The sequence below is a fragment of the Phyllostomus hastatus genome, unplaced genomic scaffold, assembly GCF_019186645.2.
Source record: "Phyllostomus hastatus isolate PE091 unplaced genomic scaffold, TTU_PhHast_1.1 phas_contig_1, whole genome shotgun sequence".
Classification (NCBI taxonomy): domain Eukaryota; kingdom Metazoa; phylum Chordata; class Mammalia; order Chiroptera; family Phyllostomidae; genus Phyllostomus; species Phyllostomus hastatus.
Window position 1 is genome coordinate 7152371 of NW_025333498.1, and position 288358 is coordinate 7440728.

General features: G+C 37.4%; 3 protein-coding genes across 4 annotated transcripts; 1 reads left to right on the top strand and 2 right to left on the bottom strand.

Moving 5' to 3' along the window:
• The first annotated feature begins 14682 nt into the window (after positions 1-14682).
• On the top strand, positions 14683-34882 carry ZSWIM2 (zinc finger SWIM-type containing 2). Its single transcript, XM_045827291.1, has 9 exons — positions 14683-15077; positions 16248-16324; positions 18421-18461; positions 26194-26404; positions 27450-27701; positions 30646-30730; positions 31119-31228; positions 32320-32473; positions 34038-34882. Exons 1-9 carry the CDS (start codon positions 14784-14786, stop codon positions 34584-34586), a joined length of 1773 nt encoding a protein of 590 aa, XP_045683247.1. The 5' UTR covers positions 14683-14783; the 3' UTR covers positions 34587-34882.
• Positions 34883-65125: 30243 nt separating this feature from the next.
• Positions 65126-130047, bottom strand: FAM171B (family with sequence similarity 171 member B). Its single transcript, XM_045830434.1, has 8 exons — positions 129706-130047; positions 91256-91489; positions 87050-87142; positions 83179-83337; positions 78447-78617; positions 72105-72221; positions 67642-67765; positions 65126-67411 (listed from the first exon to the last, which is right to left on the bottom strand). Exons 1-8 carry the CDS (start codon positions 129923-129925, stop codon positions 66070-66072), a joined length of 2460 nt encoding a protein of 819 aa, XP_045686390.1. The 5' UTR covers positions 129926-130047; the 3' UTR covers positions 65126-66069.
• Positions 130048-136888: 6841 nt separating this feature from the next.
• Positions 136889-221749, bottom strand: ITGAV (integrin subunit alpha V). Of its 2 annotated transcripts, none has more exons than XM_045841044.1 (30): positions 221402-221749; positions 211869-211996; positions 193257-193348; positions 192102-192216; positions 187094-187155; positions 185000-185045; positions 182179-182304; positions 181274-181318; positions 180193-180236; positions 180048-180104; positions 178077-178129; positions 177473-177675; positions 173385-173576; positions 170636-170681; positions 169031-169138; positions 167074-167132; positions 165450-165604; positions 158162-158299; positions 153476-153543; positions 152641-152788; positions 152018-152110; positions 149790-149869; positions 149344-149424; positions 148739-148844; positions 147962-148120; positions 147218-147331; positions 141770-141883; positions 141565-141672; positions 140823-140945; positions 136889-140568 (listed from the first exon to the last, which is right to left on the bottom strand). In XM_045841044.1, the coding sequence occupies exons 1-30, from the start codon at positions 221584-221586 to the stop codon at positions 140473-140475; spliced, it is 3144 nt and encodes a 1047-aa protein (XP_045697000.1). In that variant the 5' UTR covers positions 221587-221749; the 3' UTR covers positions 136889-140472. The 2 variants fall into 2 exon arrangements, with proteins under 2 accessions (XP_045697000.1, XP_045696933.1); XM_045840977.1 differs by having other exon boundaries at positions 211869-211999; positions 221402-221747.
• Between the last annotated feature and the right edge of the window lie 66609 nt (positions 221750-288358).

Sequence of the window (288358 nt, forward strand, 5' to 3'; positions counted from 1 at the left end):
TCAGTAAAGACTAGTTAATTAATGGGGAAACGTGTAAGCTAGGTGTACCAGAAAGTACCTGGAATAATCTAAATTACTTTAGCCAAAATCTACTCTATTTCCCATGGTGAGTAACATGTGAGTTAGACTTGGCCAGAAAATACTTATTTGGCTGCACTAGCTGTGCCCAGCATTCAGAATCAAAGATGGTTAATTAATACAAAAATGTGATGATCAACTACACATAATAGCAGTTATATTTATACAGAAATTTCTTCCGTGGAAAACCTTATTTTAATTGTTAGGTGTTAGCCTCTTTATACTTCTTGAATTATATCATTAATACTTAGTTCAAGAAAGTAAAATGCAAAACACCAAATATTTTCTTGCACTAGCTAAGGCCCAGAACTTAATGTTAAAACACACATTTTTGGTATGAATGGTGCTTCTCAATTAACAACCAAAGTCATACTAGATAAAATTCTAGCCATATTTCTAAATGAGTATTGGCCATTGGTTTGGCTGATCAAAAACAGTGTTGGCACAGTAAGACCTGAATAGAGCAATCACTCAAACAAGGCAACAGGCTTAAAAGTGTTATAAATTACTTCCCCTTATTATTCCTCTTGGTGTAGTGCACATGGTGGTTTTCACCAGCGTGTTAAGTACACACGATAGATAGTTTGAAAATAATCTGATAAATCCCATTGTTTCTATGATTTTAAAAATCCGGATGTTTAAAATCACAGACAAAATACTCAAATACTTGATATTTCTTCTTCATTTTATCTAAATGCTTTGATGTTTTAGGGGAAAAAAGCCAGAGTGAGAAATAATGGGACCAAAATGAGCCAAATAGAATTTTTATTTTGAGTAAATTTTGAGGAACAGTTGGTAGGCATTTGAATGAATATTTGTGCTTTTTGAGCAATAAAGAATTTCCAATATCAATTTGAAAATTTGAATAGTGATTTGCATCCATTCTCTTAAAGGGACTAGCTTTGAGAGGACATTTAGAGGTCAAGAGCACTACATTAGCTGAGCTCTGCATGTGCAGCAGCTCCCACCAAGTTTCCCAGGATTGCCTTCGGTAGGATATGTGTTTCCTAGTGGAAAATTCAAACATAATACCTTTATAAACACAGAAGTTCTGCTGAGTAACCAAACTTAACCTCTTAAACAAAGCAATTCTATTAAAATAACTTGTTTGGCACATCATTAGGGTCGTACTATTATTAGTTCAAGGCAAACAGATGTCTTCCTGGATGAAATCCAAACCAGGCATCTTTCTTTCTTTCTTTTTTTTTTTTGGCATGAGAGTGATCTACTAAATTATAATTTTTCCAGTTCAGTAACTTTTTAGCATTAGAAATAGAGGCAATTTGCAATTCTATTTGACTTGAATTTTTAATCTACTCTTTTATAGTGGATACAACAATTTCATTCTCTTAAAAAGAAAATAATAAATCACATGTTTTCTAAAACTGTAAATACATTGGCCAATGACATAAAGAGTTCAAAATCAAAATATTTATAATCCTTTTGAGAGCACCAATATCCATTCTTTTAAAAACAAAAATATGTTAATATTTCCAAAATGTGCATAGTAATGTCAAAAGTTAAAGCTGCCCTTAACAGCACCACCATTTGTGAAAGACTTTAAAATGCATTAAACACATAAAAGAAAAAATGCAACTTTTTCTTTTACCATAGCAGCAGAAATGCTCTTTTCCCCATTTTCCCATGTTAATAAAGACACATTTTAACAATGTTTATCATTGTGAAAGTAATTTTTAATATTTACTTTAATTCAGTTAGTACATCTAAAAGTTAAAAGAACCGTTGCAGTGGGCACAATTGTTCCATTACATAATCTCACCTGCTTCCTTTCAATAATTAAGTGCTCCCGAGTTTTAGCTCAACACGTTTGCACAGCTGGATATCATATTTCCCAGCCTCCTTTACCACCAGGAATGGTCATATGACTATGTTCTGGCCGGCGGGATATGAACAGCAGCGCTGTGTGTCAGTTCTGGACCATCTCCTTCAACAGAATTTGCTTCCTCTTTTTCCTTCTTCCTCTCTGTTCTCCTTCCCCTGACCTGTGGACTGCTTCCAAGGAGCTAGCTTGAACACTAGGAAACAAAAACAACAAAGCAGAAGGAACCTCAATTTCTGACTGACTTTAAAAAGAACAGCCACCTACATTCCCTGAGCTGCTTACATACCTACCTCTAGAATGTTTTTAGAGATTCTTGTCTGAGTCACTGTGTATTTGTTTTTCTTTTGTTTAGCCTATTCAATGTACGAATTTTTGTAATATGGTTAATTAGTACAAATATGTGAAAATGTTTTAGAGGTCATATTATTTTGTCTGCTGTCTATTTAGGGGAATTTCCAATCCACGTGGTTCCGATAGGGATGACTTTTCTACCAGGATACAAAATAAAACAGATCTGGTCACTCAGAGTATTGCATTGTGCTGACCATCATGAATTTTTCATGACTGCGTATACAGCCCATGCCAGGACCATGAAAACACTCCAACAGTTTTGTTAAAACTATCAGCAAAAGACCCATCTTCTACTTCAGAGCTCAAAGGTAATAATTACCAACCAAGCTTGAATTCTTGAAGCTCCCTTGGATATCAAGTGGGGAAATCTACCTAGAAGTACATGTAACACAAAAGAAAGCATGCCCAAGAGAGGAGGAAAGAGGAGGTCTTGATGATATTATTTAAGCTCCTGCATCCAGCTGTGCTAAAGCTACTTGTACCTGGGGACTCTGACTGTTGTGGGACAATAAATTCCCACTTTTGTTTAAAACCAGTTAAATCGGGATTTTTATAATTTGCAATTAAATAACTTAACTAAAATAACTGTTAATAACACTCATTTTAATTGACAGAAACATCATCAAGACTTTTCACCTAAAAATAGTTCTTAACTTCAAAGTCATCCTTATGTTCCCAAGAATGTCAGCTGGAGATTATCACTAGTCATATTTTACGTGATCATTCTGTCACAAGCTAAATCTGTGATATTTTCAACCCAGGACGCCAAGTCTGATAACCTTATTAGCCTATTATTTTTCTGCTATCATCCAAACTCACAGATACTCTTTACTCTCACACATATTGCCATAAACAAATAATTTAATTATATAGAATGTAATTTAATGGCATTGTCATTTGAATTATACTTTTTGTAATATGTTACACCTCTACCCCTTATTTTAGCTAATAAAAAATGTGAGATTTATTTAAAAGAGGACTTTAAATTCAATTATGTAAATATATAACTGGAACCTATTATTATTCCATTCTATATAATAGAGTGAACAAATAATATATACATTTAAATAGGCTTTATTAAATTTTGCAACTCTACTTTGTTCTACTGATTGAGGACTCAGGAGTCTTAGCTGCCTCTAATCGTCGTCAATTCATTCAAGGGAAAGTATTTGAGTACCCTGTGTCAGGAAGGAGTCTAAACCCTGAAAATGCTGCATTGAAAGAAATAGTCAAGCTCTTATTCCCCAAGAGGTGAGTTTTCTTAGATGTATTGATGTCTTCACACCACCTGATGGGAGGGATCTTTTCAGGAGTTACCTAATTACAGTTATTGTCTCAAATGCCTTTCTCAAAGTCACGAATGCTGAGGGAAAAAGTAGAGTCACAGTAGCTGGCCCCACTGAACTGCTAACATCACCTGAGCCCTCTGTCTGCATCTACAAAGAATGTTCAAACCCTGAGGCAGTAATCTCATTCTCTTGCTGTTTATCCAGATCATCAAAAAGTTCAGGGCTCTAAGTTACCTTTCCTTTCATACGCTGTTATTCCCGTAACACACTTCCTCACCCCTAACGACCAATGTTCTTCTCTTTCCCAACATGTTCCTTTGTACCAGATGGAATTCTTTTTCATTGTTTTGTTTTGTTTTTAAATTAGTTTATGTAACAATAAATATTATTTTCTGTTAGAAGACAGTATTATGCATGGATTTAATTCCTTCATTGTTGTTGCTTTTATAAATACTGAAAAAATTTTTCACATAACAATGTGGGATGGGACAGATGGGGAAAGAAGTTTGGGTATTTACAATGAAACTCAACTATTTGAACTTCTGTGCCAAAAATCACATATTGATCTATTATCAACAAGTATATTTAATCATCTATCAATTCCTATAATCACTTGGAAAGCAAAGAATTAGAAACATAAGAAATTTATAATACTTAAATGTCTTTGTGTCTCAAATGCCTTTGAAAGGATTTCTTTCTGAGCTATTAGAGACAAAATTCCTTTTGTTTGGTTCCCCAGTGATTTCCACATCCTGTGGTGATGAACATCCAGAAGACAATGATTTTGTTTTCTAAAGTGAGAAAAGTATGGTTGCAAAAAGAAAGTAGAAAAAGAAGACAAGCACAACATTTTAACCAAAGTTCTCAGGATGATGAACGTTAGAAAAGAATGAATATTGGAGCTGGGGATCTGGCCTTCAGCTCTTAAAATTGTTCCAAGCCCATGTACTTTGCAAAGTCTTTGTGGACTTCAAGAGGTGCATATATCTCAGTTTGAAGGATGCAGATCCACTGGCCCAGAAAATCCCACTGTTAGGCCAGCTGACTTTAACAAACATCAAGGGCCAGAATCTCTTGCTCCCTTTCTTTAAATATCCATATTCCATCAAAATATAGTCCACAGTCTATATTCACTCTTCACTTTGTCACCTTCTTAGTTCTCAGTTACACTGTAAACAGTAATTCATTCTCATAACCCTGCTAAACCAGCTCATTTGACAGTCACTGACAATTTCCTAATTTACAAATCCATGAACTTTTATTGCTCAAATGGCTAGGCTTCTTTCAGCATTGGACCCTGGAGACCACACCATTTTCCATGATATTCACTACCCTTTACATCTACCACTGTATTCCTTCCTTTCCAGCTTGCTTTTCAAGATCCTTTTTTAATGTCAGTCCTAAAGCGTTGTTCTGCAAAGTTTCTGCCATGGGCTTTTTTCTGTCCCCATTGAATGGCTCTGCTGAATGATGTAATCCACTTCTCTGACCCCTCCAACATTATGACAACTTCTGTATCTCCAGCTCAAACATGTCCACTTAATAAGTATGCTTTATAAGCAGCTCCCGGTAGACAGCTTCACTTTGCTGTCTGCTTACACTGCTTCAAAATTGCAAAATCTAAACTCATTTTTCCTGTACTACTTGTGATTCTTCCTAGACTATCAGGTGTTCAGGAATGCCATCACCAAGCCCTCTAATGTAGAAAATGCCAAGAGTTTCTCAATTTCTCAGCCTTCTGCTTCCAAAAGTGACCAAGTCTTATTTATTGATCAATTCTCTTACATATATATCTTCTTTGTTTATTCTTTTAACAAATATTTATTGCATACCTACTATGTTCCAAATACTGTTCTAATAATAATGAACAGAAAATAAAGCTAGACAGTTTCTGATATTTTCAGATGTGTGTATACTTACAGATATATACACATATATATGTATATATGTATATGTGTGTATATATGTATCTCCTCATCTTAGAATTATAACATATAAAATTTCTTCAATCTAAATTTTTAAAAGGTTGTTTTGCAAAACTAAAAGAATTTTTAGAGATCAATTTACCTAACATTCTCTATATTCTTTTCCTACAGTATAGAATAATTTATTGTCCCAAAATTTCTATAGTTTATATTATTTGATATTGGCTTTTTATTATGCAATTGATTGATATTGTGAGTAAATAAGATTGAAAGTTTTTTTACTATGAAAAATAGCATGAAGGAGCAGAATTTCCTGTGAATTCTGAAGAAATTTTTTAAAGAAATCACAAGATTATAACCATAAATTACCTAATTAATGAAAGATTTAGAATACTTCATTAAAATGAGACTAGAAAACCACTCACTATCTTCTTACCCACCCCCCATGGCAGAAAACATTAAAATTTTTAGCACATTTTTTAAGTGACCAAATGGCACACTTCAATGAATTTTTATGTATTGTTACATAAAAAAATGCTCATCATATCCTTTTTCCTTTACAATGTAGTAACAGTTGTATTAAGCAAACTGACTAAAATTCTGTGTTCTAAGGAAAACAGAACTCAGTACAAAATAACTCACAAATATTTAGCTCCTTCTGGCCTCCAAAGATATGACCTACAGCACGTTTTCACTGTTTATGTAAGGTGAAGCTGATGTTCCCATGAATCAGTGTCGACGCAAAGGCAAAGCCCATGATGCCGCACTGGTAGTCAGAGGGCAAAAAGTAAGTTGAAAGTATCTAACTTATAAATTACCCAACATTGTCGGTTATCAAGGAAGACTTGTCACTTAGCATGACACTAAGCTAGTTGATTATTGCTCATATCCTTTAAAGCATATTTACAAAGTAGATAATGGAAAAGGGAAATGTTAATGCTTTTAATCTTCTCTAATGGCCAAATTTCTTTCATACCTATTGAAAAAAAAATTCACTGACTGAAAAACCAAAATACAGATGCAGGAAACATCCTTATTACTGTCATTCCTGTATGTAACTGTTTTCTTTTTCTAGTCCCTTGCTGTAGATTAGCTTAACTAATTTAAGCAGCTGACATTAATTTGAGTAGGTAAAACAAAAATGAACCTTTGAGTAGACAATGACTGCTATAATACATGAGCTGATTACATTATTAAATCTAAACTTCCCATCATCATCTTTAGAAAGATAAACAAAAACATGTTTGTGAACAAGCAGTGATTTAACAATTGTTCACCCAATTATTCACAGTGCTATGCTGACACCTAGTGGAGTAAAAGAGGCTCCAGTGCTTCCAAGGAATTTACATTTTTAAGCTTTTCACATTTAAATTAACCAGTGGACTAAATAATACACACATGGGTGCGTGTGCAATACACGCACCATAAACATGTGTCAAAAGATAATAAGGCAGTGGGGCCTATTTAGTAAGAAATTACTTGAAAGCAGATGCTATTGGATCTCAATAATACCTCACCAAACTCTATAAAAATTAGATTATTTAATGTTTATTAAGGCAAAAAGTTGTCTCTGCTCCCTCTACACCCATTTTTCCTTTCTCAGAGGCTATTTTAAATTATTCTAGCCCTGGCTGGCATAACTCAGTGGACTGAGCACAGGCTGCGAACCAAAGTGTCGCAGGTTCGATTCCCAGTCAGGCCACATACCTGCATTGCAAGCCACAGCCCCCAGCAACCGCACATTGATGTTTCTCTCTCTCTCTCTCTTTCTCACTCCCTTCCCTCTCTAAAAATAAATAAATAAAATCTTTTAAAAAATTATTCTAGTTGATTATTTCATTTTTATGCCTACATCACCAAACAACATCCTGTTTTTCTATTTTCTTCCCACTGTAGAGTTTAAAGGTTTGACTTTTTCTCACCCCTATCCCAGCATACATATTCACTCTTCCCACCTGCTCATTCTCACAAAAGAGTTCCATCAAACTTTTAGATAGGTCACTATTCAATATGTTAAAATATCACAAATATGTAACTGTCAACAAGAGGAAAGCCATGTAGTAAACTATGATTATGTTTTGCATTTCTGTACAATATTTTTACTACTAGAACTAATAATTGTTACGGAAATGTGTTTTATTTGTTTGCCTCTAAGCCTGGGTTCCCTAGAAAACAGAGCCTAAGGTATTTTACTTGGGAGTGAAAGCCCAGGGATGCAGGAATAAAGGAAAGCAGAAATGGACAAGAAAACAGTATAAGCGAATGTGAGGGAGTAAATTATTAAACTGGTCTCCACCTGGCATCAAGCACAGCTGATTGCTCCATCTTGCAGGACCATCTTCGGAGTCTGTTTCAGGACAGTCTGGAGTTGGGGCAAGGAAATAATTTATCCACCAGTTCCCATCTCCATTTTTAGCTTCTGCATGGATGTTAAATTCCCAGCATTTTTGAGATCCAGTTGCACTGGTTTGCCCATAGTTTTACACAGTTTGCTACCAAAAGTCCCACTTCCCAGGCACCTGCCACAGACCCTGGAGAATCAGGACAGCTGGTCACCAGAAGGACACCTTACACCTGACAACAGCAGGTCAGCATGAGAAATGGAAGACCAAGACTGAGGTACCATCGGGTTGGACCCACATAAGGAAACAAGGACCTGAACACCACCAAGAGTTGTGACCAAGAGAACTGGAGGTGGCTAAGAGCTCTGACACAGTTTGTTTCTTGATTTCCTTCCTGGTGGTTAGCCAGAACCTGCTCTCTTCCTCCTGAGGCCCCAGCATTCCTTGTCACCTGGTTCCCTCCATCTTCAAGGCCAACAAGAGAATCATGCTTCATTTCTGACCTTTCTTTCTGTCACCGGCCAAAGAAAATTCTCTGCTTTTAAAGGATTTGTGTGATTAAATTAGGAGGACCCAAATCAGCTCCTTTTAATTAACTTAATCAACTGATAGTAACCTTAATTACATCTGCACAATCTATTTTGCCTTGTAACATGATATTCACAGAGGAGGGAATTATACTAAGACAAAGGTCAATTTTGCCTATCTCAGCTCTGTCTAGTTCTCATCAACGTCAGAGGTTCAAACTTTTTTAACTTTTTATTTCCATAGGCTCTTCAAATTAAAAAGGAACCAACATTATCTACTTAGTCTGGCATCTTAAACCAAGAGTTCTACTCATACTCACAGTGGGTTACAAATTTACATAACACATGTCGATGTGCAAAAATTTGAACTATGTTTGATCCAACCACCTTTGCTAGCCAACCTCCCTTGATCACCAAGAAAAAGAAAAAAACTTAGTAAATTCTAAGTTTGGTCTAATTTAATAATTAAAATATTTTTAGATAAATGGTATCTATGGCCAAAGAGAAATTGCACTGGAGAGAGTTAAACAGGCCAAAAAGACTTCATTCAAGATGACTGCAGCAGGGAAGAGATATTGGCTCAATGATACTGAAACAAAAGGTGTGAGTTTTGAAGCCTGCAGAGAGCTAGTGGGAAAGTGCTGGAGGGTAATGCGAGTTTTGTGTTTGCTAGTTGGTGATTATCGCAGTTAGACTCCACACACTTAGGGCCCACACTGCCACAAAGATGGGGAAACAAAACCAATAACTTTTTTGATGATTCCATTTCCAAGAGATGGCTCCCAAGTTCTTGCAAAAGACATTATTAGGTTGTAAAACAGGCAAAAGACTAGAAGAAGATTTATATCTCAATAAGACAGAGAAAGAATTTACAATTGAAAGTTTTCTAAAGTAATCCCCTAAGAAAAGGGAGGCCAGGAACATAAAGTCCAGAAGAAACCTGCCTAAAGTTTAGTCAAGTTTAAGAGGGTACAGAAGATGGTGTCAAGGTAATTGGGAGCTGAACCCACTTACTCCTGCGCACAACTGGGACACCTCGTCGATCTTCCAAGGAATGGAATAAACAGCCAACAGAATTCCAGGTGATATAAAGTTTGGAAGCCAAAGGTTGCAGAAGACAATTATATATTTCTAATCATATTATTGTTATTTCAAATCCCACAAAGCACCCTACCCTGGTCTTAATCCATTTCGCTATCTTCCTGAGCTTTATTGCTGTTGTGGTTAACTTTATACTCCCACATACTACACCAAGTTTCTATCCCTCACTTTCACTATATCTCACCATCTAACCTCACATAAGTGCTCTGCTTTCTAAGTCAGCTCATATTCTTTTTCCCTTTTAATAAGAATCTTACTTCTTTTTCAGTTTTTATAAAAAGTGGCTAGTTGGGTGAAATATCACAGTTATTGTTGTACTTCTCCAAACGACCTCCTGTCTGTTCTCTACCTGTTAGTATTTTAAATTCCATAGAACACTCTCCTGCTCCCTTATTCCATTTCACCTTCAACCTTCAGCTGATCATACATAAGACAAGGTGGAAATTGTGAGTACCAGTAAACCTACTGGAGAGGAGAAACCACCAATACAGGAGTCATCAAGAGGTAAAGCCCAAGTATGACAAGAGATCCCAAACAAATGGAAGAAAAGGCAAGCCTAGAGTATCCAGACAAGGAGATCAAAGAGACCACACCACTGAGTCTCAAAGAATTCCTACCACAGAAGTTCACCCTACAAAGACAGCTGTCAAAGCAGAGCATTGGGAATCACAGAAACAAAGTAAAAGAGTCACCTAAAATGGGGAGACAAAGAAAGAACCTGCAATTGAAAGGAATGGAAGACTCCCCAGGAAAAGAGCTAAATGAAATGGAGACAAGGAAACTATCTGACATGGAATTTAAAAGAATGGTGATAACGATGCTCAAGGAACTCACTGACAACTACAGGGAACTGGGTGGGAACTACAACAGTATGAAAAAGGAAATAGGAGCTATAAACAAGAACCAGGAAGAAATAAAGACTACAATACCTGAAATAAAAAATACACTTGAAGGAACTATAAACAGGCTGAATGAAGCAGAGGACTGAATTAGTGAACTGGAAGACAAGGTAGAAAGAAACACCCAGACAGAGCAGCTACACAAAATCAACTCAAAAAATATGAAGGTAGCTTAAGAGAACTTCAGGACAACATGAAATGCAACAACATTCCAGTAGTAGGAATACCAGGAGAAGAAAAAGAACAAGGAATAGAAACTCTGTTTGAAAAAAATAATGACAGAAAACTTCCCAAACCTGGAGAGGGGAAAAGCCATGCAAGTTCAGCAAGCACAGAGAGTACCAATCAAGATGAATCCAAAGAGGCCTACTCCAAGACGTATGATTATTAAAATGCCAAGTTTTGAAGACAAAGAGAAAATGTTAAAGGCAGCAAAGGAGAAACAGGAAGTAATATACAAGGGAACTCCTCTAAGGCTAGCAGCTAATTTCTCAACAGAAACACTACAAGCCAGAGGGAATGGCAAAAAAAAATATTCCAATGAAATGCAATGCAAAGTAATGAAAAGCAAAGGCCTGCAACCAAGACTATTCTACCCAGCAAGGCTCTCAATTAAAATGGAAGATGAAATAAGGAGCTTCCCAGACAAAAGAAGGCTAAAAGAGAACACCTCCACCAAACCAGCACTGCATCAGATGCTAAAAGGACTGCTTTATGAAGAGGAAGAAAAAGAGAGCAAAAGAGAGAGAGGAACACAGATACAAAGAGGGAAAATGAATAAGTAACTATCAATAATAATCTTAAATGTCACTGGATTAAATGCTCTAATCAAAAGACATTGGGTAGCTAAATGGGTAAGAAAACCTGACCTGCACATATGCTGCCTACAAGAGATCCACCTCAGAACAAAAGGACTTACACAGACTGAAAGTAAAGGGCAGGAACAAAAAGCTGATGTAGCAATATTTACATCAGGCAAAATAGACTTCAAAATAAAGGTCATAAAAAGAGACACAGAAGGTCTCTTCATAATACTCAAAGGAAGGATTTATCAAGAAGACATAAATATTATAAACATATATGTACCCAACATAAAAGCACCCAAATATACAAGGAAAATCTTGAGTTTATCAATGACTTGTTTCTAGCACTAACTAACCACTTTCCTCTTTTCTGGGGCAATCTGCTTCTGAATGTAACTTGGAGGGGAACACTGCAAATTTAAGGAAGAATTTAATTTCCTAATTTAATATTTGCAAAATATTACCCCTGTCACACATTCTTAAGAAATGAAGCAAACATATGGGATAGTCACCTGGCTTTTAAAATGTTTTTAAAGCCTTAACTGACAGATACAAAAACAAATGTCTTACAACTAGACTGAAGTTCTGTCTAGCAATCTGTGCTTTCTCTTTTTAATTTTCATGAAAGCATGAATACTGCTACTGTTATCATCACCTAAAATGGAATTTATAAACCTATATTCAGTCTACATGACTATTGTGTCTTAAACATGTAACCTTTCTGAAAATGGTGCTTGTCACTTACACATGGAGTATTGTTGGGAACCGCCCTGCCTGGTATCAGAAGCTGTAACCCCTACCAAGGTTAAGGCTGAGGGAATGACCTTGGACCATAAGCCAGCAAGGAGACAAAAGCTTATCTCCCTGGCAGGAGCTCTGCTTCTGCTCCTTTTACTTCATCCATAGCTGCCCCCCAATGCTTGGTCAGTTAGCCAATGACGGGTAAGATTCCCCAAGGGGGGAACAATCTAAGACAGGCATGATCACGTGGGAGGCCCCCAAGGAAGGACTTTTGGGGCTACAGCAAAAGGGGGTGATGGACCCTCGCCCCTCAGCTTTGACATAGCCTGCGCCCTCATTGTCTGCGGGAAAATCTCCTAATCTCTTGGCTGCCTTACTTCCCTTGCTTCACCTAAGCCTGAAACAATGACAGAGGGTGGTGCAGCCCTGTGCTAGAAAGGGTGGGTTCCCCGGGCGATCAGGCCTAAGAAAGAATATGTAAAATCTTGTGAAACCTGCTTTGTTTAGAATGCTCTCAACTAAGTGATAAGGGTCCAAGGAAGAAGTAAGTTTGTTCCTTAAAGTTTTTTACAGCTCTTTAGCTATCTGACCCTGACTCAAAATAGGCCCTCAGAGTTCCTTGTTATCTATTGTTTGATCCTTACTTCCTGGTAATAATTAATGACCTTTACCTGAATTCCTGTGTAAATGAACCCAATAAAAGCCATTGAGGAAAAGGCTCTTGGTCCTTCTCCTGTAAGAGATCGGCCACCTTTCCTCCCCAAGCAGATCATGTGTTGGTAGACTTATTCTCATCCGTGGCAGATGGGGGACTCTTCAGACAAAGCTCCCCCACAGAGTATCATTGTCTAATTATAATAAGTAAAACACAACAGTTTTACCAGTTATTTACTATTCTTTATTTTTTAAAGCTACCTTCAAGGTAATGTTAAATAACTATATATTATATATAATGTACATGGAGATATAGAATATATATGGAGATATATGAGTTTTTATGTGTGTGTATGTATATATACACACACAGCATACAAGGTCTGTCCAGAAGGTATCTGTCCAACCATATAGTATGAAAAATAGATTTTAGAAAAAAAAGATACAAGAAAAATTATAGATAAGACAATGATGCCTCAGTCCCCTTCAAAGTAGGTACCTTGGGACCTCACACAGCCTCCCAGGTGCCATCAGCTGCCTTGTCATATTTTCCTGAATCTCATTGACAGTCTGAAATCTCTTTCCTTTCAAAAGTGATTTTAGTTATAGGAAAAGCCAGAAATCCCAGGGCACCAAATCTGGGCTGTAGGGAGCCTGAGTCATGGGGGTGATTTGATGTTTCACAAAAAGATGTGATGCATAAGCAGGCATGTTGTCACAATGAAGCTTCCAATCATTAGTTACCCATAGCTGCAGCCTTCTGAATGATCAGAATAGTTTCCACAAAGGTATATTCAAGCTTAACACAAAATTCAATGCAGATTCATTGCTCTACTTGCTCAGTCATTTTGAATGCAATGGCCACACAGTGCACATGCTCACTCACTGTTGCCCCCACTGACTAGTACAGTGAAGTCATCATTGTCCACACATGCTCATTCCAGTCCACTCTCCTTGGCTGCCAGGTTACATCAATGTTGTGCAAACTCTTCTCATTATATTAATAATGGCTGGACTTTTTCTGGACAGACTGGATTCATGGAGAGAGAAAGAGAGAGGGAAGGAATGATGATTGAATAAAGTGCCTTCACTTTGAAACTTCTTCACCTTGTTATAAAGAAAGTGTAGATTGTCACTAGTTTATTTTGAATTTTTTAAATTGTATCTGTTAGTAAAGAAACTAAGTAAATTTAATTTATATTCTTTTGGTTTCAATATGATTTTTTCCCTAATGTATAATATTTTACTTTAACATCTAGAACTATTAAATTGATGGTCAAGTTAGGAGAATGGTAGTAGGTATGTTAGTTGTTATTAGAATAAGAAAGTAGAAATTAAATTTAGTGAATCAAAACCATAGACCTAGGGTTGGGTGGTGCTTATTTGGATAACTCTTGTGAAAAGTTCCATTTCCATCATCTTTCATTTCATGACCTGCTTTTTACATATTCTAGTTGTGGTTTCCTCCCCTGATAAAATGGGACAAATATCCTCCATCTTTATGTTACCAAGTGGCTATTTCCTGATTTCAATTGCATAGAGAGATTCTAGTAACATAGCCTCTTTGCTCCTACCTTATTACAGCTCCCTCCAGAACGTGGTAACAAAGCTCACAATTTGAAGTATTGGGACAAAGTCGCATACCTTGAAAATCTTAAGGGATTTGTAGGTTTAGAAGGCATACAGTCACTGGATTCTGAACCTCCCTTCCCAAAATCCATTCTTACCCAAACCTGCAGTTACAGATTACACACACACACACACACACACACACACACACACACTATGTGCACACATCCGGATTTAAGGATCTTGCTTCAGAGGTTAGAGTCCTGTCTTCCTCACCTTTGGTCTGCCTCAGCGACTGCTCAGATTATGCACAAAATGAGCATTCGGGAAATGTTTGTGGAATCTGTTGAACGTTAACTGTGGATCTGGGCTTTCTAATAAAGATAATGAATAAACAGGATAATCTTAGCATTCAGAGCCCAAACTGTAACCGGGTTGTGCAAGTGTCCTAATGCTATTCAAGAGCGCTGCCTGCGAGAAACCGGCAGAAGGAACGCAGAGATTTGACAGCTACACTTGCGGCAGCCAGCTTTCACACCAACCAGTTGATTGGTAGAAGTACTCCTCAGTCAGGAACGTCACTTCAGGAAGACGCGGAGGCGGGTGCAATCCGAGGAATCGCCACCGAACACACCTCCTTCACCAGCCAAAGCTTGGCGCAATGAACGCCGGGAAACCGTGGAGCACAACCTCCGTCACCAAGGCAACCGGCGGGCCAGCGGTTGTCAAGGAGAGCAGCGGGCGGCTCCGAGGGTCTCTCCCAGGCCGCCTGCGCCCGCACTCAGCCAGGATGATCCGCAGCGGCCCTACGGTCTCAAAAAAGAAAAAACACTTGAACCACCGCCTCAAGGGGCAACAGCGCTTGGCGCTGAGTAGCAGCATCTTCCTCCTAAGAGAGACTGGCCCCACCGGCTTCCTGCTGAGAGAGGAGGAGCCGGAGAACAAGGATTTTCGAGTAACTACCACCCCCAACTGCCTCCCGCCTCGCCCAGCCCACCGGCCTCCCGCCGCTGGGTCCCCCGCAGGTTCTTCCGCACGCAGCCGCCTGGCTGTGCTTGCTGCTACCCTCTGCCACCCCCCGCCCCGCGAGTGCTCCAGTCTCTAAAGATACGCGTATTACAGAGGGAACTAGTATTTGTTAGACAAGCGTCATTATTGGAGCTTAGGGCTCCCAATTGCATCCAGCTCTTGTAAAATGATGGCCCTTTGATCTTTGAGTTTGTAAAAGTGAGACGTTTTCTAAGAATGTACGGTTTGCTTTGCGTAGTTTCAGGGATTCATTGTTAGCAGTCACTAGCCCTGTAACTGAAACGAAATGAAGAGTCTACAATCTGCATACTGTATATATATTTGCTAAATATCGCAATTCGGTTTTTCTTTAGTCGCTCTGAAGCTATGAGACTCTTGAGTATTTAAATGGTGGTGCCTTGGAAAGATCTTAATGAATAAAAATTACTTTTAATTTTGCTAAAAGACCACAGATATTTTCAAATACTAGCACATCCTACTTTCTCGACTCAAAAATCAGCCACCGCACTGCCTCTCAGTAGTTGACTTGGAAATTTGTAACTCAGCGTTATGCATTTTAAGTACTGGGTACAGGTCACTAACTTGTGCTTATTTACCCATCCTTTTATCACTCTGTTGCTTACAACACAGCATTTAATACATGTTTTTAGCCAGTGTAGACTTGGTGAACAAAATTATTCTCCTTTAGCAAAATTAAATAAAGTAAACATCAAGTCAAGTGCACAAAAAATGAATCCAAAATCTAAAAAAAGGTCTTTAGCTTCACTGCAAGGTAAAATTTCCTCAGTAAAAAATAATTATAGATTTTTAAAGCTTTTAAAAGTAGATTTTTTCCACTTGCTTAAGTATATATCTTTTAAAAACAATCTTCACTAATAATGCAAGGTGTTAAACAAGGAAAAGAATATGTTAAGTGCAAAATCAGACTGGCGTAGAGAAATAAGATGTCCCTCTAGATGATATTAAATGTTTCAGACTTACCTAAACTAAATTACTTCTTGAAATCTCTTTTAATCTAATTAATCTATTAATTTAGTTTTACTCCAACTCTAAAAATTAACTGAAGTTTTTAAAAGTATGCATTTTTCTTTTAAAGGTTTTTCTAGGAAATCCTCATGTTTGTAACTGTTCCACATTTCAGAAAAAAGGGGAGCTTTGTAAGCATATATGCTGGTAAGTGACTTTGTAATGAAGAGCTTCCACAAAGTAACATATTAGTATATTATATATTTTACCTTCTTCATGGTTTGAGTACTGCAAGATTAAAGAAATTTGGTGCTGGGAAAATATAAAGGTAATGTGATCATCGCTTATCAGTATACTTTAGGGTATTTTAAGTAAGATTTAAGTTGAAAAACATACTGTCATGTCTACATGTTTTGAATGTTAATGTTTTTAATAAGAAAAATCAATTTTAGGTTCTTATTATGTACAAATGTGAAATCTAACTTATATGACAGGAAAAAACTCCCTGATTGACATCATTGATAAGTGTGTGGTTTGTTATATATATTTTTTAATTTATTGTTTTCATTTTCAGTAAATATTTAACTATGAGTCAATCTTTCAAGATAGAAGTAGGACTTCACTGAAGATTAGTTCTGTCAAATCTGAAATTTTTCCTCTAGTGTCAGAATCTGTTTGTAAGGGAATTCCAAAAATTAAAGAAAAAAAAACTATTTGCATTTAGTTTAACTCAATTCATTTTGTTTACCTACTATACTTACACCAACAATTCATTAATTATACTACTATAGAATGTGTATGACTGATATTTGAGAGAAAAAATCAAACAAGAAATTAAGAAAACAGTGTGTATCTCATATTTCCAGTGCTTTTTACAGGTTAAAAATCTGTAATATCTGTTATTTCTTATGCTTTTATTTACCAAATTATTTGTTTTATCAGTTTCTACTGAGTACCTACTAATGTAAGTTATTTACTCAAGTTAGCATAAAGATATAAAATATGGTCCTTTCAAAACTTGTAATTTGGTTTTATTATTATAATTACAATAAGTTTTTCCCATTTTTATTTGATACCAGCCACCTCAGGGCAAGGGCATTCTGTTCTGCTATTTATGTGATGTAAATCATTTGTTCCTGTATGTTAACTATGTATTAATTGGAAATGCAGTCCAAGTATTTAATATACTAAAATATATTTGATATGGTCAGTAAGAATTCAATATATTGGGTTGTCCAAAGGGTCCATTTAGTTTTTTCTGTAAAATAAAAGACACATTTTTCATTTTCACCAATAACTTGATTGATTTGGATATTTTGAGTAGGTTGACTATCTCCCACAGGGTGTAACGTTGATTGTTCTCAATCAATGTCTTAATTTGATCGTTACCAACTTCAGCTGGTCTTCCTGACAGTGGAGCATCGTCCAGCGAGAAATCTCCAGCACAAAACTACTCAAACCACTTTTGACACATTCCATCAGTCACAGCATCTTCTCCATACACTGCACAAATTTTTCTTTTTTGCATTTCAGTTGTGTATTTACCTTTCTTGAAATAATAAAGCATAATATGAGAAAAATGTTGCTTATTTTCTTCCGTCTTCAATATTTAAATGGCTACACAAATTCATCAGTTTTGATGTTTTATTTAAACGCATGCTAATATGATAGCTGTCACAACACAATCTAACAAAATTATTTCAACTGAAGTTAAAGACAACCAAGTGCTACCTTAGCCATCTTACAAAATCAAACTTTTTGGCCAACCCAACATATTTCCCACTTTAAAAAAATAGACATATTCTATTTTTTGCCATATTCTAGTTGGTGATATTTGAAAATATTTCTCTCATACATAATAATGGTATATATAGGAAAACAATCATTTGCTACTCTATCCAGAAAAGTATTCCATTTCTAGGAGTAGGAGACTTCTGGGAAAGTTCAAAGAGGTACTGTGAATACCTGAATTTCCTCACTAGCCTCTCTCTGTGAAGGACTTTATATCATGAAGGAGTACATGGGCTCTCCCTGGCAGAGTCTCTTTACTGTAAATGTCTTTTGTTTCCATTTATCATAATTTTTTTACATATGCTTATTTTAAAATGTAAATTTAACTACTGCTACAATAGAAAAATGGATGAGAGTTCTGAGTTTATCCCTACACATTCAGCAGTACAAATTCTATAATGTCATTCCTACTCTAAAATTAAAATGAAAAAAAAACCTTTTGAGGTTATATCAGAGATAAATGGGTTTTTTTGTTGTTGTTGTTATTTTGTTTTTCTACCTGTGAATTTTAGGGTCTTGTTGAAAAGATTCAAGCTTCCAAGGAATCATGAATGTAAGTTATATGTGCTTTGATTTATTTTACTAATTTGAAGTTAGTAAATTTAATAATTTGTATTTAGACATATTCTAAGTTTAGATAGTTATTTTTTCTAGACAGTCTGACAACTGTCTATAGCCCAGTTACAATTAAGGCAGCTGGAACATTTTTCTTCACATTTAATAAAAAAAATGTAACTTCATATGGCATTTTCAAATTCAAAGGCACTTAATTAAAAAAAGAGGTGAAACAATGGCCAATTATTCAGTAGAAAAAAATTCTCTCGGGTTCTAAGCAAAAATTCACAGTTTTCTGTATAAAGTTATTTTAACTATGAGAAAAAAAAATTTTAGATACCAGAAATAGACAGTTGTCATGACACATAATTTCATTCAAAAATGTTTACTGACTGAAGTTTTTATGCAAAAACATATATTTTTTAAGGAAAATAGTTTTTATGTTGGTACTTAAATTGAGTTTAAAATCAGGCATAGAGTTGTGTAACTAAATTCTAGAGCCCTCAAAAATAAAAAAGAAATATATTTTTAGTACAGGTTATTTAAATTTTTATACTTTATATTTAAGATATGTCATTATAAAAGTGTTCTCTATAGTCAGTTGAGTTATTTGACTTACACTATACCCATCTAAGAATTGTAACAGCATTTTAAATTTATTAATAAATGTTCATGATATACATAAAGCATTAAAGTGATAATCAGTTTTCATTTCTTTTCATTCAAATGGTATCAGTTCTATTTAGACAACTACATTTACCCCCAGCTATTATATAAGTACAATCACTGTAGCTATTTAAGTTATACTGGATAATAAATTAATAGTAGTGTTCCACAGGGATTTTTTTTTAATTTTTATTGAATTTATTGGGGTGCCTTTGGTTAATCAAATTATATAGGTTTCAGGTGTACAATTCCATAACACATCATCTGTATATTGTATGTTCACCATCCTAAGTCTCCTTGCATCACCATTTATCCCTCCTTTAACCTCTTCTACCTACTCCCAACCCCTTTCTCTCTGGGAATCACCATACTGTTGTCATCTGTACCTATGAGTTTTTTCTTTGCTTAATCCCTTCACTTTTTCACCCAACCACCCAACCCCTCTCTCTTCTCACAGCTGTCACTTTGTTCTCTGTATCTATGAGTCTGTTTATATTTTGTTTGTTACTTTTTATTTTGTTTATGAGATTCCACATGTAAGTGAAATTGTATGATACTTGTCTTTCTCTAACTGGCTAATTTCACCTAGCATAATACTCTCCATGTCCATTCTTGCAGTCACAAAAGGTAAGATTTCCTTCTTTTTTACAACTGAGTAGTACTACAGCTTTTTTTCCATTTATCTACTGATGGGCCCCTGGGCTGCTTCCAAATACTTGTTTTTGTAAATAATGCCATAATGAATGAACATAAGGGTGTATATATTCTTTCTGATTGGTGTTTTGGAATTCTTAGGATATTATATTCCCCCAAGTAGAATCGCTGTGGCAAAACTCAGTTCCATTTTTAATTTTTTGAGGTAACTCCATACTGCTTTCCACCGTGATTGCACCAGTCTGCATTCCCACCAATAGTGCACAAGGGTTCCTTTTTCTCCACAACCTCACCAACACTTTTTTGTTGATTTATTGATGATAGCCATTCTGACAGGTGTGAGGTGATCTCTCATTGTGATTTTAATTTTCATTTCTCTGATGATTAGTGACATTGAGCACCTTTTCAGGTATCTATAGGCCATCCATGTGTCCTCTTTGGAGAAGCATCTATTCAGGTCATTTGCCAACTTTTAAATTAAATTTTATTTTATTTTTGCTGTTGAGTTTTATAAGTTCTTTATTTTGGATATTAACCTCTTATCAGATGTATTGTGAATATGTTCTCCCATTCAATGGGATGCCTTTCCATTTTGTTGATGGTATCCTTTGCTGTGCAAAAACTTTTTAGTTTGTTTGATGTAGTCCTATTTATTTTTTTCTTTGATTCCCTTGCCTGGGGATATATATCAGGAAAAACTATTGCTACAAGAAATGCCCACAATTTTCCTGCCTATGTTTTCTTCTAGGATTCTTATGGTTTTGAGTCTAACATTTAAGTCCTTAACCCATTTTGAGTTTATTCTTTTGTGTGGCATAAGAAGGTGATCTAGTTTTATTTTTCTGCATTTATTTTTCTAATTTTCCCAACACCCTTCATTGAATAAACTATCTTTAGTTCATTGTATGTTTTTGCCTCCTCTGTCAAATATTAATTAACTATAAAGGTGTGGGTTTATTTCAGGGCTCTTTAGTCTGTTCCATTGGCCTGTCTTTATGCCACCGCCATGCTGTTTTGATTACTATGACCTTGTAGTATAGTTTGATATCAGGTAGTGTGATTCTTCCACCTTTGTTCTTCCTTCTCAAGATTGCTATGGTTATTCTGGGTATTTTATGGTTCCATATAAACTTTTGGAATATTTTTTCTAATTCTGTGAAATATGCTACTGGTATCTTAATAGGAATTAAATTGAATCCATAGATTGCTTTGGGTTGCATGACATTTTAATGATGTTAATTCTTCATCTCCATGAACGCAGAACGTGCATTTACTTATTTGTATCTTCTTCAATTTCTTTTGTACTCTTCTCCTACGCTACATATTCTCTTAGAAATGTCTCCTGTTTTGGGTTTTTTTTTTAATATCTCCAGCTATTGCCATTATAACCAGTGATATCAACACACCAGTATTTCTACCTTCCTTATGGGCAGCTCAATTTTGGATGTCCCAATTGCATTTTAAATACTAGATTTCTCTCAGATATGCTCTGCTTTTGTATTTTCTACCTCACATATTGGCTTTCTTTATTCTTTAGTCTGCAAAACTAGAAACCTTGGGATTCTTAATTTTTCTTCTATTTTCTCTCACACATATTTAGTTCCTCCATCATAAACAAATCCTATTTATGTTGACACCCTACCTATTGTACTTGTCAGTGCTGTTCTTATCTCTCCATCCTCAGTCTAACCATTGTTCGACTTTCATCAGCCCTTAATACTATTCTGTGTGGCTTCTTTGTTTCCAGCACTTTCCCTTTGTTGCTTCCTCCTTCACACTATGGACAAAAAGTTTTTTCTGGCTCTGACTGGTGTGGCTCAGTGGATTGGGCGCAGTCCCACAAATCAAAAGGTTAATGGTTTCTCTTCCTCCCTCCCTTCCCATCTCTCCAAAAGTAAATAAATAAAATCTTTTTAAAATAAATTTATTTCTGAAATGTCAATTACGCTCTTCTTCATCCTCTCTCCCAATCACTTCATACACAGTGATTAGATTGCATGATTTTATACAGATTTGTTTGATTCTCTGTTATTCCATTTTATCCTTTGAAAGTTAATGTCCTCTGCAAAGTGTTAGTTTCTGTGCATTATGTTCCATGTCATTTTCGTAAACCACCTATGCTGGGGCCATGTAGGAGAAATATAATGTGAGTCATGTATGTAATTTTCTAGTAACCATGTTTATCATTAATTTTTTTTAAAAGAAAAGGAAATCAATTTTTAAAATATATTTTATTTTAATGCAGTACATCAAAATACCATCATGATAACATGTAATCAGTCTAAACATTATGAGATATTTAATGCTTTTTTATGCTATTTTCAAAATGTAATGTGTACTCTATGCCTACAGCATGTCAATTCAGACTCTATATTTTCATTAGAAATACTTAAGATCTGCATTTAGACTTCATAAGATACTCAGTTAAAAATAGATTCACATAATACCCAAATTGTTACACATATAAATTTTCTAACAACTATAGATGATCAGTTATCCATTTATGTTTCTCAAAACAAAATTAAAAATTCAGCTTTTCAGCCACATTAGCCACATTTCAAGTACTCCATGGACACATATGGCTAGTGGCTACTACATTGGATAGTGCAGACCTATCCAATTATTCAACAAATATTTATTGGACTGCGTATTAGTCAGAAGTTCTGCTAGGTGGTTTTTATAAGTGATATCATGTAAACTATGAATATTCAGATTTTTCATCTGTAAAGGTAGCAATGTTAATATAAATCAATGTATTTATGTTGTATGATTTTTAGTATTTGTTGTAAGCAGAAACTGCCTTATTCTTTTTATAAATATAAACATCAGTGCACAATAGGGAATTTTTTGAATGCTTAAAATTAATTCCATATATCAAATTTTAAAACTTATATTTCCTACTAAAATAAAGGATATTTTATATCTCCTATATTAAAAAGAAGTTTCAATTAGGCAACTAGGAGAAAATTCTTTGTGCACAAGTATACATAGAAAGTAGAAGTCTTAATGACCTTGAAATTTATCATTTCAATGAAAGCTAGAACAAACATACATGAAAATTAAAGTAATTTAAAGAAAGCCATAAACAGTTATTCGTTAGAATATCTAAGTATCTACAAAAGTGTGGAGGAGATGGTTACTGGTAATGAAGGAGAGGAGTCTTTTAAAAATCATTCATAGATTCTTTTCTAAAACAAATCTGGAACAATTATTTGTACCCTAGTATTGCATATCAGAAACTTGAGACTAAGTTTTATTTTTGAAGATCTACAAAAATGAATACACAGGAATTTTATATCAGTTTGAACACTGAGTATTCTTTCCCATCAGCCAACAAATTATTTCCCAGCAAAACCTAGGTGTATCATCTAATAATTTCTTCTAAATGTCTAGCAAAAACCATCTGTTTCTTTTTAAATTAAATATTTATAGATAAAATAAAAACTGTATTAAAGGAAAGTTTTTACAATTCCCACCACAAGTATATAGTAAATTTTTTATTTTTTATTTTCCTTTTGACTTTGTATTTCTGTATACCTAATAGTCTATGGGAATTCTGTTTCCTGCTTTTCGTTTCTACTTGTTATTTTCTTTGTAAATGAAGCTTTTTATTCTTTCAATTATTTCTTTAGCCTAAAATCTCATTAATTGGATCTCAAAGCAAAAGTATTAGTTTTTATTGAGATATAACTGACATATAACATAATATTAATTTCTGGTGTATAATATAATGATTCAATGTTGTATATATGTAGCAAAATTATTACTACAATACATCTAGTTAATATCCATCACCACACATACTTATAAATCTTTTTCTTGTGATGAAGAATTTTAAGATATACTTTCTTAGCAACTTTCAAATACACAATACAATATTATTAGCTATATTCACCATGAATTTTGCATTTTATAACTGGACATTTGTATGTTTTGACCACCTTCATCAACTTCTCCCACCTCCCAGCCTCTGCTTTTGGCAACCACCAATCTGTTCTTTGTGTCTATAAGTTCAGGGTTTTGGGTTTGGGGTTTTTTAAGTATTAATACTTTTAAGTATGCTACACATATGTATTGCCAAGTTGGTCTTTAAAATTCTTTTGCTGATTTACAATTTTGGCAATATATCAATTTTCTGCTAGTTTTGTTTGTTTTCTGGACGTGTGTAACCATGTTAGTTACACATATAATGAAAGAGATAAACGACATATTTAAGTCTCCAAAAAAAATTAAAGACATAGAAATATTTTGAAATGGTAATGATATTTCTATAACACAGGAAAAATAATTTAGTCACACAAAAGTGAGAATAAAATACCAGATACAAGTACCAGATACAAAGTAATTTTTTCATACTTAGTAAATTAAATTAGAAAATGGTTTCCATTTTCCCATTCATCTAACATAGAAGATTAAGGTGCTTCGAAATAACTTCTAAAATACAAAAAGAAATAGCATAAGGAAATAAAATATAACATTTTACGTATTTATTATTCTTACTCATTAGGTTATATTTTGTATCTGCACCTCATTCTTATTTTAACTCACCATTTCTTGATATTAATGGAATTAAATGTCTTCTATTGTCTTCTTTTACTATTTGTACTTCATGTATGAGTTCTGTGAACTTTGGCTATTTATTTATTGGGAAAACTACAAACTTTTACTAGATATAAGAATTACCCTTCTTTGTAAATATTTTCCTAATGTTGTAATTCTTTTTTATATGGCTTTCTTAAATGCTGTTATACATATGGATTTTTTGAGTTCTTGAATCTGGTCATTTTTACATTTTACATGTATTGCTTCAATACTTTGAAAGTTTTCCTTCTTCCATAGTATTGATAAATAGTCTTTGGGAGGTTTTTTCTACTAGTTTCTTTTTTATTTTTATTGTTCATTATGGTATCCATATGTAGTTGTGTTAGTATAAGTGGAGGTTGGTATTTGGTTTGAGTTAGTTATTTTTTTCCATTTTGCTTCCCAGTTATCTCAATATCAGTTACTGGGTAGTGCTTTTTTCATCCTTGTTTCATAATGACTATTATTCAATGAGTTCTGTTACTTATTGTTTTGTAATAAATTGTGATGTCTCATAAACTAGCTGTCTTGCTCTTCTCTTTAAAAGGACATTCTTTCATAGTCCCATACATAAATTTTTTTCCAAATTAATTTGAAAAGAGTTTGTTTATCCCTTTTATTCCCCAGCTCATGCTATACCATGCAGAACAGTTTGTGACGAACTTCTCCCATGAACTTCTATGTTTCAGTATTTCTCCTGACTTACAGAATCTTTGTTCTCAAAAACACAATCTTTCACTCTTCATTTTCCTCCCCATTTTTAAGGAGCAGATGTTGCTGTGTCTCTGTGACAAATAGCCCTCATCCTCCAAAGTGATTGTTAATTAAAGTCTGATACCCTCCTACATCCCACCTGCTACACCTCCTCAGACAGGGAACAGAGATTTCTGTATTGAAATGTAACTGTTGTTTTCAGTGTTTTCAGTGTTTGAGCCTTACCAGGAAATGAAGCTTTTTCATTATCCTGCAAATAATTTAAATCTATATGTATTAAAGAATGTATAAAGTGAATATCATAACTCAAGGGGACCAATAACAGCTGGCACTTAAATTATGGCATGTTTAGGAAAGGGAAAGGAAAAGACACATGAGGATAGGTGAGAAAATAAAGGAATCTTGGATGCCCTGATCAAAACTGTATGCACTTAGAATACAATTTCTTATAAACACAGCAGGATGGAGAAAATTCAGAATTCAAAGAATTTACATATCAAGGGTACAGGCCAATATAGTTTCTAATAGATTGTCCTGAGGAATATTTAGTAAAACTGTGAAGGATACAGCAGCCAACATACTCTTTTAGGGGCATAAAAATGAGACAAGAGGACAGGCACAATTATTTGAGTCTTGCTCTCCTTTTATATATTAATCTAACAAATACTAATTACATTAATATTACTCAAGTACCCCTACTTCCCTTTATGTATCCATGCCCCATGTCTTTTGATATTTCTGAATGTTGATAAAATACTTGTTCATGGAAAAGTGAACAGATCAAAATGTAAGACATAATTATAACACCAATCCAAGGATGAACACTATCACACTATCATAAAATTAATAATCCAAAACCCTTATAATGCACTAGTTGCATTGACCATATTTAGTGAGAAAAAACGAGGCAACTTCCATTCTTTTTATAAAAGACTCTTTTCTGACCATTTAGCTCTGAAAGGACTACAAAAAAATAGTAAAGTTGAATGTAATAATTCAACCAAAACTGTCTTTCTGATATTTGAAAGAAAATGTTAACTTTCAGCATAAATTGTTCCAGTTTTGTATCTTTAATTTTGCTACTGAATTTTAATACTTATGGATTTTTTCACTAGATGCACTGAAGTTAGGTCTCATGGAAGGAGAAATCAATGACTTGCTTCAGGGAATACATCAAGTTAAAGTTCCCAAAAAAATAGAAAATGATGAAAACTCACATATTGAAGAAGATGGATACATTAAACAGAAGGAAATTGACTCAGATGATATCTGCTCTATTTGTCAAGAAATACTTTTAGAAAAAAGGCTTCCTGTCACTTTTTGCAGGTGATTTTTTAAAAATAAAACTTAGGAAAAAATTCTAATTTAATTTTTATAATTTATTCCCTTATGAGACATGTTGATAGAGAAACTGTATATATTTAAACAACTGTGTTTAATTGGTCTTCCTTTGCTTCCTAACATACAGGTTGTGAGAGGTCCTGCTCTTACTTTAAATATTTCTGGGGTACATTTTAAAGGGTGAAAATTAAAACATAATTCCATTTTATTCCTCTTCTCACTTGAAGTGTATTAAAGTGGAATAATTTTTTACATTTCTGTTTTAACATGTGAACACATGCCATGGTATAGAGTAGTTACAAAGAGTTTTTTAAAGTAAAGATTGTTTTACTTTAAATGATAAAAATTCTTTTCAGTTTTTCTGGACTCTATTTTTAAAATTAAATCATTTAAAACTTCACACAAATGTTTACTGAGAGTGTCATAGTCAACTAGTCAATGCACTTGGACTTGCAAACTTTGGGCAACTGTTTGCTATTGAACTTTTTCATTCTTCTTTTTATTCCTAATCATTTGCCTAAATTTTCATCCACATTATAGTGTTTCAAATGACTGTTTTTATTGTATATTTAAAATGTATTAATTATTTCCCCAAATATCATTTCTCTCAGTAGATATTTATTGGGTCCTGCCACATACTGTGTGATTTCTAGAAAAAAAAAGGTGATGCCCCTGCCTTTAGTGATGCTTTTTATTTAGAAAGCAATTAGGATTGTTATAATGTTCTTTTTTGTTAAGATTATTGCATTCTCACTTTACAAATGAAAAGTATTTTAGTGCTGAAATTTTTTTTACCACAATTTTATTAAAATGGGGGGATTTGTTTGGAATTCTTATGTACTAAACTAAATTAATGAAAATAGATTAGGTAGATAAGAGAAGATATGATATGTGTTTACATATGTAATCAAGCTATATCTAGAAAATCAGTCTATTTTATGGGAAGTAAAAATGATAGCAGAGAAAATTGTATTTATATAATATATATAACTTTGCATTTACAAATGGTAATATTATTTCATTTTAACAGGCTTGGCTGTGGCAATAATATGCATATAAAATGCATGAAGATCTTAGCTAATTATCAGGATACAATATCAAACACTTCTATGTTGAAATGTCCTCTGTGTAGGAAAGAGTTTGCACCACTAAAACTTATTTTGGAGGAATTCAGAAACTCTAGCAAACTTGTGGCTGCAGCTGAGAAAGAGCAACTGGACAAACAACTTGGAATTCCCTGTAATAACTGTAAACAATTTCCAATTGAGGGAAAGTGTTATAAGTAAGTGGCATCAGTACAATTATGAGCAAGTATTTTTTTTTAACTTTAGGAAACTTTGAGCATCAGAGTACCTACCAGTCATCTAGCCTGCCTTCTTCCTTTCCTCCTTTATATAGTGTGTTTTCTTCATTGCTGGGCATTTATTAGGATTTTCAGTCCAGTGATTTATGTCATCCCAGTACCTCAGATTATCAATTGTTTTATTTTCTTCCCTTATACATGCACATTGGCTTTGCACTCCTGTCCAGATTGAGAGTCTGAAATAGTATCCTGGCTTGGAAGTTCTGGACACAGGCTTTGTGAATTTGTCCTCGATGAATTTCCAAGCTCAGAGCATTGCTAGACAGACTGCTCACCCTCTGTAACTTCCTTCAAACTACTAATTAGATCATTGCCAAATCATTGCCTAGGTTTGAGCCAGAGGGATATTAACTAGATTGACTGAATATTTAATCAAGTTCCACTGTTCCAGGCACCTGTAGCAGCAGGTGCATTATTTTGTTTTCTTTTTTGTCTTATACCTCAACAAGACACTTATTAGAGAAACAATTTCCATTACTTTCATGAATAATCCCCAAACTTCCCCATAATTGCTCTGCTTGGGAAATTGTGCTTTCTTAATTAAAATTTTAACTTAACTGTGTGTTCAGAAGAAAATATTTTATTTCAAGCTTAAATATTCTGCTAAAATACATCAGTTTACTTTACGGTCTTCCTGGAATTACATGAGTCCAATAAACATATTTTTAAACCTGCTCATGAAACCATGAAACTGTTTGTATCCCCCTAACCTTTCTCCTTTGAACTCTTCCAGTCCTTTTTCTCTCCATGTGTCACATAGAAGAGAATTAACTAGAGCACCATTAGCAAAAGTCTTTATTGGAAAGCAGCTGGCCTGAGAAGGCTACAAAGGAATATTTCACTTGAGGAGGAAGGGCAGAGTGTTTACACAGGTTTAGCAGGAGGTGTTCAGCTAGTTTGAGGAATGTTGGTTAAAGGGGTTTTAGAAAAAGGAAAAACTCGTATCTGGCATTAGAAGCCATTGTTTGAGTAATTTAATTTTTTCAAGAAGAGTGGGTCAGAACAATAAGGAACTAAGGTCACAGGCAAAAAAATAAATATTCAGAGGAACAGCTGTGGGGGATAAGGACACACAAAAGCCACAGTGTAAACCTCTCCATCTTTCTAGTAATATGTTCCTCAAATGGTTAATGTGTGGTTTTGGTAGATGATTTGAAATCTTGCTTTTGAGTATTTTGTTGATGACTATGTGTATATTCCTCTGTCACTCCGAGCTGACTGCTCTTTCTGTTCTCATCATAGATGATTCTTCTTACGACCCCTCAATACAGGCTTTCCCCACTATTCCGCTCCCTGTCCGACGCTGTGTACACTCTCCTTCAAGAGTAACTTCTCTTGGGTTTAACGAACAATCATTCACCTCTGTATCAAACCTCTGTTACAAATTAAAGAATAAATTTCTACCATTTTTTACTTCATTAACTTCCATTTCCTCAAATACTAACATATCAGTCATTGGCCTAAAAAAACTATTTCCAGTAGTTTTTGGAATTTGAGTAGGAGACAAGATAAACTGGAAAGCTTTTCAGGTCCCTCTTAGAGTTTTACATTATAGCTACTTATCTTTTCAGAAGCTAATACCAAAAATATCATAAATATGTGAAAATATAGAAATGCTTAACTTTTGGTAGCCCAGCATAATTTGTGTTATTAAATTAATTGTACCATTGCTCTGATTGATTAATGTTAATTGCTAAGAATCTTCTCTGTATGTATAAACAGTAATAATGAATAAATTAGCACTTGCCACTTCTAAGATGACTGAAGGGCATAGTTTCCCAGATTTCTCATGGAAATCGTCTTCTAAAGCTTAGGTAAGTTGAATAAGAAAATAAGTTTATTTGCTCAGAATATTACTTTATTGGTGAATATTGCTACAAGTAGATTAGAATTCTCTGCTGTAGCAAAATTTTTATAAATGATACAAATCTGCAAGTGAACTTTTGTAGAAAGTGAAGTTTGTTTTAAATATGTCAATAATTTTTATTGAAAACTTTATGTCTGTGTGTGTGTGTGTGTGTGTGTGTGTGTATATATCTTTCCATTTTGTGAGGAGAGAGGATGTAATACAATTCCTGTTTTCAAGAAGGATCCTGCTAAGTATAACTCTAGCATTCATGAGCAATTGGAAAACAACTGGATAATTAAATGATAGAATACCTAAAAGGCTGTTGATTCCATGGAAATTTAGAGAAACAGATAAATGAAAACTGAAGTACCCCAGGAAGACATTATGGAAGAGATATGTGGTAGGCAAAATAATGCCCTCCCAAATATGTCTCCATCCTAATGCCCAGAACCTGTATGTTTGCTTACATGTTATAGGGCAATTAAGATTTTCAAATGGAATTATGGTTGCTAATCATCTGACTCTGAAATAGATTATCCTGGATTACCTGGGCCTAGTATAATCCCAAGGAGTCTTAGAAGTGGAAGAAGGAAATAAAGAAGAGAGTCAGAGAGAAATGTAACTATGAAAGGAAGGCACAGAGAGATGCTGTATTGCTTGCTTTGAAGATGAAGGAAGATAAGCTAAGAAGGTGGGCAGCCTCTAGAAGATGCAAAGGACAAGGAAAGAGATCTGTCTAGGGCATCCAAAACATGCAACCTTGCAAACCCCTTGATTTTAGCCCATTGAGACCCATGCCAGACTTCTATTTCACAAAACAAGAAAGTAATAAATAGGTACTGTTTAAGCTGTTTGATGTAACTTGTTCCAGTAGCAATAGGAAACTGATACAGGGTGAGGCATTTAGGATGGGTTTGTCATATCTGCAGAGTCCCCAGGAAATTTTGGCCAGAATTTTTCATCAAAAACCATCAAAATGATTGGGTTCTTTCTTGTATGTTTTGCATTTTTTAGGTGTACCAAATGTACAGAATATCATTTATGCCAGAAATGCTTTGATAGCTGCTGCCATCCTTCTCACTCATTTACATTTCGTGAGGTACAGTATGCATTTTGAATTTCATATAGTATTTGTCCTATTATAAAATGAATCTGAGAATAATGAGAACAGATAACACTCTGGAATAGAGTTAAGTGAATTTTAGTAAAAACCAAAGACCATAATTTTGGGGAAACTCTTTTTCATAAGGATGTACAAGGCAGCCAGTTCTTAAATTTGTAATTTATAAAATCCAACACAATAACAAACATGATAATATTATACATAAATCATAAGCCATTAAGCTTGAAGATTCCTTTTTAAAAGACTTCAACATTACCAATTGACTTATCACATCATGTTATTGATATGCAGCCTATTAATTTTAATCCACAAAATAAAAATTTTTATGATTTGGAAAGTAACATATACTTTTTACCTATCACAGAAGAGAAATCAAAGGTGGAAATCAGTAGAAAAAAGACCAAATCAAGTTGTAAATATAGATATTAAAAATGATGTGGAAGAAAAGATGCCACACTTTCAAGAAAAGCAAGGGTGAGATTCTAAGTGAAATTTATATTTCTTGTAGGACTTGGGATATTTATATAATTTCATTCATTTCCTTATTCAATCAATATGAATTGAGTACTTATTATATACTAGGTGACATTACTGTGTGCAAGTGAAGAGCAAGGTTCTAGAGTCAGGCTGCTTAAATTCAAGCCTAGTACAACCACAGGCTGGCTGTGTGACTTTTGGGCTAGTCACGTCACTTCCCTCTGCCATATTTTCTTCATCTTTGTAAGGGGGATAATTCTAAAACCAGCCTCCCAAGGATTTTGTGAATATGAGATGGATTAAAACACACAATAAATATTCAAATAATGTTGTCTGTAATTATTATTAATTCTACCAGAAATTGTACTGGGTATTAGGGAAATAGCAATTTCCTCAATAATGATCACCTTAATAAATGTAAAATTAAAACTGACAAGTGATGAAAAGAAAAAATAGATGGGGATTTGAGATTTGCTTTGAAATAACTGGCTTCTAGGGGAAGGAAGTCTCTTCTGCCTCATTCCCTCTCTCCTCTACCCCCTTGGAAGAAGAATACTAAGCAGATTGATTGTATTTCAGAACACAGATTGGACTATTTGCTAGTGGACAGGCTTCAGACCTGATCTACCAAGTTATCTTAGTGAGCTGGAATATTTAACGTGGCTTACTGTATACCTTCCTATCAGATGACAGAATAGATTGGGTTGTATTTTTCTAAAAAAATAAAATTTTTTTAAAAAGCTTACGTGTTGGCTCAGACTGTAGTAATTTGAGTATGTGGTTCTCATCAAAATTCTGTTGTTTCATTTACATTAAAAAGCACAAGTCAAAAAAAATCAGGTTAGTATTTTTATTTGAAATGACTAAATTTGTTCTTTAAGAAGTTGATGTTAAAGTTGGATCCATCGTGTTCAGGATCAATAACAATCGATTTTTTAAAACTTTATATGTGTGAAATTTATTATCTTCAGAAGAAAAGCATTGGGTTTATATGCATTGTTTATATGGAGGTTATTACCTGTACTATTGATTACTTCCTGATGTATAATCATATATGAACATTCATGTCTCTGCTTATTCTCTTTCAGCCAGGTTTACACACCAAAACATGTGGTAAAGTCACTGCCTCTCTTAGTGATCACAAAGAATAGTATGCTGCTTGCTCCAGGCTACCAGTGTCGACTTTGTCTGAAGGCATTTTGTCTTGGTCAATATGTAAGATTGCTCCCATGTACTCACAAGGTAGAAGTCACATTTTATTTTGACTTTTTCCCTGTAGAGCCAGTGTTTACAAACAAAGTGTCAAAGCCTTTCACTTTTTAGTTGTGTTACTTGCAGATGTTGGAACTGAATAGTACGTGCAGAGGAGCTGCAACAGAGACCACTGACAGGGCAGCTTTGCCCCCTAAGGATGGGTTCCTACTGATGAGGACGCATTTCTGTATACACTGTCTAGGAAAGATAAAATGCCCCTTTAAGTTAGTCTTTTATCCACTTTAGTTAACTGTAAAAAAGGAAAAGCTTATAGAAGACAAAATTTTAATGTATTTTTCTGATTCTTTGGATGAAACATGCTTAATTTAACATCATTTATTGTTTTTAAATGAACTCACTGGAATCAAAGTCTTTGTTGCTTGATCACTGTGCAGTCAGTAACCAGGTTTTCTCTGAAATAAACTTGTTTCTTTTTTAATTTTACTTTTCAATTACAGTTTACATTCAATATTATTTTTGTATTAGTTTCAAGTGTGCAGCATAGTGGTTAAATGGTGGTTAAATAATCATATACTTTACGAAGTGACTCCTCTCTCGATATTCCCTGTACCCACCTGGCACCATACATAGTTAATAAAATATTATTGACTGTATTCCCTATGCTGTACTTTACATCCCTGTAACTATTTTGTAACTACCAATATGGAAAGAAACACACTCATAGATGCAGAGAACAGACTGATGGTTGCCAGAAGGGAGGGGCATGCCTGGGGGACTGGGTGACAAAGGTGAAGGAAGCACAAATTGGTGACATGAAATTGTTTCAATAAATAATAGCTATAGAGTCACTCTTAGCTGAAATCTGATAGTCTTTCTTCCCAAGAATGTGGTTGATTTTATATCTTATCATCATCAGATCAATTTTCTTTTTTTTAATAATTTCTAAAATATTTTTTTAAATTTTAATCATTGTTCAAGTACAATTTTCTCCCTTTTACTCCCAATCCAGCCCACCCACCCAACCCTCCCCACTTCCCTCCCATTACCACCCTCCCCCTAGTTTTTGTCCATGTGTCCTTTAAATTTGTTCCTGTAATTTTTTAAATAATTTCTAAATGTTTTTTTAATTTTAATCATTATCAGATCAATTTTCAACTTGAGTTGGTTATGATTTTTTTATTATTTAATAATTTTTATTTATTAGAGACAGTGAAATTAATGGCTTGAATAAGTAGTTTTAAATGAAATTACAAAAATCATATCCATAGAAGGCTTTCCATTTTAATGTTGAAAATGGACATCCTAATATAGGTATATTATATTTTATGAAAATAAAATACTTATAATTCTGTAAGCTATGCCACATTCATAATGGTTTTACCATTTTCAAGAAACTTATAACCCATAACCAATAACATATTTAAGAGAACCTCTTCAAAATATTTACATAAAACTAGATAAATTATAATTACCTTCCATTTTTGCTAGTTTGATAGTAACACAATAATGTAACAGGAAAATTTACATAGATAATATACATTATAAACAATCTAGTTATACCCCTGATTAACTTACAACCTTTTCTTTTAAGTTTCATAGGAAATGTATTGATAGTTGGTTATTCTACAAATGCAATTCATGCCCTCTTGATGGACAAGTTATATATAATCCTTTAATCTGGAAAAATTCAGCAGCGAATGGATATGTACCTCACTCTGTTTCAAACACAGCCATCAGTCATCTGTCAAAACAAGAAGAATCAAGACTTTTTATTCCTGGTACTGGATTAATCTTAAAGCAAAATAGACTTGGAATTTTACCTAGCATCCATCAACGTAATTCTGCAACGTTGAATTCACCTCAAAGTTCCACAGATACCAATCAGAATATAACAATAGATGATCCACACTCTATAAAATTAGATGATTCAAATTTAAGAAAATTAATCTATGAATATAAAATTAGCCAACATTTCCCCAGGTATCTTCAAGATTTGCCCACTAGAAATGTTGGGAGAATATTATCTCAGACATTTTTTCCTTCTATTGCTCCCAAGCATGTATCCCAGTGGAAGAGAAGGCACATGTATCAAGGGAAGGTGCCACACTGGTCAAAGCCAGAAGATGACCAAAGGCGGTAAACATATCAACCACAATTTAAAGAAGATTCTTGGTACTAAAATGAAAGAGTAAAATAGGAGACCAAATACTTCCAGAAGATTTAAGTCTTATTGTCAATTAGGATACAACTAAGTCAGTCTGACCAAAAAGCTTGATAATTGTATGGGGTAAAAACAAAAATGCCATCTATCAAGGTCTTTATCTCATCCTTTAAATAAAAAAGTCCTGAGCTATATTTAACATTGGAAATTTAGTTACAAAAATATACTTTAGATTAACATCAGAGTTTTTTAATATTTGGATATTGAACATAAAATATTTTATTTGTAGAACATAAAACACTATGTACTTTTGACTAATGTATATAAAATTCTCTGTTGTCATTTTGTTTACCTGTCTACACTTAGGGGAAATTAGCCCACTCCTTATAAGACTTAAGGCATTAGGTGTCTTGATGAGTATGTTCAGTATGTTATTAACTATGAATAATTTTTAGAACTTTTATATCTGATTTTACACTGATTAAAATAATTATTATTGCTTAATTTAAGGAAATATATTTTCCTTGCATGGAATCATTGTTTTCAAACATTCTACCTGATAACATATAATGGGATTCTTTCCATGTACTTGTGTGATTTTTGCACTTTTTTATAGTAATAATCATATAGGTATAATATGGGAGGGAGGAATCAGGGGAGGGAGGTGGGGATGTCTAGGGTAAGGGGAAAAGGTGGGGGGAAAAGGCAGACAGCATACTTGAACAACCATAAAATCTAAAAAATGGGAAAAAATTAAAAATAAAAATAAATTTAAAAAAATTTTTTTAAATAATAATCACCATAGACCTATAAGTAAATCCAGATGGTAGTTTTCTATTTCCTTAGTTTTCTTATATATGAAATAAAAATAAAATATTCCTATAATACCATATGCACATTTATAATGGTTTTTAAGTACTAGAAAATTTCCTAATACAATCAATATTAAAGGACCTATGTTTTAAAAACAGCTCTATTTCCAAAATAATTAACCATTGTTTTAAAATGTTCACTTTATACAGGAGAGTTAACACATCCTTATGGCAAAAATATAAATGTGTATTTTTGCCTTACCCATGGAATGAGAACTCTTTATTATCCTCTTATTTCACTGAAATAGGAAGGATGCACTCATACCAATGGCTATATATCATGTATCTGAGGCATGTTGGTCTCCTCTAGCAAAAGCATCACATCTGACACAGCCACTGCAATTGGGATTACCACTTGCTTCACTGAGTTTGTGGTTGTAACAGTTTGCTGTCCTCTTCTCAAGATCCCTCTGGTTTTTGCAAGGGCCACAGTGGTGAATTAAATGAATATCTGATATGGACCAACAGCTGTGCAACCTATAGATTCTCAAGGGTGACACTAATTTCTACCGTGTTCCTTGGGATGGAGTATTATTTTAGATTTTTTCTTGGCTGAATTTGGGGAACAGTGTTAGGAGCTTCCATGTGGGCTCCATTGCCCTTATCCCAAAGGCCAAGACGTCAGTGTGAGACTTGTACTAATTATTTAATATGTTATTCTCCATTATAATCTCAGAGGCTGGGGAAATAATTGCTATGGATCTGAAGAAATAGTGGATCCATCAAAAGCCAGGTGTTTCTCAGGATTCCATTTATTACCTGGCTCCCATAGGCCCCAATTCTAGCATCTATACGAAGAGAGAAAACACAACTGCGTAGTCGGCAGGATGGCCCCAATTCTAATAGAGGGACCATAATAGTGCTTCAACTTTCTGGGTATCATTGTCAACTGACTGTGTCTAACAGTGTTTGAAATGTTTGGCTAGTCCCCTACCCCCAGTACACAGTATTAGGGTAGCCAATTTACTGAGTAACCAGTTTACTGAGGACTTTTCCAACTTACAAAAAAAAAAAATGTCCCATGCGTCAAGAAGTACCTTAGTTCTGGGAAAACTAGGATATTGGTCACTCTCATGGTTACCCAAGTGAATGAATTTTGAGGAAGGAGTGAGGAAATCATTACTGAGTACATTTGCTGTGCTATTACAATTTATTTCCTATTAGGGACTTGGCCTCCTCTCCAGTCAATAAATTGTGGTTCTGAAAACTACCTCAGGTCCAGAAACTTGCAACTGCATTGTGAATATTTTTTTAATTTTAAATTTTTTTTATTATTGCAATTTTTTATTGTTTTTCAAGAAGTTTTCTGCTTCCCCCCACCCCTCCCCACCACCCTAACATGCATTGTGACTTTTAATAGGACAATTTCCCTTGACCTCCTGGTCATCCATTTTTTTAAATAGTTTATTTATTTATTTTTAGACAGAGAGGAAGGGAGGGAGAAAGAGAGGGAGAGAGAAACATCAATGCGTGGTTGCTGCTTGCATGTTCCCCACTGGAAACCCAGCCTACAACCCAGGCACAGGCCCTGACTGGGAATTGAACCAGTGACCCTCTGGTTCACAGGCTGGTGCTCAGTCCACTGAGCCACACCAGCCAGGACCATTCTTGAATCTTATAATAGTGCAAGCTGAGTGGGATACCCTTATTGGGTTCTCATCTGTTATGCCTCTAGTGACACTGTTTAATTAACCATCTCCCTCTCTTGCTTCAGGTCACCTGGCTGCTGCTGCTCTAACCCTGCCACTTATTACTATAATTTCATTCACCTGGATTTTGGCAATTAAGGGCCACCACCTGCCCTTTATTTAGGACCAGTTATCCTTGTGTAAATCCCTGAGCCTAGTAAAAAAAATATCCTCTCCTACTGTCAGCCCTGGGTTCCAGAACAGAGTCACCACTGAGCGTTTAATGATTCTGGTGCCTCTCAGCAGAGCATTGTTCATGGCTTTGGTAAAGGGTGTGTTTTAAAGGCTTTCCCATTGGACATAATTTGGTGAGGCTCCTGGCCTTAAAAAGTGTATTCATTACAGTATGCTGGCTTCCATAGCTTTTTAAATCCCTTGGTCTACTGTCCACTATGAAATTCTGGTATTTCACCTCCACTAAGCATTGGCCATTGTTTTTACATATCTCTAAGAGTCATCTTAGTAGTGAGTGTGCACCTTCATTTGGATGGTTCTCACCACCCATGTTCTCAACCAGATGTTAAATCCAGTATCACTAGAATGCTTCCAAGTCAACAAATCCTTCCCTGCCCAATCATATTTTCTGGTCCCCTTCATTAAAGACTCTCAGAATTCAGACCCACAGGTTCTCTTCCAGGATCTGCCAATACAAAACAATTAGGTCTTGCAGCTTCTTTAGGGCATTAGGCCTCATGAGCAATAGCATATGCCTGGCTGAGTTATGCTGTGACTTAAGTTAATTGTAGACCTGGTTGCCATAGCACAGGGTAAAGGCAGATCCTGAAGGGGGCACATGATTTGCAGGGAGAGGACTCTGTAGTACTGTCTTGAGGCCACTCAAGACTGGACAGGTTCACACAGGATTCCAGCAGATGGAAGAAAATTCAAGGGAGCCATTGAGATATTTAACATGCCTTTATTCTGGGGTGGGGAAATCCATGCACGCCACCAGCCACGTGTGGCACTGTGGGGAAGTCCCAACTCCTGTATATACTGAGTGCACAAAAAACCAGCAGGGTGCCAATATTGATCTTCAGGTTATACAGCAAAGCTTCATTCTACGCATGTGAGCCCAAACTCAAGGTTATATGAACACTGCTAAGATATATTTTTCTGGACATGTAGGTAAGGGAGACTGATTGACTCCATCTTCCCTACAAGTACCTTCAAGCAAAGGGGATGGGTGAGCTAGCCCTTAAGGAAGGTCAGCTCACTTCTGCATTTTCAGAGAGTTCAGAAGAGTCCAGGTGTTAAAATATTCAGGGTCCATCATCCTGATACTCCAAGGTTATAGGTTCAATCTCCAGTCAGGGCTCATACAAGAGTCAACCAATGAATGCATAAATAAGTGGAACAATAAGTTGATGTTTTCCTCCCCCAACTCTAAAGATCAACAAATAATGTTCAGGGCCATACACCCAGATGTTCTCTTCCCAAATATTAGGATCCCAATTTTCCCCCCTGCAGGCCCTGATCTCATTATAGCTAACCTGTCTCGATTAGGCATTTAATCTTAACTTGAGCATTATTCCTCTTTTAGCTCCTAGTCCTCGGCTTTCTCTGTCTTCCTACTGCAGGACAGGATTTTTATAAACTAACATGAAGGACTATTGGCTTGCTTTCTTATTGTTCAATTGCCCACACCTTTTTATGACCTTTTTCTAGAGTAGCATGATCCCCTTTGTCCTTATCGCTTACCCAGTACTTCTCAAAGTTCTGATACTTTACACCAGCTAATGCATACCCCCTTTCTCCAGCGGTATACCATAATAACTCACCAATGAGGAGAGTTTAATAATTTGACATAAACCTATGCCTGAGGATGCCTGTGGTTCACTTACCAATGACAAGGTTCTCATTGCCACCTGGGTTGAACGTGATCTATCTTCCAAACCCCAATTTATCACTTACTTTCTCAGACCCCTTCCATTACCAACAGATACAGGTTATTTCTTCCAGAGGCAGATGCTTAAATAGAAGTTGGTGTGGAAGCTATTTATTAAGCATTAACACCTGTACAAAGGAGGCGCCTGATCCTGTCTCTATCGAAATTTTGATGTTTTATCGTCTTCCCTCACCCTGGTCCCTTCCCTGGGAAAGAAAACCAAAAATTGGCAGGAGGAGAAGTAGAACTGGGTGTAGGCCATCCCGGGGAGGGTGTGCCTTTGGCCTAGGCAGTGCTCCATGAGTGGGGCAGACTGAAGAAGCTGACAGCTGTAGACCCTCCAAGTATTGATCACATGCCCATCAGCAGCTGAAGTCACAAGTGCTTCCTTGGCCAATCCCAACAATGCATCTTCTGTTTAAGTATAGATGGGGAATGTTATTGAATTAAAAACATTGAAGGGGTTATTGGTAAGAGAAAGGAGGAAAAAGAGTCTAAAATAATTCTTTTTATGGTAAACATTACTTGGATAAATGAACCAATATCTGGGTTTGTTGTCTGGACATTTGGGAGACCACACTTCCCAGCCCCATCATAGTCAGGTAGAGCTCTGTCACTAGCTCAGGTGAATGAAAGGAGAGGAAAAGTGAAGGTTGGCACTTGCAGCTGGACCCAGTGAGAAGCTCCTGCACCTCCCAGTCTCTCTTTCCCAGCCAAGGACTTGGCAAGCCACATGGTACAGCAGAAAAAGTGCTGAGCCTCCAGCAGCTCTAGGTAAGAACGGAAATGTAAGTTGTGAGCTCAGAAGAGATTTGGGCTGAAAATATAAATTTAGGGGTCATAGGCATGTTGACAGAAGCTATGTGAATAGATAATATCAACAGAGGAGTGAATATAAAGTAAATGGGGGACACTGGACAGATCTGAAGAGTTAACATTTAAAACTCAGGAGAAGATTCTAGCAAAGGAGTGATACATGTTTTAATTTGAGATGTAACAATGTTTAACTATTCTACCCTCTCTGTAACTCTTTTGAAAACTGAACAAAATTATTTCATTAGAATATAAAGTACTTGGGTGAAAGGACTTTGTCATCTTGTTCATTGTTCATATGCTCATCACACAGTCCTTGACTTATGTGGATGCTGTGCAATATCTGTTGAACTTCTGAATAAAGAAAATGTGGCCATAGAAGAGGGGGAGTTGTTTTAATGTGGTATTAGAAAAATAAAGAGAGAAAATGTAGTCAACTTGCAGGAATTGGTCAAGTAAGATCAAGACTGAAGAATGAATGCATGCATGACCTTAGCCAGGAGAGTTTTAGTGGAGTGCTGGGGGCAAACTCCAGATCGGATTCAGTTGAGGGGAGAATGCAGGTAAAGATACGGGAACAGGGAGCATACATAACATTAGAAGGGAGATTATGGGTGAGAAGGGGGATAAAAGTAGTTGGAAGGGGGTGCTTGTTTCAGGGATTTTTTTTTTAAACTGAGACTTGAACATGTTTAAATGTCATTGAAAAGCTGGTGTGTGTGATAATTGGTAATAACAGAAGGATCTGGAGCACTGCAGATATGGGCAGGCTGGAATCTCTGCTGGCAGGAGGTGGTGAAGCTGCAGTCTGTGTCAGTGGAGAGTGAGTAGAGAATAGAGGTCTTTGGGAAAGGATGAAAGGAACTTACTTTCTTCAGAGAAATGGAAAGTGAACTGAGTAGTGAAACATGACGGAAGTTCAGATAGTTTTAAGGTTCATTTAAGTTTGTTGGTTCTGTATGTGTACAATGTTACTAATCTGACTTATTTGGGGGATTTTTGGCTGTAAAAAGCAATCTATGCACAACCATAGAGAAGTTGGAGAGTTGAATTCATTTATGGTTGGAATTTTGATAGGCAATTTCAATGGAAGGAAAATGAACAAGAAAGTTTGGGGCCTCAACAGGAAGACATGAAAGAGATATTCAGTCTAAACTAGATCAGAAGAGAACATAGGAGAAGGCTGATGCATGGCAAAGTAAATGCGTAAACAAATCAGAGGACAAAGATTGGCCTTACAAGGGTACTTAGGCAGGCAAGCTGCCAAACAGGAAGTTGGATCTGAGAAAGTCACAGCTGAAGAGGAGATTTCAGAGGTGGGTCAGCCTCATAGATGTTAACATCCTTCTTGATAACAGGAGTTAGGGAGGAAAGAAAGGTGGTAAACCTGTTGCCAGAAGTCCTCAGGAAGGGAGTGCCTATAAAGTTACAGAGGAGGAGGTATAAAGGGAGAGGCACAAAGAAATGGTAAACCCCTCGAACTGGCATTTTATAAGAATGTTGGCAGCTGTGACCTGAAAATGGGAACAAGGTGTAGGAAGAAAACTGATCCCAACCCTCAATCCTGCCACAAGGGCAGTATGAGAAAATAGATATGTCTTTCTGTTAGGGTGCTGGGAAGTGGAGTCCTTAAAAGGAGAAACACAGGTTAAGGCAAGAGGAGAGGCAGGCAATGAAATATTTTATGAAAACATCACAGGGGTAGGAGCTCATAGGAGTGGAATCAGAAGTCCAGAGAAAAAATGTAGAAGAGGGGGTTGGGCAGAAAAGCAAGTTGTTACAGGAGAAGAAAATGCAAAATAGAATAGAGATAAGAATGAGAGGGAACAGGATGGGACTTGAGAAGTGAGCAAGGATGGGAGTTAGAGGCCGAGTGTTAAGAGCTTTAGTTCCTGCTCAGGTGGAGAGACCCACAGATGAATGTGAGTTTCAGCACTTTATACTCCTTACTCTCAATCAGTGGCAAGTTTATGAGGCTCAGTGGTATTGCATAGAGTTCTGCATTCTCTTAATTTTCCTTGATAGTCCCTTCATCAGAATAACAGTTTAAGAGCTTAAAGAATTTTTGGAGATCTTGCTTTCTTCACCTTTAGTAGAAGAATGAAGTTTAAAGGGTTTTAATGTCTCACCCAAAATGAGGAGCCAAAATTAGAGGGGGAAAAAAGTCCACATTTTCTAGCTCCTGGTCTTGTTACAGAACAAACAAGGGGGGCCTGGGATAATATACTATTATTGAAAGAAGCCTCCGGGTCCGTTATGTCCGCTGCCAGAGGAAAGATGTCTCTCAATGCCAGAGATTTGTGAAAAGGAAAGGAAGTGTTTATTTAATGCTATACAGACTTAAAGTAGTGACCTGTCTTCATCAAAAATCCTAAAGTCCCTTAAAACACCTACCACCAGACACAGTCCTTCCTTCCTTCCCCCTTTGCCCAGTCCAGAGTACCGTATCTCCTAAAGTTGCGAGGGTCCCCACTCTGGCAAAGGCATGTGGTCCTCTCTCCCCAGGCCACGGGAGTCCCCAGTCTGCCAGAGCCGAGTGGTTCTCCCTCTCAGGGCTGTGGGAGTCTCCACTCTGTCAAGGCCACGTGGTTCTCTCCCTCAGGGCCGCAGGAGTCTTCACTCTGCTAAAGCTGTGTGGTTCTCTCTCTCCAATGGCTGCTGCATCTCGGTTTAAATCCCCACGCCAATCTTCCTCTGCAGCCCCATTTCCGACTCCTCCTACACTTGGGCACACTTGCCCTCAATCTGCTGTCTTCTCCAGCTTTTCTGGTCGCCATCATGAGTCTGGGCAGGTGTGGCCCCATGTCCTGGAGCCAATCTTCTCCAAGCTCCCACTCAGGCACTGTAGCTCAGGGGACCTGCCCCCAGTCACGTCTTGGTGGGGAAGTTACTTCTATTCCCCTGGCTCATAGCCTGGCCACAGCTATTTAACATATCTAAGCGACCAGCCAAAGGCTATAGATATGTTAAACGACCACACTAGAGGTTAGCTGCGAGGCTGTTGCCATGCAAAACAGCTCTCAAAGGCCCTGCTCCATTTGTCCCTTCCCCCAACACACACCTGGGGAGTGGGGGTGGGGGAGAGGACATCCTAAAATCTCCTGGACACCTTAAATTCTGGACCCCATTTCCAATGCCTATTTGGGGTCCCCCCTTTTGGCTGCACCCTGTAACAGTCTGGTGGCCTCTTTATTTTCCCCTCTTTCTCTCTCTGAATCTCTCTATATTGATGGGGTATTATTGGGTTGGCCAAAAAGTCCGTTATGTTTTTTTCTGTGAAATAAAAGACATTTTTCATTTTCACCAATAACTTTATTGATTTGGATATTTTGAGTATGTCAACTATTTCCTGCTATTGGCTTCTAGTGGGTAGAGGCCAGAAATGCTGCTAAGACATCTTTCAATGCATAAGACAAGCCCCACAGTAGAGAATTATTTCACCAAGAAACTTTGCAAACTACTTTTGACATGTTTGTTCAGTCACAGCTCCTTCTCCATACATTGCACAAATCCCTTTTTTTTTTTTTTTTTGGCATCAGTTGAGTTTTTGTCTTTCTTGAAATAATGAAGCCTAATATGCCAAAAATGTTGCATATCTTCTTCCATCTTCAATGTCAAAAAGGCCCCATAAAAATTCACTGATTTTGAAAAGTTTTAAATGCACACTGATATGACAGCTGTCACAGTACAGTCTAACAAAATTGTTTCAAATAAGGTTAAAGACAACTAAGCAATACAGTTAGATAGCAGCTAGGAATGAGTGGCCGGAGGGGAAATAAAGGCAGGGCCCTTTCCATTACAATCTAACAAAGAACTTAATACAGGAGGCTAGAATCACAAAGAAAACATATCTCACCAATTAACTCAGCAGTCCTGAGCTCAGTTTGATAAGGTTGCCAGGTGTCCCGAGTATTACAAACAAAATAGCGCAGGAGGAGGGGTGAGTCCTGGAGACTGTGCTGAGAAAAGGGGCTTCTATGACAATGTCACCAAGACAAAGAGTCTTTACTAAGTTAGAAAAGAAGCTTTGTAGCTGTGCATTACTCCCAGGATTAGAAGGAGGAAAAGGAAAGGTGCCTCTAGAAGTCAGCTAAGGTATATAACCCCTGAAACCCAATAGTCAGTGTACTTAGATTAGCTAAGTACCCACTTGTAGCCTCTGCTCAAGTATATAAAACAAACATTAACAGCTTTATTTCCTCTATATGTGGGGCATTTGGACTAGCTGAGTGCCTTTTTGCAGTTTTGTGCTTATGTGTGTTTCATAAAGAAACTTGCTATTTCATTTCCAGTATAAGCGTCTTGGGAGCCAGACTAGAACCAGATGGGGGAAGGGGACTTCCTGACTCAGGTCTCCTGTTGGTAACACTACTAGAGCTACATTATGGAAAAAACTAATGAACTTTCAGGTCAACCCAATACAGTTACCCATTTTAAACGAATCTTTTTTTATTATAGCTAAAGAATATTTTCTGGAGATTACGAAGGCAGAATATTGTTCTTAACAGTAGCATTATATAAATACATTAACTTATATTTACAGAGTAAGGATTATACTAAACAAATACCTTTGTGAGTATAGCATCATGATTAATTTGTACATATATAATGTGTGTTGCTTGTACATATGGTAATAAATATTTTATTCAAAGAAGCCATTATAATGAAATATTCAGAGGTACATGTTGGCAGGAACATTTCCAAAAGCAATTAGAAGGTTAAAAACTGACAGAACTGCTTTTTTCTAAGTGATGACTGCTGCAAAACAAGTCCTGCTTCAGTTTTATGTTCTTTGAGGAGGATGACCATTTTTTTTTAGTTAAAATGTCATTATTATTGGGAATGTGACTGATCTCTCTGGGGCGGAGTGAGCATTTTTCAAGCTTGACTAGGAAACATTGATTCATAGAAAAGGCAATTTGGCATATGGCAAAGGCTTAAATCACTGGAGAGACTCTCATGTTTGAAAGAGGACTTCAGTGAGTAAATAAGTTGTACTGTTTTATGGCCATCTGTTTCATAATTGAAATTCATTTCCAAGATGTATGCTTGTCCAAATATTTGAAAGCCTGAGAGTGAGTACTGGAAGATGTAACAGTAAAGATCAAATTGTGTTTAGACACCACTTTAATATAGTAGTTATATACTAGCTAGAATATCACCTTCGTAGTACAAAGGAGAACGTAGCAAAGAAAATTAAATACTGTAAGTAGTTGCTTTCATTTGAAAAATGTCAGTAATGGCATAAAGGTATGTTTTAGTGATATTCCAATATCTGAATAAGTATCTGAAGTATTATTAGTATCTGAATAAGACAATCAATGTATACTGACAAAAATTCCTCTTTTCCAAAATATACCACCATATGAGTTATAACCTTAGGAGAAACATGGGCAAGCCAGAAGTAATAAAATAAGGGGTTTTTTGTTTAACTCTCCATAAACCAACCAAAATATAATTTTTGTTTTTAAAAGTTTCACATACTCATGTTACTGATAATTTAAAATAAAAACAATTTGTTTCTTACTTGCTTTTCTCATTATTATGGATAATTTAAAATGCTAAAATTATAAATGTTTATTACAGAAGAAAAATAGAATAAGATAGTAATGGTCATGCTTTCAATGCAAATCTTCATAAATTAGTTATTTTGAAGAAAAGTAAAAATGATTAGAATACCTTGATCCTGAGTATTTCAATTTTTTTAAAGATTTTATTTATTTATTTTTAGAGAGGGAAGGGAGGGAGAAAGAGAGAGAGAGAGAGAAACATCAATGTGCAGTTGCTGGGGGTCGTGGCCTGCAACCCAGCTATGTGGCCTGACTGGGAATCGAACCTGCAACACTTCAATTTTTTAATATAAATTATATAGTTACTTCAAAATAAAGTAATGACGCCATTGTACATGGAGCATAGAGTTTAAAAATTAACATGGTGCTAGGACTGATTTGTATTCTTCTGTATATAAGAAAACTTCTTTTAAAAAATATAATTTTAAAAAAATCCCAGTTTTCCATTTTACTATAGACTAGCCCTATAAGGGTTGTACACACACAAAAAAAGAATATGATACTGATCATTCTCAAAAGTAATATTATTAGCTGCCAATGGATTATTTTGACAATAGACAGTTTTAAAATACAGGGTTGTCAAAAGTAGGTTTACAGTTATAGTAAAATAAATAATACATGAATAAACTCTGTTTCATGTTCTCACAACTATAAACCTACCTTTGTATACCCCTACATGTCATTTTTATTGTAAACTGTGGAAAATTCACTCAAATTTCCTGAGTAATATGTACTTTATATGATGTATAAAGTGTTTTGAAATTAAATTTGAAAAATATCATAAGCACATGTATTTTCTATCTTTCTAAATGACTTTATTATATGAAAGGATGATATAAAAATGACAATATGGTTTCCTAGAAGCCAGAGAGTCCTACACTTGAATAAAAAATTATTACATAATTTAAGGGAAAAGAATGTTGTCTTGAGACCCAAAGAATATTTTAAAATGTCTTTAATGTTCTGTATGAAAATTTAGCTATATAATTTCTAATAGTTCTCCACACAATGCACTAAAGATTAACTTTTTTTATTTTTTTAGCTTTATTGAGGTATAATTGACAAATAAAGTTGTAAAATATTTAATGTGTATTTACATTGTGATGATGGATATACAAATACATTGTGAAATATTCCATCTATCTAGTGACATATATTTTATATATTATATATTTTGGGGTTCTGCTTTCTTAGTAAATTTTAATTATATAATAGTGTTAACAACTGCAGTCACCATAACATGTTATTCTTTAGGAGCCTCCATACTGGTTTCTGTAGCGGCACCAATTTACAACCCCACCAGTAGTGCACAAGGGTTCCCTTTCCTCCATAGCTCGCTCACATGTTTTATGTCTTGGCTTTTTGATACTAGCTGTTATAATAGGTGTAAGGTGATCTCCCATTGTGGTTCTGACTTGCATTTCCCTAATGATGAGTGAGGATAAGCACCTTCTCAGGTACCTGTTGGCCATCTCTATGTCTTCTTTGGAAAATGCCCATTCTTTTTGTTGGATTGTTTGGGGGGTTTTCTACTGAGTTGTGTGAGTTCTCTGTATATTAGTATATTAACCCCTTACAGATTTATGATTTACAAATATTTCCCGCCACCCCTTGGTTGCCTTTTAATTTTGTTGATTGTTTCCTTTGTTGTTCAAAAGTTTTTAGTTTGATATAGTCTCTTTTTTGCTTCTGTTGCCTCTGCTTTTGGTGTCACATCCAAAAAGAATAATTGCCAACACTAACATCAAGGAGCTTACCACCTATGTTTTCTTCTAGAAGTTTTATACTTTCAGGTTGTACATTTAAGTCTTTAAAATATTTTCAGTTGATTTTGTGTATATAGTGTAAGATAGCAGTTCACTTTCATTGTTTTGCAGGTACTGTCTCATTTTCCCAACACCATTATTTAAAACACTATTCTTCCCTTATGGTATATTCTTGGCTCCTTTGTCATAAATTAATTTGCTTTAGTTTATTTCTGGGCTCTCTATTCTGTTCTATTTATATCTGTGTCTGCTTTTATGCCAATGCCATACTGTTTTGATAGCCACTCATATAGCTTTGTAATAGTTTGAGAAAGAAAGTGTGATGTTGCCAGCTTTATTTTCTTTTCTCAAGATTGCTTTGGCTTCAGGGTCTTTTGTGGTTTTATACAAATTTTAGTATTGTTGTATTTCTATGAAAACTGCCATTGGAATTTTTTATGATAAAAATAAGATAAAATTTTATTAAACATATATTAGTAGGTATTACAGAAATAGCAATTATTCACACTGAGCATTTTAAAAGATTGTATTTTTTAAAGTAATAATTGAAACTCTGAGTCAATTTAGAAAGTACATTAAAGAACACACACAATTACATTTATTTTTCTATTGTTACAGAGATTTGATGAAATTAGTCTTGAAATTAAGTACCAAAATATTCTGTTGATATATGGTCAAATGATGATGTGTTTTTGACCTGGCTGAAAATATTATAAAATATTTTTGAGGTTTAATATTTTCCATTTGTAAAATAAATCAGGTGCTGAGATATAGTCAATATTTATCGATCTAACATAAACAGTGCACTGCACTAGATATTAGAAAGTAAAACAAAAAGCCATTTGTCTGTTAATGCTTTCAAGTAATAATTTTTATACTGAATTCAGACTTCAAAACCTTTTCATAGTTTTTGCCAATGTGTATAACACTTGTAATTTTCATAATTGTTTTGCAGTTTAAAAAAAAAACAGAAAAATAACTTTTAATACTCAATAAAAGAGAATCAGCAAATAGCTTTTAAATTGTGCTTTCTAAAGTTGTCCCTTTGTTTAGTAAGATTTTATAAAATGAAAGGGGACTATAAAAGAAGAAGCAGACTGAAGGAATAGTACTCAGGTATACGAATGTTAAGAAAGAGCACAGTTTGTTTGTTTGTTTGTTTGTTTGTTTGTTTTACAAGGTAATGTCATATTTCCTTCTTCCTTTCCTATCCTATGTCAAAAGTCACTGTAGTCCCTTGAAATAGAGAATCTTGAAGGTGGATGGATGATGCCCAAACAATGTTCTCTGGGCAGGGGCTAGGGAAGCAGCCATGGAACTCTGCAGCATTTCCAGAGAGAGTGAGTTGATGTCCATTAATCCCCCAATTAGTAAAATTTCAAGGACTGTTTGGAGGAGGTGCTGGGAAAATGTTGAGGGTCTGGGAAATCATTCCCTTAAAACTATCAAGATCTAAGAATTCTGGAAAGTCTTTAAGACCTACTATGAAAACCTAAGCTAACTTGTTTATCATCTAATGTATATTTCCTGTTTCTATAGCTTTGTAATATGGTTTGAAATAAGTGTGATGCCTCCAACTTTGTTCTTCTTTCTCAAGAGTACTTTGGCTATTCATGGTCTTTTGTCGTTGCATGTAAGGCTTAGAATTGTTTGTTCTATTTCAGTGAAAAATGTCATTGGAATTTTGACAGGGATTGAATTGAATCTGTAGAAAGCTTTGTGTAGCACAGACATTTTAACAATATTCTTCCTGTCCCCGAGGACATTTATTTCATTTATTTGTGTCTTCAATTTCTTTCATCAATGTCTTATAGTTTTTAATATACAAGTCTTTTACCTCCTTGGTTAATTTTATTCATAGGTATTTTATTCTTTTTTCTTATGCCATTGTAAATGGAATTTTTCTCTTAATTTCTTTGAGAGATCATTATTAATTTATAGAAACACAATGGTTTTTTGTATATTGATTTTGTATCCTGTAATTTTACTGAATTTATAATTTATTTACTAGTTCTAATAATATTTTGGAGTCTCTAGGGTTTTTATAAATATCATGTCACCTGCAAATTATTATAGTTTTACTTCTTCCTTTCCAATTTGGATGTCTTTTACTTCTTTGTCTTACCTTATTGTCCTGGCCAGTACTTGCAATATCATTGAATAAAAGTAGTGAGAGTGGGCAGTCTTGTCTTGTTCCTGATATGAGAAGAAAAGCTTGCAGCTTTGCACAATTAAATGTGATGTTAGCTGTGGGTTTGTCATATATGGCCTTTATTATGTTGAGGTGGTTGCCCTTATATCCACTTTGTTGAGAATTTTTATCATAAATGCATGTTGTATCTTGTCAAATGCTTTTTGGCAACTATTGAGATGATATGATTTTTCTCCTTCATTTTGTTAATGTGGTGTATCATGCTAGATGATTTGCAAAAGTTGAACCATACTTGCATCCCTGTAAAAAACTCAACTTGTTCCTGATATATAATCCTTTTTAAGGTATTGTTGTGTTTGTTTTGCTAGTATTTTTTGGAGGATTTTTGCATCTATGTTCATCAGCAATATTGGCCTGTATCTTACTTTTATTTTGTTTTCCTTGCCTAGATTTGATGTCAGTGTAAAGGTGGCCTTATAAAATGGGTTAGAAAGTATCTCATCCTCTGTAGTATTTTGGAAGAGTTCAAAAGGATAGGTACTAAATCTTCTTTGAATATTTGGTAGGATTCACCAGAAGCTTCCTGGCCCTGGACTTTTACTTAGGGGGAGGTTCTTGATCACTGTTTCAGTTTCCTTGATAGTGATTATTAGTCTTTTTGGATTTTCTAATTTTTCATGACTCAGCTTAGAAAGTTGTGTGATTTTTGTCCATTTCTTCTAGGTTGTCCAATTTGATAGCTAAAAGTTTATTGATATTGTTTATTTTTTCAAAGGACCAGCTCTTCATTTTATTAATCTTTTCCATTGTCCTTTTATTCTCTGTTTTATTTATTTCTGCTATAATTTTTATTTTTCTCTTCCTTTACTGAGTATTGGCTTCATTTATTCTTATTTTTCCTACTTCCTTAAGGTACAATGTTAGATTGTTTATCTGAGATTTTTCTTGTTTCTTGAAGTACACCTGTATTGGTTTAACTCCTCTCTTAGTACTGCTTTTGCTTTATTCAAACATTTTTGTATGTCAAAATTTTATTTTCATTTGTGTGTATCTTTTGATTTCTTCACTTCATCCATTGCTTATCAGCATGTTGTTTAAGTTCTACTTATTTGTGATTTTTTTTCAGTTTACTTCTTCTAGTTGATTTCTACTTTCTTACGGTTGTGGTAAAAAATGATGCTTGACATGATTTCTATCTTGTTAAATTTATTAAGACTTATTTTTGTCTATCTTTGATCATGTTTCATGTGCCCTTAAAAGAATGTTTATTCTGTTACTGGAAAGTTCTGGAAATATCTATTAAGCTCAAGTGACTTAAAGTGACAACCTTAAAGTGACAACTTAATGTGTCACTTAAGGTTGATGCTTTCTTGTTGACTTTCTGTTTGAATGATCTATCCATTGGTATCAGTGGGGTTGTAAAAGCTCCTACTATTGTCTGTTTCTGTCTTTTTTAATCTCTAGTACTGTTAATAATTGCTATATATATTTTGGCACTCCATATGTTATATTTTCTTTTTTATAAATCTTTTTTAAATTGACTTTATTGGGGTAAGATTGATTAATAAAATTATATAGGTTTCAGGTGTACAACTCTATAATATTTCTCCTGTATATTGTATTGCATGTTCACCACCTAAACTCAGGTCTCCTTCCATTACCATTTACTCCTATATTACATTCTTCTACCTCCCCTCACCTTCCTTTCCCTCAGGTAATCACTATACTGTTCCCTGTCTTTATAGCTTGTTTGTTTTGATTAATCCCCCCATCTTTTTCACCCAGCCTCCCCTAATCCCCTCTCCATGACAGCTATCAGTCCGCTCTCTGTGTCCACCTGTTTCTATTTTGTCAGTTGCTTTTGTTCATTAGATTTCACATATAAGTGAAATCATATAGTGCTTGTCCTTCTCTGACTAGCTTATTTCATTTAGCATAATACTCTCCCAATCAATACAGTCCTAAAGGGTAAGATTTTCTTTCCTTTTTTTTTTTTTTTTTACAGTGGAGTAATATTCCATTGTGTAAATGTATGGCAGCTTTTTCCACTCATTTATGGATGGACACTGGGACTGCTTCCAAATCTTGGCTGTTGTAAACAATGCCACAATGAACATAGGGGTACATATATTCTTTTGAATTAGTGTTTCAAGTTTCTTCAGATATATTCCCAGAAGTGGAATCACTGGGTCATAAGGCAGCCCCATTTTTAATTTTTGAGGTAACTCCATACTGCTTTCTACAGTGGCTGACCGATCAGCATTTCTACCCACAGTGCCTGAGGGTTTCCTTTTCTCCACATTGTTACCAGCATTTGTTATTTGTTGATTTATTGATAAGAGCCATTCTGACATCTGTGAGGTGATACCTCAGTGTGGTTTCCATTTACATTTCTCTGATTATTAGTGATGCTGAGCATAATTTTATATGTCTATTGATTATCTGTATGTCCTCTTTGGAGAAGTGTCTACTCAGGGCCTTTGCTCATTTTTTAACTGCATTGTTTGATTTTGGTGTTGAGTTTTATAAGTTCTTTATAACTTTTGGATATTAACCCCTTGCCAGACATATCATTAGTGAATATATTCTCCCATTCAGTGAGTTGTCTTTTAATTTTGTGGATGGTTTTCTTTTCTGTGCAAGAACTTTTTAGTTTGATGTAGTCCCATGTGTTGATTTATTTTCTTTTATTTCTCTTGCTCAAGAAGATATATCAGGAAAAAATATTACTAAGAGAAATGTCTGAGATTTTACTGCCTATGTTTTCTTAAAAAATTTTTATAGTTTTGAGTCTAACATTTAAGTCTTTAATCCATTTTTTGAGTTTATTCTTGTGTGTGGTTTAAGAAAATAGTCTAACCCTGGCTGGTGTAGCTCAGTGGATTGAGCGAGGGCTGCGAACCAAAGCATCACAGGTTCGATTCCCAGTCAGGGCACATGCCTGGGTTGCAGGCCACAGCCCCCAGCAACTGCACATTGATGTTTCTCTCTCTCTCTCTTTCTCCATCCCTTCCCTCTCTAAAAAATAAATAAATAAAATAAAAAAAAGAAGATAGTCTAGTTACATGTTTTTGCAGATACCTGTCTGATTTTTCAACACTACTTATTGAATAGACGGTCATTACACCATGGTATGCTCTTGCTTCCTTTGTCTAATATGAATTGACCATACAGGTATCGGGGTTTTTGTGGGCTCTCTATTCTGTTCCATGGATCTGAATGCCTCTTTTTATGCAAGTACCATGCTGTTATGATTACTATGTCTTTGTAGCATAGTTTGATATCAGGTAGCATGAATCCTCCAACTTTGTTCTTCTTTCTTACTTTGCTGTTGTATTTGGGGTCTTTTGCAGTTACATATAAGTTTTTGCAATATTTGTTCTTCTGTGAAATACACCTTTGATATCTTGATAAGACTTGAATTGAATCTATAGATTGCTTTGGATAATATAAACATTTTAATGATGTTAATTATTTTTATCCATGAACACAGTATATGCTTCCACTTATTAGTATTTTCTTTTATTTCTTTTTTTAGTGTCTTAATCCTTGGTTAAATTTATTCCTCAGTATTTTATATTTTTTGATGCAATTGTATATTGCATTGTTTTCTTAGTTTCCCTTTCTGATAGTTCATTATTGGCATATAAAAATACAACTGATTTCTGGATATTTATATTTTTATCTTGCTACTTTACTGAATTTATCAGTTCTAGTAGCATTTTTGTGGAATATTTAGGGTTCTCTATATACAGTGTCATGTAATTGGCAAATAAAGACAGTTTTACATCCTCCTTTCCAATGTGGATGCCTTTTGTTTCTTGTCTAATTGACGTGGCTAGGACTTCCAGTTCTATGTTGAATAAGAGTGGTAAAAGCAGACATCCTTGTCTTGTTGCTGATCTTAAGGGAAATGCTTGTAAAGCCATCTGGTCCTGGACTTTTATTTGTTGGGAATTTTTTTATTACTGCTACAATTTCACTCATTGTAATCTATCTATTCAGATTCTCTGATTCTTCTTGATTCAGTTTTAGAAGATTATATGTTTCTAGCAATTTATCCAATTTGTCTAGATTGTCCCATGTAGTTCTTCATGATATTTTTCTTACAGTCCTTTGTATTTCTTTGATATCCATAGTCACTTCTTTTTTATTTCTGATTGTATTTATTTGGTCCTCTCTTTTTCTTGATGAATCTGGTTAAATGTTTGTCAATCTTGTTTATATTTCCAAAGAAACAGCTCTTGGTTTCATTGATCTTTTGCATTGTTTTTTTTTAGACTCTATTTTGTTTATTTATGATCTGATCTTTATTATCTCCTTTCTTCTTCTGTTCTTTTTTATGTCTTTTTGATTGAAAGTCCCATTTATTATTTTAAAATGTTCATTTTATTATAACAAATCTTTTTCTCTTGGTACCTTTTTTGACTTGAAGCATATTTTATCTAAATATGGCTATACCTATCTTTCACTGGATACCATTTGCTTGAAGTATCATCCTATACTCCTTCACTTAAGCCTATGTTTGTTTTTGGAGCTGAGATGGGTCTCAGGAAGGCAACAGTTGGTTGTGTCTTCTTTACTCATCCATCCTGCTACTCTGTGCCTTTTGATTGGTGAACTCAGTCCATTTATATTTAGAGGCATTATTGATATACAATAATTTAATACTGCCATTTTAACTTTTGTTTTCTGATTGCTGTGTATCACCATAGATTCTTTACCCCTGTCTATCTGTCTGTTATTTTAATTTGGTGGTTTTCTATTATATTTTTCTCCCTTTCTTTTTTTAAAAATATTTTGCTTCTCAGCTCTAAATTTCTGTTTGTGATTGTAACGTTAGATTTGTATAAAATGTCTCAGATAAATTACTTTTTTCTTTTGATAACATCAAATCTTCATTTGCCTATCCATGTTCCATGCTTTACATCTCTCCTTTTATGTTTTTGTTATCACAAGTTATTCCTTTTTATGTTGTTTGTTACCAAATTGAAGTAGCTTAGTTATTTTTAATGCTTTTTCTCTTGAAAAGCCTTTTGAAAGTTTTGTGTTCTTGTGTCCTTTTGTTTCAGACAGAATAGCTCCTTTTAACATTTTTAGTAATGCAAGTCTAATGGCGATAAATTCCCTCAGCTTTGTGTTTGTGAAAGCCTTTATTTCTCCTTCAGATATAAAGAATAACTTTGCTGGACATACTATTTTGGGCTAGTGGTTTCTGTCTTTCAATATTTTGCATATATCATTCCACCCTCTCCTGGACTGTGGCATTTCTCTTTATATAGCTGATAAAAACCTTACAAGTTACTATCTTTTAGTAGGTTACTGTCTTTTTTCTCTGGCTGCCTTGGGAATTTTCTTTATTATTAATTTTTGACATTTTTAATGTATCTTGGAGAAGGCCTTTTTGCATTAAGATAATTAAGTGTTCTATTGGCTTCTTGTACTTGAATGTCTAGTTCCTTCCCTAGGTTAGGTAAGTTTCACTGATTATTTCTTTAAGTAGGTTCTCTGTTCCCTTCTCCCTCTCTTCTCCTTAGGGGATACCATTGTACTTATATTGTTCTTTCTAATGGAGGCAAATAATTCTTGTAGAATTTTCATTTTCTAAAAGTCTTAGTTCCCTCTCCTCTTCCACCTAAATTATTTCTACATTTCTGTATTTGAGCTCACTAATTCTCTCTTCACATGGTCTTCTCCATTTCTAGTCCTTTCTAATGCAGTCTCTGTCTTATTTATTGAGTTCTTCAGCTCAAGAATTTCCATTTAGTTCTCTTTTATAGTTTCAATCTCTTTTGTAAAATGCTCCTTTTGTCATTAATTTTATTCCTGAGTTCATTGAGCTGCCTTTCTGTATTGTCCTGTAGCTCGTTGAGTTTCTTCCTGGTTGTTATTGTCAAGCCTCTATTATTTAGATCACATTCCTTCATGACTTTGAGTTTGGTTTTGGAGAATTGTCATTTTCTTTCAGTGTTACCATTGTTACCTTGGTTGTTCATGGTTCTTGATGGTTTGTACCACTGCTGGCACATTTGAAGTAATGAACACCTTTCTTTAATGTAATGTTTTAATTTTAACAATTCAGCAAGTTGATAATTAGCATTATTTCTTCCCAGAGATGGTGTTATTGCCCAAGATTTTGTTTTCACTTACTACTGCACTACTTGTTCCTCTGATGTCACGGTGGAGAGGTGTTAATGCATGGGAGCCACACCCTCAATCCTGCATCACTACTGCATTTACTGGGACCATGGGCTTAGCCATGGCAGCCAGAGAGCTGCATCTGCGGGCACTATCCCTGTTCATTGGTCCCATCCTGCCTCCCTACACATTCCAGTACACCTACCTTCAGATGTACCAGTGTATGGATGTCTCAGGCATCCTAGTGTGTTCACCAGGGAAACCTTTGTTGGGTTATAGATATCTGACTAGATGTAGATTTAGTGGGAGATACAAGGGATTTTCTCACTATGCCATGATGCTCCCAGATATGTACATTTTGAAGCCTTTACTTTGGGCTTTCAAGAAAGTGTTAATTTCAAGAAGTAAGTTAAAAACTACAAAAACAATTTAAATTTGATACAACTGTTCAGAAAAGCAATTAACTACTTATTATGCTATTGAATCTCTGTTCCAAGGGACAGGGAGGGTCCTCATCCTCATAAGCTTATCTACTAGGGAAGGGAGTTAAGAAGGCAACCTAGATCATTTCAGATAGTGAGAATAAATAGAAAAAATAAGATCAGGATAATATGATAGGAAGCACCAAGGGATCGGAGGTCAGAAGCCAACTTAGATGGGGTAAAAGAAGGTCTCAAGAATCCAGCAGCAACCTGAATAACAATGATCAGAACCAGGAAGGACCATTCCAAAGAGGTAAAGGCAAATGTAACATGCCAAGGCTGGGAACACCCTAAAAGTGTGAAAGAATTTTTTTAAGTGTGCCTAGGATATATTGTTCCAATGTGGGGAACAGTGGTAGGAACCTACTTACATTAGAGAGATATTAGATTTCCAGGTCTAGTTCATCATCAAAATCACCTGTAGCTTCTAATAAACACATTTTTGTGGGCCCACCTACTCAGAATATCTGGAAGCAGGACCCAAAACATTAAAAAAAAATTCCTTACGTGGCACAGCTACCAAGTTTGAAGAGGACTGACAAAACCCTAAAGGCTGGGGAGATGGAATAAAATGTGTTTACCTTAAAAATAAAAAGCCAGAGTGAGGCAACAAGCATTTATCTGAGATCAAAGAATAGCTATTTGGAAAATGCTGATTTAGGCAACAACCCAAATAATGTTCTGATCTTGGGGTAAAGGCAAGGGTGTTTTATGAGAAAGGGAAGGAAAATAATTACCTGAATAGAAGGAAAGAATTTCTATAGGTGCTAATAAACTAAGGAAGACATTTCTATGGGTACAATAAGTTATTCTTTAGTCATACACACCAGTGCTAATTCTAAAGAATGTCCTTAATTTTAGGCCTGTAGACAGAATGTCTGCTTTCCTGTTAGTTTTACAAACTGGCGTTTGGAAGACAATGCTGCTCTGGCCCAGTCCAGAGCTGATTTTGCCCAGTTCAAACATTCCAAGGATTCAAGGAGTAAGATGTTCAATAAGGTTCCTCTGGAATGGAACCTCATTGGTTCCAGTCAGGCTGCCCTGACTTCATTTTAAAATGGCTTCACTTGCCAACTCTTTGCAGATGATATGCATGAAAATATTATCTATAAACATAAGGTAACTCCATTACCTTGTTTAGAAAAGTGTTTTTCTGCTGCAGACTGCATAAAACATTCTCTAGGTGTAATCTAGACTACATTAAAATGGAATAACAATCTCTGAATTAAAAAGGCAAGAGAGAAAGAATTCAAATTACTGAGAGAAAGAAAGAATAAAGTGGACTGAAACTAAGGAAATTTGATTCCTGTCAGATTTTGGCTTCTCATTGTCTTTGTGGCCTGGGATGAGCCACTGACACTCTCTAACCTACATTTCTTTGTAAATAAAAGGATCTCTCCATTTTCTTCCAGTCCTTAAACTCTAGGCTTCTGTGCTAATGGGTTTATTTACTCCCACCTTACCTGAGAGCATCACTACACCATCTGCCCCAATGCATTCTCCTCGTGTGCACTGGCACAGGGCAGCAAACTGATCGTGCAAAGAGGTGTTTGTGTCCCCTTGCTGCAGACACTCTCAAACTTCACCAGTGACCCTGTTGTCCCCGGATCCAAGCTTCTGGGAGGTGCCAGTACCATTACAGGAGGTGAAGTGAGGGGGTAGCTCTCTTCATAAATATACCTCCTGCATAGGGATGGCACTTCTGTTTCCTGGTCCTCATCTTGCACAATGAAGTGGAGGGAGGTTGCGTGGAGGTTTGCACCAATCCTGCTGAAAGGGCAGCTCCTCCCAGCAAACACTCTTCAAAGAGATTGTTGGCCTAATAACTGAGAATTTTCTGGACTTAAAACACATGCTTTTGTGTTTTTTGTTTGTGTTTTTTGATGGACTTGAGTCTTCAGGCTAACAGGAAAGCTCCTACTTAAATCTCAGTCTGTCCTCTTACATGTTTTAGAATACATTCAAAATATCAGTGAAGAGATCAAGAAGAAAATCGGTTTTCTGGAAATTATTTTTTCTGAAGGGAAAGATAATTACTTTGAAATTGCATGACTTACACCTTAGATTAATAAAAATTTAGGGGAAAAGCTTTGGGGGTGATGTTTAAAAGAACCCAGGATTCATGAACTTCCTTGGATTCATGAATCACTGGATAACAGGCCTGTAAAAACCCTCATCTGCATGCCTGTTCAACAATTGTTGCTAAATCGTCTTAGGGAACAGAGCAGTCATTGACTTATATGAGACTAAACATAAAGTATGGGAGGCAAACTATGCATGAGAGCAGCGGAGCCATACTACCCCAGTCTTTTTAAATACCCTAAATAATTGTAGTGATTCTCATCCTTCCCCAATGGTCCTGATGGAAAAGCACAATAGTGGATGCAAGAACTCTGGCATCTGGAGGCTACACTTTGATCCATGACTCTCAGTGATACCCAGTGTTCCTGTGCAGTGGTGATAATCATCTTTTAAGTGGAAGTAATCCCAATGGTTAATGAGGTTAAGTCACAAAAGTACCCCTTGTAAATTAATTAAGCTCATCAACTGTAGTGTCATAGGATGATAACTAGTATTTGCCTACCCTGTACTTTCCCTCTATATCACCCTAGGTCTTACTCGGGCCATATAAGGGAGGGATTGTTATGACGATGGTCAGACCCGTATAATATGAGGAAAGTTTCCTAGGAATGTGAAGTGCCATGACCTGAACCCGGGTCACCTGACTTTTGTTCCCATTTGTCAAATATTTATTGAAAATCTATTTTATGAAACTGCATTATAGAAAATAATAATTAGTAATGAGGGAAGAAGTTAACATAAAATAATTATCACTTATTTTAAAATAAGTTTCTGTTTACAGAAATTGAATTTATACCCAACTTGGTGGAGAGAAATTCATGTTTATGAAACTTAAAAGGAGACATTAAAATTACTATCTTTTTATTCAACTTAAATACATACATATTATCCTATTTGTAAATTTTGATACTCAAATAGAATAGATAGCCCTGGCTGGTGTGGCTCAGTAGATTGAGTGCCAGCCTGTGCACCCAGTGGTCACCGGTTCAATTCCTAGTCAGCACACATGACTGGGTTGCAGGCCAGGTCCCCAGTTGGGGGCGTCTGAGAGGCAACACAAACTAATGTTTCTCTCCCTTTCTCCCTCCCTTCCTCTCTCTCTAAAAATAAATAAATCTTTTTTAAAAAAGAATATTTTACTTTTATCATTTGTTACACAATAATTTAATGACACTAATGGAAATCTTTTCTCACTCTACATATTCTTTCTGGGTCATCTTATCCACCTGTAGCCTCAACCAACCATCTAGAAATCCCAAAATTTCTATCAGATCTAACATCTGATGTTACCCTAATAGCCATCCCAAGACTGATTCCATTGCTGCCTTGCAGACCCTTATAATTGGGACTCTCCAAAGGAAAGAACAGATCTCCCCTCAATCCTTCCTCCAGTCCCCTAGTTACTCCAATAACCAGTAATAAACACTAAGTGAAAAATTAATGAGGCACACCCTCCCTCCTAGGGGCATGGCCACGCTTTTCTCCCCTCTCAGGTGTGCATCTTCTAAATTTCAAGGGTCCCCATGGACTTGCAACCAGGGGAGTGATCAGCAGCAGCAACTTGTCCTGAGCTAACCCCCTGAACCTGTCTCCAAGGCCCTTTACCCCTGACTTTCTGGAGAGCCAAAGGAACCCGCAGAGGCTCATTTCCCTCCTATGACGTTTCCAGGCAGCCAGAGCGGCCCTGCACAGGCTTTCTTCTGCCGCTTCTTCTAACCTAAGCCCCTTCTTGTTTAACTGCCCCAGCTTTAATAAACATACTCGCAAAATAAAAAAATAATTAATGAGAATACAAATATCTGTAGAACTACATGTTAATAAACATTTAGGTATTTAATGGACACAAATCTCTCAGAAGTTATCTAAATTAGAAAACAAAGTTTCAAAATAGTATTTACTACAGATACTGTATATTAGAGATAACTGTATTAAGCTGAATAAATTTAAAAATGCCTTCTATGTAAAACAAAAAAATCTTATTTTTCTAGGCTGAAATATGGGAATATATAAGACAAAAATTATTTTGAGATAGCTATTCCATATTTCTTAATGGCCACAATTATGCTTTTCAATGCAGTATTTACGAAAGGTTTTTAACTAAGTTGTTCAAGTATAATAAACCCAGAGACTCATGGGAATGTAATTACCTGGTTTGTTTTGAATCAAACTGTCTGCTGTTAGTCTAGTGTTTTAATAAGGTCTACAAGGATTGGAACCAGTCAACACATGAATTATGAAACTCCTAGTAAACCTGAAGGGAAAAAAAGACTAAATCATTTGGGACATTGGGGTATCCTACAGGACTGTGGAATATCATTTACAACCATGGGAAGCACAGGTTTGAAAACTAGGAAATGCAGGGTTCAAACAGGAAAGGTTTTGTCAACAAATGGAAAAAAACAACATAAGCTTTTCAACATGTGAGCTTTCCAACAGAAATAAGAAGATATTCATCTATTATAGCAAACAAAGTAAAGTATTACTGCAATATTTTGAAAAACAACATATGTGTGATCTTTAAGCTTAGCTGTTTTAGAAAGAAAATAGTTACCACAATGTTTTCCCTAAGAAATGTACTACATATATATTTTAAATAAATTTATTGGGGTGACATTTGTTAATAGGGTCATGTAGGTTTCAGGTATACATTTCTATGATATATGATCTGTATATTGCATTATGTGCCCACCACCCATAATCAAATCATCTTCTGTTTTCATATATTTGGCCCCCTTTACCCTCTACCATCCCCTACCCCTTTCCCTGTCAAAACTACAATGAGATACCACCTCACACCTGTTAGGATGGCTGTCAACAACAAGACAGGTAATAAGTGTTATGAGAAAAAGGAACCCTCACTCACTGCTGGTGGGAGAGTAAGCTAGTACAGCCACTATGGAGAACAGTATGGAGGTTCTTCAAAAAACTAAGAATAGTTACCATATGACCCAGCAACCCCTTTTCTGGCTATCTACCCCTCAAAATACTTGAAAACATCTATTTGCAGATATATGCACCCCTATGTTCATTACATATATATTTAATGAGAATGTTTTTCCATCAGTTATAGTTGAGTTTATTAGTGTTTTTGGTATTTAACATTACAAACTGTGAATGATTTCTAGTGGAATTGGTTTTTTTCTCTAGTGAAACTCTGAAAATATTTTTATAAAGAAAAAAATACTTAACTCAATGGACAGAGTCCACAGTCCAAAAATAAAGAGGCTTACAATAAGGGGAAAAGATAAGAATGAAGTCAAGGAAAGACTTATTTTAATGGAGCAACCAAATCCAAGCCTAAGACGATAGGGCAGATTTCTCAAAAGAAATTAACCCCATAGTCGATTTAGAAAGAATTTACAGATGGAATTAAGCTGCCTCACTGTATATCTATTTATAGTGTAACTATTTTTTAAAAGGCCAAAAGGTTATTATACGAAGCTTAGATAAAGCACTACTGTGGGCTAGTTTAACATTTTCCCAGCACGTAGTTCAAAGGAAGGGTCCCTGACTAGCTGTCATAATAATGAAAGCACTGAGAAGTGAATCACTTTCAATAAACTCATTAAAATACCTAAGTCCATCCAACTATCTCTGCTATAGTTCTTACATATTAGTCATCTCATATTTTCCTTCTGAGATGAGAATGTGATGACCAACTCATGAAAATCATGTTTGGCACCTAAGTTTCTAATTATGACTTATGAAATGTTTTTATTACAACCAGTTCCATGCATGACTCTCCCAGAGGCTGCACCATTTCTGTTAAGACTCCCGACTCTCCTAGATGGAGAACAGCCCCTGGAACAAAGGTGGCCAGAGCCTGGCTTGTTTGGCAGGGATCCCAATGGAAGCATCTACTTTAATGCCAGTGTTTGGAGTTGTGGAGGCAGGGCGGAGAAGGGTGTCATAATCTCCATTGTATTTGTAAGTGGATTCAGAGCACAAATCCCATTAGAACTGATCAAAATAATATGGCATTTCTAGTACCATATTAATTTATATAAGCTATGCCAAATGTCTTAAAACATGGTACCCAGGATAATGATTCTAGAGATATTTTAAAGCCCCAAATGCAAATTGTCTGAACTTAAGCAGAAGGGCTCTTGAAGGAGACCTAACATTGTAAGTGGAAATAGGCTTTGTTACCATTTACTCTTAGGTTTAAAGCCCAAAGAATATTTTTAAAGGTGGGAAGGAGATAATGTATCGTATGCTCGCATAGGTATTTTGGGAAATGCAATTTATTTTACATTCTGTCACACTATCTTAAGAAGTCTTCTCATTACAGGAAAATTGTTCAGTTTTAACAGTAAAAATGTGAACTTTGGAAAACATGACATGCAAAGAGAAATCAAGTTCAACTATATAAATAAAGGGTATTCAAGTAAATGTTTATTTTACTATAGGGAGTATAATAAATGAAAAAGTAATGATTGAATATTTATTAGATTAAATGACAATTTAGAAAGGAATAGTTTGTAGTTTATCAAAAGCAAATAATGCACCAGTACATTTTTAGATTTATTTTTATTATCTTTAATGAACTATGTTTAACATTTTACAAATCTTCGAATTGTTACAGTTTCCAGCAGTAAATATAGTAGTAATGGCAATAAATATACACTGAAATATGAGATTCCTCTGAGGAAAGAATACAAAAGATAGAAACACTTGGAAACAGAGAGCAAAATGTCAACTCTACATCTGAGATAAAAATTAACACAGTCAAATTCTTTACCAAGCCAGTACATGGGAAGTAACTCATTCCCTACAAATGACTATGTAAGTTTGAGCTTCACCTTTCTGGGAAGTTTTGAGGGATATTCTTTGACCCACAGATACCTAAAGCTCTACACTATGTGCCGATACCAGAGGGCTCAGATACAGAGGAAGTGGCCTGAAAACGACTACCAAAGCAAGGAAGTGCTTTTCTTCCTCGACACGTGTGACCTTCTTGGCGCGCTGTGTGTTTTAAAAGGGGTGATCCCTATACAACTGCCCAAATGTCATAAAAATTGATTTTATAAAGTCTCAGGATCTTAATATGTATTCAAAAATACATACAGCTGTGCTTTAGTAAATGAATCCATCAGTTAATTGAGGGATAATTTTGCTTTTAAGATATATGCAAAATATATACAAAGGATTCACAAATGTTAACAATTTATGACCAAAATTTTCTAGGTGTATATTTGCAAAAAACCTGGGTTGGTTTTCAATTTAAAAAATTAAGAAAGTTGTAAATATTGTAGTTTTATTATCACTTGGGTTAAGAAAAAGTAGATGGCTTCAGCTTTTTAACAGGAAATTTGTGAACTACTCACAAATGAGAAGTTACACATTTTTAATCATTAGAAAAGATATATTGCCTATACTTCCCAATTGAAAACAGAATGTGCAGTGCATAAAAAAATAAGGTTTTATTCTGAAACCAAAAAAATGTACTTCTAAAAAAGCCCTTGGGGATACATCTCCTTATTTCCTTTACACAAGAATGAATAAGTGACATACCTGAATGGTATACCCTTACAGAAACCTGTGTATTCCATTACTAAGCCAAGAGATGAAATATTTTTACTGAGGGGTGGGAGAAATATACATTTAAAATATTGAAGAAGTACAACATTTCACCATGTATCAACATAAACTGATTAAAAAAGGAATTAAATACACAAGGAAGGAGATAAATGCTACTTGCATGCAAAATTCATTATTCCAATGTGAAACACCAGGTCTATATATTTTTAACAGAAACTGCACATCTGCTTAATTTGGCTAACAAAAAAATGTACATTTAAGAAAGATGTTATCATATCCTTCTAATAAAGCAAGTCTGTATCAAAGGCACTTCAGCAGAGCACTAACTCCTTAACCTTTTCCAAGACATTTCATTTATGCTGCTTTTAATGCATCTTTCTGTACAAGACCAATTAAGAAGCTTCCTCTAATTTTGAGCCTTATCACGATGCCCCACAAAAATTAATGTAAACCTAGTTATTACTAAAACTTCTATCTCTTCTATGGATTGGGGTAAAACATAGCAAACTTTTTTTACCTTGGTCTTTAAGTGCTTCGAGTTAATACAGAAAGGTAGCAGTATCATCTGACACACTAGATGCTTCAGAAGTGGTTACAGGAAAAACATTGGCTGAAGTCTATTACCTGGAGAAAAAGACCATAGTCTTTCATTGTACACCACTTTATAACTTGACTAAAGCTAATGTGGCTAATTTTGGTTCTTTCAACTTACGTGCCTTGGGGTCTTTATGTTGCTCTCATGTTGATTAGTAGGGGATGAGAAATAAAGCAGTTTTATTCCATTTTCGCCCCAAGGGGAAGGGGAATCTGCTTCAGACATGTGCCTTCACGGGTTTTAAGAAAAATGGGGTGAATTGATTTTAATTAACAAAGAGATTTATTTTTAGGACATATGAATAATAATTCAGAGTTGAAGACACTTATAATTAAAAGCAGCTGTTGAATGTGTTCACACTGAATTATTTGCTATGATGAAAATAGGGATATATTACTTCCAAAACCGGGGGGAGGGAGGAATGTTGCAAAGGCTGTAAGTAATTTAAGAAAAAACTTTTACTTTTCCCATAAAATTGAAACTGTTTTTCTCAAACATCTTTTATGAGCGTTAACAGAAAAAAAATCTATATAGGTACCTAATATCCTAAAGGTATATTTGAGTCTCAGGGAAATGGCATTTCTTCCTTAGCTCAATATTTAAGAAAAGACTGAAATGTGTATTTCCTTTAGCTCCAGATATTATTAATTTTTTAATGTTCATAAGCAACTACCTGGTTTTAAATCAAGTTTAATAGCATTTCAATGTCAGAATTTTTTTAAAAATAGAAGACCTGTCTTAAAAATAATTTTAGTTTACATGTATCAGTGAATGTTAAACTAAAGACCAGAGTTTCTATTGTTTTATTTTCCAGATTACATGGTGTAAAGTTTTTTTGGTTAGGGTTTTTTTTTTTTTAGATTTTATTTATTTATTCTTAGAGAGAGAGGAAGAGAGGGAGAAGGAGAGGGAGAGAAACATCGATTACTTGCCTCTTGCACACCCTCAATCAAGGACCTGGCCTGCAACCCAGGCATGTGCCTGATGGGGAATCAAACCAGTGACCCTTTTAGTCTGCATGACAATGCCCAACCCACTAAGCCACACCAGTCACGGCCCACATCAGTGTAAAGTTTTCCTTGACAGCTAAGCTCACTTTACTTTTGAGGAAGGGAAAGAGAAAATTTTAAGTAAAAATTTAATATCAGAGTATTCATTTCTCAGATTTCCAAATCATAAATTATCACCTTACCATTTATTCTATGAAGTTATATCCAAAAACAACAAAATTTCTGGATTCTCCCTAACAACCAAGTAGCTTCTTACCCATCTTATATGAATATGGGATTTACTTTGGGGCTGGTACACTATGCATGCTGTTTATAGCAAGAAAAAAAGTTGTTTGGTGTTTAAACTCTAGAATTACATCAATCCAGAACATTTATCAAGTTATTTTCAAGAATAGGCAGTGGAGAACATATTAGTGCTATCACAAGAATATGATGCCTGAAAAATACAGTTTCATTTCTAAATGTTTCACAGGGTGGTACTCATCAAAGCAGAGGCTACGGTTTTAAATGGAAGAAACTTTAGGAGAGTGTGCATTACACAATGTTATTCTTAAGAGTCAGGGCTGAGTCGGCTGACTGAGCAACATTTTCAGACGACTAGCATCTTGAAGCTATTTGACATTTTGAACTCCTGGATACTTCAAATTCAGCACCCAAAAACAAATGAAAAGAGTACGTCAGAAAAAGCATTCCTTAGTATCTTTCTCTCTCATTACTGAATTACCATTTTACTATTTACTCTGCTTGAGACATGTCCAGGGACCATTGGATTGCTCAGTCTCACCTTCTGAAGAAGTTCATACTGCAATTTACAACAAGCAGCAAGAATGAACAGTGCAAGGGAGCAGAGACACAACCATCCTTGCTGTTAATTTATGGGGATCAGTGGGCGTTCCTCTCGCTTCTTCCAGATATTAGTTTTGCTATCTCTTTTGGCTAGTGGTGGTCGGCCCCTTTTTTTAGTGGGGGACGTATTGGCTTCAAAATCTTCACCAGTGCTTCTCCTTCCTGGGGACTCTTCCCTAGGGTGCTCCATGATAGCTCCACTCCCTCCATCTAGAATGTGCCTCAAAGCTGGGTCCTCGGGCGAGCAGACCGTGGTTCCGCTCTCACTACTGCTCAGGTCTAAATCTTCTAAGTAAAGAATCTTAGGCTGATGCATGCTTTTGATGAACGTTTTCTCCCTCTCGAGTTTTCTACTTGAGTGATGCTCATTCATGTCCACCCCGGAGTCCAGACTTGTGTCATTGCTCTGGGTTCTCTTGCCCTTTTTCAGGTCTATGAAGGAATGCCTCACTTGTGCGACTGGCTTTCCATCAAGAGACACGAACCAGGCTCTGGGGTGAGGGGAGGGCTTTCCTTTGGAAAGCTCCAGGAGGGTCTGTTCTGAAATTCCTTGGAGCTCTGATGAAAAGGGAGTCATTACAACAGCTTCGTTTAGTGTTCCAGGAACAGAAACCGATTCTAATAAGCTGTTTGAATACCGGCTCCAGTCTGAAGTTTGGGATGGCAAGCTCTGTTGGCCTTCAAGGGGGACATTCTCTTCCCTGGCATCTGGAGGCTGTGTATGAGAATGTGCTGGCATTTTGGGCAAGGTCTGTGTAAAGTTCTCTCTATTAACCGGTTCCATCAACGGGCCGTAAACTAACTGACCCTTTCTTGGCAAAGTGGCTGACTTGGCAGCATGTAACTGCTCTGGAGTGGAAAAAAGGTCAGATGTCTGAAGGATGGCAATAGGCTGGCTGTAGATATGCATCAGCTGTTCAGGAATGTGGGAACGTCCGTACACCTCTTCACTGCCTGTGAGATACCTCTTTTCTTCTTGAGCCTCACCTAGGGAAGGTAGATTGTTGCTAATATGTTTAGGCTGCTTGGAGCCTACGCTGGACTCCAAAGACTGTGTTGGGTTTCTTGAGTAATTATTTTGACTGGCCGACAGAAATGAAACATCTTCACCGTAGATTTTAAAATTATCCCGAGTTTTTACCATGGAAACTCTTTCTTCTGCTTCTGCCTTTGATGGTTCCCTTTTCTGTGGGCTGTAAGAGGAGTTTTTGGCATTGAATAACTGTGACTTGTCCTCAGCTTTCAGCGCAACTTTGACTGAGCTGATGTGATTGATGTGTGTTGTTGAAGTTGTCTGGTCTCTCTTGAGGACCTCAAGTTTAGTGATATTTCTTTCTCGTTTCTGTGGAGCACCACACTTATCCCTGGAGTAGAGGAAAAGGCAAACAATGTTTATGACAAACTCTAAAAGGTTCATTTAAATACTCATCCTACAATATGTACATTAGGCAATGCTGTTGGAATATAACCATTCTTATTTTAATCTACATATTTGAAAGAGTAACCCATTGATTTCTACCAAAAAAACTTTGTAATACACAGAGCATACTGGCATGATAGTTTTTTGGGTTTATATGCATTCATATTTTCTCACCTGCAATAACAAAGCAGCACAGCAAAAAATCCAATGACAATGACTATTGTTCCTCCTAATATAGCTGTGAGAAACACTGTGTGGTAGGCAGTGATGTCCTTTGGGTCTCCATTTATACCTGAACCTAAATGGTTCAATATAAACAAACAAACAAAAAAGAAAATATGCTTTAGATCAAATTTCCAACTGTGCCCCATCCCGGGTGAAGCAGATTGCATGTGTGTACACACTTGTACTGTTTGCTCCCCTCCAAAGGCAGGCTTCCTGTGGGTGGAGAACGCCTTCTCAACCCTTTGGGCTTAATCAGCTGACTTGCCCTGCCTGGTGATATTTGAGCACCTTAAATGAGTTTGCATGATATGGCCCATCCGTCCTAGAGGATTGTAGACGGTCCTCTTAATACATGAACACTGCATTCTGGGGAGTTGGCATTCCTTCAATCTAGGTTCCCAAATGAGAACAAATGTTGAACTGAACAAAGCCAAGGGCAACAGTCTTGAAACATAAGCAACAAATACGTGTCTGCCATTGTTAGCCATTGAGATTGCAAATTTCTTTATGATGGCAGCAATGGCTATTACAGACATTGGTGCCAAGATGCTGAATGCTGCTATAACAAATCCCTAAAATATGTGACCCTGGCTTCAGGCCCCGTGGTGAGCAGGGAGGAAATGGTTTTAGTAGGCAGTAAAAATGGTAACCCAAGTTCTGTAGCAGCAAAATATATGGTGGCATAAACTGGGAGAAAATATTTCCAATTAATTTGAGCTTTGTGCAAAGAGGTTTTGTGATAAAATATCAGTAGTGAGTCTGGACTGTTACTAGCTGCATTCAATTAAAAAGTTTTTTTAAAATAATTTCAAAATAGAATGTGCCAAAGTAAGCAGGGATGAAAGGACTAGAGAGAGTCCAAAAATTCTGAGACTTGAAGAATTAAGGGTTACAACTCCTTCAGCCTAGGCTATAGAATAAGAAGATGTTATGGTCCCAGTCAGCTGAGCCCAGCAGAGGCACAGCAGACCCACCAGACCCTTCTGAGAGAGCGAATAGAGACAGCGCTGCTGTGAGAAGCTTAGCTGCAGTAAAAGCTGACAAATACTTTAAAATGACAAGTGTAGGCTACTAAGATTCTGCATGAAAATCAATGCGACTGGGCAACTAATCTTGAGGTAATCTTTTCAGTATCACTAAGGCTTCATTTTGTTAGCTCTATATGTAACCACCCCACTGATCAGTATTACATAGGCTGTAATACGGTCTCAGGATGCAAAGGTGATAAGGATGGTAAAATAAGGGTTTTCTGGTCATCTCTGCCAAGAGGAAACCTCCAGAACGAGACTCTCACCTCTACCAAGGACACTGGAAGGGAGAGAGGGTCATCGTTAGATTTTGCAGCATCTAATTTAACAAAAGTAAAGTACCAGTAAAAGGTTTTGGAGAAGCAGCACTGTGGATATGTACACAGACTCAGGAGCCAGAGTGCCTGAAACGAAATCCTAGCCTCACCGTTTATGTCTGTGTGGTCTTCAGCAAGTTCCATTTCTTTGTATCTCAGTTCATTTCTGTCCTACCTAACCCACATGGGTTGTTTAGGATTAAATAATACCTACAGAACACTTAGAACAGTATTTAGCACATGAGTAAGAACACAATAAGTGTTGGCTATACTACACAGTTGTATAACTTCAAGGTTATGTATTAATAGGCACTTCAGATTGGTCACACTTTCATATATGGTTACGACTAATAAAGTATCATACCTAACAGACAACCAACTACAACAGTACATAATATGAAATTTCTTCAAACAAAAAGAAATAAGAATAACAATTTTATCTGTAAATTATTAGTGAGGATCCAGAGCTGCAAAGGAGTAAAGTTTTATTATAATTGCATAAAACTCAACTTCTGCTCCTAAGACTTTAAGAGTGTTTGCTTCCACAAGAAACCAATGCTAGCAATTTTCACTCCATGAGAGTCCAGTGAAACTCCTGTGTGGAAATAGGAAGCTGATACTATTGGGTTTGTCCCAAATCCTATATGTACAACAAGAGCAAAAAATTATGGATCTGCATGTGTGTGTATATGCCTAGAAGGGATTAGGAAGGCAGAAAATTACAATATATTTTTGAAATTCAAATACATTTGAAAATGAATATTTAAGAACAATAAGTACTTATTAAACTCTATAATTACCTACATACTTACCAAGAACAATCTATGAAAAACTAATTTCTTGCACTTAATATTTTCAAGGAATTCTAGAATTCTATTTAAGATTTATTTAAAAAAATAGATATCTATATTAACCAAGTTACTACTAGAGCAGCTCCAGCACAGTAACTAGCCCATCATGGGACCAGTTTTGATTTTACGGGAACACTCACATCCTAAAATGTTTTGGGATATTAGGGATCATTATATCCAACACCCACCATTTAGAAACAAGAAAACTAATATACTAGGATGGACGAGAACCTATTTCAAACTCACCCAATTAGTTTCTGGAAAAGCGAGAGCTACAATCAAATTACCCATATTTCTAGTATAGTGTTCCTTACATTGTGATATTCTTGCAGAGTAAAAGCATCACCAGAAAGTATTTATTCAAACTAAATGGGAATCCCGCACTTCTATTTTACTACTCCGATTCACACAAATCTTTTGCAACATATAAGCTGAAACAAAACTTTAACCTATTTTAGGAAATTATTCAGCTTTTATAATTTGTAAAGTCATCTACATAAATTGGTTGTTTTGGGAATATGTTTAGTGGAAGGTACACTTCTCAATAAAACTCAAGTGCTCCTTAGGCTATGTTTATTAGAAATGAAATAACTTGGATTTAGTTGAGTTGAAGTATCACATTACATATTAATTATGCTTTTTCATCAATATTTCATTATAGTTGCAAATCTAGAATGAGATAAGGCCAGACAGCTAGCAAGACTGTGATATTTCACATCATAAAGAATAAAAGTAGCCACCCTCTGGTTTCTGAATAAATAATCTCATAAGTACTAAGTTCAAAACAGAAACAGAGAGAACATCCCTTCTGATCACATATAGTTAATGCTTATATTTCTCGTATTGAAATACTAAATTTTGGCTTCATTAAAAAAGTCCTGTTAGTTGCACAGTTTAAAATTCAAAGGTTGAATTTTAAACAAAAAATGAAAATTAAAAACAACTTTTTACAAAATTTTTCAGGAAAACTGAGAGTCTTAAAATTAATGGACAGCTGTAGTAAGTTAGATGAGAGAATGCTGCAGAGAAATGTATGCAAACATCCTCCACATCCTGGATCGGCATGGGCACTTGGGACTATTCCTGACCAGCGCAAAACAGCCAGGTCGCAGCTGCCTCTCAGCTGGGAGCCAAGACACTCGACCAAAAGAATTAATTCTCTGACACATGATTGGAGATGACACAAGCATTCAACTTCCATACTCTACCAAAACTTCACTGAACCAGCACTGAACGTTTTGCTTTGTTGGCTTTTGTAGATTACAAACCCACAAGTTAAAGGACAATGAGGTAAGGGACAAGAGTAATAAGAAGGCTGGAAAGTTGACTTAGCAAAGTTGGCAGCAGGGAAGGCCAAGAAGCAACTCACTTTATCCCTGTGAGCACCCCAAAGGCCCACGGTGCAACCAGACTAGAACACAGCAGATGAGAGGATTTTTTAATAGAAAACTTCATGGATAAAATATGCAATGTTTGAGTATTTTGAGAGAGTTACACAACTTGGATAAATGTAGAATTTTCTTAAGGACAAATGTGAAATCTAGAAAAATGAACAGATCATCCCTAGTGGACAATTCTTGGGTTGTGTCCACCTCTGTTCATGCCAGGCCAGTCTTCATTTGGGCTACCACTTTTCTGGTCTTGGGAACAGTCAGGGACCCTATTATTCAGCAGCCCTTCCTCCATCAGGGGCGTGCTCACAATCCAAGTCTAGGGCAAGCAAATTCGGGATCTCGAGAATGGTCAGGAACACTGTGAGGAAGGGACTGCAAAGGGGTGGAGTCAGGTGTCAGGCAGCAGAAGGCTTGTTAAGGGCCCCCTGGGATTTCTGCCTGACATTTAGAATCTGCTACCACAGCCTTCCTAGCATCCTGTGAACTCCCCACATACTAACATTATTTTAATTATCCAAAATCTGTTCCTGCTCCTTGTATCCAAATGCTCTAACTGATCGGGGTAGAAATTTTTTTTTAAGTAAACTAAGAAAATACTTGATTTGAACCAACTTCATACTTTACTAGATACTGTATCTGTAAGAGACCTTAGAGTTCATGGAGCCTAATCCTGAAGCTGAGATCAAGAGACTGGAAGCTTTTTCCAGTGTCATACAGCAGGTAAGTGGCAGTGCTTATCATAGAGATGTGTTGCCCTCAATTCCAGTATGACTACTTGGGTTGTTGTTGTTTTAAATTACTTCTTGTTTCATTTTTACAAACCTCTAGTTCCTGGAAGAGGAGCTGCTATCCAGTAGCCCAAATGTGGTGCGTTGTATGTCCAGATTAAATGATTATTATATTCCTTGACCATTCCCCGGCCATGATTTATCCAAGTACCTAAAAAGAAAGATAAATATAACTGCTTGGTATTTTTATTTACATCTCTGTAGAACTGATAGGAGTTTGCTGATAGTCACATGTAGACTATTTTGAGGACGTTTTCAAGGATTATGAAAACTGTAGCAATATAGTGGGACAATGTTTACATCATATATTACATGGTAATTTAGCACATGTGATAATAAGATATGAAATAAAATAATTTGAATGATTTTATGGCTATAGGAAATAAATTCATTATAAATAAATTAAGATTGCAGGCATATTTAAGGAAATCATGACTCTCCAAATAATGTTTAAATTGTGCCTATTGAGATATATCTTAAGGATGTGAGTAGTGAAATCCAACTTCATCAATGGGTCATTATTTGTCACCTGTTCTGGGCTTCTGATGAAACAGTGACAGTGTATATAATGTATATAAATGTTGCATATGTGATAAATTAATTAAAAAGTTTTGTCACTGGATGGTCCAATAAAGATGAAGACCTTTGCCAGAAGGAACAATCAGAATTCAGGCCTCAAAGCAGATAGTCTTTGTTTTAAAATAACTCTCTCATTCAACATATTAGGTCCAAATAAAGTGTTTGTTCAAAAATCACACTGCTGGAAAGTGGGCTAAAAACCCAGGTCTTATAGCTCTCAATCCAATGATTTACAATAGTATACTACTGTGATATTGTGAGTTATAATAAGAAATACATATTTGTATATCTTAAGTCTACAAAGCTCTTAAAGCCCTTGGAGTTTCCGAAGTGATAAAACCCATAAAGGTGAAAAGAGTGTGTTGTTGTTTATAGCAAGCTGCTTTTAACAACACTTGAGTGTGTGATGAGGTAGTATTTGAAAAGTCTCTAAGGCTGGGGGGCTGGTTGTCAAGAAAACAACCAAGTGATTTGAGGGGTTGGACTTTTCAGCCTACCCCGCACACACCTCCAGAGATGGAACAGGGACTGGAGATGGAGTTCAATCACCAATGGTCTGTAATTTGACCAGAAATCCTACATATGAAGCCTCCATAAAAATTCCTGAGCGACAGGGTAAGGAGAGCAGGACTGGTGAACACATCAAGCTGCTGGAAGGGTGACGTACTCAGAGGAGGAGGCATGGAAGCTCTGCACCTCTTCTCCCATGCCTGGCCCTACGCATCTTTTCCATCTGGCTGTTCCTTAGTTATAACCTTTTACAATAAACTGTTAATCTAGGTAAGTACACTGGTTTCCTGTAAGCTGTTCCAGCAAAGTATTGAACTGAAGGAGAGAGTCATGGGAACATCCAATTTATCACCAGTCAGTCAGAAGCACAGGTCACAAACTGGGCTTTTGATTTGCATCTGAGGAGGAAGGGCGGTCCTGCGGGACTAAGCCCTTAACCTGTGGGATCTGATGCAAACTCCAGATGGATAGTGAACTGAGTTGTAACATACCCAGCTGGTTTCTGAGAACTGCCCAGTGCGGGAGAAACAGACACCCCCCACATTTGATGACCAGAAGTGAGTACTGAGCATAGAACAGACTGTTGAAAGTAAACAGAAAGGTTTTTCCTGTGGATGAAAAAGGGGCACTGTAACACATCATAGATTCCTAATTGGGCAGATGAGGTGGGTAGTCACATCCCCAGGCCAGTAACTTCTTCACAGAAAGGTTTTTCAGAAAACCCTGTCCATTGTTTCTGTTCCTCTAGTTCAACACACCTTTAAAATGCAAAAAAAAAAAAAAAAAAAAGTAATACGCCTCCGAAAGCATAACCATCCTCAGGAAAGAACATAATACAGTAATCCAATCCCTGCCTTGCTTTCTCCCACCTTCTCATTAGTCCAAATGCATAAAAGAAACTGCAAACTGTTCTCTGCAGCATCTAAGATCTCGCTTCCAGGCAACTGTAGTCCATTTTGACTCAGATGAACTCACAAAATTTTCTACGGGTTTGGACATTTCCCATGTTGTCATTTACTTGGCAAGTACAGCCCAATTCCCAAGAAGCCCACTAGCCAGGACCATCCTGCAGACCTGGGCCCAGTGTTAGGTATGAGCAGGAGCCCTTTATGCCCCACCAACATCCTACTTCAAGTCCAGTGAACTTGTGGGAGACTCTCTAAACATCCTCAGTCTCCTTGCTTTAAGTAGCAGGTCCATGGCTTTTATCTGAGCTGTTTTTAGAAAATCTTCAGGGTGGATAAGAGTTGAAATAACCCAAGGAAAGGAGAAGAAAAATGTGGTGTCTGAACAAAATCAAGGCTGGTTAAATGAGAGAATAAACTATTTCTGAAAGGGAAAGGACACTGACTCCTCCAATACAATAGCCATCCAATACAAAGTTGTTGCAGACCCCCAGATCCAGAGTGGTGGAGATGGGCGTGATGAGGCGTCCAGTGTGGTAACACAGCTGATCCCGGAGAAGCCTGCCAGAGCCCTGGGGAGAAGGGCAGGGTTCCCTGGAATGGGTTCACCCCGAGAGAGGGGCCCACCCAAGCCTTGGAAAATAGGACAGTTCTGGTGGTGTCATGTGAGCTTTCGCTGGCCCCTGCTCGGGTATTCTTAGATGACTAAGAATCTATGTGAGGCTACCTGAGGAAAAATTTCCTCTAGGGAGTGAAGCAGCCCTGTAGGGATCTTCATCACATTGGCCCATCTAGAGATGTGCATATGTGCATGTAAAGGCTGGCTTTCTCTAGAAGTTTGTACAGACTCTACAGATCTTAAAATGAACATGGGAAATTGTGCCTCCAAGGCTGACAAGCCCCACAACGGCCAGGCTCCCATTAACATTGATGCAGGAAGGTGGCTGAGATGAGGATCCTTAGATACTTCTGAGTTCATCTTCTGTGAGGACAATTGGAAAAATCAGGCTACAAAATTAGGCAGGGTGTATGGAAAACATTCCATGGATGTCTCAACACTACCACAAAAAGATTTAGACAAGTGGATCAACCTCTGATGCTATGAGATGTCAACCCAATTCTTTGAGTTATTACCACTGGCTGTCCTTATTTGAAGAGCGGGGAGGTCATTTGGAACTTGACTTCTCAAGGACAGATATAAATTGTAAGTGCCTCCCAAACAAAATTTGGATCCAACCATTCCTTTATAAAAATCTAGTGAGTTTTCTCATGCCTGGCAGGTCTCTGTCTGTGTTTGTGCATCCATACACTCATAGGTATGTTGTAAATGTGAAGTAACTTTCTACCTCGGGATAATGTCACTAAAGTTAATTCAAAGGCAAGAGCTTGTAAGGATTGGGTATTCCAGATTTCTCAGAAATATAGAAACTAACTCAAAATGATTTTTCAAGTTCATGTGATCTAAGATTAATCCTTAGTACATAAAAGCTAGTTTGAGTTTGTTGGTTTATGTAAAACTGACCTTTCTTTATTTTGCCTGGGTTTTACAAAAGTAAGTCCATGTTAACAATTGAATTTGCTGTCTGTGAAGTGTTTCTGGAGGTTATAAAATGTCTCCATAAATCTGCCAAGCTAAAGAATGCTAACTGCTTACTTCTTAGTTTTCATTAAATATTGGGGTTTTAAGGATTAAAATCTCAAAATATGTAGGAAAAACTCTGTATTGTTCCAGTAGGGCCCATGGAACATCTCCAAAGACTTGTCTTTTATGTTAAATTTTATGGGAAGCACTGTAGAATAAGTGATGAAAAAACTCCTAGGTCGCATTGTATGAGTAAGCAGTGCTGGTGAATTACGTGAGCAGTCAGGGCTATGGGAAACCAAGACAGCCCATAGAACTACCTTGGTTCTTTCCCAGTGCTCTGGCAAAACCTCATTTTTTTTTTCTGTTTTTGAAAGGTGGGGATTGGATTACAGGATAAAGATTATGTGCTTTTTTCTTTTTTAAAAAAATTCTTACCCTAGGAGATGTTCTTCTTGATTTTAGAGAGAGAAACATCGATGTGAAAAAGAAACATTAACAGGTTACTTTCTGTTTGTGCCCCAACTGGGGGTTGTGCCCTGACAGGGAATCAAACCTGCATGCAACCTTTCGGTGTATGGGGCGATGCTCCACCCAACTGAACCATCCTGCCAGAGCTCTGTGCTTTCTTAAGGGTTGTCACATATTAGAAGGAGGGGTCTGAAAGAGGGCATTTCAAAATTTCAAACATATGTTAACCTGGATGCACATAAACCATGGACAAGGCTTGCTTAACGCAAAAGTAAGCCTTTTACTAATGAAGTTATATGCCTTGGGGCATGACTGCCCACCACGACCTGCCCAGTTAGGAGTTTATGATGACATCACCCTCTAAGGTTACTTTCCACAGAATCTCTTTACCTCCCACACTATCTGCCTTTCTTGTTACTGTGAAATCCCATTTCAAATCTCCTTTGAGGAGCAACAGCTCCCTATTCTTTGTCCACACAATTAGTTTCGGGCTCCATTCCCTCCTCACGTCTGTCACCTAAGCCTAAGTAAATCCATGCATCTCACTGGCTGACCACAAGGGCCGCTTGATTCCCAGATGAGATATGAGAGAAAATAAAAAGAGAACCAACTGTATGGGAAAACATATTTGCCAATGATACCTCAGACAAGGGTTTAATCTCCAAAATATATAAAGAACTTACATGACTCCACTCTAAGAAGACAAGTAACCCAATTAAAAAATGGGCAAAGGACTTAAACAGACACTTCTCCAAGGAGGACATACAGAAAATCCAAAGACACATGAAATGATGTTCAATATCGCTAGCTATCAGAGAGATGCAGATTAAAACCACAATGAGATACCACTTCACACCAGTCCGAATGGCCATCATAAACAAAGCAACAAACAACAAGTGTTGGAGAGGTTGTGGAGAAAAGGGGACCCTAGTGCACTGCTGGTGGGACTGCAGACTGGTACAACCACTATGGAAAGCAGTATGGAACTTCCTCAGAAAACTAAAAATGGATCTGCCTTTTGACCCTGCAATTCCACTGCTGGGACTATATCCTAAGAACACTAAAACACCAATCCAAAAGAACCTTTGCAACCCAATGTTCATAGCAGCACAATTTACAATAGCTAGGTGCTGGAAGCAACCTAGATGCCCATCAGTAAATGAATGGATCAAAAAACTATGGTACATTTACACAATGGAATTCTATGCAGCAGAAAGAAAGAGGGAGCTCCTACCCTTTGCAACAGCATGGATGGAGCTGGAAAGTATTATGCTAAGCAAAACAAGCCAGGCAGTGAAAGACAAATACCACATGATATCACCTTTAACAGGAACCTAAACAACAAAACAAAGAAACAAGCAAAATATAACCAAAGACACTGTAATAGGGGACAGACTGACAGTGACCTGAGGGGACAGAAGAGGGAATTTCAGGGGGAAATGGGTAGGGTTTACAGGAACAAATTTAAAGGACACATGGACAAAAACTAGGGGAGGGGGTAATGGGAGGGAAAGTGGGGAGGGATGGGTGGGTGGGCTGGAATGGGAGTAAAAGGGAGAAAACTGTGCTTGAGCAATGATTAAAATAAAATTTAAAAAAAAGAAAAAAGAAATCAAGTCCTGGGAAACTTTGTAGACGGATCCCTTCCTTTTACGGAGTGGTTGGCAGTGTTAACTTAAAGACTCCCACCTTATTTACATTAAAATACAAAAACAAAACCAAAGGAATCAGGGGAGGAAGAAGTAATTCCAGCAGCCATTTTGGAGACTAAATTCAGGAACCAAAATTGGTAACTAAAATTTTTTTTGAAAGACAACCACTCTTCATATCTCTTAATAACAATTATTTTCTCAACTGTTTTAACCATGCTTTTAGATGTGAGTTCATATTGCCTATCAAAACAAACACACATAAGAGTAGAAATCATTTTAAAAATTTGTTTCTCCTCAAAATATTAGGGGATTTAAAAAAAAACAGGATAGTCAGTAAATAATGCTGTTTGTTAATACAATACACTGACACAATTTTCTGCAGAGTCGTATTACGGTAATCAAAGTGAGGCAAATTTTAGTGGTTGACAAAGCACTTAAAATTGTAACATTACTGATCTAATGTTCTACTAAAGATAAAACATTCAAATATAAGTGATATATTTCAATGTTTTCAATAATAAGGCATATTGAATTATTTTATTTTATATTAAAATATAGAAATTTCATTTGCCAATTATACCGTAATAAAGCTGAACAAATAAAAACACAGAAACACATTTCTAAGAGCAAACACTCAAGAGAAAAATATGCAGAATATTTGTATGTAGCTCACATACCTGTGTTCATATCAAATGTCCAGGCAGGTATGTGATCCCCTGCACTCATATCATTTGTATGTAGAAGGGGGAGAGAAACTTGAATAGACCCATCCACCTTCAATTCTTTTCCTCCAGAATATATCTTCACACATATTGCAGCAAGAGGAGTCAATTCAATACTTTCAAAACCTTAAAAAAAGTTTATTAAAATCTTATGTAAAACACAGGTTGTAGGTACATATTAATAACAAATTAATATTGGTCTATAATATCTAGTTCCTCTAGTTCACCCAGGGCTATCTATTTTAATATCAAATTGATGCTGAATCCTCATTAAGGATTTTTAAAATATAAAATGTATCATATACTAATATTGGATACATTTATGTAATATTGACACATCTGTCCCTAAACATATAAGCCCAGAGATCTAAGTCTCTCAGAGTCATCTGAGTTAAGGTCAATGTGAGGCAGGAGGTAGTCAGGAAGGAAGCTCCCGAGGCCCCGCAGGGCTGAGGTAGAAAACACCTATACATGACAAAGACCCCCTAAGACGGGTTGTTCCTGTTTTCTGGGATAACTCTGAATCATAGAATGCTCCTGCGCGCTACCCCTGATTCATTATAATATCATTATAATGAAATAACATTGTGGGACTCCCTTCTCCAGTAGCCAATCAAGAAAGTCATGGGAAACCACGCATGCGCAGTAGCTTTGAAATCCAACTCCTTGTACCTGCGCAGGAAAAGCCCGCCAAAGACTAGCAGGGGGCTTCTGCCCCTATAAGAATAGAATCCCCCAGCCCACGTGCCTTTCTTTCCTCTGCTCAGAGCTGGTTCACTCCCGTGTCCTGTGGTGTGTACTATCACTTAATAAACCTCCCCTCTTTCTTTATGCTATAAACTTTGTGTGTTCGGTTTAATTCTTTGTTCTCGATCACTAAGAACCTGGTTACCTGTGCACACCTGTGCACACCTGTGACAAATGGAGTCTAATTCATTGTTTTTTAAAACCTACAAAACCAGCAACCGAAAAAACCCCACATCTTACTAGTACAGCTGAATAAAGAGTCTACCATACCACATCATCAATACAAATATCAGTCTGAACATCTACCTCTCCTTTTCCTAAAGCCATCTGTTTCAAGAACTGGAACTAACAGACACCTATTCTCAAAATCACCTTCTGTAGAAAGCATTCTGATGCAAAACGTAATTTTTAACACATACGTTTGACAAACAAAATCACTATGCAATATTGTTAGCTGAAAAAGTTAATAGGCTTTGATATAGATCTGATTAATAATACTATTTCAAAAAAATTAATAGAAACTTAGACTTCAAAATTAATATTGCAATATTATTTAGACTTCAAAGAGGACAGGCTGACAGTGACCAGAGAGGAGAAGGGAGGAAATTTCAGGGGAGAATGGGAAGGGTTTACAGGAACAAGTATAAAGGACACATGGACAAAAACTGGGAGGGGGGGGGTGGAAATGGGAAGGAGGTGGGAAGGGATGAGTGGGTGGGCTGGGATGGCAGTAAAGGACAGAAAATTGTACTTGAACAATGATTAAAATAAAACTTAAAAAAGAGAAACGTACTTAATTTAAAAAAAAAAGAAAACGAGGGGAAAGGAGATTAATAGGAGAATTCATTATGCTGTTTTGCCTAAAGTTTTAAAAATTTGACTATACTACTTATAGGGTACCTTCTTCAATATCAGGAGCTACCTCTATATTTTTCTATTACTTAGAGCAAAAAAGCAAACAAAAATGCCTTTCTTTTATTTTTGAAATATTAGCAATGCCAAAGTTATAATATACCCAGAATATTTACAATGAATTAAATGTGGTTATAAATATTAAAATTATAAATTTTCTATAAATAATTTCAGATTTTCCAAGTAATTTACTAACGCTGAAATACTTGAATAAAGTATACTTATTATATATTATTTGACCCTTATGGCTAAACTTTTGACTCTATGGCTTAAAAGCTCAAGTCCTCGCTCATGCATTTAACATTTACCTCACCTACTGAGACCAGCACTCATCTAGGCCCCACAGATACAGTGAGCACATGATTTCCCAGGTTGCCTGCAATATTTTTTCCACAGTTTTCATTACTATTGAAAATCCTTTTTTCCCCTTTCTTTACTCATTGTCAGTTTTAGGCTTCATGCTTGATAGAAGATACTATCAGTGCATTAAGGAAAATCTGAAGAGACAGTGTAATTGGATGGTCAGGAAGGCCACTTCTAAGGAGAGGATGTTTGAGCTCTGGCCAAATGAGAAGGTGCCATCCATGCAAACACCTCAGGGCACAGCTTTCTAGGCAGAAGCAAAGCCCCCATATCAGAAAAGGGAGAAAGCCAGGGGCTAGAGGGCAGAGAGAGGTGGGCCATGGAAAGGAATTCTCATTATTGCACATCATCTGGTGTTCATCAGATATCAGACAAGGTGACTACTGGCTTACGGAAAATTTTCAGTTTAAATATAAGAAAATTAGTTCTTACAAACTGCATGAATCATAAATTATAAGATGAGCAAAGTAATGCCATAAAAATTTTGTAGACTAGTACACTGCTTAGTAATCCAATGTGAGCACAAAGTCTTAGGTAATTTGTAAGTAACTATAATCTCTTACATCAAACTATCATTTTTGTAAAGGCTGGCTGGCTTTCTGCAACGACTGCTGTTAATCCCACCCCCCAGCTCTATGCAGTCAGTGACCCAGACACCAAAGGCAGCTACAGCTGCTGAGAGAGATAGCCCACTACTTGGGATAAGGACAACTCAAAGAAAAAAGGAAGAATGGTGTAAGGCAGGGGAAGAGGCCGAAAGACAATAAAAGAAGGAAGCTTTTATTAAAACAAAACAAAACAAAAAAACCCTTTCATAAGCACAGAATTCTAGAACTGTGCAATCCACTACAGTAGCCACCCATGGCAGGTCACAATTTAAAGGTAAGTGACATGAGTAGTGCAGTTTGTCAGTACTGGTTATCTATCAGGATCTCAAAGCCACAAGTGCCTATTGGCTACCATACTGGACAGAACAGAAGAACAATCCTGTTTGACAGCACTGCTCTAGAATTTTGAAAATGTCAGCATTCTCAGGATAATTGAAACACTGAATGAATAATCTCAAAAGCAGGTGGTAGAATGTTGGATGGCACAGCACATGAAGATCCCTCCCACTGAATCTAATGAGTCTTATCCATAAAACCCTTCCAGTGCAACATGAGCTTCATTTATACCATTCTTGCCAATGCATTTGAGCATCCTATAATTTACATCTGGAAAATCTCAGCAGGTGTCTCCGATTGGCTTCTTCAAGAAATAGACCCTGAGCTGTGCCCCACTGAGGGAGTACAGGAGTGACACAGGAAAGAAGGAAAGAAAGGCCGGGAGCCAGCACAGGATGTGTTAGTGAGCAGGTTATCTCCATGGCAACTCCAGCTTAATCTCACTGGACAGAATCTGGCTCAGTACCAAATCAAGGGAAAATAATTGGTAGGTACAAAATAGACAGGGGGATATTAGGAACAGTATAGAAATGGAGAAGCCAAAGAATGTATATGTATGACCCATGGATATGAAGTAAGGGGGTGCATTACTAGAGGGCAGAGGGGCACCGGGCAGAGGGGAGCAAAGGGGGAAAAAATTGGGACAACTACAATAGCATAATCAATAAAATATACTTAAAGAATCAAGGCAAAGAAATTGGAGTATTTATATACTCTCATCTGTCATTTGTTGAGACCTGCCACACATTAGGGCCCAGTCTGCTCCCTGGACCAGGGAAAGCCCTCAGGCAGTCACAGGTGTGTGTACTAGGAGGCACAAGCTGGTTACAGAGGAGTCAGGGTCAGCTGGCAAGGGCACTGATAGCATCCGGTACAGCAGGTTCAGAAAGCCAACAAACCTCCAAACATAACCTTCAACATAACCAAAACATCCATATGCCCTTATTATACTCTCATTTCCAATAGCTTCCCAAATGAAATGAATCAAAATTTTGACATACCTGAAACCATCAAAAACAGATTGTCTGAGGTGATTCTAAACAGTGGAGTTTTGGTTATGTTGAAACAAGTGATAAAAATGGTGGAACCAGTGTAGATGTATTCATAGTATAGACGTTATTCATAGATGTATTGTTAAATGAAATGTAAAATTCCATCATTCCCTTAACTGGTAGATCATGAAAATCTTATGTAAATATATTAGTGCTGGTACATATGGAATAGATATATATAAGGAACAGTAAATATGTATGAAAACATATACAATTGTTTACTTCAATCTATAAATTTTTTATAGTTACTAATTATTGACACTTCTGATCAATTTGATAAGAATGAACAGAAGGTCAAATTATAAGATGTGTGTGAATTTCTTTAAATCAAATTCCTGTTTTTAAATGTATTTTTAATTGGCAAAGCTACACAATAATCTACTATTGTGTATTTACTCCTTTTAATAAACTCCTTTATTAAACTCCTTTAAATAAAAGTATCCAGTGAATTAAATTTTCATTAATTTAAAATAATGTATGTGCTGAAGACTATTGTATAATCTTTCATTCCTTATAAATATTTTAACAACTAGATTTATGTTGCAAAAGTGACATGGATCCTCCAAAGCTTAAGTGACCATCCAGTCTAAATAATTTTAACAGTATTTGATGAGAGATCTATGCACTAGTTCTTATGCACACTTATATTATATAAAAATGAGACAATACCTGATTTATTAAGAGTAATTCCAGATGTATACAGAAAATTGTCCACTTTCAAAAACTGTTGTAGAACTGTAAGATAGCCTGTAACATTGCTAATGTGATGGTTGTCTGGCAGTTGAATTAAGGCTTTTGAAAACTGAACACTTGGTTGAGATTTGGCATCTGAAAGAAAAAAAAAACCCTCATTACAAATAGATAAAACAAATTCACATTAAGCACCAGTATCACAGGCCAGGACATTTTACTCTGAAGAGAGCAGTTATAGTTATTTCTAAACATTACAACATCTCATATAACTACTATTTTAATTTGGAACTGAAAAAATTAGAATTTACCTTTTTTTAGATAACACAAGGAAACTTTATCCTTGATTCTACTGCCCAGAAGTTCTTCACCCTTTATGGGGTTTCATGCTAGGGAACCACATATGTGGGAGTTCCTTTCTATAATGGGAGTAGAGTGAATGGTGCATACCAGAATGGGATGAAACCAATCAAAAGCATCTCATATTCCCTTGGATACTTGGATTTGTTCAGGGATGGGTGCTGTGACAACCTCGATTAATGAGATGCAATGTGAGTTTTGCTTGTATTTCTAGAGGGAAAAAGGCTTACTTTTTCCTCTCTGGACTTTATATGATCAGGTATACATCCACAAGCTGCAAAAGGCATCTTCTGACCAAAAAATGAGAGAGCTGGTTTGAAGACTGAGACAATATTTAAAAAATGAAGAGTTGAGAAATGAAGAAAAGTAGTTCTCAATTATTTCAATGGAAGCCCAGATCAAGCCATGTCTAAAGCTGGTTTGCCCTCTATGCCTATCAATTATTTGAACAATTAATAAGTGCCACCTTTGGGATGAAGCTGATTTAGGATCAGGTTTTCAACAACTTGAAGCAGAAAGTGGCTTTGCTGAGATTCAGTCATTTACTTAAGTGGGTAGATTCTACTATCAGATAACTAAACACGCATTAAAAGTCTTCCAAATGCACCCTGCCTGGCATAGCTCAGTGGATTGAGCTCGGGCTTCGAACCAAAGTATTGCAGGTTCGATTCCAAGCCAGGGCACATCCCTGGGTTGCAGGCCATGGCCCCCAGCAACCGCACATTGATGTTCCTCTCTCTCCCTTTTTCTCCCTCCCTTCCCTCTCTAAAAATAAATAAATAAATCTTTAAAAAAAAGTCTTCCAAATGCCAGGCACTTTATAAATGTTATCTCACATTAATAACTTTGAATTGACTATCCTCCAATGTAATCTATGGAGTCAAAATTCTGGCAATATTGATATTTCTGCAATCAACATATTTAACAATTCAAAGGTCAATTCAAATCATTAAAACTCTAAAGTTTCACGCATGAGCTTTTCCTTTGGACTTTTTAAGGATCACTGATAAAAAGAGAAGGAATCAGTTAAAATTAGTAGGATAAAAAAGTATTAGTTTTTAAAGTGTCACATGACAATAAGTAATAAATGAAATAATGTAAGATAATTCTCAAAATCAATGTATAGTTTACTTCTATATGAAACTAGAGAAATATTAACACTTGGTAAACAAATAGCTAAGGGATATAACGACAAACAGTGCATTTATGAGATATTATTGTTGTTTGGTTAAGCTGTTCGAGGGCATAATCCAATGCCTTCTGATCACTAGGTATGATCTACAGCTTACTTGTACATTGTGTGACTTAAATTACGTCGAACATCCAAACTTAATGTAACTGAAAACATGTTCACTAACAGAAATGTCTAGTTGAATTTCTCTAAGGTTTTGTACTTTCCTGAAGTTCCCAACTTCTCCTTCTCATTTCATTGCAAATATACTGACACACTTTCACTATACAAACTGAACACCTTCCTGATAAAATCTTGGAAGGAAAAAACAAATGTTTTATGGAAGTGAGGATGTGTAACTTATAAGGAATGAGTTAACATCATCCAAAACATCCATCCTTTCCTGCTTGGCCTTACCAATATGTCAATTCTCAGGGAAATAAAGCAGTAAGAGGAGCTAACCTGAGAATTCAAGAGGGCTCAATGTTCTCATAGAGACATGCCAAGGCATGGGCGATATAATCCAGACGTATGAGAGCTCCCTACTGCTTGGTACAGCAGTAAAGGAGTGGCACACCGACATGCTCACAACTGATCACTGCATGTATTCCAGCAGAAATTGCAATTGGAATGAGGCTGAAGAGGCCAGTAAGGGGGAAGAATGTGTCAAAACAATACCAAAACAAAAAACTGAAAAGGGATTGTGGAGAACCTGATTCCACAAAGGCCCCCAGAGCATAAAATGTTTGGATTGACCAAAAAGTCCATATGGTTTTTTCCATAAAATAAAAGAAACATTTTTCATTTTCACCAATAACTTTATTGATTTGGATATTTTGACTATGTCAGCTATCTCCTGAATGTTATAACATTGTTTATTCTCAATTAATGTCTCCATTCGATCACTATCAACTCCAACTGGTCTACCCCATCAAGGAGCATTGTCCAGAGAGAAATCTCCAGCCCAAAACTTTGCAAACCACTTTTTACACATTCAATTAGTCACAACAACTCCATACACTGAACAAATCATTTTTTGCATTCAGTTGCATTTCTACCTTTCTTGAAATAAGCATAAGATGGCGAAATTGTTGCTTCTCTTTTTCACCTTCAATATTAAAATGGCTGCACAAAAATTCAATTTTGATTTTTTAAAAACACACTAATAATGATAGCTGTCACAATACAATCTAAAAACGGTTTTTGAATGGAGTTAAAGACAACTAAGCACTACTAGAGCCATCTTATTGTATAAACTGAGTGAACTTTTGGCCAACCCAATAGCTTCTCTCTGCATGTATGTAGTTCTTATGTTTCATCCTTCTAAACACAACTCCACATCCACCCATTCTTTCATGCACCAGCAAACCTGAGATCAAAATTTTGCCAAATGCCTTAGCATTTCAAGAATAAGAGATTCTACTACAACTCCTAGTTTAATTTCTTTCCCAAATAATAGTACTAGGGTTTTTTTTTAATGCTTTAGGAATAAATAAGGTCACTTCTGAAAATGAAGAGAACTTCCAAAACAATATTTTTACCAGGACTCTCTTGTAAATTCTATTTTGAGGATTTACTGCCTTTACCAATTGTTCCTATTAGGCTTTAATCCTAAACATTAATTCCCCAATACAAAATAAATTGTCATTTCTAGAGGTTTTACATAACATGCAGTAGGAGTTAAAAAAGGCTGGGTTTTCCCTTAAGGACTAGTTAGGGGAGGCGAGCAGGTAAGGATGAAACTATCATCTTCATGGTTGTCAAAGCAAAACTGGAGGACACAGCTTAAACCAGACCCCAAATAAGGCCTCCTGTATCCTTCCCCTTGGGATATGTAAGCGGGGAAAATCATGTATGCAGGGCAGATACTTAACTGCCTGGCCTCGGGTCCTTCCCACACAAGCAGCAAGGTTAATGCCAGAGGCAGGAATGAAGGTGATCTGCAAATTAGAAAGACCCAAAGGACTGAGCTCCTTTACCAATTCAACCAACCACCAAAGCCCAGTGAGAGATATGATTTGGAAAGAAGTTCACAAGCCCTTTCCAATATTTCTACAAGTCTAATGAATATCCTCATCTGGGGGTTAAAACAGTAAAGGAGAGAATGATCCCCACTACACACAAAAAAATCATACTACAGTTGAATAGTGAAACAAGACTTAGTTCAGATCAACTTATAATCAGTACTGACCATCCTTGATCAGCTTCAATTTTTCCTACATTATAATCAAGATTGACTCATTGGTGAAGAAGTACCATTTATGTAATAACCACTTTAAGCGCCTACTTACTAGCTGAGTAAAAAGTGTTAATACTTACCAGCTAATTTTCCAGTAATTAAAACAGTGTCTTCAAATAGCCATATATTCGCTTGGCTTTGCGGGAACAGTGAAAGTGTAATTGATGAATATACTGTGAAATATAGCACAATTAAAAGAGTTTATTAAACATGAGGGGTGGGACAAATATAATTCTGTTCCAACAGGCCCTTAAAAAAGTGGGAAAAAACAAACTGTGCGACAGAAAAAAAAAAGGAAGAATGGATGTAAAATATGATGGAGGAAAAAAAGGATCACAAACAAATGCTAAAAAAAGATTGGACACCTCTATTTTATTTTACTCATCTTTTCTATTTCATACAGTAGTTTGCCAAGGTGACTAATAACACTCTCTGACTATCCCCAGACTATGGTTAACTTGAACAACTTTCTGCTATTTTCTCTATATCATTGTTACTTACTTCCCTCTTATAATTTCTAAAAACATTTTTCTTGGCTCCATGATTCAAGGTTCTCTAAAATAGAGACTTACATCCACGCTTCTTTTTTAAGGTCCCATGTAAATGTGCACGCTCTTCTTCACACAATGTGGTTTGCTAAACAGGCTCTCAGTTGGCAAAGGATGAAACAGTTTAACACACAAAGTGATTCCTAGTAGTAGTACCTCAGATGGAGCTGAACCAGCCTGTAAGAGTAGGCACCTGAAATAACTTGTGAGATGAGAAAGTGCAGATTGCCAGGAAGCTAATAATTATTTCAAGATCAGCACCAAGAAGCTGGGACAAAAGACGGTCATCTTGTAAACAAGAACAAATCAAATAAACTTACCAATCCCACACTAGAAAAATAAGTTTTGAAGAGTTACACAAAGCACAAATTCTCATCCTCTCTCTCTTCTACACTAAAGTTAATAGATATAATATCACTAAATCATTTGAGAGGATAAAACACATTGAATAGGGAAGTTTTTTATATTTTAAAATATTTCTAAGAGCTATAATGAAAAAGACAAGATAAAATAGCAAAAAGTATAGAATGATGTATGATGGACATTAAATGAAATATACTTTTCTTCTACAATAGGAAAAGAGGACTAACTACCAAATAAAAGTGTAATTTCAGTTCAGAATACATTAACATTTAGACTGATTAATGGACTCATTACATTGGAAAGCAGGTAACAGGCAGGAGCTTGGACCTGGAGATGAATCTAATTAGGATACCATCCCCTACTTGGATGCTTTCTCAGTCATAGGTGGCTTAAACGGGGCAGCTCTGGCAGACTTTTCAGGCTATTAAACCTGAGGGGAATCTTTCTTAACCTCACGAAAACTTACTTTCAGATTTCTTTTCACTTAAAAACAATTTCTGATTATAAAAGGGGTATATAATCCCTGTGAAGTGGAGGAATACAGAAAAGGGTGAGAAGGAAATGACGGCCATCACACTACCACCACCACCATCACCACCACCACCACCGAGACAACCATCAGTCACAATTAGCATACCTCTTTCTGGATCTTCCTGTGATTTTTTTTTTAAATAGGATGATGATATTCTATGATATTGTATACGGAATATTTTTACTGTGTTTTTTTCACTGAAGATAATATAATAAGCATTTCTGTCCCTCAACAGAAATTTTCATAACATTTTCAAGGTCACATATTTCATTTCTTAAAGTAAAAGATTCACTTAACTACTACACTAGTACTGTAAATTCAAACTGTTTACATTCTATTATTACAAAACTCTTATTTAAATCACATCCTTGTGCATGAATATCTGTCAACTTTATTTGTCTATTTTTAGGGTATATTACTGACAATGGAATACTGGGTCAAAGATGACAAAGATTTTGAAGTCATTAACACACACATTTCAAATGTGTTATCCAGATAATTTTGCTGATTTGTACTTCCATTAACAGTGTTTGAGAATTCCGATTCTACCTCACCCAATCAGTACTGAGTATCTTTACTATGTAAAGTTTTCTAAGATGAAAAATCTAAGAAGTGTGCATTTCTTTTTTTTTTTTTGAGATTTTACTTATTTAGTATAGAGAGAGGGGAAGGGAGGGAGAAAGAGAGGGAGCGAAACATCAATGTGTGTGCCTCTTGAGTGCCCCCTATTGGGGACCTGGCTGACAACCCAGGCATATGCCCTGACTGGGAATTGAACCAGTGACCCTTTGGTTCGTAGGCTGGTGCTCGATGCACTGAGCCACACCAGTCAGGGCTAGAAATTTGTAGTTCCTTGGTGTACAAGTGTTAGACTATCAGGTTTCAAAAATACTTTGTCACATTTACTAATCATTGGAACTTCCTGTTTTAAAAATTAATAGGTCCTGATTTTGTCCATTAATCTTGTTTAGGCAGGATCTTGGTGTTTTGTTTTTTTACTGATTTGTATGAGTTTTTTGTATATTAAGAATAGTGCCCCTTACTGTTTTATATATTCTCCTACCTTCTTGTTTGCCTTTAATTCATATTTTTGATGCACAGTTGCTTTTTAAAAACACTTTTCTACTTTTTATGGTCAAATCTACTTTTATGAAATCTTTCATTGTTTTTAAGATTAACCAGATCATCCTAATAAAAATCAGATCATTTATTATCTTCTTATATTTAATATGATCCAGTTTTCCACAGGTGAACTCTAAGCAAAATACTTTGGAATATGGATCCAAACTAATTTACTCCAGAAAGTTCACTAAAATATCCCAATACTATTTATTGAATATTCAGCCTTTTCTCAATGATTTATAATGGTACCTTCTTACAGGTTACTTTCTTTTAATACATACAACTATTTGATTTGTACCGTAGTATAATGTTATATGGTTTTAATTTTGTAGCTATATATTTTATTTTAATTTTATAGCTATCTAATAGTTTAGTTATCTGGAATTACAGATTGCCTCTAGTAAATCTTCTTTTAAAGCAAGATTCCCAATGTGAGTAGGTAAAGTTGTGGTACATATACACTCAGTCATAATGAGTGATACCTTCCCATCTGTGACAGAAAACATGGATGGACCTAGAGGGCATTGTACTAAGTGAAATAAGACAGAGAAAGACATAAGACAGAGAAAGACAACTACCAAATGATTTCACTTACATGTGGAATCTAAAGAACCTAAAGAAACAAACTAAACAAAGGAAAAAAAAGGAGGCAGACTGATAGGTACAAAAAAAAAAAAAACCAGGTTGCCGGATGGAGGGGGAAGGCAGGGAGGAAAACGGGTTGGGGCTGGGTGAAAAAGGTGAAGGGATTAAAAAATACAAATTGGTAGTTACAAAATAGTCATGGGGATTTTAAGTGCAACATAGGGAATATAAGGAATAATATTGTAATAATTATTTATGGTGCCAGATGGGTACTAGAATTTATCAGGGAGATCATTTTATATATTATATGATTGACTAACCTCTATGCTGATCACCTGAAACTAATATAAAGTAATACTAAATGTCAACTGTAATTGAAAATCAAAATTAAAAAATAAAGAGTAATTATAGCAAGGGAAAAAGTAAAACAAGTTTCCCAGGAATTTTTACACATCTATTCTTCAAAATTTATTAATTTTTAAAAATTTGGACCGACTCACATTTAAAAATTACTTTGCCAAGTTTTTAAAAAATCCATTATTTTTCCTAACTAGTTATTACTTCTGGTATTTAACAAATTGCATTTATCGTACCAATGCTAATTTTGCAATCAGTAACTCTGCTGAAATTCCATTATTAATTTCTACTAGCAGCACAACTACAGCTTCATAGCCAGGCTCCCCAAATCCATTTTTAACCTGCTGTTGGCCTACTGATTATATACATTGTTAATTAAATTCAGTTTCCGAGTAACTTACACTCACTGTGCTCAAGAATCTACAACTATAACTGCCTTATTATCCAGCACACAAATCTAAACTGTTTGTCTCACCTTTCAAGAACATCCTTCCATCATCTGTCCCCACTTTACCTGGCTCACCCTACTTCTCAGTAATCCTTGGGGCACATGACCTGCACACAAGCTTTATACCACAGCTTTGCCCAGAATTGCTCCAAGCCTCTGTAGGAGCAAAAAGGGCCCTAATGTTTTTTTCAAACTGACACTCCTTTCTAACCTACTTGATATTGACTTCACATAGATATTCTCATTTTCAGTTGACCAGAATAAGAGATTTCCAAAGCAAAGAAGAAACAATCGTGTACTCAGTGAAGGCAAACACTGCTTAAGCGCTTACTTGGCATTCTTCCGGTCTTCCAGGGCAGAGGTGTCAGCACATAGCCATCTTTGTAAGCAATGATGGTTAAGCTGAGTCCTAGTTTATAGGGTACTCTTATCAGCACTGCTCCATTGCTTTTGGTTACTGTCGAATTGGTCTTAGTGTAGTTTACAAACACTTCTACAACTGCTTGACTCAGGTACTGGCGACTGATGATGTCATTCACCTGGACTTTCAGCATAAATACAGACACTGGAAGAGAAAAAGGCCAGAAATGCCAGCATGTTAGATCCCAGAATATATGTCACTATCATTTAAATACCTTTTAGACATCTGAGTAAAGGTACAAAACTGCCGATACTTTAGGAAATACAAAGGTAAGGACGGACCAATAGAAAGAGGTGTAAAAAATTCCAACAAGTTCATTATTTTTAATACAGCTGAATAAATGTGAATTTATTGTTAAGGCATGGAATTATTACTCCAATTTTTTTTCTGCCAATTAAAGGAAGAGCAGTGAATAATGGAAAGACATAGGTTCTCTCTTCAGGAAAATACATTTTTACTATGTCTTACTAATTCTAATCCTATCAAGTTATACAGATTTAACATTAAATCAAAATTCAGTCAAAGTTCTCAGGATAAAATGATATCTAACCAAACCCATTACTTCAGGGTCAGTTACTTCATTTTGTTCTGTTGCCTGGAAAGCAAGGTGTTTTAGAGGTCCAAACATGCAAAGCATCAGACAAGAATCTTTCTCTAAATAATCAAAAAGCATTATCCACTAAATATATGATAAAACACAGTAACATAATAGATTATGGAAAAAGAGAAATTAAAGCTTCTTTCTACTTAAACCTCCAGCCTTACTCTCAAGTACCAATCTCAACAATGTGTTCGTGGGTTTACCAGTGACAATGTCTAACTTTGATAAAGAATTTGTATCACCACGGAAATGCCTTTGCAAGCCTGCATCACAAGGCCTTTGACAAAGATGCCTTCTCTCCCACTAAAAATGAACCTTGAAGCTGCACCTCTGACATTCCCTAGGTGCGCGACCTTGTTAAGTGACCTCCCTAAGTCTATTTGCTCATCTGTAAAATTGTGAGCATAGTGACTACTTTACAAAGTGAATAAAATGAAATAATGCAAATAATGTGCTCAGCATAGTGTTCAGTTGTCAGTTAATATCATTATTAATAATAAAAATTATTACTTCACAATTGGAGGCCACTTCACAAGCACTAGAATACATCAGTAGAAATGCCTCATAAACATTGCTTATAGTGCTGCACATTTGCATACAAGACATTTTTACTCAAAATAATTTTTAGCAAGAACAACAATCAGGCTTAAAAAAAGATCCTAGTCACTATTGGTTGAGCCACAATAGTATCACTACCAAGTTGCTGTTATGCCTTATCTACTTTAACTTTGTTAAAATAAACTAGACTTTAAATTGCATTTTAAATACAAATACTGGAACCACCATAACAATTGGCCAGTGCTAGAAAGAAATGATCCTGAAAGTTAGACAAGGGCTCTGTTCCTTTCAAGAATCTAAAATGAGTTTCAACGTTATCCAAGTATAATTCTTTATATATTCAGACACAATCATGTTTTCAGTATATTTCTTCTTATATATGATAATAATTATTACCACATTAAGAACTAAAATATGTTGTGGGTTAAAGAGCCAGGCATTGTTATTTTTTTTTCAAGTGCATCATTCCATTTACTCTTCAAAATACCCTCATTAGGGAGACACTATTGTTTTCCTCATCTATTGGTAAGTGCGGGTCAGTGAGGTTTGTAAGTCAGCTATGGCCAACCCACAGGAGCTGGAGAAAACGGGCGAAGCTTGTGCTCCTAAACCATGGCACTGCCATTGCCTGATTACAGTCTTAAAAAAGGCAACTCTAGTCCCAGTTCAGACTGTGGGAAGAATTAATTAGGAAAAGGAAAAAAAGGGGAAGATTATATTCTAAACAGTCATACCTTAAAATGATATCCCATTAGTCTGTCTGAAAAGTGTTACTTTCTAAGACAATAATCCTGTATATATTCGAATGTTAATATGCAGAATAGATTACAAGGAAAAATATAAGTAACTGAAGTTTATACACACCTCTGCTTTCTCAGAATTTTAACGGTAGACAGTCTTGTGGGAGGTTAAATTATTTGTGAGTAGTCATTACTACCATTACTTTTAATATAAACATTCAAAAGCATCAGGTACTAAGAGGTCAACTAAGCTTTTCCCTTAATTTCAACTATTCTTCACATTATTTAACTATTTTTTCATCATATCAGCAGTTTGGCTCATTACCATGACTTCACTAAAATAAATAAAATCAGGTTTATAATCATTTAAAGTCAAAACATGAAAAGGGCTGGGAATAAATATATGTTTCTGGTGCCAAGGAACATTATCATCATGTATATTATCACCCACACACACAGGAAAACCTGAACATCCCTCTGTAAAATACGGAACATTGAGTCATTCTGCCAATGAAGAAATGAGAGCTCTGACAAGTGATGCAAATGACTCCAAGTCTCACAGGGATCAAAAGACTGTGTCAGCTTCCGAAGAACAACTCCAAAGCTCTCAGTGAACGACTCCAAAGCTCTCTTTACACTATGTTACATATAGTAAGTCTTGGGGGTCACACTACTAAAATTAATTCAAGGAATGTGTGATCGTAATTGTCATTGAAACTTCAATTCATATATGATAACAGCAATTAAAAAGGGAAGCAAATGTATTCCCATATACATACGGATGCCAAACCATGGTTTCAAACTCCAGTGGAAAATATACCTCTTGAGTAAAAAATTGGAAGTTGTAATATATATGACATGATGGCTCCCCGACCAAATGTACTGCAGTAGGTCCACTTACTACAGTAAGCAGCTTATGTGTAGAGGACAAGTAGCTGCTGCTCAATTCAAAATAGTTCCCCCAGCCACCTGCCCTTAATTCTCTAGACCAAATTTATTGAGCCACTGGTAGAAACCATTGACTAATGTGGGTCAGATAGATTTTGTCTGTCAGGACCTTGAAATGTGACTAAAGAAACAGAGAGGCAAATAGAAAATGGAAAACAACAACAACAAAAAAGAGGCTCAGAGGCAGATTTTTGGTGGAGCTGAACCATCTAAGACAGTCTGAGTTCCCACCCACTAGACTTTCAGTGTTCCCCTGGTCCCTCTGTTTTCAAAAGCTGGGCTGTGCAGCCCCACCTGCTGATCTATGAGCTCTACCATAAGCCCTCCCAAAAGTCCTTTTACCTCAGAGTAGACAGAGTCAGTCAGACTCTGTTGCCCTCTTCCAAAGCAAGAACATTAATGATAGTGTACAACTGTAAATCTAGGATATTTACTAGGCTACTCTCTTACAAAAGAGGACAAAGGAAGGAAGGATAATGTTATGTACAAAGAAACATGATCTATGCGATGAAGACAGCACATAACTAAAAGATAAGGGACTCAGGATTTCCTATTAAAATTTGATAATGAGTCTTACTTAAACTAAATATACCTACAATGGCTGCTTCAACAGCACGTTCAGAAATGACACTCATAAAGAATTTTTATTAATCCATTTGCTGTAAAGATTAATTTCAAAAATTCTCAGAGCCTTTGGATTTGTGGACAAATTCCAGTATGTAGTAAGATCTTAAGCTAAATTCATCTTTTAAAAAATTCTGCACATTCCATCTGTTTCATCCTTGCAAAAGAACCGTTGCCAAAATAAGACACATTGAAACCTCTTGATGTTCTGAAACTGCTTGATTTATAAAATGTCTTTTTAAAAGGTTTCTTAATCCACAATGTATTTTTCATATGCAATAATAATATTCATATAAATTTGATGAGAAAATGAACATCAAGGTCAGAAAAAAAGATTTGCAAAGGTCAAAACTTGGCTACCAAAATCAGTCTTCGTCTCTGTGGAGATCCCCTGTATCTGTACCTTAGAGCAGAGGTCCCCAATCCTCGGCCGCAGACCCGTGCTGGTCAGTGGCCTGTTAGGAGCCCGGCCATGAGGGAAGTTCACCTGAGCTCTGCCTCCTGCCTGCCCCTTCCTTGGAAAGACCAGTCCGTGGTGCCAAAAAGGTTGGGGACCGCTGCCTTAGAATACTTTATAGGGTTAGCACACAATGAAGGCCTGACCAGGAGCGTCTTTCTACCTCAAATTGGAAAAAACTATTGATATTTGAGTGATACCACATCGCAGAGCCACACCACATCGAGGACTAGAAATTTTACACAACAATACAACCATGAAAGTGTCCAGGTTCATCTTAATACAAGTGTGCAAGACATTTTCCCTGATTTATTGCAAGGAAACTGAGGCAACAATTGCACAGTTAAGAAAGAGCCCTGGCTGGTGTGGATCTGTGGATTGAGTGCTGCCTGTGAACCGAAAGGTCTCTGGTTCTGTTCCCAGTCACTGCACATGCCTGGGTTGTGGGGCAGGCCCATTAGAGGACATGAGAGAGGCAACTGATTGATGTTTTCCTTTCTTTCTCCCAAAAAAAGCCCATCAGAACCAACAACATAGTATGGTTTTGCCACAGGATCCAGATAGATAATTCAAAGTGCAGGAGAAGTTTAAAAATATTGCTAACTTTTTATTTGGATGATGGCATCTAGAGCTTGAAGTAGGGTGAGGTGATAAATTACAATCTCACTTCCTTTCAAAAGAATTTGACATCATCAAATTCCCTTCCCCTATCTCTAAAAATAAATAAATAAAATCTTTTAAGAAATGTATTTTTTAGAAAGTAAGATATCAGTCAACAGGGTTAACAGATGGATTCATCTGACTCTGAGTCATAAGTGTTTTGCCCACACATCCCTCATTGAGAACCTTAGGAATTTGGTTTTCATCATCATTTACTAGCTTACTTGTCTCCTCCCAGCCTCCCAGCCAGTGCTGAGAAGGAAGTGCTCCCTTGTGGACTCTCCCTGTCACTCACCCTCCCTCCTCAGTCTGGTTTGTGAGGCACCCCCACCCCACAAGCAGCTGCAAAAATAGCATTAAAACCAAACAAAACCAAAAACCTCAACTGAAAGCCTGGTCAAAACAATTAAAGGGGCTCAAACAACCCTTTTCCTCCAAATGAAGGAAAAGTTACAAAGAATTACCTGCCCATGACTTAAAATAGGATGATCTGGACTTCTGTGATGTCAAGAGTTTGACCAGGCAAACGAGGCTGGCAGCCAGAAGCAATACACATCCCTAACAATCCCCCTACTAGTTCTCTCCTCCAGCGAGAACACATTGGCATTTTGACTGGGCACATTCTGTGATTAAATATATGATTTTTCAACCAGAGCTGCTTTTGTCTCCATAATCTATTCACTCCTCTCCATTGTATTTTCAGCTTTCTATACACATATTATTTTCTCTGTCACTTAATTATAATCATTATGTCTTGCCCACATAATCTTCTTTTCACTATGTCACCATTGGTTTTAAAATGGTTCAATATCAAATGATTTCAACTGCACCCTTAGAAAACATATAATCTAAATGTTGAGAAATAAGTAACAATAAAATACACGTCCATGAGCAAGGTCCTGAAATTGCTGGGAAAGATTTAAATATCTAGCACATAATTACAAGTGCCATTAAGTAGTGAAAATCACTAAGATTCAAAAGGTAATAATACATATAGAGAAATGTCCTTGAAAAAGCCCATCAGAACCAACAACATAGTATGGTTTTGCCACAGGATCCAGATAGATAATTCAAAGTGCAGGAGAAGTTTAAAGATATTGCTAACTTTTTATTTGGATGATGGCATCTAGAGCTTGAAGTGGGGTGAAGTGATAAATTACAATCTCACTTCCTTTCAAAAGAATTTGACATCATCTTATTATACAGCTACCATTATGCAGGTTTCAACTGTGCCCATGGAGAAACCACTTATTTTCAGACTTCTCTACAAAACCTAGCCTTTTTTCATTGTGTTTCAAGCATCTATGATAATTTCATTTTATATACAGAGAATATTTTCCTCTCTAGAAATATGTGAACAATACAGTAGGTGTTTAAAGTTTTATAAACAAATAACAGGTCAAATTTTTAAAATCTAAACTATTTCAAAAATAAATGAATTCAAAAACCTATACTGAGGTTTATGTATTCTAACAAAATCTGGAAAAAATGAAGAGCACGAAAATACAGTGGAATGAAATAGTTGGTTGGGATCAATTTGAAATGTTCAGATATATTAAGTCACCCAATAAAATGTTTATTGACTGCCTACTGTTGGCCAGATCAGCATTAGCTAGATATTAGGGGACACAAACATTAATAAGACATAGTCTTAACTTGAGGAAGTTGTAAGGAAGCAACGTATGAAAAAAATATAATTATCTGCTACTACCATGAAAGATATTTTTTTGTTTTTAACATTTTTTATCGTTCAAGTACAATTTTCTGCCTTTCCCCCCACACTTCCCCACCCCCTATAAAAGAGGTTTTTAAAAAGCAATATTGAATCACAGACAAGAGAAGAATTTTCTATAGTACCTAGTATAGTCTTCCATGAAATTGTGTACAAATTAATACAGAATCAAAATGTTTAGCAATTCCTATAAGTATCAATCCGAAAGAAAGATGCCTGCACTCCCATGCTCAGTGCAGCTTTATTTGCAATAGCAAAATAGACATGGAAACATCGTAAATGTCCACCAGTGGATGAACAGATAAAGAAAATATGGTGTGTACACACAATGGATATTATTCAGCCCTGAAAAGAGGAAAATGCTGACATGTGCAACAACATGGATGTACTTGGAGAACATTATACTAAGTGGCATAAGCCAGACAGAAAGACAAGCAACGTATGATCTGACTTACATGCAGAACCTAAAATAGTCAAACCAATAGAAGCAGAGAGTAGAATGGTGATTGCCAGGGGCTGGGGGAGAGGAACAATGGGGAGCCGATGACCAAAGGATATGAGGCTTCAGTTATGCAAGATGTACAAGTGCTGGAGACCCACACAGCATAGTGCAGATTGCTAACAATACCGTATTATCCACTTTAACTTTCCTAAGAGCATAGATCTTACTTAATTGTTCTTACCACAAAATAAATAATAATACGGACAGGAAGAAACTTTGGGAGGTGATAGATATGCCTATGGCCTTGATGATAGTGATGCTTTCACACATGTGTACTTATCCCTAAGCTCTAGTTATAGACATATATGTACAACTTTTTACATGTCAATCACATGTCAATAAAGTGGTTTTAAAAAAATAAGTATCAGCCCTGGCTTGTGTGGCTCAGTGGATTCAGTGCTGGCCTGTAAATCAAAGGGCTGCACGTTTCATTGCCAGTCAGGGCACATGCCTGGGTTGCAGGCCAGGTCCCCACTAAGGGGCGTGTGAGAGGCAACCACACATTGACGTTTCTCTCCTTCTCTTTCTCCTTCCCTTCCCCTCTCTAAAAATAAATAAAGTCTTTAAAAATAATAAAAATTTAAAAAGTATAAAAATGTGGATCTAATAGACTTTAAAATCAGTTCACAACGTCATTACTTGAACAGGGAAATAACATTTTGAGTTCAGATCTCCAAAGGTCCTGCTCATTCATTCTCTCCTGTTTTTCATAACTGACTTGATGGTAAGAATCCCAAAGATGCCAAATTTCTGGCAATAACCCAAACCAGGCTTTCCTGGGGGCATTCAGAGGCCTAGTTCACTCTTCACCAACCATTTTCATATGATAGTCTATCACAGTAACCTTATTTGAGAGCTAACTATACAAATATCTTAAGATGTAAACAGAAAATGTCTAGCTCCAAATTTAAACGTCTATATATTTAACCCTTTAGTAGAGACATAACAATCACAATTTCACTAAGAGAATATTCAATTAATTCAAAATCTAAAATCCGGCCACCGCCTCTCTTTCTAGCCTTATCTAATCATATTCTTTTATCCAGGATTGGTAAATGATGTCCTGCTGACTAACTCTGACCCACTGCCTATGCCTGTAAATAAAGTTTTATTGGAACACTGCCACATCATTCATTTACATATTGCTGTAAGAGCAGAGCTGATAGCTGCTTCAGAGGCCATGTGACCTGCACAGACAAATTACTTACTACCTGACACATCACAGAAAAAAATCTGCTGACCTCTGCTCTATACGGGCACATAAATCGGTCACTGGTCATCATCAAAGACCAACCCACTTTCTGCTATAATATTTCTTCCTTTCCGTTATCCAACATATTTTTATTTCAATCTTTATCTGTCAAAATCCTAATTCATCATTCAAAGTCTAGCTCAAATGCACCCTCTTCAAATAAACCTGCCCTTACCCCAGCCAGATGGAGTCTTCTTTTCTGTACTGACTAGTCAAATAGCACATCATACATGCTAGTGTGTGTTCGCTTTTCTGTGTTTTGTCTCCTCTCTCCATAAGAGCAAGCTTCCTGGTAGCCCATATTGCTTCAAACTCAGCCTGTGTTTTGCAGAGTTTAGTAAGGGGTTTAGTATGCAGGCACCACATGAATGGAAAGCAGAGAGGAAGAAGGGAAGGAAGAGAGATGGGTAGGAGAAGAAGAGAGAAGACACGAAGGGAGAGAAGTAGAGAAAGGAAAACAGAGAAGTGGCTGAGCACCTGGAGGGATAACTGTAGGATATCCACTTGAGGCTACAGCCAGTTTTCTAGTCCCAGTATTCAGTGAGATTTTGAGCTTAATCCCACAATTGCCAGTGAGAAACAAATGATCATATCCATCGTAACAACAAATAAATACTAAGATTCCTTTTACTTTTGGAAATTAATACTTTTCCTTCTTTTCCATAAGAATATTTAACTTGGAGGTTTTAACTAGAGAATACATAATTAGCAAAATTTTCAAAGTAAATACAATGCAGGTGTATTACAGCAAAGATTAAATTTAAAAAATATACTTTTATGATTACCGAACAATGCCAATAAAGCCATTTTACAATTCTTTCTCCCAGGGTACCAGCACAATCTCCTATTGAATAGGAAGGAAGGCTGAAGGTTTAGAAAAGAGTGAGGACAACAAAGGAGCTTATAAAGAAAAAGGACCACATTATTCTACATTCTGCAAAGCAGAGTGGAAGGGCTTCAACAGTGTGATCTTTACAGCATTTCAAACATGGACACATAGCCTCTGTCTTTTAAAGGAACAAAAAGTGCTGAACTAAAAGTGCTGAAAAAAACATAGGAGAGTAGAAAAGCCTCCTTTTCACTGGTCAAGCACCAGATTGAATCCAAAATTCTTACTGGCTTTTGAGTTTATAAGAAAAAAAATATATGCCTGCTTGAAACAAAAACTAACTTATTTGCAGTACATCAAATCTAAGAAGACTACGACATAATAAGGACATGATCTCAAGGGATGGAAAATGTAACAGTGCAAATAAAATACATATTTTCCCCAGGAGGACTAACAAGCTTAAATGAGTGTGAGTCCCCAAAACTAATGAGATGAATAACGTAAAAAAGAGTCCTTACAACTTAAGAATGAATCCATTGCAGTCAACTCAACAGGGTACAAACGAGAGAGCCGAGCCATTAGTATTTGGGATGTTTCTTCTCGCCTCCCCAAAGGGCCCTTTTCCTCAATGGACAAAAATCAAACTCAAGTTCCTAAAATATAATGTCCAAGCTCACTTGACAGGCATTTATCGTTCTCATTTTTATCTTTTTTTTCCAGTTTTTCATCGTGCCTTGGAATCCCTTACAATTATTCATTCACTCACTCACAAATTTATTCAACATACACTTATTACTCTCTAAATATATAGGCACAAAATATGGAGCAACAGAAGAATCTACAGCCTAATGAGGGAAAGTTAAGGGGTACTTTTTAACTGAAGTGTTTGAAAATGCATTGGTCCTGGATGCCAAAGAAGCACTGGGCACCTAATTCAGACTAAAGTGGATGAGAGGGCTACTCTGTGGAGGAAAATCCAGAACTGAGTTTTGAAGGAGGGGGTTTGGGGAGGGCTGAATGGGATAGCCCCCTAAAACCTGGAATTCAATCACTGATATTCATTCCTATGACTCAGCTCTGACATCACCTCCACACTGACCTTCTTGGGGTCACCACACCCAGTTCCAGGCATGGGGGTATACCGCAGGATAAGAGGAACTGGGTTTCCTCTTCCTTTGTATGATGCATCATAGCTCAACCCTGCGTTATCAGGGTTATATTTGACATCATAGATGAGAAACAAAAGACTGAAAGAAGTGAGATTTTATTTTCTGAGGGAACTCAGCAACATTTTTAGAAGACTGAGGAAAGAACAGGGAGGTTAAGAAGAGTATGTGAAGACTGTCAAAAACAGAAACCAGCGAGCTAACAAAACGTGAGAAACATATCTCCCCCGAGGAGGAAAGATGTGAGGATGGCATTTCGTCCAGGAAACATGTACTAATGGCCATCACCATCGGCCCTCAAGAATGTCCTTGTCTGATGTTGTGTCCACCGCATCTGAGCTCACTCTCCCCTCTCCCCTCTCTCCTTCTGCCCCACATTGCCCCTGGGTACTGCCTTGAGCATGCCAGGCACATCCCCACCTCTGGGTCTTCACACAGGCTGTTCCTTCTCCCTAAAAATATCTTCCCCCAGATGTCCAAGTAGTTTACTCCCTCACTTCCTTACAGTCTTTGTAAAAATTACACTTCTAACTCCTACCCTCTTAAGCCCTCTTATCTGAAGTTTCAGGGGTCACAAGACCACTCTTAAGTTCAATGATTCATCAGAAAGTCTCATGCCACTGACGACTAAAATTTATCACAACAAAGAATGAAGAGTGAAAGTAGCAGGAAAAATAAACACCTCAGTTAAACCCAGACAGGTCAGGCATGAGGTTCCAAGTTCTTCCTCTGCTGGAAAAGCCCAGGACACAAGTTCTCTCTTAGGTACAGGGACACATGCAAAGTGTCTCTTTGTGAAAAGGGTGGGAAGGAGCAGCCAACAGAGTCTAAGGTCCAAGGTTGGCATGGGGGCACTGGTCATGCAGACCCATTCCTGATAGGTAACCAGCCGTGGCAACCGAAGAACAGATATACCAGGATGTAGAGCATGAACTTGCTAAGCAATCTTGACAGGCTGGAATGGCATGCCTCATTGCTCGAGCATATAAAACACCATCATTCATGAGTAACATAAAGAACATTCCTAGGGCCATGTCTCCAGGGACTGGCCAAGGGGCAACTGTGGTTCCAGGCACCCCTGGAGACTGGCAAGAACTGGGCAACCAAATGGGCTGTTAGCACTCCCTTCACAACCTAATCTATTTTTTTCCATATGACATTTTTTACACACTATATAATTTACTCATTGTATTCATTTTCTGTTTACTGAAATGGTAGCTATATGAGGTCATACTTTGTCACTTATTAATGTATCCTCAAAATGTCAATTTCTATGAGTATTTTTGAATGATTGAATTAATAAATGAATTCCTTATTCTGCTACCATTAAGTGAGACCAGTGGCTCAGAATCACTTAACAACTGTCAGGGAGGATGCAAATATATAAAATGGAGTAGCTAAGCCCCAAAGTAGAGGGTGATACAATGGGAAGATACGTAAGCAACCATTTCTGTACAGAGAACATTTCTGAGTTATGCACTTTAAGCAAAGTAAATTCTTCGTTTCTTTACCACTTTCAGTTACGTATTTAAGAGATATTCATTCTTGTGATGTTGAGAAAGAACTTCAAAAAAGAGCATTAGGGCAATCCCTGTTGCTTTTCCTTGGAAACACAATTACATGTATGAAAATTAAGTCCTATTGGTCATTACCCAACTTTAAATAATTAATTAGAAAAATATTCTGCAGTATATCACCAAGGAATCAAATTAAAGTTCGCAATAAGAATAGAAACAAGTAATGTAAGTGATAGCAAAGACTGCTGTAAAGGAAAAAGCCCCATTTGGGAAAATAGTAAAGAAAAGTTTAAATATAAAGTTGTTATAAAATTTATTTTGCATAAAATTTGGTATCTTGATTGCTATTTTAAAGGAGTAATCCCTTAGGAATCTTTGAGTAGTACATGTTTTCCCCCTCGGTGTTTCAAACATATTGATGATGGTACAATACATGGGAGTGACAAGACCACCTTTGGAGAACTACCACTGAAGGGTCCCTCAAGTGAATTTAACTCTGGAAAACATGTTAGGTGTTAGCTCAAGCACAATACCCCCTTGGGGATGAATTAAGTGTGTATTACTTGAACTGGACTCCACGTACTTGAGCCTCCTTTGCACCTTAATGGCTTGATGTCCCTAAGCAGCCCGAACTTAGCATAATTGATGGATGCGTCTAGAGAACTATGGCATCCAGGCCAAAAGCAGAAACAAGCTATTATTCTTTATATAATTAATATCTTGAAAAGGATTGAGCATACCAAACTGAAATGCCCCCCAGAATATTTTCCACCAAGTTTCTAGAAAGGATGTAATAGCCCCAAAAAGCAAATAACTGTAAAGTGTGATCACCAGTTTGAGCTACACAACTCTAAACCAAGGAACCTGGGTAAGAGAGAATTCCTTGTGAGAGTCCATGTTAACCCACTTCTCCAGAATGGGCTTTCAGGTAGGGTCAACTCTACCAACTGAGATGACCAATAGCAGCCTCCACCTTCTACCAAGAGACATGCCCATGGTAGTGTTCATTCTCATTCCAAATTCCAAGATCTTAGAAGCTGAGCAATGTCTAGCAAATATATACCATTAAGTAACTAGCAAATATGTATTTTTTAAATGATTACTAAGTTGCTGGAAGTTGTTGTTTGGCCACAAACAAAAAAGTACTGATATACTGAAAAGGCTGTAAACCAAGATGCCTGGGAACTTCTGTGTTTAGGCAGCCATTTTATGCTACACTTTTATTACGCACCTATTATACACAAAATCTGTATTAGTCACTATGAGAAACACTAAGAAATTAGTTGCCTTCAAATACATACATAAAAGAGTCAAATGGAAAGAGTGATAAAAACAAGAAAAGTGCATAAAATTGTTTGAAGGATCAGAAAACTATATGATTAAATTATACTGGTTAACAATGTTAAGCAAGAAATGAGTCATATGTAGACTCTTAGTGTACATCTTCCTAAAAAGTGCCTGATTTCTTTATTGTCTACTCTTTACTCTTTAGCAAGAATATTTCAGGAAACAATTTTTCTTTGGAAAAAAAAACACATTTAGTATGGTAAACACCATTGTCTATTTCTCAATGCATGACTAATTGCATGAATGAACAAATAAGTATTAAATGAAACATTTATAAAACCTCAACCTCAAGATTACCAAGTTACATAATGTGTTACCACTGTTACTTTTTCCAATATACTCAACTCTCTTGGCCTAGGGCACAGGTTCTCAAGCCTGTATACATGTTAAAATCACCAAGGGAACTTTTGCTATATTTCCAGGTCTCACTCCAGCCCAATTAATTCCAAATTCATTGCAGATGAGGTCCAGGGAAACACATTACCAAAAGGTCCTACATAATTTTTAGTGCATAGCCAAAGTTGAGAAACACTGACTTATAAAATAAGTATATCCTAAGGGAGTGGGAATATGACCTGAAGTCATCCTTTTGAGTTCAATTGTTCTGTTCCTTTTTTTTCTTTAAGGCTCACACTTCTTTTTTTTTAAAGATTTTATTTATTCATTTATTTTTAGAGAGGGGAAGGGAGGGAGAAAGAGAGAGAAACATCAATGTGTGGTTGCCTCTCACGTGGCCCCCACTGGGGATGTGGCCTGTAACCCAGGCATGTGCCCTGACTGGGAATCGAACCTGCAATGCTTTGGTTCGCAGCCCACACTCAATCCACTGAGCTACGCCAGCCAGGGCTGTTTCTTTTAATATAAAAAAATTAAAGTACATATCTTTGCTTAAAATGGGCATGCACGTTTATCTAAGTCTTGCCCTGTTCCCTCTGTCACTCACTCTTAGAGGCACAAGCACCCAGAGAATCAGAGATGCAGGATACTGACAGGAAAGAAAGCTGACTTTGGCAATTAATAATAAAAAAATAATAATATATTATTATTATTACTATTATTATTATTATTAGCTTTTTAAATCAGTGATAGCTGTCATTTTCTAGTCATTTATTTCTGTCTCCCTCTCACATGTAAAGTACCTGGTTACCTCAGGGTTTGGTTTCACTGAGTATTTTTCATTAGTTCTTTTAATATTCTATATATAACATTTAGAAAAACAAAAAAATTGAGGAAGATATTTCCTAGTTTCTCAAAGTAACTTGGATTTCACCCAGTACTTTTTAAAAAGTTGATTTATAAAATTAATATCACAGTATGTTTGTGTAAAACTGTGTACATGTTTACACAAACATGAAGTAAGGTGTGAAGGAAACTGGGTACAATGCACACAGTGAGCATGCGTTATAGGCAGGCAGGAAAACAGAAGACAAGCCAAGAAAGAATTATATAAGCTTTGTCTTTCGGTCAAGATTATATTGTGAACATGTGTCCATGGTATGAAATATTTTTCAAAATTATAAAATTGCATTATTAAAAATATTCTGTGGGTTGTTATTTTACTATTCTATTGGTGCATGTTTAGTCATTTCTAATTTTTCACATTTGCAAACAATGCTTTAATTAAAAATCCAAGTACATATTGAGTGGGCAAAAGTAGGTTTACAGTTGTTTATATGGAAAAGACAGTAATTAATAGGTAATCATACAAGAATAAATTCTGTGTCCCATGTACTCACAATTGTAAACCTACTTTTGCCGCTGCCCCCCCCCCCCCGTGTATCTTCATCTGAATTTTCAGTTACTATTTCCTTGAGAAGAGAAATAATAGGTCAAAGGCATAAACTGCTTAAAGTTTCTTGATATGCATTACACTAAAATGCTTTCCAGAATGTGATACCAATTTATACTGTAAACAAGAGAGTATCTATAATTGATGTTACTGTAGTCCATATATCAACATGGCTACTCCCGTCTCCCCGGGGAGTTCATATGAAAAACAATATACAGTAACATTTTGAAAGCATTCTATTTCCCTTTAATTTTACCTTTTGTTCCCACAATTTTAATTTTTTTTTCCTTCATGGCCTTTGGATAGTTTGAGAGAGGCTCTTAGGAAGAACACTAAATCCAAAAACCACAGCCTGACAAAAAAAAAAAAAGCCCAATACATACTAGTTAATTGTTTTGGGATTGCATGGGTGAATTCATGGACTTTATTCACGGAATAAAGTGAAAGGGACTTAATAAAACCTCCATTTTCCCTTTTAGAGAAGGCTTTCTCTCTTTGTTCTTTCTACATGCAAAGAATGTTTAAATCAATGCAGAGAAAAACAGACCTTATTTAGAACCTGCCAGACATGCTTCAGCATATCTTTTCGAAAGGGATTGAAACCCACTGTCAGCATTTCATTTAAGCAGATAAGACCCACCCTGCTGGGAGAGTGGTTACATTTAAACAGAGTGGGTCCCAGCATTTTCTCCTACGTGTCTCTGACACCTTACTATAAAGTGCAGCATTTTCCCTGTAGTTAGACATATGAAAAGAATACTGACCAGTAAGTAGGGGCTAGAAGATCAAGCACCTAAAGCATTAGCACTGAATGAACCCACCAGAGCATGAAGGGACACAGCCTAATGTTAGCAGCTAGCCAACATATTGTCAGGCCTGGACATTTTAAGCAAAATGAATCATTCATGAATTTATTTTTTTAGTTAAAAAACCCCATAAAATTGAAAAATCTCGAAGGACAAAAGCAGATAGGACAATACATATGCAATATACCTTTTATATGAAAGAAAGGTTCAGAGGTAATGTCGCAGTTACTTAAAAAAATCCTGGTATCAATTAAATTCACCTCAACATTTATTAAATACTGACCAGGCACTATGTAAAGTGCCAGGTACAGTGGGAGCATATATGATAAATTCTGTGTATTCAACACCTTCTTTGTGTCAGAAATTATGCCATGCTAAACATTTATGTTACACTATTATATTAAATGTTATCCAATTTCAGGTCTGAAGTAGTTGAAAACCTAGTGGGAAAAGCATATAGAAATGATATGAACAAGCTATTATGGGTATACAGAAAATGGAAACATGAATTCTAAGCTAAGGAATGTGGGATATTTCCATGTATGAATTACACTGAAGCAGCAAAAACATGTGAATTTTAAAATACAGAGTAGAGGCAAGGACACCTCAGGACAGCATGAGAAAGGACACTGATGTTAAAAAAAAGGCAATAAATTCCATATTAAGGCAATGATAGGCAGTTGTAACAAGAAAGGAAAAAACTGAGAACAATGGAAAAGAGTGAATTTCATTCTATCCTCTATGTAATGAAAGGATGAGCAGTGTGTGACAAGACCTTTTTAAGAGAAGTTAAAAAGACATCTCTGGGAGCAGTTTGTAAAATGGACTTGAATAGTGAGAAACTGCAGGTATCTACAGAAATAGTTTAGGATCAAGTAAAGAAAGTCAAAATTAGAGCAGAGGCAGTGTCAAAAAAAAGATGAGAAGCAAAAACATTTAGGATCTGGCAAATGACATGATAGGGGCATTGAGGGAAATTTAAAATGTGAGATTGTTGAGCTTCAATGACTAGAACAGAAATAATATTCTTTTATTTAACAATTATTTAATGATTACCTACTCATTGTGGATTAAGGTGATTGGCACTGGCAGTCAGCCAAACACAAAAAGGCTGCGAGAGTCACTACTCTGTGGACTGAAAAAAGCAGGCCGCAGACACAGCAACAGATCCCTTCAACTGACAGTCAAGGCTGCTTCAGTACGGCAGGTGTGAATCGTTTATAAGAACCCTGCTTACTTCAGTAAAACTCAACCACCTCAATAAAATACTTCGGCCTGAAACTCAAACTATATATAATGGAATAGAATAATTAGCATTAACTAAAAAGTCATAGAGTGAATTTGATTAAGTGATCCATATTTGTAAATTACCCCTTAGGAAAAATTGATTTGTTTTTATTATTTCTGTTAGGCAAAGATATTAATCATACAGTGTAACCTTTATCTGACCTGGAACAACCTGGAAGAAAAGGAAGTCTAGGCCAAATAGGAAATTATAAGTGTTAAATATTAACTATGCAATAACAGTGTTCTAAGTATCTTCTGTACATTAACTCAAGTCTCACGAACCCATTTTAAGCACTGCTCTTCCCAGTTAAAAATGAGGAGAGAGGATTCAAGAAGGAACTTAATCAAGGTCTCACTGCCAGAAAGTAGTGAAGACAGCGTGATGCTGATCAGTTTCTCAGACAGAAAAACTGATGGCATCCTCTGTGATATCAGCCACTACAGAGGATTTCAGAACACTAGATTGACTTGTACGTAATTCTTTTCCTGTATCAAGGAATGCTAAAAGCTGTATAGAGGCAAATTTATTACAGGACCAAATACATTACTTTTCCCCACCCAAATGTGAATACAAGTGTCTCTGAAAAAGCTATAAAATGATCCAATTTCTGAAGTACTTAACCCTGAAAAATCACACATGAAAGAATAAAATAAGTTCTCACACTCCTCAGACAGACAGTTCTGTAACTATGAGAATACGCAGCCACAGAAACAGGCTTTAAATACACTTAATCAATATATAACAGTGCTATATAGCCTTGGAACCACAAAACTCATATCACACTTATTCAATCAACCATTGACAACCTGCCTCAGTAAACGCACTCCTATAAGGTAGCCAATCAGTGACAAACACTCCCGAGCATCAGCCAATGGGAACTGACTCACTCCAATAATGGTGCCTCTGGGTGCTAACCAAATAGCAAGCCTCATCAAAGAAGCCAGCTTCTTCAGCTGGTGTCATCCCCCTACCACCTCTGAAAGTACCCCAATGCCAGAACTCAATGCTTTCCCAAAACCCTGTGTAAGGTTAGTCTGCGGCTCTGCGAAGGGGAACTGTGCCTCCCCAGCACAGCTCTCTCTATCAAGGAAGCAATGAATTCAGCATGTTAGCTTTTGTTTCAGAGAGCAAAATGGTGTTCTCATCCTTTGACAAAAAGCATGCTGGTTCAGGCCCTAGCATATGCTAAACACTTTATTTTTTACATTAATAATTTTGATAACATTCTTCCAAGACTAGTAATGCATCCTTCACACCAACAGTAGGTATGACATGACTAGGAATACCATTTTATTTGTGGATCATTTTTATTTTGAATGCTTTGAAAGCAACATTACATCATAAACAAAATAATTTAAAAGAACCAAAATACACATTTAAATAAAAACTATGATGTACAAAATACAAGTAACTAAATACTGAATAAAAAATAGAGGTGTGGTTTAAAGTTTCTAACATTTCTTGAGAACTAAAGAATAAATATATACAGACTTTGAAGAATTTTTTAAAAGATTTAAATGATTTTACCTCTGAGGATACACAGTATAGCATAGGGCATATAATCAATGATATTATAATAACTATGTGTTGTGTCAGGGGGCACTAGACTTATCAGGGGAATTGCTTCATGAGTTATACAAATGTCTAACCACTATGCATACACCTGAACCTAATATAATATTGAATGTAAAAATTTGAAATAAAATATTTCATTTCATACCTCTAACTCACACCTTACACAAAAATAAATTCCATATAAATTAAACACAAATGAACTGAAACAACACTTTAGAATTAAGTGCAGAGGTTTTATTTTTTTAATTATATCCAATTAGGAGAGGAACTTTTAAACCAGAACATAAATGTAATGATTCATAATTTTTGCTACATTAAAATATAAAAAATTTTTATACAAAAGACCTGAAAAAACAATGTTAAAGGACAAGCCAGTCACTGGAAAAGGAATCTACAAAACATATACACTACAAAGATTACTACTTAGAAAATATAAGAACTAAAAAATCAATAAGGAAAATAAAGACTTCCCCAGAGAAAAACAGACAATGCATAAAAAACGACAACTCACAGAAAAGGAACGTGGAAGAGGAAATACGGGAAATAATGTTGGACACTGGGGAAGGAAAAATACTTTTTCATCCTACCCTTAGATAGTTTTTCTGGCTGGACTAGTAATCAAAATGACAAAAGGCAGATTAACAAGAGAAAATCATATTTTAATACGTGAACACAGGAATTCACATAAGTATGAAAATTCCAAAGACAGAGGTAGAATGAGGTATATATGTCATTCTGGAAGGGGAAGTAGGAGTCTGGGACTTCAAAGGGAAGTATGGCAATTTACAAGACGTTTGCTGGGCCATCCTGAAACAATGGAACACAGGGAAGACTTTTATCAAATAAATGGGCTTTGCTAGGTTCCTCCCTATCACACACTAGGTCATATTAAACCATATTTGTCTCTGATGATAGTTCCCTTCTTAGAGCAGGTCATCTATCTAATATCATTTAGGCAGTTAGAGGAAGAAGGTCCAGGGTTTCTCCTGGGTCTTTCATTTCTTAAAAGTAATCAGCTTAAAATAATCCATACCCCAAAAGGTATATGAAGACTGTCCAGAAAAAATCAAGCCATTGTTACTGTAATGAGAACAGTTTGAGCGATGTTGATGTTACTTGGCAACCAAGGAAAGTAGACTGGAATGCACATGTGTGAACAATGACAACTTCACTGTACTAGTCAGTGTGGGGTGGAAGACACCATTGAGTGAGTATGTGTACTGTGTGACTGTCACATTCAAAATGACTAAGACAGTACAGCAACAAATCTGTATCAGATTTTGTGTTAAGCTTGAACATTCACTGTGGAAACTATTCAGATGATTCAGAAGACCACAGCTATGGGCAACATGGTGCCTGGCAGCTTCATCATCACAGCATGCCAGCTCATGCATCATGTCTCATGCAAAGTTTTTTGGTAAAACATCAAATCACCCAGGTGATTAAGCCCCTCTACAGCCCAGATTTGGTACTCTGCAACTTCTGGATTTTCCCAAAACTAAAATCACCTTTGAAAGGGAAGAGATTTCAGATTGTCAGTGAGAATCAGGAAAATATGATAGGGCAGCTGATGGTGACTGAGAGAACTGTGTGAGATCCCAAAGTGCCGACTTTGAAGGGGACTGAGTTGCCATTGTCCTATGTCCAATGTTTCCTGTATCTTGTATCTCCTTCAATACTTGTCTCTTATTTTTCATAGTACATGGCTGGATACCTTCTGGGCAAACTCTGGTCCCCCTCAACACTTATCTATAACCAGAGAAATGCAAATTCTACAGCCACTTTTGATAGCAATTTGTACAGACCTAGAAACACTGAAAATGTAGACACCATATAGCTCAGCAATACCATTTCTCTGTATGAGAAATTCTTATACACGTTGAAAAGGAGACACGCCTACTGGATTGATTGCTGCACGCTGCGTAAAAACAAAACACTGGATAAGCCCTAACTGTCCATCAGTTTCACTTATTTATACAACGGAATGTTACGCAATCACAAAATTGAATTAATGAGATGTGAATGTATCGGCACAGGCGGTCTCCCCAAGCATAACACTGAAAAAAAACAAATTCCAAATGGTATTATAACAAGTACATACACTTATTACAGGTTTGTTTTTTTTTAGCAGACACCAAATTCAAGTTGATTGACACCAATTTCAAGACAGTAATTCTGGGTAATGAGGGAAAGGGAAGAGAGGAGAGTTTGATTCTATCTTTAATCTTTCCTTCTTAAAAAGAGAGACAGAAATCTGAGCAAACAGAGAAAAAAGCTAATATTTGATTAATTTCAGTGATGAGTATTTGGTGTCTATTATACAGGCTACATTTCTATATGTGTAGAATCTTCCATAATTAGGATGAAAATTTTTTAAATGAAAACATAATAAAAATGGTAAATTTTATTCCTATAGTAAATATATGAGTAATATAAAAATACAAACCAAAATCTTAATTTCTGTTTCCTGCCTTAAACTCTACCACCTAGCCTTCCACTTAGAGATACTCGGAAAAAAGAAAGTCTCCTTATTCCTTCCCAGCCACTCCCTTTTTTGTAGATTATAAACCTGTACTGATTAACAAGCAGGTAATTAAGCCATAATTCAGTCCCTAAATAAATGAAAGTTTGTCTCTCCTTACCTCGTGTTACAGCACACTATGCTGTAATGGGCACACTATGCTATCTTGTCTTATATTTATATATGTTTATACTTTCTCTGCCTATAATCATTAGGTATCTTGGGAGCAAAAAACTTACTCTTCAAAGTTCCTTCAAAAAGTCAGAGACTCTGTATATTAAACGTTCATCTGTACTTGCTATACTGAATTTAAGTGTATACATGCCCATCTCTATTTGACCATTTAAATAATTTTCCACTTTAGAATTTCAGTATACCATACTTAATTTTAATAACTCTATAGAGTAAGAAATTACCACCTCTAAAGTAAGTTTTTCTAATTCCTTCTCTTATGACAAAGCCTGAGAGGAAAGCATAAACTGCGTTAGGTTAAGAACTCATGACAGAGGTCAAATCTTAATTCAGCCATCAATTTAGACACAGCTGCCTTATTAGCCTTTGCCACATATGTCAATGAATTCCACCCAACCAATCAAGAAGCAAACATCTGGCCATCGATCCAACCACTCAGAAAGCAGTTACTGTGATCCCAATACGAATCCAGGTCGAGGAGGCCTTCCCAACGTTTGCCAGGCTCTAAAAGTATAAAGCAAAAAAAGATCTATTTGACATGGCTAAAGCCTTTGTTTTCAGTTACATTCAAAGTGGACTAAAAATAATTCCTAAACAACTTGCTCTGATTTATTTTTGTCTTAGCAACTTTTGAAACCTTCATCTGTTTGTTTGTTTTTACTTTAATTTGGACAGAACCTATATTGTGATGAGAAATTTTTAGTAAACAGCTCATGAATTCAATTTGACTGTTATAATTCATGACTCTCTCTTGCTTCCTACATAGAGAAATAAAAATGATAATTTCTGAACATTTTTCTCTTAATGTGTAGTTTATAATTCTATTCCATTCTTTCATCTCATCTTAAAACTCCTTAAAGTATTGTTTTGCTTGTAAATACTGTCAACATTAGAAAATTTTAAACTGGTTAGACGCGCACCAGCCACACCAATCTGAAAATTCAAGCAGCCTGGAATTTTACAGAACATAATCTTCTAAATCTAATCAATATGTTAATCAATCAGCTGCCTCCATTATGCTGTGGATGTCCTTCTCTGCTGCAGAGTAGTAACTGCAATACTAGAAAGAAATAATGTACTACTCCTCTGAGGTATGTTGTAAAAAATAAATAAGATTTCATCTGCTTTGAAACTTGAAACGAGTGTTTCAAGACACACCATTCTAATGCACACAAAATTCTGGGCAGCACAAGGCCGAGCCTGGCAAAGAGGAGAAGGAAGGCTGCAAAACATCCTTGTTTTTCCCTAAAGAAATGCTTTTTTCAATATAAAGTTTTCCAAAAGGAGCAGAGCCAGTATTCGTTGGCTTACGTGTATGCTGAGAATATTTGAGCTCATATTAAGATTTTCTAGACAAAAAAATTAATAAAAACTACTGTTTCAATTCAGCCTTTCTTAGAGCCAATCTTTCTTCTCAGCAAAACAAAAGGGATCAATATAATAGTGAAAACCTGGAGCTCACAATACGCCATGCCGATTTTTGGCTTTCAAATAGAGTTCGTTTGCTTGCTTGCTTTAGATAATGTTCCAAAGACAATGTTGCTTCTAGGATGTTTTAAAAGAAAAACAGTAATTTTATTCCAGAAGATGCTTTAATATATCATATTACATAAACTTTTATGTACTTTTAGAATCAATTTACAGGAAATACAATGAAACAATGAAAACAAATCCAGTCTCATTTACTAGAAAGCTGTAAAACTAGAATGTTACCTTTTCTGTCACCTTTAATAACCTAATATCAGAATAAAAATGAAGACTATTCATACTTCTAAAATATTTAATATACTAAATATTGTCTCTAATGGTAACAATAATTTATAAGTATTTGTTAAGTTACTTTCACATACATCAACTCTAATACTTAGCAATTTTGCAAGGTAAGTCCCAATTTTCTGTCTCAGAGGAAGTTTAATGAGCATGCCCAAGAACACACTTAAGAGACCAGATTTTGAAGTCCAGTTGCCCAAAGCCCATGCTCTAGCCACCAAACCACTCAGCCCTATAATGACCCTTCCCTGGTGAAGACATCGACCACAAAAGAGCCCGTGTTGAGGGCACAGAAACCGAAACCAGGGTTCTGCCCTGACCAACCATACCTGGGCCCTCCTCCCTTTACGACTTGTCCCACGGCCCCCTCGGCCCACCCCCTCCAGGCAGCAACATTGGCCTTGGTACATGTCTCTAATGTACCCAGGCCTTCCCTCTGCAACATCACTGTCATGAACTATTTAGCCAGTCACCAAGCTTTTCAAGTGTCAAGAAAATAGTTTGACTGCCCTCATTTATGATGCTTTTTGTGGCAAAGAGAACTTTTATTTGATAATTATTGAGGATCAACTAATTAAATGCACTTGTTTGCAATGTAGTTTTAGAAATTTGTTTTTAAAAGTCAGAGGCCCTGGGGCAGTATTTTGAGGAGAAAAAAAAATTCCTGTGTGGAATCCTAAACTACTAAATCAGTACTGTAAAGTGACAGGAAAGATGGAGGTGAGAAAAGGAGGGGAACAGGTGTGAGAGGCATGAGATTATCATCCTGGACCAAAAGGCGACAAAACTAAGTGCAAATGAGGGGCAAAAAATAAAGGTAGGTGTGGAAAGAAACAAAAAGCATAAAAGGAAGGAAAATGACCCTAAAAAGTGCTCCAGGTTTAAAAGTGCTCCAGAATTATACATTGGTATATTACTATCAATATCATGACTGACAGTTCTCAATCTTAAAGCATCATATAGCATTATTCAACTCATCATCTTCCAATTCATTTTAATACATCATTTGTCCCAAACTCATAAATCTAAGAACATTTTTTAATTAGCATGAATTTTGAAGTACCTATTATGTGTCCAGCACTGTGATAAACATGTACATGATTAAGTACATAAATAACACAAGATACTTAGTTCCTTAGATATTTCTCTTAACATATACAATCATAACATGTTATGAAGCAACATGGTTTTATTGAGCACTTACTGAGTGTTAGGCATTCTGCAATGTGAAATGGGTGAATGAATACATTTTGGCTCTGAAGGAATTCAGACACTCATGAGAGACAAAATAAACACACCAGAAACAATTACAGACTGACTTAAACAAACATATTATCAAGGACTGAATCATCAAATAGAGATTATAAGATCTAGTAGGAGAAAAATAACTGGGGACCAGAACAGCTTCGTGGAGAAAGTAGAGCTGAGCTGGTTTCTGGTGGAGTTAGGAATAGACAGATGTAGGGCAGTCCCAGTCAGGAGAGAAAAGTCTGAACATTTAAAATTTGCTTGGAATTAGGACTCAGTTTAGAAAATAATGTATTAAGCAAGTTAAGACTTTTGGATTGAACAGAAATCCAAACAGAATTTCTGAGGCAAAAGTAGAAATTTATCAGCTCGTGAAACACAACCATCCAACTGGACCTTGGGAATGGCTTGGGCCAGGAGCTCCATCCCCATGCCCTGGCCTCACCCTTTCTGCCCAGAGACTGCAGGCTTTTCCCACATGGTGGGGAGAGAGGCTGATGACAGCACTCATGTTTCATCTTACCGTTTCCATGATCACATACAGGTAGATGAGGATGGCATAAACAAAGGACAGGGAAAAGAGGCACCAGATAACTAAATATATACGCATCCACCATAAAAGTTACATGTAAAGAGATGACCAATGGGCAATGACCCAGGATTGGTAGGAAGTGGCAAAAAAAATAAATGGAAAGCCTATCAGAACCTCTTATTACATAGAGCAATGTAGCTAAAATGCTACCTTTATACAAAAGTCAGTCACCACAACCTGGCGGACATGTTAATTTGCACAAACATTAATAAAACATTTGCACAAACATAACAAGCCAATAAAAGTAAAACCTTAAGAATTTGCCACATAAATCTATAAAATTCATTCATTCATGATTTGAAGTTCTATACCTTTTCCTCATTTTTATATAGCTCATTAAAAAGTTGTAAATAATTGTTTTACCATTTCAAAGACATTACTTGCTCACTGAAAGTTACTCAGACTTCCAGAGACGCATGCGGAAGCTTGCAGGGATGAAAAGTCAAGATGAATACAACGACATGTCAACTGGTTCTGCAGTGCAGTTTGTGTGCACAGAAAGACAATGATAGAGATAAAGCAAATATAACAAAATTTTAATACTACTGCATCTTGGTATAAGATATATGAATATTCCTTATACTACTTTAATTTTTGGTATATCTCGAAGTACTCATTATAAAAGGTTGGAGACTGACAGAAGACTTCGAATTTCAACAACAATATGAAAGCTTAAGAAAAGAAAGGAAAATGCAATAAGGGTATGGTTTGAGTTATAGGGAGGAAAAAATGGGGAGCCCTGATAGATCAGTCTAACAGTCCAAACAGATGGAGTGGGGGACAGGATAAAGAAACTGTGAAAATAAAACAGAAGGAATGAACACTAAAAGACTGATGGATATTTTAAAAAGCTGAGTGAGTGACAGGTGAGTGTGGGAAAGGGAGAAGACAGAATCAATGATGACTGCAGGCTCTCCAGGTCAGACAATTAGAGAAAACACAGAAACAGATGAAGTCCAAAGTGGGAGCAGATCTATTGGGTTAAGACAATGCCTTTCATTAAATAGATTTACATATTGCCTCTCCCATGTAAATACAGTTTGCGTTGTGCATGGTGGCATTTGTGGTTTAATATCCTCCTTAGTCTTTGGAAGCCTAAAAGATAACATACCACCCAACTACCCTGAGAGGTGAGCGCACTGGGGCCAGAGCCCGAGGGAGAACAGCCAGTCAGCCCATATGTTCCCCCTGTTAAGCCACCTGTTCCAGTGTCTCAGTTCCTCTAGCCTGGAAGATTTACAGAACTTCAGACATTTAAAAAAGTACAAAAACTACATGGCAGGGTGCTTTAAAGGGAAAGAGCAAATTTTGACTGTATCTGCGAAAGTACATCAATGTATATAGCTCAAAGTGAAGGGGACACCTTTTGTCGTGCTTTTGTCATTTTTGGCTAAATACCCTCTTGCTCTGAATACATCTCTAGGTTAACCTTAATGGAGAAAAACTTCATAACTACCTAACATTTCTATCTATTCACTTTCATAAACATTCTGATTTAACAGAAAACCAGGCAACTGCTATGTGCCATTACATTTTTTGGAACTCTCAGTTCAGAGGGTACAACCAACAATCGTTAACAAAATATATTTTTAAATCACTCACTCCCATGTGGTAGGGTGTGGAAGTGAAATCTGGGGTCCCTGAAGGGGAAAGAAGAGAAGACAAGTGGTTTCTGGGGAAATGGCCAGCAGGCTGGCACAGATGGCGGGGGAGAGAGGCTGCAGGAGACAGTGAGACACAACTGGCCTGTGTCGTCTTCATGCTGAGGACTGAGAAGAAAACAGCACAGTTTGGTCACTGTGGTGGTGTCACACAGTTTTAACGACACAGGAAAGAATTTTTGTGCATATCGATGTAAAGACAAAAGGTTCCAATTGTTAGTTTATGGTAGATCTAAATTGATAGAAATCGGGGCTTGTGTTGGAATACTGAATTCAATTGCTTTATTTAAGAAAGGAGGACCTTCAAGAAATGTATGTGGAAGAAGCTACATATTTTTTTCTTTTCTAACATTATAGAATGATTAACCATAAAAGGAAGAAATATGAGGAATTCTAGAGAATACTTAAGCCACAGGTGAAGAGAATATATTGTTTTCACAGAAAGAAATGGAAAAATAGAGATTTAGGTCAAAAATAAGAAAAATTATATCCTTCTGCTTTTCCACATTCATCACTTTCAGGATGCTTTCTTCCACAAAAAAGGCCAAATTACTTTCCTCCAAAGCCACGTTTCCGCAGTGTCCCGCGCAGCCCTCTAATACAGAGCACTCATCACTCTGTTACCATCTGTGGTCTCTTTATCTATGTCCACGCTGGGAGTTCTCTGCAATCCATGATGAAGAAGTGCCTGGCAAATAGTACCCAATGAGTTTTGTTTAAAAAAAGAAAAAAATGGATGAAATCAGTCACTACAGGATTTTTGTATGTTATCTTCAGCTCCATACATAGACCAACACATGTGTTGAATTTGAACGAATAATAGTTTCTCTTTCCTGCCTACAACAGGCACCATTCTTGGTCCAAAACCTATACTCTTGGGCCCCTTTACTCCAAAAGTCCTACAGCCTTTTCCCTACATAATACCCTTTTCAAATACACGCTCTCTAGAGAAGCCAGTTCAAGTTTGGAATGAAAGAAGATATTTAATTGCACAAATATTTAACTATATAGAGCCATTCATTTTCTCGTTCAATAGCTATTTATATAGGAATTCAGCCCCAAGCAAAACATTATTGTGCCTGGCCTCATCTGGCTTCCCATCTAGAAAAGACAAATATGGAAATATGGAACAAGTACCTATCTACAGATCAATTACAGACCTCAAGCAAGTAAAGGGTGGTTATGAGAGTATATAGTAGAAAAATCTAGCACAGACTGGAAAGTCAAAGACCACTTGTATAAAAGAGGTGGCATTTAAGCTAATATCTGAAGTTTGAATGCATTAACCATGTGAATGGGGTGTGTGTGCGCACGTGTGTATTTTGGATCATGGAAGTATTATAAGCAGAGAAATATGTGTAAAGGCCCTAAGGTATAAAGCTTATCACATTCAAGGTAGGAGAAATTGTGCACAGTGATAAAGGAGGAGAGCAGTTGGAGCTGAAACACGGGTGGCAAATCATGCAGTCTTACAGGTCATCTTAAGACCTTCAGCTCTGGCTGGTGTGGCTCAGTGGACTGAGTGCCAGCCTTCAAACCAAAGGGTCCCAGGTTTGAGTCCCAGTCAGGGCACATGCCTGGGTTATGGGTCAGGTCCCCAGGAGTGGGTACATGAGAAGCAACCACACATTGATGTTTTTCTCCCTTTCTTTCTCCCTCCCTTCCCCTCACTCTAAAAATAAATAAATAAAATCTTAAAAAAAAAAAGACCTTTACTTTGTTCTCAATGTCATGGGAAGCCTGATCAGATTTGTACTTAAAAATAAAACAATCACTCTAGGGAGAGGTGGATAATCCCCATAGTTGCTCTGGGGAATTCGGATTTTAGAGTTAATGTTGATAACCTGAGCTCAAGCATATGAGTGATGTGAGCTGCAGCAGGGGCACTGAAGATGGAGAAAAATACCAGGTGAGTAATACTTATGAGGTAGACTGGCTGCAGTCTGACGGCTGAACAGATGGAGAGGAAGGCAGAGGAAGTGGCAAGGACAACTCTCAACTCTGCTTTCTTGGCCAGTGGGGCACTTTATTGGTTTTTAAAAACAATAAGGAAGATTTTTTTATGCTGGAAGGGAGGTGGGAAATCAAGACTCAAGTCTTAGACATTTTAAACTGAAATACCTGTGATAAAGTCATCATAAAGATGTCAAGAATACTGGTAGATATATTCAGGAGCAACCTCTGAGGAGTCTTAACATATAGACAGTATTTAAAGAAACCAGAGTGGGTGAGATCACCTCATGAGAGGGGAGTTCAAAGAGTCAGAGAATGTTAAAGGAAATGGAAAAATAAATTGTCTTTTATTTTACTTTTAAGTTTTACAATATAAAGATATTTTAATAACCTATATATTATAGTAATAGTCTATATATTATACTACCAAACACTTCATGGTTGTAATATTAAGTTTTAAATACCATTATTGTAAAGCATGTTATTCAAGATGTATAGGCTTGTTACTGCATCATTGATAAGGAGTATTAACAGAAAAGAAAAGGCAGTGAATTTAGTCACCATATTTTCATCTGCCTTTGTCATACCTGTATCTCTACATTGCTGGATCCGTGATGGGCCCCACATTCTGTCACTGCACAGAGTCCCAGTCTGTGAGCCAGTCCTTATATACAGGACTCATACATAGGATAATGGTCACACTAAGACTTGGATTTGTCAAGGATGCCTAAATATTTTCTACCTCCAGGTCTGTGCCCCATGCTGGTCTCTGAAGCTACAGCTTTCCAAGTCTCAACACATGCTATTATTTATCTTTGGAACATCAGAGTGTATTGAAATACAAATTTCTCCACTGGGATTTTCAAATGAAAGAAAAAAATGCTGCAAGATAAAGCTAGTTCTCAAAACAAAGAAATCTTTCACTCTGTTATTTGCTCTTCCAGTGTAATCAGTTATTAATGAAACCAGGGGAGGTATAGATCAAAAGGGTGAGGAAAATATGGGTTCGCTGAGTTCAGAGGTGATATTAATTCCGAAAGCCTGGAACAGCACTGGTGATGAAAATAACAAGTTCAAAGGCAGATTTAAGTTGCTGTAGTCTGAAATTACTATTTTGACCCCAAAACTGTTTAAAGGCCAAAGATTAAGACTTGTTTCAGCAGGTATGGGATGGCTTAGGTTTTTATACATGCCTTCTTTGGAAATTAATAACAACCAGGGCAGGCCCTTATCTGCTAAGATCGACTGAGGTTTCTGATCAGACCTAGGGGGATTAGCTGACTCACAAAGTCATGAGAGCCCCGTTAAGGTTATTAACTTAATCTCAGTAACCCTACCCTTCAGTGGAACAAGGAGCCAAGATGCAGAGTTTCTGGATCGACTGCCAAAAATTTCTGAACAGAGGGTTTTCTCAGGTATTAGGTATCCCTCCAGTGTGTTATATAATGAAAACTGGATACAAACCAACTCAAAGTCATGTGATTTATCAAAAGATATTGATTGTGCACTGAGGGCCACTCTACAAACAGAATGAAAAAGCCAAAGGATGAAAGAATTGGCCAAGGTGCCCACTATGCAATCAGTTCTTTTAAGAGTGCTTTCTGGCAGGATGGTTACATTACTGCCACACTTACTCATTTTACCCATCACACATGCACCATAACAGAAACACTTCACATGTTAAAACACAAAAACATCATTTGAGTTTGAATACTTTTGGTGTTATTGAGTTCACTTACAAAAGCCTAATTAACCAAAGCAGATTTTATTAACTGTTTGGGCTGGCTGGGGGGGGGGGGGGACAGGTGGCAGGGGGGTGGTCAAGAATTCCTTTGAAACTGCTACAGATGCTCTGAACACTAGATAATTGCAGGTTGTATAACTAATTTCAGGTGCTCATGAACCCCCTACACCCTCCCACTGGCTTCCTAGAATCTCTGCTGTATCCGGGCTAAGGGAGGACGAGTCCCTTACTCATACAGGAGGGGAAACAGATTTCCCACTTGTGAGTACTTTCCTCCCCCGTGAACGTCCTTGACCCCCTCTGACACTTGCCACAGCAAGTCATCCTAACTCTCCTTTTCTAAGAGCCTCCCAAGTCTTCACCTCCTACATTTACTAGTAAGCTTCAGTGATTCACAAGAATATTTCCCTATTAGAAATACTATGATACAGAAGCAAAGTTTAAAAATACCTTCTTTTAACTCTTCTGACAGGTAAACTTGAGTCAGTAAGTATGAAAAGCTTCAATTACAGAAAAGCTCATTCATCATAGTTAAATTTGCTATGAAGAAAATCATCAGTGTCCTTAACTAACAGTTCTATCAGACTTTGAAACTGCCTGGTGGTACCACACTGCTTTTATGGTGCGCGTGTGTCATACGCTCTTCAGACAGTGCCGGAGCAAAGCACTTAGGAAAAGGTCATCTCTACCTCATTCTAGTTCCAAGAAGAGTCCGTGGTTCCAAAACAGCTTATTCTATTCTATGTTGTGAAAACTTTTGTTTTTTAATTGTGACATATTTTAATTTATGGCATTGCTCATCATAAATAGCATTAGATGAGATTAGTTGTTTAATACATTATTATAAACTATTTTTATTACATATGATTATGAATGAGAGTTAAACTCAGATTAATAGAAAAGAAACACTGAAATCCTGGGGAAGTATTAAATAATAGCTTTTCTGTGAAAAGTCCAGCTAATAGCACAACTATATTATAAACTAGACTTTGGGAAGTACTTATTTTATGAAAATAAGTTATTTCCCTTTATATGCAAATATCTGGAATACATCAATTATTTAAATATAAGTATATTTTTTTAACTTCAGGTATACAAACTGAATTATCATAATCCATGTTTCATGAGACATTCTTATTGATCCATGCATGGTTCATTTTACTTAATAAAACAGGTAAACAAATTCTACTATACTGATTATTCCTGGTGACATTTTTCCCTTATACAAAAGTGCAACCTCCCTCTGTTTGATTTTTACACTAAATGGACTGGCAGCTTAATTTCTACTTTATCCAAAAACACAGGGGAACAAGCAAGAGTGGAATCAGTATCAAAATACAGTCACAGAACCCATGACTTTGAAGCTGCTGCTTAACTCCTGTTTACAGTTAACCCAACAAGACAAATGCAAGTCATCCACTCGACCGTCCTGTTTCTGTGTGTCACATTCCTTGTACAAAAGAAAGCCAAGGAATAAGTCAGTAGGAATAAAACTACGGGCACTGGTCTTATTTTATTTCAAGAAGGCCAAAGGACATGGACTTCCATAACATCCCTGGAGCACTTAGCCCAGAGATAAGCCAGGGGCTCACAGCATAAGCCCTGGGTTGAGGCTGGACATTTCTCCCAGCTTGTCCCAGTCACCTAAAGCCCAACTAGCATTTACATCCGCAAATGCAAACTGCTATTGGCTTAGTTATCTAACGGCTCTAAATTTCAACAAAACTAACAAGTGCATTAAAACTATATAGTTTATAAAAATATTTCTATACTAAGCAAACACAAAAATAAAGGACAATAACTGATAATACTGGCAAATGTTTAATTTTTAGTTATTCCCTAAATTGTTATGATATAGAAACATACTTGAGGAAAAACACATCAAATAGCGACTTAGATCTCCCTTACATATAAATGAAATTAATTTTAAGTCTTAATTTCTACACAAGACATAGAACCTCCTGGAAGGTTTAACAAGCATCATCAACTTGAGGTTTCAGACTTGTAATACATCACTGAAGCATTTTACAGTCTCAGTTCACTAGGTCATCGAGGTGGATTTGACATGTTAGTAGCGATTACCATTTCCTTGACACCGTGAACCCTGCACGAAACGGCACTCGGAATCACTCCCTCATTTCAGGCCCAGTCCACTGGCCTTGATGCTCACAGGCACCACCACCCTGTATTTAAGAACACTGCCTAGTCCTGATGGCACACAGTCATAAAAGGAAAAGAACTTATGCACAGAATCTGATATGTTTTGTACATAAAGACTGTGCTCACACAAAAGGCCAACTAAAGACACATCCCCAAACAGAATCTTCAAAGCAAACAGAAGCTATTTTCTTAAGCTTATGTTGTATTTCATTACGACACATAGCTTTTTCATAGTTTTAGAATTTTCCAAGTAAATACACCGAAGCACACTTTTTACCAATAACAGATAGAAAATATTATATCCATTTCCTAGCTAAAGCAATTTGGACAAAAGGAGATTTTAAAACACATTACACTAAGCCAAGTGAATGAATGACCACAATATTGCAGCTAACCTAGTCAGGCAGAACATTGAAAGACAATCAAGTTCAATATTTGTACACTTTGGGGGAAGAGTTTTGTTTCAGAAAAACATTTGGTAGTTTCTGTTCAGTCACATTAAGAACATGGAGAAACTACCACTAAAACAAACTGGACTGAAATTCAACACAATGGCATGTGTTTTTCAACATGTAATCGACACAAAGAAATAGCTCCCTTCGGTTATTAAAATCCTGGAAAGAAATCAAAATTACCCCATCTGGGAATATGGCCTTTAAAGCATGTGTACTTTAGATAAAACAATCGATTTCTAATTCCACTTTTCCTGATTTTCAAATTCCTTGACCAAAACGAAACAAAACAAAAACAAACAAATGCTCTCATGGATGGGAGAACTCAATCAGGTTTGTTTAAATCAAGTTATTTGAATTCAATTAAAAATATGCAGTGATAATCTACATCAAATTTCATTATTTTTAAATTCAATTTCACTAAGTGAGGTAGGTTTCACCTATATAGTATAGGAAAAATAATTTTTTAACCTCAAATGTGTACCAGTTGGCCCAGCAATTCCACTTCAAAAAGCAACTCCAATTGCACTCAGGAACACATGGCCACATGAAGATCTGTACAAGAACAGAGCAGCTCCATTTACAATACCTAAACCTGGAAGCAACCCAAATATCCATCAACAGAAGTGATACACTAAACAGCAGTAATTCATATAATGAACTATTACTCAGCAGTAGAAAGGACTAAACTACTACACACACAACAACCTATGGAAATTAGACTGAGCTACAGAAGGTAGACAAAAAATAGTACATGCTATATGATTTCATTTCATAAAGTAGAAAATTCAAATTAATCTATTATGAAAATATCAGATAGTTGTCTCTAGGTAAGAGGCAAGAATTGCCTGGGAAGAGGACATGAGGGAACTTTCTAAGAGGATGTAAAAGTTCTGTGTCTTGATAGGGGTGATGCTTACATGTTTATATCCATTTGTCAAAACAGTACAGTGAAGGTGTGCACATTTCAATGTATTTTTTCCTCAAAGAAAAAAACCTGCAGAGTGGAAACGAGTGGAGGAGTGGATAAAAAAAATTACAGCAGAATTTAATCTGTGTTAAAGCTGAGTGATGGGTATGGCTTTTAAAATACTATTTTATTTCCTTTCTATATATTTGACATTTTCTAAAATGAAAAGTTTAAAAATATATATCGGTGAAATGCACAATCAACAATTTTTATACCATAAAAAATATACCTCTCTAAAACTTTCTCTGTCTGCAGAGGGCATTTACTGAAATCCACGGAGACCTCTTTGTGCCTGTGCTTCACAAGGAGAATTTGAAATGTAGCTCATTATTTCTCCTGTGCCCTTTGCTCCCCACCCCCACATGCCTCCCATCTAATGGGCCATCAGAGTGAATATGATCTGCTTGTCTCAGCTACCACCAGCTCCCAAATTAATTCTTCCCTGGACCCTCAAATATTTATTTCTAACAAATACTGTTACCAATAGAGAATTTAGAGCTACTGCATATGCTTGAGAAAACACATGATTTCATAAATTTCAACCTTATCTTTATTCTCACTACTCTCTAAAAATGGTGTGTTATAAGTTAATGAGAAAATAAGAATTTACTGCTTTTAGATCCAGGTTTTAAATCTCATAATCAAAAATAAAATAAGATCTCATATTCAATTTTTTAACTTCATGTTCTTATTTCTCAGCAGTCAGAGAGACATAAGTTCTCAGTATAATAAAATCCAGAGACGACTAACCATGGTCAACGGTTGTTTTCTCTACTATAGACTGATATGCTCAGCATATAACAGTAACTGCAGGTCTTATTAGTTTTCCAGATTTTGCCTGAGGAAAGTCCTTTAGTTTTTCACATAACATGTCCAAAGAATCAGAAACACCATGCAGAGGCAAAGAATAAACTCCAGCACAATCACAGCTATTTAAAGATATGTTAACACCCTCCTGGGTCATAAGAGGATTAGAAGTACACATGGGTACAGAAGCTTCTTGAGAGAACCTAGTAATAGGACTCAGGTATTGGTATCAACCAGTTCTTGACAGTCGGCATAAGATAAACACTCAAATTAGCCAATATTAAAAATCCAAAATGTATATATTTTATAACCTCTACTTACAAATATTTCTACCTAACATTTTTTATTTTGTATATATCCCCTGCTAAGTTCCAGTGAAGAATTTCACAAGATGTTACCTCAAAGATTCAGTGAAAATTATTTTTGTTTGTATGTTCATTCATTCATTCATTCATTCATTCAACAAACCTCTGCTTGCCTATGCATACCAGTACTCTTCTAGGTATTAGAAACACATACTAGCCCTGGCTGGTGTAGCTCAGTGGACTGAGCGTGGGCCTGCGAAGCAAAGGGTCGATTCCCAGTCAGGGCACATGCCTGAGTTGTGGGCCAGGTCCCCAGTGTGGGGCACACAGGAGGCAACCACACATTGATGTTTCATGTCCTCTTTCTCCTTCCCTTCCCCTCTCTAAAAATAAATAAATAAAATCTTCAAAAAGAAAAAAAGAAACACATAATAACAGAATATAATAATAACTGAATATAACAGTGAACAAAACTATGCTTACATTCTAGTAAGGGGAGACAGGCTTCCAAGAAGGGCCGAGGACTGAGGACCCTGAGTGCCATGGGGGAGAATCATTATGAAAGGGCACACAGATGACTAACTTCACATAGCTGGTCAGGAAAGCCTTCCTTGTTATAGTGACACCTGAGCAAACCTGAAGGCTGTAAAGTTCCAGGATTCAAGGCAGAGAAAATGGCCAGTGCAAAGGCCCCATGCCAGAGACCACTTGCAAAGGCAGAAAAGTGGAGCCAGTGTGGCTACCACACACTGAGGGAGGGAGGGAGGGAGGGAGGGAGGGAGGGAGGGAGAAGCTGTGGGGGATGGGAAGGGAAGGGGTAGGCAGGGGATATGGGCATCTAGTGTGAGAAAGATGAAAGCCACTATAGGACTGTGAGCAGAAATGATCCAAATGTTTTAAAAAGATCATTCTGTGTGAGAAGAATAGACAGTAGAGGAACAAAGGCTAACGCAGGAAGACCAGTTCAATTTAGAGATCACAGTGCCCTCAGAGGAATATTTTCACTTCGTTTGTAGGTCTTGTTTCATTATACCATTTGGTACTCCAGTAATTAAAATAGCAATCAGCTGAGTGTTCTCTTGTTTGCCACTGGCTTGGGAGCTAGAGTTTTTGAGAGAAAGCAAAAGTCATTATACATTACTTTTCAGGCTCTAGGTTGATCTTTTGGATTGTGGTTCCTTTATCCAATGTAATCTAATAGGTAAATAGAACAAAAACTGCTAGTTTCCCAAACATTCACCATTTCCAAAATATTCCCTCATAAATAAATATTTTAATGTGCACACTATTTATAAAAGATTTCATATTATTAGTTATTCAAAACCCTCATCACACATATCTATACTGTAGTAGTCAAAACCACTTAACATTCCTGAAACATAAATCAAAATAAAAATATAATGCAAACCATAAAATCCATCAACATTCTTTGGCTTCTCTCCTGGTTAATTAATGAAATCCCTGTCATAATGAAGACAGGCTCTCAGTCACTCTCCTACCAGTAATCTCCTGAAGTTTGGCAAATACTAAAGCAGCTTTGCCCCAACCATGCTGTTAGCACTTTCAGTTCTAAAATCCTGGGTAGATGGGCACAGCCACTGTGGAAAGCAGTATGGAGTTTCCTCAGAAAAATAAAAATGAAACTGTCATATGACCCTGCAATTCCACTTCTGGGAATATATCCAAAGAAAACTGAAACACTAATTTGAAAGAATATATGAATCCATATGTTCATTACAGAGTTACCTACAATAGCCAAGACTTGGAAACAGTCCAAGTGCCCATCAGTAGATGAGTGGATAAAAAAAGCTGTGGTACATGTACACCATGGAATGCTACTTGGCCATAAAGAGGAAGGAAATCTTACCCTTTGCAACAGCATGGATGGACCTGGAGGTTATTGGACTAAGTCAAATAGACCAGTCAGAGAAAGACAAGTACCATATGATTTCATTTATTTGTGGAATCTAATGAGCAAAATAAATTAACAAGCAAATAGAAATAGGCCCACAGGTACAGAAAACAGACTGACAACTGTCAGAGGAAGGGGGTTTGGGGGTGCTGGGTGAAAAGGAAGGAATAATGCAAAAAAAAATCCTGATAGACACAAACCACAATTTGGTGACTACCTGAGGGAAAGTGGGTGTGGGAGGGATGAGGCTAAAGGGGGGATAAATGGTGATGGAAGGAGGCTTGACTTAGGCTGCTCAACACACAATATACTGAAGATGTATATTATAGAACTGCACACCTGAAAACTATATAGTTTTATTAACCAATGTCACCCCAATAATTAGGTTAAAAAATAAATTTTAAAAAAACCACGTAGGTAGGAAAACCACCACACACTACATATTTTTAGGGACTTGGAAACACACTTGAATGGTAATTTAAGAAGGTGTCAGAAACACATGCTTTCCTGCACACTTTGGTGATTTCATTCTTCGCTCAGAGCATGATAATAAATTAAATCATCCTGGCTGTATCATGAATCACAGCTGGCATGCCTGAATATTGCTCTTTGATGATGACCAAGCAGTGTAAAATATGATGCTGATTCCACTCTTTAAAATCTCATTTTCAGCATCCTGTATGCTACTAGTCAGAATTTTAAAATAAAAACAAATGTTACAGTTCACTTTGGTTTTGCAAAAACCTCAGTTAATTTACTAAGAAAATGATGGCTTTTTTGCTCCCCAAATACCAGGCAGTGAGGGAAGGAACTGGGGTGGGGGTGGAGAGAGGCTTTTTAAATGGATAATCCAGCTATTTGCTTAGCGTGGGGATTTAATGTGGTAGAATGAAGCAGGAACTGAGGGACCTTTACAACCACCTATACTATAGCCTATTTCCTCACCCTCACTGAGCAGTGTCAAGAATTTGCCTCATTAAGTTCCACTAACAAGTAAGGAGATTCCCCTCTCTGGGGGCAGGCTTTGCTGTACTAACATTACTACAGACTTCATCTTATCTGCCCCCCTCTCCCATTACAAACTTCCATTTCATTTTGGCTTTTTACATCTTACACTGAAGGCATTCTTGCAAACTGCCTTAAACCCTTTCCGGGATAAGAAGAGAGAGAAATAAATCAAGATCTATTCTCCACGTCTAAATTTAAATATAGCAGACAGGCGGAGCGAGATGGTGAAAAGGGATATGTGGGTGTTTATTACAAAATTTTTCAGTCTCTAGGAGAAAAAAAGGGTAAGAACAGAATATTAAAGGGGTTTGAGAGCCGTGAGTGATTGTGTGTGCGTGTGTGTGTGCGTGTGTGTGGTGTGTGCGTACAGTCAGGGCAGAGGGAGGAATTAAGAAGAGAGGGAGAAAAAGAGATCAATGGACGCAGTCGCTCACCCCCACCCCTGTTCGCCCCCTCCCCACCCCACTGCAGAGCTCTTTGCTTCCCAGAAAGCTCTTCAGCCACTAGGCAGATTCTCGAAACCGAGGCAGAGCCCTAGTCCTGGGCAGGGAGATTGGGATGGGTAGGGAGAGGCAATGGGAAGCTATCCGGTCCGGAGGGGGCGAGGTAGCCGGAGACGCCAGAGGAGCTCTCCCGCCGAGATGGAAAGGCAGGGCCGGGCTGCCGGGACCCACCTGGAACAGAGACGGTGGAGGATGCCCCAGGCACCTCTGGCCTCTCCTCCTCCGTCTCCTCCCGCTGCCGTTGCTGCTGCTGCTGCTGCTGTTGGATGAGGCTGAGATCCGAGCGGCTGAGCTCAGCCCTGGCAGCGGCGTGGACCAGCCGCGCCTTCAGCAGCACAGCTGCCAGGCCAAGGAGCAGGGTGCACGGGACGCGCCGGCTGAGCCTCGCCATGGCCGAGAGCCAGAGGGCCGCGGCGGCATATTGCGGGGCTCCCGGCGGCGACAGGCGCCAGGGTTGCGGGCTGCGGCAGCGCCCGCCCGCTCGCTCCCCCTCGCGTTGTCTGCCTCGCACACCCGCACCCGCAGGAGAAGGCTAGGAGGCGGAGGGGAAGCAGGGGAAGGAGGAGGGGGAGTTAGCATCCTCGCGCACGTGATCCGTGGGGCGGAGCGGGCGAGTCCAGAACCTTGGGCCCCTTTCCGCTGTCACCTGCGGCCCCTCTGCTCTGGGGAGGGGACGCTCTCCGTGCGGTGCTGGGGCGCTGTGCGGGGGGCAGGGAGGGTGGGAAGGGGCCTCCGAGGGTAAAAGAGAAAGGAGAACTTTTCTGGAGGCTGTTAGGCCATCATGTCCTCCAGCCCTTACTGAGCCCGAGAAATTTTGCAGAAAATGGAATAAAATTACCCCCACCTCATGCCAAAGAAGAGGAATATGTTGTACATTGATTTCCCTCCTACAAGTCTTAACGCCGCAACAGCGGATAGAAAAGCCAGGGTCTTTTAACCGTAGGCTTTACTGCCTCTCAGCCACTACTGATTAGAAAGTAAACTAGCTCTCCAAATTTTTACTCAAGTTCCAATTTTTGCTCAAATGGGACTTTTTCTATATAAAATATTCTTAATTACATTTTGTCTAATTGTAGCTGACACTTTTCATTTGTTCGAAAAGTATTTTACTAAATGAGTACTAGGTGCTTACCACGTGCCAGCATTTGGTCAGGTGTTTGGAATAAGCAAGGTACAACCCTTGTATTCTAGGAGCTTACTACCAGTTAGGGCAGTGGAACATGAAAGCAAACTGCAACCCAGTGCGGTGGTTGCCGCTGGAGAAATACTACAATGTGCAGAGATAGCAACGAATTGGAAGAAATTGGCTATGTGGTATACGGAATTGAAATACTGTGGGATGTAGGGTTTAAAAAAGAATGCGCTCCACACAAAGACGGGAGTAAGCAGGTCTACTAAGAAGGGCTGTGTGTGCATGTGTGTGGTCTGCATGCATGCAAAGCCCAGAGGGGCTTAGGAAACAGCGAGCAATGATTGTGACAGAGTGGCTGTTTTCTATTGAAAAAGGAGAGTGGAGGTCAGGTCATTAAAAAAAATAATAGCAAACACTTTTGTAGCAATTACTGCATGCCAGGCCCCATTCAAGCACTTTATATATGTTAACTCTTGTAATAATCTTGGGTGCTATGTAAGGAAATTGAAATTTACACTGCAAGTGATTATGAGGTAGTGAAAGAAATTAATCAGGGAAGGGAATTGCTACTAGTATGCATTTTAGAAGGATCACTTTCCTATCAGTACAGAGGATAGATTATAGAAGAATACTTTGGAAAAGGTCAGTTTAGAGGTGTTTGTAAAAACCCATGAGGAGATGCCAAAGGCTTGTGAGACTGGGAAGGAGAAGAAAGAAGAGGGAAGTTCAGTATTTAGGGCTAGAATCAACAGAGATCTTTGATTGTTTGGGCTGGGAAGAGAGGAAAAAGATGGATATGTCTGGTATGACACCCAAATTGCCAGATTGAGATCCTGAGTGGCTGTTTATGACATTATCAAGATTAAGTGGTAATACAGACTGCAGAATAAGTGATAAACCACACCTTGTTCATTTGTAATCTCTGCATTTAGAGCACCCATGTGACCGTATTGCATAATGGCATTGTGATCTGATTGTGACATCACAGCATCATTTACATAGTTGATTCAGTTGATTTGACTGAAGGGACAGGCCTTTCTATCCTCACCATTCTTGTGTTCCTCATGATGTTTCCACCTTGCTGGAAAAGAACCAGCTTCCCAATAGTAGGAAATTATTCTTTATCAAGGATATGGAAACAGTGCTTATATAACCATAAAGTAAAATAATAATAATAATAGTAGTAATAATAATAATCGGCTTTTTAGGTACATTAGTTCATTGTATCCTCAGAGCAATCACAGAAATTGCTTCATTATCTTAATTAGCAAATAGAGACCCTGAAGATCAGCGAGGCTACTGATTCACCCAAGGATACACTACTTATGTGTAATTTTACCCTTCTACCCAATTTGAAAGTTTCACAATAGCTTGTATTGCTTTTTAAAAGTGATTTTTATACCCAGTAAACTATGCGGGCAGAGTTATTTGGAAAACATGAAGAGTGAGGCCCTCACACTGAGCCCGGCCCAGGCCCCGTCAGGGCTGTGCCTCACCTGTTCGAGCAGGAGTGTGGGGGTGGGGGGGGTGGGGGAGGCTGAATGCAGAAAGCCTTCATTAGTCCCATCAAACTGCTTTTGTTTCATTTTCTTCCAATTTACCCCTATTGCTGGCGAGAAGAAAGGAAAAAAATGGAAATGGTTCCAGAAACCTGACTGGCAGATCAAGAGGAGAGGAATGCCGCCAGGATTTCTGTCATCCTGCTGCACGGTGGCCAAGTCGTCGCTAATGTGGCCTTCTGGAGGCAAGCCACTGATTCTATGGCCCCCAGAAGAGGGTGGACAGAAAATCCTTCAATATCATGGACTGTTGAAAGAGAATTTTGTCAGTTGAGATGGATTTTAGGTGGTTTTTAAATGCTCCATTGCTCATATAGCTTATGCCTAATTTCTGTGCAACAGACAAAAGCCATATTATCTGATGAAATCAGGCCCAGTAACAGGTGAATCAAAAAAGTTGGTAAGAGACATAAAAGTCAATATATCTTAAATATTTTCCAACACCCTTAGCTTTGATTATATGCCCCCTTTAAGAGCTTGCATGACATCTCCTAGTTCCCCTTAGTACTCCATTTAAAATGGGTATTTACTTGCCTATATCCTCACTAGTGTAGGTTCCCCAAGGGCCAGAGCCATCACGTTCACAGCTGTGTCCCCAGCTCCTCCTACATCTAACACTGTTTAATGGGTTGGTGAAATCAGTAAGTCAACTTTAAGAGGAAGAACTGCTGGTTCCGGAGGAGGCCCCTGTAGGAGGGCCCTGGAATCAGTGTTCTGGTGTCCACCATTCACACCACTCACAGCCAAGTGACTTATCTAAGATTCTAGAACTCAGTTTTTTAAAAGATTTTACTTATTTTTAGTGAGGAAGGGAGAAAGAATGAGCCCCCTACTGGGGACCTGCCTGCCCCAGGCATATGCCCTGACGGGGAATCAAACCAGCAACCCTTCAGTTCACGGGCCAGTGCTCAATCCACTGAGCCATACCAGCCGGGGCTCCAGGCCTGTTTTTTCAACTGGATAGTGGGAGAAACTGAAGCACCGAAAGGAGGTAACAAAATGAAATAATGTGTAATACTTAAGAGTTCCTTGCTATGGAAACTGTTTGGTAAATGTCAGCTGGACTTTCTTTTGGTAATGTTATACATGATTATTGTTTTACTTACATATATTTTATAATGTATATAAAATTTCATGTCAGGTGGAATCTATTCTCATTCTTCTTAGTAATTATGCTCTATAAAGTCACTGTGCACACTAAATTAGCGAATGCTGAGCTGTTCCTCCCAGGAAGAATAGTTAGGTTCCTCTGGTCACATTTTCACCAACCCTTCAATACATAACCTTGCTGTATATGTGTTTCTGTTTAAAGACACCTTATTTATTATATGTTCTTGGTTCACTAACACTGAGCTCACAGCCAACAGCACTGCAACAGCTCATGCCTGAAAGCTTATCCAGCACATGTTTTTTCTAGAAGGCACACGACTGCCTTCCTTAGGAACACTAGACAGCACTTCAGCACTACAAAATTTGGGGTAATTTTAACAACAAAATCACCAATGGAAAGTACAAAACTGGAAAAGAACTGTCATTAAATAGACCATAAGAAGGACACTTGCATCTACAGTGACAGCTGAAAGGAAGAGCTTCACCTTGTTTGAACTCAGCTGGGGATGTGCATGTCGGCAGCGCAAATTTTTCACTGCTCTGCACATTTCGGGAATAACTGTGAAAGTACTGATTTGGGGGTTTCAAATATATTTTAGCAAATAGGCAAATTCAGAAATATGGAATCAGGAGTAATGAGGATCAACTTCATGTATGTGTGTATATACGTGTGTGTGATGATATATGGTAAGAAAAATTGGATACAATCTTTTGGTATAGGTAGGAAAGATTGGATAAAATAATATAGGGAAGCCAAATAATTCTGGGGAAAAATATAAATGTTATCAAAAAGTAAGAAAGAATCCACCCTTGCAGTTTCAGCACCAGACCCACCCCAGTGCCAGGCTGGCTCCACACTCCCCCCACCCCCAAAGGCCCCAGGCTAGCACCTTTGGGCCCAGTTGTCAGGGCAACCCCCGTGGTCCCAAACTTCGGGCCTGCCCCTGAGCAGAAACCACCCCTCTGGCTTTAGGCTCCTGGCCCTCCCCAGCACCAGACCAGCACCCACAGATCCAGACTCCAGGGAACCCAGGGTCAAGGACTGCTTCCATGGACTCAGGGTCCAGGCCATCCCCCACCATCAACACTGGCAAATCAATCAATGGGATATACCACATTAACAAAATAAATGATAAAAATCATATGAACAGCTCAAGAAATGTTGAAAAAACATTTGACAAAATTCAACATCCTTTAATGATTAAAAAAAAACACCTCTCAACAAGTTAGGTATGAAAGAGATGTATCTCAACAGAATAAAGGCCAAATATGGCAAATGCACAACATCGTACTCAATGGTGAAAGCTGAAAGCATTTCTTCTAAGATCAGAAACAAGACAACGATGCCCACTCCCACCACCTCCCTTAAATATAGTACTGGAGTCCCAGTCAAAGCAATTAGGAAAGAGAGAGAGGAGGAGGAGGAAGGGGGCAAGGAGGTGGCGAGAGAAAGACGGAGAGGGAAGAACAGGATGGGGAAGGGTGTCGAAATCCAAAAGAAAGAAGTATTACAAAATTGTTTGTATTGTAGATGACATGATCTTACATATAAAAAATCTTAAATGATTCCACCAAAACTGTTAGCACTAATCAACAGATAGAGTAGAATTGCAGGACACAAAACGAACATACAAAATTAGTTGTTTTTACACACTATCAATGAACTATGTGAAAGAGAAATTAAGAAAATCCCATTTACAATAACATTAAAAAAAAACCTTAGGGGAACGATCTGTACACTGACAATAAAACACTGATGAAAGTAATTAAAGACACAGATAGATGGAAAACTATCCCTTGCTCACAAATTGAAAGACAAATATTGTTAAAATGCCCACACTCCCCAAAGCCATCTACAGATTCAATGCAATCCCTGTCAAAATTCCAATGGCATTTTTCACAGAAATAGAAAAATGCATAAAAAAAGCAATCCTGAAAGTCAGATGAAACCACAAAAAAAAAGTGAGTAGCCAAAGCAACCTTGAGCAAAAAGAACAAAGCTGGGAATAGTACACTACCTGATATCAAAACATAATACAAAGTTCTAGTAGTCAAAACAGCACGGTAATGATATAAAAATGAGTATACAGACTAGTGGAACAGAGAGCCCAGTAATACATCCACACATTTATGGTCAGTTGATCTTTAGTAGCCACTGGAGATCAGAGATCCACAAGTTTCATGTGAATAGTGTAAAAGCAGAAATACTGCCAGTTTGGTATATAAACAGAGTACAAAAGAAAAAGCATATTGGACCCATAAAATTTTACCAATACTCAGCTGCAAATGTGCTCTGTCAGGGGGAAAAAGATGCCTCAGTGTGGACCCATGAACCGCAGAGAATTATTCACAGAACTGTTTGACACCGAATGGAGTTTGCCCAGCTAGATTTTAACACTGCTTGGGATCAGTGGCCTCTTCTTTTTTCCTTCTTTAAATCGGAACGTCTATAATTGTTATCATATGCCTTTCCCAGCATGTTATGTTGGGAGCAGGTAACTTGTTTCTTTAGTTTCACAGCTCCACATATGGGGAGGACCTGCACCACCCAGGACAGGCCATAACCCAAGCCTTACTCATACCGAATGTAGATGATGAGACTGGGGGCATTCCAGTCAAGGAGGTAAGCCCCTTCTAACTTGGAGTTTCCAGCAGTGTGGCCATGGCGTGCATAGACAATGTTTTCTCTTATCATCCTGTTTGGAGCTCACTGAGCTGCCAAAATTGTAGGTTGCTATTTTTTATCAAATTTGGAAGCTTTTTGGCTTTCAATATTTTGACCCATTTCCTCTCTACTCCCTAAGACTCCTTTTGTACCTAGTTAAATTGTCCTCTGGGTCATTAAGACTCTTTTTAACAATTTATTGAAACCTCATTTTTATTACCAAGTGTATCATACATAACAGAGTGTATAGAACATATAGATTTAAAGAATCACTAAAAAAAATCTACGTGCCCACAAGCTTGAGAATTTTTATTGTATTCTGCCGTTACCATTTATCCCCCTTATACCCTCTTCCACCTCCACCCCCTCTAACCCATGACCCCTGCAATCACCACCCTATTGTCTGTGTCCATGAGACCTTTTCTTTTTTGCTCAGTCCCTCCATCTCCACCGCAACCCCCAACCCAGAGCTGTCAGCCTGCCACTTTACCCTTTATTAACAGCATGGACGCACCTGGAGAGCATTATGCTAAGTGAAATAAGCCAGTCAGTGAAAGACAAATACCTTATGATCTCACTCATATGTAGAATCTAACGAACGAACTTAACTAACAAGCAAGATAGAGACAGACTCATAGATTATTTTTTAATTCCTTCCTTCCTTCCCTCCCTCTCCTCTGTTCTTCAGTTTGGATGAATCCTATTGATCTGCTAAACACAGTTCTTTGGTGTGACGTTTTTTCAAATAACTAACACTTTTAAGAATTCAGACATTTAGAGAGGTGTTCATCTCACTGAGGTCATCCTTTTGGTGCATCACTGTTTGCTCATGTGAATTAAAAACAAAACAAAACAGTATCATAAGCAAGTACAGTCTCTACACAAAAGTGGCACCATATGCTTAAGTTTATTGTACAGTCACAAGTTACACTTTGGGTACTAAGAGAACATCGTACCAGTTTTCACAAATTCAAATTAAGTTAGCAAATGACATGTTTTAGAACACATTCATTTTATGTCTCACCCAATGTGGGTGATCAGAAGAGAAGCTAAATCAAGAAAGTCTATGTTACTTAGGTAGCGAGCTAAATTGATATACACAGTTTCTAAGTTACTTCAAGAGATTTCAAAGTGTTTCAAAACTAATAGGGAACAGTTCATGTTCAGCCTGAAATAAAATGTAGAATGTACCTTTTAGGAGTAAATAACTTCATTTGTATATCCATAGTACAATAGAATCACTTCTTCCTGCTAACAAAATATTAATAAATCTCAATTTAGATTAGGCTTACTAAATGAATAATGGCTTGGAAATTATCTGGGTTTGGTAACATTGTTATATTGCACTTGAGAACAATGACAACAAAAATGAAAGATTTGGTACCTCTCCAATGAAATTCATTATATTTCAGAAACTACAATGAAATACAATCATTTATGCATGCTGCTTGTCCCCAGGTTTGTCATTCCAACCAGCCTGCTGACCAGTTCAAGGGACAACTCTCCAAAACACTGAGTACAAAGTCATTTCATTCACTGTTTTTGATCCTATATTCAGTTTTCAAATTTCACATTTTTTCTTATATACTAAACAACAACATAAACAAGCTATCCAAGAGCGCAAACAAGGTGGCACTGAGCCGGGCCATGGCCACACACAGGTGTTCCAAGACAGACTCGGTCTCTATCATGTTTGGCACTACACTCTGCAACACAGGGATATCCACCAACTTACACATTCTGCCTGCTGGTCGCATACACTCTACTTCTGCAGCATAAATCTCTCTCCGGGTCATGACTCACTATTGAAAGTCTTCCACAGCCCTCTTAAAGAAGCCAGGGCAGTCTCTTTTCCTAATACCTAAATTTTCTCTTTATATAAATATAAGAGTTAATGAGAATTTACTATCACTAAGTAGTTTCACAACACAGGTATAGTTGTGGCACTAACATTTGGATTGTTTTACACTTCAGAATTAAGAACTCATCAGAATTATAATAATAATTACTCAATCAGAATTATAATAATAATTAATTACAAAAGAAGCATAAAGGAAAGAAAATGTAAGAATGTCTCTCACACAAAGGTTTGAACATTTCATGAACATGAAATGTTTCATAATATCAATTCTCAAATAAATGCCTATATAAGAAATCAACAGTATCAATATTACCAATGTCAAATGCATTAAATATTCTCTACCTCACTTCTGTATTTTTAAACTGAATTACATTTTAAGTATTTTATACTCAAAACAGATATTAATTTGCAATAAATCACACACTAGTATCTAAAATATTTGAAAGTTAAAAGTTTTTATAGGGTTATTTGTTTTGACATTTCAACCAAATATATTCACATGCTACTTTAGGGTTAAAAGAATCCAAACATTTTCCTCAAAGAGTAGGCTTTTAAAAGTATATTTCTACCATGTGATTTTTTTAGAGATATAAATTTTTCATTAAAAACCTATTATTGCCTAAGGCTACAATTCATAAAGGCAATTTAAAACATCCTGTTAAATTCCAATGAAAACATCCTATCTCCTACATAAGACTTTACCTTGAAATAAAGTCCATAACGGAATAGATTGTGCAATAGCAAACTTTTTTGTGAGAGAGTAAATTTCTGTCCAACAAGAATTTTCAGGAATGACTGCCAGTCCATGGGAAAACAGGTAAGGTGGAAGTCATCACGAAATGACTTAGCAATTGTCTGGTGGGAGGCTTTAGGATACTTTTTTCTTAACAACATTTTATATTTAATGGTTATTGCATGTGACTATGATCTCTTAAGCTACTGAAAAAAATCTATATTATAAAATCTTTTAATTTTGAAATTCACTAAAGCTAAATACAGGGTCTTGTCAAGGTTCTAACTTGTATAACTCACCTAATGTGCCTCTATTTTACTACAGCCACTTGTGCAGGGAATTATAACACAAGACGTGGCAAGATAAATTTCAACTATTTAAGGGAAATATTTATCATTGCCTAATGAAGACAGCAGTTAAAAAACTATTAAACTCTCAATTTCTAATGTATACCATGATGTAATTGCACAAAAATAGCTGTAATTAATAATCCCTAGGCTTTGAAGGACTGTGAATAAGTCACATATTCCTCTAAAAACTCATCACCCTACAAACATATAAAAATACAATTTGCCACCTGTGCAGCTTTTATTAAAAAAGTTCTAGAAAAGTAATTTATGGTAATAAACCTAAGAAAGTTTTAAAAGTTTCCAATAAATTGAATTGCTTATAAAAGTACCTTTTAAAAGTTATTTTGATAGCTGAGACTGGTTTTACACATTACACTTTGCTCAGAATGAGGTAATATGCATGTATGTGATATTATGCTATTGCTACCTTAAGAATTTCAATTCCAAGGATTTCTCATGGGGTGTAGGGGTTGGATGCAGATTCCTGAATTTATAAGGATTCCTCATTGATCTTGACCTGTTCTCAGTAACAGTTTTGGAACTATATATTTTTTAAAAAAACATATATAGGAAGAAAATAAATTAACCTCCACTAAAAACTCTTGCTCTAATCTAAAAACATAGTATTAATAAGCAACTCTATCAAAGAACTACACATGTAGTTTTTTAAAATACAAATGCTTATGTTTTTGTATTGTAAATGGCTGGACTAATACAATGGAACAAATGTACTTTGGAAACGGATTTTCAACTCCATATGGCTTTAAGCATCATGATGTTTAGCTGAAATTAAGCTATTACACAAAAGAGGCATTTCTGATTTAAGAACTAATTTTTAGTATAGGTTCACTTAAAGGATTTGGAATAAGCTTAAACTTAAATAATTAAAATGTAATAAAGGGGTTATGGATTAAATAAATAAAAATTTAATATCATGTACCCAAACATCATATTAAAACAAAATAACTATACCTATCTATTACAGGAAAAAGTTTTGGTGGAGTCAGTTTTTTTTTAAGTTTGCCATATAGGTAATATTAAAATGCAAGTTCATGGAGGTATAAAGTCTTTAGTAACTTGAAAACTCAACTGTAGTGTGTTGTGTAGTAACATTAAGTACCTGTACAAAAGATGTGGGTGCTAAGGTCCAAGCATGAATTGCTTTAGAACAATAACAATAAAACAACAACAAACAAAATCCAACATACAAACCAGAAACAGGAATTATAGGAGGTACTATTTTACACAAAGTGGTAATTCAGGCACTACCTGTCTTATATACATTAAAGAACTATCACTTCAAATTTTATTATGTAAATACCTAAAAACACAAGTCAGTGGATGTGTATTAAATGTAAGTCTGAACTAATTTATAAAGAAGTTGACAGATGCTCTCCGTTTGTGGTCAATACCAAAGGGCACCGTCAGCAGTAAAGTCTTATAATTTCAGTCCTCACGAAGGAAACTGACATCTATGACGTTGGTAATTCTCATGGGCCAGGATGTCACATAACTTAAAAAATCACAGTTAAGTTTCTGAGTTTCCTTCACCATTCTCATGAGGTTGAAGCTGTTCCCTTTCTTGTTCTTCTTGAGGTGGTCGAACACGTTTAAAAAAGCCCATCTGTCAGTTAAAGAAAAACTAATATTATTGCCTTATCAGTGAAGAATATTAAAGATACTCTATGTGATTATATTATCACCAAGAAAATGTCTTCCTTCAGATAATATGTAATGCTCACCATGCATCATCATCATCATCATCAAAGACCCCTTTTCTCCTTCCCTTCCTTCTTTTCAATTCTTCTTTCTTGCCCTCCCTTTCCCCTTTTGTCCTGCTTCCTCCTCCCTCCCTCTCCTCCTAAGTCCATTACTTACCCTGTGCATCACAAACACCAAAACAGCCAGTAACAACAATCCTGCTAGAACTGCTAAGATTATTACCCACACAGGCACGGGCATGGGTGCTGGCTGAATGCCCCAGGTGACATTAGTGGTAACCTGTTGTGGGAAAAGAAGGTTTTGCATTTTAAAAATAGTTCACTGACTTACTCAACAACTATCTGAATGCCTACTACTTTTTATTTTAGTGACATTTACATTATTTTCTTTTCCTGCATTTATTATTACATATCTGGCATTGATAGCAGATGCATACACACAAAACTCCCAACAACAGGTGAACTTCCGGTCACCTGTAAAGTATTTTCATATAGTTTAATCCAGTTTATGGATTAAACTATATGAAAGTTTATTGGACCAAGATATGTTGGTCCAATTTTTAATCCTCAAGTTAAAGATCTTTAAAATGCCTCCATTTCTTGCAGTTAACTTCCAACTTTCTAACTTACTGAGAACTTTCCAAAAATTGCCCTCTATAAAATTCAGTAAATATGAAGAATCTCTTACATAGGACAGGATGGTAAAATAAAAGCTCAACCTTTAATAATTCTGGGATGAGGGAGTAAAATAATATTAAATTACATTATAATACTGTCAAATGACTCAATTACTTTAAGTTATTAAAATAGTTAAATTGCCATTATTTAAAATAAATTAAAAGTTATCTATGACATTCAACTGAGCACATTTATTCCATTTCCCCAAATCAATGACTTACTAATGTGGAGTTGAAGATATCCTCAATGGGAAGGTTCTTATAAGGAAACTCAATGACATTAAATGAAGCAGATGACTTCAGAGAGTATGAATGATTCTGGTTTTCCTTCTGTATGGAAGTAACAGTGAAATGATTTCCTAAATGTAAGACTTTGTTTCTTTGAAAAAAAGGATAAGTTCGCTAAGTACTGCATCTGACCACTTACATTCATAAAGGTCTCGGTCCACAGCAGAGACTTCACATAAAGGATTGCGCTCTTCCCTCTGTCCAGTCGCCCAACCTGGCAGGTGATCTTCAAGCATTCGGCAATCCCACAACCCTGCCCAAACACGATATTTACTGACAAGAAAAGGTCATTCTGTCATCTCTTCAACATTTGAAAATTGGACATTTTACTCATTTCATGTGAAGGCCAAAGCAATGACCCAGATTCTTTTGCCTTGTAGGAATAATATTTAAAATGAAGAGGCTTATATTAAAGTCAGTGAATGATTTTTGTTAAAAATAAGTTGGTTTTAATGTAATTTGTTATAGAAGGGTAAGATCGATAATATTAAATGATGTATTTTTATGGCTAGAGCTCAACATTCTTCTGAGAATCTATGGTTAGATTCTCAACATTTTGGGCAAACTCAGAACATGGTGACTTTAGTAAGACATAAAAATTAGACCATGATATCCCTGTTAAAAAGAAAAACAGTGAATCTTTAACAGTTATTTCATGTAAAAATCAAGTGGCATGCTGATGGTCTTTGCTACATTCAGTCTTTTTAGCAGTAACTTGAAGGCCGGCAGCCAAGGTTAACTAATATTCACATCTATGTGCTGGCTAAACCGCATTAGACGTGTCACATGCATGCAGCTCCCAACAATGGCATCTAGTAAGTGGCACCTCCAGTTTGTGACCAGGAATACAGAGGCAAGCTTTCTTGAGCTGATAAAGGGCACCTATGAAAAGTCTACAGCTAACATTACACTTAATAGTGAAAGAATGGATACTTTCCCCTTAAGACGAGGAACAAGACAAAGATGCCCACTGACACTTTTATTCAGCATTGTTCAAAAGGCTCTACCAGTGCTATGAGGCAAGAAAAAAATTAAGTAAAAGGCATCCAGATTGGAAAGGGAAAAAAAAAAAAATGAAGCTATCTCTATCCATAGGTGACAGGATCTTATTTATGTAAAACACTATAGAATCCACAATCAAACTATTAGAGCTAATAAACAAATACAGAAAATGTACAGAATACAAGATTAATATACACATGAATTTCTATAGCACTACAAAATCTGAAAATGAAATTAAACAATTTAATTAAACTGAAATTAAGAAATCTATTTAAAATAGCATAAAAATAATAAAATATGTAAAGTAATTTAACCAAGGAAGCACAAGACCTGTACACTGAACATCACAAAATATTTTTGAAAGAAATTAAAGGAGACATAAATTAACATGAAGATATCGTGTGTTCAAGATCTAAAAGAGCTAAGATGACAATATTCCTAAATTGGCAGATCTAATAAAATCTTTGTCAAAAATCCAACTACCTTTTTTGTAGAAATGGACAAGCTGATCCAAAAATTCAAATGAATGTATATATGAATGTAAATTTATAAGGGACTCCGAATAACCAAAGCAACCTTGACAAAGAAGAAAATGTGGAGGACACACACTCCGCAATTTCAAAACTTACTGAAGAGCTACAATATTCAAACCATTTGGCACTGGCATAAGGATACATGTGTAGATCAGTAAAACAGAGCTGAGAGCCCAGAAATAAATCCATACGTTTATGGCCAATTCATTTTCAACAGGCTGCCAAGACCATTTAAGGGAGAGAGAGATGTCAACATAGGAGCTAAAAGTATAAGACTTAGAAAACGTAGGTGTAAATCTTCAGGACCTTGGGTTCAGCAATGGTTTCTTAAATATGATAGCAAACGTACCAGCAACAAAGAAAGAAATAAGCTTGAGAAAAGAAATATGGACTTCTTCAAATTAAAAAAATCTGCATCAAAGGATAAAAAATTTGCATCAAGAAAGTGAAAAGACAACCCCATAGAATGAGAGAAAATATGTGCAATCATAGCTCTGAGGGAGGAGTACCCAGATTCTATAAAGTGTTACAACTCAACAGTAAAAGGCAAACAAGTCCATTTTAAAATGAACCAAAGATTTAAATAGACATCTCTCAAAAGAAGATATACAAATGGAAAGATGCTGAATATCATTAGTCCCTAGGGAATACAAATAAAACAATGAGATACTAGTTCACACTAATGAGCTTGACTGTAAAATAATATGTTTTTAAATGCCAACAGCAAGTGATAGTAAGGATGGGGAGATACTGGAACTGCTATACATTGCCAGTTGGGAATGAAATGCTTTATGACCCAGAGACTCTACTTCTGGGACTGTACCTGAAGAAACCTGATACACTAATTCAAAAAATTATATGCACCCCTGTGTTTACTGCCATGTTATTTACAATTGTCATGACTTGGAAGTACTCAAGTTCCCATCAGTAGAAGAGTGGATAAAATAACTATGGTACATTTACACAATGGAACACTATGCAGCAGAAAGAAAGGAGGAGCTCCTACGCTTATGCTTAAACATTATGCTCTGTGAAATAAGCCAGTCAGAGAAAGACAGATAACATGATTTCACTTACATGTGGAATCTAATGAACAAACTGATCTAACAAGCAAAATAGAGACAGACTCACAGAGATCAAGGCTGACAGCTCTGGGTAAGGATGGGATTTGGAGGGTTTGAGAAAAAAGAAAAACAACTCACTGACACCGACAACAGTGTGATTATTGTGGGGGGCAAGGGGGTGGGTGGAGATGGTACAGGGTATGGGGGCATCAATGGTGATGGAAAAAATACAATAAAAAATGAACTATTAAAAACGACTAAAGTAATAATACATTCTACAACACAGTGAACCTCAAAAACATCACGCTAAACCAAAGAAGCCAAACACAAAGGGACACGTGCTACATGATTTTATTTACACAGAATGTCCAGAATAGACCTATCCTTAGAGACAGAGAGCAGATTAGTAGTTGCCATGGGCTGGAGGGAGGGGAAAATGGGTAGTTTAACAGGTACAACATTTCTTTTTGAAGTGATGAAATGTTCCAGAATTCGATAATGATGGTGGTTGCATAATGTGAATACACCAAAAATCACTAAATTGTGCACTTTTGAAAAATGGTGACTTTTATGTTATGTAAGTTTTATCTCAATTTTTTTCAAAGGTGTAATTCTGTAGGAGGATAATGAGTACAGGGTCCAAAGGGAGGTGGGGGTAGAAAGTAATTTCTATTTCCCATGGGTTGGTCAGGAATGGCCTGCTGTGCTCTGTCAGTTACAGACAGCAGAAGGAGATGGACAAGTGAGCCACGGGGGTATCTGGGCGAAGAGCAGTCCAAGCAAATAGGAGAAAAAATTTTGAATCCTGGTGGTAGAAACATGCTTGGGGGCTGTCTGTCCAAGGAAAGACAAGATATCAAAATGGGAGGAGCAGAGTAAGAAGAGGAAAGACAGGCCTAGGGCACAAGAGTCTCTATCATCTAGGGCTTAAAGGCTTTGCAGGTTCTGATGTTCTGAGATAGGCCCTGATGTGACCTATAGCTTCTGTGGATTGCTGTGGCTTCTGTGTGGCAAATAAACTGCAGTGGGGAAGAGGGCAAAATATGGACTCCAACTAGAGGTTGGGCAATAGTCTGAGTGAGAGGATGGTGACCTGTTAGGTTGTGGCTGTGGCAGAACTGGTAAAAGGGGCCAGATTCTGGATATTTTTAAAGTATATATTGACAGAATTTGCTGATATACAGGATGTGAGGTTTAAGAGAAAGACAGGAGTCAAGCATGATGCCCAGGTTTTAGACAGAGAATGAACTTGGTATCACTAAAATGTGGAACACTACAGAAAGAGCAGAGTTGGAAAAAGTCAAGGTTATGTTCTTAGAATTAAGTTTAAGATTCCTATTAAGAGGAATTCCAGTAGGAGGTTGAAAAATGGAGTCTGGTGTTCAATACAGAGGATCAGGCTGAAAATATAAATCAAAGTCATGCACACAGAGGCGGTATTTACAGCAAGAGTGCGTGAGATCATCGAGTGCAGCAATGTGTGACAGAACCTTCAACAATGACAAGATCATCAGCACAGAGATACCTGCATTTCCAAAATAGTGGCCACTGGCCACATGTGGCTACTGAACCCCTGAAATGTGGCTGGCATCTATAACGCTGGACAGCACAGATCTAATGAATAAATGTAGGTAGTGCAGATAAGCAATGTAAGCCCGGGAATACTCTAAAGGCCTGGAAATGGAGATTAGGAAGTAACCAGTTGTGGTAGGCAGAGAACCAGAAGAGAGTGGTGTTCTAGAAATGAATGAGGAGTGCTTCCTAAAGGAAGAGGTGATTTATTGTGCAAAATTGCCAAGCAGGTGATCATCAGCAAAGAACTAAGAAGGACCATGGAATTTGCTAATGTGAAAGTAACTGGTGACTGCTAATGAAGATAAACACTCTACCAGATTCTCTGCTAGCAGAGGGTTTGCAGAACTATTAAGTTTCAAAAACTTAACTGGTAAGCTACCTTATAACACTATTATCATTATATAGGCTAACTCAATAGAAGTTAATCATATACATATGTGCACATATACACCAGCAACAAATGATTGAAATAGACAAAATCCTAAGAATCCCAAAACACCAGTCAGAAAGCATATATGCACCTATATGTTCATTGCAGCATTATTTACAATAGCCGAGATCTGGAAATAGCCCAAGTGTCCGTGAGTAGATGAGTGGATAGAAAAGCTGTGGTACATTTACACAATGGAATAGTACGTGGCTATTAAAAAACAGGAACTCTTACCCTTTGCAACAGCATGGGTGGACCTGGAGAGCATCATGCTAAGTGAAAGAAACCAGTCAGAGAAAGACAAATACCATATAGTCTCATTTAATGTGGAAACTAATGAACAAAATAAAGTGAACAAAATGGAACCAGAGGCATGGATACATGGAAGAGACAGCAGACCTCAAAGGGGTGTGAGGTGGAAAGGACCGGATGTGGGAAGTCAGGAGATCAGCCAAAGAACAGAGATGCAGGGCACACACACACAGACAACAGTGGGATGGCAGCCAGAGGGACGGGGAGGCAGGGCCCGGTGCCAGTGAGCAAAGGAGGGGGAGGAACTGGGGGACATCTATAACAGCGTCAACAATAAGAAAAAAAATAATAAAATGAAAAAAGTTAATCATAATGCGAATTATTCTTATAATGTATTTTTGTTGAGGTCTCCAGGATTTTCCTGCAGTACTGCACTGAAGTCTCAAAGATTAAGGTGAGACCAGGAGAGAGGCCAGTTGAAGGACTGCAGTCAGAACAAAAAGTTGGACCATAAAATATGTTTGTTACTGATTTACCAAGATAGATAATTTGAAGAAAATCTGGCATTAATTTGACTAGGAACAAGAAAAGTTAAGAGAACTGAATGGTATAAAAATATACGTAGTCCTTTCAAGCACAGCTGTTGTTATTTTTGAAATGTACTTTGGCATCAGTTCTATCATCACATATTTTTAAATGTTTAAAGCGCTTGTTGTCGAAATGACACTTACCAAAGCGTGAACACCTCCTTCACCCTGGGTGAGATCCCGCTTAGTGACGAGATGGTTCCGGCCACCTTGCCCAGCAAGGGTGTCATTCTTCTCCGTTGTTTGTGAACTTGAAACCTAGGATTACATTAATAAACTAGTGGTAAATAATAACAGCAAACATTTTACATTGACATTTTCCCATAAACTGTTATAAGTAATTAAAACACAGTGACTGAAAATCTGACATAAACAGAAAACCCACTACTTAATATATATGGTGAAAAGCAGACAAAATAAATACGAGCCCTGAATATGGAAAAAAAAAAGTTACCTATGCCTACCCATGATTTTTCTCCCCTTGCCCAGTCTAGGGGAGACACTGATAAAACATACTGAAAGAACCTGAAATTTCATAGGATACATCTGTGAGAAACGTCAATCATGAGTATGTATTTTTTGTTTTGTTTACTTAACTTTCTGTAGTCCAATCTGTGTAAGGTATGTGCTAGGATGGAGATGACTATATATCCTGAAGTACACAGAATTCCACTGAACACCACAGAAATATATGGTTCACCATGACTTCATAGAATCAATCCTTACTCATTACAGAAATAAACCATTTAATCCTCAGTGTACCAGTCACAAACTAAAATATTTTGCAGAATGGGTTTATGGATTAAAATACTTGTTTTGTTTCATGCATTTCTTTTGTCAATTTAGGGGGAAAAATATCATAATGAAGAGCTGCCATTATGCCATTACCTTAATTCTCAAAGGGTTGATCTCCACATCTGAAGTGCAGTTCATCGGCCCATCAATATCGTACTGGAGGATGTACAACAAGGTGCTATTGTTGTATTTGTAAGGCCACTCAAGATTTAGCATTGCCTTGCTGAATGAACTTGGACCGTTGTTTCTCAGCTAATGAGAAAAAGCAAATGTGAATCCTTTGGGCAAAAATCGATGTTATAATCCTTCCCCTGGATCAACTTCAGGGATCATTAGCAACAGTATTTGAAACAGCAGAGTTTCCATAGTCACTGTAACACGACAGCATGACTGTTACCAGGCAAAAGAGATCAAACTCAGTATGTGCCTCAAGCACAGGGCAGTCTGTGTTAAGGTGAAAGTATAAATGAAAGAAGAAGATATGAAAAGTTATTGGTGAAAGACGGCATAGAAAGTTTTCTTCCCACGGAAACAAAACTCTGATGATCTGCTATAAGTGTTTTCAGTTTTTAGTCAGAACGGCTAAATGTCCATGTGAAGATGAGCAATGACCTATTGCTTTTATTCAAGTAGAACTAGTTGATTTTAAACAACAATTTGTATGAACTGTTTTCTTTAACCTCTTGAAGTTACTTGTCTAATAAAAAGGAACTTGCATATAATAGGGGAAAAATTCAAAGATCTCTCTGGTACATAAACTGTGCACAGTTTACGTAAAAATTAAATAGACTTGTCTTTTAAAAGCAGCCTATCTGCTCCTCTCCTTATTGGCTTCCCACCAGGTAGCCGTTAAACCCAAGAACCGCAAACCTCATAGATGTGCTGAATAACGGGCCCAACGTCTTCTTCAGTCTCGGGGTTCTCCTTATGCTCCCAATTTGGTATCGGAAGAAAGATGTGATCAGGACTTGAGACTCTAAACAATGACCAAAGAAAACCTACCATGAATATCAAAACGGTAGGTACATACAGTCAGTTCATTTCCTAGAGTACCCCGTATCCAAATGAATAAAAGCTGAACTAATTTAAAAAACCACCACATAGTTAAAAGAAAAAACCTACACATGTGTATGCACAAACACCATTTATTGATAATCTATTGTAATAGGTGATTGTCACTATTGATTGATGTCAATTTACATAAAAGTGCAATACACTTATTTTTCACCTACTGTTGCCATGTATGGTTTATTTCCAAAGGATAACCAAATAAATGCTTGGGGCTTAGAACATACACTTAGAACATTCTTTCTACAGAATCTACTGCTCTACTAAAACCAGCACATTAAACATGGAGTGCCCACTATCCAAAAGTAGCTAGGAGGCCCAGGAGTTACTTTTAAAAAGTAACTACTTTTTAAAGTAGTTTATTTAAATCATGAGAAGGAGATAATCCCCTGGATAATCATACTGACCCTCTTATCTCAACAGCAGCTAAAACAGCAAGGTCAACTCTATAAGATACAATTGGGCTTACTTTGTCAAAAAGATTGGAGCTGAAAAAGAAAAAAAATATATATTTAGGAATGAATTGAACACAATCATCAAAATTAATACAGAGGCAAATGTAGTGATGCTAAAAAAACAAAAGCAACAAAGAAATAAAAAAAATAAAATAAATATTTCCATTAGCAATATTTCCATTTAATTCCAAGAAGATGGTCAAGTTTTACTTAACTTTAAATTTTGTTTCATAAACTCAAAGCTGACAAAATTATTCTTATGACATAAACAATGATTTAAAAATGGTATATCAAGTACTGAAATCTTAGTCAATTCTATTCCATTTTAAAATATATTGCATGACCTACTTAGGGCAAATATTTTAAGTTATTATAAATGAAAAAAGCTGTGTTTATACCTCTGGATTTGTAAATCGAACTTCACAGAGGTGTCCATCTCCGACTGCTGGTGCACACTGAAGCGGAGGCCCGCTAAGAGCTGAAGGAAGAAGAAAAGACGGTCATGTTGGTTAAAACAGTGTCTAATTCGTGACATTTCTAATCCAATGTCCAAATAAAAAAAGAATGTCCTAAACAGGGTTCTTCTGAGCTTACAATAAACTTAAAATATTCTAACAAAGATAATTGAATGGGATCTTTCTATCAAATCTCTCTTAAGATACCCATAATGGAGTCTATTTGACAGCAGATATTAATTATATCTCTATATAATATTCATTATCTTTCCAAAAAATGCAAAAGTAAGTGCTTGTAGATTCAGTAAACAACTGCACACAATGACTTGGTTACAGGAAGCCGACAACTGAACTTGTGTTACCGGAGCGGGGAGGAAGACACGGCTGGTGCATAAGAGTGGGAGAACATGACTAAAAAAGGCATACATAGGACCAAAACCAGGATTTCTCCCCACCGCTCACAACCCCATCAACACCAAGCATCCTAACTTCTGCAGGTGGAAATATTTTAGAGAGAACAACTGAGTTACAAGATAAGGGAAAGCAGGCTTTTGGGATCATATAAATAACACATGAAAAGGAGGACTTCGAACTGCCTCCCGCTTTACAAAGCCTGGAGCTGGCCACTTGAAATAAACTGGAATCATCCATAATGAATGCGCTATGAGTGGAGAAGCTGGAGAGAATGAGAATATGAAAAATAAAAAGTATGTTCAACTCGTTAATGAAATATTGTGTTAAGTATATGTGGAAAAATGCAATTCTAGGTACTCTGCTCAAGTCCCATGACCTAAGAGCTAATACATCTAGAAGTAATGACTTTTAATGGAAAATATGCTTACAGAAATATGGAGTATTTTATTTGGATTTGAAATGTATTTGATATGTAACACTGTGTAACTTTAAGGTGTAGAGCATGATTTGATACATTTACAAACTGTAATATGATGGCTTTTGCAGTGATAGCACCTCTAATCATGGCACACAATTATCACTTCTTTTTTGTGTTGGCATAACTAAGATCTAGTCTCTCTGCGAGTTTGATGATGGTAATACAGTATTATTATCTATATTCACAGTACCATGATGAGATCTCTAGGACTTGCTACTAGTTGCAAGTTTGGATCCTTTCACTACATTTACTAAGAGGAATGGTGTTTAAGAGTAAATATGGAATATTTAGCCCCATATTATCACAGATCTTCAAATTACCAATATCTAGGTTGACTGAAAAAAGTAACAAAATATACTGCCATTTTTCCTTGATACTGAGAATTCTGTGATGAATACAGAGTAGGGCAAAAGTAGGTTTATAGTTGTGAGTATGCAAAACACTGAGTTTAACCTTGTATTATTATTTATTATTGTATTTTCCATACAAATAAGTGTAAACCTACTTTTGCCCCACCCTGTATTTTGTTGACTGTTTGGAGGATTGGGGAAGGGACCCGTGGAGTGCTTCTCTCAAGCTCCTGGGCTAACTTCCTCCGGCTCTGAAGGGAAGCCTGATTGACCACGAGCTGCATGCATCTTGATCCTGTCCAGGACAACCATGAAGGTTTCAAATTAATGAGAAAGTCTATTTCACCTAAGAATGACAGTCTTGGCATTTGTCCAAGTAGCTTTGAATATTCATTAAGGCATTCGTTTAAAATAGCAAAGTTACCACTTTAGTCCTTAAACCACGTTTTCATCCATTTACCAAAATGAGGGGAGTGTGCAGACCAGTTTATTGAATACAGTGTAATAGCACAACCCATTATTTTAGCGTTTTAGTCTAAACTACACAAAACACTCCTAATCACTGCATTCTAAATTAAAACCAATTTAAAGTTACTATTTTAAAGTGTTTATTTAAAAAATTAGATGAACAAACCCACAGAAAAATGTGCTACTTTCTTTCCATTTAATTAAAATATCTTACTTCGCCCCCGCTGGTGTGGCTCAGTGGATTGAGCATAAGCCTGCAAACCAAAAGGTTGCTGGTTTGATTCCCAGTCGGGGCACACACCTGGGTTGCAGACCAGGTCCCCAGTGGGGATGTGTGAGAGGTAACTGGTCAATATTTCTCTCACATCAATGTTTCTCTCCCTCTCTTTCTCCCTCCCTAAAAATGGATAAATAAAATCTTAATAAAAATGAATAAAATAAAATAAAATAAAATGTCTTACTTGAGTTCCAGCCTTCATTGGGTTTCCAAGATCACATACCACCTGGCGGGTGTGGTTTTCTGTCTTAAATGCACAGGAAAGTCTTGCTAAGGCCTTTAACAGACAAAAATAGATTAAAAGGAAAATTAATTAATTACCAAAAAATAAAAAAAGCAGAAGCCATAAGACTAAAAGGTTCCTAGACAATGTCATGCAGTTGGATATTTAAGTTTCTTGATTTACAAAGCAAATACATCTATTTGAGTAAATGGCGGGGTGAGGTAAGGTGGAAGCCAGAATTCTGTACAATTGCCACATATAAATGCAAAAGTATTTCTGAAAGATCCCTTGAGGATTCAGATACATAACCATATTACCTCTGACAAATAATTTGATGGACAGGCTTAGACACTTTATCTGTCTGACCTTGTTTCGGGCACTTAGCTAGCAATTTTAAAAACGTCATTATCAATGCATTATCCAAAGTATTAGGCTTGAAAGGACTTATGTAAGAGAGGCACTCTACTGTCTAGCAATTCAGCCTTAGATAGAATGGCTAAGCTTGCTCTAAATAGGGGAGGAGTCTATTAATATTAATGAGACCTATGAGTGTGTTTCGATTTTTAAAGAGGCAGCTTGCTTACTTCACTGTTGCGGACAACCCCGATGAAATCAGCCTGAGGTGGGATGGAGACAATGAGCTCAGCTTCATAGGCACCTTCTCCTTGGTTCTGAGCCTTAACAATCAATGTCAGAGGGTTGTCGTCCCCAACATAGATCTTCTTTTGATCTCTACAAGTGAATGCAAATCCAGTCAATGAGAAAAGGACTGCAGGGAGATAGCATGATTGTTCAAAGAAACGATATAAATACACAGACAACGCTGACATCAACAGTGTCTCCAGATATTTCAAGACTACTTCACAGCTCAACAGAAAACTGGGAATAGCACACTGGGTGCAAATGCAATGCTTCTCTAAGTGACAGAAAATGTGGATGCCGCTAGTACATCACTATCATTCATATCTATTACTAAAGCAATTTTATATTTCTTGGTATATAATTATTCTTTGACTTCTTCCAAAAAATTTAATCTGACTTCAGATTAAATCTTCTGAATTAATTATTTGTCATGATTCCCACAAAATTCATTATTATTTATACACTATATAAATGGTAATCAGATTCCTTTAGTTAGGAGTATATCAATAATGAAATGTATCTTTAAGAAGATATGTTACTTTGTTAACACTACTCAGTGAAGAATGGGAATAGGTCTGTCAACCTATGCAATTAATGAAAACATAGTATATATTTTTTAAAGCTCCAATATTGATAGTTTTACTATTATAAAAAATCATGTATTATACTCTAACATAACTAATTCTCCTTAAGATATACTATTACTTTGAGTACAAAAACAAGCTCTCCCATTTAAATTTCTTATTATACTGCTTATTATTTTGGAGCAAAACTTACCTGTCTACAGAAACTTCCAGTTTGGGTTTACAGATGTTGTCTTCACCACAATCAAGGAGAATATGAGCCTAGGAAAGAAAAGCAATTTATTTTTCCTACATGAAAAAAACACCAATACATGTCACACATGCTACATGTATCAAAATAGATGCAAGGCATGTGAATGAATATACACATGCACACAAGCATATATTTGTATAAATTCATCAACTTATTTGCATACCTAAGGGGAAAAGGAATCCTGCCCACTTAAACAGGTCAGTAAATAGTCATGGATGATAAGGAAGAAAACAATTCCTAGGACAGAACAGAATTAGCTGGAACCTTTCAGTTCTATCTCAAAGTAAGCTATTATGACTTTGGAATGAAGTGTCATGTAGAAGAGAAAGTAACAGTCAAGAAATGAGGGTTTGGATGCTGCTAGCTAAGTTGTGTGATCCCAGGGAACACAAACTCCCTTAAGAGCTTCTCATCACAGACTACGCCTCTGCCAACATTGTGGAAATGTGGCTACAGAGTTTAACAGAAAAAGGAGTTGTGGATATTACAGCAATTCAGACACGTAAACGAAAGGGAACAGAAACCGGGCAAAATGAATCCAGCATATGCATGGCCACACAGAAAGAGATGAAGGAAAAAGATCTAGACTCCCTCAAGTTAGCCTGTCCAGAAGAGGTACAGTAAGCAAAAACCAGAATTTCTCCTCTCAATCTGGTCATGAGAGTGTGCCAGCTGAGCAATGGGGAAAACCCAAAAGAGAGGAATAGTGGGAGGAAGCAGAAGAGGTTAAGGGGGATTTGAAAGAATATAAAAATTAAGAGAAAAAAATGAAGTCATTTTTGGTTTGTCTACTGTTAACATCCACAGGGCTTCAGGTCCAAACGCAGACAAAAAGAGAGAAAAAGATTTAAAAAGGAAAAATAATGAAAGGCTTCCTTGAAAGAGAAAAAAAAAAATGACTATATGCTTCCAAGTTACTAACAAGGAATATACAGCTACCCGGAATAAAATTATATGAGAGACAGTAAATGTTAACTTAATTGGGGATGTAACCCAGTAATACAAGGTCTGTCCAGAAGGTATCCAGCCCATGTAACATGCAAAAGAAAGACATTTATTGAAGAAGATACAAGATACAAGAAACACTGTACATAGGAGAGTGATGCCTCAGCGCCCTTCAAAGTAGGCACCTCGGGACTTCACACAGTTCTCCCAATCACCATCTGCTGCCCCGTCGTATTTTCTATAATCTCATCAATGGTCTAAAATCTCTTCCCTCTCAAAAGTGATTTTAGTTTTGGGAAAAGCTAGAAGTCACAGGACACCAAATCTGCGTTGTAAGGGGGCTGAGTCACCTCGGTGATTTGATGTTTCACCAAAAACTCTGTAAAAGATGTGATGCATAAACTGCCAATCACCAGATGACCATAGCTGTGGCCTTCTGAATCATCCGAATCGTTTCCACGGAGGAATGTTCAGGCTTAACACAAAATCTGATGGAGATGCACTGCTCAACTCGTTCAGTCATTTTGAATGTGATGGCCAGAGAGCACACATGCTCACTCAATGGCGTCTACCACCCCCACTGACTAGAACAGTACAGTTGTGACTGTTCACTCATGCACACTCCAGTACATTCTCCTGGGCTGCCAGGGTACATTGATGTAGCGCAAACCATTTTAGTTATATTAACAATGGCTGGACTTTTTCCATACAGACCTCATATATGTAAGCTAATTCAAGAACCTAAATGTAAGCAGTTTCTGTGCACTCCAAGAAGAGGGGTAAGGGGCAGAACCATTAGAAGAACTTTGTGGTGATTCCATAAGTCATACCAAATACAATTACTGCTAAATTTAGTTCAAAAATAAAGTGTGGATTTTGCAGATTATAAATGAACTATTAAGAACCTCAGAATTATGAGCATCTGAAGTTTGGAATAAGAAATACATATAAAATATTAATAAATTCTGGTACAAGAATATTTGGCTATCACTCTACACTGAAGAAAAAGGACTTGGCTGACATTGGTGCAGCTAAAGTATTAAAATATGCTATCAAGGAAGATAGTTTCAGAAATGGAAAAGCATAGGGCAATGTCTTCCATTTACAGAGAATTACATCTCTAGTCATATACTTAACAGAGAGTAAGACCTTAATACATTATTTGAATAAATACATGAAGGGCCCTGGCTGATGTGGCTCAATGGGTTGGGTGCCAGCCTACAAAACGAAGGGATGCTGGGTCGAGTCCCAGTCAGGGCACATGCCTGGGTTGTGGGCCAGGTCCCCAGTTGGGGGCATGCAAGAGGCAACCACACACTGATGTTTCTCTCCCTCTCTTTCTCCCTCCTTCCCCTCTCTGGAAATAAATAAATAAAATCTTTTAAAAAATACATGAAGAATGAGAGAAAAAAGCTAATCTCTCTGCAGAAAGCACTAAACCTCTAACTCCAAAATATTAGGATGCAGAAAATGAAACTCCAGAGCTACCCTGTCCAGTACAGTAGCCACTAGTGAGTCACACGTGGCTTTTGAGCACTTGAAATGTGCCCAGTGTGACTAAGAAATTAATTTTTAAACTTTATTTAATTTGCATTGATTTAAATTTAAATTAAAAACTGACACTTGATTCTGTTGCTAAAAATCTTTTAGTATCTTTAGAACAACTTGGGTATGTGAACCTACTTTTTCAACTGCAAATTATATGAATTCAAAATACAGAAAAAATGTTTGTGCTGAAGATTTAGCATCTGAATTTAGGTGTGCTATAAGCATGTAATACATTCTGGACTTTGAAGATAGTAAAAAAGCTGTATAAAGAATGTTAAATATTTCACTGATAATTGTTAATTTGATTACATATTCAAATGATAATATTTTGGATAGTGTCATGGAGTGTTTTGTATTCCCTCAAACTTCATATGTTGAAGTCCAGGATGTGACTTACATTTGGAGATATGGTCTTTAACAAGGTAATTAAGTTAAATCACATCATTGGGGTGGGGCCTAATATGACTGGAGCTTTATGAGGAGACTGGGACACAGACAACCACACGGGGAAACCACCGTGTAAGACACGGGGACAAGGTGGCCATCTGCAAGCCATGGAGAGAGGCTTGGAAGGAACCAACCCTGCCAACGCTTTGATCTTGGACTTCACGCTTCCAGAACTGTAAGAAAATTAATTTCTCTTGTTTAACCCACCCATTCTGTAGTCATTTTTTAGGACCGTCCTAGCAAACTAATACAGATACATCATTAATGTTAATTTTGCCAGTTTTCTACCTTATAAAAAATGTTGCTGCCCAGTCAATCTAAAATTACAAATGTGCTCATGTTATCCTTCTATTGGTCAGCAGGACTCTATAGAGAGCACAGTAAACAAGTTTGTAATGTGACCGGAGAAATAAAGGACCCGTTTTAAAAAGAAGTAAATATTAAGAATGGTGGATGGGTAATTAACATAGAAATGAGAGTAAATAATAAAGATCCAAATGCAGAAGAAAAATGCTTAAAGATGAATAAAGTTACTGTTAAAATAAATGAAGGACACAAAGAAAAAAACATTCAAATAATAAAGAATCAGAGCAAGAGGAGGAAAAAAAAAGAAGCCAAATATTATTAAAGTTAGTATTTCTCTCAGAGGATTTCAAAAGTTAGCTTATGTACTCGATTGCCAGGCTTCAAAACTGTATTGGTATTAGAGACTGTTGATCTCAGTAGGCTGATCAATGTAATGTTAACACTGATAAATGATTTTCAAAAATTCTAAAACTCTAAGTAGAAAATAATTTGACCCCAAATCAAAACACATAATGTAAAAGTATGAGACAATTAACTTTTAAAAATGTATAAAACTGAATGCTAGACTCTAAAGGGCTCAGATATTCATTAAATTATTAATATTGTTGATCCACTAAAAATAAAAAATATAAAGAATATAATCTCACACATGACTATGTTTAAAAGTTTTATATAAATGAGTAATAGAAAATGGCACATATATTGATTATTTGCAAAATAAAATATAAAATATATCGTTAAAATATACAAATCACAAAAGACTTTAAAATGTGTTTTAATTTGCCTTATACATCTACCAAACATCGTTTTCCCAAATTACACACAAAGAAGAGTGTTAGACAAAGAAATAACAATCAAAATTTGGCGTAAAACATTGTATAAGAGAAAAATGTCAATCTAAAAATGTGAATGTGTAATAAGAGAAAGAAATAGGAAATACAATCGCAATATTTGAATACATATTTTTACATAAAATTTTCTAAAATATTATAATACAGTTTTTACGAAATTTTATATATTTGGTTTTATTAAAATAACTTATGTACTATACATATATATTTTTTATTAAAATGTAAATTGAAAATAAGACAGATATAAAACTTGTTTAGCAAAATAAAAAAATACTAAAATACAATATAAATAAACTGGCATTTTGTTGTTTTCCTAGAATTATTTGACTGTTTTATGTGACCCCATCTTTCCACATCACTAACATCGAAGTGGCTTTAAATATCCCTAACCTGAAAGTCCAGATTTCTTCCCCACCAACTTCTTTGACTGAAATCCCAACATTATAAAAGCAATCCCTTGTGATATTTTAAAATATGAATTGCAACACCACAACAAAAATTAAAGTGTGAAAGTAGTGATGAATTGTACCTGCCGGCTGACGTTGGCAGGAGTGAACTGGTTAAGGACGGGCTGCAAGCCTGTTGTGTCAGCAGCTGTTCTGTAATCCAACCGATACTCCATAAAAATAGTGATTGGAGTGAGTTTGTCTCTAAATTCAGACTCATCCTAGAAATGAAAAAGCTTCAAATTAATGACATCAACCTATGATATCAAACTCTCTGGAGAAACAGCTGTATTATATTCATCCTGATCCAACACTACCAAAACTCTCTGTAAAACTACGTACATAAGAACAGAGTATCCAGAAAGATTATCATTATTCATTGAGAACATTTAATCAATTATTTGTTTTACAATGTAATATTTGATTCACACAAAAATATAGGGGGCATATAAATAAAATGAGCACTCAAATGCACGCTCCGTATTGTAACTGGAACATTCCTGGTATCGTTTAAGTTACCCATGTAGTCCTTTGTTTTCACCACTTGCCTTCCTTCTCTGACGTACCACTAACCTGAATTTTAGGTTCGCCACTCCCTTGCATGCTTTCAGCAGTTTTATTTCAGTGTTTATGCCTCTAAACAATGTGTTCATTAATTTGCTTTTCCTGTTTACTTTAAAATGAGATCATATATACTCTTGTGTGATTTGCTCCCTTCTGTTCAATACTCAAGATTCATCCATGCTGTTGCATATAGCTGATGTTAAGTTTTACCATTGAGTTATACTTTATCACATAATAAATCCAAAATTTATTTGCCCATCCTCCTTCAAAGGTGTTTTGGATGGTCTGGTGCTCTTTGTTTTTGCTATTACAAAAAAAAATGTGATGTTTTTTCTTCTACGTAGCAACAAGTAGTTTGTCAGTCTATGCCACATTATTTTCCAAAGTCTTCAAAACAATAGCAGAAAACTGTACTTGAACAACAAATAAAAAAATAAATAAAAAAATAAAACCAATTTACACTGCCATCAGCAATGTGTTAAGAATTCTCATTAATTCACATCTTCACCAATTGACAGGCATTGGCAGATTTTGTGCAAATATAAGCTGGTGTTTCTTCATAATTATAACTTGAGGTACTTGTCCTGCTTAAATCACGAAGAGTTATTTAATCAAAAGCTTTTTCTATACGTAAGATGATCATGGTTTTTCTTATGAGTTAAGTTACACTTCTCTATTTTTAAAGTAAACCCAACCTAGGATAAATCAAAGTTAGTTTTGTCTTTTTAATAAACTGTTAGAATTTAATCAGCTCAGTCATTTTGCATCTATGTTTTTGTATAAGACTGGCATGAAATTTTGTTTCCTCTTTTATCTGTAGTTTTCAATGGCTAATTTTGTAGAATTTTTCCTTTAATTTTTTTCTTAATCTTTCAATTCGGATCAATAGCATTTAAGTCTATGTATTTGCCTTCACATTCTGGTGAACTGACATGACTAACATCCCACACCTTTTTTTTCTTTTTTTAAATATATATTGAGTTTATTGGGGTGATATTGGTTAATGAATTTATATAGCTTTCAGGTGTATAATTTGATAATATACCTGAATTCTCCACCCCAAGTCAAGTCTCCTTCTGTCACCATTTATCCTCCCTTTATCCTCTTCTACCTCCGCCCACTACCTTTCTGTCTGGTAATCACCATACTGTTGTCTGTGTCTATCAGGTTTTTTCTTAATCTCTTCTTTCTCAACAAGCACTTCACTCCCTCCTCTCTGATAGCTGTCAGTCTGTTCTCTGTATCTATGAGTCTGTTTCAGTAGTTTGTTATTTTATTCATTAGATTCCAAATTATGAGTGAAATCATATGGTACTTGTCTTTCTTTGACTGGCTTACTTCACTTGGTATAATACTCTCCAGGTGCATCCATGCTGTTCCAAAAGGTGAGATTTCTTTCTTTTTTATGGCCATGTGGTATTCTAAGCTGTAAATTTACCACAGCTCTTTCATCCACCCATCTATGGATGGGTACTTGGGCTATTCCAAATCTTAGCAATTATAAATAGTGGTGTAATAAACATAGGGGTGCATATATTCTTTTGATATTGGTGTTTCCCAACACCAATTAGTGTTTCAGGTTCCTTTGAATATATTCCCAGAAGTAGGATCACTGGGTCGTAAGGCAAGTCCATTTTTAATTTTTTGAGGTATCTCCATACTGCTTTTCACAGTAGCTGCACCAATTTATATTCCCATCAATAGTGCATGAGGGTTCCCCTTTCTCCACATCCTTGCCAGAACTTGTTGTTGATTTACTAATGATAACCATTCTAACAGCTGTGAGGTGATACCTCATTGTGGTTTTAATTTGCATCTTTCGGATGATCAGTGATGTTGAGCATCGTTTCATGTATCTATTGGCCATCATATGTCCTATTTGAAGAAGTGTGTATTCATGTCCTTTGCTCATTTTTTAATTGGATTGTTTGTTTTTCAGGTGTTGAGTTGTGTAAATTCTTTTTAAATTTTGGATATTAACCACTTACCAAATGTATCATTGGCAAATATGTTCTCCTATTCATTGGGCTGTCTTTTCATTTTGTTCGTTTCCTTTGCTGTGCAAAACCTTCTTAGTTTGATGTAGTGCCATGTTTATTTTTTCCCCTTGCTTGAGGAAATATGTCAAATATATATATATGTATTATGTATATACACACACACACATAAATATATACATGCATACAATGTCCTTAATTGTACTGCTATAGGCAGTACAATTACTGCCTATAGCAGTACAATTACTATACAATTACTAATGTAATTACTATGTAATTACTATACTATGCAATTACTATACAATTGCTAATACTATACAATTACTATGTAATTACTATACAATTACTAATTACAATTACAATTGTAATAGGCAGTACAATTACTGTACTGCCTATAGCAGTACAATTAAAAAACCAAAAAAATCTAGGATTTTTATGGTTTCAAGTCTAACATTTAAGCCTTTAATCCATTTTGAGTTTATTCTTGTGTATAGTGTAAGAAGGTGATCTAGTTTCATTTTTCTGTATGTATCTGTCCAATTTTCCCAACACCAATTATTGAATAGACTATCTTTATTCCATTACATGTTTGTAGCTTTTTTTTTCAAATATTAATAGACTATAAAGGAATAAGTTCATTTCTGGGCTCTTTATTCTGTCCATTGATCTATGTTTGTTTTCATAATAGTAACATGCTGTTTTGATTCCTACAGCTGAGTTTTGTATCATGTAGTATGATTCCTCCAACTTTATTCTTCTTTCTCATCATTGCTGTTGCTCTTCAGGGTCTTTTGTCATTCCATGTAAGTTTTTGGATTATTTTTTCTAGTTCCATGAAATATTCCATTTTATCTTGATAGAAATTGCACTGAATCTATAGATTACTTTTGGTAGCATGGATTAACATTTTAATGATGTTAATTTGTCCTATCTATGAACATGATATACACTTCTCCTTATTTGTATCTTCTTCAATTACTTACTTCAGTGTCGTAAGTTTCTGAGTACAGGTCTTTTACATCTTCAGTTAAATTTATTAAATTTATTACTAGTTTTTTTTTTGGTGCAATTGTAAATGAGATTGTTTTCTTAGTTTTCATTTCTGATAGTTTATTATTGGTATATAAAAATGCAACTAATTTCTGGATATGTATCCTCCTGCTATAAATTCATTTATCAGTTCTAGAAGTATGTGATGGAATCTTCAGGGTTCTCTAAATACAGTATCCTGCCTCCCTCAAATAATGAGAGTTATGATTCTTCCTTTCCAATTCAGACGCCTTTAGCCTCTTCTTGTCTGATCACTTTGGCTATATATCCCAGTATTGTGCTGAATAAAAGTGGTAAAAGCAGACATCCAGTCTTGTCCTTGATCTTAAAGAAAACACTAGAAACTTTTATGGTTTCTATGTCCTCTTCTGGGCTGTCATAGTTCTCACCGAATTCCTTGAACTCTGTATCTGATAAATTGCTTGCCCCCATTTTTACTTAGCTCTTTTTTCTGGAGATTTCTCCTGTTCTTTAATTTGGGGAATGTTTCTTTGTCTCCCCACTTTGGCTGCCTCTTTGTGTTTGTTTCTATTTATTAGGTAGATCTGCTACGACTCCCAATCTTGGTAGGATCGCTTCACGTAGTAGGTGCCCTGTGGGATCCTATGGCAGAGACTCCTTGATCACCTGTGCTGGGTGCTCCAGGGATGTCCCTTGTAGGAGTTATGTGGGCCTTCCTGTTTTAATTGACACTTGATTGCTACTGCCTCATTCGTGCCTGGGAAAAACCCTCATGCTAGCTCTGAGGATCAACCCTGACCACATGTACAAACTGCTGTGTGGGTGCTGACCACACGAAGCAGACTTTGCGTCAGCAGGGTCTGGTCCCTACCTTTGGATATGCTGCTTGTGAAGCTGACTGGATACTGCTCTGATGTTGTGTAGCCACTATTGGTGTGTTGGTCCTGGGGTCTCCTGGGATGGACTCTGGTGCTGACCAATGTCAGACATTGCCTGTGACTGGCCCTGGGCAACCTGTTAGAAGCTACACATAAGTCTGGTTTGTGGTTGCCTTTGCTGCACCTGGGTGTATGCACAAAGGACCAAGCTGCTTATCAAGCCTGGGTTTAACAACACTGGGTCCAGGAGCAGGTCATCAAAAGTCCCAAGGCATCCTGAGATCCACCTCTGCCTGCCTCCATCTGCTGGCTGCCTATTAGGCTCAGTCACTGAAAGAGACCCTGGCAGCACTCGATTTGCATGAGGTAAGTTCTCAGTGAGTCAATAGGTAGAGGCAAGTGGTGTTCACCAAACTGATACAGGTTCGAACTTGGTAACATTGCTGAGTCTGACACCACTCAGCAAATGTCCTAGGATCTACCAAGTCTAACTGCCACCTGCTTGGTGTTTGCACACCTTTGTTGTGAGGGGGTACCGCAGAAAGTCCTCAAAGTGAGTTCAGCAGAGTTTACCAGACCCAAACAGACCACGATTTGCCTGTATGAAGGGAAGGCTCTGCACTAGTTGGATGTGTGAGGGTAAAATGCCCCCTATCCTAGAGCCACACAACTCAGTCTGCCCAAGATTCTTCCAGGAGACCCATCTCGGCAGAGTAAGACCACTGGGAGTTGAGAGGATGGGGCTAATTGATCTCCCATTGGGGGAGGTGCTGATCAGGCTTAGGAGAAGGCAGGGGGAGTGGCCCCCACCCCAGAGCCACACAATTCAGTTTGTACCAGCTTCTGCTTAGAATTCAATGAGCTGGAGCCACTGGGAACTGGAAGGGTGGGGCCACCGGGAGTCAGGAGAGTGGGGCTAGCAGATCTCCTGTGAGGGGAAGGCAGCAGTCTGTTTCATGGGAAAGGCGGGGAAAATGGCCCCCACCCCAAAGCCTCATCTCAGTCACTGAAACCCCGAGTCTGCCTAGACCTCTACACCCCTGTCCAGGCGGCTGACTCCTCAGCAGGGCGCAAGCTCTTCAGGGCAGGGCTACAGGAGTCCAGAGCATGGGGCTATTGCATTCCCCCAGGCTGATGCCCTAAAGAAGGTATTGCTCCACGGAAGACAGATGATCTGTTGAGTGGGACAGTGACTCAGCTCAGGGATCCTGACCACTGTCCCTTCACCTCTCTCTGCAGAATCACAAACCCCAGTCTCTACTCACACAACTCTATTCCATTCCACCCTCCCTCTGCCAGAGCCCAGGGCCAGTGGCTGAAACCTGTTTTTGTGTGTTCGTCCTTTAACAGGGTGCATGAGGATTTTCACAGTCAGATGTAATGTGGGCTCCTTTCCCAGCTCTGGTGCTGTGGACTGGGAAGTTGGGCTTGGGGATGAGACTCCACACTTCTCAGGGGGACCCCGTAAACTGAGATATCCCTCTAGAATCTCAGCTGCCTGTGAAAGCAGGACAACTCTTTTCACTCCTCCACCCTTCCTACCAATGTTAATGTGGTTTCTTCTGTAAATCCTTGGTTTTAAGATTTCTCGACTTGGGGTGGTGAACAAACACAACACAATATACAGGTGATGTATTACAGAAGTGTACATCCTTATATATAATTTTATTAACCAATGTCATCTCCAATAAACTCAATAAAAAAGAAAAAAGGGCTCTCTTTAGCTAATCTTCAGTTGGTTGTTCAGGTTGCTTGCTATATACTTTAGTTGTAATCCCAGTGTAGTCGTGGGAAGACATGAGTGTAATATCCACCTACTCTGTGACTATTTTGGATCCCCAAACATTTTGATATCCAGTATTTTCATTATGGTTCACTTCTAAGTAAATTTCCATTATGATCTCTTCTTTGATCCATGTTATTTACAATCACAGTTCCTACTTCCCAATGTATCTTTTTGTTATTGATTTCTAAAAATTGCACTGTGATCAAATAGCATATTTTCTATACCAACTTTTTGAAATTTGTTTAAACCTCTTTATGACCTATAAATGATCAATTTTTATAGTCTCTAATTGCTAGTTTCCCAGTTCCATGTAGGTCTGTTAAAGATGCATTCTTCTAAATCTTTCCTAATATTTTGGTCTTTTTTTTTTAGAACTTTCATGATTTATTGCTTTAAACATTTTACACAAATTTATATTCTATAACCGATAATTCTAACATCTCAAGCCTCTGAAGTCTAATATCTGTTTGTTCGTTTTTCTAATAGCTTATATTTAGCTTTTAAAAAAAATAAATTTAACTTAACCTGCAGAAATTATTGGTGCCATACCAGAGTGTTACAGAGAGGCACTGCATTTCATTTTGCCGAAGTCAGGTTGCACCTTCACTCTTGAAACACTTTAGCCTCGTGCAAGTGTGCAGACCTGAAGCAGGAGGCCTGGCCCCCTGGCTGGCAGAAGGCCCCAGGCAAGTCTGAACCCCTGCGCTGCTGTCCGCAGTTACTGCTCACCCTCTGCCCTGGCTCTACCCACACCAGTAACCCTGGGGGACACATTTGCTTACAACTCACAAGTAAGCTTTAGCCAATGAAGTTTTCAAATTGGTTGGTCATTTGGGGGACCCTAGAAATTTCTTGTACCGTCTTGAGAGTCCTGCAGTTTTTAAGAAATACATTTGTCATAATTTATTCAGTAGCATTATCGTGGGAAGACTATTTGAACTCTCTAGTCTACCAGGAATAGAAGTCCATCACTCAGGTTCGACATTTTAAAAAGCCACACTTCCTCAAGACTATTTTGATGTGCTTTCCTATTGATTTAATAACCAAAAATGTATAGAATGTGAAAATCATTTAGATACAAAGCAAAAACAGTAAGTAAAAAAACAATACAATGGAGTAGAGAACTAGCTCTTACCCGCAGATATGCTATCAGTTCCTCACACTGCATCTGGCCGCCCCGGGAAATGGTCATGTTCTTGGAGTGACCCGGGGACCTGTTATGGAGAAACAGTGCTCGTCGAATTGCTCCTTTTTGCTTGAGTTTATCCAAAAGAAGTTCCACCTGGAAATCTATACAAACCAAAGGATTTATAACCAACATAATCTGTATGAACACCTATCTGTCCTAGATATCATAAGTTTTCAGATAAACAGAGCTTTCTATTCCTGTATGTAATTGGCTTCTAATTCATTAAGCATATCTATACATCGTAGTGAGAACACAACATATTAATTCTGAATAAATGTTTAATAATTAATCCAACTGTCTCCAAAGTAATGTCATATTAATTCAGACAACAGATAATGATGGTAGTAAAACAACTACCAGATAAGAGGAGAAATTTCTCTTCTGTATTAAATTATTAAACTGAGAGGAGGAAGTTCAGAGCATGAAATGTATGTAAATTGAGACGTTAGCCATTAATGCAAGTAGCACGACTCTTGATGATTGTGACTAAGAAATATTTACTATTATGCATGCATACCAATACATTAAACACAATGAATGAACAGCTACCATATCAAAGTGTGACATAACATGTCCCTGATGAAGCAAGGGGCCAAATACAGTTGTTTGGGTCTAGAATCACCTTAAAGTGAATGTGCTGCCAATAGTCTGAAGTGCAGTTGCTAGGCTCACTGCTTCTAAGATCCAGGTCTTTAAGCAGTTTCTTCCAAATAGGTAAGAGTGCAGATCTTTAAATTCACAAATCTTTCAAGTTTCTCTAAATGTTGAACTTCATGTCAAATTTGGGTGAAAACCCAGGATTATTTTGCTTCCAGTTCTGTTCCACACACCCACACTGCCTTCCTTGTTGTTTCTCAAATACAGAAAGCATGCTCTTACCTCTGGCCTCTTGAAATTGCCATTTCCTCTACGTAAAATACTCCTCTAGACGTCCCCTAGCTCCTCCCTTTCCTTGCCACACTACGTGAACTTTCATGCAGCAACACACATACAAGAGGTTCAGTCCTCTTCCCCTGCTACATTATTACACCTTAGCACTTGGCACTAACATACTGACAGTCTTGACAACAATTACTTAACTCCCCACCTTGTTCTCAGGACCACATAAACCATACTTTGGAAATGAAGAGTCTGAGCTTGCTATCGGGACTAAACTTAGTGCTGAAACTCTGTCTCCTCCTTCTCACTATTTCTAAACCATCTCTCTTCCAGAGATTGCTGGGGACTTCTTCAAGACATAAAATATCAAGTTCTCAGTAGATCGTCTACTTATAAACAATAATACTCATTCCCCTCAAGCTCATTTTTCTCACAACTTTGTAAACATATTTACAATTCAGTGGGCTGTTTTGTTCACAATGCCAATAAATAAACGTATTATTTCTGAACTGGGTTAAGAGTTTCCAAGAAAGTAATTATGCTACAATATTAAATGGCTTTAAAAGTAAACATTCAAATAAAAAACAATATTAACAACTATTTGAGTAACTACTCAAATATCCTAAAACATTTTTAAGTGTTATGTATGCAGCATCTCCAAAATCACACAATTTTTCCACAGAACACTTACTAAGTTTGGTGGGAAGTGCTCCTTTGCCATCTGCCTTTAAGCAGAACCTGACGTTAAAACTGTAGAAAATAAAAAATATATATATACAAATCCTGTAATTCAGTTTAGACATTTTAAATACCACAAAAATCTCCCATTTCTCATACAGTTTATTCTGTGAAAGTTTATATCTTTCTCCATGTCTTAATACTATATTTACAACATGAAACTATACAGAATAATCTAATTCATCTTTCAATAACTTAAGCACACTTCCCTTCATAGGAAAGAACTTAAGCACACTTCCTTTGATGAGGGGAAAAACAAAAGAATTTCCAAACTTCCTCTTATAGAAGCTGTTGATCTCAATGAGGGAAATGACAGTCCAGATTTAAAATAATGTACCATTTAATAAAAAGCCCCACCAAAGCCCTGGCTGGCGTAGCTCAGTGGATTGAGCGCAGGCTGCGAACCAAAGTGTTGCGGGTTCGATTCCCAGCCAGGGTACATGCCTGGGTTGCAGGCCGTGACCCCCAGCAACCTCACATTGCTGTCTCTCTCTCTCTCTGTCTCTATCTCCCTCCCTTCCTTCTCTAAAAATAAATAAATAAAATAAAAAAAAAGAAAATTTACTTAAAAAAAAAAAAGCCCCACCAAAGGTTCCTTTAACCAGCAAATTCCTGTAGGACAGCGTTCTTCCCAATTTACTAACAAGTGCTAGAATCAGTTTAATGGGTTGTGTCCAGCATAATAAAGAAAACTAATTACATAAATAAAATTCACTTCAGGTATCAAGGCTGAGATTTCACGAAACGTTTCTTTCAATTATATACATGTATATACTGGATTATAATGCAAAATGTATTTTGTACTATGCATCATCATAAAAAATATACAAAAGCTACTGCTTTAGTATATTGAAAGCCTTCAAATTATTAGCATAATTATAAGCATATTATTAGCACCTTCACAGGGACTTGCTAGGGTGAGTGAAGGTAAGAAAGGCAGAAAATCTTAAAAGTCAAAAATCTTGAAAGCAACTTTAATACCAATGAGTAGAAGTGAAAAGTAATATTACAGAATCTTAATGCAATTAAATGAAATAAAATTTTGAAGACTGATTTTAATAACTATAATACTAATTCAAAACCAATATCAGGAAAAATATTTTTTTCAGTAGCTCTTTTGAAACAAAATTTCTTCAGCTTCCAGTCATTCTACTTTCATCTGTAGTTCTCTATTTTTCTGTGTGCCAGGAACTTGAATACTGTTTCCCAAAGTGGGTTATTCATGGTGATTAATAGTATATGAGTCAAGATTTCTCATTTCTAAGGTTATATTTATTTTGACATGTAAGAGAAAGATACTTGTGTCTCTATTTTATTTTAAAATGTTTTAAAGCAAAACATAGGTCAATTTAAAGAAAAACATCTTAAGAAAATTATAAATACAGGTAGAATGAAAATATAGCAAAATCATACAATATAACAGAGTAGCATAAAAATAATGGAGACCTGAAAAACACTGGACTATACAAGAATTCGCACATTAAATTTACAAAAAAAAAACCAAAAAACTTTTCCTTTAGAAACTAGTAAGGGAATAAGTAGATGACTGGTATATTAGAGCCAAATAATATTTTTCATACAGCTACTCACAGATATTGAATGTGAAAAGATCATACCTTTTAAAATGTAAAATATTCATGGGCTTTTTAGAATTAAATATAAAATATAAATAAGTTCTGAGATCTTATTAGCTTTTCCTTCTTTCTGAATATATACAATGAGTATGTATCATTTCTAGAAATTTTACACTAGTTTTTAGCATATTTCTAAAGCTTTCTTCATATCTGCTTTGGAATGGTATTTCTGTAATTTAATCTATGACATAAAAACAGAGTACACCCATACTTCATTTTTAACTGTTTTTGTAATAACTGAATGAATAATAACTATCATTAAACTAATACTCTTACCAGGAAACTTTCAGATCTGTCCCAGGCAGTGGGCAGGTTTTATTGTCTTGATTTAAAATGCTAGGGTACACTTCAAGGCCAGCATTTACAGTGATAACTGGTCTGGCTCTGTTAGAGAGAGTATGTGTATGAAAGAGAGAGAGGGAGGAAAAGAAAGAGAGGGAGAAAAGGAGAAGGGGAAGGAGAAGGAAGAGGAAGGGAAGGAAGGGTAGAAGGAGGAAAGGAAAAGAAAGAGAGGAAATAAGGAAAGGAAAATTAAAAAGTTATTTTTAAAAAGTTACATTGATCTAGACATTTCAGGTTCACATTCACTGCACACGTAGTGCAATGTTTACTGAAGCATTGTTCAAAAAAGCAAAAAAAAAAAAAAAAAGAAAAGAATCAGAAACAACTTAAAATGACCAACTGTCCCAGTTTGCCCAGGACTGCCCTGATTTTAGCACTGAAAGTCCTATGACCTGTTAAATTCCTCAGTTCCAAGCAAACTGGGACACTTAGTCAAATTATCTGAACTCTGTCCATCAAAGCAGAATGGTTAAATGTGTCATGGGATATGTATCCAATACAATGCAATACAGCAGGGAAAGTAAGTGCCGTAAATCCACCAATCCACCTGTGTCGTTATGGACAATCTCGAAGATAGATACAAGATATAATCGTGGTGTGACAGGGAAAAAAACCCACAATGTACAAAGGACTCACACACACACAATTTTTTAATGCACAGAACATTTCTACTAGGATATACTAATAAACTAGTAACTAGTGTGAGAAGAGATTTTTGTTGTGTGCCCTTTTTACATTATTTGAATATTTACTATGTGTGTGTATTACTTTGTTAATGGCCATTTAAAAACTGAATTAAAAACTGAAACAATAAATTAAAATAATTTCCCAAAGTTCAATTGTACAAATTTAAAAATACACTAGGCTCAGGACAGTATGCCTGTCCAATCACAGTAAACCCTGGAATCTGTACGAAAACACGCCATCCTGAGAGCCACAAGCTAGCTGACCCATCACCAGCTCCGCTATACAGTTTCAATGTCGGTCTTCCTTCTAGGTGTGAACATGGCCCATAGCGGAGTAAACATTGAATCTACTTGGGATGCCAGATGATATTCTTGAGCATAAGTAATTGATGAACTAAAAAGAATTAATTGGGTGTCTGTATAAAGCAGGGAAATATGGTTATGTGGATTTACACACTGCTTTAAAAAATATTTATTTTGGAAGTCATTACATACTGCCTTTGCAGTCACAGAACGTGGTGGCACAAACACCAAGTTAATTTCTTATCTCTCAGAGGAAAACGTGAACTCCTGTAATTTTTTCAGAGAAATTTAATATGTAGAAGAATATCTCTAGACACAATTTCAAAAACAAAGAGGGCAATTCTAAATGCTTTTTAAATAAAAAATTACAACTTTCTCTACTTGAGGTCTCCTTGTGCAAATACTATTTGCCTGCAGTAAATCTTAAATCGAAAGAGCAAACAAATTTTACCACTACTTCCAGAAAATTAAACTTAAATTCAAATACTGGTACTTAACTATAAAACTTCCAAATAATTCACAATAGTACAGGATATGGAAACATGCTCACCTGTATAACACAGCTCTATCCACACCAAAAGCTCCTACAATTAAGTCTTAAAAGAGAGTAGAGAAAAATGTTAATAATGATGATTTTTTTTAAATTCACATACCAAGCCCTGGCTGGCATAGCTCAGTGGATTGAGCACAGGCTTCAAACCAAAGCATCACAGGTTTGATTCCCAGTCAGGGCACATGCCTGGGTTTCAGGCCACGGCCCCCAGCAACCACACATTGATGTTTCTCTTCTCTCTCTCTTTCTCTCTCCCTTCCCTCTCTAAAAATAAATAAATAAGATCTTTAAAAAAATTCACATACCATCCTATAAAACTTTTAATAAATACAATTTCTAGACATAGTCTGAAAACTATCTTCATTAGGTTGTTTAAAATAACCTCTAAAAGGCTAAAAATTCGAAATAAGCTATCATCAATGGCAAACACTCACATAAAACTAGTATTTCATTTAGGTAGGCAAAAATCTTTTTCATGAATACTAAGTAAAAATCTGCAACAATGGGAAGTATAACCCCTAAACACATGTACACCAAAGGAAAAGTCCAGATCGATAGATACTTATGCATTTTACAATTTCATTGTAAAGCTTTTTTAAATTTTTTCTTTACTTTATTTAAAAAACAAAACAAAACCAAAAAGCATATTCCATATATTTAGAATGATAGGAGATAGCACTCAAATCAACAAAAACAGAATGCATTAGTTTTTATATGTAACAGGTAAAAATGATTCACAATTAGAAATAAAGGAATCAGAGGTCTCTCTCATAGTATAGCCATGCTCAATTTGATGAACCCTATCTAGGCAGAAAAGTACATGAAAAAACCATAAAGACAGGCAGACTGTATTACATCAAAATTAAGAACTTATGTATGCCCCCAAAGCAAATGTGACAACCTAAGAAATACACAGGGGTGCGCAAAAGCAAGTTTACAGTTGTGAGAATATGAAACAGAGTTTATTCTTGTATTATTTTTTACTAATTATTGTATTATTTTCCACACAAACAACTGTAAACTTACTTTTGCCCACCCATGCATATGAGTTAAGGAGTTAATATCCTCAATATTTAAGGTACTGCCACAAGTTTAAAAAAGTGAACTAATGAAAGTAAAATATCCCAATAGAAACAGAGGAAAAAAAGATGTAAAAAAAGAAATTCACAAAAGTAAATATATGCAAATAAACCAAAATGTTTACCCCCTCACTAATGATTAAAAACTATAAAATGAGATAATGTTTTCCACATATCACATAAAGTTACTTTAAAAGGAACAAAAGCCGTAGCTGGTGTGGCTCAGTGGATTGAGTGCTGGGCTGTGAACTGAAAAGTTGCCGGTTCGATTCCCAATCAGGGCACATGCCTGGGTAGAGAGCCAGGTCTCCAGTTGGGGGCACATGAGAGGCAACCAATCACTATATCTCTCACACATTGATGTTTCTCTCCCTCTCTTTCTCCTTCCCTCCCCCTCTCTCTAAAAGTAAATAAATAAAATCTTAAAAAATAATAAAACAAAAATCAAAGAAACAAAAGATGACACCTAATATGGGCACAAATGTGCAAAAATGACCACTCATTTACTGCTGTGCTTTAAAAAGTTGCAAAAACTTTTGGAGTGAGTGGGAATGTGATTTGACCATGTGTATCAACTTAAAAAGAAAAACCAGTGCTTAGCTTTTATATAGCAATTCTAAAACTTTGTTCTAAGGAAATAATCAGATACATGCAGCAAACTTATATACAAGAATATAAATGTCCCACAATAAGGTTAAATAATATATGATACAGCCATGTGAGAAAATGGAAAATATAAAGTTCAAGCCTTGGAAGAAAAATAACTTAAGGAAACATTTCTGATACATTACATGAATTAAATATGCTAATAGTACATTAAGTATAATTTTGTTTTGTTAAAAAATGTACATGAATGCACTGAAAAGAAATTATAAAATGTTTCACAATATTTTCAAAAAGTTCTATAATTATACTGCACTTATTCAAAAAATTCTTGAATTAACACTGACGTAAGAATCAACTTACTGTCTTATTTCTACAAGCACTTCTACATACTTGCATATTGAGCTAATATTAACTGCTTCGACAACAAGGGTAGTCTAAATTTTCTGTACTACATTTCATGTAAAGAATAGACCCATTATGATCCTAAGTCCATTATAATATTCCAAAGTATATATGAGCCAGGGAAAAAAAATCTCACTTTCTGTACTGGCTCAAACCAGTGGGGAAGGTGGGGCAAATTACCTTTCTGTCTCTTTTCTCATCCAGAAAATGGTATAATAATGAGCTGAGCTAGCTTATACTCTTCACACGCCTTATTGAGACAATTAAATAATATATTTTTAAGTCACAGTGATTATTCAAGTCCATAAAAATGTTAGATTACTGAAAATAAAAAAGGGATAACATTCAACAATTTAGAACGAGCATTTATCTTTGTTTATAACTTCTAGAATATTTTTCTCTGACATTCCATCACAAACCTCAAAACAATAAAAGAAACTCAGAGAATGCGTTTTTTAATAGGAAACTCCCAGGAAATTGAGCTGCACTTAGTTCATATCCCTTTCAATAATAAGAACAGTTCCTTAAACAACAGTAGGGCTTAAACTGTACTTGAAATATTGAATTGAAATAATTTATAACATAAACCCAGAGCACAGTAACTATTTGCTATTAGGACCAAAAAATCTATGAAGTTCTATGTATTTCTAGGAAAGTACCTGGATATCCATTTTTGTCTATATCTGTGGCTCCCTTCATTGAATAGCCGAAGCTCGGTGGCATGCTCTGGGCAGCCCACTTCCCTTCCAGGATTTGAGATGGCACTGCATTCAAGCCCGTTGATCTTCCATTGAAAATATAAACAATTCCTTTTTTATCTTCACCCCCATAGGGAGCAGCAATCGCAATATCTGCAGAGAAAAAGGAAAAAGGGGTGGGGGAGGAGATGGTGAGAAGAGGAGGAGGAGAAGGAGAAGAAAGGAAGGAGACAAGGAGGATGGAAAGAAGGAAGTCTTAGTACTTATCATTATTTATGTGAAGATCTTAATATTTATAGGACCCATTTATCAGATAAATATTGACTCAAAGTTCAGTAAAGTATTCTTTATACAAAAGCAACAATATAATTCAAGGAAATTCAAGTAGAACTATATGGAAATTACATGAATTGGAGCCAGATATTCTGGGCTTGACTTTGGACAAATCAGTTAACCTTTCTGGACCGCAAATACCTCATCCTTTCATGCAGGGGAGGGTGATATGTCAAAACATTCCTCTAAAGTTCATTCTAGCTTTCAACATTCTAGTTAATTTAGTTGGGCATGGTGTGGGGTTGTTTTTTTTTAAACAGAAGCCAATCTGACTCCGAAACTTGAAAGTTAAGAATTCACCATCTTGCTCAACTTACATTGAAATAAACAAATAAAAAGTTTGAAATTCTTTTAAAAAGAAAAAAATAGTCACTATGACCTTTCCTAACTCTAAAATATTTTACCAATATGTCCATCTCCCTCTGCCCCTGCCTCCAGACCATCCTTGGTGTGGATCCCGAAAGCAGAGCAAGTGGCTTTCCACTTCTACTCTTTTTTTTAACTGAAGTTTTTTTTTTAAGATTTTATTTATTTATTTTTAGAGAGGGAAGGGAGGGAGAAAGAGAGAGAGAGAAATATCAATGTGTGGTTGCTGGGGGCTGTGGCCTGCAACCCAGGCATGTGCCCTGACTGGGAATCGAACCTGTGATGCTTTGGTTCGAAGCCCGTGCTCAACCCACTGAGCTGTGCCAGCCAGGGTCTTCCACTTCTACTCTTGCTCCTATAATCCATTCTCCTCAAGCTGCCAAACTTCAATAGTATGTAGCCTTCCTTCTTAAAGTCCTTCAATTATTTCCCAAAGCTTTAAATGCTACCTGGTTTTTCAAGTCAATCCTGCCTCCCCACAACTCCCACCCAATTCTAACCCTCACTCACTCTTCCTACCAAGCCTGGCCTTTTTCTCAAACACGCCAAGCCAGTTCCCATCTCTGGGTTTATAATTGCAGTTCCCTTCTGCCTTACCAGCTCTTGCTCCAAAGCCTTCCAAGCTTTGCTCCTTCTATTTATCCAAATCATAGACTAAATGCCATCTTGCCAGGAATGTCCTCCCTGGCCACACTAAGAAGCACTACATTCCCACCTCTCAACCACACTATTGTATTACCTTGCCCTTTTATTGTTTTAAACCCTCAACCTTTTCACTACCTGAATTTCTCACTGGGTGTTTACTCGATGGCTCTTCCACCAAAAAGTTTCCTGAGAGCAAGACGTGTCCATCTTGCCTGTGACAGTCCTTACACACTAGCCCTTCCAAACTGCCTCAGCTTACTTAACACCCCCAAACGTTTCCGGCCTCCTCGATGCAGCATCCTGAGACAACAAAGATGACCTGATCATTCATCTTTTGTATGAGACCCTTAGGCCCCGGAATATCCCCAACACTGTGGTGATTACATTCTAGTATTTACTCATTTACATAAAAGTTGCCATATTGATGCTAAATTCCCCAAGGACATGGATGGGCTCTAATTCATCCTCTCATCTCTGGCACCTAGAACAGTTGCTGGCCTGCAGTGAGCACCAACGAAGAATTTTTTATCCTTAAAAAAGTTGTATTATATTATGTAAGTAATATTTACATTATCCTTGTTCAAGTTTCAAAAGATGAGCCTAACTCTAAAATTGACATAAACCTTAAGAAAGTAGTCATAAGAATGTAATTTTCCAAAGGAAGATGGCTCTAGTGTTAAAATATCATTACAATAAAAATGATCTCTAACTTTTCTAAGACTCTCGCTATTTTACACATTCTAGTCATCTCTCTTGGCTGGCATCTGTCTAGACTGGCGAGTCCTGCTTTTTCATGCAACCAGTTTCTCTCTTTGATCATTTGAACTGCTCTTTTCTGTTTTTTTTTTTCTTTTTTCTTTCTTTCATTCTGCCTTTCTGGAGGGGTATTGAGAGAAACTGCTCAACACTGTGGAACCTAACTTTCTTGTTTTGTTTTCAGAATCCCTCTTGATGATACCTGGGGTTTCCCCAGGGCGGGGGGGGGGGGAAGGGAGGAATACAGGAGTACAAAGGGTTAATGTCATCAGGTTGGAACAAAGATCCAGGTTATAAGTGGTAGTTCACTTTATATGTATAAACTATAGCTATATACAAAATATAAATATATGTATCGACATAAACACAGCTCAGATAATCTTCCACTAAAGACATTATCATTCACAATCTCCTATTTGGGACAGTAAGACCCCAGAAGAAACCCTGGGAGAACAAGATCATCCTCTATGGCAAGATTTTCAACTGGCGTGCCGCATGAATCTCTCCAACATGCACGACCTGACTACTAAGTCAGGGCACTGGCCTCTTTTCCTTTGTCAAGTGAAAAAGAAAGGACTGAACAGCCAACACAACAATGCCCATCCTGTGTGAATGAGTAAGAATTGTACCTATTTTTGGTCAGGTCAGCACAAAATATATATTTTTGGTGTGTCGCAGAATTTCAGTAGTTTATATGTGCCACGGAGATAACAAAGGCTGAAAATTGATGCTCTATGGTATCTAGCTCTAGAAAAAAAAAAAACCTCTCTTTAAAAGTTGTTAAACTTCTATATTTTTTTGCTATTTTTAACTGTTATGCTCACAGATGATACATTTTAATGAAAAAATAGAAAGCAGGATAAAGTTTTAGCCAGATCCTTACATTAAGTAAAGTCTCTTTAAAGAGGCTGGGATATACACTCAAGACGAGGTGATGGCAAACGGGGCCAGGCTCTCCCAGAACACCTGGAGACGGAGGCCCGGCGACAGCAAAGAACCCACTTTACTCGAAACATAACCTCACAGCCAGCCCTGTGTTTTCTAGGTAGTTCTTGTTATCAAAAAGTAGACTGGGTGTGTTCTATAGTATTCTTTCAAGTTCTACTTTGACCTTTATATGACCAAACTAATGTTTTCCTTTTCCACTACTTCTTGGGAGATAATCCTCTGTATTTTTTGAAGTTTTCTTCTTAATCTATAACTTTTTTTAAATTTTAGTGGGCATACCCCTGATATTGTTGATGACACAAACTAACAGTTCACCTCTCTATTCTGTGAATTTTGGAAATGTTTTTAATAGTACTCTTTAAAATAATCTTGGTAATGTGTAATCTGTATTTCATTCTATAGCAAAGCCAACGTAGGTTTTTAAAAATATCTATAGCTATTAATGGAATTATTAAACGGCACTATTATAAAACCATGAGCTATCTATTCCTTTTACTTGCCCTCACGAAGGGAGATATAACTTCCCTCAAAACATTATGGACAAAACTGTACTTGAACAACAATAAATAAAAAAAAACATTATGGACAGCCACAACAAAGTTATAGCTTGAAGTATGCATTACAGGCAGCAGTAGCCAGACAGGACAATGTGCCTGGGCATTTACTTTACACTTGTACCCAAATGGACAGCAGAGGGCACTGTCCCCAAGCAGGAGACATAATCACCAGCTCAGCAGGGCTCCAAGCTGATGCAAGTTCCTTTCAGATCAACTATTCGAACACTCGATTTTGAGGTTGCTTGAATGATAACTCAAGAGAATCAACTTTTTAAATTTCTGCTCTTATTTTTAATGAAGAAGAACAACTTGACATTTAACCTAGTGTGTCACTAACTGTCACTCAAATTCTCTCCAAGAAGGAGGGCTGCACATGGGAGTACAGAACTTTTCCAAATGGACACAGAAAATCGGGGACTCACAGCTGCTGGACTTTGATCTTACCATTGAAGCCATCCTGGTCCAGGTCTCCCAAAGGTGCTATGGCACTGCCAAACCTTGCAAAGACTTCAAACCCATTCAGCTTGGTTGTCTGGAAGTCTCCCGAAGCTCTTTGCAGAGACACTGAGACCTGTCCCACCTCTTGGAGTTTGCCGTCCGAACCACGATCCATGAATAGAGGTGCGCCAATGAACACATCTGCATAACTAACAGAACAGAATCGTTTCCATGAAAGCAAGATCAAATTCCATCTGACTGTTACTAATCACTTCCTTATTAAAATCCCACTTCCTCTCTCCACACCTCCCATAGCCACACTGAAAGCATAAAAAGATCATTTCAAATTGGAACATTCCTTCAACTCTTTCAAAACTATGCGTAATTCATCAAATTACTTCATTCCTTTATTATTATCAAAGCTATTGAAAGAAATTATGGAAAACATAGAGGTTTTCTAGATTTCATGGTAAGATTGCTTCAAATTGGTTCCCTGAATTGAAAAATTAGCAGGAAAGGGACAGAGAAACAGAAGAAGAAATGTTTAGTTTTAGCAAAGTGTTCATAAACACAAGAGGAAAACTTTCTGGAAACATTTTTTAAAACTTACTCATCCCCATTAATGTCAGTGGCAGCGACAGAAAATCCAAAATATGCAGCCATCTGGATAAGAAGAAAAAGAAGTGACTATGTTTCTTCCAACTAGTTTAACAATTGATATTTGTAGTATATTTATCAAGTGAAAAGGATTTTCTTCCCTCTGCATATAGTATTTCAGTCTAAATTTCTTCTCTTTTGTTTATTATACCAACACAGTGACAATCAGGTAATAAGGCTTCTTTTCCTAGATTTATGAGCAAAATATATCCCATGCATGTTATTTCAGTGACCTAAACACACACCATTTAAGTCCAAGTAAGTCAATGCTCCTTCCCAGGCCTAATCTATTCTGTCCCTTCTCCACGATCCAGAAAACACCAGAAGCAGACATGCTATCAGAAAGACATTCAGTCATGGACAAATGTTTTACCTGAATCCGAGAGGCTATAAATGGATGTCTATGCAGTAGAGGTAATAGATAATAATGACCCATAGGTCATAATCAGCTCTCCCTACATGAAGCTATTTCAACTTTAAAGAAATTACTGTTTGGAAAGGCAGGGAATAGAACTCAGATCTTTGTCTCACATTTGAACTGATCACATGCCAGTGGTTTTGCTTTTGAATCACACACAGTACAAATGTGCGTGGGTTTATCATGGGTTTATTATGCAGAAGGGGCAGGAATGTCCTCTCTCTACCACAACAGACCGCTGGTCATCACAGACAGAGCAGCCTGGCTGGAAATACACAGGAAAAAGGAAAGTTCTAAAGAGAACCCACCATGCAAAGCAAAACTAGGGAGATGACGAATTAAAGATGAACTAATCCAAAACAGTCAAGTTAGCAAAACTTCCAAAATTTGATTAGCAGAGATACCAGGAAGGAATGATTGAGGGGATTCCTACATTATCTATTTTGGGTTGATACAGTGTAATTGAGAAAACGAAAGACACATTCTGCATTCCAGTACAAGGTAAGAGCATGAATAACAAAGTGCATTGTATTTGGGGTACCATGTTGATGTGATGACTGAAATTTAACAGAATACTATGCTTGAGCCTTATTCTCTCAGGGTGTGTGGCCTGAAAACATAAAGAAAGGATGCCATTTCCCGAGACAAGTTTTGTCCTGGGCACTATGATTGATATGCTTTCATTTGGTTCTCACCGCAGCCTCATGAGGAAGTTACCAGTATCCTTGTTTTTACACATGAGACATGGGATTTACAGTGGTAAACCCCTTGCCCAGGGCAATAATACTGAGTATGGAGAGTCCAGGTCTGTCCTAATGGTCCTAAAGCAAAGCCCAAGTTTTCCCCCACAAACAGCCAAGGAGGATCAGGGACTGCCTGCAGGAGACGCTTCTTAAGCTAAAGAAGTCACAACAGCACAAAGAGATACCCACACCTGCCTGTCATAACACAACCCTGCGCTTCCTCCCTGGCTGCCCCACAAACGGGAAGAGGTTGTGGGAGACCTCGGGTCTAGTTCCTCCTCCCGTCAATGCTCTGGCAAAGCCCCACCATCTCAGCCGGATAAGAAGTGGGCCTGAACCCCCCCATCTGGAAACTAGAAGTGTTTTTCCTCTGGCACTAATTAACTTCTCTTTTATCATTATTAACGTATTTAATAAAATTGCATCTAATACAATGAAAAATCTTAGATCATTCCTTAAAGGAGAAGTGAATGTCATCAGCAAAAAGAAAGGAAGTTTTTGGCTTTGTGTGTAAGCGATTTGATTTTGTATTTCCTTTAAAAAAAAAAACCATAATATGCAATTATAAAAGTAATTTCTTAAACAAATCACTTTGGTTAAAACAAGTATGAAATATTTCAAGTCTATTTTATATCCATAATATTGAACGAATATTTATTATACATTGAATATTAAACCATTAGGATATTGGCAAGAAAAATTCTAAGACATTAGGAAATGCTGGTATTAAGATGTTAACTGAAAAAATCATTTTAAAGCATACCTGCTCACCAGTAAAATTGTGTAAGGATGACATGTTTTTCCCATCATAAATATAAACCTATGCAGGAAAAACAAAAGTATATGAAATATAGGAAAATATAAGATAACCCAGAGATTTTTTTAAAAACACTTTTTAACTTTCCTACCATTCCTAAAGTCCTCGCTGCTCTTGGAACGCCTGAAACAAAGTCTGAAAAGAAAAAAAAATTAGTTACTTACTTGAAAAAAAATTTTAATCCCTACCTGAGGACATTTTACCATAGCTTTTTAGAAAGAGAAGAAGGAGAGCAAAAAACATCAATGGGAGAGAGAAACATCAATGGTTGACCTATGTGTAAGTGACCGGACAGGGGATGAGACTGTAACCAGGCATGTGCCCTGACCAGGAATCGACCCTGCAAGCTTCCAGTTGCAGATGACGCTCCAACCAACTGAGCCACACCATCCAGGGCACTCCATTTCTTCTTTAATTACTCATCTCTAAGACCAATATTGGAAATTGGAGGAGAAAGGGGGTAGGTCAGAAAGATTTAAGATTTATTTCAAAAGATAATAAGTAAAAGATTTTTAAAATTAGTATCCAATAATAAATAACCACAGGGCATTTTAACCACAAAATTAAATATCTACAAAATAGAAGTGCCCTCAAGGCATTTCTAATCTGTTTAAAAAGAACAATAAGATCAAGTGATCTAAGAAGGAAAAGCTATATTGACAGTAATGGAAACCAACACAGAGCAAATGAAATAGGGTAGAGGTGGCAGTTACACAGAAACGTGATCAAAATCAGGTCAAGTCTATGATTGCAGGATTGAGCTCTGAAGGATGATGGACAGAGAAAGGGTGAGGTAACAACCATATTGACAGAGCCCCAAGAGGTTATAAACTGTGCAGAAAGAAAAAAGAAACCAAGTCTCTCCAAGAGGACTGAGTCTCCAGAAAGATGTGGGGAAGGCACTAAAGATATGACTGAAAGTGCTGGGAAAAGAGCAGATGGGGAAGAGACTGAGGCCCCCAGCACTGGCTCACTTGTAGCCACTACTGAAGAAGAAGTTTAATGCAGACCCAGCTCCTGCCAATGTAGAGATGACTTCCTCATTTCTCCCGTTACATTCCATAACTATGGTTTCACAACACTTTAACTCCTGAAACTTTCAATGCCACTAGTTTCAAAAGCTTAGGCTAAATTTTTAGAAAAGGATGAAATATAGTTGAAGCACATCATACCGTCTATGCCATCACCATTGAAATCGCCAACAGCCACGGAGTAACCTAAACCGGAAAGCAAAGGCGAAAGAAATAGCATCAGGGCCAGACCAGGTAGCTGACTCCACTGTCTTTCAGGATACCTGCAAGAAATCCCTCTAATTTTGTCCTCTAGGGGCACTACATTCATATGAGTATGATAAATGTGTCTTAAAATAACTGAGCTAATCTGATAGAAAAATAATACGTTTATCAATTCTACAAAGGAGTTATTTAAAAACGGTATATTTGTGATTCATCATAAAGTAGTAACAAAAGATTTTCTCAATCAGCAAAGTACTACTTCTGTCAAGTGTACTTGGTTTAATGAATAAGGGAAATTTAAAAAGAGAGCAAGAGTTAATAAATTCTAAAGAACAAAACCACAGTTTAATATAGTCAACAATAAAAGTCCAGGACTGTCTGGGTTTGAATTTCAAAATAGCAGATTGTAGTGAGTAAAACAACCAACCAACAAAAGCTGTAAGTGAATGACTTCAGGCAAGTTATTTTGCCTCTCTGCCTGAGTATCTTTATATAAAATGAAAATAATAACTGTATACTCTCATACACTTCTTCTGAGGATTAAATAAGTTAACACTGAAAAGTACTGAGTACAATACCCAGAATACAGCAAGCATATCTTAAAGGTTACCTATTACATCTATTACTATCATCATAGTATAAATAATCATGCTTTTCAATTTCAGTTACTGAAATATGATATAACCTAAGAACTCATTAACAATTTGAAATTATATGTTCCTTATATTTAAGAAAAAAACCCTTTATCTACTTTACATAAAAAAATTTTCTACTTAAAGCAGCAAATACAGGATAAATCCACCCCCACTCCAGAAAATGAACCCTATTTGGGTGTTACCTACCCAAATAACTGTCATCAAAAACAGCTTGTGCAGTCCGAGTTGCTAGCTGGTTATTATAGGTGATGCTATAAACTTTGGGGTCATATTTGGATACAATTTCTGCCACTTGATCTGATATGAGCTGACCTGGAAAAAAATATATATATATATAAAATAACTTTCTTATGGGAACTCTGATGCAGATGATGGATGGCACTTGCATGAAAGAAAATAGCATTAAATATTAGCATTTCTAATTATTAGCCTTAAATAACTCTTCTTCATAATAGTAAATCAGAAATTTGATGTTATTTTTAATTATTTCTATTCAGCTTAGTACCTAAAATTGGTCTCTGCTAATAAGCACAAATTTCTAAATATAGAATGTCTTAATTCACTAAAGAAATCAATGTTAAATAAATGGAATAATAAAATCAAGGGCTGTTTCTAAACCAAATTCATGGAAACCTGAAAAACCAACTGCAGTAATTAAATATTTTTACCTTAATAATAAAAACTTATTAGTTCAATTGATTTTTTTCTATGCCAAATTATCTGGACACCTTTATAAAGGAAGCAGCCTGAATGGGGTGAGTTCCTTTCTCTTCACAATCTGAAGTAATTAGGGGGACAAGAAATCTAGCCAACTATACAAAAATCAGACCGAACTCTGCCCCAAGAAAGGTTGACTGGTTTATTAAATGCCATCTCCATAACATGAGAAAAATAATCTCTTCATTTCTGCTGTTTTAGAACGAAATTCAATAATATTAGCAACTTCAGTCCTGCTCCAGTTTGTCCAGTCACATGTGTGGCATCTACAGGGCAGAAACACTTTCTGTCTGGCTCACTACTTGACCCTCTGTGCCTCAACGGCACCCAACACACAGGAAGGAATTCATTAAATACTTTTTTGAAGCAAAGAACACAGGAAAATCCATCCTCTGGAATAAAACATCATCGTCATTTTCTCTGTTCTTACAGAGACAACTCTGAAATCTCTGGGAAAACTCACTCTAACATAATTATTCAGGGTGAAGCCTGCTGATTTTAGTCTGATTAAAACAACATTTTCTCTGCCCAGTCACTGAATCTTTTAGCTACATACTATATACCCTTTATAATGACACTCCAATGAACATAATATTAATGGTATCTATATCTGTCCAAATTTATAGTAACTAGGAATGCATAGATTGTGCAATACTCAAGGTATTAAAAGAACAAGTAATTTAAATATGTTCACAGCTGTGTCTCTTGAAAAGACAGAGTTAACAAGCAGCCCTGACTGAGAATCACAAAATCTATCTTTGGTTCCCACACATGCTGAGGGGACAGTTCCCTCCAATGAATGCCATGCCTGGCCATGAAGAAGAAAGAACAAGTCTACGTTGTATACCTACTATCATAATTATTCACATTTATTTTCTCATATGCGATTTGAGCTATTTTTGTTTTTGTTGTAAAAGTCATGCATAATTTTCCTAAATCATTCCAATTTCCAATAGATGTATAATTTACAGAAATTCAAATGTTGTAGTTTTAGTTAATGTCTCTCATACTGATCCTGGTCTTTGCCTGATTTTTTTTTTTTCATTCTCTCCTTTGCCATCCCTTCCAACTTCTCAGTGATTCTCATTTCTCATTCCTTCTCATTATCTTATCATCCTATTTTCCTTCAGGAAATTTCTTACTTTAGCTTCCCTTTCTATAAAGCAAAAGTATGGGTTTTCTTACAAAGCAGCAAGTAAGAAAAACCTAGTGTAAAGTACGGAAGTAAAATCCAGTATCAGAAAGTACTTTCAAATCAATATTCAGAGCTTTTCCTGTTCTTCCACATACTGATAATGCTGGATTCTCAGAATACCAAGAAACCAGAGTTCCAACCTTGTAAACAGCACTTGTTAGCAAAAAATAAGCATGTGAATCTATTAAATAAACATGTGTATCCAAGCAGATTCAGTTACTTATTTTCAAACTCTCAGCAAAAAATGGTCTGTTACACTTTACTCAAATGGTAACTTTATTAAGACTTCCCAGAATGACTGAAGAATGTAGTGTTTCACCGTCACATCAATCAGCAATGCCAGTATAATTATATTCTTTTGAAACTTAGTAAGATTCTCATTTTTAAAACTCCTCAAACACAAAGAAATCATTCCTGACAACAATGATTAATGAGAAAGTAACCATTTAAATATTCCAATGAGCATACTCAAAATACTCTAAGAACCATGAGTTTTCATAATGCTACGATTCACCTATTACAGGTAAGTTCCACACACTCCCTAATGCTTATTACATTGTGGCTCCAGAGCACTGAGGCGGAGCTGTCTGCCCCACAAACAATGCAATGGATTATTTTAGATCACTCCATAATTTACTTTGAAAGTAGTCAGGTTATTTTCTACTAGGAGTATATGTAATATGTTATATATTATGTAATATATTTTATATAAAAATACTATATATAAGTATTATAATAGTACAGTGGTGTTACATCTAAATTGTATTTTTCTATTTCTTTAAAATAATTTGAAAAATCTCATAGGCACATTATAAGACAGATGAGTCTTTTTTTAAAGATTTAATTTATTTATTTTTAGAGAGAAGGGAAGGGAAGGAGAAAGAAAGGGAGAGAAATATCAATGTGTGGTTGCCTCTTGCATGGCCCCCACTGGGGACCTGGCCCTCAACCCAGGCATGTGCCTTGAATGGGAATAGAACTGGCAACCTCCTGTTCAAAGGTAGGCGTTCAATCCACTGAGCTATACCAGCCAGGGCAAGACAGGTAAGTCTTAAACAGAGTCATCATTGGGTAATTTAAACAACATTAACCTACCTTGCCAATAAAAGCTACCAGGGCCACCAAGAAGTACTCTGTCAGCCTAGAATAAATCAAACAACAAGAAGATACATATTTAAAAGCAGGTAGCTTTAAAAACTGAAAGCAATGTAATAGACAACAAAAGCCACATATATACATACATATATGACTATAACATATATATATATGTTAAAGCAAACATAATCATAAATCTCAAACTCATCTAACTCTGTTTCAGTTATGTTCATTGTACCTTTCATAAAATACAATAAAATAAAATAAAAATGGAAAGTTATGATATATTCTTTTAATATGGATCTCGGCTGTTTTACAAATTTGGTACTGAGTACTTACTGCAAAGAATTATGGAGCTAACAATAAGGGGAAGAATCCCTCCTTAACACTGCAGATTACATTTGTGACTACATACGCAAACTTCATTCCCAACAATCACTACAAACTTTTCATCTATAGGGAAATTTTTAGTGTCCTGCAGCTCAAAACAGGAGTGAAGTTAAAAGGTGAATTTTTCAGAGTATGTTATATACACAAGTTGCACTTGACTAACATTTCTTATATCTCTAACAAACTATGTACCTAATTCCAAGTATGTAGTGTTTAAGCATAATATTTTAGATTATGCTGGAGGTCAGAAAAATTACCTCCCTGTTCATATGTTCATATAGCCCTTTCGGGCTATGGAATAGAGACTTCTAAGTTGTCTGCTTTAAAAGGACTCCTTTTTTTCAGAAATGCGTTGAAGAAAGTAAATAGTTAATTTAGCAATGACTATTCACCATATGAGAATATTTCTTGGGTTATAGTTGTACAGGCATAGGTATAGAATACATCAACACTTTTTAAAAAAAATACAATACCTATCTGAAAATACAGGGTCCAGCAGAAGTAACGCCACTGAGTGTGGTTGGTAGGGTACATGTCTCGCTTGAGGTGGACAGCAATTTGAATGTTTCACCTAAAATGTCATATGGTGTGCTTGAGTGTGATACTGTTATGTTACAGAATTACATGCTTATGATTTTGTAACAAAAGATTTTTATGTTCTAAAAAAGGGGCATTATTTGTGCTGGACCCTGTATATCATGCAAGTTTAAACCTAGTATTTAACATTATCTCTTTTTTGCTTCCTTAAATTTTGCATTATGAATTTCACATTGACTAAATTAAAATCAATTACTTAGTAAGGAGAGCTAACTAGAACTATCAAGACCTATTTTAAAGACTTTTAATAAAATATAATTTTTAAAAAATGCTTTATTGGTTTTTCTGAATCATATGATTATAGTTGCTATTATTTAAATAAATTTAAGGCATTCCTTACTTGCATATTCTAAGAAAGGCATATTAAGCTTTCCAAAGAAGCTATTTTTAATCAACCTAGTTTTGAGAATTCTCTAAAAAGTAATTAATATTCTCAATTAGATACTCTCAATTTGACATTCTCAAAGTGTTCACACATCCCACCAAAAAAAGAAATCCACACACACAAAATTACATAAAGGAAAGAAAATTTTCCTTTGAAAATGTCAATGCAATTTTTATTTTAGAAAACTAGATAAAAACTATCAACTCGGGAAAGCATATTAGCTTCGTTAAAAATACACAGAATCCTGAATATAAGGTCCATTATATTAAATTGCTTCCGTTTTACTGGTGCCTGTGGGCACACGATAGATGGCAAATATGCGTGCCTCTAAGCTCTTACGTGACTATATACTAATTTTGTAACAAAGCTCCCATTGATAACTTTTGTAAAAAGTCAACTTTAACTAAAAACAAAAAACTTTAATATTCTAGAAATTAATCTAACTGGCCATTTTGATATCAAGTCATAACCATTTTCTACCACCCACTAAAGAGATCTGCTACTGGCCTCCATTCCCATTTTGATGTCAATTTCAACAAAGCAATATCTAGGGAAAAGAATTATGTAATGCAAAGAATGTCGAAATGCATGGGTCATTTTCACTAGCTGTTTTCATAAAACAAGTAATAGTTATAGAGAAGCTGAAGTATTGACCAATTTTTAACCATGATTTAGACAATAAGGTAGATTGGAATCTCATTTAGTCTTAAAAGAGAACTTACTTTAGTAAAATCAATGCTGAATCCTCCTTGACAAAATCCCTGTCCATCAGCATCAATATTTTCTAAAATAAAAAAATTGGAAATATACACAAACCCAAAAAACAAACAAACAACACAAAACAAGAAAAAAATCTGATATCACTGCAATCATAAGATAGTGTACTAGTTTCTGGGAGTGTTCATTCACCCAGGCACTTAATGAGTTATCACATTCTAAAAAAGTAAGTATGCATGTTATCAGCTTCATTTTCTCAGATGTGGCAACAGAGAGAGATTCAAGTCACCAGGGAACAGAAAGAACACCCGAGAGTGAATTTCAAACTTCTTATTTTTGACCACAAACCACAGTAAGATTATATTTTATATCACAGCCCTGAATAACAGCATATACATATATAAGTAAAATAATTTCACAAAATAATATACTGTAATATTTTGTGTATTTCATTCCATTTTTAAAAAATTACTGATTATGACCCATTATTTTGATTTTATAAAACAATGATGAGTTGTGATCTGTGAGTTAAAAACTCCAATTTAAAATTCCTATTTCTTACTATTATTATACTACAGTTTTAGGTCTTTACACTAGTAAAGAGATACATACATCCCTAGTATATACGTTTCCTAGGTACATTTTTATAGTCAATAACAATAACAAAAACATAAGTATTTAAGAAACATAGTTCAGAGCTTCAAGAGATAGCTAGAACCTAAAAATGTCCTGAGAAAAGCAAACATGAACCAATGCTTGTGACACATTTAGTACCAGGGTCTCATAAAAGTGAACGTCTCTGAACATGAGACTTCCAAGTATTTCCAAATGATAACAGACTCACTCATCCTACTCTTTTGTAGTTCCCCTTTTTTGTAGTTCTCACAGAAAGAGATAATTTCTGGACAGCTGGTCAATTAATTAAAATAAAATTTAACCACGAGTAATAATGTACCTAGAATAGAGGTAAGGATGAACCTGAAGATTCTCCCTTGTTTTAATTTTATAACAAGGAAGAATGAAAAACCCTACTCTTTAGTTATCAAGAATTTTTTCTTTATTTTTCAATTACAGTTTATATAAGTATTATATTAGTTTCAGGCGTACAACAATTAGACAATCACCTTATGACGTGACCATTCTGATAATATCCAGGAATTCTTGTAGCCAATGTTACAATATAGAAATAATTATGCTATAGTCTCACTGTTTTGCCACCCAAATACAGGAACCAAAAAACTCTATTTTAAGTCACTAGGACAACTTGCAAGAATTTCTGTCAAATACTCCCATCAAAAATTTTGAACCCATTTTATAAACTTGGGAACTGCCCCAAGATTACACAATTAATACCTAAATTTAGCGTTGTTTTGTTTTTTTTTAAAGAAAATACCCTCAGGAGTGTAATGCTACCCCAGTGTAAATTTTTCTAACCAAGAGGGACTGGGAAAATGCAGGGCTGGGGTTTCCAGTGTCTCGTGAACTCATGCTAAGGAATTCTGCTCTGACCTCAAGCCAGCCATTGATTTCCTTTATTCAAGTTGCATCTGGAGAACTATTTCAGGCTATTTACAAAGACATCCTTTTTTTATTATCACACTGTACAGTTACATGCTTTATATGGTTTCCCAGAACATCTAACACTACTCTCCTTTACAATTTTCTTAACAGGTACACATTAAACTGAGTGTTTATGACAATGTTAAGAATTTTATGTTGACTATAGCCTACTTCACTGAAGGCTTTTCTTTTTATTTCTATGGACCATTAATATTCCTCCTGCTTGTTAAACCTGATGCTAATAATAATAGTATTGATTACATAGTGATATTATGATTGAATGACATAATATTACTATTGATTATGACAGTGAGAGCAACTAATGGTTATCAAGCCCTTCCTGTGAGTCAGGTACTTACTATTTGTTCTACAGCATTTTCCTAGGCATTATCTTTTTAAATCTTTACAGCAATCCTATGAGAGATATTATTATTATTCACAATTTTCAGAGAAAAAAACTAAGCCTTAAGGAAGTGAAGTACTTGACCATGGTCAAACTAGTAGCAAATAGAAAGCACGGAACTGAGCCCAGGTATGTCTACGCAGGAAGAATGCAATACCTCAAATCAATAATGTGTTTGTGATTCCCGGAAGGACAATCAAAGAAAAGGAAAAGCCAATTAGAAATCAAAATGAAGAAAAATCTGTGCACACGTCAGAAAGGAACAAAAGACTCAGTCTGAGCAAGTAATTGAAAGAGTGTTCAAGTTAGAACAGAAAGACATTTGCCCAGTGTGTAATGCCAAGAATGGTCATACAGTCACAAAAAGAAAAAAGCAAATGTAATCAGTAATAGAGTAAGTGTTTTACAGACAGTGAAGTTACATGCCCAGGGGGTCCACATGGGTTATGTTAAAAACAAAAGCAAACCTACAACAACCCCCCCCCCCCACACACACACAAATGACCACCACCAAAACAAGCAAAGGTATCAAGATCTTAGCAGTGCAGCTCTACAAAGCTGGAGTTCCGCATGTAAAATCAATCACTGGGTTGTATGATGTGTTGAAGGATGAAGAAAACACAAGATACTAAATCCACACCTCTGAAGTCTTTTGTGCAAAACAACATTTTCCCAACAATGAAACAAAGGCCCACAGAGGTTAAGTGAATCACCCACAGCTACAGGCAGGCTCTCGGCAGATTACGAGACTATAACCCAAGTTCTCAGATTCCCACTTGTGAGCATTTTTACCCAGGTAGGTTGCCCCTATAACCGGGTCTTGTAGGTAGCAGCTCAAGGTCCAGAAGTTGAGTGGGAAATCACGCACAACGATCCAGGGATCCAGACAGCCACGTGCATCGGGAAGAGAGGCATTTACTTCGCTGTTTTGAGGTGGTTATTTGTACTTTTTCTAAGATTTGAGGTTTTTACTATTTAGATCAGGGATCAGCAAATCTTTTCTTTAAAGGGCCAGACAGTAATTACTTTAGGCTTAGGGGCTGCATAGCCTCTGTGGCGATACTCAACTCCCCCTCTGCAGACAACACGTAAACAAATGGGTACGCTGTGCTCCAGTAAAACTTCCTCTGAAACCAGGGGCTCACGAGCCACAGTTTGCTGCCCTGACTTGGATGTTAAATACATTAGAAAATAAGGTTTTAGAAGATTTTATAATTTTTGTGCCTAAATCAAATAAAAATGAGTGCATTTCATAACAGATGGATCACTCAAATGCTGCCTCATTCCTTCAACTACATGATGAGAAAAGAACTATTTATTACTGAAGAGACGAAATAACAAAACTACTAGATTAACGTGGCAGTATATCCACAAGGAAAATCATCAGAATGCTTGTTATCAGAAGGGTTCATGCACTCTTATACATCAGGAATTATCTAACCCTGTATTCATGAAAGCAAGATGCATGCTTTGTAGAAAAACTGTGCTTAATACAGAGGCAACTAAACTGGAAAACACATTCTATTGTTAGTAATACAGGGGAAAAATTCCTTTGGGATAAAACAGACCTGGTTCAAATCCTCATGAGACCACTTGATACCACAAGACGCAGGGAAAAAAAAATCCTTCAACTGTCTGAATCTATTTCCACATCTGCCACAGAGGCATAAGGGTGACTGTGTGTGCGCGCCATGTAAACAAGTTACAGACCTGGCACACAAGAGCTAGCTCACTGTTCATAGCTATGATATTATCTTCTCACAATAGGAGCATTTTTGCTATAGAGGAATTTAAAACACAAATTTCGTCCTCACATTTCCCATGCACCACAAAGACGACAGTGCTAAGACCAAAACACCAACACGAGGGTGATCCAGACAGCATCGGGCACCGAGGATAAAACTGCCAACCCCTCTGTCCTGCGCAGGAAGTGCTTTCTAGCCTATCCTAATTAACAATGCCGTTCTGGCAGGGATCATTCTTTTGATGCCTACCTCTTGGTTACATACGAGTAGGGTCATGGTGGTAGGCTAGAAATGACTGTTTCATGAAATCATGTGCCATTCCTTGGAGGTTCAACTGCTTAGAATTTTGATAACTGAGTAGTTTCATAGGTCATTTAACATGGAAAAAATAATCTAGCAGTAAAAGTCTTACATGTTGTACTTACGGGTGACCAATGGCACAGAAAAAATAACGGCCTAAAAAGTGCTCTAGGTATAAACACCATGCTGCATTCCAATAAGCTACTCTTGTGTACCTAGTATAAGGAGAACCTGGAGCAACGGCCAATTGAACCAAGGTGACAAGGCAAGAGGACGTGTGGCTCTCTGAGGGAAAAGGATGTACGCAGAGTGTGCAAAAGCATAATCAAAACTAAAAGTGCTCAAAACCATCTTTAATCCCAATATCAATTTCACTTGAAATTTCAAACAATACTCAAGAAAATTGTGACATCTTTTATTTTAGATTATCAAAAGAGGGGTGAGCTTGATAATGGATCGATAAAGAAATTCTAATAAAAGCAAGGAAATTCAGACTCAGAATCCTGAACTCAATGGAAGGTAAATACCTTCCAATATAAATTCTGACATTTTAAGACAAAATTTTTATTTTTAACATCATTAACATAAAACTCTATTATAAAGTTCTGAAACTTCAGTATCCATCAAAATCACCTCGTAGAATGAGTTTAAAATGCAGGCACCCAGACCTGGCCTAGATCAACTGACTCAGAATCTCTAACATCTCTGTTAGAAAAGCTCAATGGAGCATGTTTTGACTAAAAGTGACAAAAAATGCAGGTTTCCAAAAACACATAGCAATTATTACTAACCGAGAAAGATGAAAATTAGTTCGTAGTGAGACAAGCTTACTGACTTCACGTGTAATTACTTTCCACTAAAAAGACTGTTTTCATTTCGCTGTCATCAAACATCACAGTATGTCAATAAATATTAATACCCACCCGTACACCCACACACACTCACATTTTTAACAGACTAGGTTTCCCAACCCTCTTAAAGGCTGGAACAGCCTCCTATACATACTCGATCTGCATGGAGCATACTCAACAGTCTTTGTTCCATCCTGAAGAAAGCATGTTCCAACAGGCTCTCTCTCCTGCTTCATTTCAGTCCTCCAGTGGTACAGTGGGGCGCAGGCCTGAAACCAAAGGAGGCGGTCCGGGAATAAAAATCCTCTGGAAACACCAGTGTTTCAGACAATCCCGACGACCTCAGAGAAATAATCCTCAGGTTGGAGGATTATGACATACAGGTTGTACGGGGTGGGGCAAAAGTAGGTTTAGGGTTGTTCGTACGGAAAATACTATAAAATTAATAAATAATAATATAAGAACAAACTCTGTGTTCTGCCTACTCACGACTGTAAACCTACGTTTGCCCCCCACCCCATCCTCTGTATTTACAGCCATGGCAAAACAAAAACCAGGTAAAAGGTCTAGTTAGAGAATGTGGGGCCCAGAGCAGAGCCCAGGGACACCCTGACATTAGAAACTGAGCAGAAGAGGAGCCACTAAAGGAGATTGCAAAGGGGTAACCAGCAAGATGGGAGAAAGGCAGGAGAGTACAGTACCCCAGAAGCCAAGGGAGGAAAATTACTTCAAAAAGAATGGGTCAACTGACCTTGCTGAACAGTGCTGAGGAGGCAATAAAAATAAGGACCAGGGGACTTCAGTGGCCTCAAAGTCAAGGGTGACCTTGCCTGTGCCTATGTGAGCCTGATGGGAGAGGCTGGGAAGAAAATGTGCAGTGAAGATGCAGACATGGTTACTACTGAAACACTTTCTAAAAGTTTCTGAAAAGAGGAGCAAGGGTTTGGGACCATGACACAGGGGAAGATGAGGCAAAGAGAAAGTTGCATTTTTGAAGAAGCAGGCCACTAAAGGGTTTGATTAATCAAAGGCACACCATTCCTTAACCTGACTGAAGAGAAACAAACTGATGGGAACTGTCAAGTGAGGTGCAAAAAATGAAAATGTAGGAGTGAAAGCGGAAAGTAGCAGAAACCCAGCCTGTGAAGAAGAGAAAGACAGCGTGGCCTTGGAGCAAAGCTACTTTATCTCACTGTACCCTGTGCCCCTGAGCACGCTGAGGTTTCCTAGCAGCTTTTAAAAATAAAACTTCTTTGTTTTCACATAAATCAACTAAACTCACCTATGAGTAAGTATCCAAAGGGCTTACCAAAATTTTATCCTGCTTTGATCTCACAGATGCTCCAAACCACTGGTGGGACTTAAATTCCAACGGATCGTCCTTGGCAAAATCTCTATTGCCTAAAAAAAAAATTTTGTGAGGGATGAGAAACAAAATATATAATCGATGTATAACAGAGTCTATTTTCATTCAGCCAGGCTTAAGAATAGCGTGGCTTTGATGAGTCAAATAACGCATTGGCTATTTATCTCATATACTTTTCAACTAATCAGAGAAATAAAATACAAGATGACACAGAAATGTCTTAGGGTTTTTATTAACTTTATCAGTTATCATAATGGAGAGGTGAAAAAGTAATAGCAATTGAAGTTTTTCCAGTTGCTAAACTGTAACATAATTAACTATTAACAAATACTTATGATTACCTACTGTACTCCCAGAAGTTCTTTCTGTGGCACAAAGGTGTTTACAAAAACAAAAGGCTATGAAACACCTGTGTAGGACACCAGCAGTAAAATACAAAGTCAAAGACCAAGATGGTGCTAATGACACTGTAATATGAGAATTAGAATCCAGGAGATGTGATGTGGCTGGCAGGAAAAAGAATTAGGTCTGGAATTAGAAATGCAAACATTTCTTTTTCAGTCTACGTTATTGAGAAAATTATTCCCAAAGTACCAGGGAGGGAGGGAGGGAGGGAGGGAGGGAGGGAAGGAAGGAAGGAAGGAAGGAAGGAAGGAAGGAAGGAAGGAAGGAAGGAATCCTTTCCACAGTAAAGCTCTTCATCTGGTCAAGGAAAAAAATTCAGAAATACCTGCATCCAGTGTTTTGGTAAGAAGAGACTAATAATTTTTAAACTCTGACTAGCTCCACTTAAAATCTCTTTATAATAATCATTCTTTATAAGTGTATTGGACAAATATAGCAGACACATGTCAATTCAAGAATGCAGGCCAATATGTAAATATCATCAAAAGGTTTGGTTAAATCTGTTCCCTGAAGCTCACCCATCTAGGGTAGTACTGTGGTTATTCAATTCCATTTTGAAGACTTAATACTAACTAAAGAGTTATAAATATAAAAGATTAATGAAAATTTCAATAATGCCAGTTGTCTTATATTCAAGATGAAGGGTGAAACCTTGTTTATCGTAATACTTTTACCTTTTTCATTGTTTCAAAAGTTTTTTTTATGTGTCAATTTCCAAAGGCGACTCTCTATCTGTAATCCAAACACCATTGTTCTTTGTCAGTGGTCACAAAGGCACCATTTTATAAGTAGAAGAAAGGAAGAGGAGAAATGGAACAGCTAACATAATATATGCCCTTCACCATGAAAATCAAGGTTTCCCAACAATGGTTGGCTTGCCTCTGAAGTCTATGTTCACCACACTGTTCCCGCACAAAACAGTACACATCAGTGACCTACAGATCAGAGAATAGTCCGTGAAATCCCTTATTTTCCATCCTTCCATAGTTAGGTTAAAGCCACCTAACTAGTTCTTGCCAATAAGCTATGAACACAAGTTGCAGTTCAAGTTCAAATCTGCTCCCAGTTTAAGACAAATTAAGAGTGGATATGAGTTGACTAATTCTCATGAAAATGCAAATAAAAGCCACAAAAAGATATCATCTCATTCCATTTAGGACAGCTATTATCAAAAAGAAAAAAGGTAAATGTTTGTAAAGATGTTGAGAAAAGGACACCCTTGTGTACTATCAGTGGGAATGTAATTGGTACAGCCATTATGGAAAGATATATAGATTACTCAAGATAAATCATATGATCCAGCAATCTAAACACAGAACTAACGTAAGATCCAGCAATCCCACATCTGGATATATATCTGAAGAAAATAAAATCACTCTCTTGAAGGGATACCTGCACTTCCAACATTCACAATAGCCAAGACATGGAAGCAACCCAAATGTCTACTGATGGATGAATAAAAGAAAATATGAGGATACACAATGGAAGTGGAGTAGGTGGAAGGTACACTCACTTCCTCCCAGGACCCAAATGGAATCAGAACTAAAATATATAACACCAACAACAATAACCAACTGAAAATTAGCTGAACAAAACCCTTACATCCAAGGACTTACAGAAGGAGCCATGTCAAAACTGGTAGGGAGGGCGGAGACTCGAAAAGGGGTGGCCCGCTCTCCCATGGGCAGTGGCTGAGATGCCAGAGGGATATCTCAGCTGCAAAGGTTCCCCCTGAAGAGTGTGGGGTCACAAGCCCACATTGGGATCCCTAGCCCAGGAGCATCAGAACCAGGAAGAGGCACCCACTTAACATCTGGCTGTGAAAATCAGTGGGGATTCTGTCTACCAGGGAGGGAAGAAAGTTTGCTAGAGACACAGTGCACACTTAAACAACAACACACAAAAACTCATTTACACCTAGTCATCCTGGGATCCCACAAAGGAAAGGCAGAGCAGACTAGAATCACGTGAGGAGAGACTGGGGTTTGTACCTCTGGGGAGAGAGCTAAAGGGACAGCCACCAGGATCCCTGTGCTGAGTCCCTCTCCCATACCACAGACACCATCCTTCTTGGGTGGAGCTAAGATTCAAAAGCAGCATATCCAAAGGGAGACCTCAGCATGCACCAGAATCTGCTGAGACAAGTTCCACTTAGTGTGGCCGGCACCTGCCTGCACGGCAGCTTGTACAATATGGCCGGGGTCAATCCTCACAGTCAGCCAGCTTGAGGGACAATCCCAGGCACAAACCAGCCAATAGCAATCAAGACTCATTACAACAGAGGCCTCTCATAACCCACCACACAAGAGACCTTCCTGGAGTACCCAGCACAGGAGATCAAGGAGACTGTGTCACTGGGTCCCACAGGAGACCTACTACATGAGGCAACCCTATCAAGACTCAGAAACAGCATATTTAATGCTGTGGGGAGCATTCTAATGCTATCTAATACATAGATACAAACCCACAAGTGGGGAGTCAAAGAAACATGCCTCAAGTGAAAGAACAGAAGAAATCTCCAGAAAAAAAGGTAAATGAATCAGAGGCAATTTTGTATTTACCAAATACAGAATTCCAAAAAATGGTTATCAGCGTGCTCAAGGAACTAAGTGAGAACTTCAAAAGCATGAAAAACAACAAAGAAACATGAAAAAGAACCAGTCAGAAATGAAGAATAAAACATCTGAAATTAAAAATAAGCTAGAAGGAATAAACAGGAGGTAGGATGAAGCAAAGGCAAGAATCAGCAATTTGGAAAGCAAGGTAGCAGAAAACACCCAATCAGAAAAACAAAACAAAAAAAGAATTTTTTAAAATGAAAACAGTCTAAGGAGCCTCTGGAACAGCATGAAGTGTAACAACATCTGCATCACAGGGGCACCAGAAAGAGAATAGAGAGAGCAAGGGATCAAGAACCTAGTTGAAGAAATAATGGCCGAAAACATTTCTAACCTGGTGAGAGAAAAAGACACACAAGTCCAAGAAGTGCGGAGAGTTCCACACAAGATGGACCAACATCACCCTAATAAATTAAATAAAAAATTTTTAAAACAATATGTGGTATATAAACACACGGGAATATTATTCAGCCATTAGAAAGGAAATCCTGCCAGCTGAGACAACATGAATGGATCTGCAGGACATGATGATAAGTGAAATAAGCCAGACACAGCACTGTCAAGTAGCATATGCTTCTCATTTGCTACCATGTTCTATGTTCTATTTCAAAAAGGACTGAAAACGTCCCATGCCATAATAATTGTGGCTATCTGCCTTCGTGGACATCAGGTTTAACTTAAGCTAGAAAATGTGACAAAAAATAAGTACAATTTTTACATATCTTTTTGCTGTTAATTTTATCATGAAGTATTGTAGAGCCCCAAAATCTATAGTTCGTTCCACATGGCAAGCAGTTTGCCAACAGTATTTAATGAAAATAAAGGAGTACCAATCAAAGGTGAAAAAACATCAGACAATATGGCTCTTTCTGATAATAAAAAAAGTACATTTGAAAAACCTGGAGTTTTATTAAAACTTATGTATGTCCTGAAACAACAAGGATGTCTTAAATCATCATGCAATTAAATGTGTTTTCAATTACATTACCAAACAAAACAAGTCAAATGTATTTGGATATAATGCACTGGCATACACTGGAATCCAAAACTTAAGTCAAAAGTCTTTTTTAAAACATATATATCACCCATTGCTTTGAATGCCTTCAGCTTCAACAAGGTCATAACCTCAAATCACTGTATTTTCAAGAAGGTTGCTCAGAAGGAAGTTCCTTTTTTTACCACTCAGAGTTTTTCCCCCAGAGATTAAATCTTACTGTACTTGATTCAACATCAGGCAGAAGTTTTACTTAGGGGAAGTGTGAATAGAGGTGGGTGGGGGAAAAAGAAAAGGAAAGCCTGCTCTCCAAACAAAGTGACAACTTCATTCATGACCTGGCTGAAACTGGCAGCTAATCAGGGTCACATGAGTGAAGTAAATATTTTGAGTCACAGCCCTGAAGTCACCATTTCTAGTAACGCCGGAACTCCACAAGCTGCTTGGACCATGTCACCAAGCTCAAAAGGGAAACTGGATACAGACAACTGCAGAAATTCCAGAGCAGGAGGAAATGCTGCCTCAGGCAACAGTCAAGAAAGAACAAAAATTTCTGTCCATAATTCTGTAAAACACCTTGGAATATTTGCTCTGGTCTTCCAAATAAATTAAAGCGTATTTCAAGCAATGGGAAGAATGAGAAGAAATGTCCCATAGTCTATAAATTAACATCATCATACTCTATACTTTCACTTTCAAAAATACAGAGAATGTTGATAGAGAAGTTTGAAGTTAATTAGCAAGTAAATCACTAGATCCTTGAAGATTTAATGTCTATTTCTGTTGTCTTTTAATTTTGTAAATTGCACTTTATCAGATCCCCTTGATTGTACCCTACAGGACAGAAGTCTATGGAGCAGAGCGAATTTTCATGGATTTAGACTCAGTCAGCTCTTCTCATTTCCTTGGAGTGTTTCAAAACACAATGAAATATTCAGCTTGCTGGAGAATTACGGGAATGTTTATTTTTAGGACAGAGTTACCTTATCACCCTAAAGCTAAATTTTTGTTTCTTCTTTTCCTGCCTAAAGAATATCCTTTGAAGCAAGATTATGTCATCTTTTTTGAAAAGGCCAAAGTCAAGAAGAATGCCAAAGCATTGGAAAATACTTGTAAGTTACCTGTGCTTTTAGTCATTCAGTTCCCATTCATTACTATATGACTCTACGAAAAATGAAATAACTTAGGTCCTCAGAGGGCTTCTTTACTGTCCCCCAAAGTGACTATTAAAGCAGTGAAATGTACAGCATGGAGACCAGAGTTACTAACACTATATAGCTAGAGAGTAAATTTTAATATTTTGCATCACAAGAAATTAATTCTAACTATGTACGGTGATGGATATTCACTATACTTACTACAGTGATCATTTTGCAATATATACAAATATCAAATCATTGTTATACACCTGAAACTAATATGTTACATATCAATTATATGTAAATAAAAACACAATGACACCACCCCGCATTCATCCCTTAATAAAACAGACAATTTGCAGAGATCCTTAAGCAGCTTCTTTGCATCAAACATTACTTTTGCTCAGTCACTTTTTTTTTTTTGGCCTGAAAAAGAAACCTCCCAATATTGCTTATTTCTTTACCTGAAAATTAACAAGTCAGAGAAGGAAACATCTTTGATCATTCATTTAAATAAATAAATCATGGGTACCTCCTATGTGTACATGCAAGGAATACAGCAGTAGGTGAGACAGATAAGGGCCCTGCTATCAAGGCAGAGAAATGATAAGTAATTATATAAAGTTATTTCAGAGAGTCAAAAATGCTATAAAAGAAATTGGAGAGAAAACAATGAAAAGGTAGGGAGACAGCTGCTGGTATCATGTATTTGTACCCTAGTGATAATGCGAGATTATGTACTTCATTGGTTCAAAGCTGCACGTATTCAGATATTAACATCTTTGAAATGAATGTACATTACAGTTGGAGGTGACATAATTTGCACATTTTAGTAGTATATAAATAGTACAACTTAACATCAATGGCACCCCTACATTTACAGTCAACTAATTTTTGACAAAGAGCCAAGAAAATAGTCTTTTGGACTTCTGGCCAAGATGGTGGTGTGAGGAGACACACTTCACCTCCCTGCACAGCTACAAGAAGGGTCATGGCTAACCTCAAAACAGGAAACACCCAGAACTTCTAGAAAATCAACTGCATGGAAGTACCGATGACCAAGGATTTAAAGAAGCCACATTAATCCAGACGGGCAGGAGGGTAGGAGGGGTGGAGAGGACATGGTGTGGTGGCGACAAGATGGCAGCCGCTGGCAGAATAGGCGGTCCCACGTTCACGTGTGGTGGATAAATATCGGGAGGGATACCACGGGAGCAGGCCCAGCCCCGGGAATAAGAAAACAGGAATAAACCTTCATGATCTTAGGTAGTTTTTTTCTTGAACAACTCAAGAAAAAAAAATAAATATAGATGAAGAACAAGAATAGATATTTCTCCAAAGGAGATACACGGACATCTAATAAGTACATGAAGACATGCTCAACATCGTCGTCCACAATGCAGTAATACCACTTCATACTCACTAGGATGACCATATTCATAATTTTTTAAAAAGACATAAAATAGCAAGTGTTCAGAAGGATGTAGAGAAACTGAAACAATCATATATTGCTAGTAGGACTGTAGGATTGTACAGTCATTTTTTACAATAATTTGGCAGTTTCTTATACAGTTAAACACAGGGTCACCACATGACCCAGCAATCCCACTCCTCGGGATCTCTCTAGGAGAAATGAAAACAAGGCCTTGCAAAAACCTGCACATGAATGTGCACAGCAGCACTCTTCATAGTCACCAATAAGTGAAAACAACCCAAATGTGCACTTACTGGTGCGAAAACAAACAAGGGTTCACGGAACACTATTGAGCAATAAAAAAGGAACAGAGCACTGACAACCTGAATGGCCTGTCAGATACAAAAGAGTGCATATTGTGTTCTATTCATATGAATATCCAAAAAAGAGAGCTACATAGACACAGGAGAGTATATTTGTGATTGTTTAGGGTTTGGGATGCAAATGGGGAGTGGCTGACAATGACCATGAGGTTTCGTTTTAGTGTACGGAAAGGCTCTGGAATTAGATATACAGTAAATTATATCTCCATGAAGCTTGAGCTTGTGAAAAAACAAGTGACAAACCTATCAGGTGGACAGGGAACTACAACGTTGAACAGAAATGTGTATGTATAATAAAGACTTGTTCAAAATTAACAGAACATAACAGGAGGATAACAGACTAAGAATAGATAATACAAAACAAAATAAACGAAAAAGGGCTAATGAAAAAGACTTAGCCTAGTCCTGGCTGGCGTAGCTCAGTGGATTGAGCGCAGGCTGCGAACCAAAGTGTCACAGGTTTGATTCCCAGCCAGGGTACATGCCTAGGTTGCAGGCCATAACCCCCAGCAACTGCACATTGATGTTTCTCTCTCTCTCTCTCTCCCTCCTTTCCCTCTCTAAAAATAAATAAATAAAATCTTAAAAAAAAAAGAAAAAGACTTAGCCTTACTAGAAATCAGAAGTGCACCTTAAAACCAGATAAACATGTCCCCTTGCAGACTAAGAAGGACGCTTTCTCATTTGATTTGGAAATAGGCTGTATCATTTTCCTACATGGCAAACACATATCAAAAGTATGTTAAAAACATATCCCTTCGACTTCTGAATTTCACTTTTAGAAATGGATTTTAAATAACTAAAATTCGAACAAAGACATAAGAAGCTTGTTCAAAGCATTTTTAAGTAATTAAAAATCCCAGCAAAATACCCAACACAATAGGAGATGGAATGAGTACATTATAATTTTATGTATTTCTACACACAGAGACACACACGTATATGCACAAGCCAAAGGCACATACACAAACATGTCACACACACGAACGAAGATATCCTATAGCCACTGGTTTCCAGGGTGGTGGGACTGGGAGTTTTCTATTTCCCCTTTGTCTCTCAGTGTTTTCTCATTTTTTAAATTAATAATTCTGCATTATTTGTACCACATTTTAAAAGGTGGGGGGAAAAGTAGTGTGGTATGTTTCCATTAATTTTCACATGCAAATTAGTTAGGAGCCTCCATCTCCCCTCTTAATTAACTTTATGTTTATATTTCATCTCCCACACATAGAGGAGTTGTAGTTCCTAAAATTCAAGAACATTGAAATTGAAAAAGCTCCACCTAGCAATTTTTATAAGCATTATCCTTCCTGTTTCTCAATTTCATATCTTAGAGTCAAACTATTAAAAGTGTATATTGCAAAAAACAATTCATTAAAAAAATCAAAATTCTATATTACTGAAAAAATGTAAGTAAATAATTTCTTTTGACTTAATTAAAAAAATAGTAGCCCTGGCTGGCATAGCTCAGTGGATTGAGCACAGGCTGCAAACCAAAGTGTTGCAGGTTCAATTCCCATTCAGGCCACATACCTGGGTTGCAGGCCATGGCCCCCAGCAACCGCACATTCATGTTTTTCTCTCTCTCTTTCTCCCTCCCTTCCTTCTCTAAAAATAAATAAATAAAATCTTTAAAAAAAAAGTTCCTTAATTAAGAAAGTCTAACAATCAGTGGTTAGATATTTGTATTAATGAAAGGATGATGTGATTTGTAAACTTCAAAGTGTCTTTAAAATGTACCTAGAAGTATAACTGTTGATTGAAAATGACAATAAAGGTCCCTAACTCCAAAATATTTGCAGTCACAGATTACTGAAAAACGAATCATTTGTGAATATAAATGTAGATTCTAAAATTATAATCTATGAAAATGAGAAAGTGTTACTAATTTACCTATAGCTGCCCCAGAAACACCCTTTATATGAAATTAGATATAATTTTTTCCCAAAAGCAAACAAGAAGAGTCAGAAAAGTAGAGCCAGAAGAAATCATGATGAAGTTCATTTCACTGGGATTGGTATTTATTTATTTATTGAGCTATCACTAACTACCAGAGGGGACAGAATCAAAGCTGGCGGCTCCTTCCGTGAGGAAGTCCGGTGGTGCTGCTGGAGCCAGCAGAGAATACAGGCCCTTTGAAATCAGCCACGGCCTGATCAATGCTGGTTTGTTTCCTCCTGGTGATGAGAAGGAAATGATCCTGAAAGCATCTAACATTTTAAAACAAAAACTCTTTGCTGAAGATTTTTCTTAAGCCAAGTCCATGTTAAGTCTTTAAAAAACGGGTATGGGTCAGTCACACTGGCCAGGGAAGAGACTTTAAAGGATATGAATTCAGTTTTGGGAAAACATTTAAAGTGTTAAAACTGTCACCTGACAATAAAGAATTTGGATTAATTGATTTCTAGGTTGCCTACCAGCTCTCCAATTGCATCATTCTGTAACAGAGGATGACAGATGATATCTGGAGAAACAGTTATTAAAAAGAAAATTCCTTAGTTCTATAAAAACTTATATTAACAAAAGAAGGGAGACTATGTTTCTGTATTTTTAAGCGTCTGATTTGCAGGATTGTTGCAAGTGTAGAAACATCTCCACACAGCTCTGAAAGACAGACAATTCACCAAGAGGACCAAGTCATACTTCACAAGCTGTTTCAGAGTCTGCCTAATTGTTTTAATGGCGATGAGTTGGGAATTATGTGGCACAGAGGCTCGAGAGTAGCTAACTGTTTTCTATTTTCTATTAAATACAAGTGTTGTAATATCCAGAAAATACTCCAAAAGCATTTTGCTCCACCAGAGAGCTGGCCCGGCCAGGGTTTGCCCACAAGCTAGAGCCAAGCCCTTCTGGGAACTAGTGGTGAAGTATTCCAGCAAGCCGGTTTGGGTGGGTGGGGGAGTAACCTGACTTCTGACCTTCTCTAGGACAGACTTTACTGGTGAAAGGTGACACCCATTCACAAGATTTGGAAAACAGAAGCATCTCCTCTTTTTAGGGGACATACTTAACCATCACACCGGCAGGCCCGGGCTTTTGCCAGGCCAGTTGTTGCCTGTTCTGCCCGCTCTGGGCAGATCACCAGTCTATTTTTTTTTTTTCCAGAAAGACTCAGTATTGAGAAAACAGGGCACAATCAGTGTGTTGGTGACATCCGCTCCTAGAAAAAGAAAGCATGTTGCAAGGACAAAATTTTTCCCATACCTTCATGGATAGTACCTCATTTCACCCACATGAGACCCTTGAGCAGTGGGTATTATGCATATGCGGCAAATGGGAAAAATTAAGGCTGGCAAACTTCGTCACTTGCCCAAGGTCACATCTAGTGAGTGTCAGAGTGTGTGAATCTGAACCTACACCTTCTAAATCTAATTTGCGCTCCTCATAATCACAAAGCCAAAGCAAAAAGAATGAGGGCAGGGACAAGGCCTGCTTACATAAGCATGGTTTTTACCCTAAGGGAACTTGCAGTATAACCAATACCAAACAGCAAAACACAGAAAAGGGCACCGTGGCAACAGAACAATGCCCCCCACATGACCCACCTCTGCCCAAAGATGTCCAAATCCTAATCCCTAGAACCTTACATGTGACTTTACATGGCAAAAGAGACTTTGCAGATGTAATTAAACTAAGGACCTTGAAATGAAAAGTATTCTAGATTATCTTATCAGGCCCAATGCAATCACACAGGGAGGCAGTGGAGTCAGTGTCAGATGATGTAGCCTGAGAAAGACAGGGGTCGCAGCCACTGCTGTGCGTTAAGACAGAGGAAAGGGCCACAAGCCAAGGAATGAGAGTGGCTTCTAGAAACTGGAAAAGGCATGAAACCAGATCCAGAGCATCCAGAAGGAAGGCAGCACAGGAGACACCTTGATTTTAGCCCATTGAGACCCATTTTGGACACCTGACCTTCCGTGCTAAAGGTCATCAATGTGCGTTGTTTTTAAGCCAAGTTTATATTCACTTAGTACAACAGCTGTAAAGAAGTAATTCAGGCATGAAGACAAAATTGAAATAACAGACCACCACATGCCTGCTACATGAATATTCTCAACATTACTTTGCGTTCCAACATAATATCGTTTGGAGTATATTTATGTCCTAAAATACATAGATCATTCATCCTAAAACTAAATCACATGTGAACCTCTGCTTAAGGTGTACTATTCCACACTCACATTCAGACAAACTAAGTGTGTTTTCTATATATCAATCATCTTGGTGTAAAACAAACAAATGTTATCCCAAAATGACCCCTTCATTTTCCTAATTCCACAATTCTTCAAAGTCATCTGATTCTGTCAATTTAGAGAACTACTGGTTTTCAGCCATTATGCAAACCTTGGTTAAAACTACAAATTGGGTGAAGTGATGATATGAAAGGCTTTAAAAATCCAAGAGGGCAACTATTGTATCATTGCAAATTATAATATTTCAATCACTACACAAACATGTAAAGTAAAACAGTAGGCGTTCCTTTCACACCCTAGGTGTGGTTCTGTACACATATTATGTCAAGAAAATTAGCAGAAAAAAAATTAAAAAGACATGCTCAAATGAGAGTTAAGAGAGCATGTTTTGCAGTTAACTCTCACAAATCCAAGAGATAAATTCAGACTGAGGTTTCCTTTTGTTCCTGTAGGCTCACTAATGCATAAATACAATTTAAAAAATCAAAGCAACAAGTAAATTTGCCATGTTGGATTAAACTTTCTAATAAATTAAACTTTTCATCACAGACATTTTCCCTTAATTGTTTAAAAGGCATGTCTACAATATTTTAAAGATACCCATATGATAATATTATAACATATAATTATACCAAAATCAATGACTAGGAAAATTAGTAGACTATATATACTGTAATGTTCATGTCAAATCTACTTAGCATGGCCAGAAACCAAAGACCCAAGATCTATCCACTGAGCTCTAGATCCTTTTATTGTATTTTTTAAGATTTTATTTATTTATTTAGAGAGGGGGGAAGGGAAGGAGAAAGAGAGGGAAAGAAACATCAATGTGTGATTGCCCCTCATGTGTCCCCAACTGGGGATGTGGCCCGCAACCCAGGCATGTGCCCTGACTAGGAATCAAACCAGCAACCCTTTGGTTCACAGGCTGGAGCTCAATCCACTGACCTATACCAGGCAGGGCTAGATCCTTTTATTTTTAATACAGTGCTCTATGTGTGTTAGGCTTTACAGTAAATTTATTTGGTTAGCCTGTTAGTTTAGAGTATCTTTCTAAAATTAATTTAGAACTTTCCTTAGCTTACTTCCGGCTTCACTTCTTTTTTTCTGTCTTATGTATTAATTATTAGAACTATTGGGATAACACTGGTTATTAAAATTATATAGGTGTCAGGAATACAATTCTATTAATATAGCATTGGTATATTGTATTGTGTGTTCACCACCCCAAGTCCAGCTACATTTCCTATAATGCCCGCACTACCCTTGCCATACACTTAGAGAACTTATATGGGAAATTCTCATTTAACGTTGTTGGTAAGTTCTAGGACTAAGCTAAACAACACATAACAAAATCAATTTTACCGTAGGCTAACTGATATGAACAAGAGTTAAGTTTCTATACGGGACACAAGGAATTACTTGCTTTTCATTCATAAACATCTTTTACTAATCTATGTAAAAATTGTTTCCTCTACCTAGACCCCTATTCCACATCTGGCGAATTCATCTCATTTTTCATTGGCTAGTCAAATGTCACCAAGTGATCTCGGAAGCTTTCCTGAATGTCTCCAGACAGTTAGATAATGTCCAGTTATGCCTCCTTCATTTTGGTATAAATCTATTTGTCTCTAGTGCCCAGAATAAAGTAAAATAAAATTAGATTGGTTTTCCAAACATATTTTTGAAACCTTCCCTTCTCTCCCATTACCCAAAATCATTCCCTGGGGTAGAAAGAAAAGCACACTATAAGTATTCACCTTTCCTCTTTAAAGAGCTAAGAAATCAAGTGTTATGCTACCTTAAAATCAAAATCCAGACTTTCTTCCTTAGCTTCTACTACACATCTTAATGCATGTAACAAACCACAGTAAAAATGGCCTTCTAATAAATTATATATACTGCCTAATATCCAGGTGCATCTTTGGTAAAGTAAACTTAGTCTATGGATTACTACTCAGTAATAGGTATACATTGTATTCATAAAGGATTCTTTCTATTACCTCGTTTTGCAAATGAAGAGAAAAAAAGTACCCTATTATTCCTTTTTTTTTTATTCTGAAGGATCCTAGGCTTCCCTGTACAAGCTCATAATCTGTCATTTCTTAGTTGTGTGAGATAAGAGGCTAGACTTTCAAAGGTGTAAGACTTAGACCCAGCCAGTCAGATACTACGATAAAAGCTTTGAATCTCTAGCAAGTGATGCAGAGAGGCGGGGATGAGAATTATTCTCATGATGTTGTTCCCCACTTAGCAGTACCAAGTCCAGAAGCAGTAAACCCCTCTCTCTGTTAGTACCTCTTCACTCCTGCCCATTTTTCAGGCAACTGGCGAGTTATTGATACACTTCCAGTAAATTCCTGTTTGGCTAAATTTAGTCAGTCTATATATTTATTACTTTCCATGAAGAACCCAACACCTGCATAGAATAATATAGACATGTGCAATCCATATGTTACATGATAGTGAGCAGAAATAAATTTGTTCCCTGCCTTGCAGAGCTTACAATCTAGTTAGGAAAACAAACATATCATAAACAGAAGGAAAAGAAAAATAAGAGAAAGAAAACCAACATGAACTGCAGCTTAATGAAGAAAAAGAGCTGTGCTTAGTGCACTAGGAGTGCTTGTAGAGCAGAAGTTGATCTACAAGCAGGAGGAGCAGAAAGGACTCTTCATGATATTTAACAACCACCATTTAAAAGAACCTTACTAAAAGATGTTTATTATGGTTCTGGAGCTAGCCGACTTCCTTAGGGGAAAAAAAAAAACCTGTTTGTTTTTTTTTTTCTAAAGAGAAACAGCCCAAGAAACAAATGAGCTAAAAGTACTTCATACGGTTACAAACTTCAAATGTTGACCCCACCACCATCAGGGGGCTTCTCATGGCTCAACTACACTTTCAGACTCACCAACTACCAAAGGCCACACATGTAGCACCAGTCTATTCAGAGGATGCAGGACAGAGCCACACATACCTCCTGGATACGAGTCCTTACATGAACTTCCCTGAGCGACGGGGCACACAGCTGTCCAGAGCTCTTCTCTTTGCCTCACCAGATGACAGCTCAGATATGAAGACACGAGATCACACGGGGACAGAAGCGACCCTGGTTCAAAGTCTCATATGCCCCCCTGGAATGACATCACTTAGGATGATTCTATAGCTTAGCTTTAGAGTTCCTGCGAAGAACATGCCAGTGATCCGAGCAACTGTACTCAAAGAACCCCAAAGCCACAGCATTCCCATCATATACATATGGCCTATTTATAGTTTTTCCCAGTCTAAATGCAATTTACCAACCAGAAGCCATTTTTGGCATAAGCAATACTACCTAAATAGTTGCTTAGCCACTCATGACCCTATAAAATAGAACGAGAAACTTAACAGAAGATCAGCTTGGCATGTGGAATTGGAAAGGCTTTTAATAACCATTTCCCAACAGCTGACTTGATAACATACAATTGTAACATCCCTAAATGGATTATTCAGTTAGGTTGCATTGTGCTGGAGTAACAAGCTTCCCCAATCCCCAGGAGTCAAAAACAACAAAGATTACTTTGTACACATACATTGCGGGTCAGTGAGAGTCTATGCTTCATGTCTTCCTCACTTTGGGACCCAGGCCAAAAAAGGATCTATCATTAAACTATCACTAATCAGAATAACACTCCAACTCTTATACCCTTCGGCTCATGTTTTATCTGCTAGAAAAAGCCACATGGGCATACCTAAGTTCGAGGGTTTTCCCAGAAGTTTTAGAAACATGATATGGATGAATAGCTATAATATTACCACATCATATGAATCAGAGCTAATTTAAATAGTTATTTTATAAATTTTCATTCTCAAATTAAAAAAAGAATGGAACCCCTTAAATCATCAATGTCTCTTCTGAACTCAGAAACACAATAAAGCAGACAAACCAATCAATGTTAACTTTTCTTTATCATCCCAAGAATGTAACATAGAATATAAAAAAGGTAGGTAACTTTCCAAATTAACACTGGAGAAATGACAGAGCCTGGATTTGAAGCCAAGTCTGTCTGACTCCAAGGCCCATTTCCTTTCCACAGCATCATGGTGTGGAGCAAACACGGAGTGAGTGAAGAACAAAGAGTCAGAGGGCAAACTCCACAAGAGTAAACCAGAAGCTTCCCCTCCCTGCAGAGAGAAAGAAAGAAAGAAAAGAAAGATGGGACTGAAAGACACAAAAGTCCTCTCCGCTACTATAAGCAGATGGGTAGAATCCGAGCTGGACTGTTATGATGTGCATATTTTAAAAGGATCACTCTGGTGCCATAGAGAACAAACAATCACAGTATCCAGGGCAGAATGGTGAGGAAAGAACCGGAAAGAACAGTGAGGTGTGTGGGCTCCCTGCCAACTGCCTCTCAGGTCTCCTGTCCACCATTCTCCAGCTTGCTGTTTGCATAGGATGCTGACCAGTGTGAAATGTACTGCTGCCCAGGGGCTCCCAACTGGATTCAGCCAGAGGGGAACAGGTACAAAAGATCAAAAGGAGGAAGGAAGGTGAGGTCAGGGTTTTATCCACCAACGCCCCCCCCCCCCACACTGCTCCCTTCTGGCCCCTTTGGGCTAGCTACTGCTCTCTAACAAAGCCCCACAGCTCCTGTCAAGTGGCTCTCTCCACCTAATGTTCTGTCTAGGCAGCTGCTCCTTTCCGGAGCTCTGGAGCTCCCTTCAGGCCCAGAGGCCAAATTTTAGCTAGTGCCGGGGTAATCCTGATCCGTAGGACCCTGCACAATCCTTGGTCAATGGTCCTTTCACTAAAAGCTCCTCAAACGATTCCAGTTTCAGGGGCGCCACCTCTTTTCTGGCAGCACCCTTACTAATTCAGGAGTCTAGGGCAACAGTCCAGGTAAGAGACAATGGTGGCTTGGAGCAGGATGCTAGTAGCAAAATGACGAGTAGCAGTTGATTTCTTACTTGCTGACAAATTTCATGTCAAGCATGAACCCAGATTTTGACCTAAGCAACCAAAAGGATGGAGTGTTGTCAACTGAGATTCATTTTTTAAATTCACAAATCAACAGAAAATATGTGCAAATATATTAAGAGTAGCTCATGGGAAAGGAAACATTATGGCTTACAAATGCAAAAGTGCTTAGTCTTACTGTTAATTAAGGGAATGCAAATTAATATGACATAAAACAATAAAATGTCACATTATATATATTATATACATATACAAGACATAATCATATTATAACACTATAAAATTGACAAAGATAAAATATGCTGCCCTGGCTGGTGTGACTCAGTGGATTGAGCACCAGCCTTTGAACAAAAAGGTCACTGGTTCGATTCCCAGTCAGGGCACAAGCCTGGGTTGTGAACCAGGTTCCCCAGTAGGAACACGTGAGAGGTGACCAATCAATGTATCTCTCCACACAGATGCTTCTCTCCCTCCCTCCCTTCCTCCCCTTCTTCTCTCTCTAGAAAGTAAATAAATAAAATCTCTTTTTAAAAATGCTGATTAATTGGCATTGGCACCGGCCTCACAAAACACAGATGTGTAACCTTTGTTAAGAATAATTTGTAGTTATCTACCAAAACTTTAATATACATATGCGGGGTATTTTGATCTAAAAATGCCCTGCTATGACTTTATCCTACACACACACTCACACCACTACTGCATATGAGCTTTTCACTGTAACGACAGACTGGAAACAATCCAAGTGTCTATCAGTAAGAAATATGAGCAAAATAAACTGGGCTACATATACCACACAATATTATCAGTAATTTGCAAACAATGAAGTAAATCAATATATTTCAATATGGAAAGATCTATGGTATAGATATGGGGTAAAAGTGGGGGGAGTCAGGAGTCTAACAGTATATTCAGTATATTCCTATTTGTGAGTTGCCCTTTTGCATGAATAAGAAAATTCTAGAAGGATCAAAAAAACTGTTTAGAGTGATTGCCTTTGAGCAGGCTAGCGTGAGACAGTCCTATTTTTCACTGTATACCCTTTTGAACTGCTTGAAATTTTTTATGCCAAGTTCATGCATATTTTTTTCAATAAAAAATAGTATATAAAGCCAAATTTCAAAAGAGCAGAATAAATTATCTTGCACTGCACAAAAACCTATGGTGTTGACATCAGAAACATATCTGAACAGTTCAAACTATCAAAACTGAACTACAGTTTCTTCTTCTTAGTAGTCATATTTTGTTAGAAGCTACAAATGCCCTGACCTAGGATATGCACAAGGTCTACGCACAGGTCTTTCTCTATTTGTGGTAAACCTGAGCCTATTTACATACTTCTGGGGTTTTCCAAATGTCAGCCATGCATGGAAAAAAACACAGGGTTTAATGTAGATGGTCTCAAGTGGAAAAAAACAAACATGTGACCTGATTCCTATAAGAGCTGGTTTAATTAATGAGTGTTAGTGATCACGATGCCAAATGGAACAGTCCACATCATAATTCCTGTTTTGCTGACACTATAATTCCCAGAATGAATATATTTTAGAACTAGCAGGAAGTAGTAACAATATGGAAAAAAGAATTAATTTTCCGTAGGCTTATCTTCAAATATTCTATCAAAGCCAACAAACCAGAATCACTAAAAAAAAAAATGTAGAGCTACTGCACCTGGGGAATGCCACACTATTTCTTTGAGGCTTCTCTAAGCTTTCACAAATATACATAAATGTACCAGTCCTATATAAAGGAATACAGGATTATGTAATTTTATTTCACCAATCTAAATGTAAACTTAAAGTTATTTCTTATTTCTCATCTTCCTTGGGCTATTTTTCTCCTTACTATCACAATCATGCCTAACACTAAAATTTGTCCCCATAGATATAATTCTAATGTTAGCAGAACCATGACACATTATTTTCCCAATAAATTTTGGATAAGAATATTTTTTAAGCCAACTACATCTACTACAATGCAAAAGATTCCTCAACTGGTTTTGGTAGCACAACCCAGCCTTCGACATATTCATGGTTAGAGAGCTGATCTTCTACAGTTGTCAGTGAGTCATGCTTTAATTCTGCCCACAGAAGACGGACAAAAAAACCTTGCTGTGTCTATGACCTCCCTCTTCTCAGAAGAGGTGCAAAAACAATTCAACAGATTTTCCCCAGATTTCTGCGGACTGATGTGATCGGCTTAAAGTTGAAGACATTCAAAGCAGTGGAAATGCAATGTATTTTTAATGCTTTTACATGCCACAAAATCAGGGAAAAGTCATATAATAAATCATTTGTTTTTATGTAACTTTCTCTAGGGATCTGAAGAGCTATACATCATTTTATTAAATTTTTACATTTAAACTGAAGCAAGTGCTTCCAAAAATTAAATGACATTAAAAAAAGTCAAATGACAAATTAAGAAAAGAGGCCATTGCATCAACATCTACCTGTTGCATCAAATTCAATTGGCTGGCACCTGCGGTGTGAAGACCAATCACACTTGAGGACTTGCCCTCCTTCCACAATCCCTGGCTGGGTAGTGTTTGCTTTGGGTGCGCCCACCAGAAGAAACATCCTGCTAAAATACAAAAGGGGAGATGAGATTTTAAAAATGGCACAAAGCATAAACAATATCCTATGGCTTAGGAAGAGCAACAGTTCTCTTGATATTATCCACAAAAATACAGGCTGGGACAAAAGTAGGTTTACATTCGTCTGTATGATAATACAATCATTAATAAATAGTGATACAAGAATAAACTGTTTTTCATGTATTCACAACTCTAAACATACTTTCACCTTACAATGTATTTTTTAAACTCTTCACTGAGGGCATAATATTCATTATTCATCTGGAGGTCTCTAATTTACATACATTATTCAATATAGTTTATTCATCCTAAGAACATATTATAAGGCAACTTCATTTTAGGGTTCCATACCATTTAAAAATGTATACAGGTCAAATTTAAATAGTTACAGCTTATTATATGTCAATTATATTGCATTAAAGCTGTTACAAATGTATACTGGCTAGGGTCATGGAAGCTTTGTTTTGTGTGTGTGTGTGTGTGTGTATGTGTGTGTGTGTGTGTTTGCTATACACTTTCTATATCCTGAATGTCAACAGGAAAAAATGATTCTAAATAAACAATTCTGAACTATGGTAGTTCTAAATATTATCATTTTTCGATGTGTAAAACCTGTTTTATAACTACTGTACTTCAATTTTCCAAAAAACAGTGACTAACAAATTTCTCCTCAAAACATTAATCTAATTAATCCCTAGCCAAAAAATTGGATCATTATTCAAATTCCTTATCAGGGTAAAGTTATAGGAAAACAAAGTAATTGGGAGTCAATTTTTAAGTAAAAGTGATCTTGTCTTTAGTTCTTTACTACTGCAGAGAAGGAAAGGAGCTTGACAATAATTTGACAAGTCCAGTGACCAAAAGAAAACCTCACAGGGTGATCTGATCATAAATTCCTAACTGGGCAGGTCACAGCGGGTAGCCACACCCCAGTCATATAACTTCTTTAGTAAAAGGTTTATGCGTCCCTTAAGCAAGGGCTGTCCAGTGTTTTTGTGCATCTAGCATAACACACCTTTGAAATGCCTTTTCAGACCCCTCAAAATGGAAATCAGCCTCAAGAGAACAGTCTTGTTAACTACCCCATAATCCAATCTCTGCCCTGCTTTCTCCCACCTTCCTGTAACCTTCCTTATTTCCCTGCTTAATTCAAAATGCATAAAAAGGGCTGCAAACTGCCATTCAAGTAGCAGTTTACTCAGTCTGCTGAGATCTTGCTTCCACGTGGATCCTGTTTGGCTCAAGTAAATATAAAAATTCTCCACAGGTTTGGATGTTCTTACTTGAGCAATCTTAAATATGGAATGCATCCATTTTAACTTTTATTTTTCAATTTCATTTCTTGTGTGTGGTATCTGCCAAGTCATGTGCAGGGTGTTCGGGAGCTGGCTGCGTGAACTGCTGCATTACGAATATCCTGCTATCTGACGCTAATGTGCAAACTCCATATTCGAAATAGACAAAACTCTCAACAAAACCACACCCTCTTTAATAAAGCTTTATGCAGTCATACTTGGCATCAGTAAAACACCAATGCTCCACTCTCTCTTCACAGCTAAATGACTCTGGGTAAGATATCAATTTAGTTCTCATTCAGCAAAAACTTCCAAAAGAAAAAAATTAGACTATGAATAAGAGAGCCCTCACCCCCCACCCAGCTGCCATTAATAAGAAGGCAGCTTAATGTCTTCACACCCTTCTTTTCTACAGCAGAGCTGGGTAATAGCTTAATTTTGTGTATGTATGAAATTTTTCATTTCAACAGGTAAAAAATGTACCACAAAACTGACCCTCTTCACGTAAATTGAATTATTTTTGAGTGCATCATGGGGAAAAAGGACATTTCAGACAAGTGTACTTTCAGGGGCTACAATGTAAAAAGGAGGAGGGACATTTCTGCAACAGTCCTAAATAAACGTGATACGAGCACAGCTTCGCATATTTCAGTGTTGTGGGTAACTGGCCAGGTTCCAGGAGATCAGGACAGCAGAGCTGGTTCTCAGAATATGCCTAAAAACCTACATGCAGCCCTGGCCAATGTGGCTCAGCTGGAGCATCGTCCTGGTGCAGACTCGGTTCTGTTCCTGTCAGGGTGAAAGCCCAGGTTGCTGTTCAGTTCCGGTAACGGTGCGCCTATGCCGTAGGAGAGACAACCAATGATGTCTCTCTCTCTCTCATTCATGTTTCTCTCCTTCTCTCTCCCCCTCCTTTTCCTTCTCTCTAAAGTAAATAAGCATGTCCTCAGGTAAGGTTAAAAAAAAAAAAAACCCTACAAGCAAAATTCATTTCTGGACTGTCATCACATACCATGTTACACAATCTTCTAGGATTTTTTATCAAAGTTATTCTTCCCACCTGGGAAGTTACTACTTCCCAAGGAAGTAATAAATTATTCCTTGACTGTAGAGGAATCTAATTCATCTTTGTACCTGACACATAATAAGCACTCAAGAAAAATACTTTAAGTTGACAGCTGAGTAGCAAGTAAATTTGATAGCTGTAGGTATTACACTTCAAATGGCCAGGTATAAATTAGCCATTTCTACTACCCCTAACCTCTCCAGCATGTGAAGAAACCATCTTCTAATAGACATCGATTATTGAAATTATCTGTAAAATGACTTTATTTTGGATTTCACATACTTTCTCTACTTGTCTCATTAAGACAGAGAGGGCTGGCTGAGTTCTGAATGAAAACTGCGGCAGGAGTTCCTCGCCTGGCAGCCTGAGTTCCCTGAATGAGACCAAGAACAAGGCTGCTGCTTTTCATCAGACCATCTGCACATCAGAGGCCTGAAATGATGGTGCTTGGAGGTACTAATACGGGTGTTCATCCAGTTTTCCCAAGCATACCCCGTGTGCAGTCTTGCACATTGCGGAAACACCTAAAGAAATGGAAGAACAACGTAAAAGGAATGTGCGAGTGCTGTCAGTTCCTAAATGCAGGGTTAATGGGAGGAAAGAAGCTGAGGAATAAAGTTCTTCATCTAAAATGTCAACGTGTGAAGTTACTTTTCAGAGTATTACAAAGTTTTTAAAACAGAAAAATGAAAAGATGGAGAAAGTAGAATTACCTTAGGCAAATGTTAAAATCTTAAGCGGGAGCTGTGCAGAGAAACATTAAATATTTGTATAGAATAAAGGCTATGGGGTAGTAAAAGGTGCTATCTGAAAAACTGAAGAAACATAAAAACAACACATTACAGAACACTAACGCCTATTAATGTGTTGGGAGGGTGCATTTTATGTCATGTGTTGTTTTAACACAATAACAAACAAAAAGGGCCTCTTAATAAAACACTTCACAGAAAATCAAACAATTGTTACTTGAAGTTCATCCAAGAATATCTAATGAATGTCTACAATAATTTAATTAGGGAAACAGAAGTGACAGACCAGAAAAAAATGTTTGCAATACGAGCAGTATTGTCTAAGGGACACCGTTTGGGAATAAAGGTTACAATTACTGTATAAATCAACTGAGGAAGTCATTTTAAATATCTGAGTCTCAGTCTCAGATACCTCAGTTCGATGGAGATAACAATGCCAACTATAATTACCTAAAAAAATAAATTTCAGAATGTGGATAGATTAAAAGCACACTTAGAAAATCTGAAAACACCATAAACACAAGAGATAATGGCATCAGAACTAAAAACAATTAATAAAATACTCCCTAATGGCACAGGAAATATAATAGTTAAAATCTATTTTTACCGTATTTTTCCATTGCCATTTATTCCCTCAGACCCTCTTCCACCCTGCCCAAATCACTACCCTGTTGTCTGTGTCCTTGAGTTCTCTATTTTTTTCTTTTTTGCTCTATCACTGCATCTTCCACTTCCCCACAAAGCTGTCAGCCTGCTCTCCACAAGTCTGTCTATATTTTAAAATCTATTTTCAAAAGAGCTTTTCTTTCCTTGGTTTTCTCAAAGGGCCATTAATTAACACAAATGCAAAATCTCAAGGAGAAAAGAAGAAGGGTAGGAAATAGTTGTCTTGCAACATTTCCTGACCATGAGAGAAGGCTTGGGGAAGATACCCAGGGTTAGTGGAGGCCGACAGAGATTTCACTAATTAGCATCAGCAATCTGAAGCTCAGCAATTTAGTTTCCTGTGCCGGCAACCTTCTCCTGACAGACTACCTTTCCCTCCAAAAAGCTTGCCCCAACAACAGTAGCAAGACCCCCATCTTCACCATTCTTTTTAAAAGACTTGAGACATTTCCATGAAATGAGTTCAAAATTTACATGTACATACACAAGCATGCCAAGAAATTCTAAAAGATAAAGGGCAAAGTGTGTGCTTGGGGTGTGGGTAGGTGCGTAGGAGCAGATGGAGGGAGGGAGGGAGGGAGGAAGGGAGTGGAGAGGAGAGGGAGATGGGAAAGAGGGAGAAAGGGGAAAGAGAGGAAAGGAACCAAGCCAGAGGATCAGAAAAACTAACCAGGAGGATGCCCTTAGGGTGGACTTCCTACCTAAAATATTACTTTAAGGGCAGCTGCTTCAGGGAATGTGACCTTGACTACCAAAGAGAGGCAACTAGCCAAACAATGACAAGCACATTTTTTAAACCCTCCAAATGAACTCAGTTATTTGGCTGCTTTCAGCACCGACTCCTCTCTCCAAGATAAAGCATGTTTAATATATTTGGCTGACTCTGGGTTGACCAATGAGCTTTCACCAAAAGGGACTTCTGAAAAGTTATCTTATATTTTATAAAAAGAAATGTGTATAAAATTTTAGAACTGAATGTTACTTCAGAGCTATTTGCTTTTCATTTTAAAAAATGCTATGGAGTCCATCTATTTATGTAAAACAGATGCAGTAACTATAAATTGTATACATTTTCCCTTCTCTTTTATAATGTCCTATAAACCTCGAGCCTTGACTTGGAATAATCAACATAGGGATTAATTTCTAAATAACGCTCTATTCTATGCATGTGTATTGTTTATGGCAAGAAAAAAAGAATATAGCCAGCACCACACTAAAGTTCATGAAAATGAGCTGGTGTCATTTTGTAGAGTTTTGAAGATGGTTACAATGGTGAGGGGAGAAATAGAACATGAGCTTTTATTTATGTATTTATTATTCTTTAATCCTCACCCCAGGAGGATATGTTTTATTGATTTTAGAGAGATAGGAAGGGAAGAAGGGAAAGGGGGAGGGGGGAGGGGAGAGGGGAGAGGGAGAGGGAGAGGGAGAGAGAGAGAGAGAGAGAGAGAGAGAGAGAGAGAGAGAGAGACATCAGTCCGTTGCTTCTCAAATGTGCCCAGCTGGGGATTGAACCCGCAACCTAAGCATGGTAACCTAACCAGGATCGAACCCTCAACCTTTTGGTGAATGAGAACACTACTCTCATTAACTGAGCCACCCGGCCAGGGTGGGACATGAACTTTTTACTTTCTTCATCTTTCCATTTTTCTGTTCTAAAAACTTTGTAATATTCTGAAAAGTAATTTCACATGTTGACATTTTAGACAAAGAACTTTAAAAGTACATGCAGACTGGGACAAATTGAAAGGGGTCTTCACCCACATTAAGTAGTTTGGGCTGTCTCTCTGGCCATGGAAGAAGCACTGCTGAGGGAATTTTAGCAGCCAAATACCCAGATCAAAAAGATGCTTCAGAAAGATAAAACTGTCACAAACATGTAAGATGTGTTGCAGGTGTAAGAGCCAAATGGTGAGCAAAGAGATGAAAACCTGAATGCCACAGGCCACATCTGTGATGGCTGGGCTAAAATAAGGAGGTGGTAGCAGAAGTGGAAAGCAAGAAACATTAACAGGCAAGAATTTCTAAGACCTTCTCCCTGATGACTAATCACGGATTAATATTAGGAGAGTGCAGTTATGGAAACAAAGAAAAATGGAAAATGAGAGGGAGGAATATGAAATTATTTCCAGGGCAACAGAGAAAATGATGGCACCATTAATAGAAACAGAGGTGTAACTGACATCTCTTGGTGAAAAAGAGTTTTAGTCAGATTGAGGTAGAACTGGCCAGTCAAGCAGAAATGATCCACAGGCTGTTGGAATATGACCTTTGTGCCCTACTTTTGGACCTAAGATGCCCCCAGGGCAGCAGTTTTATTTCGAATGCTCTTCAGGTATTACAAACAGGAAGTTAGGATTGAGAACCACTAACTATCCTGCAGGACCTTCTGGGACCAAGGCACACTCACCCACACTTTGCCCTTGGGGTCAGAGAAACTCAAAGTAACTGTAAATGGGCTCCAGTAGTGTTTCATAGGGGAAAGGGCAAGAATTCTAATCCAGTGTTTCTTATTATAGCATTATTTAAAAGTAAATATATAGGTACAATGAAGACTAATATAACATGGTTGGAGAATAAATAAGAAAACTATTCAACTTTCTTCCTCAAATTTTAAAATATGAATATAAAAGTTAAATGGAATTAGAATTTCACACAATCTCTTTTTTAATCACACCTTGCCTCCTACCCCACACACTAACCCAAACAACTAAAGCCTGTAAATGTTTCTGGCCTCAGCTTCCCCATCTGTAAGAATGAGTTTGTCTGCTTCCCCTGGTGGTTTGTGCATAAAGTGAAGTAAGATATCCTAAGTAAAAGTGCTTTGTGTATTACAAAATAGGTCAACCAATGTAATATATCATTATTATCATTAAACCTAGGATGCAATTTTTAATTTCTCCAAATATTCTCGACAAGAAAAACATGACTTTACTTCATGGCCCATAAATGATCTTTAAACTAAATAAGTGTGGCAATATGGCCACCATAAATTAAGGCATACAGGAAAAGACAATAAGAAATGCTTATTTTTATTTACATAATTTTTAAATCACTATTTTTGTGACTTTTTGCTTCATACTTAAAACTTCTGGAGTATTTTCTTGAGGAGTCATCTTAATATTTTTATTAGTGCCTTGTTTTTCCTTTTCTTTAATAAACATTGATTCATTAGTTTTCACAATATGGAAATAATTCAATAATGATTTTCTATGACAAGAAAAATTAGAAGACATAAAACAATTCTATAGCTTGCCATTGGCATTTAGACACCTACAGAAACTGGAACAGCAAAAAGAGACTTTATTACCATCGCTTCCTCATTAATCCAGGAATTCCTCCTTCAGAAGAAAGGAATCTTAAACACTTTTTTATTATGTGGATTATTTTTCCTTTAGAAGTTTATGATCACCCCAATTAACTACAACAATGCAGCTGGCAGTATTATAAATGGCATCCCATGTACTTTGGATTCCACTGCTTGCTACATTTTAAAGTGCCTTTTTAAAAAATTAAGCACAATTTTGCATTATTCTTTGCTAAAGCTGACAAGCTTAGTAACAGAAACCTTTGTTTATATATACTGTTTTTTAAAAAACCTCAAAGTTGATTTCTATTTTTTAGATTAGGCTATACCTAGAGCTTACCAGTCTAGCAGTAACAAAGTCACTGATGACGATTTCAAGTTATTACATGAAACCAAACCAAGTTTAATTCTACCTTACTTTTGAAGGCCCATGTGGGAGGTGCTGTAAACCTGTGAGGTCATAGTATATTCGACAACTACAATGACTAATCAAAGATTAGTCACCATCCTACTAACCAAAAACAGTAAATATCTCAGGCTAACAGTTCAATATTACTGCATTTCCCATAGTAAAAACACTTAAAGTTTATCCTCTCGTCCTGTATCTTTACACTACTAACCTCAGGGGTTGCCACCAATCAAGAGCAACATTTGCAAAACACTCCATCAATTATGAAGTTTATTAAGTGCTAACTCTTGCTAAGTACTAACTCTTGACACAAGACAATACATTCTCAAAATTACTAGAATTTCTGTACAAATTAAATCTAAAAGAGCAACACTGGGAGCAACTAAAATCCTCTGCGGCATAAAGACATAAACTTAAAAATATCTGGAAACAAAAAAAAAATAACAGATAAAGCTGACAAATGATTACATCAAAGAGAAGGTAGTAAAAAAAAAGAGAGAAAGTCGCCTAAAGTTAATGATTACTTCGATTATTTTAGAAAATCTGTGCTCAGGTCTCTCAGAAAGCACCGAAGCTGAAAACGACAGAGTTCACTACATAAAGCAACGTCCGCTTCCACTGCCTGCTTCCAACCTATCCACGGCGGCAGTGGTGGTCACCAAAATGAGTGATATTCTGCTACTCCCAGAAAGACTATGAGAATGAATCCCGGATGCATGGTCTAACAGTCATGGAAAAATATTTAGATCACCTTCAATTTAGACATGTGTAAACTGGAAAAATGCTCCTATCTAGCTACTAACCATCAAAATGATCGTCCCTCTCCCCCCCAAAAACAGCACTTTAAAACAATGAGAAACCTAAGTATGTTGTACAGTTTCTAAGAACTTAGAAATTCATCCTCTCCAAAACAAGATTTAAACATCAGAAGACATCCCATGAACGCTTATTAAATCGGTATTTCTAATGCTAATATGGAGGTGGGCTAGGGAGAACGATGCCAGCGTTCCGTCAAGTCAGAGACAACTTCTAGTCCAATAATGGCAGTAAGTCTGTTACAAATCCTGTTTTTGCAACGTTAGTAATTTGAAAACATAACTGAATTCTTAAATACTGCAGTATTCAAATGACCTGTAGTGAAAACTCAGCAAACATCCTTCTTTCCGAACAATGACCTAAATAATGAATCACTATAAAAAGAACAGATGACACATTCAATTCACTACTCGCCCTCAAATGTGCAAAGGTCTGACATCCCAGAGATAGGGGACAATGAATTTACTATGACAGTATGGTCACTTTAGTCACCAGAATGTCTGGAAGAGGAGTAAATGAGGGGAAACGAATCAGCCAGAAAGGCGGAAAGAGGCGGGGGAGGGCTTGTTTAGGGAAAACCAAAAGAACCCGTGTTAAATCTATGAAGCAAAAAACGGCTACCGGGAAGGATGAGAAGTACCTGAGAAACAGAACTTCGTGGATGAAACTGACTACATCTCGAACACTGGGAGAGGCGGCGCAGAGTCCCGCCAGACCAGCCTTTGTTGATCCTCCACTTTCCCTGAGTTTTAAGCACAGGTCTGCTTCAAAGATCTCCCTCTCGGGAGAAGAGAGGAGGGAACTAGGTGGTTGGTGGGTGCCAGGGGTTGGAGGAGTTTCATCTGCCCAAATGTTTCATCCACCCAGAACCTAAACCAGCTTGTGGGGGTCGGGGCAGGGGCAGGGGCAGGGGCAGGGGCGAGGGGCGAGGGCGGGGGACGGGCAGCGATGCGGACAGACAGAAGCCGGCACCTCTGCTGGAAGCGTCTCTCCCGGAGATCTCTCTCCCTCTGGGGGAATGCAGGGTGAGTGTGCGCAGTGGGGGAGGGGGTCGACTCCCCTTCCTAGAGGGGCTACTTACGAAGACGCGCTGGGCACGAAGAAATCGACAGCGAAACCAAAGTAACTTCCTTCTGGGCCAGAGTACTCGGCAGGGCTGTCCACATCTAGGTTGAAGGCGCTGCAAACAGACAGCAGGAATCCAGGGAGAAGAAGCAGAAGGCGGCAGGGGCGAAGGCGAAGCCACCGCCGCGGTGGAGAAGCCATCGCTGAAGTGCGCGCAGGGCGCCGAGTCCAGAGCCGCGGCCACCCCAGCCGGAGCGCACTGAGCCCGCGGCCCGCCGCCAGCGCGCGCGCGCGGAGACCTGCGGGCCTCTAGCTTCCCAGCAGTCCCAGACAGCGCCCTGGCGGCGGGAGGGCTGTGCTTCGCTGCGGCCGCGGGGGAAGTGGGGCGCAGGGCGCGGGGCGGGGGCAGCAGCGCGGGACTGCGGGAGTGAGCGCCGCACCCCCCTGCTGCCAGAGTGCAGCGACTGCGCGGGGGAGGAGGCAGAGGAGGAGGAGGAGCCGGGTTGGTAGGCTGAGCCGCCTTGCGGGAGGAAGTGCCGCTGGAGGAGAGTCTTCCTCCCCTGGGGCGAGACCGATTGCACTTCCTAGCGAGCTGTCGCCTACTGTCCCTGGAACAGGGCGTCTGTACGGAGGCCCCAGACCCTCAGAGTCCGGGTCGCCGTCGGCAGCGCTCCTGGTGGTCCAAACCCGCCTGCGTCCCGAGTAGCACCAAGGACACCCCTCTTCCCCGGGTCCTGCCAGGAATTCCCGTGCGACTTTTATTTTAAAATGAGGAAAGCTTTATCGGCTTCTCCTGTTTCTGCTACTTAAAAGCCTTAGCAGGCTCTCACAAACGAAACTCCGTAATTAGTGGTCGTTTTCCTCCCCATTCAATCCCACACACAAACACTGAACTTAATTATAAACTTGCAGAATGCTAGCACAGCCTCTTTCCCGAGGAGCTGTGTTAAAGCCTAACTTCAGCGGTCCAGGAAAGGACTGACAAGGCAAAGAACTGGAAAAAAAAAATTTAAATCAAGCCAGACTAGTTAAAACGTTATTCCTACTTTATTAGCTGAAGTCGTATGATTTGTTATGCTCATCGATTTAGGGAATTTGGGTAGAAACACAATTTTAGAGTAGGAAGAAAGAATATGAACGCACCCCTTTCTTATGAAATAAGGCCCCTTGGGCTTGCTTGCCCTTGGTATGTTGCACCATGCCCAGAGACTGAGAGACTTCCTTGAGGTCAGGAACCTTGACCTTTTTCTTTGTATTCCCAAATCTTAGCACCTTGCCAGGCAGAGAGTAAGCCATCAATAAAATGTTGAATGAAAGAAAGAAGGAATGAATGAATGAATGAATGATGAAATAATGAGTAAACTTGTCCAGAGAAGTGACTTTCCCATATTGTGTATCACTAACTAAAGAACCTGGTGAATAAGAGACTTCAGGTCAGGATAGCAGAGTAGGTAAACCTGGTACTGGCATCACCCCACACCACATAAAAATTACAACTAAACTGCAGCTCTACCATCTTTGAGAACCACATGAAATCTAGCTGGAGGGAAGTCCTACAACTAATATATAGAAGAAGCCACATGGACGGTGGTAGGAGGGAGGAAAATGCAAGGGGCTGGTCCCACACCCATGCATGTGAGTTAAATATTAGAAGGGATATCTCAGCTGTAGAGGTCCCCACTGAGGAGGGAGGGGTCTCAGAGTAAGGGGTCTCAACCCCATGCTGGGCTCCCAAGCCCAGGGTTGCAGTGCTGGGAAGAGAAGTCCCCATAACTTCTGGCTGTTTAAACCAGCAGAGAAGGTGGGTGAGTAAGACAGGGTACTACTGGAGTCTCAGGCCTTCCTCTTCAAGGGTCTGTGCACAGGCTTACACAGACTCATTCACTCTGAGCCCCAGCACTGGGACAGAAGCTCAGAAGGTACCAGGAACATATGGGGAGGAACTGAATTGTGTAGCTTTAGGACGAGGGCTGAATGGGCCACTTTCTTAAGACAGAAGTCCTGGTAGAACCCATTGTTCCTTTGCTCAGCCCTCCCAGTCCAGGCACAGGCAGGGACCATATCTGAGTCTCCATCAACCTGACCTACAGTGTTCCTCCTGCCCTAATGACTCCCTGAATCCCTACCCCACTCAATCTGAGGGCCTACCCAAGCTGTTCCAATAGCTTTTCCTTGCAGATAGTATGTCTTGACTCATGCAGTGGACTTTCCTAAATTCTCTCAAAGATTCACAAACGCCAAACAAGCAACATCTAGCCCCAGTGTGTCACATACCTCTTGCTAAATGACCCTAGGCCCAGTACTAATGGCAGGCAGTTGAACTCCATGCACAGCTTGCCTTCCCTGGGCACCTCCAGGCCCAGCACAAGTAGCAGCCATCTGCAGATTGCTTTGTAGCTCATGCCAGGTGACCTGGCCAGTGGCAGTGGCTGACTTTGGCCTGTACCTCCCAGGAGGCCCTAGAGTCAGAATACCAAGTGGCCAGCTTCAGACTATGCCAGGGCACCACCTAACCACTTCTATGAACAGCACACTCAAGGGGCAGATTCAGCAAGTACCAGAGCTCCACTGAAACAAATTCTGCTCTGTGGGGTTGGCCACTGCACAGCAGTTCCTCCACTGTAGTCATGCCTGGTCCTCGTAGCTAATCAGCCTGCAGGTCAAGCCCTCCCATTGATGTGCCAACAGCAATCAAAGCTCAGCTACAACAGAAGGGTGCACACAGCCTCTATGTAGGGAGCACCTAAAGCACCTGCTCAGGTGACTGGGGAGGCTGTGCCACTGAACCTTACAGGACACCTACTACATAAGATCACCCTACCAAGACTGGGAGACATAGCAGATCTACCTAATACATGGAAAAAACACAGAGAAGCAGCCAAAATGGGGAGACAAATAAACATGTCCCAAATGAAAGAAAAGAGAAATCTCCTGGAAAAAAAAAACCTAAATGAAATGGAGGCAAGCAAGCTACCAGATGCAGAGTTCAAAACAATGCTTATAAGAAGGCCCAAAAAAGCTTAATGAAAACTTCAGTAGCATAAAAAAAAAAAGACTTGAAAACCATACAAAGAACCAGTCAAAAATGAAGAATACCTTACAGGGAATCAAGCCAGATTAGATGAAGAACGTGATCAAATCAGCAATTTGGAAGACAAGGTAGCAGAAAACACCCAATCAGCACAGCAAAAAGAAAAAAAAAATTTTAAAAATTAGGGTAGTATAAGGGGCCTCTGGGACAACATCTAGCAAAACAACATCTGCATCATAAGTGTACCAGAAGGAGAACAGAGAGAGCAAGAAAGTGAGAACCTATTTGAAGAAATAATTACTGCAAACTTCCTAACCTGGTGAAGAAAATAGACATGCAAGTCCAGGAAGTGCAGAGTCCCAAAAAGGCTGAACCCAAAGAGGCCCACAGCAAGACAAATCATAATTAAAATGCCAAAGGTTAAAGACAAAGAGAGAATCTTAACAACAGTGAAAGAAAAGCAGTTAGTTACCTACAAAGGAGCTCCCATAAGATTGTCAGCTGATTTCTCAAAAGAAACTTTGCAAAGCATAAGGAATTGGCATGAAATATTCAAATTGATAAAAAGCAAGGACCTATAACCAATATTACTCTACCAGCCAAGCTATCATTTAGAATCAAGGACAGATAAGGAACTTCCCGGACAAGAAAAACCTAAAGGAGTTCATCACTACCAAACTTCTATTACAAGAAGTGTTAAATGGTTTTCCTTGACCAGAACATGAAAAAAATTAAAAATATGAATAATAATAATTGCCTTGGCTGGTGTGGCTCAGTGGATTGAGTGCCAGAGTGAGAAGCAAAGTGTTGGCGGGTCAATTCCCAGTCAGGGCACATGCCTGGGTTTCAGGCCAGGTCCCCATTAGAGGGCACATGAGAAGTTTCTCTCCCTTTCTTTCTCCCTCCTTTCCCCTCTCTCTAAAAATAAATAAATAAAATATTTTAAAAATATGAATAATAAAATCACAATAAATACATATCTATCAACAATTAATTTAAATGCTAATAGATTAAATACTCCATTAAAAAGACATAGGATGGCCCAATGGATAAAAAAACAAGATCCTTATATAGGCTGTTCACAAGAGGCTCAATTCAGATCGAAGGACACACACAGACTGAAAGTAAAGAGATGGAAAAAGATATTTCATGAAAATGGAAACAGACAAAAAAGCTAGGGTAGCAATACTTATATCAGACAAAATAGACTTTAAAACAAAGGGCATAACAAGAGATGAAAAAGGACTCAGCAATTCCACTTCTGAGTATTTATTCAAAGAAACCCAAAACACTAAATCAAAAAGACATATGCATCCATATATTCACTGTAGTATTATTTAAATAGCCAAGATATGAAAGTGACTTAAGTGCCCATCAGTAATGAATAAATAAAGAATTGGTGCATATATACAATAGAATATGACTCAGTCATCAAAAAGAATGAAATCTTGCCATTTGCAATAACATAGATGGACCTAGAAGGTATTGTGCTGAATGAAATAAATAAGACAACCCTGGCTGGTGTGGATCAGTGGGTTGAGCACCAGGCTGAGATCTGAAAGGTCACTAGTTCAATTTCTGGTCAGGGCACATGCCTGGGCTGCTGCCAGGTAGGGGGCTTTTCTCCCTTTCTTTCTCCCTCCCTTACCCTCTCTCTAAAAAGTAAATAAAATATTTTAAAGAAAGTAATAAATCAGACAAAGACAAATACCATATGATTTCACTTATATGTGGAATCTAAAAAACAAATGGACAAGCAGAATAGAAACAGACTTATAGACACAGAAAACATTTTGACTGTTGCCAGATGGGAGAGGGTTGAAGAGTGAGTGAAAAGGGTGAAGAGAGCAAGACGTACAAATTGGTAGTTGCTAAAGAGTGATGGGATGTAGAGTACAGCATAGAGAGTATAGGCAGTAATATTGCAATAAGTACGTATGGTGTCAGATGGGGTGGTCACTTCGTAAGTCATATAAATATCTAATCCCTGGGCTGTACACCTGAAACTGATATAATACTGCACATCAACTGTAACTGAAAAATCTAAAAAATTATTTAAATAAAGAAGTTAGTGAACAGACTGAAAGTATAAATACATTGTGTGGACCTTAAAAATTTGCAAGCACTAGAAGAATAAATTCAGATTGTTTTCCAAAGTAACTATTAAAACTTAATCACAATGCATATTAACCTAGAAAGCTCTTTATTGATCCTGTGAAGCGAGATTATATATAAATGAAAGGGACATGGACAACAGTATGGTGATTGCTAGGGGGAGGAGGTAAAAGAAGACTAAATGGTAATGGGGAAAAAACACAATAAAGATTAAATTAAAAAGTGAAAGGTCTGATTTGAATATACAGTACTTAATTGCATTATAAATTTTGATTTTTAAATTTGACTAAGAGATATGCAACAAAACTTTGGGCTTGTTTTACAAGCCATGGTCCAGAACTTGCCTAAAGGAAATTATCATGAGAGATGGGTCATCCTCCACAAATACTTACACAGAAATACAAAGGTACCTCTCCACCCCATCCCCACTCCAATCTGTCCAGAGAGCAAAGGCAGAAGAGGTGTACACTCTAGCTATACCCAGTAAACCCTCCCACACCGCCCAACTCCTGATCCAGGACAGAAGTCCAACAGACCAGAGCAAGGGAGGGAAGAAGTGAGAAGGCCAGATAAAGGAAGAAAGAAAAGCAATGGCAACACCCATGTGCCCACCAAAAGTTAAGTGCACCAGAACCACATTTCTATTAGGAGACAGTGACTCAGACTAACCCAGTGCCTCAAGGCACCCAGGTTTAAATACATGCACCTTTGTAGCAGAGTCGTCATGTTTGAGCAGTCATTTATCTACTGAGCACCTTGCATATTGAGACAGTTTATTATAGTACATATGTATTTACAGTACATATCAATTCAGCAAGTGCTTATTCAGAATCCACAATGTGCCGGGTACTACATGCAAGAGAAGGGAGAAAGTGTATTTTGTTCTGTGGAAGAAAAGCTATGTCCTCCCTTTCCCATCTCCATGGCTGGACTCTTTAAACTATGTTGTAATGATTTCCCCCCTCAAAAGAACTGCATATGTATTTACATTAAGTATCATCACTTTCTAACAGAGAAAATAAAATATCAGATAGTAAAAAGAATTCGACTTCGTATGTCACCCTCTATGCTTCTGTCCTTTAGTTAAAATACCTTCCATTGGTTTCTCTAAATTGAAATAACTGAGTTCGATTCCTAGCTTCATCAAGTAAAAGTTACTTGTGTGACCCTGGGCGATCACTCCAACCATTCTGTACCTCACTTTTCTGATCTATAAAATAGGAATGACGATAGCACCTACCTCATGGAATTGAACAATACTTGTTGCCATGAATACTTCTACTGCTATTAGTTTAGTACCGTAGTAATAGCAAATTTGTATGGCTATTATTGAACTCTCTTAATTCTCCTAGCATCTACCTAGCAGTTCCTTTAATAACCATAATCAAATCAGGGTTCCACTTGGAACCCTGCACAAAAAAAGGAGCTCAGTCCAGTTACCCCAAAATAATTTAAGAATGATTTCAAATTTTTATCTCTCAAAGAACATCAAGGGGGATTCAGTTCATAATCCATAGAAACCTTTCTGAAATCCCCTTCTTCCACTTTTCGTTTCTGAGCTTCAATTCCACCAAACCCAGCTCTACAGTGTTTGCTGCTGTGGCTTTTTGTCCGACTCTCCTGCCTCTCCTCTCCCCGCTATGTATTAGGGAGGTCGACTTGGCCTCTCTGGCTTCCCCCCCAGTGCTGCCTTTTCATATCTGATCTGTATCACAAACAATTCCTAACACCTGTGCTCTATGGGTGAAAAAAGTATAGAAGGCAAGAAACTTGTCTTCTTTCTGAGCTTTGCTATCTAATCAATCTAGTGCTTCATTTTTAGGGTTGTCCAGGTCTCTTCCTTTGATTCGCTGCATTTCTCCATCTACACATCACCTGCATGATCTCATTCACTATCATGCTCTCAGTTATCACCTCTTACCACAAACCACCTCACAAAGTAGTTTTAGCATTATTACTTGCAGCTTCCTCAGAATCTTTGTTCATAGGGTTCTAACTTCCTAGGAAATGTTGCCCTTCTCCTTAACCACTTCCCTCATTCTCATCCTTCTGCCACAAACAAATCTACATAACGTTCTCCACCTGGCTATTTCCTACTCTTCTTTTTGGGATGTGTGTCAGGCATCACCATGTCCTCCAGGAAACCTTCGGTCCGGAACCATGCCTTAGTGTCTTTGTATCTTCTGTGTTCAATGCTGAGCTCAATGGTGGAGTTAATTTCATTGTCTGAGTCTTCATAATAATTAACATTTTATTATTAAGTTTACTGATTATGTGCTGGGTACTGTGCAAATAATTTTATGTGTATATTAAGTCATTTATTAGTCATAAAACCCTACCAGATAGGTTCTATCAGCATTCAAATTTACGGGTGAAAATACTGATTGTCTTTGAGATTGAGCAATTTTTCCAAGGTCACAAAGGCAGTGTGGTAGAGGCAGACTTTGAATGCATGATGGTCTGACTTCAAGCTCACACTCGTTGGCACTACCTGGCCTGGTCTGGTGCCCTTCAAGCTGCTGCCCAGGTGCTGGAGTTCAGAGGGAGTGAGTCTGTGTGAGAATATGTATAGGCCCTTTAGCAAGAACTGCCTGTGAATCCGGCAGTTTCCATCTCCCACAATCTCAGTCCTGGCTGGTTTTTACAGAGAGAAGTTACGGAAACTTCTCTTCCTGGCACTGGAACCCTTGACTGAGGGGCTTGGTGTGAGACCGGGACCCCTTGCTCCTTAGATATCCCTCTGATTTTTACCTGCCACACGGTGTGGGAACAGCTCATTCCAGGGCTCTGCCTCTCTGGCCAGTCTCCACGTCGTTTCTCCTTTCACTCTGTAGTTGTAAAACTTCCATCCCACTCGATTTCTGACCGTCTGAATGATGGTTGTTCTATGGCTTAGTTGTCATTTTGATGTGGTTGTGCGAGGAGGCAATCTATGTTTACCTATACCACCATCTTGATTGTGATATTAATTATTGATATTTTCAAGCATCATAGTATTTTTCCCCAGTGAAATAACGAGCTCCTTGAAAATAGGAGCTATGTTTTGTTAAGGTATATATTCTTTGATAACATTGAACACAGTGCTGAATTTATATTTTAAAAGTCACAAAGAACTGTTGATGACTTGTCAATAAATTCCACGAGAGAAGCAAACAGGTTGATCTCCTTGATCCTCAGCTTTTTTGAGGTATAACTGACAAATAAAATTGTAAAGAACATGTTGATCTTGTCCATCAGCAAATGTGCAGTGCCCAACACAGTTCTTATTGAATAACAGGAAACCAAGAAATATTTGTTTAAGGGCAAACGAATGAATGTGTGAATAAAAAAAGCGATTGTCACCTTTATAAATTGAACACATGAAGGTAACAACTCAATAAGTATTCCTGTACAAATGAATGAGTGAATATGTACTTTTCAAGAAGTAAAAAGGCTCAGGAACATCATTCACTTCATAACTGGCAAAGAAACAGGATTACTACTAATTTCATTAGAAATAGCGTTTCTAACAGAGCGTAGCTGTTTTTCATTCCCTGTTGCAATTTGGGACTACTGTTCGGGGTTTATGAAGGAGACAAAAATGAATCATGAGTAGCAAGAACGTTCTGTGCATTCCTGAATTCTCATTGTGAAAAAGCACTGTGCTCTCCAAAAGGCTTTCCTTCCCTCAAGGACATGCCTGGTGGTTTACAGAACTTCCCGTCCAATGATTAACATGTAAAATGTAAAAGGAAAATTATGTATTTCATTTAAGTTAATTAAAGATTACAGCATTTTCTTCCACTGTAACTACTAAAAGGATTTAATTTGTTTTAAAAGCTTCAAATGTTGGTGTGTGCTCTGACGTGTGTTAAGAAATAAATCACATTTCTCTGAAAGGAGCTTATAGCACAAGAAAATATCTGTGTTTGGAAGAGGTCAACGTTGTCTATGTTACTCTTCTATCACTGAAAAGTCAAATGAGAGGCTTAGATATAGAAAGCAAAATATATGTGGTATATTCAGAATTAGCAAACATTTAAAAATATGAAATCCATCAAGAAAACAGAGAACTTTTAAAAATCACTATGCTTTGTTTATGTCATAAGCCATAAGAGCAGTTATATGGTATAACCTAGAATGTTTCTGGTACTTGACAGATGATTGCTAATGCTCTCCTCCTGCTAATTATTGGGTGTAAACATAGCCTCGCTGTAACTGTAAACTGTAAACTAAAGTTTCTAACTTTTTTCTTTGGGTTTATGATAAATGGAAACCCTTATAACTGAAAGATCATTAAAAATTACCATCTACAAAGTTACACATATGTTTATTTTTCCCTTGGAAAAAATGGCAAGAAAATGTATCATTAATGACAAAACACACTAACAATATAATAATACATATGTACATATATTTCCTGAAATGTTTTCCTTAGATACATCTTTAATCATACTTTTAGTACTATGTCATTTAAATGAGTATTGAAATTCTTTAGTAATAAAAAAATCTCTGTGGCTCAAAAAGACATACTTAGATATACATCTATAAAACACGATTTTGCTGGAGCAATTTTAATTTCAAGAACATAAGAAGGTGATCTTATAATAGCATTATATAATAGTGACTATTATTAGTTAAGTTACAAAACTTAGTACACATTACATTAGTAAGCATGATTCATGCCCTATTTTATAATGAGTTACAAAAATCTAATTTTTAACACAAAGAAAACATGAATTTATCCAAATGTCTTTTGCAGTATATTTCTCTCCACTTATGGGAATACTCCATGTAATTGGTCTTATTAAAGAATATTAATCAAGCCCTGGCTGGTGTGACTCAGTGGATTGAGCCTGCGAACCAAAGGGTCATTGATTCGATTCCCAGTAAGGGCACGTGGCTGGGTTGCAGACCAGATTCCCAGTAGCAGGTGCATGAGAAGCAACCACACATTGGTGTTTCTCTCCCTCTTTTTCTCTCTTCCTTCTCTTCTATCTAAAAATAAAATAAAGTCTTAAAAAATAATGTTATTCATTCATCAAATATTTATTACATCCCCTCTACATGCTCAATACCAATAGAAATTGACATAACCCCTGTCAAAAAACTACAGTTTAATTAGACAAATAAGTAAGTAATATTAGCTAACATTTTTAAGCAACATGTTTTACTATGTGCCGAGTACTCTATTAAAATGCTTTATATGAATCATGCATCTTCATAACAATGCAATTACTATTGCATGTGGGTAATTTTAGCCCATTTTACAGATGAGAACAATTAAGTGTGGTGATATTAAAATATGCTCCCTTCAAGAGGTGGAGCCTAATTCCCCACCCTCTGAGTGTGTGAGCTGGATCTCATGAATTGCTTTCTTTTTTAAAGATTTTATTTATTTATTTTAGAGAGGGAAGGGAGGGAGAAAGAGAGTGAGAGAGAAACTTCAATGTGCAGTTGCTGGGGGCCATGGCCTGCAACCCAGGCATGTGCCCTGACTGGGAAATGAACCTGCGATGCTTTGGTTCGAAGCCCGCACTGAATCCACTGAGCTACGCCAGCCAGGGGAATTGCTTTTAATGAATAGAATAAAGAGAAAGTATCTGTACAACTTTATTGATAGGTCATAAAAGGCATTGTGGCTTCCTTTTGCTCTCTCTTGATAGGAAGCCAGCTGCAGTGTGATGAGAATATATAAGCTCCCCTATGGAGAGGCCCACGTGGTGAGGGCGCGAGGCCTCCTTCCAACCCCATGGGAGTGCTCTTCACAGTGGATCCTCTGCCCACTCAGACCTTCATCTGATCTCAGAGACACTGAGCCAGAAACTATCCATCTAAGCTTCTCTTCAATTACTGACCCACAGAAACTATGAGATTATCACTTTGAGCCTATACATTTAGGGGATAATTTGTTATTCAGCAATAAATAACTAATACAATAAGTTTTTCTCTAAAAACTTTTGGAATTTGCTGAGGTCACATGGCTAGGATGTTGTTAGTGATGTTCCAGCTAGCCTATTATATCTAAAGTGGCCATATAATTTATTGTCCAACTTGGTCACTTTAGAAAGTAATAAGGATATTGATAATAATTATATGGGCAATGCATTGGAATTTTCTAGGGCTAACTGAGACATAGGATCACTCTAATTATATAGCCCATGCTCTTTACTAGCATGCAATTCTGCTTCCAATATGAATAAGTATAGATAATGTGACCAGTCCAAAAAAGCAAGGATAGCACAGGGTAGAGATAATCCTCCTGCTCTGACAGGCTGCTTGCTACCTACCCATCATTCATCATCTTCTTCCTGTTCCATAATAAAAGCCCTATATTGTGTGGCAGCAATAATATGTTTAGATGGGGGGCCGGGAACCCAAAAGCAAAAGAATTTGTACTTCCTAGTTCCCTTATAAATGACCAAAAGATGACAGTAGGAGTTATCAGGTGGAGCTACTAGGAAAGCTCTGAGAAGCGGGCTAGCTTAATGCTCAGGTCCCCTTTTCCTCTGCAGTCTCTTTACAGCTGATGCCTGGGACACAAATGAGATGGTCGGAGCTGGAAGCCTCGCTCGGTAATAGAGGTCATGACCTAAGGATGACAAGGCTGAAAATCTGGGTTTCTGATAACCATGGACCCATTATTCCTGTCTTGGACTGTAAACCTGAAGACTATATTACATGACAGAAAAACATGACTTCATCTTTGTTTAAGCTAGGGTTTTCGGTTATACCTTAACTCAACTAATCTCTGCTAGTACAACCACCTTAATTCCTCAAACATTAGGTTTAAATTTTGAGTACCAAACATTTGTATTCTTACCCTACTTTGATAGAAATTGTTCTGGCTGTATTGTCACTCTTCCTAGTTTTTAAGTAGCTAAAACAGAAGCATTGTCTGGCAATTTTCTTGATGATACAATGTTATTATTATTTACAGAAAGAAGGTCAGTTGACTTTTTAATGCCTATTAGGGTTTTACATGTCCTATGAAAGCTCATTCAGTTGTTGTTATTAATAAAGCAAGTATGAATTAAGTTCTTATGAGCAATACTCCTTTAGATGGGTTGGTGCCTTCACCACTTTTGTCCCTTCTAAATGATTCACTTAGGGGTTTTTTAAAACTCTCCAGTCTTACTTCCTCTAAATACTTGGAGACTAATTAAAGATTTCCACCTTTCAGTCATTATGGAAATATGACAGGGAATTTTCATGAAATGTTAAGTATTTTGACTTAATAGGAAATGATTACATTCACTGAGAGGTAACATGCAGAGCTCGTGACCACATAATTGTACCAGGTTTAGCTAATTGAAACATAAAAGAATTAAATAAAAGTTTTGGTGTATATTCAGCATTTTTGTGAAGCCTAAAGATATCTCTACAGTTAGTTGTGTTCTTTTTTTTTAGTTTTGAACAAATAATTACTATTACTATGGAGATGGTTACATTAATTAATGCTCTTCTTTAGGCATAAGTGAGAATCTTTAAAAAACCGAGTTAACTTTTGAATTCTAACTATTTCAGATAATGATTCTACTTTAGTTTACAATATCTATATACTTAACAAAAAATTTAAACCATTACTATAATAAAATGCTCCCTATAGAGAATAAATCTTTCCGTATATCTAAACAGTCTAGGATAAATATATGGAAGAAAATTTTTTTAAGATTTTATTTGTTTATTTTTATAGGGGAAGGGAGGGAGATAGACCGAGAGAGAGAGGAACATCAATGTGAGGTTGCTGGGGGTTATGGCTTGCAACCCAGGCATGTACCCTGGCTGGGAATCGAACCTGGGACACTTTGGTTCCCAGTCTGTACTCAATCCACTGAGCTACGCCAGCCAGAGCTTTATAGGGAAAAAAATTTTAAGGACGCCTAACAGTTATGTCCGGCCCCAAACCAATAGGGAATGACACTCCTTGCAAGTAACTCAGGCTAAGGTTGGGGTGCAATAGATCAGTGTTGTCTAACAGACCTTTCCACCACAATGGAAACATCCTGTCCCTGTGCTGCCTGAAATGCTGGCATTAGGTACGTGTGATGACCGAGCACTCAAAATGTGGCCAGTATGACTGAGAAATTAAAGTTTAAGTTTTATTTAATTTTAATAGTCCCGTGTAGCTAGTGCCTCCCAAATTGGACAGTATATTTATAAATGGTATTTACAGAACTGAAAGGATTGTATTTCATGAATTCTAAAGTCTCTTGCAACTTTGTATTGCCATAGATGCAAAAATGAGTGGTTAACTTTATTTCCTCTCCATTATCTGCTCCACTGTGCACCAAATATTCCCTGTTTTTAATATCTAGAATTCATTGATTCATTAGTTTAGTCATCATAGAACTACAATGTGCCAAGTGCTGTGGGGGAAAAAAACCAGAATCTGCTCTCGCATTACCATTTCTGTCCTTCTTGATTTTTCCTCTTACTGCCTTCAATAGCCCTTCCTTTCTGGGACATCTCTCTTATCTTTGATGTGATGGCTAGGTATTAGGCTGTGGAGATACTACCTAAATGCTGAGACTTCCAGATTCACTAGAGATCTCGCTGCTTAGAAGGAGCAAAGCCACTGGAATTGGGGTCATACAGGAGTGCTAAGGGTTCTGAATCAGATTCAAGTTGATCTTAAAGTAAATAATGTGATTTTAGTTGCACATGTAAGATATGTATCTGGTGGACATTAATTCCCACTATTGCCTTTCTCATGCTTTCCAGGATTCTCCAAGGGGCTTCAGCTGACATGGACTTTTCTACCTCACTTATACCTCACTTCTACATCTGGTCTATTCACCCAACCCTGCACAGTATCACTTTTCACACTGATTCCTCAAAGCAACCCAAGTGCAAGGTAGGTGCATGTAGCAGAATTCTGGAGAAAGGCTGAGGGTGATGGCAGGGGGGCTATGGTGCAGTGGAATATTAACCCTGCTCTTCAAAGCCCTGAGCATCCCTACTGTGGGAACTTCTCCTGCTTGTGTCTCCTTTTCAGACTCTTGACCTCCCCTCTGTTGTTTCTGCCCACCTTCACCAGACCCTCTTTTCACTTCTTCTCTTTACCAGGGTCCCCAACTTCTGCCTTCTGGGCAAACACTGTGTCTACATTTTCTCTCATTTTTTTGTTCTGAGCAATTCAGGCTTCTCTTTGTTTTGTTCTGTTTTCTCTGAGCATCTTTAGGACTTATATTGCCAGACTCAAATTTTCAAATAAAAATCTAAGTTAAAAAAAATCTTTTTAACCTAAAAAAGATTCATGCTCAAGATTTTAAAATAAAACTCCCTCTTTTTGTATAACTATATGTGCCATATAATTATATTTCACTATAAGAAAAATGAGTTTCAGAGAAGGCTTGGCCATGGTCGTAAAACTAATAAAAAGTATTAAGTATTATGGGAACTAGAAGGCAGGCTCTTGAAAAGAATTTATCTTTCCATTATGTTATAGCCATAGATGATATGGGTTAAATATGATTTTATAAACATGTCTGAGGATCTGACAACCACTTAGAATATTGTCCCCAATGGAAAATATTTCATAAGCACTAGAAAAATGGCATGACAAATATTTGGAAAACAAATCACTTAAACAGGAAAACTGTTTGAGTTTAAAAAGCAGTTGAAAAATATAAACATACAATATATAATATATGCTTGTTGTGGATTGATATTAACATGTCTTGTCCTCAAGGAGTTTTTCCCATAGAAATCTTAGTACCTACATCAGGGGGAAATATCCCCACATGTGGCCCAAAATTTTAGTTTTAGTCTTAATCAATTATCTCTATTATAAAACATTAAAACATCCACCCATTCTTTCTCATTGTTATGTAAATCTGGTTTTGTTGGTTTTAAACTGTGAAAATTGTTTGATCATTGGTATAATATTTTCACGGTCAAAATGCAGTGTTGGCTTAAAACTTTTTCTGTGTACTATAAATTATAAATTATCTTTAGATATTGTGAAAACTGTTAATGTAACAAGCCATTTCCTCAGTTAACCCTAGTTTTGTGGCTGTGACAGTTTGAAAAAAGCTTTTTGGCTTTATCATACTTTGGTTGCTACTATATTTAGAAGACAATTTGTTTTAGTTTTGACAGAAAAACTTACCATTATTTTTATAGGGTTTTTTTTATTAGTTAGAAACCATAATTTATGTTATTATACCTGTGCTGTCTTGGTATATGGTAAGGAATGTAAAAACTTTATGTTTGCCTCATGTTTTTACTAACTGGGTCTCACATGCAATACAGTGAAATCTAAGCTTTTGACAGGTTCAGCTACAGAGATTTGTGACTTAATTTGATAATGTAATACATCCTAGCCAATGCTGACAAGTACAGATGCGTTCAGTTGCATAATTTATAAGCAAAAAAATTCTCACTGTAATTATGCAAATATTACATATTTTCCCATATTACAAGATTTATTATTTATATTCTAGGCAAAATCACACATATATTTATGTGGCTTCCCTGAAGTGACAGCTGAATTCCATCTTTTTCCCAAGAGAAAGGGAGGAAAAATCATAGTTTGATGAGTGTCAGAGTCTTCAAACCCCTACAAGCCAGGAAGGATCCCCTGACAACTAGTCAACTATCTGCACATACCAATGATTTTTTCTTACTTTTTATGTCAGCAACTTAAGTTTTACAAAGTTTCTCAAAAAGGAGATATCTGAGTATGTTTTGTTTCTATGCTGGAAATTGGAATTTTTACTACAAGTGATTTCGCTTTCACTGTAGCAAAGAAAATGCAGACTGACCTCACCAAAGATCCTGGGGAAGATAACGGCTGGTGAGGGTTTTCCCTGGTTCTCATCATCCCAAGGGCAAAAGAGATCCACAAGACCACCAGGTTTACCTGTCCATCTACCGCTGAGAAACAGCCATTTCTGAGACTGAAATAACACTTGTCTGATAATGAATCTTCTCTCAATTAAATAACATTTCCTTCATGCTTTAACTCACTGGTTTTCAAATATATCTTGGCGGTAGAACCCTCCCTTCAGATGACATATTAACAGCTTTTACAAGACAGATAAAAGCAGGAACCCGAAGTTCCAAAGGTCACCATCTAGCACAACCACAGCCTAGGCTTTAAACACTGCTAACCAGCTTCTGTTGCACCTACCTCGGGGTTAGTGTGGGGCGGGGGGTGTACACACAGGTAAAAGACTAGTTGTTTCTCTCAAGCTGATTCACCTTCATCTTTCTACAGTGGCTTCAGAATATTCACCAGCACTTCCCGTTATTCTCCACTCAGTAAACCTCCCTGAGCATCTGCCTTCCCTACTCTCCAGTCTTCTCCTTTCACAATGCTAAAAAAATCTGCACTCTTTTTGTATCTGCCTCAACTCTGCTGCATTTTTATATCTAATCTCTTACTTCAGTACTTTAGCCCAAATCAATGTCATTCAAAATCTCCCAACAAATCTTGTTTCTCCAGGAGGTCTGTGCTATCACTGCTCCAAAAATTAATCTATATTAGGCAAATGGAAGAGGATAAAAATAACTTTTCAACTTCTATTTTACAAGTTTAAAAGAATAAAAATTATATATATTTCCTCTCTCTAGCTTTTCACACAAATATTTTTTAAAAGCTTCTACTTGCACCTGGATGCTGTTTCCTGCAAAACTCCAGGAACACCTGGAGGCAGGTGTGAAGCACTATTATGAGGCCACTTGCCTTGGGCCTGCTCAGTACTGAAGGAACTCTCCCCAGGATGTGTTTCTCAAAGGGTGGTCTGAGGACCACCTCCATCTAGGGTTCTTGTGGGGAAAGTGTGACACCAGGACCCCAAGCCAGACCTATTGAATCTGAATCACTGGGGTGGAGACCTGGGACCTGCCTTTTTAACATTTTCCTTTGGGGAGCATTAGTGTCCTGTTTTTAAGTAACAATCCCTTCCTTTCCTGGTCCCCCAAACATAAGGGCCAAAATCCACCATTTATTATTTCTCACGATTCTCTGAGGATTGGCTGGTGGTTTCTCCTGGCTCACTTGATCTGGTGGAGGGCGTGGCTAGACTGGAAGTTCCAAAATTGCCTCATCCACACATTGTTTGTCAGCTGGTGCTGGTTGTCAGTGGAGTCCCTCAGTTCTTTTCATCGTTTCTCACCCTCTACTTGCCCCTGAAACCAGGAGCAACTTCCTTAGTGGCATTCTCAAGATAGTGTTCCAAGAAGGCAAAGGTTAAAGCTGCAAGCTCTCCTGAGGCCGAGGCTTTATTTGCACACCATCATGTCCATCACATTCTATTGGTCCAAGCAAGTCACAAGGTCAGACCAAGTTCAAAGTGCGGGGAAATAGATTCCATTTCTTGATGGAAAATAGAGCCAAGCATTTGTGGATCTATTCCCCCACACTGCAGTGTATTGCTAAGTATATATTAGGTACATAATACTTTTAGCCTTCATCTTCATGTCTGAATTGAAGTGGTTATGAAAATTCCGGAAAATGGTATCTGTGGGCTCTGCTTTTAAATGGAAGTTTCTTCCTATGTTTGCTAGAAACAAGCTGTTTTGCTTTCAGGTCCTGAAACTAGGCTTGTCAATATCATGACTCATTAAATATGTGTCCAACCTCAGCAGAAAAAGATTCAGACGCTCACAAAAAGAGTGTGTATCTACACTTCCATTTTCAATCTACTCCAAAGCAACTGTGAAATTATTTAAGAAAAATCATTAATATAACAAGATTGCATAGTTTCACAAATATTTTATTCAGATTTTTCTGCTCAAACTTTTTCCAAATTAAAAAAAAAAGTCAGAATTGGCTAATGTAAATTGAGTTTCTTCTTCTAACATAGCTGACCATTTGATAACAGCAAGAGGCCTTACTTTAAAATGGTAAAATGGTGGGACAGAATAAAGAGGGACTGAAGCCAATCTGAGGAACGAGGCACAGACTATAAAACTAAACAATCATTCCAGGAGGAAGAACTGAAACACCAATTTACCTAGAGTTACAAAGCCTGTTGTTTGTCAGGGACAACCTACCGACTTGGGCTATCCAGTGCACACTCACATCTCTGCCTCGAGAATTGCCCACTTTCGCAAACTACACCCAACACTGAGAAAAGGGATCTAAAGTGTCTTCTGGGAAAGTGGCCTCTGAAGGGGCTTACATAGCAGTAATGCTTAAGAAAAATATCAGCTTCTGAGTGTAGTAGTGGCACAAACCATGCGAATGTCTTTTTAATCAACTAATAGAAAACATGTGAATACCAGTCCCTGAATTTGCCTGCTACCTCAAGTTACTGTTTGAAATATATTGTACTCTATTTAACATTTGCTTTGGATATTTTTTTTTCTTTTGGTTTAGAGTGAAGGAAAAGTTTGCCAAGGCTCATGTCTTCCTGAGTCAGCAAGTAAATTTCCCATTACTCTCTCACTGGGTGAGTCACCAGCCGTTCCAGGGGAGTCACAGAGTCCTGGCCGTCTGGGCAGGATGAGAAACAACATTGCAGTCAATCAGTCTAGACAGCTCAGGAGGCAGCGACTTGGCCATTTATGGTATCATTTCCCCTTTTTACTGGGAAAGCCTAGAGAGCAAAGAGACAACGCATAGGAATACATGCAAGGCTACCAGATTTGGCAAATAAAAACACAGGATGCCTGGCTAAATTTGAACTTCAGATAAACAATGAATACTTATTTTAACTATGTGTAAGTTTCACACAGTTTGTGACATACTTTTACTAAAAAAAAGTCACATACCTGAAATTTACACTTAACTAGGCATCCTACATGATGTGACAACCTACATATATGGATCTCACTTCATATTGTCCACCTTTCTTGCTCTGCAGAACGTCAGAGATGAAAGTCTGTTTTCTGGTGTTTTAAAGAACAAAAGTTGAACTATTTTTCTTTCATCTCTTACTAATCATGTAATTACTGTCTAACATCACAGAAAGAAAAAAAAAGTGATCAATGACAAGAATTCTTTAGAGCAGTGCTTCCTAGCTTTAAAGTGCATATAAGCCTTTTGGGGATTTTGGCAAAATTCAGCTTCTAAGCCAGCAGCCTGAGGTGCAGCCTGACAGTCTGCATTTCTAACAAGCTCCCACGTGATGGCATGGCTCTGGTCCACGGGCCACACTTTTCGGTTACTAGGTTTTCCGTGTTTCTCAAACTTGGTGAGTGTTCCTTAAAGCTCCTCAGGTGCTTCCAGGGTGCAGTCAAAATGAGAGCTGTTGTCTTTGATGAATCCAATTTGGCACTGCTTAATGTTTACCATCGCCCGGCTGAGAGGCAGAGCCTTTAAAAACACAAAATTGGCAGGGCGGTTATGACCGTGAGCTGTGGTCTTGGGAGGCGGCACTGGGAAGGGCTGCCACTGCAGTCGTTTCAATGTGCTCCCTTTCAGTTATGCTTTCTAAGCAACTGAAACAAGCAATAGGTTTCACTATTTTAACTGTTAGATCACTAAATATTTTCCAAATTTGGAAATTTTATATCTGCAACACACATTTTTTCCCTATGAGTCTAAAATAATTTATTTCTCTTAATGTTTCTAATGGAAACCAAACAGCCATCACCTCAGTGTTGGTCTGGCTTGGAAAAGATTGGAATTTATCATCTGTGACTCTTTGTGAGGCTTGGCTACAATCAAGGAATGTAACTTAAGGAAGAAAATTAAATCTTTAAGTTCTTGTTTTTCCCATAAAGACATGTCAACGAAGATAAAAGTGTGCCTTCAAAGAGACTGGTAAGAATAGAACATGTATATAGCACATATTTATACAAAATGAACAGATTGTGACATAAAATTAGCTGTTGGAAAACTATAAAAGCCGTGTTTCTTAAACTCCTCATTCTTTTTTTCTTTCAATTTTTTTACTTTAATGTCATCCATTTTTCCTCAAATTTACTTTTAGACAGAGGGGATGGGAGGGACAAAGAGAGGAGGAGAAACATCAATATGTGATTGCCTCTCGCACACCCCCTACTGGGGACCTGGCCTGCAACCCAGGCATGTGCCCTGACTGGGAATCTAACTGACGACCCTTTGGTTTCACAGGTCAGCACTCAGTCCTCTGAGCCATACCAGCCAGCTTAGTGCCATTCACATTTATATCATCTTCCTTAAATTATATTTTTTTCTGCAGCATTGTTCAGCTTTTGGGGGTTTCTTATACTTTACACTGGAGTGTTTCCCTACGGAATTTTTCTTTCCTTTTCATTTTTGTTTTTTTTTTGGTCCACTTCATTCATCATGCATTGTCTTCTCTTTTCTCATATGTGCCTAAGCCCATACACTTCATTACTCTTCTGCTCAATTTTCCACCTTGTACCCAAACATTCTAGAATCTGTGGCCAGACCTTGCACCTGGCCAGCCTCCCTCACCGACTCCAGCAGGAGTTACCATGCCCTGGGAAACAACCTTAAGAAGCCCACCCATGCCCCTGACCCTGGGTGGCTCCATCAATGGGTTGAAAGGCTGCCAATGGGAACAGTTGGCTCAGAAGAGGCACAGCAGGACCATTAGAGGGTGGGTGGCAAATTATTGTGCCAAGGTTGAACTCTAGGTTTTGAGTGTGCCCTTTTGGAGAACTTTTGCCTAAAGGAGGGTAAAGTAGAAAGTGACTTTTAGGCAAGAGAAGTCTCCCGTGATGAGGAGGAAGTTAACCTGATCTGTCCTGCATACAAAATAGCCACCTAAAAATGTTTTGTTCTAGCCCTGGCTGGGTATCTCAGTTGGTTAGAGTGTTGTCCCAATGTGCTAAAGTTGCAGGTTTGATCTCCAGTCAGGGCACATACAAGAAGAGACCAGTGAATGCATAAATAAGTGGGAAAGAAACTGGTGTTTCTCTCTCTAAAATTAATAAATAAAAAAATTAATGTTTTGTTCTAAACCATGGTAGTTTTACTCTTGCTGCCATGAGGGGCTTATACACATTGTCTTAAGCTGGGCCCACCAATATAGCAGTACAGTGTACAACATGATAATTAAACAGTAGCTAAGCTAATAATATTAAGTACTCACTATGTGTCTTTATATGCATTAGACCATTAAATCTTTGTAATCACTACAGAAAGTACCATTGCTATTTGCCTTTTAAATATGAAGAAACTGAAGCTTAGAGAACAGTGACTTGCCCACGGTCACACAGACAAATGGCTGGTAAGGCCAGGATATGTATCCCAACAAACCAAGTGAGAGGTGAAACCCTGAGTCTAGTATAGCTGGCACACATTTGAATGTGTGCAGGGCCTCCACTCTGCTACACTACACTTCCCAGTGTTTGCAGGAAGTAGCAGGATCTTAAAAGACCTTAATTTTATACACTAATGATAGTGAGTGCATTAACCATAGTAGTTTTCTACAAACTGCACAGTAAGAATTTTATTCATGTTTTTCATTGGCTCTCAGTCCTTCTGAGTATAACAAAAATCAGGTTCAGATTGGTGTTAAATTGTGTTAACATCCCCACTCACATTTGCTACTCTTCCTTTTCAATAAAGAAGGACAGACCTTGGACTGGGGATCTTTTTTTTTTTAAATATTTTATTTATTTATTTTTTAGAGAGGGAAGGGAGGGAGATAGAGAGAGAGAGAGAGAAACATCAATGTGCGGTTGCTGGGGGTAATGGCCTGCAACCCAGGAATGTACCCTGGCTGGGAATCGAACCTGGGACACTTTGGTTCCCAACCCATGCTCAATCCACTGAGCTACGCCAGCCAGGGCTGGACTGGGGATCTTTAGCAGAAAACAGTATCTACTGAGAATTTAGCGACATTGTTTTGTATTTATTTCTAAGGTAACCTTCTATTTGTGGCAAATGAGTGTTTTGTTTTCCATTGATGGTGGGAATATATATCTTCTTCAAATTTAAAAAGTACATAGTCACCCTGGCTGGCATAGCTCAGTGGATTGAGCTTGGCCTATGAACTCAAGAGTCACAGGTTCGATTCCCAGTCAGGGCACATGCCTGGGTTGTAGGCCATGTCCCCAGTGGGGGCCACTTGAGAAGCAACCACACACTGATGTTTCTCTCTGTTTCTCCCTCCCTTCCCCTCTCTAAAAATATAAATAAATAAATAAATAAATAAATAAAATCTTTAAAAGAAGATATTGTGAATATATTTTAAAAAGTACATAGTAGACTTGATATGCAGATATGTCAAAAATCATGCAATTTACAACTTTAGTGGTAAAAATCTGGAATACTTTCAACAAAGTAACAAGAGAAAAATACTACATTCTTATTTCAACTAGCTGCATGAAAATGTTCGAATTAAGGAAGAAATAAAAAGTCTAATTACAAAGAAAACAATGTTAACTGCTTTTGAATTCCCCTGGGCCCTAGATCGGTGGCTTCTAGACTGTGGGAGACATTAATTATTCTTCCTTTCCTGCTCTGAAGCTGTCCTGCATCATCCAGAGAGCTCTTGACTCACTTCTAGAGGCTGCAGTTTGTTTGGCCTGCTACTGACTGGCCTGACACAAACCCTAGTAGCTCCCTTGAATTTAGCTTCTCCATCAACAAATAAAGGATTACATTATTTCCTCTAGCCTTTAATCTGTGATTCTACACTCAATGCATCCTCGATGGTCTGCAAATTGATTAATTTGTCTTCCTCCCTAAGTGTGTTTGTAAGTGTAACCCTGCATAGGTCTGTACCGTAATAACTTTTTTTTAGAGAATATAAGCAATGTTAATTCTTTATTTTGTAAAGCTTCTGTTTGTGTTATCGAAAGTGATCAAACTTAAAGCCTCACTGGGGCTGGTTCACATGTCAACTGCCCCTTCATGACCTGATATTATTGTGGGAGAAAGTTCAGGTTTCCCTTCTTTTGCACCTTTCAAAGAAATGAGCCTCAAGTCCCAGAATGCTGGTGTCGTTTACCAGACAGCGCACTCTCCCGTGTTTATTTGTTTTTACACCGGGCACAAAGCACACTTAATGAGCACTGGCCACTGGAAGAGAATGTAATTGTGGCCGGAAAGGATGACCAAACCTACCTTCCCTTGGTGAATGGCTAATTCCAGGGAGATACTGCTCCAGAGCAGCTCACTGCATGATCAGCTTTGCTCTGTGGCCGAGCATGTCCTGGAGTGAACAGACGCCGGATATCAGTTACTGCCCTTATATCTTCCAGGTTCTGGTTGCCTGACAAAAACTGAAATCAAATTACACACTGAAAACTCGAAATCAGAAAACACAAGCCCAGTCCTTGTTGGCTGTATAAAATCATTTTAAACCCCTACTTGCATGATTCAGAGTTTAATAAACACCTTTTTGAGAGTTCTAGCATAGCCGGAGGAGATGAGACACAATGTACCCTGTAATCAGGCATTAGGTAGAAAGAGGGGTGTGTATCAAGTTCATTTCATTACAGTTTACCGCCTGGCATCAACCACAAAACTCATAATTTTAGTAATATTTGCCAAGTAAAAAGAGCAGGATTTCTCTTTGGAATTTATTAGCTTAGATTCTCCTTCATGTTTGCTACCATTTTGAACACTTCGTGCTCGAGGTGGCATGAAAAGTGTGGACAGAACAGCATGAGAGATTAACTGCATTCAACATCCTGGGAGTGGAGAGAGACATGCCTGCAACGTAATGCTGACCTAGGAGAAGGGCAACATGAGTTTTTCATTAACAATAACCTTTATAGGTCCTTGCTCTGGAGACCACATTACTTGAAAACAATGATGTATTTGTTCAATGTCCAATACAACAAATCTCACATGAAAAGTCTGATATAAAAAATCTGGCTCCATGACCTAGATGTGGCAGAGATTAACAGTGTTTCCGTCCTTCGGTTATTGCCGTCCTCTAGAGCAATAAACCTGTGCAAACTCTCAGTGCCATCATGTTCAGTTTGGGGTAATGGTCTATAAATGGCCCGACTGTCAGGACTGGTAGAGTAGTTAGGGAGGAGAAGAGAGAGTGAACTGGAGAAGTATCACCTCTGAGGCTCAGTGACCCATCTGCACCAGCAATCTTGCCTGGACTCCTACCCTACTCACCCAAATAACCGCACAGGACAAATGGCAAACAGTTCAGAAGCTTAGAGGAAAAGAGACGAGCTGTGTCATTCAAGTTAAAGCGGCTAATGGATCTGTTCATTTGGTGATTTACAACAACCTACCCATTGACCTTACCAATTTCAAAACCATTTTTTGTTGTAACTTGTTAATTCTCTACAGAAAATCAAAGGTTTACTTTGGTTTTACCTCAGTCCCCTGCCTGTGATTTTTAGTGATATGCCCACTAAAGAGATCTAAAGAGATCTTTGCCAAAACAAATGAGTGAGGTTTTCCTGCGGATTCATTAGCTAAGATACGGATCCGCGGGGAGCTAGGGTAGCTTGGTGTTTGGAACACGGTGTGGGACAGATAAAGCTGGGTTTTAAGCTCCAGTTCTATCACTTTTTAGCTGAGGGACTTCACGTCACTGACTATATTTTGACTATATTTTTCTTTTCTAGTTTTCCTGTGTGGTCCATTTTCAAATCTACCTGTTCTTTTTTTCTCCCCCCCCCCCCACCTTATGGTTCTCTTCCTTCCTTCATGTGCTTACTTATTTTCAAAACACTTATATTGTAGCCTATTTCACATTATTCTATTTTCTTAAGTCCATGGAGGTGCTTATCTCCCCAGTTACAGAATCTGCTGACTCTCACTCATGATCAGATATTTTCTCATGGATCTTACAATTCACCAGAGATCACTTTTGCTGTGGAAACATGCTGTGGCTTTATTTATGGAAGTGCTCTTCACAAGGCTCCTTTTACCCTCCCAGGCACCAGGGACCTTCACTGGTCCAGAATCAAACTGCCCTGGCGGAGATAAATCTCCTGCCACTCTTCTGGGGGTTCATGGGCAGACTCTGTCTAGTTCTCCTGTAGTGGAGGGTGAGGACTTTTGTGCTTCTGAATTCACGTAGAGGTCTGTTTCAAATCTTTACTTGGTCTCCTACATTCTGCTGAATGCCAAGGTACGAATGTTCTTAGTCTTTAAGGTCTATTTCAAACTTAGAAGCACCCGAGGGGCAGACATAGCCTCAGCTCAACTTGCTTTCTCATTCTTTTTTTTTTTTTGCTAGCTCAACTAGGTATTTAAAACATAATTTATTTTATTTTGCCCTACAGTTTTCAGTATTGTTAAGAAGGGCTCTCTATTAATTTAGGTCACTATGCCACCACAACCATTTCCTTACCTTTTGAAACTTGGTTATCTGCTTATGTGAAATAGGGATAATGAAGGCATGTATCCCATATGGTTTTGGTAAAGCTTAAATAATAGAAGGGCTACAGTGCTTAGGGACGTGCCAGGTATAGTTGTTGCTCTCGCCCCAGTCACCGTGTGATGCTGTGATTTATAATAAGAAATATACATTTGGTCTTCATCCTAGTTTCTGGCATAGAACTCCTGAAACCCTTGGAATTTCCTAAGTGATGGGAGGATAAAGGTGTCTTTTGTTATTCATGAAAACATCTTTCAATCTTACAGGAGTTTATGTTAATGAGGTAACTTTTGGAAAGCCCCAAAGACAGGGCTGGCTGGCTGCCGGGGAAACCGACCCTGATTAGGCGCTGAGAGAGTGGCTCTCCTGGAGAGGGCACGAGCCCTTCCCAAGTCCCTGGCCCCATGCATCTTTTCCATCTGGCTGCCCCTGAGTTATATCCCTTTATAATAAATGGGAAATCTAGTAAGTGCACAGTTTTCCAGATTTCTGTGAACCACTCTAGCAAATTAATTGAATCCAAGGAAGGGGTTGTGGGAACCTCTGATTTACATACAGCACAGGGGAAACCTGGACTTGCTTAACTGGTGTGCTGGAGGGGCAGGGCAGATTTGAGGGGCTGAGTATTTAACCTGTGTGATCCCATGGTGGCCACAGGTAGACAGTGTCGTAATGAGGTTAAATTTTAGGACACCCAGCTGGTGTTGCAGAATTGGCTGGTGTGTGGAAAACCCACACATCTGATGTCAGAAGTGCTATGGAGTATTCTGACTGTATGTAAAGTATGAGGAGTGGACACCAAGAAAGTATGATAGGAGTGTGTTTTTTCCCTTTACATACCATATCTATAAACTAGCCAGCAGAAAAGAGGAAGACCTGTGGAAGAAAAACAGGCAAACCAGCACACTCATTACCTTTTTAGGAAGTTATCTGGAAGCTCTCATACAACATTTCTACATATCATTTGTCAGGACTTAGTCATATGGCCACAACTAGCTTCCAGGTTGGCTGAAAAGTCTACTATTTTTAGCAAGGTGCATTAATAAATCAAATAATATCAAGGTTCTAATACCAAGGAGAAGGGGCCAGTGGATATTGGCTAGGCAGTTGGCAGTCTTTGCCACATCCATACAGTGTGATCACAACTGTATAACTCTAAAACAGAACAAGGCATGGGGAATGAGTCAGACATAAAGACATACACATTTTGATTGGGAACTAGGGGCTGGGGAAAGACTCAGAGCTTAGGAAGGGGAAAGGGAGGGCTGGCTCAGGCAGTGTGTGTAGAGGGCTGTAGTAGAGGGGCATTCAGTGCAGAGAGGTTGAAAATAAGAAAGAAAACAATGAAGGGGGCTGTCTCAATTGGAAGAAGTGTGACTAAGGACCTGAACAAATGTTTTACAAATATATATCCTTTTTGTTTCTTTCTCTTCTGCCACCCTCGCTCCCTGGGCCACTTCTCCCATTGTAGGCTCTCACGATGTGACCATTCATCTCTCTTGTGAAACACCAATTGTGAGCTAACACTTATTTGTGTAATGTGTACATTGATAGTATAAACTCCAGTAAGGATGGCACACTGACTTTTCTGCAACAGTTGTACCCCCATGCCTGGCAAAGTGCCTGGTACATAATAAACAAGCAATACATGTTTGCTTAGTTAATGGAATGAATACATAGAGGACACACTGGTAGGAAAAGAATGCTGAGAGAATGCATAACGAGACAAGGTTTCTGGAATGAGACCTGCCCAAAATGAAAAGGCACATGAGTGTGTAAAGCATCACATCTTTCCCAAATAGTGTTTGTTATGAGCAGTTGCAAATTGGAAGACATTAGTTTCCTTGTAGTTATACATATCATTCTGTTCTTTTTCACCCTAGGTAGCTCTTACACATATTCTTCTACTTTATCTCTACTTAACTGAATCACCTGGTCTCTGCCTGACCCTGGGATCCTTTTCCCCTCCCCTCCCCAGTCCCGCAGCAAATATAAGTTATCAATCATAAAAATCATTGCCAAGGTTTACAGGAGAAGGTAACATTCCTTCCCACCTTGTGATACAGATACTTATTGGTCGTGTGACCTTGTGAAATTGATTCAACTGACCTATGCCTCAGTTTCCTGATCTATAAAGTGGGAATAACATTAAACCGCAGGCCAGGGGTATTGAAAGGATTATGTGAGGTAATCTACATAAAGCTCTTTGCAGTGACTGTCTCTTAATATGCATTCACCGTATGTTAACACTTATTACTTGCCCAGGGAACAGAACACTAGGAGCTCAGGCCCACGTTTTGCATGGGTAGACAAGATCCTTCTTCAAGGACGGCCACGAGAGAACTGCTGAGAGGAAGGCCTGCAGCAGTGGTGGCAGTGAGAGGGGAGGGCAGATAGAGGCTGGGAGAGGGTCTCCCAAGGTCCTGTAGCCTGTAAGTGGCTGTGCCATGAGGTAGGAAGTGGGGAGAGGTGATAGAGTCCCACCCACACTCGCTCTTGGGATACTCCCAGGATCAAGTGGGTGGTGGAGGAAATCTGACCTGAGAGAGAGCAACAAGGCTAGCTATAGCCATATGAGTCACAGCTTCTGGAGAAGAAACAGCACTGACTCAATGGATTTGAGAGGAAGGGAATTTTCATAAGGACCCGCTCCTGATTTAGCCACTGTTTGCCTAAGATAAAGTAAACCGCACTTGAAAGTTGTGTTAGGCAAAAACAAAACACAAAAAATTACCCCCTCAAACAAACTGTGTAAGATAGGAATTTACTGGCTCACGTAACTGAAAAATCCAGGGGTGGGAAGCTCTTGGTTTCTGTCATCTTTTCATTTACTTCTAATCTCCACATCAGGAAACACGTTCAGGTTTCATTTTAAGGCTCTGCATGGTGCCAAGAGTGCTGCAGCAGCCCCGGCCGGCCGTAGGACCTTTCCGGTGAGAGTCCAGCAGGAAAGAAGGAGTTTGCCACATCGATGGCTCCAGCAACAGTCTGAGAGTCTCATTAGCATGATGGACTTACTTGTGAATTAGTAACAAACATCATATAAAGTGATGCTCTGGCCCAGACTGGCTCACATAGCACCCGCCAGATCTGAAAGTGAAGCCAGCTGCTTAGGAACTACACACAAGAGTGAGGAGGGGTCAATCCCCGAACAGACTGTGGGCTCTTACCAGAAGTAGGGTACGTAGAGGTTGGGCAGCCAGACAAAAAATGTTTACTATATTTCCCATTATTTTATCTTGCTATGTGTTGTAGGCACTGTTGAAATGCTACTGTAGTAGATACAGTAGGAATGCTGAGAAAACATACCCTTTCTTTGGCCACAGGTATGAAATTCCCTTAAGAATAAAAGGGTACCAGTAATTGTTCTATAGTCAAGTTTTGACAGTCTTAGCAGTACTAGGCTATCCCACTCATTGGCATATAATTCAGGGTGTTTTTTATTGTTCATCTTTATACATACATACATACATACATATACACACACATATATGTACATCTGTCCTGCCTCCTTATCATATCACAAGCTACCAGGAAACAGAAGTCTGCCGAGGTGCCCTATACAAAGTCAGTACCAATAAATAATCTTGTTCAATGATTCATTCACTTAAGGGCTCTGTTTCCAGTCAGATCTGACACAGTCAGAAGCATTTGAGCTGCTGCTTGCTACAAAACAGGAATTATCATTCTTTTGGCAAGTGTTAAATCCTCATAACTCATTGTTTTTTAGAAACACATTTTGAACAATGTCCTGCTGACTGGAAAGATGTATACCATCCTGCAACAGAACAATTGCTCATTCAACACAGCATTTTAAATGGAAACAAAATTTCCAGTAATTAATTTTAATCATGTACTAGCCTGTTTTTAGCAGATAGGCCCACACTAGCGTTCTTTTGAAAGCCAACAATTTTTCCAAAGCAGGACAGTTCATTTCTTCCCTTTCAATTAAAACTAAGGTGTAAATTAATCAATTTAAAGGTTGAGAAGTATCCATTTAAATCTGAGGCTCTAGATCTGAGCTCTGATGGTGGGAGTTGGAGGGTGTGTGTGTGTGTGTGTGTGTGTGTGTGAGAGAGAGAGAGAGAGAGAGAGAGAGAGAGAGAGAGAGAGAGAGAGAGGGAATGATGGAAATTGACCAATTGTCTGGGAAACATGGAGTTTAGGATACTATGAGAAAGTGCCAAGAAACAAAATCAAAGTCCATCCAAGATACGAATCTAAGAGGAATTAAGCAGAGAGACTAATTCAGGCAAGGGGCAATAGGAAGTAATAATAGTAATAAGAATAATATTTGTACAGCATTTGTACCGTGAGGTTAGGATTGCCTAGGTACTTCACCCAGGAACGTGTATTCTACTCTGTCCAGCCCACATGCGAGTATGGACTAGGTTTATTTTGGCCATCTAAGGCCTTGCTCAGTAAATATTGTTGAGTACTAATGGCACTGGATTTGCCAAAACAGAGCAAATGGAATAAGGAATGGAGGCTTAGGGGCAGGTTCTGAGACACTTTCTGAGCATCTAAGTCAAGTTGTTGACTCTTCCTACAGTGCGTCCAAGGCCTTGGCTGTGGCTGAGGAGGGGCTGTTCAAGTGTGTTAAGGCATATCAGACTCCAACCAGGTTTTGTCCACATTCCAAAGATAATTTGAATCTTGTTTTCATTAAAGCAGCCAATGATAGCTGAATGACTGTGGCTCTATAAAAATCAGTCCGTGTATCTTGCTCTCTTCACCTTATCCTGCTTCCCCTCCTAATTTTCCCTGCTCAAGCATCCCAGGGGACTCTGGGATTTCTAAAGTGAAGGCAATCCCATCTTTGCTTGCAGTAATGCTGGGCAGAGTTTTTTATCTGGTGTTAGGCATGTGTAGATGTGTCTTTTCTGGAGTTTTGTACTGGAAGCAGCATAGGAGGCAACTGTTCTCAGTAACTGAGTTCTGTGTGTACCTACTTCTTTTCTTAACACATTGCTCTTGATTAGTGTTAACTCAGTATGTCCCAAGGGACAATTATTTTGGTCTGCATTTAATTGGCGAGGAATTTTTTCACTCCCAGGCTAAGCCTTTGTGCTACACAGCCTCTGTTATGTTTTCTTAGCTAAGCAAAGTGTCTAAGTAATACACTGAACTTTTTACAGGAAAAACACCAACACATTCATGGGTTGGGACATGAGAGCAAGGGAGGAGAGAAGGCATCTCTAGGCAAGAGACTTCTCCGTTTAAATAAATATCAAATGATGGAAAAACAAGTCAGTGAGAAACTGAACTGGAGGATGCTCTTTGCTACTTCTAGAAGGCCACCTAGATTCTGGAAAGCAATCTGGAGTTTCATTAGTGATGCAACCATGCAATACTTTGATCACACAGTAGCAGACGTTCTTCATGTGTAAGCTATCAAACCAATAATAAATTTTTTTGTGACACAGAGAAACCCTAAGTTATTAAGTTGCTGGGACAGGGAAGTGGAGTGTGAGTTGGGGAGGTTTAGATAGCATAGTAATATGAAAAGGGTCATCAATATTTCTCACCCTACAAATAGTTTTAAAGGGAGAGTACTTGAATTCTAGTTCTACCAGTTACTGGATTTTTAAATCTCTCTGTATTCTTGTTTCTTTGCATATAAACTAGAGATAATATTAGTATTTAATACATGCTTCATGGAGATGATGACTAAGTTATGTACAATGAAAAAGCTTGGAACGGGGCCCATAACTTATAAAGTTTAGTATATATTGCCACCAGTTCTATTATTATTATTACATTTATGTATCTCTATAAATTCCTCTAAATTCAATCATGATTCTTCTATTTTCCTTGTCCATGATTCTGGGTGGGTGATAATTGAAGACAAAGTTTCCTTTTAGATTTTATCATCTTCATCAAGGCTAATCCTCACATTTCTATGTGGAGGGACTTCAGGTGAACTATGACCTCAAGTCTCTGCCATGTTACTCACTTCTCTCCGGAAGGTTTGAGAGAAGGGCCTGGCCTTGGTGGCCAGTGGGTGTGTCATTGTGCCAGCCAGGCACACTGTGGGCTGGTTCTCTGCCAGGCAGTCAGGCCCGGCCTGGCGGGCAGGGGGGAAGACTTGCGCTTGTCTGACTCCCATGACAGGGTAGGTGATAAGCCTGTTATATACTGTTTTAGAAATATAGTATTGAGTCATTTGGTCATATTTTCCAATACAGTTTTCATCAGTGATAAAGTGATATTTCTCCACCAATATGACTTTGATATCTTTTCTCAGTTTGACTCAAAGGGACAATAATGCTATTTACTGAGTGTCCAAATTCTCCACATTGTTTATGTATAAGGTTCTGGGAGGTTACTGCAGATGACTAAAATAAATTATGCTCCTCAGGGGGCTTGAAATCTAGTAAAAGAAATGACAACTTTTCAAAAGTAATGATAACACAAGAAAAATAATTAAAATAGGAAAAGCAGATTTTATGGGAAATCCAGAGTAAGGAGATATCACTTCAATCTAGAGACATCAAGAAAAAACTAATGGAAGAGATAATATTTAAAGTGGTTATCACCTACAACATGGTACTGTTTTATATGCCAATAATTAACTAACAGAAAGAGAAAGTAAGAAAACAATCCCATTCACAATATCTGCAAAAAGAATAAAATACCTAGGAATAAACCTAAACAAGAATGTAGAAAACATGTACTAAGAAAATTATAAGACACTGAAGAAAGAAACTGAGGAAGATACAAATAAGTGGAAACACATACCACATTCGTGGATAGGAAGAATTAACATCATTAAAATGTCCATACTACCCAAAGCAATTTATAGATTCAGTGCAATTCCTATCAAGAAGCCAATGACATATTTCGCAGAACTAGACAAAATATTTGAAAAAATGTATATGGAACCACAAAAGGCCCCACATAGCAACAGCAATCCTGAGAAAGAAGAACAAAGTTGGAGGGATCACGCTACCTAATAACAAACTGCACTATAAGGCCATAGAATTCAAAACAGCATGGTAATGGCATAAAGACAGACACAGAGCAATGGAAAAGAATGGAGAGCCCAGAAATAAACCCACACCTGTAGAGTCAACTAATAATCAACAGAGGAAGCAAGCACATGCAATGGCGTTGGGAAAATCAGACAGGTATGTGCAAAAAAAATGTAACTAGACCAACTTCTTATATCACAGATAAGAATAAATTCAAAATGGATGAAAGACTTAAATGTTAGACCCAAAAGCATAAAAATCATTGAAGAAAACATAGGCAACAAAATCTTGGACATTGCTCATAGCAATATTTTATTGGATGTATCTCCCCTGGCAAGGGAAACAAAAGAAAAAAAAATAAATGGGATTACATCAAACTAAAAAGATTTTGCACACCAAAGAAAATTATCAACAAAATAAAAAGACAACCCACAGAATGGGAGAACATATTAGCCAATACATCTGATAAGGGGCTAATATCCAAAATTTATAAAGAACTTACAAAACTCAACACCAAAAAAAACCCCAGAATAGACCTATGAAAAGATGCTCAAAGTCACTAATCATCAGAGAAATTTAAATTACAGCCACAATGAGATACCACCTCACACCTGTCAGAATGGCTATCATCAATAAATCAACAAACAACAAGTGTTGGAGAGGATGTGGAGAAAGGGAAAACCTTTCCACTGTTGTGAAAATGCAGACTGGTGCAGCCACTGTGGAAAGTAGTATGGAGATACCTCAAAAAATTAAAAATGGATCTGCCTTTTGACCCAGCAACCTCACTTCTGGGAATATATTAGAAGGAACCCAAAACACTAATTCAACGAACATAATCATCCCCGTGTTCATTGCAGCATTATTTACAATCACCAAGATATGGAAGCAGCCCCAGTGTCCATCAGTAGATGAGTGGATAAAACAACTATGGGACATTTACACAATGGAATACTACTTGGACATAAAAAAACAACAACAAGAAGATTTTACCCTTTATGACAGTATGGATGGACCTAGAGAACATTGTGCTAAATGAAATAAGCCAGTCAGAGAAAGACATATGATTTCACTCATACGTGAAATATAATGAACAAACTGAACTAACAAGTAAAATCAAGACATAGATGGAAAACAGGATGACAGCTAGTGGGTGGGAGGTGAGGGGGTGGAAGGATTGAGCAAAAAAGGGAAAAGGACTCATGGATATTGAAAACAGTGCGTTGATTGCAGGGAGAGGAGGGTATAAGGGGACTAAATAGTAATAGAAAAAAATATGAGAACGGCTAAATAAAAAATAAAAATAAAGTAGTTATTACTTGGCAGATTGAATGCAGTCGGGGAAAGCATTTTAACACCAGGGAGGCAGAAAAACATGAGCATTCCAGGAGAGGGCAAGCTGCAAGACAGTATCTGTGGAGATGCAAGTAATTCCTTCTGGCTGAAATTTAGAAAGAAGTATAGGAAGATGCTGGACATGTTTGGGCCAGATGGTGGAAACCCATTACCAGTGTTTGAACTGGCACTAACTTTAGAGTTGCACTTAATGAAGACTAATCAGGCAATGTTACATAAGGCAGATTCAACTCAGAGGCTGGAGAATGGGAGTGATTGGGGTAAAGTCGAGATTTAGTTCCCTATTTGTTTGATGCTAAGCATTTGTTTATCAGACTAAAACATATTTTTTAACATTTTTTATTGTTGTTCAAGTATAGTTTTCCTTTCCCCCACCTCTCCCCACCACCCCAGCCCTCCCTACCTCCCTCTAAAACATATTTTTAAAAAAGAGTTGTTTTAGGGGATAAGACAGTGAAGTCAGACTTGGATCCTGAGTTTGAGATGCCACTGGGACATTTAAGTGAATAACTCTAGTCACTTCTGGCTCCATTCTATCCTTCACCTGTAGGGAAACAAACCCTGCGTCTCTATGGCAGAAACTACAAAGAATTTGTTGCCACTTTTACTCTACTACAACAATTCTGCAATTTATTAGCTCTGTAACTGAGGGCTTTTTATTTAATCTCTCTCAGCCTTACTTTCAAATATGTCAAAATGAGAACCTATGTCATTGACCCCTGAAGGTTAGATAGCATATGTACCTATCTTGCACAGGTCCTGGCATGCAGTAAGTGCTAGGGAAGAGAGCTATCACTATCATCACCATCCTTACAGAGTCGTTTTCAAATACTGACTCTGTCATTTACTAGCTGTGCAATTATTTAACCTCTTTAAACTTTGGTTTGCTCATGTTTAAAATGGGGATAAGAAAAATAACTACAACAACCTCACTGTTGTAAAGATCTTTGCACAGAACATTTTAGGAGGACAGTGCTAATAGCTCCCAAACAGAGTTGTGAAGATTGAAAAAGTTCTTGAGTGTATTTGACATAATAACTGGCATACAGTCAAGACTCCAAATATTACTATTATTATTACAGCTAGTACTACTGCTACTACTAGTGCTACAATTACATTAGGTAAATAACCGTCACCTCTCCATTAGCTGGATCTTTAAAAGAATCTCCTTGATCCCTATTTCACTTAGAAAATCAAGTAGAATGAATAGACAGATATTTTAAAATATAAACTGAAAGTATCTAGAGGGCAGTTTGCTCTGTGTATTAGTAACTTAGAAGCGTTTGGGCTTCAGGTATGGATTTTGGAATCAGATGCACAGAGACTATCCTTGAGGACCCTGAGGGAGCACAGGGAGAGAGGAGGGCTGAAAAACCTTACTAGGTGTTCGCTCAGAGCAGATGGGAGGAAGAAGAGAGGCCAGGAAAGAGCAGAGGAGGGAAGCTTAGTGATCCAGAAGCAAAATGGCACTAGTCCCAGTCCAAGGAAGGAGAACCTTACAGAAAGGGGAGGATGGTCAACATTGCTAAGGGCACATAAAATCTTGAGAAAAACTGTAGACTTTGCTAGTTACGGGGTAGTTGGTGACCTTCAGAGAACAGTTTTAGAAAGTGAATCAAGGGTGAAATCTAGATTCTGAGGAAGTGGGGAGTGGGCGTCAGAAAAATGGAAGCTATGATGGTAGCCTGCTTTTTAAAGATGTTTCCAAAGAAAAGCAAAAAAAAAGTACTAAGGTCAAGGGAAATATCTTTATAAAGAGAGAGAATCTTTGTAGGAACTAAAAAAGGGGAAAAATGAAAACACTATCAAGAGACATCCTTGGCGGAATAAGAATATAGAGAAAACAGGGAAGAGTGGGAACAGAGGCTAGGCTGAGCTTTATTAAGGCAGAGATGCACATCTCTCTTGGAGGCAAGAGTAAAGCAAAGGCATGGGCGGATTAAGATGATCAAGAGATACTGAGATGGCACAAAGGGAATTGCATGAGGTCTCCATCAGATACCTTGAATCTTATAGGCAAACAAAGTGACCACTATGTTCGCAGAGATTTCCAAAAACAGGGTGGGAACTGAAGGACAAGGGGAACCTAGTGGAAGAGCTGTTGTTGAAAGTTGACTGTACATGGGAATGTAAAGTGCAGCAGAGAAAATATAGACAATAATATTGTAATAATGATGTGTGGTATCAGATGGATACTAGGCTTAGTGGGGTAATTAGTTCATAAGTTATATAAATGTCCAATCACTATGTTGTACATCTGAAACTAATATATTGTATGTCAACTGTAATTGAAAAAAATTTTTAAAAAGAAAGTTGGCTGTAGCTGAATACAATAATTTCTGTGAAGCAATGAGAATTTAGCTGAAATACACTGAAATAGATCTACTCTAGTGACTTTTTCTAGAAATGTTCAATGTCCAGGGAGTAGGAGCAGACAAAGCCTATTTTATACTAAGCTTGATAATGCTGAGGCTGGAAGGAGAGAAGAGAACAATGACAAAGGAGGTGGTACGGTACAGTGCTTAACAGTATATGACTGACATAACAAATGAACCTGGAAAAGGGAGGGCACAGTAAAGGAAAAAGAGAATTCAAGACACAAATGGATACCATGAGGATTAAAAACAAGTTCACTGACAATGAAGAAATGGAAGAACTTGAAGTTAAAGTGTGGATTTTCAGGGGTCAAGATCTTGCAAATGGAATGTCAAGTGAAACAGAGCCTAGGGAGGCCTTGTGGGGCGGGGCGGGGGGGGGGGGGAGCGGGGCGCAGCTGAGTGCTGGGGAGCTCTGCTGCAGGAAGCCAAGAAAGCAGGTGGACCATGAAAGGCCATGCAGGAATACGACCAGCATCCTGGCTCCAAGCCTAGCTCTATCTCCAGTTAGGTGACCCTGTGCAAGTTTCGAAATCTTTCCACATGTTGCTCATCTGTAAAATCAGGGTCATATTAGTTCCCAACTTTTAGAGTTGTTATGAGGACTAAATGTGATGGTATATATGAAATATCTCACATTTGATACCCAATAAGGACTCAAAGTATAGTATTTATTAAGATTTAATGTTAACTTTCAGCCTTTTCATGAATCATAACTGTCTGACCTGGGGAGGATGACAGGGCTTAAGGTGCAGGGGACTGGATGGAGGACTGAAGTCAAGGGAGATGTTAGCAGGTTTGGGGGTGAGTGGATGACTAGCTGAGGACTGTAGGAAGCCTAACAATGTCTTCAATAACAGACATTGACTACCTCAAAACCAGAAATCCCCAGGGAGATCTGCTCCAACGTTTAGTAGCATTGGCTTACTGATATTCCGAAGGACCCGATTCTTTCTTTGCTTGTTGCATTATCCTCTTAGGCTATTTCTCTCCATGTCCCCAATACCACGGCTACAGTTTTAGGTATCCCGAGTTGGAGGGGTCCTTAGTGGATCTCTCTAGAATGTGAGGGGGCTAGCACCTATTGATTTCAGTTTGGGGAATAAGATAATTGAGAAATACCATTTCATATTTTGCTATGCAAATGATTCTGTAATCAGCATTCTTGTAGAAGCCTTATTATGCATATGCAAAGTATTTTCTGGGATACAGAGGGAGATACAGAATGCTTCCACAGAAGGCACAGTTTAAATGTTGTACCCTCTTACAAAGGGCATCACCACTTTACAATCTCATGAGCATTAGTGGTAGTATATAAAAAAAGAAAGATTTCCCTACTTCCTATCCAAATTTTGATAAAATCAAACTTTTAAATATTTGCTAATCTGGCAGATGAAAATGCATCTCATTGCTCTTTTAGTGAGCATTTTCCTGTTTAGAGATGACATTGACCATGTTTTCAACTATTTGTGGATCATTTACATTAATTTTATGTGAATCTCCTATTCATAAACTTTACTTGTATTTCTGTTGGTTTGTTCATGTTTCCTTAATTTGTAGAAATTCTTCAGGTAGTCTAGAAACTAATTCTTTTATTGCTATCTAGGCCTACCCTTTGCTTTTCAGCATTGTTGGAGGTGACTACTGTAGGAAACAATGTTTCATTTGCACAGAACTTCTTGCACTCTTTGGTTCTTAGGCTGTTGTACTGATAGTAACTGTTTGATCTCCAGGGTCAACTCTGCCCACAGTAAACTACAGGAAGCCCTTTACACAGTTTTGTAAAGCAGAAGGAAAGAAAGGCTCAACTGCTCAAATATATTTCAACCCCGTAAGTCTGATGCCCTAACTGAAATTTCCATGAGTCACTTCTAAGGGACTTTCTGGGAACGTGGATTTTAACTGGGTGAAGGATGTTATTTCTTGTTGAGACTGGATATCAACCTATTAACACATCGATAATGATTATGTTCTCTGATTAAGTGTTTTTGCCATTCATTTTTATTGGGGAAGATGAGAGGTAGAGACAAAGAAAAGCGTGTTTGAGACACAGCGCCTGGCCCTTGTTCTTGAAGAACTTTTGTGGAGGGCTTTGGGTAGCAAGGAAGTAGCTTCAGGGCAGATTTTGTCAGGAGGAAAGAAAGGAGAAGACAAAAAGGGAACACTCTCAAAACAAACTGGTTTTTTTCTCCTCTTAGCTGGAGTTCTTTCCAGTCCTGTCATATTCGGGCCACTTACCAAGTCAGTGTCAAAAGGTGACAGTTTCCCACTGAAATTAGATACTGCTTTGATTACCCCCCTGCTAAAGCAAACTTAAACAAACAGTTTTATTGCTATGATTCCATCGACCCTTCCAAACGCTCCTCACCGGAGTCCTGTGACAGTCAAGGGAGATGGAATGTGAGGGACTAAAGATCCAGTGGCATAAAAGCCTATCTTTTGTTGTGTGTTAAGTTGTGAGAATTTGTTCTATCCTTTAGGTGGTTTTCAGTCTCCAGAAAACTATATTTAAGGAAAGCAGATGTTAATGAGTCACATTTGAAATCTTACAGTTTGAAACACATTTTTTATTTGTAAATGAAGCAGAGTCTGCCAAGTAGCTTGCTAAAGTCCTTAGCTCAATCTCTAAACGGTGGATTTTCCTGTGTCGTTGATACCAAAAGTGTTGGACAAGATAATCTGGAAGAACACTGCCAATTGCTGAATTCTATGCTTTTTAAAATGAACTTTATGCCCTTTTCTCATTTGCCCCAGGCAGGTACCCCTGAGATGGTGCAGGCCCAGCCCCTTTTCTCCTCTGGCTTCTTTACCTCACTGTCCAACCATTAACAAACAGTGAAAAACGTAGGAAAAAGGAGAAAACTTTCAAAGTGTCAGAATGGGAGCAATATTTATTCACTATTTAATAAATACATACAGATTACTTACCATGTATTAGACTAACCACAAACAGACAGACTAACCCAATAATCGTAAGCCTGATCACAGCTGAGGATGAGTGCTACTAAGTCTGCCTGTAACCAAGGAACAAAGGATGAAAGACCGGACTGAGGAGTCAGAAAAAGCTTCTTGCAGGAAAAACCAACCCCTGAACTGAGATCTGAAGTGGTAAGAGGGGTTACAAAATGAAAGCGGGGGTGGGTTCGCTGTGGTAAGAGCACTTCAGGCGGAACAACACGCACTCCCAGGGGTCGTGCAGCGCCAAAGAGCAGTGCACTCAGGAAGGGCGGGGCGGAGGTATGGGGTATGGGGCTGCGTCCCAAGGCGGCGGGAGAACAGACCGGAACAGACCGGACTTGGTGGTGCTTTGGGTAAGTGGACATCGTTCTCCCTCTGATTCCTATTGCTACTCTCTTCGTTCCCCTTTTTCTCCTAGCAGACAACAAACACTTCAGCTAGGCACTTTATACATTCAAACTCAACTCTAATTAAAAAATAACTCAATGAGTATACAATAGAATGTATGAACTCATGACTCTACCTGAAAATCTCTGCTTTGTCTTTTCTGCCCCTTATATACTCGAGCTATCCTAAAGACAGCAGACAGTTTTTGCAGGGGCAAGCCCAGGGTTATTTGAAAAGGGAGGGAGAAAAAAAGGAGAGGGGTATTTAAATGTGTTTTGGTCATGCTAAATCCCAAGGCATGACACTTAGGAAAAATTACAATCCATTCATGTGTGATTTATTTGATTGTGGCATATAGTATTTGCACTGAGTGTGTATTGTGTGAAAAACTGTTCTGAATATTTTACATATTAGCTCCTTGAATCTTCATGCTTAACCCCATAATGATGCCCATTATACAAAAAAGAAAACCGAGAGAAATTTCCAAGAGTGTGTAGCTAACAGAAGTGAAGGAAGCCGAGAGCTGACCCCGGGGAGTCTGTTCTCAGAGGCCACACTCATCAGCTCTGGACATTGCTTGTTTATTTGTATGAATCACTTACTTGATTATTTGTCAAATGCATTGTTACCTCTTAAAACCATTCCCTTCTTCCTTCTCTAGCAGATGCCTCATGACACCTTAGGAAAGAAAAGCCCTCCTGGCGAACATGATCTAGTCACTGAATGGACAGGAAAATAAGCTGCGGTGGAACTCTGTAAGGACAGCTACTGAGACTGCCTTTTCTCCAACAAGTAAGAAAATGGAAGTAATTTTGTGGCCAGTGAGCACGGAATACTTAAGATACGCAGCAAGCTGCCTGTCACTCTAGATTCCTGAAACGGGTCGTATGAAAACAGCTCCAAGGCTGCTTTTGAGCAGGGATTATCATCAAGTCTACACCACTCGGGTAATTATAGCAGAAAAGGGACCGTTTTCGACAAAGCTGCAGAACTTCTCTGATTTGCACTGTTTGTCACTTTCTTGGCACATATTCCTTCTTTCAGCACTGAACTGTATGAGAGATCATGGGTTCATGCCTCATTCTTGTTTGGGTTCAGATCAAATTCCACAGTGTTCTTTTGGATGAAGGGGTTTCCCTGAAGTAAATGGAATTTCCTCTACTTTTTTTGGTTTTGAAATCTAAAGAAGCAGGCAGTTCCTCACTCCTCACTTTTCCCTTACGCCACTCCATTGTATGTTCCCTCAGCTTTCTTGCTACTTTCTCCCTCCATCTCACTTTCTTAGCAGGTAATGTGTCAACCACTGTTGTAAGCACTATACACCTGGTCACTGGACAATGCTCTGAGAGTGCATGGCAGAGTGCATGGACCGGATGCAGGTAGGCTGGGGGAGAGAGAGGAGAAGAATGTCACAGATCTCTTCGGAATTTCTAGTCCCTCTCTAAGTGGCGAACAGTTGAGGAACCCGAAGTCCAGCGAGAGTACAGAGTGCTCGAGACTGCACAGCAGCGAAGTGGCGGAACCGCGACTTCAGTCCAAGCAGTCTGACTCCAGAATCTGCACTCTCAGCCTTCCCTCACGACAGCGCAGCCCCTCCCTGATTAAATTAAACTCCGCACTCCCCCTGCCTGACCGTGGGAAGCTGAGCATGGCTAAAGAAGAACAACCTTGCTGATTGTTCTCCCTTCAAACTCACGGCTTGACATAGCGCTGAAAGCCTGCTCTACTTTCCATGTCAGTTCATTTGTTGATAATTTCATATCTTTTCTCCTTTCAAATCTTTGCTACCACTTCCCTAATCTTCACTCTGTTGATGACTTATTTCCTATTTCATTGAGAAGATAGAAAAAACCACAAGGGAACATCCATCCGCTTCCACCACCGCATCTGCCTGCCTACTCGAAGCATGTCCCAGGTGCTCCGCCCGGCCTGGGACCACGTGTCCCTGCTCCTGTCTGAATCCGATAGCCTCTCCCTGCGCACTGGAGCCCACCTCTGGCCTCCCCGGGAACTCCATCTTTGAAATTTCCCCCCTCCTTTGTCATCAACTCTCGTATCCTACTACAGCATTCCCATCAGTAATCTGATACGCTATAGTATCTCCTATCTTAAAAACAAAAGCCAACTTCTGGTTTTAGGTCTAGCATGTAAGGAGCTTGACAGCTGTCTTTCTGTCTTAACAACAAGTAAATAGCTAGAAAAATTGAAAAATCAACAACTTTTCTAGATCCATCAGAGAAGTGAGGTCACAGGCAAGCCACTTTCCCTCAAATTGGAAAGACAGACTGGTAACTATAGAGAATGGCAATTTCCTGGAGCAGAAGCTTGTGTGAGAACCAGCGCTGGGCTAGGAAAACTCGAACTGTCATTGCCAAATTGCAGGAGGCTCAGTGTGAACACGTCTGAGTGTTTAAAACTCCAGGGGGACTCAGTCATAGGGGAACCCTCCCACTCAGTTTTGTGACTTTTACCTCCAGGAGCCCTACCTGGTTATCACACTCAATATCACAGAAAAATCCACTTGTGCTTCTAACAGCGGGAGAGGCAAGGGAACTGCTTTGAAATATGCAAGAGCACACTCTTGTGTTAAGACCTGCCCATAAGGGAAACTATTTTACCAGGGCTGCTTACACTAATGGGATTTTATCAGAGCCTAACCAACCTGGCGAAAGGAAAGTAGACAACTCCACTTCCCACCATCCATCCTGTCCCACCTAAGGGGATGAGAGGCAAAAACTGAGAAGCACTTCAGAAGTTCACAGTCCAGAGGCACAGGCTCTCTAAAAGACTTGAAATCCACTCACAGGACTACAGAATGCTTTCCCTTCCCCCACACCTCACCAGCGTATTACTATTCCCAGCAGTTCTTTACTCAGTATATCATGTTCAGCTCTCAAGAAAGAATTTAGATGCACACTAAAAGGCAAAAACAAAAACAAAAAACAAAAAAAAAGCAGTTCAAAGAGACAGCAAGCATCAGAATTGGACTCAGATTTAGCAGGGATGTTGGAATGATCAGACCAAGAATTTAAAACCACTATGATTAATATGCTAAGAGCTCTAATAAATCAAGGAGACAACATGCAAGAATTGCTGCACAATGTCAGCAGAGAGGGAATTCTAAGAAAGAATAAAATAGAAGTACTGGAGTTCAAAAACACTGTAGTGTAACAGAAATGCAGAGTGCTTTTGATGGGCTTATTGTTAGACTGGACACAGCTGAGAAAAGAATCTCTGAGCCTGAGGATAGTTTACTAGAAACCTCCAAAACTGAAAAACAAAGGAACAAAAAAAGACTGGGAAAAAAAACCCAGAACAGAATGTTCAAGAACTGTGGGACAACTATGAAAGGTGTAATGTACATGTAATAGGACTACCTGAAGGAGAAGAAAGAAAAATGAAAGGATATCATTGCAGATCCCACAGACATTTAAAGAATAATTACAGTTTTCACAGAAATTAACTCAAAATGGATTATAGACCAAAATGTAAAATGAAAAATTATAAAACCCCTTGAAGATAACAGTGGAGATAACTTAGATGACCTTGAGTACAGCAATAACTTTTTAGATATGACACCAAAATCAGGAAAGAAGGAATTGATGAGTTGGACTCCATTACAATTAAGGACTTGTAGTCTGCAAAAGACATGTCATATCTTGTCTTTTGACATGAGATGAAGCCTGTCATCTCATGTCAAAAGAATGAGAAGACAGGCTTCAGAGTGGGAGGACATATTTGCAAAAGACATATTTGATAAAGGACTGTTACCTAACGTATACAAAGGACTCTCACAACTCAACATAAGAAAACCAACAATTGCATCAAAAAATGAGCCAAAGACCTGAACGGATACCCTACAAAGAAAGCATACAGAAGGCAAATAAGCATATGAAAATATGTCATTAGGGAATTGCAAATTAAAATAACAAGATATCACTATACACACCTATTGCAATGGCCAAAATCCAAAACACTTAACAACAATAAATGCTGGTGAAAATGGAGCAACTGGAACCATCATTGCTGATGAAAATGCAAAATAGTTACAGCCATTTTGGAAAACAGCTTAGCAATTTCTTACAAAACTAAACATTTCTTAGTATAAGATCCAGTAATTGCACTCCTTGATAGTTACCCAAGTGAGTTGAAAAGTGATGTCTACACAAAAACTTGCACATAAAGATGTTTATAGAAGCTTTATTTATCATTGCTAAAGCATGCAAACACCCAAGAAGCCTTTCATCAGGTGAGTGGAAAACTAAACTACGGTACGTTAAGAAAATGGGACATTATTCACTGCCGAAGAGAAATGAGTTATCAAGCCATGAAAAGACAAGGAAAGAACCTAAATGTATACTACTAAGTGAAAGAAGCCTGAAGAGGTTATACATTGTGTTTCTGACTATATGGCATTCTAGAAAAGGTGAAACTAGGGGACAATAAAAAGATCAGTTGTTGTGCAGGTGAAGTGGGGGGTGGGGACACAATAGGCCGAGCACAGAGCATGTTTAGGGCAGTGAAACTACTCCGTGTGATGCTGTCCTGTGGATACCTGTCATTTTACATTTGTCAAAACCTGTGGAATGTACACCACCAAGAGTGAATCGCAATACAGACTATGGACTTTGGGTGATAATGATGTATTAACATAGTTTTATTGATTGGAACAAATGTACCATGCTGATGTGGGATTTTGATAATTGGGGAGATATATACCCTTGTATATGTCTGTGTGGTGGTATATATATGTGTGTGTGTGTTTATATACACACATATATACACATACACACACACGCACACACACTCAGGGAATATAGGAAATCTCTTTACCTTCTGCTTAATCTTGCTGTGAACAAAAACCGCTCTAAAAAATAAAGTCAATGTAAAAACAAAACTCAAGAAAGCAAAGAACCTCCATGGACCTCACATTCCCTTCTTAGCCTCCACCTCATTTCTCTCCCTTTTAGAGAAAAAATCTCTCAAAAGAATTGCCCGTGCTCCCTGGCTGTCTCTAGTTCCCCCCTCCCCACCTTTCTTGAACCCAGGATTTTGCCCTCACTATTCCACTGAAATGCAGTCAATTCTGAATCCTCATCTTACTTAAAATATGAGTTCTGACGCAGTGATCACTTCATCTTTCTTGATACACTTACTTCACTGGGTTCTGGGACGCCCATGTTTCGTGCTCTTCCCCTCCCCAAAGGCCCCCTCTTTCCTGCTCTTCTTTGCTGGTTTCCCCTCATGCCTCTAAGTGCTAACCATTGTGGTGTACTGAGCTCAGCCTTCGGTCTTCTTTTCTGTTCTATACACACTTTCTTGGTTTTAAATCCTGTTGGTAACTGAGGATGTGAATTCAAAATACCTAGTATATGGAGTTCTGCTGAGGACTAAATGAGTTCATACACAGGGTCTGGCAGAAGTAGCACCATTGAGTGTGGTTGGTAGGGTACATGAATGTCTCGCAGGAGATGGACAGCAATTTGAACATCTCACCTTAAAGTGTCAGATGGTGTGCTTGAGTGTGATGTTATGTTACAGAATCACATGCCTATGATTTTGTAATAAAATACTTTTATGTAATAAAATGGGGGCATTATTTGTTCTGGACCCCTTATATAAGGCACTTAAAATTGGGTCTGGAACAGAAAGTACTCAGCTGTACACTTGTTAGCTAATGGGCATTACACACATCACATATTCAAAACCGAGTTCTAATTTTTCTCCCTTAGATTCCCCCTCTGGTCACCTTTCCTAACATCCTTAATTCTTTGCTTCCTATCATACTCCTCATCTTGTCTCTGAGAAAATCCTGGTGGTTCTACCTTCAAAACATATTCAGATTCCAGCACAGGACAGGTAGCTCAGTTGATTAGAGCATTGTCCTGATATGACAAGGTTGAGGGTTTGATTCCAGGTCAGGGCACATATAAGAATCAACCAATGTATGTATAAATAAGTGGAACAACAAATTGATGTTTCTCTTTCTCTAAAATCAGTAAGTTTTTTTAAAAAATATGTATATATATATATACACACACACATAAACACTCAGATTCCAAATTTTCCCTGTAAGTGATCACTGTATCCTTGTCCAAGGTGCGATCATCTTCCGTCTGCTCTGTTGCAAATTTGCTGACCAGTTTCTCTGCTTTCCCTTATTTCCCCTTGGCTCAACACAGCAACCAGAGCGATCTTTTTAAAATGTAAGGCGGATCATGTTATTCCTTTGCTCTAAATCCCTCAATGGCTATACTTCTTACTCAGGACAAAAGCCAATATCCCTGCAGTGGCCTAGACGGCCCTAAATTAATTGGCTTTTTGCTCCTTCTCTGATTTCATCTCTTGCCACGCTCTGAGTGGGTCACTCTGCTCTGGCACGCCAGCCTCCCTACCGTTTCTCCAATATTCTGAATACACCCCTTCGTTACTATTGCAGGTGATATCTGCTTGGGATGCCTTCCCTCAGGTAACGTCCTCAACATCTCTACTTGCCCCCTCTTGCCCTCTTTAGTACATCTCTCACAGAATTCTTCTCTCTCTCCTGCATCACCAGGGCCACTGGGGAGGACGCAGCCTGAAGATTATGAAGTCAAAACTTCAAAACCAGGTTCTTGATGACATCCTTCGAGCATTTAAATCAACCTAATGACAGGCCTGTCCTTGGCCTGTGATATGAGGTGATCATGATCTTTAGAGTTTCTTACAGTATTTAGCCAACAACTTGGAAGGCATGAAAAATACCATTATCACTAGTATATTTTAACCATAATTTATTACTGTTCATATTATAATGTGATGGAATTGCATAATGATGAGTCCCAGCAGAAAAAAAAATTGTAATTAGTGTGCATAAAGAACAGAGAAATGTATTGCTTTCCAGAGACGTTACGATGTCATACAACCTGAAGAAAGGGGAAGTGGTCGAAGGAGAGGGAGCTGACAGTTACAAACCGAGGCTTCGTGCTGTGTCCTGTTCGTTTTCTTCATTAAAATCCAGCCTCCCAGGGCAAATCTTTTTCTCCACGTTTTACAAATGAGGAAGGAACCAAAGGTTAAGGGCATCTAGCCATTAAGAGGAACAGTCAGGATTTGTGACTGGGGCTGTGTCACCCTGAAGCCGGTCCTCTTGCCATTTTCACCATGCCGGGTTTGGTCTCTAAATCTTTCTACAATAAACGAGTGCTGTTTACTGAGTCAGTGAGTGAAGCCAGAAACCAAGTGGAAAAAAGAATTCTTTTCAGTCTGAAAATGTCAAGGGTGATAATATGTAGCAGTGTTCTTACCACTGAGCTTAAAATCTTGCAACTCAGGCTTTTGCAGAAATAGGAGGAAGAAATTTTCCCTCAGCACTTCTATCAAATTAAAGAATGCTCAAATGCTACTGCACATAGAGACAATACTCCACCTATTTCCTGGGACCCATTCAATGACAGGGGATATGAAGAAACTGTAAATAGGATATATTAGCTCATCTGTCCTTACCAGATGCAGTGAAGTTTAGTACCCAGGGTGAGGGTTGGTTTCAGGGTCCCCCTGAACTGGCTTTTTAGTGAGCCAAAATTTTTGCATAGTATGTGTCTAATAAACTATGATTATTCACTTTTAAATTGTGAATAAATTGTGAATTGTGGTTTAAAGCATATCACATTGGAAACATTTAAAGAAAGATAACTTGATATTTGTCCTAAAGAGATTAACTTTAAACTACATTAAAAATAATCTAGTGAAGTCACTCAAGTGAACATTATTTATGAAGCGCCTGTTTGTGCTTTGAACTCTGCTGGAGACTATGCATGAAGAGAGCATGGTGGACTCAAACTAGCCCACGGCCTCCAGAAGTCCATGAGAGACCCTTCTTCTTTTGTGCGTTCCCAGGCGATGCGAAAGCTATTTGCAATGAGCTCCATCCCCGGCACAAATCAGTCATGGAAGTTGGCCTGCTCGCCTCCTTCACACAACAGGAAGAACTGAAATCAGGGCAGGCCGGGGGATCTACTTCAAGCCCTTGCATAACCAACTTGCATTTAATCCTTTAAATGTCTTCTAAATTAATGTCTTGCACATTCTTTTTGTTGCTCTTCTTTGAGCCTATACCAAAATACTTTCCATATTCCCAGTATTGAATTGAAATACTGAGAAGTAGACAATTTGTCTTTGGGGTTTTCATTGGGACAGCTGCCCTACCAAAGCTTATTGGTATTCTAATTGTACTAGATATCCACTTTTCTTTTTAGATTCAATGTTGAGTTCATTTGTTGCTGCAGATGTCCTCACTCCCATTCATATTTTGTGCTGTGCCAATTAAAACAATGTTTTAATCTATGTAACACTGTTTCTGTTCTCTAAAGAATTTGCAATTGCAGCTGATCTCCGTTTGGGGCCACCAGTGTGTTACCACGCTTTCCTTTCCTGTAACAAGCCCTTGTTCATGGTGTTATATCATAGTTAAAAGATTCCAAGAAAAAGTTTACTCAAGTCCAAATCAGCCACACCTTTCCACACACATACACAGCCATGTCTGTGCACGGGTGGGAAAAACACTTGGCAAAGAAGACGGGTTATACAGCTGAGCAGGAGGAGGGATGACACACTGGCTATGAATTTTTACTTCTGAGGCCAAGAGGGCCCGTATGTGTGCACTTCAGTGCTCTCCACTCCAATCAGGGCTTCTGAGGGTCCGGAGTCAGGAAACCCTTAGAGAGCTGGCAGCCAGGCTTTGTTTGCATGGTTTCTGGAGACGGGGTGAGGTGTCTGATTGTTGAGGATGTGTTCAGACATTAGGTAATTTTCAGGAACGCTGAGAAGTGAGAAGTCATGACGACTAAGTAATTTTATTCTGTCTTTTTTATCCTGTCATGGAATATACAACTTATGTCAGTTTGTGGTCTCTACATAGTAAGTATGAGGACCAGGATGAAGGAGTATAAGGAAAGACAAACATTTTTTCTTTCTGTGCTCAAATGTGGAGCTCCAAAACATATTTATAGAACACCTTCCAAGCCAATGGGAAACATCAAGGTCCAACATATCATTTTTGCTATTTTTTTTTCAGAAATAAAAAACCTAAGTTGATAGAAATTAACTGGAAGTTGGGGTAAATGCTGGAAATAGATTTTTAAATTGAATGTTGAATATTTAAGACAATTCAAGGGTAAATTTTGCATGTAAATACTGGACACATGTAACTTAATCACCTGTTCCCAAATTTTAATTCATTAAGTTAATTAGAGTCTTTATTTCTGGGTTATCTAATTCAATAAATGTAATTTAGTCAATATAGTTAAATCTAATATATGCTCTACAAATCAGCTAAAGTCTATCAAATTATACGCATATTAGACTGAGACATTAGTAACAACTATGTTTGACAGTTACTGCTGAGTAAATCATTAAGAATCAGAAGAAGTTGGGATGGGTGGGATATGCAAGAAAAGGGGGAAAACCCACCTTTTGGAGATCAAAACCTGGCCCTTTCTGTTGGCATAACATAGTCAATAAAATTCCCTGGGCATCCCTTTGGGTCTGACAAAACTGACTGCTAAAGAAGGCCACCGTCTCTGGGACCCCTCAGGCTCCGCAGGCAGCGGGGCTTTTCAACCACTTTAAGAAGCAAAAGCTGGTCAGCTCTTAGCTCTGTGGGCTCTCTGGCGAATCCACTCAGGAATGAGGCTCCCTGAGGCTTTCATTCCCTGCACAAGCCACCTCCACACCTCAGGACTTCAAGTCTCAATTTCTAGCCAGAAGCTCTAATTTACTTAAGTCATTAAAAGTCTTAAAAGAATTCAAGAATTTGATTTTTTTTTGGGGGGGGGGGGGAAGAATACCAAACCTATAATATCCTTTTATTTTTAGTAATGTTATTTGACTGTGAAAGCGTGCTTTTGGATTTCTAGGTTCCTCCCTGAATCTTAATTATGATTTCCTTATGCTCAGAATGTTTTCAACCATAAATCAGAAATCTTTCATGACACCTTCTCTCTTCAAGTTCCAATTATTCCAGACTCTGAGTCATACTCGCTCACACTTCAAGATTTAAAGTATTATTACCAGAAGCATGATCCTCCCTGCCTGCGTTATGTGATCCTCTGATATGCTCTCGTGGCACACACTCATCTTTATCACACTGTACTGACATCATCCATTTAGTTTTCCATTTTCCCATGAGGCTGGGGCCTTGTGGAGACAGGCACTTTTTGTTTTTTAATTTAACTTCTATTATCCCCAATACCTACTATAATGCTTGCATATAGTAGTTGCAAAGTGTTTGTTAAGTTCATGAAAAAGCTGAGATGCTTAACAAACAAATCAATGGAGATTTATTCGTTTTCCCCCTCCACATCTGAATGAACCTAAAGTCTTTGCTCAGCAGACATAGCACCGAAATGGTCAGTTTCTGCACTACCTCTTTCTCCTATAATGATTTCAGTAAATTATTCTGTAGCAACAAGTTGTCCATGTTGGCCTTACACAGTTAATGCTATGTGTAACGATGGCATGTTATTAATGAGGGTTGTTTTGGTCATTCTAATTAAAAAGCTCCAGTTATAAGGACTATTGTGAGGACAACACCACACTGAGAAATGACTAGATCCAAGGATGGAATGAATGGGTTCATTAAATGGCTAAGCTTCATTTTACGAGTTCACTGGTGTCATTGCACAATCCTTTGGGTTCCAGAGTTCAGTATTGATGCTGAATGAATCTGCTGTACCTTGGCCCAATTATTTCATCTTGTAGATCCATTGTCTAAAAGTGAATAGATGAATAGACTCAGATATTCTTCTAATTAAATCACAGTAATGTTGATTTTTCTATTGGTAATAACAATAGCTCCATAGTATATTAGTTAAGGTTAAGAATAAAGAACTATTCATAAAATAATGCCCCTAAGACTGGCTGAGATTTAATTTGCTTCTCACACTGGTATTTGACCTTGGGACATTTTCTTAACCTCTGTGAAACTCATTTACCTTTTACGCAACATGAGGGTAACAGTACTTAGCTCATGGGTTGTTGTGAGGAATGCATGGGATGAGCAAGTAAAGAACTCAGCATGAGAGCTGGGTCACAGTAAGTGCTCAATAAAGAGAAAGCACTATCATCATCATCACTACTACTACTACTTCTACATAGGAATGTCATTCCTCCTAGTTCTATAGGATTTGAACCCCCACTAAATTAAAATCAAATCTAAATATAATAATTAACAAAATTCAAGTTAGTTTAAAAATTCCTTCAAAAATACTTTCATTTGAAGTATTCAGTAATTCATTCTATTATCTTCAGTTTAAATACTTATAATGTATTTATAATAAAGTATAAATCTAAATAAACACATCTGACTTTTAAGACATTTATTTTTAGATGGTAAAACTATTCATCTTGTCATATATACACCCAAACACACACACATGCAAATACAGTTGGGTATTTTTTGGATTTTAGAATACTCAACCATTGTCAACATGATAAAAACAAAACAGACATGTACAAAACAGAAGGAGAACTCAACATAAGAAAATTGGTCAGTGTAACACAGCACATTTATAGAATGAAGAACAAAAACTAAGTGATAATCTCAACTAATGCAGAAAAAGCATTTCACAAAATTCTTTAACAAAGTCCAATAACCTGTCATAATAAAACCACTCAATGAATGAGAAATGAAGCAAAGTATCTCGACATAATAAAAGCCATATATGAAAAATCCACAGTAACATCATATTCAAAGGTGAAAGACTGAAAAATATTCCACTAAGCTCCAGAACAAGGCAATGATGCCCATTCTTGCTACTATTATTCAACAGAGTAATGAAAGTCTAGCCAAAACTAGAAAAAGAAATAAAAGGCATCTGAATTGAAAAGGAAGAAGTAAAATGATCTCTGTTCACACATGATGTAGTCTTATACATAGAAAACCCTAAATATTCTACAACACCCCCCCCCAACCCTGTTAAAACCAATAAACAATTTCAGCAAAGGTGCAGGACCCAAAACCAAAATGCAAAACTCAGTGGCCTTTCTATAGATGAATAATGACCAATTTGAAGAGAAATTTTTTAAAAATCACATTCATTAGAGAATGAAAATGGATAAAATCCTAGGAATAAACTTACTGAGGAGGTACACTGAAAACTAGAAAACATTGTTAAAATGAATAGAAGATACAAATAATAATAATAATAATTTGAACATTTTATATGAAGTTAAAAAGCTCATACTACCCCTAAAAAACCTGCAGATTCAGGAAATTCTAATGACAGTGTCAGTAATATTCTTTACAAAGATGGAAAAAGAATTGCTAAAATTCATATGGAATCTTTAGAGCCAAAACAATCTAGAAAAACAAAGCTGGAGGCCTCAGATCTGCTGACTTCATACCACATTATAAAGGAAATGGGGACAACTGTAATTGAACAATAAAAAATTAAATACAAAAATTAAAAAGGGAGAAAAATTGAGGACTGCTTCAGAAAGGTCACTATGATCAAACATTAGAAATAACTATACATAATTTATGGAGAAAATATACTGGCTTTTTTTTTTTGGCAGTATATGACATTAGCAAAGTCTCTGGAGAGAAATAAATACGTGAGTCAAATAATAAGCTTTGTAAGGCTAGAAACTGTAAATAAACTCCTATTTTATAAAAAACAATTACAAACAGTAACCAGGATTGTGTCATATATAGACTGATATACAGACCAATGAAACAGGATAGAAAGCCCAGAAATAAACCCTTGTGTATATGGCCGAACAATTTTTGGCAAAGATGCTAAGACGACACAACAGGGAAAGGTCAGTCTGTTCAACAATGGTGTCAGGAAACATGCCAAACATAAAGTTGGACATCACATAAAGAAATTAACTCAAAATGCATGAAAGACTAAACATAGGGCCTAAACCTGTAACTGCTAAAAGAATATAAGAGACAAATTTCAGGACAATAGATTTGACAATAATTTCTTGGAATAACACCAGAAGTACAGACAGCAAAAGCAAAAGTAGACTAGTGGGACTATAGAAAACTTTTAAAAAAATTTTTATAACAAAGGAAACAACAAGAATGAAAAGGCAACCTGTGGAATGGCAGAAATCATATTTGCAAGTCATATATCTGATAAGGGGCTAATATCCAGAATTTATAAGAAAATTCTATCACTCAACAACAAAAAATTCAATTAAAAAGTGGGCAAAGGACTTGAATAGACAATTCTCCAGAGATGAATATGGGCTGGCCAAAAAAATTGTGTGTGTTTTTTTTTTTCCATTTGATGGCTCTAGTAGTGCTTAGTTGTCTTTAACTTCATTCAAAACAATTTTGTTAGATTGTATTGTGAGAGCTGTCTTTTCAGCATGCATTTGAAAAAACTTATCAAAATTGGTGAATTTTTGTGTAGTCATTTTAATATTGAAGGTGGAGGAAAATATGCAACATTTTGGCATACTATGCTTTATTACTTCAAGAAAGGTAAAAACACAATTGAAATGCAAAAATAAAGATTTGTACAGTGTATGGAGAAGGTGCTCTGACTGATGAATGTGTCAAAATTGGTTTGTGAAGGTGCTGGAGATTTCTCACTGGATAATGCTCCATAATTGGGTAGACCAGTTGAAGTTGACAGCAATCAAATCAAGACACTAATTGAGAACAATCCATGTGATACCACACGGGAGATAGCCCACATACTCAAAATATCCAAATCAATAGTTATTGGTGAAAATGAAAAATGTGTCTTTTTATTTTATAGAAAAAATGAAATGGACTTTTTGGCCAACCCAATAAGTCATGGACAGCATATGAAAAGATGTTCAACATCACTATTCATAATTGAAATGCAAATCACAACCACAATGAAACATCAACTCACACCCAACAGGTTGGCCACAATAAAAAAAACCCCCAGAAAATTAGAAGTGTTGCCAAGAATGCAGAGAAATGGGTGCACTATTGATGAGAATGTAAAACAGTGTGGCCATTATGGAAAATACCATGTAGTTTCCTTAAAAATTAAAAATAGAATTACTATACAATCAAGCAATCCCACTTCTGGGTATATGTCCAAAAGATATTTGCACACCCATGTTCATTGGACCATTATTCACAATAGCCAAAGGTGGAAGCATCCCAAATACCCACTGACAGATGAACAGATAAAGAAAATGTGATATATACATATAATGAAATATCATGCAGCCTTTAAAAAGAAGGAAATTTTGTCACATACTACAATATCAATGAACCAGGAGAACATAAGTGAAATTAAGCCAGTCATAAAAAGTCAAATACTGTATTATTACACTTATATGAAGAATCAAAAGTAGCCAAAATCATAGAGGGACAGAGTTGCCCAGGGCTAAGGGCAGGGGTAAGAAGGAAGGGGGGATTAGTGTTTAATGGGTATAGAGATTCAGTTTTACAAAATAAAAAAGTTCTACAGATCTGTTGCACAACAATGTGGATATACTTAACACTACTGAACTGTTATACTTATAAATGGTTGAACTGATGAATTTAATAAGGTTTTTTGGGACACAAAAATATGAAAGAGTAGGCTCTCTAAAATTACATTCCCTCCCTACTACAAACTACCACAAACATACTACATAAATACCATGTTACCAAGACAACTACTGTTAACAGGTATATAGCATCAAGATCTTTTTTAAAAAGATATATACAGACGCGTATACACTATACACTCATACATACTTTTTAACCGAGTTCTCATACTTGCCTTTTTTCTCTTTTGATACTCAACAGGATATCGTGGTCACCTTTCACGTCAGTACTTGGAAAACTCTACTTCATTCTTTTAAACAGCTGCATAGTATTTCACTGTACGAATGTACTATATTTGGAAAAAGTAATACTCATAGGCCTCATATTTCCAAAGAAATTCATTAAAATGTTAATGATAAACATTTTAATAATTAACAAATATTCATTGCCTAAAAGCACAGTGCTGGGGTTAGGGGGTGGGAAGGGTGCTATACTGAATGACTAAGTTCCTGTCCTCAACCAAACAAAACTCTATCACAGAAGCAAAGACATACATATAAATAAAGTAGAAAGGCATACAAACATATTAATTGCTATGTGAATTTTGGACCCCTAGTTTGGGGGGATTCAATGGTGGTTTCAAGGAACACATCTTTGGAATACTCAAGGATAACAAGGGTTTAAGAATGGGGGTATTGGGAGACTAGGGAAGAGGAAGAAATATTTCACAAAGTAAGAATAGGTAGAAACTACAGTATGGAAATATAATACCTACCAGTTCCTCAGTGCCTATGTACCAAGTACTTGGTACAAGTATGAAGTACCTATGTACCAAGCTACACTCTTTATGTACAGTACCCCATTTCAGCCTCACAACTGAGGAATAAACAGTTTAATTTCTATTTTTATAATGAGATAACCTAGGATCAGAAAAGTTAAGTGTTAACACTGAGTTACTTAAGAAATTGTAATGTTGCAACAATATGGATGGACTTTCAGCGCATTATGCTAAGTGCAATAAGACAGAGAAAGACAAGCCGTATGACCTCATTTATGTGTGGAATCTAAAAAAACCCCAAACTGATGGAAAAAGAGATCAGATTTGTGGTTACTGGAAGTGGGAGGTGGGGGCTGGGGAAACTGGAGGAAGGTGCTCAAAAAGTACGAACTCCCAGCTGTAAGATAAGGAATCAATACTGGAGAATGTAACATGTGATAACTATAGTTAACGCTGCTGAATGGTGTATTTGAAAGTTATTAAGAGAATCAATCCTAAGAGTTCTCATTACAAAGAAAGAACATTTTTTCTTTTGGTATTGATATAATAAATGGTTAACTAAGCTCACTGTGGTAACCATTTCACAATATATGGAAGCCAAGCCATTATGCTGTACGCTTTAAACTTACACAGTGCTGTTGGTCAATTCCATCTCAATAACACTAGAAAAAATGATAATGTAGGGAAGGGAAGCTGCCACCACATCAAAGATTTTGAAGACCATGTCTGAATGTTTAGATTCTATTTGGAAAGTAACTTGGAGCCATTTTAGAATTATGACTATGGAAACCTCATGATTAAAACAATGCTTTAAGAGGATAGGTCTGGTATTGCTTTGGATGAATTACTTACAGGAAGAAAGGAAATAAGTGAAAATTAGAGTACAGTGACCACATGCCCAGGTCTGCAAGGGGCAGTCTCCACGTATACCAGTTGTCCTAGTGATAGAAGTATTAAAGAACCACCTTCACTCTTCATATGCTCCTTTCACACTCAAAGACTTGCTGGCTTGGGAGAGAAGTAATGTGACTAAGTAGGAAGGTAGATGAGGACCTGAGTAATACAGGATAGTGACAATGTGACTAGAAAGGGCAGGTATGAGAGAAAACATGGTGTGGTAGAAAAATCAATCGGTACTTTTTAGTTCAAGTGGCTGGACAAAATCTCAGTAACTGGGAAGACTTAGGAGAGAGAATGATGACTTTAGTTTGGAATCCAATGTACTGGCAGGACTTCACATTGAGCTGTACGGTAGCTTATTGGAAATGTGAGGCTGGAGATACAGTTGCCCACGTGGAAGTGATTACTGACATCATGCAAGTCGACAAGATCGCCAAGGAACAGAGAATGATCCAAGACAGCACAGAGGCCTGGAGGACCTCAGAAAGACCCATTTAGAAAAACTCTCAAATTGTAAATAGTAAATGAGGTTAATAGCCAGTTAATAGATATTCCTATAATTACTTGACCATCTTGAGCCCGGCCAAAACTACCAACCATGCATGTGAATGCTGAGCCTGAAAGTAGCTAGCTGGTCAGGACACCAACGGGCAACTTCACAAACTGTGTCCTGCTTGTCATCTCAAGACATTTTCATCAACATGTTGCTTGTGAATGTGAACTCCTGAGTGTTATAAACATATTTTTAGACCAGGACTAGAGTGACTGACTCAAGTAAACACAGCAGCAAGTGATGTAGGTTACTGAAGTGTCTACATTCTTTGTCATTCACATTCTTGTTATTAAAATACGTATAAAATTGTTATTGTTTCCAACATAACCTGCCATAAACTGCCAAGCTGAGCTTTATTCCACAATTGTCAGTGACGACATGAAGACTAAAGAATACAAGGAAGGTCTATATTATCAGTGTACCCACACTGCATAGCATATTGATGAACTGCGTGCTCAGTGTTCACATGTGAATGCATGTGGCACCGTTTCACTTACTTAGAGATGTAAATCTCACTCAGGAAAAACCAGGTACACCTTAAAATTACTATGTGGCATGGACAAACATACAAAAAGGCATTTGAGTTTAATTTCAAGGTTGATTTGATGAAGGAAAAAATTTGTATTTAAAATTTTTGTATCTTGTAAGGCAAATTCATACTTTTGCCTTAAAACAAAGCCATATGAAAGCACTTCAAATAACTTCATTTAACTGTTCATGAAGCTGAAATTAAACAATAGGAGTACCAGCAAGCTTTCTAAGCTTATCTCTTAAACACACACACACACACAGACACACACAACTTTAATGTTTCAGTAAACACCAATAACATGCATAATTTATCCAAGTCTGACTGAAAAAAGTTACTTTGCAATTATTTAACTATGTTTTCCTTCATTTAACAAAATACACTCTTTAAAAAAAGCTTTTCTTTCTAGAGAGAGGGGATAGGAGGAAGAGAAACATCAATGTGTGAGGGAAACATCAATTGGTTGCCTCCCCAACTGGGGACCTGGCCACAACCCAGCCCTGACTGGGAATGGAACCTTAGGCCGTTCAGTTTACTGGATGATGCCCAACCCACTAAGCCACACCAGTCAGGGCTAACAAAATTAACTTTTTAAAGTAGACCACATATTTCTCCATATATCTGAAAACAAATGATATAGCCTACTGGAGTTATATTAAATTTATGAAGAGGAAGATAGCGCAGGATAATGAATTTTTTCAAGCAACTTCAATACATCCCTAACCTTAAACTACTGTCGAAAAGACACAGTGCAGCAACTCTACAGTGACTCTCTGAAAAGTAGACAATGTGCTTTTAATACCTGCTTGGAAGAAAAACATATATGTATCCAGTTAAGAATGCAGATTCTTTGCCAATATTGTGAAATAAATCCAGGCAGTATGAGAATCTGCAATATGCAGCATTTATTACTTGTTGATGCAACCGATTTTTCCAGGACAGCACTGGGCCTTTCACATGTAAAACTGCTAATTTTTAATATGGTCATCGATGAAACAAAACACAGTAAAATTAGAGACAGAAGTCAGTAAAACCAAAAACTGGTTCTCTGAGATGATCAGAAGTTGATAAGACTCTAGCAAGGCTAATCAGGAAAGAGAAGATACAAACTCTAATATTAGGAATGAGAAAATTAGCATTACTACCTATTATATAGTAGTGTACTACAAAAATAGAGGAGAATTAAGAATTTATGGTAATACACTGAAAACATGTATGAACAAATTCCTTGAAAGACACAAACTAACAAAGCTCACACAAGAAATATGTTAAACAGCCCTATATCTATTAAAAGATACTGAATTTGTTATTCAAAACCTGCCCACAAAAGGAGCTATAGGTCTAGACAGTTTCACTGGTGAATTCCACCAAATACTTAAGAAATACACACTACCGTATACATATCCCAGAAAACCAAAGAGAAGGAAATATTTCTCTTAGTTAACACATTAAATATTAACTCATTAAATGATATACTAGTAAATATTTACATAATTTTTTAAAAGCTGTATGATGACTTAGACAAATATATGACAAAATCCAACATCCGTTCCTGATTAAAAGAAAACAAACAAAAAATCCCAACCCTCAGTAAACTAGAAAGGAACTTAATCTTACCTAAAGAATCTATGAAAAATCTACTGCTAAAACTATCACTTAATGGTAAAAGACTGAATACTTTTCACGTAAGATTGTGAACAAGGCAACACTGTCTGTTTTTACCACTACCCAGCCAGTGCGGTGAGGCACAGTGTGACCAATTTCTTTGTTGTTCAGGGATAGATACTAAGTCAGACTTTGGGGAGCCATTCCGTCTTTGTGTCAATTACTCAACTCTGCCAGTGTACCATGAAAGCAGGCAAGATAATACATAAATATATTTGAATAAAGCTCTTCTTATAGAAAAAGGTTTGTTGACTCATGCAATAATGCAAGAAAAAGAAATAAAACGTATCCAGATTGTAACATTGCAATTTATTCACAGAAGTCCATCAGATGATTGTCTGTGCAAAACCATGAAATCTACAAAAAAAGCTACTAGCATGAGTTTAGCTAGGTTTCAGAATACAATCAAAATGCAAAAATCAACTGTATTTCTATATACTATTAATGAACAATCTTAAGTTAAAATTTAAAAATACCATTTACAATAGCATCAAAATTAAAAAGAATGAATGACAACGTGTAAAGCCTGCACGCTGAAAGCAACAAGACACTGCTGAAATTCAAGAAGACCTAAGTAAAGATATATACCAGATTCGTGGACCAGAAGATTCAATAATGAGATGCCAATTCTCTGCAAACCTGATTTACAGATTTAGTGCAAGCCCAAATCAAAATTCCAGTATGTTGTGGTTTTTTTTTTTTTTTTTGGTAAACATGGACAAGTTACTTCTAAAATGTAGATGTAAATGCAAAGAACCTAGAATAGCTAAGCAACTTTGTAAAATACGTGTAACAGAGCCGGAGAATTTATTCTGGTTTTAAGACTTGAATATAAAGCCACAGTTATCAAGAAAGTATAGTATTGATGTAAAGAAACAAAAGAGTTTAAAAAAGAGTTGAAGTGATAACTGATTGTCTGAGGACTTTCAACAAATGTACCAAAGGTACACAGGCAGTTCAGTGTAGGACAGTCCTTCGAATGCATGATGTTGAAACAACTTTATTGATTATGGCCCTAAATGAAAATAACCGCAAAGTCCATCAAAAGGTGACTGAGAAATCACATTCTATCCAAAGGCATACTATTTAACAACAAAAAAATACCACTGACACCTACAGTGACATGAGTGATCTCCAAATAATTATGCTGAACAAAAGTAAAAGAGTTACATCTATTTATATAAAACTATATATGTGCATCATATCTCGATTGTGATGATGGGTCCACAGGTATATATATTTGTCAGACATCAAATTGTACACTTTAAATATGTGTAGTTTACTGTGTCAATTATCTCTCAAAAAAGCTGTTTAAAAAGTTTAGTAAAGATCTATGAAGAGCATTCAGTTTTATTAGAGAAATTAATTCAGACATTTCTATCAATTAACCTCTTTAAAATTTGGCTTATACTTTTTAAATAACTCACTATACAAGCTCACCTGAAAAATAAATTTTATTTAAAATTGTAGCAAAACATCTCTATGGGAAAGCCACTGTATAGCAAATTCTTAAATACTGCTTTATTTCTCATACAAGGACTCATTCTCAATTCTGCAAGTAAGTATGTAACTCCTATGTATACAATTAAATCAGGTATAAAAATGCCAGTACAAGAATAAACCTGTTAGCAGCCTATGTTTGTTGTCAAAGCCTCTGAAATCCTATTGGTTTACTTTAATTTTTTCCTATGCTGCTACTGTTTGCCTCTGGACAAGTTCTGACAGTCAGTTGTACATTTGTTATTCTGATCTTCAACTATCACAAAGGGAATAGATGAGGAAGATGGGCAGGCTTCTGAAAACTGTTAGCACCATGCAATTCTTTGCAATTCTTTTCAGAGAGCAGTGACACCTTACATTATGCATCTAAAAATATTATCAAAACCTTGAAATTTCTCTTATTTTCATTTATTTCACTTCAAATAAACTGGAAGAGTTCTAGGCAACATAAACCCTATTAAATTTGGTTAAGGGTTATTGTCCAACAAAAACTACTATCGACTTAATGAAGCTTACAATGATTGGCTTCATTGTGTCAAGCATACCTCTTAATTTTAAAATGCCAACTGGCTAAACCCATTCAGGAAAACTTAAACGTCAATTTTGCTGTCTTTACTCCCTGAATGGCATTTGGGATGGTGGTGGTGGTGGTGAATATTTATTAATGTCTCCATCTCCTTATATTAAGTTTCATTAAAATTTCCAGAAATGATTTGAAAAACACCTTTTAAAGATTTGAATATTAGCAAATATGTTAAAAGCACATCTGAAAGTACACTTTCAAAGTACTCCAGTTTCCATGAAAAATTTCAGGGTGCTTCTTTAAAACTACAAAGAATTTTGGTGTGGCTATCTTACTACCCTGAAATCCACTCCTCCAAAAGACTCAGCTATTTCCAAATTACCTAGTATTCTCTTCAAAAAAAATTCATCTTACTTCATCTTGTTTACTCTGAATAATTGTGTTTATATATGAACTGTGTGTGTGGGAAGGGCAGAAACAAAGACATCTGAACAAGGTACACAGGGTTCTTTCAAGGTTGAGGACTTTCTTTATCATAACTTACCTTCGGTAGATAGCGGATTGAAATGGTCTCTGGTGACAACCCCACATTTGAAATATGGAGGACAGGGAACTGTGTTTTTCTTTCAAGTGGTATACATTGCATTACTGCATTTCATTTTAACAGAATTTATCAGATGGGCCTCAACATGCTCATTCATATTAATCAAGTAAGACTTTTTAAAAAAATACTCACCGAAGAATGTGTTTATTGATTTTAGAGAAAGGAACAGTGGGGTGGGGGGGTGTATAGAGTGGGGAGGGAGAGAGAGAGAGAGAGAGAGGAACATCAATGTGAAAAACATGGATTGGTTGCCCCGACTAGGGATGGAACCTAGGTATATGTGCCCTGACCAGGAATTGAACCCGAAAACCTCTTGGTCCACAGGACGATGCTCTAACCAATTGAACCGTCTAGAGAGTGCTCACGAGTTTAAAACCAGTCTTGAATCCCTCATTTAAAAAGATTTCTTCCAGATTGTGGTCAATATAGCAGCATAGGCAGACCTGGCTCGCCTCTTTGCACCACCACATCAAAATTACAACTAAAATATAGAACCACCATCACTCAGAAGTGTCAAAAATTAAGGTGAATGGAAGTCTGCTGACTATGGAATTAAATAAACCACATCCATCCAGACTGGTAGGAGAGGCACAGATGTGGAATGGGCTGGTTCTTCACCCACGTGTGGTAGGCAAAAATTTGGGAGGGGTATCTTGAGAGAGAGGAGTCCTAAGCCCACACCTGGTCCTCCAGCCCAAGGTTCTGATGCCTGGAAGGTAAGTCCCCATTACTTCTGGCTGCAAAAACCAGCAGGAACTGAGTTGGTGGAGAAGGCTGCTGGAGCCCCAGGAAGTTTCAAAAGAATCCACATATGGACTCACCTACTGAGACTCACTCCCTCTGAACTCCACCCCCGGAGTAGCAGCTTGAAAGGCACCAGTGTTATACAGGGACAAACTGAAGTGTGCGGCACGAAGGTGAGCACTGAGCAGTGCTCACCTTCCCACAGAGCTGGAAAGCTGGTGCCACATCTGACAGTCCATCAACCTGGCCAACACAGTTTGACCTGCCTGGGATCTCCCAAGAGACTCCGCCCCATTCAATATCTGGGCCCATCCAAGCTGTTTTTCCATATGAAAGGCAGGTCTTAGCCCATGCTGCACAAATTCCTAAATCCTATCAAGCAAGCAACAGCTGGCCTCAGTGAGCCCCAGGCACAGCACTAATAGCAGCCAGCCTAGATTCACAGCTTGGCTTCACCTGGGAGTCTCCAAGCCCAGCAAAAGCAGCAGCCAACTCAGAATAGGTAAGAGCTCAGGCAGGGTGGCCCTGGGCAAAACACAAGTGGGGGCTGACCTTGGCCTGCACCACCTGGGAAATCCCAGGGCCAGTGCACCCAGTGGACAGCTACAGACCATGTCAGAGCACGACCACCCTGCCCTTGCACAGCTTATCCTTCACAGGGTAGAGGTTGGTAGTCAGTGGTCACAGCCAGTCCTTGCATGACTGGCCTGTGTAAATCCCTCCCACTGATCTGCCAACAACAACCAAGACTCAACTACAAGAGGATGTATTTAGCCAACACGAAGGCCACACATTGAGTACCCAGCTTGGGTGATATAGGAGGCTGTGCCACTGGACCCTACAGGGCACCTACTACACTAGGCCATACTCCAAGATACAGAATCAGAGTAGCTCTACCTAATACCTGGAAACAAACATGGGAAGGATGCCAAAACGTGGAGACAAGAAACATGGCCCAAATGAAAGAACAGATCAAAACTCGAGAAAAAGAGCTTAACAAAATGGAGATAAGCAATCTATCAGATGCAAAGTTCAAAACATTGTTTATAAGTATGCTCAAGGAATTTAGGACCTCAGCAGCATAAAAAAGACCCAATCAGAAACAAAGGACACACTAATTGAACAATTTATAGGGAAACAACAGTGGAGAGGACAAAACTGGCATTCAAATCAAGGATTTGGAACATAAGGAAGCAAAAAATAACCAATTAGAACAAGAAGAAAAAAGAATCCAAAAAATGAGGATAGTAATAAACAGCCTTTGGGGAAACTTTAAGAAGTCCAACATTTGCCTCACAGGGGTGCCAAGAAAAAGAAGGGAAGGAGCAATTCTATCTCTATAGAATTGGAAATCTATCTGACAAAACAGTGAGAGAAAACTTCCCTAATTTGGTGAAGGAAATATACATGCAAGTCCAGGAAGTGCAGTGATTATCAATTATGATGGATATAAAGAGGCTCACTCCACAACACATCATTATTAAAAAGTCAAAGGTTAAAGGTAAAGAGACTCCCCAAAACAAAAGAAGTTAGTTACTGGAAGGTTGCCAGACAGGAGTAGGGAGAGGGAGGATTAAGAAGCACAAATAGGTAGTTACAGAATAGCCATGGGGTTGTAAAGTACAGTATAGGAAATGGAGTAGTCAAAGAACTTGTACACATGACCCATGGACAATGGCGGGGGGGAGGGGGAGGGGGGAACTGTCTGGAAGGGGGCAAAGGGGGACAAATCAGAACAACTGCAATAGCATAATCAATAAAATAAATGAACAGATTATATAATTAAAATTAAATAGAGGCTAATAGCCTAAAAAGGTAAAAAAATTAGATTTCCTTTTTTCCAAGAAACTCGTATGTATAGACTGAAAAGTACATTAATGCTCTTGCAAAAAATGAAACCTTTTGGTTTATGCAAATGAATTATCACAAGAATTGATTGTAAACTGTTTCACTTGTCCTTGCATTCCTGTTCTTTTAAAGAATATTATTTTTGTAGTGTAGCATGCTGTACATGAACACAGAAGTCTATGATTTATTTTACAGAACTATTGTCCCTGTGAATGTCTTCCCACCCTTCTAAACATTGTCTTCTTATAGACAGCTCACCTGGGCTGATACTTTTGCCCTTCTAATAACGAGTCTGCATTTTTTTAAATAAAGGACATAAACTTTCAACCTTCATACAGTTTTGACTTTTACAGATATCAGCAATCAGAAACCAGGTGTGTAATAAACCTACAAATTAAGTAACCTTTTATCTCTAGTGTCGAATGATTAATAATTAAAAATAATTCTTTGCTGCCAAAATCTGCCTGGGAGAGAAAAGGGGTAGGGAAGTTGTCAGGGGTGGGTAAGTTCTCCTATGTATAAGCTATTCCATACATCTAAGGGTTCCTGAAGGATGCATATTAGGTAGCTGAGGCTTTTACCCTTCCCATTAGGAGACTACTCTGAGGAAAACAATTAAAAAGACCAATTAAATAATTTAAAAATGTCACAGATTTAGAACAAACCAGATTATATCATTATTCTTTTTAGTCTAATTTTTTGAATGAGGATAACTAGGCTGATGCTATTAGCAATTATCTTCCCCACCCTCCCCACCCAGGGATAGAAGACAAATCTGGAGTATAAAAGTTACTTAAAATATTTACCTTTTCTTCTTTTTGGGTAATCAGTGCAAGAGTTATAGGAATACTTAATAATTATTAGCATATTTGAGGAAAATGGCCCATGGAGTGAACAACAAATTCAGTTCGTTAATTAGGTTGTATACAACTGAACAAAAGCTGATTTAGTTATGTGTATCTCTACAAATTAAGTGGCTTCTCAATCACATGTTAATTTAGTTACTACAGTCTTTACTTTCATTATCTATTCAACACTTGAGTAAAAATCAAGGATGAATATTCCTGCTAATGTAGTGGATTCTGTCTCCTACACTGAAATTTTTTGATTTTAGTGAAGTATTTGCAATATACATTTGACCCTTGAACAACACAGGTTTCAGACGCAGGAGGTAAATATGCATATAACTGGACCCCACAGTTCCAACATATGTTGTTCAAGGGTCAACTGTATTTTCAACCTGTGCTTGGGAACCTGCCTATGCAGAGGGGCTGATTGTGATTATGCAGATTTTCAACCTGAGGGCCAGAAGGGGTGGGGGGCTTGGTGCACCTAACCCCTGTGTTCTTCAAGGGTCAACTGTATACGATAATGAGCAATTGTGAATGGATCCACACAACTGTGTACTACTGTACACATACTTCTAACTTGAGAGGTTTCAGTTACTCAAATACTATCAATTATACATTCTTTGATACTAGAGTCCTATGCATGCTGTAAAGTTATAAACAAGATTACTCAAATAACTACCAATTAAATATGGTAACATCATCACAAAATTCTTAACACATGTACAGTAGCAGTAAAGTGGTACTGATAACCTTTGTCACTAGACAGAGTTCCTTAAAGACTTAGAGATAAAAATAGTTTAAAGGAATCACAGGTAGAAAGAAGCAGAGCTGCACGCGTGGAATGAAACTGATACACGTTCCTTTGAAAACAATGGCACACCCTAAAGACTAACTGCCAATAATGACAGCATGATAATAACTAGACAGGGCTAAGGAAACTAAGTACTTGTGCTTATGTCTTCACAGACCAGTTTACTTTACATATCATACATCTGCTTGAAAATCAGAAATGTGTTTCTGGGGACCAAATACAAATACACCAACCCCTTTTACCAGAAAAATGGTCACCATAGTATTCTCACAAAGGACATTTTTATATTAAAAAACAAAAAACCTAAATACTTGATGAAATTTGAATACAAAGTGACTGAAAAGCCTGCTTTTAGTCTGACTGAAAAGGTATCCTATTAATGGTTATGTATTTACTTTTAGTTTCATGTTTTTTAGCCCTACATAGTTATGATTTTCCTCTTCTAAATAAATGCATACTCAAATCCGGCAGAGAATAAGTCTTAAGCTAAGTCACACAGTTCACGCTATATATAGTGCCTAATACAAATGCCTCATTTGTGAATGGCACAAAAATGTTAACTGAATGAAAACTAATAGATTTTCTTCTTTGAATGTAACAGAAAGCAAATAACTACAAAAGGGTAAACATAAAATATTAAAATGGGGGATATAAAAAAGCATTTTGTACTAATGTTTCCTTAAGGCTTGTTTCTGAGGATATAAAATTTTACAGATGTTGTTAAACCTCTAATTTACAGTTCAAATATTGTGGATGTCTACTAATTTCTACCTCTATAATTTTTATTGAGAAACAAGCTGTTATCCTTGTTCAGAAAACACAGCTATTAGCAGTAGGATACACACTTAAAAAATACAATAACCCTAAACACAAGTATTTTGGTAGTCCATCCCCTCATCTGGAATTCATACATTCACTGCAATTATGTGTGAGTTCATACAGTATGAACATGATGTGTTCAATACCTGGAAACATTAACATAATAGTACTATAGTACATGAATCAAAATCACAGTCCTGAACTTAACATAGAGTGGCAGTAAGTAGTTTATGGTCTATGATCCTGAAAGTTCTTTATACAAAGTTAACTGCCTTGACTACGAATAGAACTCACACAATACCATATATTATCTGTATGTACTTCTGTCACCAACTTCCTTTGTCCACTTTGTGTGTTGAAATCTGAGGATGGATGTGATGCTTTCTTAATGATCTGCTATACCTCAGTGTCTGATCTTGTAGTTTTATTACTATCACATTCTAAATCAATTAATAATTAGTCGCCTATTCAGGCACTAAAACTATATGATACAATTATGCAATTTTGTATTAGTCTTACAGTATCATATAAATCATGTGTGCAAAAATAAGGAAAAATTTAATTTATTTTGAATTAGAAAGATTTTGGTGAACATGGGATCATTAAAGGCTGTAATTGTTAGTGAATCTAAAATAAAAGTATAGGCTAATGTAATCTCCTAGATAAGAAAATGAAAAATTCTTACATTGGAAAAATTATCTTATTTTACAGACTATAAGGAAGTGAGTGTAAAGCCACAGCTCTTACATCTTCAACTTCTGAATTTCTAAACCATAAACCTTTCAAAATGAAGCTGTTACATAACTAAAACTGGATTATAGAGATCTATATTAACAATGGGACTTACATAAAAGAACTGTAAGAAAAAACTACTTAAAGTTATGAGTAAATAGGTTTAAAAATGAAGAGCCAATTTCAGACTTACTGTATTAATATAGGGTAACTGTATTGTGAACA

Excerpts from the sequence above, each read along its gene's own strand:
- ZSWIM2 (XM_045827291.1), top strand. The coding sequence starts at position 14,784 with ATGAACGCCGGGAAACCGTGGAGCACAACCTCCGTCACCAAGGCAACC. Across the intron at positions 16,325-18,420 it reads CTTTGTAAGCATATATGCTG|GGTCTTGTTGAAAAGATTCA; the intron begins GTAAGTGACTTT and ends TGTGAATTTTAG. Across the intron at positions 26,405-27,449 it reads CTTCCTGTCACTTTTTGCAG|GCTTGGCTGTGGCAATAATA; the intron begins GTGATTTTTTAA and ends TCATTTTAACAG.
- FAM171B (XM_045830434.1), bottom strand. The coding sequence starts at position 129,925 with ATGGCGAGGCTCAGCCGGCGCGTCCCGTGCACCCTGCTCCTTGGCCTG. Across the intron at positions 87,143-91,255 it reads GAAGACCGGAAGAATGCCAA|TATATTCATCAATTACACTT; the intron begins GTAAGCGCTTAA and ends TATATTTCACAG. Across the intron at positions 72,222-78,446 it reads GACATTTGATATGAACACAG|GTACTTGGATAAATCATGGC; the intron begins GTATGTGAGCTA and ends CTTTCTTTTTAG.
- ITGAV (XM_045840977.1), bottom strand. The coding sequence starts at position 221,586 with ATGGCTTCTCCACCGCGGCGGTGGCTTCGCCTTCGCCCCTGCCGCCTT. Across the intron at positions 185,046-187,093 it reads TCAGCATTGATTTTACTAAA|GCTGACAGAGTACTTCTTGG; the intron begins GTAAGTTCTCTT and ends GATTTATTCTAG. Across the intron at positions 153,544-158,161 it reads CTGCCAACGTCAGCCGGCAG|GCTCATATTCTCCTTGATTG; the intron begins GTACAATTCATC and ends TTTCTTTCCTAG.